Raw genomic sequence first — 262,087 nt, forward strand, 5'->3', positions numbered from 1 at the left:
CCTGCCTACCCGCATTGGCCCGTGACTTGGACAAGAAATGGAGCTCTGCTGTGATATGCAGCGGGGAATTCGTGATTGGTTGCTGGTTACAGCTATTAGTCTAACCTGACTGACTCACACATATTGCACGTTTCAAAAGAAGCCATTTGGGGCCTGGGAGTGGGCCCCATCTTGTTAATGGGAGTGGAGGTGAACACTCTTCAGGGAGAAATACTGGTTCCTGACCCCTTGCACTTCCATAGGGAGGGAATTTTCCAGGGAGGAAAAGTACACAGAAACTCAATTTTTCTCTCAAAGGAAGACTTGTGTGATTGGTGAGTCAAGGAAGGGACTGACCTCAGTCCTTGTGAAGCCAACCAGGCCCCCTGGAAACCACCTTCTGGGCTCTCCCCACGGTAAGCTTGCAGCAGGAGACACCCCTGTCCTTGTTTTGCTATGCTGGTGACCAGGGCAGTCTTTCAACTTCTGGGGTTCCTTTTTAGGACATCTTTGTAACTGCACCCCTATGACATATCTTCCAATCCATCTTTTCTCAAGAATGAAGCTGTCATTTTTACCTCTCATAACGGTGATGATCTCTCCCTTGGCTCCGAACCAAGGAAGAGGGGAGAGTGATTTACTGGTCCTCTAAAATCCAACAAAGACTAGGAAAGTAGCTGTTCTCTGTAGCAATGGCCCAAAACTGAGGCCAACTCCAAAATATCACTGTAAAAATTTTTTATTTATCAGCTGCGCGTAGGGCGGCCTTTTCCCACGTTCACGTGACCCGGCGGTTGGACTGAGGGTCTCCTTGCAGGGCAGCTGCTCCAGAGCAGAGCAGGAACTGCAGCGGCCGGAGTCATGGCAGAACAAGCATTTAGAAAGTGTCTTCCCCTCTTTGACCGAGTTTCAGTTGAAAGGAGCGCAGCCGAAACTGTAACCGAAGGAGACATTATGCTTCCAGAAAAATCGCAGCCAACAGTGGTGGCTGTGGGAACAGGCTCCAGAGGAAAGGGTGGAGAGATTCAACCAGTCAGTGAGTGTGAAAGTTGGAGATAAAGTTCTTCTCCCAGAATATGGAGGCACCAAAGTATTTCTAGATGGCAAGGATCGTTTCTTATTTAGAGATGGTGACATTCTCGGAAAGTACGTAGACTGACATAAATCATTATTGAAATGGCATGAAGGGAAGCTGCCCATTCTGGCGAAGTTGTGAAATCTTTCATCATGTAAATAATTTTCATGTCTCTCTTTTACAATAAACTAATGGTATCCAAAAAAAAAATTTTTTTTATTAAGTTTATTTATTTTGAGAGAGAGAGGGTGGGGGAGGGGCAGAGAGACAGGGAGTGAGCAAGCAGGCTCCACACTGTCAGTTGCAGAGCCTGACGTGGGGCTCGATCTCATGAACTGTGAGATCATGACCTGAGCCTAAATCAAGAGTCGGACACTTACCTGACTGAGCCATCCAGGCACCTCTTGAAAAATCATTTTGAATAGAAGTCAGGGAAATTTCAAAGGATTTGTCAAAAAAAAAAACAAAAAACAGGCAAAAGGGACTGAAATGAGGGGTAAGTTGGGAAAACACTAGCTGTGACCCCTCTTTTGATAAACAATTTAGATGAGCCTCACTTCTGTCTTTTACATACTAGGATTTGAGATCTCATTCGAGCAAAGAGTTCCATGCCTAAAGACCATTTGCAAATCTGATTTAAATAATCTTTTAGGTACCCTCCAGCCCGAAGGATCTCTGACTTATATAAGAAATCCCAAATTCCGTTTTTGTAATGTTTGCCAATGACAGTGGTCTGTGACAGACACAGACAGATAACAGGCTGGGATGCAGAGAGAAGTCTGAGGGTCGGCTTCTAGATGAAAGCTCTTTTGGAAGCAAAGAAGAGATGCACCCAGGTGATCTGAGCTGGTGGGACAGCGGTGCCCAACCTTTCTTTTGTCTTGGGCACAGTCTGATGGTCTCACCCGAAGGGGTGAAAACGGATTACGAATACCGCGTGGGCCAGAGACAGCGTGGACAGTGTTCCCGCTGCGAGAGGCAGGAAGGGCACATTGCGTTTAAGGACCTGAGAGAAGGTGGTTGGGAGGTGAATTCGCTTCCTACGGCTGCTGTAACGAGTCCCCACAAACTTGAGGGCGTAAAACAGAATTTTATTTTCTCGCAGTTCTGGAGGCCAGAAGTCCAAAATCAAGGTGTCAGCTGGACCACACTTCCTCCAAAGGCTGGATGACAGATTTCGTTCCTTGCCTCTTCCAGCTGGCGGTGGCATCAGGTGCTCTTTGGCCCCCCTGGTCTGGGGCCCCTGCTCCAGGCTCTTCCTCCACCTCCCCATCACCTTCTCCTCTGTGTGTCTGTGCCTTCCCCTCTTTTGCCAAATATCCCGTGTGGCCCTTATAGGACACTTGTCATTGGATTCAGAGCCCACCCGGGTAATCCAGGACGATCTCCTCATCTCAAGATCCTTGATTACATCTGCAGAGACTCCTTCTGCAAATAAGGTCATATTCATAGGTTCTGGGAACTAGTGTATGGACGTATCTTTGGGGGGGGGGAGGGGTACCATTCAACCCTCTGTAGGGGGCGTATCACAATTTTGAGGAGTATGTAATGAACATTTGAAATAACGTTCAAAATAACTTGAAATAGTGAACATAATGAAGCCACTTTTTAATTTTTTTTGAGTTCATTTATTTGAGTCATGTCTACACCCCAGCGTGGGGCTCAAACTCACAACACCGAGATCAAGAGTGGCATGCCCTTCTGACTGAGCCAGCCAGGCACCCCAAAACCATCTTAATTTTTCAGCTACAGAATTGCCCTGCTTCCCTGACCCAGAGTGTGTCCAGCAAATAACTTCAGTAAGCCTCTCTAAGGTGGGTAGGCGTGATTAACTGCAAAGCTTTTATTTTGCAGAGTATGGAGTTTGGGAGCCAGAGCTGAATTGACCAAGACAGACGGGACTGGAAGAGCTATGTGGAGAAAGGATGGAGAGAAGGCAGGAAGCCAGGTGACCACGCTAAGAATTTAGATTATGAAATGGATCCATTCCTTCAACAAATATTTATCTCAACAAGGCTGTGTGTGCCAGCCTTTGCACTAGGTGCTGGGGATATGGCAGTGAACACACACACAGTCTCTCCTCAAGAAGTGTGGGCAGTCACTTATCCCTGTGAGGTTCAATGCCAACACTTCCACCTTCTTTTCCCCAAATCTTCAGCAAAATCCACAATGCTTGCTAAATGCTCTGGAGATGAACTTGCGGGAGGAGATGGGAGGATATAGAGTCTCGTTCCTGGGTTGGAATGAGGCAAAGCCAGAGGTCCCTCCAAAAGGCCACATGTGGTTTCCATGCGCTAGTGGGCCAACTGGGGCTTTTTAGGCACATCCAGCATCTACTTCCCCCTTCTCATGAAGCAAGAGCACTTTGATTTGCTTTTAAATAACTACTTCTCCCCCTTTGCAGTCTTAATGGGACTGTGAGTCAAGTGTTTTTCCCTCAATTCCTAGTCACAAGAGGGTCACAAGGGCCAAGCTAGGCCAGTAAGACTTGGGAGATGAACCCTAAAAGGAGAAACGCAAGCATAGAATAAAAAGTGGAGCTGATTTAGCCCAGCAGCTGCAGTCAAGATTAGTTCCTGTTCCCCGAATCCCTGGTACCCCTTCCATATCTGGTGTCTCCGTGGCCCCTTGGAATCTGTGACCTACTCTATATCCTTCCAATAAATTCTCTTTTGCTAAAGTCAACCAGAGTCCTTTTTGGGTACCTGTAATCAGAGAAGCCTAACTGATCGCAGTGATCGAGAAAAGTCCCAAGCCCTCCTACCCACTAAGAGGTCTGGGCACCTGCAGGGGATGAGGGCATGCTGTGGTGACAGATGCATCTCACATCCTCAGAGCTGGGTTTGTGACTTTTCTCTCAGGACAGTTTCGACCAAAATTTAAAGTCTCCCTTAAGCTAACAGTGATTGCCCTTAATTACCAAGGACACTCAGCGTATCAGTGCCAGCCCTTAGAAAAAGGCCAACACGATGCCAGAGAAGAGAGAGGGATCAAATTCATCTAGGTCAGATAAAGGCTTCCGATGCAAACTTGAGCTTAATAAACATTCCTGAGTGATCCTTAAACCTTGCACCTGAATTCAGTTCTGCACTTACTGTGGGTCTTTCTGGCCCTGGTGACAAGGCAGGGCCTTCTCCTCCTTTGTGCCCATGCATTCATACAGGCCACAGGGGAATTCCTCAGGGGAGAGAAAGCTAAATTTATACCTTCAATTAATCTTCCAGTGTTCTTGCCTGCCTTCAGTCTATACGGAGTCTCCTTTTGCCCCAACCACTAGGATCACACCTATTAGCAGATAATTAGCCATTATAGATAGAAGCCGCTTAGCTGCTTTTTAAAAGTACTTCAGTTTTGAATCCAGTCTTCCCAGGATCTCAAACCTCTTCTAATATCCTCTTTCAGGGAACCAGGATTCCACTCTATGAACAAGAAGTCCTTTAAGACTCCCAAGAGACCAGGCCATCGGCTCTCTCCCTAAACACACCAAATTCCTACCCAATCCATTACCCATTCCAGTAGAGAGCACACACCCTGAAGACAGAGAGCTGGTCCTAAGTGCATCTGCCCAAGCACTACTCAATAGACACCTAGTTTTTAAATTTTTTTTTTCAATGTTTATTTATTTTTGGAACAGAGAGAGACAGAGCATGAACAGGGGAGGGGCAGAGAGAGAGGGAGACACAGAATCGGAAACAGGCTCCAGGCTCTGAGCCATCAGCCCAGAGCCTGACGCGGGGCTCGAACTCACGGGCCGCGAGATCGTGACCTGGCTGAAGTCGGACGCTTAACCGACTGCGCCACCCAGGCGCCCGGACACCTAGTTTTTATAATATACATGTAGACTTTATACATTTACATAGATATTTGTAATTATATATATATATATACACACACACACACATATGTGTATATATGTATGTGTATGTATGGGTGTGTGTATATATATATATATATATATATATATATAATTTTTCCCCTTTCCAAGCCACAAGGCAATCCCCCCAGGGATGATAGAAAGCTAATTTATACCTTCAACTGAAGTTTCCAAACGTTCTGGCCTGCCTTTAGCCTGGCAAGAAAACAATCTTTTTTTGCCACTTAATGCCAGATTCTGACCTTTGGCTTCCTCAACTGCAACGCAGCAGCCGAGATCTTAACTCAGAGCTGGGTTCATGCCTTGTTTTTGGTGCCTTGTAGCTGCTTGGTCTTAAGTGACTTAACCACGCTGAGTCTTAAGTTTCCTTACCTGAGAAGTGGGAATAATGCTATTTCACAAGGTTGTTCCCAAGCCCAACCGCAATACAGAATGATCGGGAACTTTAAAAACATACAGAATGGAAGCAATGCAAGAAATCTGCATCCTTAAAAATCCCAAGTGATTCTCCGGTACAGCCACATTGGAAACCATAGATGGGAGGCTCACATTAAATGATCCAGAAAGTAAATGTGATCCAGTCACATTCAGCAGCCGGTTGTGTTTCTGGAAATAGGGTTCTACCCTAACGGAGTTGTGAGGATAAGGGGAGCACATGGAGCCTTTGGAGATACTAACGGTATGAAGTCCAAACAGAGGATTAGATGTTTCCCAAGGTTAAGCTTTATTTAGTTAGTGCTGGAAATGTTAAAGGGGAAGGGAGTTGTAATGAATGAAGGGTTGGCAACCACATCACCTGTTCAGTCAGTGTTCCTCAAAGCAGCTCAGAACACGGGGATACTGGCGATATACTGTCCCCCCGAAATAAGCAGGATCAGGGTGCCTGGGTGGCTCAGTCGGTTAAGCATCTGACTTCAGCTCAGGTCATGATCTCGGGGTCTGTGAGTTCGAGCCCTGCATCGGGCTCTGTGCTGACAGCTCAGAGCCTGGAGCCTGCTTCAGAGTCTGTGGCTCCCTCTCTCTCTCTCTGCCCCACCCTGCTTGTGCGGTCTCTCAAAAATGAATGTTTAAAAAAAATTTTTTTTTCTTTTAAAAAGCAGGATCATTCCTTTCTAGCTTTCTGCTATTTCTCCAATGCCAGAAGAGGGGGGCAGCGCTCCTTCCTGTCACCCCACCTGGTGATGAATGATGAGAGCCTACCTAAAAGGCCTGGCTGGTTCAAGCTCAAGAAAAAAAAAGGCTCTGTAACATCATGGCCTCTGCCTTCCAGGCTCTAGGTTCTTATCTGGTTAATTCTGTAGGGTTCCAGGAGTCAGACCTGCAGGCTACAGAAATGCCGTAAGGCACACCACAACTGGATGGGGCGCCCAACTCCGTGTTCGGAAGCACACTGCTTCATTCCAACCAAAACCCAGAAACTGTGCTTCCGGGAATGAATCCTACAGCTAGTCCCAACACATGAGCTGGTCCCCTAAAACATGCTGCATTGCTGTGATTGCAAAAAACCCTGGACACTCCTACAGGCCCGAGAAATGCCTGGTCACGTAAATTAGGTAGTGTCTAAAAGAGGCAGCAGGGTAGGTATACGGAAACTTCAGACAGACGACCGTCAAGTTGTACATTTTAATTTACAATTTTTACCAATAAAAAGAATTAGTTACAAAAGGGGAAGTTCTCTATACAAAATAAGGATTTTTTTTTTTCCCCACTCATAAAGAGAATCCACTGTATGTCCTGCCTGGCCAAATCAAATCTCAACTAGCTTGCTTAGCTGAATTATTCCAAAAAGATAGGTAATCCAGACAAGATTCATAAAATCATCAGCTCTTTACACGTGTTTAAGAAGAATTTAATGAACATTCTGCCTTGAACGAAGGTATTCTAAAGAATACTTGTAACCTTTACCGAAATGACTGCTCTCAGGCAGCTGAATTGCTAAGAGAGCATATACAAGGGCCTCGAGCTCACTCGTCATGAGAATCTTCTTACGCTTACAATGAGTTTCCACTCCTGTACAATGAGGGCACATGTGACATAACAGGAATAATGGCTTTTAAAGTTTACAAGTAAATTTTATTGTGGCCACAGGTCAACAGCACAAACACACGACTGTTAAGGTTCAGAGTCTCTCCGCCTCCTTTATCGTGTAAATTAAATAAGGAGAGGTACACACAAATTTTATTAAAATCAAGCTGCTTTCAGGTCCCCACTTCCTAGTGTCACACACGTCACTGTTTTAAGGGTGGGGCAAAGCACGGTCACACTGATAGAGCACAGTGTTTCCTGAGAAGAAACCAATCAAAATGTTCAAAGCCAAACCACTCAACACTGCTCCTAGGCCTAGCTGTCTGCTTTGAGAATAAAAACAGAAAATAAGAAACTGTGAAACACCATAGCCTTCAAAAAACTTTATTGGGGGATAAGCCTAGCTCTGATGGAAAAAGCCCCTACGGGGGGAAAAAAAAAGTTGTGGGTATTTAAGCTGGTCTGATGTACATTCATGACTTCTACATTCATGGCTCAAAATAAAGACCCTCAAACACAAGTGATTCTAAAGCCATTACAACCCAAAATTATGTGATTCACTTAGATGTGCTTATATTAGCTCTTATAATATGACCTATGTACAGAGGAACTGTGTCCTCACCATTAACTGAAGCATGTGGCCATTCAAGGTGGCGGGAGAGGCAAAAAAAAAAAAAAAAAGACAATTTAAATAGGGTATAAGGTTCTCACTCCACACTATTCAATAAACATATATCCAGAATGAGAATGAAATGGAACCGATGCCCAGGTGCCTCTCAAAGAGAGCGACTCCCCGGGGCACGTGTGATTTGGAATTTCCTAGCACAACACACCCCACTACTCCGGGGACACGCAAAGCCAGCATGCCCTACATGAGATGCAAAGGGACTATCCCTCGCACAGTTTGCACCTAGGCCCCGTGCAAGACGCAGCTCCACTGAAGTTGTGATCCCCTCGCTTAAGGAAGAAAACGCCTAGCAACAACCTATGCCTCATTAACACCAATCTGTGTCCTCACGGCCTAGTGGTGCTGTTTTTTCTTTCTTTTAATAAAAAACATCTGTAGCAGTGGCAAATGGTCACAACTGACATCGGGTCCCAGCAATTCCAAAAGAGAAAGCTCTCCAACCGCTGGTCCAGTCTTTTCCCCTATTGTTATAGTTCTGCCACCAAGGGGAGAAAATGGTGGACAAGTTCTTTGAGCCCAAGCCTTGGCAAAAGTCAATAAATAAGAGAGCTTGTCAAAGGCAGAACCATCTCAGGGGCAACCTCCCCCAGCTGCAAACGTGGGGGCTGGAAAAAGAAGGAGGGAGGCAGGTGTGCAAGAAAGAGGTAAGAGTCCCTTTGCCAAGGGTTTAGTGACCCAACCCCAGATTCCCAGTTTGGTGCCAGCAGACCAGGACCTGCCAAAACCCGTTATTGAGACAGAAAAGGAAGAGAAGACACCAAAAAAGAGAGTCAGTTCTGAAATTTGCACAGTCGATATTTGTTCTTCGTAGCAGTAAGGACTTGAATGAGAATCACGAAACTTGAGGAACACTTATATTTTTCTTCAGGTCTTAAAAAATTGTGTCTTGTACTCAAAGACTACATTCAGTGTGGGTCAGGTCCAACAGCGTTTGCTAGAACTCGGTGGTTAAGCACGCCCAGCACTGGGAGGAGACTTCATCTGAGCAGAGTGGCTGGTGGGCAGGCCAGAGGCCGCTCCTTCACTGGTCTCCAAGCCGAAAGCCCTGTCCCCAGTTGTGTCTCCCACCTCCGCCATTCTGATCAGCAGCCCGCCTCATGCTGGCGGGGGGCACACCGAATCCTGACACCCCTCCTCGCCTGCTGGGCAGCCAGCGGTACCTGGAGCGGGGGTAGGGGGAAACAAAGGAGAGAAGACGAGATGATCACTTCCGCACGGTGATCTGACCATTCAGCACGTCTCCCTTTCCTGCATCCCCATGGCATCTGTCATACTGAATTATATTAGTCTGGCCAATGGAAGACAATGTCTTACTTAACTCTGCCTTTTCAGCACTTAGCTCGATGCCCGGACCACAGACTGTGCTCACTTTTCGGATTTCTTAAATTTACTACGTCTCCAGCCAAATTCACACTCTAAAAAAATTCGTTTTCTGATTACAAAAGCAATTCATACGGAACAGTATAGAAACAAAAATATTACTCCCACAAGCCCAACGACCAGAAAGAACCACCTATACATAGCATTTTGATGGATCTAAATATGGATCAACCTGGATCAAAGGAGGTAACAGAAATTCACTTGCAAAGGACCAATCTGCAGCCTGCACGTTGAGGCCCACACGGCACCTCCGCCCACACCTGGGCCCCACGGCCGTCAAGGGGGACTGGAGATGCCCACTTTGTCTCGGAATCTGGGGTGTTTTTCAATTTTTGCATTTATACATTTTTGAGAGACAGAGAGAGATAGAGTGAGAGAGAGAGAGCACACGCACAAGCGGGGGAGGGGCAGAGAGAGAGGGAGACACAGAATCCGAAGCAGGCTCCAGGCTCTGAACTGTCAGCACAGAGCCCGACGCGGGGCTCGAACTCACAAACCACAAGATCATGACCCAAGCCGAAGTCAGACGTTTAACCGCTTAACCGACTGAGCCACCCAGGCGCCCCTGGGGTGTTTTTTAAATGTTCATTCCTAATCTGTCTTCTGACAGCCTTCTTTCCATCTCAAAGATGGTAGGAAAGCTGAAGTCCAAAAAGTTTACCTGACTTCCCACCTTACAGATTAATGACCTAAGAGTCCCAGAGCAGCTAAGAAAACTTAAACCCAGGTCTGTGTTCTCCATAGTCTTTCCCTTCCTTGTCTATTAGTAAACTGAGAACGTGTTTTGTTGTTTTGTTGTTGTTGTTGTTTAATGTTTATTTATTGAGAGAGAGTTAAAGGTCAAGTGGGATAGGGGTAGACACAGAATCCCAAGGAGGCTCTGCGTTGTCAGCACAGAGCCCAATGCAGGGCTCGAGCTCACAAACCACGAGATCACGACCTGAGCAGAAATCAAGAGTCAGATGCTTAACCGCCTGAGTCACCCAGGCGCCCCAAGAATGTGTTTAAACCTATTCCACTTAGATCCTAGTGTTTAAAATTTTGTGAGAAGGCAGAGGCCATCATCTGACAGCCCTGTTCAAAACCCTCACGGCACCAAGAGCAGACCGTGAGTGGTAACATGTCCACAGCAAAAAGCTTGCACAGCACGTCCGTATCATAGAACGTTTTGCTTCCACCAGGTGCTGCATAAATTCACCTCGTCTTTACCACAACCCTGTGAGCCAGGCACTACTATTACCCCATCTTGTAAATGAGAAAACCAAGGCAAGACTAAATAAAACCCTTCTAAAAAGCGAGTGTCCAGATTCCAACCCAGGCAGCCTGGTTCCAGAGTGTGTGCCTGTACCACTTACTGGACTACAGGCTTCGTGCTACAGACGGGACACACGGGGTGCGATTCAGGTGACCGCAGTTAGGGACTGGAGTCCTCATTTGTTCACATCATCCCTGACGCCTTTGTATTCCTGCCGAAACCACACAACGAACCCCTTTCACACAGAAAAATAACTACGTGCAGAAGACGATCTACTTTTCGAAATGCAATGCAGAACAGTGATAGATCTTAGAATTCTAGAACTCCCCATCTTCCCTTTTAAACAAATACGGCTTTGTTTTCAAGTCAAAACGTCTGTCCAACTCCTGACTTCTCCACATCCACGATGTTCTGGTACAATAATATTCCTCCAAAGTGTATAATGAAACAGAACACTTAAAAAGGGTGCCTTGCTTTGCTTCTCACTGTAAGACAATATGGGAGCCATCGCCACTGCTTAGACGGATAGTGAAATTAAATGCAAGTAATTAGTACAAAAAGACACCCAATTATACATAATCAACAAAAATTTATGGTAATTTCAAAGCAGTTAGTGCTTTTGCAAGGAGCTGCATTTTGTCATCTGATCTGTATGCAAAATTTAACAGAAGGGCTTTTCCACCAACAGAGAGCGCTCAAACGGAAGGCAGGCTTTGGCATGCCACTGATTTTTGCCACTAGAATCTCACATGCTTTGTTGCCTACAACTGAGAACTATCTCCAAGCCGTGAAGTCAGAACACGGCCCCTGAAAGTAAGAGAACTGTTGGCCGCCCACCAAATGAGCAAGTTGTGTTTTAATCAATTCATCCGCCATCTGACTTGATAAACCTAGACCAAAAATCCAAACCCGATGCTATCGTGTCCTTTGATAATCAGAAAGCAGATTGGTCATTTGTTTTTTTAGCCTGAAGGCAACTCAAGGCTCAGAAGACAAACAAGTTTCCTTTCATGCTCTTTAAAAAAAACACACACAACAAAAGTGTACTTCTCTGTTTGTATATAATACGTCACAAAAGAAGGCTTTTAAAACCCTACCCCTAAATTACAAAGGGGGTGCAGGGTGAAGGGGCCTCAAGTTTTACTGCTCACTGACCCCTTGGAAGAATGATGAATCACAAAACATTAAAACGAGCAAGATGAGAAAGGGTTTTCCTTCTTTAAAGCTTTTAAATACAAGCTATTATTGCATATCCCAGACTGGAGATTAGGTGTGATTGTCGGGCAGGCTGTGACACCCAGATGGTGATTTCACTGGTCCCTTCTTCAACAGCCTTTTGCCTCACTGACAGAATGGTCCCACTCCTGACATGCTTAAGTGTGTCAGCATCTTCTGGCTTGTGAAATCCCACCCTAGCCCCAACTTTAGGAACAAGGCTAAGAGCTTATATTTACCGAACACCCACTACTGTGCGGCCAATAGCCTGCCTTACCGCCCGCAGCCCGATGAGACCCGGCTTCCCCCCAGCGTACAGGCTTGCAAGTTGAAGCTCGGAGGTTTTATTAAGCAACTTCCCCAATTATCAAAACTGATGAAAGAGGGGAACGGGATTCCAACCCAAGTCTGTCTCAAAACCGAAGCTGTGCCCTCAGCCTCCTCACCTGAGTAAACCGTAGGAGCGGCAGAGAAAGAACCAGCACACATTCCCATGGTGCCTACACTCTACAAACCTCAAGTTTCTCACTTTCACTTTGAAAAGTTCCAGAAATTTTCCATTCTATAATATCTGATAGAAAAAATGTTTGGGGCGCCTGGCTGGCTCACTTGAAGAGCATGCAACTCTTGATCTCAGGGTTCAACATGCCCTATGTTAGGTGTGGTGATTACAAGGGAGGGAGGGAGGGAGGAAGGAAGGGAGGAGGAGAGGAAGGGAGGAAGAGAGGAAGGAAGGAAGGAAGCAAGAAAGGAAAGAAGGAAGGAGGAAGGAAGGAAGGAAGGAAGGAAGGAAGGAAGGAAGGAAGGAGAATGGAAGGAAGAGAAGGAAGGAAGGAAGGAGGAAGGAGGAAGGAAAGGAAAGGAAAGGAAAGGGAAGAAAGGAAGGAAGGAAAGGGAAGGAAGGAAGGAAGGAGAATGGAAGGAAGGAAGGAAAGAAGGAAGGAAGGAAGTTAGTTAGTCAGTTTGAAACTGCCAACCAGTGAGGTAGCTTTATCCCCCTACCTCTTCTCTGGCCAAATCTTGTGTAAAATTGATGCTCTCAAAGCATATACTGTTGTCCTGTTACTGTGCCCAGCCCCCTGGCGCACTGTGGGCCGCGCTGGAGCTGCACATGGGGCCCCACCTGTTCAGCAGAGCTAGAATGTTCCCTGTGATGCCTGACTGGAGTCAGCAGCAGCCCCTAGCTAGAAGGGCTCCAAGGAGAAGACAAGGCTGTGGCTTTGATCCCTGACTTCCTGTGACTGTGGGACCAGGACAAGTCTGCCGGTTCACATTTCTCCATCAGCCGCAGAGGTAAATCCGACCCCTCGTGGAGTTTGATTAGGATGCCTAAGACACGGGTGGTGAAATAAATGACTGTGACATGAGAGAGAAAAATACTTACAGAAACTGAGGTGTAGACAGGAAATTCCTTCCTCCCAAGTCCATCGGGTATCTGAACATTAGGAAGAAATAAAGATGTCCGACAAGATTTCCAATTAGCTCATTGATCACCCTGCAAACAAAGAGGCAAATTAGTTTCAAGACATTCAAGCAGTGAAGTGAGATGTGGCCGGTTTTAACTAACAGCAAGGGAAAACAGCCTTCCTGGCGGCCCATTTCTGGTCCCGAGCAGCCCGTGGTGGCTCTACAGGGAGCCCTTTCATGGTCTGCGTGGCAAATGCATTCTGAGGGGAAGGGGAACCAGTCCTGCTGGGGTCTGTGCTCTCCAAGGGCAGCTGCCCTCCAACATCTCTTTCAAGCCCCATCTCATCCTCAAAATCTTGTTTATGCTACTTCCTTGCCTCCAGAGTTGCAAGCTGCAAAGCTTCTGAATGCTTCAGCCATAAGTACTATATTTGCAAACCATGGGCAAATGGGAAGGCCAGCGAGAGAGAAGCGTGGGGAAGGTGGGGGGACGGTGCAGGCCTGTTCACACATTCCTGGAGCCACCGCACTTGCCCCTCGCCTCCTGTGTCCTTGAATGTAAGACATCACAAAGATCACTTTGCGTGGCTGACCTTGTAATCCTAAAACACACACTGCCTTCGGTTTTTCCTGGCTTACGTACAGGCCCTCGAAGGTTCTATAGATCCACTCCTACTATCAAATACCCTGCGTTGTCCTCTGCGGCCACATGATTCCTGTCAGGGACAAATCAACATCTGCAGCCACTCCTGGGCTCTGCCCTTGGCAGCTTCAGCACGCTCAGAACTTGCTAGGCTCTAAACAGCGTCGGTCTGCTTAATTCACTCATTTCTGTCAATACGCTGCAGACATCAGGACCACACAGAGCGGGTATGTCAGACACATTAAGAAGAAGGACCCTCAAAATCTGTTAAAAATGGAAAATACTTTGTAGTATAAGTGGGAGTTCACAGAAGAGTTGCATCTTGAGATCTTCCTTTTAAAATTCTGACTGGATACATTGAAGGTTTTCCTCTCAGCTCGAATTCCAGGCTGGAAATTTGACCCTATTTGGCTATAATTTCTGTACTATCAAACCGCTTGCAAAACTACTTCCCATCTGAGAATCTGCATTTTGATGACTGGTGAGCAGTTTTCAAGGCATTCTGGAAATGCCTCAAGAATAAAAAACATAGTAATTTCACGCATAGTTCTTAGAGGAGTCAGCCTAGACACAAAGTAGTTTCTGGTTTGCTCAATCTGGACAGTGAATCCAGAAATATTTTTCAAAAGCACATACATGGAAGTATACTGTGCCTAACGATGAGCTAACAAAATAACAATCGTTCAGTGCTAAATGTGCTTAAAGTCCCGCGATGTAATCAATTCCATCAAAATGAAATTACAGTGGACCCTTGAACAACACAGATTTGAACTGCGTGGGTCCACTTGTATGTGGGTTTTTTCATGTATACAGTACAGTTCTGTAAATGTATGTTCTCTTCTTACGATTTTCTGAATAACATTTTCTTTTCCCTAACTTACTTTATTGTAAGAATACAGTATATGATACGTATAATACGTTACAACCTAAGACATGCATTAATCAACCGCTTATGCTAGCAGCAAGGCTTTGGTCAACAGGAGACTAGGAACAGTCAACTTTTGGGGGAGTTAAAAAATATACACAGATTTCCAACTATGCAGGAGGTTGACACTCCTAATCCCCGTTGTTCAAGGTCAACTGTATTTCATAAGTCTGAGGTTCCAATGCATCGACGCTGAACTTCTTTAAAGTTTCATAAAGACTAGAGAAGACAAAGAATAATGGAAGTCTTTTAAGGATTTGTTTCCAATTAAATAAATCGAGTATTTACTTACGAGCCTCCGATGATATAGTTGAATCCAAGGATCACCCAAGGTAAATAACAGGCCTAGGAAAACGTAAACACAAACATGAATAACCACCCCTAAGAAGGACGCAGGTGCCAGGGGGCTGGAACGGGTAAGCATATACTGGTAAGAGCTTTATATAAATCCTGTGGAAAGTCACCCCCAAAATTTCTCAGACCAATCCATCAGTACTGTACTTAACTTCCAATCGAAAATTCGTATATTAGTAACTGGAGGGACAGAGTACTGTGCCCATGGATCAGATACAATACATGCCCTGCTGAATGAATACTAACAAACAGCTTCACAAAGGAGCTGGGTGTCCTATGGACACTCATGAAAACATGACCCATAATAGAACCACATTAAGACTCCAACTAGCAAACTGTTGCCAATGAACTAAAAATATCCCACCTTTTTAGGTTCTTCTCTTACATACTTCACAAAATTACTTGGGATTTTTATCTCATTATACACAGATACCCTGAACTAATACTCTCCCAAATGAGAAAGCTCCCCAGTTGAATTCAACATCCGAGCCTCTGTCCAGATTCAACACATCATACCAAGAGCTAAGGGAGCTACAAGGAACTTCACAAAGTAGTAAAGAAAGGGTTCTACATAAATAACTTGAAGGCAGAATGTGGTAAATATTCTGGAACATAAAGCACTGGAGAGCCCCAAGGCAAGACTAATTCCAGGCAGGAAACCCAGGAGTATGTTCAGTCCCAACTCAAATGAAGAACAGGTAGGATTTACAAGAGGAAGAAAATCAAAGATGTTACAGGTGGAAAAGTGTGGGAGAAGGAACTAACGGGAAGTGTCTGGGGGGAAAAACAAATCTGTTTTAGCTGAAGCGTAAAATAAATTAACAGGGAATGATAACAGACTTTAAAAGGAAATGCTCCCCATGAGTATCTTTCCTTCCCTCTATCATACACACAGACACAAGACTGTTCAGGGACACATGCCTAAGGGGCCAAGAAGGAACAGTCAGCAAAGGAAGGATTCCAGGTGGGCTAAAGAAACGCAGGGCACTGACCAGGGGACTGAGCAGGGGAGGGGGGCTTGCCTATGGTATGTTGCTCTGCAGTGACCTCTTCTGGACGAGTCAGAAAGTGCACCTCTTGGATGAAGAGGGATTTCTGTGGAGACGAACGAAAAGGAAACTTTTCCAACTAGGTCAAAGTACCTTAAATCGTGTTCCAAACCAAAATGATACAATCATGTCTCTGTTCAGCTGGGCCCAGACATAAAGTACGGACATGATCAGAGGAATCATCAGCAACTGCAAAAGAAGTCAACGTGTAAACACAAGGCTCCAGAGGCACTTCAGAGGCTTACCGTGAATCTACCAGGTTGGGTTTTTTTGTTTTTGTTTTTGTTTTTGTTTTAACCTCTCCCCTCCAAACAAATTCTCACATGGCTATTCAAAAACCAAAAATAAATTCAATCATCGGAATTACAAATTGATCCTTTTAGTTAGTCAATTATACAAAGCATGCTACAAAATCCTGGAATAAAATCCAACAGAATTATTTGAGATGGATTCAGAAATATCAGAATCAAGCTCGGGTACTTGAGAAAAGGAGGCAGTAGGGACGCCTGGGTGGCTCAGTCGGTTAAGCGTCGGACTTCAGCTCAGGTCATGATCTTGCAGTTGGTGAGTTTGAGCCCCCACGTCAGGCTCTGTGCTGACATTTCGGAACCTGAAGCCTCTTCAGATTCTGCGTGTGTGTGTGTGTGTGTGTGTGTGTGTGTGTGTGTGTGTCTGCCTGCCCCTCCCCCGCTTGTGCACCGTCCCTCTCCTCTCTCAAAAATAAACATTAAAAAAAAAAAGAAGGCAGTAAAGCTTTACTTACTGTATATTCTCAACTTAAAAAGTACATATCCATATAATGCATAGAAAATACTGGAAAACCATCATTCTCAATGCACAAACATAATGAAGAACCCAGAAATGAGCAAGGAAAGTAATGGTTTAGATAATTCATGTAAGACCTTCAAAGAAGTTCTAATTCTATAACTGCAAAATGCAATTTAAGTTTCTCTCAAAGGCCATGAATAAGTAAATCTGAAACATGTAAAAGGGCAGTTTCAAGGGACACTTACCTGCATGTCCATTGCTAAGCCAGTAATCTTGGTTTATAAAGTTAAAGATCAGATACAAACAAAGCAATCGCACCTAGTATAAGTTCATTTCATTCCTGTGTTCTGAAAGAAAACACTTTTCTTATAGTTCAAACTGTTTAAAACATTCCAGAATCCCAAGTTATCGAATACTCTCCATTATGAATATTCTATTAGACTATAGGATGTCACGGAAATGTGAGAATTTAACTGCTTTGGCCCACGACTCAGTTGGCCCTCTTGCATCCTCTTTGCCTTGCCCTGCATTTTAGCACCTCTTCTCCAGCGGGAAGATGACGATACCTGTGCCCTGAAACAAATAATGATTCTACTCACATTCAGGGCTCCACAGCATGGCTGAGGTCCAAAACAATTTTTTTTTCTTCCCTTAAAGGAGGGGAAAGGGCATCCAAAGTGCCACATGTCCTGGCTCCCGGCCAAGCTTCAATGGCAGCTAAGCCCCAAAGCAATTCTGAGCTCACCAGCTCCGCACAGACTGAGCCATCGTACCCTTTCTGCTGCTCTCACCATCTGTAAAGGTCCGCAGCTGGAAGGCTGCTGGCAGCGGGGGCTGAAATGCAGCAGAGACATGCTGTGGCCCTTCCCAGAGCCGGCTCCCCCTGGATGGACTGAATGACTATGTAGGCCCCGAAGACGAGGACGGCAATGAAATCAGAAAAGGCTGCTGGCTGTAAATTAACTTTCTCATAAGGAGCACAGATTCCAAAAGCTGTCTCATGGCACGGAATCTCTCTGCTGCAGTCAACGAGCTGTCACACATGAGAACACAGAGAACTGGGAACAAGAGGGACAGCAATACAGTTGAAGCAAATGTGGAAAACCCCACCAAGGCAATGGCAAGAGAATGCACCACTCAAGGGCCATATGATTGACTACGGCTCTCAAAGCGAACTTTAATTATTCTTAATTATGAACTGTAGTAAACAAAGATGCAAATGCTATCATTTGAACTGCTGTACACAATACCGTCTACTTTCCCAAACCTGAAAATAAAATGGTTTCTTTCTGGCCCAAAGTCACAGACTAAAGGATACCACGATGCAAATCCAGTTAAAAAGGAGCATGAATAAATAGTCTGCAGGCCTCCCATCAAAAGCTCCTAGAAACAAAAATAAGCCAAATGTCACGGTCCAGAATTTCAGAACAAAGTGATTTCTATGTAGAGAAATGCTTCAAAAAATTCTAGAGAAAGCCAAAATGAGAATATTTTTAAACTTCTCCTCCCCAAAAAAAAAAAAAAAAAAAAAAAAAAGGAAAATTTTTAAAATACCTAAAGCCATGTCTTCCAATAAAGCCCTGAACTACAGTCAACTGAGTGAGGCTAATCTGTGTTCTCCTAACCGAATTCCAGTAAGTACCATCCTCCAACTACCACAAGCTGTAAGACCCGCAGGGAGGGCAGTTGGTTCCACGGCCAGTGAGCTCCCATCCCCTGAAGGCTTCACAACTAGTCGGCCTCTCCTTCCTGGCTCTCCTCGTGGCCCGATGACACATCTGTGATCACTTGTCTCCCTCCTCCCTCTGCGAGACCATAAGCTCTGATACTGGAGGGACCCCATCTGTCTGGCCTGCCACTGTGTCTCCAGCAAGACTATGCTGGGAGAATCTTACTGTTGTTGTTATTATTAGATGCACACACACACACACACACACACACACACACACACACACACTCACACACTCTCACTTAGTCTGACACTGGGCTTTCTTGAGAAGATTCAGTCTCCTTCTTCTGGCTTACATTCTAGCAAGGGAAAACAATGCTGGCGGAGGGGAAGAGTGAGGGCATGGCCAAACCTTCCCATAGACTCTGACTCTTCACCTTCAGACCACATCCGGGAGGTAGAAGGGAAAGACCTATACCCCCTTTTTACCGATGAGGAAATAAAGTTACGTGACCTGGATCACATGGCTTGTTAGAAGCAGGGTGAAATGTAATTACTAGTCCAGTGCCCTTGTCACCACACCAAACGCCAGGCTCCGTCTTATTCCTGGACCGAACAATCAACACTGGCCCTGCTCTCCCTTCTAAGGGTGAGCCCTCATGCCTTCAGGTGGGAGACCAGAAGAGAGGCAGAGACCACACACAAATGACTGTAAGGTCATTCTAGCTCAAACAGCTACCTTCCCTCCCCTCCACACCCCCTCATAATCGCATGATATGTAGTCAGTTAAAAAAAAAAAAAAAATCCTCTGTCTCTCTCTCTCTCTGTTTCAAAAATAAATAAAAACAGGGGCGCCTGGGGGCGCCTGGGTGGCGCAGTCGGTTAAGCGTCCGACTTCAGCCAGGTCACGATCTCGCGGTCCGTGAGTTCAAGCCCCACGTCGGGCTCTGGGCTGATGGCTCAGAGCCTGGAGCCTGTTTCCGATTCTGTGTCTCCCTCTCTCTCTGCCCCTCCCCCGTTCATGCTCTGTCTCTCTCTGTCCCAAAAATAAATAAACGTTGAAAAAAAAAAAATTTTTTTTAAAAAAATAAAAAAAAAACAGGGGCGCCTGGGTGGCGCAGTCGGTTAAGCGTCCGACTTCAGCCAGGTCACGATCTCGCAGTCCGTGAGTTCGAGCCCCGCGTCGGGCTCTGGGCTGATGGCTCAGAGCCTGGAGCCTGCTTCCGATTCTATGTCTCCCTCTCTCTCTGCCCCTCCCCCGTTCATGCTCTGTATGTCTCTGTCCCAAAAATAAATAAACGTTAAAAAAAAATTTAAAAAAAATAAATAAATAAATAAATAAATAAATAAAAACATTAAAAAAAAAATTTTTTTAAAGGACGGGGGGTGCTCCTGGGTGGCTCAGTCGGTTAAGCATCCGACTTCAGTTCAGGTCATGATCTCACAGTCCGTGAGTCCGAGCCCTGCGTCAGGCTCTGTGCTGACAGCTCAGGGCCTGGAGCCTGCCTTAGATTCTGTGTCTCCCTCTCTCTCTGCCCCTCCCCTGCTCGTGCTCTGTCTCTCTCTGTCTCAAAAATAAATAAAAACATTAAAAAAAAGTTTGTTTGTTTTTTTTTAATCCTAACAAGTCTCCAAAAGACAGGGAAAAAATTCTATCTAAAAGAAAAAAAGTTTCCAGCAAAAGTCTCTCCTTCTTTCCCTAATTTCTCCCCTGGTGTCTCAAAGGCACACTTTAGCCACAGTGTTAAGGAAGCTCAATGATGGGGATCCCTATGGTGAATCAAAGCTAATTTCCAAATTTTAGTAAAATTTGCTTTTCTTTTCTTTTTTTTTTTTTTTTAATTTTTTTTTTTCAACGTTTATTTATTTTTGGGACAGAGAGAGACAGAGCATGAACGGGGGAGGGGCAGAGAGAGAGGGAGACACAGAATCGGAAACAGGCTCCAGGCTCCGAGCCATCAGCCCAGAGCCTGACGCGGGGCTCGAACTCCCGGACCGCGAGATCGTGACCTGGCTGAAGTCGGACGCTCAACCGACTGCGCCACCCAGGCGCCCCTCTTTTTTTTTTAAGTAGGCTCCACGTCCAGTGTGGAGCTTGAACCCGTGATCCCAAGATCAAGAGTCGCATGCTCTACCAACTGAGCTAGCCAGGTGCTCCTGTTGACTTTGTGATTCGGAAGCATTCTTCGGATTGAATACTTAAGCTATTGTAATCACATAAATTACAATACTATATTATTTGGCAAGTGTGCAACTGGGAATTTATAAAGTAAGTGGTCTCAAACTGCAGTCTTCCAGTTCAAATCAGAAACCTTATAAATAAGCCAACACTGCTGTATATTTCATTGACTCAGGTAGGAAAACATGCAGGTGGCAAACACATTGTCAGGCTGTTACCGTGAGGCTGTATGGTGGAGGGAAGACTGGAATCAATGAACCAGGGCTCCAGTCCCAGACATGTTATCTCAAATAGCTTTGTGACCTTTGGGGCATGTCACCACCTCTCCAGACCATTGTTTTCTCATTGTGCAATCTTATTTTAAATGGGCAGGTCTCAAAAGTTCCTCTCAACATGAGGGTTCAGAACCGCATTATTCATAACAGTGAAAAACGAATACAAGTGAAATGTCCATCAACTGATGAGTGGAAAAACACGGGGCTCGTGGGTGGCTCCATGGGTTAAGCATCCTACTCTTGGTTTCGGCTCAGGTCATGATCTCAGTTTTGTGAGTTCAAGCCCCACGTCAGACTCTGCACTGACAGCACAGTGATTCTCTCTCTGCTTCTCCCTGACTCACACTATCTCTCAAAACAAATAAACTGAAAAAAAAAAAAATGGAAAAATAACCATATAAGGGAATCTCATTTGGCAATAAAAAGGAATGAGGTACTAACACATGCTACATGGAAGAATCTTGAAAACACTAAGTGAAAGAAGCCAGTTACAAAAGATCACCTATTGTATGGTGCTGCCTATAAGAAATGTAGAGAATGGGCAAATCTAAAAAGGCAGAAAGTAGATCAGTGGTTGCCTAAAAGCTTAAGGGGACGACCAGGTTGAATGGAAATGGGGAATGGCCGTTAATGGGCACAGGATTTCTTCTTGTGGAGACGACGTATTCTCAAGTTAATTATAGTGATGATTGCACAAATCTATGAATACCCACTAAATTGTCCACTTTAAATGGGTGGAACTGTATAGTATTTGAATTATATATCAATAAAACTTGAAATAGTACCTCTCAGCTCTAGAATTTCAAAATGCTCAGTAAGGAATGGGGGAAGCTTAAAAGAATTAAAGCAAATAAAAGAGATCAATGGGCTAATAATCCTACAGATTGATCTTCAGTGTTATTCAGGTATTACAAATTAGTTACATTACCTGACTAGATAGGAGGGGTGGGTAAGTGGGTTCCAGGGCCTCAAGTAACGGAGAGAAAACAACTTACAAATAAAATATGGTCATGGCATTATTGCAATTTAGGCTTCATAACAGCATTAGGATTATTTTTAAGTCCTTGAATTTCAGAGATAAATATTAGAAAATTTACAGATGAAATGATATCATGTCTGGTATCATTTGCTTCAAATAATCAGGGGTGGGAGGACAGACATGAATAGAGATCAAATAAGATCAGCTAGGAGATAACAGTTCAAGGCGAGGAGTAGTTACAAAGGGGTTCTTGCAGGCAGGTGGACACATACTACAACACGGGTAAGACTTGAGAACATTCTAAGTGAAAGATGCCTGTCACAGAAGGACTCATAAAGTGTCCCAAATAGGCAAATCCGTATGCAGAGAAAGTAGCTCAGTGCTGGCCAGGAGCTTAGAGAAAGGGGGGGATGGGAGATAGAGAGTAACTGCTTTGGGTTTCGGGGGCAATGAAGATGTACTGAATTAGACAGTGGTTGGTAGCGGCTGAGTAACGAGACCAGAGCCCACAGAACTGTACACTTTAAAATGGCTAAAACAGGGGCGCCTGGGGGGCTCAGTGGGTTAAGCATCTGGCTTCGGCTCAGGTCATGATCTCACCGTTCGTGAGTTCGAGCCCCCCGTCAGGCTCTGCGCCAACAGCTCAGAGCCTGGAGCCTGCTTCCGATTCTGTGTCTCCCTCTCTCTCTGTCCCTCCCCCACTCGTGCTCTCTCTCTTAGACAATGAACAAATGCTTAAAAAAATTTTTTTTGTAACGGTTAAAACAGTCACTTTTACGTTCTGTGAATTTCATCTCAACAAAAAGGAAAACAAAGGTTCATTAACCTTTCTCACTACTTTTGTGTACATTTGAGTTTTTTCTGTAACAAAATTTTGAAAAACTAGTCATGGATCATCCACACTTAGAATTTCCTACTGATATAAAATAATACTACTCCAATAGCTCAATCCTCAATGAAATTACACCAGGGGGTAGAATGCTACAGCATTACTAGCAAGTTCAACTGGGACAGGGGAGAATAAAAATCACATATGCTGGGGGCTTTAAGTCCAAGCCCCCTGCTGTGGTCGCGAGACTGTGGGTCAGTTTCACCTCCGCCAAGCCACTTTCCTTCCCTGAATCTCCTCTTTTTCCTCCGTAAAACTAAGGGGATGGGCTAGGTCCCTTCCGGTGGTAAGAGGCGATGACCTGACACTTAATGTAGTGATTTGTTTTGAAAAAGCACCTTGTGCAAATGCCAGTTTAAGGAAAACACATTTGACACCAATGCCCATCCTTCTACTTCCCTACAGTTATGAGACTGATTCTCAATTCTCAAACTGACTTAGATTTAAGGGTGGTTCAGAATTCTCTACCCTGAGCTAACAGCCAGCAGGTTTATAAGGTCTCTGGAGTTGGCCAACCTTTTCAAAATCATTTAGGCTTAATAAAACTTTGTTCACATTTTGACCCAGCAGCATCAATTTACTGCTCTCAGGATAAGCAACTCAGAACAGCACACGAGGTATTGTACAAAGGAAATAACAATACCGAGAAACTTTTAAGAAAAGATTTTTGTAAAAAAACCAAACAAACAAAAAAACTTACCCACAACACCATATGGGCAGTCCTATCTAATAAACTACCATATTATTAAATCCCAGTTATATATTTCAAAAGTGAGTAATTCAATCACAGAGAATAACTTAAGGCTTTCATAGCATGAAGAAGTGTTTTTCAACCCCAGTCTGGGAGATATATACACTTCAGCCCAGTTGACATTTAAGGACAAGGACTGGGGCACCTGGGTCACTCAGTCAGTTAAATGTCCGACTTTTGATCTCAGAGTTGTGAGTTCAAGCCCCACAGTGGGCTCCAAAAGGAGTGTGAAGTCAACTTAAAAAATAAATCAAATAAAGGACAAATGAGTGCCATGTGACAGAAATGGGTGAGAAGTCAAATTTAAGTGAGAGGCACACAAGTCAGCCACTAAGGACAAGGTAGGGACAAGATGTATTAAGCTCTGGTCTTTCATTTTTTTTCACCTATAAAATGGTGACACTGTTACTTATGCTTCATGATGATGTCGTGAGGATTAAAAATCAAATAAACTAAGTGCCTAGTACAGTCCTGGCACAGTTACTACTGAGCATTTACTATCATTATGCCATTTCCTTACAAGCTAACTGCCCTCAGAATTCTTCCAAAAAGTAACTGGTAAATTAGAACTGGCGAATTAGAAACAAATCTTAAGACAACTATGGACAACATACCTGTTTCAAGACGTGTAGAATACTGATATAAGAAATATAAATTGACCAAATAAAGAAATCCAGTTCCTGGACCCACAGGGAAATAAAAGGTGGCAGTGATTGGCCTCCAAATCTGTCCGGATCAAAACAGACACAGTGGTTAGTTTCTCCAAGCCTGGTTAATTTTTTTTTTTTTTTAACTCAACAAAATTCACCCTTGCAAAACATTCTCCTCTGTGATGAAAGCAACCAAAGGGATACCACCAATATAATTCAAGAACACTGAAGGAAAGTTCCCATCAGCTACCATCATACCAATCTGCAAAGCGATGGAATAAAATCATGTAATATAAGCAATAAATATTCCTAAGCAAGTTGAAAAAAATCAATACTAAGAAAATATATGGTTAGTCTTTACTGGGAGAAGGGCCATAGTTAAGCCTGTCAAAAATGAATTATAAAGACAGGCTCCAACAGCACAGTAATATCTCCTTTTGGGAGAAAGAATATACCAGGGTGACAAACCTTACCAAAAAATGTCATTTTCAAAAGGTAGAAGTAAAATAGAAATGTTTTTATTCAAATCACTGTGCTATTTAGGCAATATGGATATATGACTTTACAACTGTCCCATCCCCTCAACACACACACACACACACACACACACACACACACACTTACCAAAAAGTCTACAATGAGAAGGAAGCCTTCCTCCTGACCTTCATCTCCTGATTCCCTTTCCATCAACAACAATCAGTTTCTTGTATTTCTTTCAATAACATTATGTGTTACTACTGTTCATTCTTTTTCATCCTACCTTGTATTGCATGGTTCTATGCCTTGTTTAAGTCCCTTGACAAAATATTTTTATTGGCTGTAAAGTATTCCTTTTATGTGAAGGTCCAAAATTTGTTTAAACCGTTACAAGGCCACGGTTGAATATTCTCGAATATCCTCTTTATACACTTACATATAGGATCAAATCCTGTGAGTTAATCTGCTAAATTAACAGACTTCGGCATTTAATTTTGGTAGACATTGCCAAATGCTTACAAAAATGTTTAACCAACTCCTATACTTACTCCTAAAATGTACATTAATGCCCGTCTTCTCTCCACGCCGTCACCATTTAGTGTGTATTTACGAACTGTTTTTAAAACTTTAGCACTTCCTTTCTTCATTTTCCTGCCAGATTTGCATGTCTTTATATATTATGGAAATTCCCCTTTCTCATTGTTGCAAATATTTTCTGGCCATTCATCTATGCTTTTACGGTATTCTTGCCATATTTTGACATGTAAAAGTGTAATTTAAGGTAGGCAAATGTATCTGTCGGGTGTACTTGGATGCTCAGGTAGCTCACAAGCTACGTCTCCACTTAAGAGTATCAAAATGTTCACAGTCCTACCGTGGCACATTCATGTTCGTGGCACATTCATGTTCGTCTCAGGAGTAAGGAAGATAACCTACTTCTTTTTCTAGGTGCTCACTCAGCTTTCCCAATCCCATTTACAGAGTAACCCATACTTTCTCCATTCATTTGAAACACTACTTTCTTTCTTGTTTTCTTTTTAAATATTTTTTAATGTTTATTTTTGAGAGAGAGACAGAGTGCGAGCCAGGCAGGGGTAGAGAGAGAGGGAGACACAGAATCCGAAGCAGGCTCCAGGCTCGGAGCTGTCAGCACAGAGCCTGACATGGGGCTCGAAATCGTGAACCACGAGATCATGACCTTAAGCTGAAGTCAGACACTTAACCAATCGAGCCACCCAGGTGTTCCGAAAAGCTATTTTCATTATCTATTTATTTCCTTTTATATTAAAATCTATTATTATATTAAAATGCTATCCTGTTTGGGACTGAATTCCCCTATCAATATCAAGCTATTTTAATGTCTAGTTTTATAATATGTAACAATATCTGGTAAAGTGATATGATTGAATAATCCCCCTCCTGTTTTTCTTCCACATTTGTCATGATTTTCTTGGCTGGTCTCAACATTTTATTTTCTCAAAAGAACTAGAATCAGCATCTTTATTATATCAATGTGATAACCATTCCCAGCCAGGAAGAAGTCTTTCACAGCTTTTAGAAGTTTTCTATTGAGCTATGCTTTCTAGCTCTAATACCAAACCACCAAAGCCGAATTACCTTACTGTTTGTAGTATTAGCTGGATTACTTTATTGTTTGTAATAGATTTGAAAACTGAGCCTCTTGGGCTTTCAAAGTATACAACTCTATCTGTAAATAAAATTTTGTATCTCATTCCATTGTGGTCTAATTCACTGGCTAGTACCCCCCGAACAACCTTAAATAATAATAGTGGTTGAAGCAGACGACCTTCCCAGTCCTTCGGAAATGCCAGCATAATGCTGGCTTTTGCCTGGAGAGCTGTGTGTCTTGCTTGGCAAGCATGTAAGACCCCCCCCCCCCCACCCCAGCATCCAGATGTTCTCGGTAGTGGGTCATGTGAAGAAGCAAAGACTGAGCACGAGGGAGGGGTGGTCTGGTCTTGGGAAAACGACTAAAGTCCGAGAGAACTACAAGAGCACTGAACAGGTACTGCTGACAGTGTGGGTGTGGCTGGAATGGGGGACACTGGCCGTGGCGCCTGGCCGGACACAGAGCTGCCACGTTACATCCTCCGAGTACAGGAATGTAGCCCTCAAGGCTCCGTTCCCTGCGGAAGAAAATGCGCTTTATAAAAACACCCAGAAGAGTGACTTTGCAAGAACCCTCTATTAAACCAGTAAAACAAAGTAAGTTAAAACTCATGTGGATTTATTTACAACTTTAACATAGACGCATCATTTAACGGAAAAGATTTGAGGACTGTGAGTGAGTTCTCACCAGAAGTGATTTGAGAACACCAAGATGTTAAGTGTTTGGCTTACAAGCTATCACTTCCGGGCCTCAATTTCCATCTGTAAAAGGGGAATGATAGACTAATACTTGCCCTATTCTGATGGGTGGTTTAAAAAAAAAAAAAAAAAAAGTGTGCTATTCTGCTCATTTACATGCACTGACTCAGGGGGCGGATTTTACAGATGAAGAACAGAAATGAGGAAAGGTTAAATAATAGCTAGCAGGTGGGGGAGGTAGAATTTTATCCCAGACAGCTTGACTCCAGAGTTTATGACACAAAACCCCTGTTTTTACAATGTCTCTCACAAGTGGCATCATTACTATGAGCTATAATTACAACTAGTAAAAATTTTAAGTCCTCCTATACTTGTATAATCCTGATTCTCCCTGCTTACGAAAGGCACTGGGGGCAAAGACCAGAAGCAAGCTAGCCCTGGCCTTGGCTCTTAAGTAGCCGCAGGGCCTTGGAAAAGTCTAGACCTCTGAGTGTATATCTTCATCTACCCGGTGACGTCTGTCCTATGACTCTGCCCTCCTTAGCTCACAGATTTTATAAAACGTTGGAATTAAGAAAACGGATTACAAAGGTGCTTTGAAAAAAAAAAATTGTACGTGTAGGTGTATGATGATTACAATCTCTTAGAAGACACACACTGACATAGTTTTTACAAATTCCCATTTTAAGCTACCTCCATATCCCTGCAAATTACTCAGGACCCGATTTTGGAAAAGAAACCCTGGTTTTTTCCGACTACATTTTCCCCTAACACTGACGCCACCCCGCTATTTTTAGCCCCTGTGTGCACCTGTGCTTTGGAAATCAGTGCCTGTCAAAATATCTCACTTCTTTTCCCCGTTCATTAAGCTTACCCTTGAGTTATACTTGGCTTTCATTGATCTAAGAGACTTGATATTATTTTTGTATTACTTTAAAATGATAATTTGAAAACACCAGGAGAGAACTTATCTCTTCAGAAAAACACAATGTAATGTATTTCTGGAATCCCCAATGAAGGGGCCCAGCTAAATTCCCTCCTTTCCTCTGACATGCAAATAGTTAGAATAAGAAAATGGATTTTCAGGGCTGGGAATGCAGACATGCTTTCCGCCCTGGGGAGCCTGCCCCCACCCCACAATGGGGAGCCAGGTGCAGCACCGAGGGCACAGGACCGGCAGGCAGAGGGGAGGGGAGGGGAGCAGCTCATTTTATCCCCACAGCCTCCCAAGGTAGGAACCATCATCACCCCCAGCTTTTTCTTGAGGAAAGCTGGGCCCTCATGAGAGTTTAGGTGATCTGCACAGAGTCCCTCACTTAGAAGGAGGCCCACATCTGCACTGGCATCTAAGGCCTCTGAAAAGGGGTAAGACATCGTTCTTTACTTACTAGTCCCACAGCTTCTGTTGAGACAGTGGGTGGCAGCCAGCCTTGAACTAAAATTCTCCCAAACAATCTGCTGCTGAAATAATGAAAAACGCCACCCAGAGTCTAAAGTGGGGGGAGTTCTAAAGTACCAAAAGCAGACTTTTTTTTTCTGAAACGGTACAAATTGATTGCTTTGGAGGTAAGAAACTCTACACAGGTCACCAAACAAGAAAGAAGAGGAGCATCCATGTGCCAAATGCTGATGTTAGCAAAGTGTGGCTTTTTCTTTTCTTTTTTTTTTTTTTTGACATCCTAGGTAGGCAAGAAAAACGAATGAAAAATGAAAGGCACCGAGGCTCAACTGTGGACTGTAAAAGAGCTATTGGAAGCCATCTATCCTACCCCTGGGTATGTACTCAACAGAAACGCATACCTGTGTTCACCAAGACATGTACCAGAATGTTCACAGCACTATTCATTACAGCCAAAACCAGACACTACCCAAAAGACCCATCATCAGTAGAATGGGGAAAAGAGATGGTGATCTAGTCACACGATGGACCAATATGAGGAGGAACAATCTATACCCATGAGCAACAGTACTAGTGACTCAAATGCACTGTTAAAAAGAGACCAGACACAATAGAATACATACCGTAAGATTTCATTCATAGAAAGTAAACTAATTGGCAAACGCAATCTATGATACTAAAAGGTAAGATAGTAGTTACCCTTGGAGGGGGCAGTTACCAGAAGGGAGCTACAGGAAGGTTTACTGGTATGTTCTGCTTCTTGATCTGGGTGCTGGTTATACACAGGTATTCAGTTTTTAAAAATTCAGCAACTTGTAAATGTATAAAGTGGACTGAAGTGGACAGGACTGTTAAGGAAAGACATTAAAGCTACACATACCAAAACACTAGCCACTAAAGTTCTAATCCAAACCTTGAGGCTACTTCCATGCTCAGCCTAGAGACCAAGTTCATCTCCCTTCTGGTTATGCAATGTATAGGTTTCTCTTCCCCAGTGTGCTTTTTTTTTTAAGTTAATTTATTTTGAGAGAAAGAGAGAGAGTGAACAAACAAGAGTGGGGGAGGGGCAAAGAGAGGGAGAGAGAGAATCCCAAGCTCCCTGCTGCCAGCACAGAGCCCAGGGCAGGGCACAATCTCACAAACCGTGAGATCATGACCTGAGCCAAAATCAAGAGTCGACACTTAACCAACTGAGCCACCCAGGTGCCCCTTCCCCAATACACTCTTAATTCAATCTGCTAGGGTTGCTATCATCGGGTTAAAGGTAAATAACATAAAGCAAAAGCTTGGCAAATATAAGCACAAGGCCCAAATCACAGATTTGGCGGATGCCATTTCTTCTGATTCCTGAAAACAAATGAGGGAAATTGAGAGTTCATCTCTTCCCACTTGAAGTCAGGATGCTTTTAAGGGGGCAAAATACAGGATAATCATCCAGCAGTCACATTTCAATTTCAGTTACAAAGTAAAATTAGAATCTTGGGGCCCCTGGATGGCTCAGTCGGTTAAGTGTCCAACTTCAGCTCAGGTCATGATCTCACGGGTTGTGAGTTTGAGCCCCGCATCAGGCTCTGTGCTGACAGCTCAGAGTCTGGAGCCTGCTTTGGACTCTAGGTCTCCCTCCCTCTCTACCCCTACCCCTCCCACTCACACTCTGTCTCTGTCTCTCTCTCTCTCAAAAATAAATAAACATTAAAAGAATTTTTTTACTAAAAAATAAAAAAAAAATTAGACTCTTACGGCCCAGAGAGAAAAGGCAGTAATGGAAGGAATTACTATTCACTAGAAAATAAAAACGGACACTATTTTTGAACAGCTTATTACGAGAATATATACTGGGAACTTTACATTTTGCTATGAATTTTACATGACAGAGGCATGGAGTAGATAACATACTTCTTCAATTTGAAGACACTCATTTTTGTGTTTCTAAAATTAGTATGTGGCTTACAATCCAATACATTCATTTAATGGAATTTCTACTCTCCCTCCCCTCCAAAAAGTTGTATTAAATTGATGGTGCATCTTATAATCTATGGACTTAGATCAGAGTTCATACGGTATTAAATGACCCCCCCTTTTAGGTAACGAAACTGAGGCTCAGAAAGAGTACTAAGTAACTTGCCTGAGGGCATATAATGAGTACGGGGCTGAGCCAGGTCTTGGGGAACCATGACTCAATTCCTTGAAATCCCCTGGTCTTTCTATTTTAAGAGAAAGTAGATAACTGACTTGGAAGAAATCACCCTCAAAAATGTTTGCTGAACACTTAACTGTGTGTTTTGGTAGATACGATGTGAAGGAGTTGAAAGAGGCAGCTCAAAACTATCTGACTCACCAAAGTAGAAACCGGAACTGGAGATGATTACAAACTGGAGTGATACTGGTCTCGGGATGCCCGTGGGAGCTGAACGAGGTGGCGTGGAAGTACAACAGAGATGCAAGGAGGTACGGTGCCTCTGTCCAGAGAAATAGACAGCCCTGGGAGACACGAGCTCAGAAAGCACGAGGGCTGCAGGACTAGGTCATCAAGGACCAGCAGGAAGACATTTATTTCATCATTATGAAGTAGCTATCTGATCAACGCGTGCTGAACGTGAGGGACTAGGAACTTTAGATAACGGCACAGTGAGTCTTAACATCCCATCCAAACGAAGAAAAATAACACTTTAAACTCTGCAGTTCCAAACCAACAAGCTAGTCAGATGAAGCCTAAAGATAAGGAGGAAAAGTGACTTTCATCTCTTCCAACATGAATCCGCAATTCTAAATCAATCATCCCCAATTTTTTTTAAGCTGTTCAAGGCTCAGCTTCGAAGGAAAAGATGAGCCTCCAGCAGAAAGCACACCGCATGCTGTTTGTCACACACCGACCTCTCAGATGCAGGTTTTCTTTCAGCTGCTTCATTTGCAAATGAGTTCCTCTAGGTGGGTCTGAAAGCTAAATTTGTCCAGAATGGGCCCGAGCCAGAGCAGCAGAGAGAAGGTCTAGATACTGGCCTTTTCCCATCTGGACAACCAGCGCACTGTCCTGCCCCCCACTGCTTCTCCCAGCTCTCAGGACGACAAAACAATGTAAGGAAGATGGGAAAAGCACGGGAGGGGGGACACGAATGATGACTCTTCTAATCAAGGCACATCTGTCAACATTCACCTGCAGTCTATTAGAAAGGCTTTCTTATTTTACCAGTCTGACAACACAAGTGAGCAAGATTTTGCAAGGAGGGTCAAAGAGCCAGTTTCGACCAGATCCTTCTCACAAAATGATTTACAACCACCGCTCCTCCTGCACACATATTACCCAGCATGCCGCCCACCAGGCACAAAGTGCACAACAGCCACTAGGTCACAAATAATAACCAGAGCTGGCAGCAGGCCCACATCATTTTCTAATCTCCAACTGCCTGCTTAACTTCTGCACTCAGATGCCTAAGAAACATCTCTAGACGTAACATGGCCAACACAGAAGCTCTTCATCCACACCCTCCCCTGGCCCCCCAAACCTACGCCATCCTAAACATTTCCCACTTGGTAAAGGACTCCACCATCCACTGTGGAAACAGCGGCATCTTTGAGTCCTGCTTCCTTCAGCTACTCCCCTGCCACATTCATTCAGCAGCAACCTTGTCCACGCTACTCCAAAATCTACCTACTTCTACCTCTGCAGTCACCCTGACCCAAAACATCATCTCTCTTGCCTTCTAACTGGATTTCTCTCTCTCCCCCATCCCGGGTGCTAAGTCCGTCCCACAGAGCGGTCAAGCAATCTTGCCAGTTCTCTGTTCAAAATGCTCCAAAGCCTTCCTGGTGTCTTCAAAATAAAGCTCAGAGGCACCTGGATGGCTTAGTCAGTTGAGCGTCTGACTCTGGCTCAGGTCATGATCTCACAGTTTGTGAGTTCAAGCCCCACAGGGGGCTAGCTGCTGTCAGCCTGTCAGCACAGGGCCCGCTTCGGATCTTGCTCTCCTCTCTCTGCCCCTCACCCATTCACATGCTCTCTCTCTCCCAAAAAATAGATAAAACATTAAAAAAAATTCTTTAGTAAATAAATAAAGTTCAAAGCACAAAGTCCTGTACAACCCAAGCCCAGCCCACCTTTCCATCCGTGCTTTATCGTACTCACCCCTGGTTATCTCTGTCTGCATCTGCCAATCCTCATCCCTACAGCTGACTTGTAACCAGCTATCCGGTCTTCCTTCCGTTTCTGGGGCCTGCCTCCCAGCCTTCCTCTTGCTAACCCTTGTTCTTAGAAGGCTGTCCCCAGAGCCGGATCTTCCCAAAGCTGGCGCCTCGGCATTCGGATTTCAGTTCAGGCATCTTCTCCGAAGCCTTCCTGGAACACTCTATCCAATGTTATATGCCTTAAGTCACCCTCGATCATATGCCTCTCTCTTATTTTCTTCATGGGAGCTGGGACTTTCTGTCCTATTCACTATTGCAGCTTCAGTGCCCAGCACTGGCAAGTGCCAACTATTTCCATGCATTCAACCAACATGAAAGCACCTGCTATGTGCCAGGCCCTATTCTAGGTAACAAAGACGGTGTTAAACAAGTCAGGGATCTGGTTCTCGTGGCGCCTTCTTTTCTGAAGGGAAGCTGACTAACCAATGCCAACAGGTGATATGTAGCAAGTAAAATTAAGCATAAAGGAGATGGAGTGAAGGAGGGGTATTAATTTATGTAGGGCAATCCATAACACCTTGCCAATAAGGTGGCACCGGGAAGAGACTTGAAGAAGGTAAGGAGGTAAATCAAGGTTATCGTCCTCAAACAGAGAAACAACACATGCTAGCAACCTGAGGAGAGGGCGTCAGCTGCTGAAGGAAGAGCAAGGATTCCACTGCGGAGCCTAAGGTGCAAGGTGGACAGGAGCAGCAGTTAAGGCCAGAGCGGCAGTAGGGGGCTTTGCAGGCCACTGGAAGGACTTGCATTTTATACATCTGATTTGAAAAGACATGGAAGGTTCGGGATAGAGGACAGACAGGCTTGATTTATATTTCAAAAGGATCACTCCAGCTGTCTACAGAAAAGACGGAAAGGACCTGAGCTGGAATGATAATGGCTTGCAATGGAGAATGAAAAGGGACCTGTTACTCTGGACGTATGTCTAAAGTAGAGCAAACTAGTAGCTGGCAGATTATGGGATGTGGGAGAAAGACAAGTCGACGATGACTCCATAACTGGTAGCTTGAGCTCCTGCAATAATGAACTTGCTCTTTACTTCTAGGGCAAAGGAAAAGGGTAACCAGTTGGGGACATGTTAAATTTGAGATGCCTATTAGTCATCCGAGTGGTAATTTCAAACAGACAGTTGGATATCAGGAGACAGATCTGGACTGAAAATATGTATATTTGTATTTGAGAGTCCTCAGTTTATAGAAAGTATTTAAACCCATGAAGCTAAATGAGATCTCCTATAGCTGGGGACCGGTAGAGAAAAGGGCCTATAACTGATCCCTGGGGCACATCACAACATTTAAAGGTCAGGATGATGAGGAACAAGCAGCAGAGACTAAGAAACAGTAAATTGGGGGGAGACAAGGCAGGTTATCCACATGCCAATTAATGTGCTCAAATTAATGCCAAATCTTAGTACCTGACCTGCCACTGAGTAAAGATCTAAATCACAGAATCCAGTGAATAAAGATAATCTCCGGGAAACTAATATTCCCTTGCCAGAAATACCCTGGAAAGTTTCCTTCATGCTTAAATAGCAAGGCCTTCTATTTGGGGAACAATTTCCTCTTTACTCGTCCCTTCATACATTCTACTACTACATGTCACATACTAGGTTGGGGCTAGGTGGAACGCAGATAAACCCACTCTTTGCATCTGACCACAAACCACTCCCGCAAAGAAAAAAAAAAGCCTCTATTAACATAAGAAGTACTCGGCTGAATGTTGAGTAAATTGACATCCTCATGGCACCCACGTGAGTGGCAGAGGAAGGTCAGAGGGCACCTGCTCCGGGTAGAACCAGGGTGCTAATCACCGGCGTCCAAAAGATTAACAACGATCACAGAATTACCTTCCCACTGGCTCCTTCTCTGAATGCAGAGGGCAGGGAGCATAATCTTAATAGAAGAGCAAAATCAGTCCCTTCCCAATGGGCCAAAGCCACTTCTCCAACCATCCGTGCCCTAGCTCCAGACCCCTTTTTTGCCTCCACCCCGCCCCCGAACCACAGGACCTCGCCCTAAACCGCTGGAGCCGTCGCACTACAAATCCCACCAGGCACCGCGCGCCCACGACATGCCGGTCTACGCTCCGCCACCGCCGGGCCTCCTGGGACCTGTAGTCTCCACGCCCCTCCGCGCTGGTCAGTACCTGGAAGCGATAGAGGAAGGCTTCAGGCCAGAGGAAGAAGTAGGCCGGGCTGATGAGACCGAGTTTGCCGACCAAGGGCACCGCGACAGTGGCGGCGAACCAGTAGCGAGTGATGGCCGGGATGCTTCTGAACCAGTCCCCGATGTCCGACATCTTCACCTTTTAGGTGGCCAGGATGCGCACAGCCGCCGACTCCCAGTCCCTGGCCCCTCACGACACGGCCCGTTCAGCGAGTGGAAGGTGTCGAGGCGGAAGCCGCCCAAGCCGCCGATAAGAAGGCGGAGATCGGCGGACGTGGCGCCACCGAATTCGGACGAGCGAGGGAGCGTTCGGCGGCGAAACTTCCCCTTCCGGCGGCCGCGGAAGACGTTGACCAGAAGTCCCGCCGCTTAAAGGGCAAGCACCGATTTTACCACAGGGCCGCGGCTCCGCGGTACGGGGGAAGGACGGTATGGGGCGGGGCCAAGCGGGGCGAAGGCACAACTGGTGGGAAACAGTGGTTGCCAGGGGCAACGGCAAATACTCCAGCCAATGGCGAGGCTTAACGCCTACTACCTAGTTCAAGCCGGAGTTGTAATCCAGGTGGGTGCTCTTGGATGGTGTTTAAAAAGGAAGGAGGAAAATAAAGTACATAGCCCCTCATCTGTTCTTTCATTTGACAAATGTTTGTTGAGGGCTAAGTGCCAGGGTTCTAGGTAGGGTTCTAGACACCGAGGATCCTGCGACTATCAGAGCTGTTGTGGTACCTTCTCTCCTAGAGCTTACATTCTGATGGGGTTAGACAACTACTAATAAGTGCAAAAGATAATTTCAGAGAGTGGGGAAAAAAAAGGAATATAAAATAGGATGATGCAGTAGAGTGACGGGGTGGGAGCGGGGAAACGTAGGGAAAGATGACTACTTTAGATGAGAATGGTCAAGGAGACCTTGGATGAAGTGTCCTTTGAGCTGAACCACCCCCACCCCCCAGGCAAGAACTGGGGAGTTTTCCTTGCAGAGAAAACAGCCACTCCTGTTAGCTTGGAATGTTAGAGGAACTGAAAGCAAAGTTATATTCTTAACTATGAATATAATTCCTCAAGCAGGATTTAATTACAAGTAGATGAGAATCCATCTTATTCTTAATCTGTAAAAAGGGAGACAAAACTGTTCCTGTTATTTTCAGATGTTAGTCCTGCAGTTTAAGGCTGATTAAGCCAAAAGTGGGGGGGGGGGGAGATTGATTAAGCCATCCAGTAAAGACCACTAGAAACAAGCCTGTAGCCCAGAGTTAGTTTTATTTACTTTCTGCAGCAAGGGATACTGGACTCCAGAGGAACCTGGACCATCTCATCAAGCAAAAAAAGAATAGGGTCATTATTGGATTGCGAGGAAAGGTGAAGTAAAATTTTGGTGAAATTTAAATGAAGCAGTGTTTTGATAGGCTCAAAGCAAAGCAATGCTGTGTGTAAAAGTGTTAACATCAAGCCTAGGCCTGAGGGGCACCTGGGTGGCTCAGTCCGTTGAGCCTCCGACTTCCACTCAGGTCATGATCTCGCAGTTTGTAAGTTCGAGCCCCACATTGGGCTCACTGGTGTCAGCCTGTCTGTGCAGAGCCCACTTCAGATCCTCCGTCCCCCTCTCGCTGCCCCTCCCCTGCTAGCGGTCTCTCAAAAAATAAATATTTAAAAAAAAATAGGCTTAGGTTAAATTCCAGTTAAAAAAAAAAAAAAGCCTAGGCCTGAGCTTAGAAGCAAGTTCAGGGTCCTCTTCCCTTTGAAATCTCAAATTTAGGTTAGACGTGGAATGTTGGGTCTGAAAACTCCTTATTTAAAGTTTTGCAACTAGATTGAAAATTGTGTGTCAGGATGACCCATATAGCTCAGATCCTTCAGGCAAGAATGGGATTTTCCATCCACACCAAAAAAATTTCAAACTGTGAAGTGTGTACAACAATGTACTATTTTAAAGAAGATTTTTCAGCACAACATCCCTGATGTTCATTAACAGAAACCGTATTTACAGAATAAAAAGGCACTAAGTATTCCACAGACTGATAAAAGTATACAACATTTGGAGACCTAATCGATATCAGGCATAATGAATATATAAAGAAACCCCTCATTCATACAAAGCTGGTGGGAATATAAATTAGTACAACCTTATAAAATAATATTGATATAAAAGCTACAGGGGCCCCTGGGTGGCTGAGTCAGTTAAGCGACCAACTCTTGATTTCGGCTCAGGTCATGATCTCATGGTTTGTGAGTTTGACCCCTGAGTTGGGCTCTGTGCTGACAGCACGGAGCCTGCTTGGGATTCTCTCTCTCTCTCCCTTTCTCCCCCATCCACTTCTTCCTCTCTCTCTCTCACTCAAAATAAATAAATGAAGATTTAAAAATAAATATAATAGGGGCGCCTGGGTGGCTCAGTCAGTTGAGCTTCTGACTTCAGCTCAGGTCATGATCTCACACTTCACGAGTTAAATCCCTGCATCCGGCTCTGTGCTGACAGCTCAGAGCCTGGAGCCTGCTTTGGATTCTGTGTCTCCCTGTCTCTCTGCCCCTAACCCACTCGCATTCTGTCTCTGTCTCTCTCAAAAATAAATAAACATTTAAAAAATTTAATTAATTAATTAGTTAATTAATTAAAAGCTAGAGCATTGTATAAATAACATAATATTTGGAGATATTGCCTGAGCTCCATTCTCTGCATCTCCCTATCTTATTGTACCCACTACACATTATATCCAAGATACAATAAGAGGAAATGTGTTATCTAGTTTAGGTGGAAAGCTAAGGAAGGTTTCTCTGATGAAACTAAGTACAGGTGCTGCCCCCCCCCAAAATCTACCAAGAACAAAACAACACATAATGTTTGTCAATATTTATTTCTAGGTTGTGCTCTAAAATTCAGAGTGCACAAGCTTGAGAGAACTGAATGCTAGGCAAATAACACAGAAGGGCCAACACAAGTAATAGAAGTCCACAGAAGGATTGCCATCGGCTGAACAAAAGATTCCCTAGGAATCATGTCTACATGGGACTGTCAGGAACAGACAGTACCTTCATGAGCAGAGCTGGGAAGAGAGACCAGAGGAGAAAATTCCAAATGGGGAAGTATTTGGAAGGGCCTTGGGTCTGCTGTATACTTGGGACATCAATTTTCTCTGGTTCCAAGGTACAGTGCTCTACTTTATCACTGACCAGAAACTTTCTGGATGCTGGGGTCTTGCTCTAGTTTAGTGCAAACGAAAGCATTATGGTATCAACTTTGTCTACAGATTTCGTTCTAATTGATCAAATGTAATTTCTAAATTTGGATGAAAAAGTACGTGTGTATTATCTTTTAAAAAATCCCAATGCAAAACTGTAGCCAGGTTGATTTGTTATAACCCAATAAAGAGAGATAGATACTGCCAGCCATAAATGATAAAAATTTCCTTTCAATGAGCATTGGCTAACAGTCCTGGGGCTGACAAAGAAAAGATGTGAGAAGGAATGAAGTTCTTAGAAAAATTGGGAATTAACGTCATTTTATTTTAAACTAGGTGGATTGGTTTCCCTGAGTTTGACTTATGAAGCGGTAATCCTAGGAGAAGTCAAAAATCTAAATGAAATCAAACTAACTGTCAAAAGTACAGAAGGAAACTGCTCCACGTATCCATTTGACTCACGGATTTGTTAACAGTCTCGATGTCTTACCAACCAAAATGTTGCCTTTTTAGATTAATTTATTTTTGAAACAGAAAATATTTATCATCGAAGAAAAGTTTTCTATTTCTTTAAAAAAAATAAATTAAATAAAATAAAATTCAGGGGCGCCTGGGTGGCGCAGTCGGTTAAGCGTCCGACTTCAGCCAGGTCACGATCTCGCGGTCTGTGAGTTCGAGCCCCGCGTCAGGCTCTGGGCTGATGGCTCGGAGCCTGGAGCCTGTTTCCGATTCTGTGTCTCCCTCTCTCTCTGCCCTTCCCCCATTCATGCTCTGTCTCTCTCTGTCCCAAAAATAAATAAACGTTGAAAAAATAAAAATTAAAAAAAAATAATAAAATTCAGAGTGCATGCTCTGGAATTCAACTTCAGGCTTTAGAAATACTAAAGTTTAAGTTGTGGTTACACCACTTATTAGCACGATCATGTTGTAAAAATGACAACCTCATGGTGCTTCAGTTTCTTCACCTATAAAACGTGAGAGGAAAAAGTAACAGCAAAACTGCTTTCAGAGGATTGTGAAGATTTAAATCAGATAAATTCAGGTTTAGCACTTAAAGCAGCATCAGCATTATTACTCTTCTACTTTTGCTTCTCTTTTTGAAATGTTTTACAATGAAAGCATATCGCTTTTAGAAATAGAAATCTGGATTTTCAACAAACCCTATCCCTCCCACCATGTGATTCTGATCCAAGTTATCTGCCAACCATTCCTTGAGAACCATCAGACTAGATGGGCATTCAGGATTTTTCTGTTTATCTTTATAAAATCACTATATATTGTGATAAATTATTCTGGGCATAAAACACAAAGGTGGCTTATTCTTAGCCATCTTCAATAGAGGACTTCCCCCAATGCTCCCAAATAGCTTGCTCTAGAATTTAATAGCTTGGCTTGTAAGGAAGTCCCTGTGTTACTGCCATCAACACTCATCATCATTTAAAACATGCAGGTAATGATTGGGCTAAGTTCTAGGAAAAATTGTGGAGGTGTAGGGGAAATAGGTGATCTCATGAATTATTGACAAGAATATATATCGGTACAACCTCTCCAGCAAGCAATTTGGTAATATTCAAATGCATTTCTAGGAATTTAAGCTTTAGATAGACTCCAACTTTTTAAAAATGCACAAGGAGAGTCATTGCCACATTTTTTTAAATAGCAAGAGATTGGAAATAGCTGAATAAGTATCAATATGAAACTGATTAAACGATGGCTTATCCATATGGTCAAATACTATCAACCTTCATTAGAAAAAAATAACTTTGTACACTATAAAATAGAATGCTAATAACATATAGCATCAAGGACACAAGAGTTACAGTACAAAGTTCACACTATGCCATTATACAGTTGTACAGAAAGCACACACACAAACACACACACAGTATTTGCTTGAAATAGTGGTTGTCTCTGGAAATGGAAACTCAGAGGATGGGAGACAGGAGTGGGAAGGAGACATGTTATTGCATGTTCTTTTATCCTTTTAAGTTTTGTCCCAACTATGTGTACTACATATTCTAAAATTAATTTTCAAAATATGTAGAAAGGCGGTTTGTTCAGAAAGGAACAGGTTCAATGCCAAAAACTTTAGAAAGATAGTTAGAAAAGACCTTAACTCTGTCTTTCCTGCCATATTGATGTATATCTCCTATTGTTTCTGTTAAAAAAGGATGTTAAGGAAACGGTGGGGGGGCGGGGCGCTTGGGAGAGACTGCCATTGAGAGCACAATATTGCCTATAGCGCTGAAAATTGGCACTGCGCCTCAGAGTAATGCTGACAGACGTTGGGGGGGGGGGGCTGTCGACTCAAATATCATCTGTCACAACAGTCATGCAGGAACACCATCCTAATGGGTTGCCTGCCACATAAGTGGCATCTTCAAAAATTCAAAGCACATTGCAAAGATGTAATTAATTCTTACATTAACTAGTAGGCAGTTTCATTAGCCCCATCATGCAGGTGAAGCTATGGCAAGAATAATAATTTCTCTTTTGTCATGCCTGGCAGAACCTGTCCTATATTTTTAGTCCTAAGTCTGGGAAATTTTAAAGATTTTGGCACACTGGGCTGGGAAACAAGGCAGTTACTAAACACTGGATAGATTATTCCCCATTTGTTATTTTGATGCACACGTGCATGCGTGCATGTGTGCGCGTGTGTGTGTGTGTGTGTGTGTGTGTACTAAAAAGTCAGCCTTAGGGGCGCCTGGGTGGCTCATTCGGTTAAGTGCCCACCTTCAGCTCAGATCATGATCTCACAGTTTGTGGGTTCAAACACCTTGTTGGGCTTTCTGCTGTCAGCACAGAGCCTGCTTTGGATCCTCTGTCCTCTCTTTCTGCCTCTCCCCTGCTTATTCATTCTCTCTCTCTCTCTCTCTCAAAATAAAAAAATTGAAAATAAATAAATAAAAATAAAGTCAGCCTTTTATATACCATAAGGAACGAATCTGGATTCCAGGCTTGCCTCTGTCTTTTGCTGATTGTGTGACCTTTGCTGATTGTATGTGACCATGGGCAGGTCACTAAAAACAATGACAATATTACCTGACACTACAGCAAAGTTGTTTGTTGTCCGTTTGAATTGACAGCCTGCTGTTAACCAAGCTCTGGGCTTGAAGTTTCCATGCATGCCCTTAATGGGCACACTAACCCCCATAGATAGGTACAGAATTATTATTATTATTATCATTATCATTATTATGGACACTGAGAAACAGATTATCATCTAACTCATCCAAGGTCCCATAACTGTAAGTGGTGATTCCAATCCAGGCTGTCTGACCTGAGTCCATCTTTTAACTGCTCTGCTCTACCTCTGTGACAAATGTAAAAGTTCCTTATAAACTCCAAAGCATCTCACAGATACTAGTTTTACTCTAGTAACTAACACAAAGGACCAGCACATGGGAGGCAATTAATGTTGTATAGATGAGTAAAGCAGGCTGGCTGAACCAAAGTTTATGCAAGAAGTATTTGGAATAAAATAATCCTTTTAATATCAGACTTCTCTTAAGTAACAATTCCACATGCCAAAATCATCACAGAACAGTAATCCAAGCAATGATTACAGCTATTAATAACTTATATTCATCAGTCATAGTTTATATTCATAATCAGAACAATAGTAAATGATACTCATTCAAGATATGCCTTGGGGAAGGCCTGCAAGGATCTGACATACCTTCCTTCTAAATCAAAGAAAAAACTCCTCAAGCTAATGTCCGTGTTAGAATGTGAATAATATTTAAATACAGGATTCTTATCAGTTGGCTTTGGATCCAAGTCATCACCCATGGTGTAGACATTCCACTAGAATTAAGACTCAAGCAAAACTCCCAAAAGCCTTTAATTGGAGACACATCCAGAGAAAGGCATATTAACCAGAATCCTGAGCTATTGCAAAGACCTGAGGCCTGTTTCCATCACTATCAGGAAACAGCTTATTACCAGTTTGTTATAAAGGACACAACTCAAGAAAAGCCAAATGGAAGAAATGCACAGGGCAAGGAAGGGAGAAAGTATTCAGAGCCCCCATGCCTTCTCTGAGTGCACCACCCCCCCAGCACCTTGATGTGTTCACCAACCTGGACGCTCTCGGAATCCTTTGGTCTTGGGTTTTTATGGATGTTCCATTACCTAGGCCGGATTGATTAAATCATTAGCCATTGGTGATGAACTAAATTCCCAGCCCCTTCCTCCTCCCTGGAAGGTCAGAGGGGTGTGGCTGAAAGTTCCATCCAACCACAGGTAGGTTCTGCAACCAGGCCCCCATCCTCCTAGAGTCACCACAATAGCATAAACTCAGGTCTGATAGAAAATGATTATGGATAACAAAAGGTGCTCCTTGCATCCTAGCACTCAGGAAATGAAGTTCTGTGCCAGGAACAGGGACAAAAAACAAATAGATGTTTCCCATTGTACCACAGTATCATGCAGCTGTTAACCAAAATGTAACTAAGACTGTGAGTTTTGCAACTAAAAATTTTAAGGGTAGGTTGTTTTACTAGGAAAGAATAGAGTAAGTAGAACAGGATGTAGGGGAGGGAGGATGCTTATTGAAAAAAAGAGAGAGAGAGGCGCCTGGGTGGCTCAGTCAGTTAAGCATGGGACTCTTGATATCAGCTCATGTCATGACCTCACAGTTTCTGAGTTCAAGCCCCACGTTGCACTCTGTGTGGACCATTGGAGCTATCTTGGGATTCTTTCTCCCTCTTTCTTCCCCTCCCCCACTCTCTCTCAAAATAAATAAATAAGCTTTAAAAAAATAAAAGAAGGGGGGAGATATAAAAATTTACTATCTTCTAGTTTGTTTTTTTTTCCCATATCATACTGTTCTTTTCATTTACTTTTTTTTAATTTTTTTAACGTTTTTATTTTATTTTTGAGACAGAGAGAGACAGAGCATGAACAGGGGAGGGGCAGAGAAAGAGGGAGACACAGAATCTGAAACAGGCTCCAGGCTCTGAGAAGTCAGCACAGAGCCCGACGCGGGGCTTGAACTCATAGACCGCGAGATCGTGACCTGAGCCGAAGTCAGACGCTTAACTGACCGAGCCACCCAGGCACCCCTTCATTTACCTTTTCACAAAAAGAGTCTTTCCTGGGTTGCCAGGCTGGCTCGATCAGTAGAGCATATGACTCTTGATCTCAGGGTCATGAGTTTGAGCCTCACGTTGAGTATAGAGATTACTTAAAAATAAAATACAATTTAAAAAGAAAAAAGAGGCTTTCCCTGTTTCTACAAAGTTTTCATAATTATCATTCTGTTGACTAAATAATATTCTACTAGCAATATAGCATAATCCTTTGACCATTTTCCTATTTCGGATGCCTGTTTTGCAATACCTAATACAGCTTGAACATCTTCATGTGTATACATTTTTGTATATGGATAGCTAGCTTCTTTTTACTAATAATACGTGTTGAATATTAATAAATTGAAACTTTGTGGGCATGGTCTTAATAAGTCTTCACAAGAACACTTCAACCCTATGAGGTACTTTTATTTTTATTTATAATTGAAGAAACAGCCTCAGAAAAGTTAAGTCACTTGCCACTTGCTAGTAAGTGCAAAGGTAAGGCTCAAACCCAGGTCTGTCTAGAGCCAAAGGTGGTACTCTCTAATTCAGTCATCCAACAAAGTACCATAGTCTGGGTGGTTTATAAACAACAGAAATTTATTTCTCGCAGGTCTGGAGACTAGAAGTGCAAGATCAGGGCACCGGCACGGTCAGGCTCTGGTGAGGGTCCCCTTCCATCTTGCATTTCTATCCTCACACGGTAGAAGGGAGAAGAGTGGTCTTTCAGGTCTCTCTTATAAGGGCATTAACTCCATTCATTAGGGCAGAGCCTCCCCAAGGCCCCACCTCCTGATACCATCACATTAGGCGTTAGGATTTTGACATTCTGGGGAGAATTTGGGGAGACACAATCAGACCGCAGCAACTTGTGAGGTACCAGGTACTCTTCCTGGTGCTGTGGATGCAGCAGTGAACCAAACTGACGAATATCCGTGGCCTCTTAGAGCTTACATTCTAGAGGAGGCAGGAAGACTATCGAAAGGGGCAGAAGTTAGATGCACAGTAGATGAACCCTTGACACGTGCCTGGAGCCAAAATAAAGCAAAGGAGATTTGGGTTGGTCAGGGAAGGCCTCACTGTGATCTCAAGGGACGCTTGAGTAAAGATCTTAAGGAGGTGAAAGAGCAAGCAATGCGGACAGCTGGGGAAAACCATTCAGGCAGCAGGGCTGGCAAAGGCCCTGAGTGGAAGCGTGCCTGGCAGGGAGGCCTCACAGCACCAAGCCCAACGTGGCTGAGTGGAGAAAGTCGGGGGCGGGGGGTGGTCAGAGAGAGCAAGGAAGGAGGGGTACTTAGAATCAGGCAGGACATTGTAGGTTATGGAAAGGACGTTGCATTCTATTCTGGTCTTTTTTTTTTTTTTAAGTATTTTATTTTTAAGTAATCTCTGCACCCAACTTAGGGCTTGGACTCACAACCCTGAGATCAAGAGTCACATGCTCCACTGACTGAGCCAGCCAGGCACCCCTCTTCTGCTCTTAACCACTCCACCACATTGCCTCTCAATAATTCTACTGGACAGGGGCGCCTGGGTGGCTCGGTCGGTCGGTCAAGCATCCAACTTCAGCTCAGGTCATGATCTCACAGTTCATGAGTTTGAGCCCCACATCGGGCTCACTGCTGTTAGTGCAGAGTCCGCTTCAGATCTTCTGTCCCCCGAGTCTCTGCCCCTTCCCCACTTGAGCGCACTCTCTCTCTCAAAAATAAATAAATCTTTAAAAAAATAATAATAATTCTACTGAACAGATTTCCAGGAGGGGGATTCTGACATGAAAGGATGTGAGCATCTTTATTACTATCACTCCCAGAGACTGCCTAGTCAGATTTAGGCTACAGGGGTCCTCGCTTACTTGGGCACTTCCAAGGCTCTTGCCTAACTTTCTTAAAAATGAGGGGAGGGGTGACTGGGTGGCTCAGTTCGTTAAGCGTGCAACTCGGTTTCAGCTCAGGTCATGATCTCACAGTTTGTGAGTTCTAGCCCCGCGTTGGACTCTTTGCTGACAGCTCAGAGCCTGGAGCCTGCTTCAGATTCGGTGTCTCCCTCTCTCTCTGCCCCTCCCCAGTCTTGCGCTGTTTTTGCTTTTGTTTTATGTTTATTTATTCTTGAGAGAGAGAGAGCGAGAGAGAGAGCGCGCGCGCGCACGCGCGCGCGCGCCAGAGTCGGGGAGGGGCAGAGAGAGAGAGAAAGGGAGACATAGAAACCGAAGCAGGCTCCAGGCTCTGAGCTGTCAGCAAAGAGTCCAACGCGGGGCTCGAATTCGCAAACTGTGAGATCATGACCTGAGCTGAAGTCGGACGCTTAACCAACTGAGGCACCCAGGCACCCCTAAAAAAAATTAAAATTTTTAAATTTTTAAAAAATTTAAAATTTTAAAATTAAAAAAATTTTTAAAGAAACAGTAAGTATATACACCTTAAATTTCCACAATGATATATGTCAAATGTATTTAAATTAAAAAACAAAGTCAAACAAAAAAACAAGTACAATCATGTCTCAATTAATACAGTAGCTACATTCCAGGAAAATTTAGAGTATATTAAATCCCTGTAAATATTCTTCATGTTTATACGTAAAACAGAATTAGGTACTAGTTCAGCTATTACAAATGGGATTTTTACTTACAGGAATGTATTGGAAATGTTCAAAAGGATGCAGGACCATTTTATACATTGTAGGATGTCTGCCTAACATCCCTGACCCCCTTTCCTAATTCCTGTTGTGCTCTTAGTTATTGTGATAACCCAAAACAATCATGTTATGAGTTGAATTGTGTTCCCCAAATAGATATATTAAAATCCTAACCCCTGGTCCCGGTGAATGTGATGTTATTTGAAAATAGTATTTGCAGATGTAATCAAGCTTAAATGAGGTCATAGTTGATTAGGGTGAGCTAGTCCATTGGATTAACAGTGACTTGATATACTTATAAAAGGAGAAAATGTAGACACAGACACAGGGGGAGAAGGCCATGCAAAGACAAGGGCAGAGATCAGAGTGATGCATCTCTAAGCCAAGGATTGCCGACCGGTACCAGGAACTAGGAGAGAAGCATGACAGACTCTCCCTCAAAGCCTCCAGACTTTGATTTCAGACTTCTGACCCCTGGAACCATGAGAGAATGAATTTCACTATTTTAAGCCACCCAGTTTGCAATACTTTGTTACCGCGTCTCTGGGAAACCAATATAAATGTCTTACATAGCACAATGAAGACACTGTTGAAAACCTGTCTTTGTGCCTCCTTCCTGCACAGTGCCCAGATCTCTGCTCAGATAATACCTGCCAGCAGTGCCTTCCCCGAACACCTTAATCCAGGTATCAGCCCGCCCATCCTGCTCATTCCTTTACCCCGCTTAAATTTTTCTTCATTTTTCATTACCTGACATGATATACTTTATTTATTTTCTTAGTCATTGTCTGTCTTCCCAACTAGAATGCAAGTTCCAGGAAAGGGCAATTTTGTCTTGTTCACTGCCATTCCCCAGCACCTGGAACAACCCTTTCCCACACAGGAGCTCCACTGACATTTATTGAACTAGCAAATGAGGATCTCCTTTGCAGAGAGAGGACAAATGCAATCTTAATATAATGAGGAATAGAACAGAATAGCTTACCTGGAGAAAGCAAAGAGACATAGCAAAGCACCTGAGAGCTGGAAGACTTGGAGGAAAAGTAATTCAAATGTTTTAGTGAAAGTTGGATATACAACCTCTTTTGATCACGGGATGTTATTGCTGATGCCGCAGATGTAATGTGCAAACATGCATATGCTTGACTGGCAAGGCATTGGAGCCAAAAAAGCTACAGCTGTCACGCTTGTCTGAAGCCAGTCCAAATAGGCTGAACATGCATTTAGAGAGCTCTGAAAGCATTTTATATCTGGTACGTGCTGTCAAAGGCAGTAGGAAAAAAAATGTGTTGGCAAGGGACAGTACATACTAACCAGCCGAGTTCGTGCGTGCATTAGGTTACATGCAGGTGTCACAGCTTCGGCACTGTAGACACTTCGGCTCAAACAGTTATTTGTTGGTGAGGGGCTTCCCTGCATGTGGGAGGATGATTATCAGCATCTTTGGTACCATGTGACAGTAGCACCCACCTTCTCAGCTATGACAACCAAAAACGTCTGCAGACATGGCCAAATGTCCTCTGGGGGCAGTCACCCTTGGTTGAGAACCACTGAGTTACATGTGATGCTTGTCCACTCCCCCTCCTTCCTTGGCAACTCCTCCTTATGCCCCCAACACACACACACACACACACACACACACACACACACACACACACAGAGTGAAACAACCCTCCCACCTCCCTCTCCTCAAAGGATGATTTATTCCTATATGTTCTCCCACCGAATGTGCCTCTGGGACTTCCTGAGGTCATCTGTGGTCAACCATGACATTAGAAGCCTCTAACAAAACACATCTCTTAAGGTCATGAGAGTGTCTAGTTCCGTTCTATATTGAGGCTAGACTTGACCATGTGACTTGCGTTAGCCAATGGGACATTGGCTGGCATGGTGATGCATGCAACAGCTTGTGAAACACTTCCACACTCAGGCTTGACCTACTGAAACATTCCTTTCTAAGAGCCCAGGGCCGTGTAAAGAAGCTCAAGCTAGACTACTGAATGATGAGAGGCCGCGTGGACGGAGGCACAGGTAGGTGAGAAGCCATCTTGGATGTTTCAGCCCCAGGTGAGCCTTCAGCTGCACGCAACCACGAGTGACCACGGCTGTATCGTGGTGAGTCAGGCTATATCGTGGTATATCAGCTGGGCCCAGTCAACTCACAGAATGGTGAAATTTAGGAAATCATGTTTGCTTGAAGCCAATGAATTTTGAGGTAATTTTTACACAGCAACATACAACTGAAACATCAAATGTCTAAGTCGTTGAAATGAGAAGGAAGCGGTGCAGTGCTAGAGCAGGCTCGTATTAGCTCACAAAAGCCAACTGTTAAATTTTCAGGATTTTTCTGAGACGATTATTAAATACAGGCTTTATCAAAAATTGAATTATATAAACTTAGATGGAAATAAATTATATTTTAAAGGAAACACTCAAAACATATCATTTCTTGAAAAACATATCATTTGGGGCGCCTGGGTGGCTCAGTCAGTTGAGCGTCCGACTTCGGCTCAGGTCATGATCTCGCAGTCTGTGAGTTCGAGCCCCGCGGCGGGCTCTGTGCTGACAGCTCAGAGCCTGGAGCCTGCTTCGGATTCTGTGTCTCCCTCTCTCTCTGCCCCTCCCCTGCTCATGCTCTGTCTCTCTCTCTGTCAAAAATAAAACATTTTTAAAAATGAAAAATAAAACATATCATTTGTTAATTCCTATACCATATTTTACTATTATTGATGCTCTTGAAGTTTTCTATGTCCATCGTATCTGCATGGTGAACATACTACGTAATAGTGTACTATTGCTCACCTCTTTCCAATGGCATCACATTGGTAGCTTGAAATTGGCCTTGAATAGTAGGAGTACTTTTACCACAGAAATTACCAAATGCTACAAACCAGGGCTTTATTTTGTCCAGAGAGCCAGTTGTTAAATTTATCAGCACATCACTGGTACTCTCCTTAGAGGGGCTTAAATAATAGAAATAATACAATATTTAGGGTGTGTGTGTGTGTGTGTGTGTGTGTGGTGTGTTAATGGGGAATAAACAGGATTATCATGCAAATAATGAATTCCCTTCATAGCTTAGCAGGATATGCTATGAGAATACAGATGAAGGCAGCACCAGAGACGTTCTGGGCGTACAAGTTTTTACTGGACTATTGTTTTTTTGTATATCTACAGCGTTAAGTGATGGTCATGGAGCCTTCCAAGTAATTGCTGTGTGCTGTGCTGCCAGTGAGAAAAGCATAATGTGGTTGCCTATTTCTTTCTTTTTTTTTTTTTTCAACGTTTATTTATCCTTGGGACAGAGAGAGACAGAGCACGAACGGGGGAGGGGCAGAGAGAGAGGGAGACACAGAATCGGAAACAGGCTCCAGGCTCCGAGCCATCAGCCCAGAGCCCGATGCGGGGCTCGAACTCACGGACCGCGAGATCGTGACCTGGCCGAAGTCGGACGCTCAACCGACTGCGCCACCCAGGCGCCCCTGGTTGCCTATTTCTTGTCTGTGGGTAAAAATCAGCAAAGTCTGGCATTCTGGATGGTTTAATAAAGAAAGATACAAGAAATAATAATAGTAGTAATAACAGCTAGCATTCACTGAGGACTTCTGTGTGCCAAAGTTGTTCTAAACTCTAAACAATTTTGGGGTTGCTCCTATTTTTATCCCAATTTTACAGATGGAGAAATCAAGGCACGGAGAAGTTCAATATTATGCCCAGGGTTAGAGTACTAGTAAGCAGTGGACTCAGGCAACATACTTATGGGGAGAACAGGGTGGAATATGTGAAATTAGGACTCCGTGTTCACAGTGCTCATGAGTTAGAGTCAAATTTATTTACTCCTATGGGAGATATTCCCAGCATTCTCTGACTCCACAGCCCTCTGCCCAGCAAGGCCTTTGTAATCGGCCTGTTTGGGCAGAGTAACACCCTTCTAAGGTCTACAGGTGAAAGTGGTAATCCCATTGTGCATACCCTATCTTATCTTTCTCTTTGCTCATGTAGAAAATTGCTTGCACAGGGATGCTTGGCTGGCTCAGCTGGTAGAACATGTGATTCTTGATCTTGGGGTTGTGAGTTTGAGCCCCACATAGGGTGTAGAGATTACTTAAAAATAAAATCTTTGGGAAAAAAAATTTTTAAAGAAAGAAAGTTGCTTGCAGTATTTTCCAAAGCCATCAATATAATAAAACCCAAACTACTTGGGTAAAGGGGAGAAGGGAGGGATGGATGAGCAGAGCACAGAGGATTTTTAGGGCAAAGAAAGTACTCTGGATATTATAATGTCCAAAGCCACAGAATGTACAACACCAAGAGTAAACCATAGTGTAAACCAGGGGCTCTGGGAAATTATGATGTGTCCATGTAGGTTCATCAGTTGTAACAAAGGTATCACTCTGGTGGGGATGCTGATAATGGGGAGGCTGTGCACAGGTGGGGGCAGGAGGTATGTGGGGAAATCTCTATACCTTTCCTTTAATTTTTCTGTGATCTTAAAACTGCTCTAAAAAAATTCTTTAATTTTTAAAAAAATTTTTTTTGAGAGAGAGAGAGAGACACACACACACACACACACACACACACACACACACACACAGACTGCGAGTGGGGGAGGGGCAGAGAGCGAGAGAGACAGAATCCGAAGCAGGCTCCAGGCTCCATGCTGTCAGCACGGAGCCCGATGTGGGGCTCAAACGACGAGATCATGACCTGAGCTGAAGTCAGACGCTTAACCTACTGAGCCACCCACGCTCCCCTAAAAAAAAAATTCCTTAAAAAAATATATTTAGGGGAGATGGTTTTTACTATTGAGTAAGGCCACATAAAAACCAGAAGAGACCGAAGTGCCTGGTCTCTTAGGTGTGGATTCCTTACCAGTCATCCTCACTCGGCTCTGTGGCCTCTTTCCACATGCTACCCAGAGTGGGCACTGGACAAAAGAAGCCACGCTGCCCTCGAATACTTAAATGGACAATAAATGCTTTGCTCAGTCTGCCTTCCTCCCTTACAGCAATTAGAGGTATTTTACTCACGGTTTATGGTGTCCTGTCACACTTGATTGATAGCCTGTCCTCTGAGCCCATAAATGTTTTTAGGAGCCTGTGAATCAAAGCTAGTTATTCAGTCCTGTGGGAGATATTCCCAGCATTCCCTGACTCCACAGTCCTCTGCCCAGGGAGGCCTTTGGAACAGGCCACCACTGACAGAGCATAATTTGAAAGGTTTAAGCTTCCAATAGAACCTTTCCAAGCGACCTGAAACTAGCGCCTACAAGAGTACAATAGTACACTTAGGTGTTAATTTCTCCAGCATAAAGTTTGCAATAGTACGCTGAGGTATTAATTTCTCTAGCATCAAGTTTGCAAATAATTTTTTAAACCCAACTGTCAACAACAGAGGGATTATAAACTCATGCCACACCACACGTCCATAAGATGGGATATCATGCAGTTGTCGCTAAGACAGAGGTAGCTATAGGCTGTCCTTCTTAGGACAGTTGTGGACATGATGGGGGCCGAGATTTCCACACGCTCCTCCTCTCCTGGCCACGTGGAAAGGCTGCAAAGACTGGAAACTTGCAGCCACTGCCCATTCCGTCATGTTGTGGTCTCCTCCTTCCTTTGGCTTGCAGGAGGTCTTTTAAAAAAACCACAGTCTATGGCAGCAGTTTCTCATCGTACGTGGGAATGATCTTGCTGCCTGTCAAAATCAACACCACACCCCCCCACACACTTTGATACTATACAATTCCAGCTGTAGTTGTCAAATCCTTTTGATTACACATGAAACACTGCCCTTGGTTGCTTTCATGTATGTTTTATGAGGACACCTAGACATGAATATTTATTTAAGCAACTTGGAGCATGTCTCTTTGATTTTCTTCTGTTCTGAGTCATGTTAAAAGGGTGGGGCAGGTGCACCATGTCGTAGCTAACCTGTTATGGCTTTTGCCTTACTGCCCGCCCCCACCCCCCATCCCTACCACGCCAAACAGCTGAGCCGTCTGGGAAATGGAAAACATTGCCTGGGTTTGCATCAGTTAGCAGTATGACACGCATCCCTGTGTTACCGATGAAACAGAACTTTTTCTTTGCAGTGTCAGCTTACCCACACAATATGTCAATGTACCCTTGTCATTTAACTATTGCCTGCTTGGATTCCTTTTATGGTGGCTGCCCTGGTCAACCCTTCATCACTTTTGTCTCACCCTCCTTCTGCCTCAAGCTTCAAATTCTTTTTTTTTTATGTTTATTTATTTTTGAGAGAGAGAGAGAAAGAGACAGAGTGTGAGTGGGGGAGGGACAGAGAGAAAGGGAATCACAGAATCTGAAGCAGGCTCCAGGCTCTGAGCTGTCAGCACAGAGCCCAATGTGGGGTTTGAATCCATGAACTGCGAGATCATGACCTGAGCCAAAGTAAGATGCTTAACAGACTAAGCCACCCAGGTGCCCCTCAAGCTTTAAACTCTTAAATGATCTTTCTACTACAGAGGGATATGTCTAGAAACCACCAGTTTCCCTAGAACCTTTTAGAATAAGATCCAACCTCCTTAGCATGGCAATATGGGACTTTTATATTCTTAGTTTTACATGTGTCTCAGTCTTCTGCCTCTCACCCCCACAATAATAATAATAATAATAATAATGATAATGATAATAGTTATTGCTATTATTTTTGAGAGCTTTGTAGGTGCTAAGCATGTTACATGCATAATAACTCCTTGTGCATCTGTGCTTTGATTGCACTCAGCATTTCTAGTTTCTAGAAGGTTCCATGTTGTTTCACAAATGCCCCTGCCTTTCTGCAGATGCTGTTTCCTTCCCTAACTTCTCTGCCTTATAACCCCTATTTATCCTTCCAGACTCAGCTCAAGTATCACCACCTCCTGAAGCCTTCCCTGACTTGTTTTCCTTCCAATTACCTCTACTTTAGAAAATAGAAGGCAATGTTTTTGCTCAAATAACCACAGTATAGGAAGGACAGGAGTCCAGATTAGCTTCTGGGACAGTTAGAACAAGGGACATAAATGCTGCCAGAATGTTCTTTTACTATTTCTGGTTTTCTTGCCCCTCCCCCCCCCTTTTTTTTGCGTTTTAGCTACCCTCTCTCAGACTGGCTCTCACCACAAAGTTGGAGGTACTGTCTCTGGCAGCTCCCAGTCTACCAGAGAGGGAGGAAACTTGCTGGCCTTGGTCTCAACTTTAAAAACCCCCCAAAAGGGCTCTGGTTGGCTCAGCTGAGTCAGGCCCCACCCCTGAGCCAATCATCTGACCAGTGAGGGGTGGGCTAGAAGCATTTCTCAGAAGTGTGTGTCATACTGCATTTGAGGAGCTTGGAGGTGGTGGGGGACAGGGATAGGGACAGCGCTGGATAGACATGGATATCCATGTCTACAGTCTTACCGTACCCTTCCCCAACCTCACTCAGTGCTTTATTGTTTTTTAAGTGCTGTCAACATCTTTGTTTACCAACACTCCTTTTAATGTGCAAATAAACCCTTTTTCCAAGGAGATAAAACAGAATCTTGTTATAATAGTTCCCAGAGTTTTGTTTTTTTTTTTAATGTTTTTGTTTTATTTTTGAGACAGAGAGAGACAGAGCATGAACGGGGGAGGGACAGAGAGAGAGAGGGAGACACAGAATCGGAAGCAGGCTCCAGGCTCTGAGCCATCAGCCCAGAGCCCGACGCGGGGCTCGAACTGAACTCACGGACAGCGAGATCGTGACCTGAGCTGAAGTCGGACGCTTAACCGACTGAACCACCCAGGCGCCCCAGTTCCCAGAGTTTTTTAACCCAAGCTAGCAATAAATTATTTTCTGGTGCATGCAATAGGTCTTTTGGAAGAATTCAGAACCACACCAATGGTTCTGAACCATTAACTAACTCTATTAGTTAACTTTATGCTGCAGTTAACAGCCTGGCCGATCCCAGATGAGTGAGCAGTAAATGTTTATTGTTGCATGCCACCGAGTTTTGGTGGTTGCTTTCTCACAGCATCTCACAGTTTTGGTGGTTGCAGCTACAGATAACTAACTTAATAGGATTGCACTTCTGGCCCCTTGTGTTTGGATGGAGCCACAGTTCTGGTAGTGAGTTGAGAGTAAAGGTTATAGTGACATTTCTGGGCTAGAGCATTCAATTGGTGGTATGAGACCCTCTAGAACTCTCTTTCCACCCTCTGGACAGCAACCTAAACTTTTGTAATGGTGGCTACTCCATCGGCCTAGCTCCCTTAGAGACAATATGAGCTAAACACACCACTGAGTTGTTTTAAGCCACTGACTTTTGGAGTGGCTAGCTACTGTGGCATAACTTAATCTAACCTAACTGAGTGAGGTGAGAAAGGGTATTTGAAGAACTTTGCTAAAGGTTATCTATTGCTTTCTACTTGGTGCTCTTTGAGAAATTGCAATAAATATTTGAATTGTATTTTCAGTTGTTCTTGGTTATCATCCTGATAACCTGATTTGCTTGCTCACTCCTTGAATGGCTTAGGTTTGGGCATATTAGAGAACTGGTTGCCAAGAAATTGGGAAAGAGAATAGCTGCCCCTCACCTTCTAAATATCTTGGGATTTTTCCCAAACAGAAAAGGTTTTCAGATGTTGAGCATTCCAAATGTCCACTAAATTCCCTCTAGCAAGGCAGATGAAGTGAGGGCGCCTGGGTGGCTTGGTTGAGTGTCCAACTCTTGATCTCAGCTCAGGTCATGATCCCACAGTTTCTTGGGTTTGAGCCCCACATCAGACTCTGTGCTTATCATGCTCAGAGCCTCCTTGGAATCTTCCCCTTGTCTCTGCCCCTCCCCTGCTCACGCTGTCTCTGTCTCTCTCCAAATAAATATCTAAACTTAAAAAAAAAAAAGTAGACACAATGGAAGTTCTTCTCTTTCTAGATTATATATTATCACAGCAAAAAAGAAGGCTCCCTTCAACAATGGAAGTGGGATAGGCAAGAGGACAAGAGGAAGGACTTTGTAAAGCAAAACCCCAAAATCCCTTGGACATGCACAACTTTCCATTCCTTTGAGAATGTAGTTGAAATACATACAAAGAAGAAAACAGGAGGAAACCTTTGTGACCTTCAGTTAGGTAAAGATTTCTTAGATATCACACCAAAAACTCCAAAACACTGTTGGGTTGATCTTGAACACTAACATCATCTACTCATTGAAAGACATTGTTAAGAGAATGAAAAAACAAGCCACAAACTGGGAGAAAATATATGCAGAGTGCATGTATGATAAACGGCTTGTATCCACAATATGTAAAGAACTCTCAAAACTCAATAAAAAAAAAAGACCAGTTAAACAATGGATAAAATATTTGAACATATACTTCACCAAAGATATATGCAGAAGGCAAATAATCACAAGAAAAGATGCTGGACATATCATTTGTCATTCCAGAAAGGGAAATTGAAATCACCAGGAGGGTACCACAATACTCCTAGTATGGCTGTAATCACAAAGACTCATCATAGATGTGGAACACCTGGAACTATCCTACATTGTTGGTGGGGATGTAAAATGGCACAACTACTCTGAAAACATTTGATGCTTTCTTAAAAAGTTAAGCCTACACCTACCATATGGCCCAGTCATTCCACTTCTAAGAATTTACCCAACAGAACTGAGAACATATGTTTACACAAAGACTTGTACAGGAATGTTCATAACAGCTGTCTTTGTAATAGCCCCAAACTGGAAACATTCCAAATGTTCATCAAAGGTGACTGGATACATTAATTGTGGTATATCAATACCATAGAATATCAATGATAAAAACATACGAACTGTTGATATACCCAACAACATAGTTGATTCTCAAAATAATTATGCTAATTGAAAGAAGCCAGGCCAAAAGAAAAAAAAAAGGAGTACATAGTTTAGGACCTATTTACATCAATTTCTAGAAAATATTAACTAAGATACAGAAAGCAGATTAGTGGTTGCCTGTAGGCAAGGTGGGTGGGGATAAAAAAAAATTGAATTCCAAACAGGCAAGGGGAAACTTTGGAGGGGGGTGATGGCTATGTTCATTATCTTGATTATGATGATGGTTTCATAGGAGTCTATTTATGTCAAATCATAAAATTATACAACTTAAATATGTACAGTTTATTAAATGTCAATTACACCTCAATTTAGCTGAAAAATATATGTATAGAATGCATCAGTCATTGACTGAGTAATGATTCAGGAAGGAACTACCAAATGGTCTACCAACTTGGGTTATAAACATTGGGAAATTACAGTAAGTAGAAGGTTGGCAGCTATGGGTGCATGTTTCTTCAGTTGCCAGCCTGACCTTCAGATTTGGCTCAACTAAATCCAAAGACAAGTGCAAAGTGGGAGTCCAGAAGATCTGTAATATAGAAACCTCTTTGTCACACACCTGAAATTGAGTAGGATGGTCGCATGGGCTGTGACAGCCGATATGAGCTTGACTGCAGACAGGTTAAACCAAAGTAGTTCAGGAAATCATTCAGCACATTTGTCTCTGCTACTGATAAAAATGTTGCTTGGTTACCTGCATGGGATAGAAAAAAACCTTTATTTCAAATTAAGCACCCATAAGTTTAGCACCCTAAGTTTCCTGAATAATAATGCAAACATTCATACACATAACTTATTATCATCTCAAATCCAATAAATAAAAATGAGGAATGTGATTGTCTCTTCTGCAAAAGGTTATTAAAAGTTGTATGGTCTTAGGGCATGTGGGTGGCTCAGTCGCTTAAGCATCCCACTTCAGCTCAGGTCATGATCTCATGGTTTGTGAGTTCAAGCCCTGGGTCAGGCTCTGTGCTGACAGCTCAGAGCCTGGAGCCTGCTTTGGATTCTGTGTCTCTGTCTCTGTCTGCCCCTCCCCAACTCATGCTGTGTGTGTGTGTGTGTGTGTGTGTGTATCAAAAATAAATAAACATTAACAAAAAAAATTTTTTTCAGTTGTGTGGTCTCTCAGAGCCACCCCTTGGTAACAACACAAAAAGTTTTAAAATCTGCATTGGAAAATTTTTGTGAGAGTTTTGCTTTTCTGGTAAAGTTTGAGCTTTTCAAATATGATGGTCATATAATTTTGTAAAAATTAATTTTTCTGTTGTAGAAGAACATGGGGACCAAGAATGAAAAGACTAAAAATCTAATCCTGGCTCTCCTATGAACTCAATTTCCTTGTCTGCAAAACAGAGATACAAGAAGCACCTACCTGTAGTAGGTTTGAACAGTGGGCCCCCAAAATACATATCCATGACCTAATCCCCAGAAAATGTGAATGTTACCTTATTTGGGAAAACAGTCTCTGTAGGTAAAATTAAGGATCTTGGAATGAGGAAATCATCCTGGATTATCTGGGTGGGCCCTAAATCCAATGACAGGTGTTCTTATAAGAGAAAAGCAAGAGAGATTGGAGACTGAGGGGAAAAAGATAAGGCAATGTGAAAATGGAGGCAGAGAATCGAGGGATGAAATGGAACGATGTGGTCCCAAGTCAAGGAAACCAGTAGCTGGAAAAGGCAGGGAATGGAATCTTCCCTGGATCCGCTGGATTGAGCGCTCTGCCTACACCTTGATTTCTGACTGTGGCCTCCAGAACCATAAGAGTACCTTTTTTTTAAATTTTTTAACCAATTTGTGGTAATTTATTACTGCAGCCTCAGAAGACCAATACATTAACTCACAGAGCACAAAAAAATGGGAATAGTACTACCAGCATTGTAGGTTTGCTATGAGGATTAAATGAGCACTAAGAAGAATGCTTGATACCTCACAGGCAGATAGAAGTGCTGAGTTTTTTTTTTTTTTTAATGTTTATTTATTTTTGAGACAGAGAGAGACAGAGCATTAATGAGGGAGGGTCAGAGAGAGAGGGAGACACAGAATCTGAAGCAGGCTCCAGTCTCTGAGCTGTCAGCACAGAGCCCGACGCGGGGCTCGAACTCACGGACTGTGAGATCATGACCTGAGCGGAAGTCGGTCTCTTAACCGACTGAGCCACCCAGGCGCCCCAGAAATGCTGAGTTTTTACAAAAAAGAACTCTGGCGTCAATGCAGCTGATTGTTGATGACATCGCTTTTCTGGTCCGTGACTGGTAGGCTAGATTCCATGATACTGGTGCACCTTGTTAGATTACGGAATTGAAAAACTAATCACGACGATGGTGAAAAGGCCAAGAACGTACACTATAGAGGTTCTTTTCAAAGGAACACTCTATAAGAAAAACACTTCAAGTCTCAATGTATTTGGATCCTTCTCTTTAGTTGTCTCTACACCCCTTAATCCCTAAACGCAGTGTAGAAAGGAATGTACAGACCACAGGAGAAAACCATTTTTATTGCTCCCATCGGGAGCGTAAAACCCCACGGCGCCCTCGGAGTGCAGAGTTCTCAAGCAGATCGCTGATACCCCGGTTCCACACGCAGAAAACTACAATTCCCAGAAGGCTTTGGGCCCCGGGGCTGGTGGGGTGAACCTCTAAAAGGGGTGGAATCTAAGAGAAGGTCGTTGGCCGGTTCCATCGTCCAGAGCGGCAGGGGTCGCTTGGGCGGAGTTGGGAGGAAACGCGCCTCCATATTGGCTGGGAATAAAAAGGGCGGCGTTGAGCGCTCGGTTGGTCGGGTGGCGGGGATCCGGGACGCCAGGGCCCGAGCTCAAATTTCCCGGGCCGGGAGCGCGAGGCCTGCTGGGAAGGCGCCGGGTCGGTGGTGTATCGGGCGGGCGGCGGCGGCCGCGGGGGGCTTCGCCATGCAGAGCACAGACCTGGGCAACAAGGAGAGCGGCAAGTTGTGGCACCGCAAGCCCTCCCCGGCCGCTCGGGACGGGTAAAGGCGATGGGCTGCGGAGGGGCCTGGAGGCCGCGAGGGGCGGGTCCGCGTCCTTGGAGAGGCGTTGGAGGAGCTGTTGGGGATGGTCTTCGGAAGGGGTGTATGGCGCCGGGTAGAAGGGCGGGTTCTGCCTCTGACCCTGCCCCAGATCCCTGGCCTGGGTGATCTGTTGAAAGGCTGGTAGCTTGAGTCTCGCTGTGCCCCGGAAGCCGAGGTCTCGTCAGAGATCTCTTCCCGGTCCTGGGGGCGGGGGTCTGGACAGGATTAGCGTGGGGCAGGAGGCAGGTGGCTGGTGATGTGGGCGAGCCTTTGTGCCAGGACTCTGCCTAATTACCATAATAGCCCTGTAGTATTCCCGGCGCCCAGTAGATGCTCAGTAAATATTTGTTAACTATTGCAGTTGGAAAAGAACTCACGAGGAATGATGCAGGGGAAGGGGAACAGTGCACTTCGACCCCTTCCAAGTGCCCCAAGTTACCTATCTTGTATCATTGTATGTATTCAGACAGGCATGCATCCATCAGCTATTTGTTGAGCACCAACTCTCTCCCAAGCTTGGAAGCTCTGGGGGACGGCATGGGAACAAAACAAACTTCCGGTTTTCTGGAGCTTACACGTTAGTGCGTACGGCAGGGATGACAGGGGGTTACAAACTACCAGTGCAAGGTGGCCTCCTAGTACGGCCAGCCCTGCTGCTGGGTTATTGTTTGTTTTTTAATAGACTTTCATTTTCTTAGGACAGTTTTAGGTTCACAGCCAAATTGAGAGGAAGGGACAGATTTCCCATATACCCTCTGCACTCACACATGCATAGTCCTCCCCCATTATCCATATCCCCCATCAGAGACATATATAATATATGTTGCCGTGGATGAACCTAGGTTGACACATCATTATCACCCAAAGGCCACAGTTTATGCTAGGATTCACTCCTGGCGTTGTATTTCTGTGGGTTTGGGCAACTGTACAAGGACCTGTCTCTACCATTATAGAATCACAGAGAGTATTTTCACTGCCCTAAAAATCCTCTGCTCTGCCTGTTTTTCCCTCCCTCCTCAGCTTTTCTTTTCATTTTGGTCCCAGATACTTAAACTGTTTGAGTCTTAGCCACTCCGGTGTGACTTTAATGGAAACCTTTGCCCCAAGTGGTGCCATCTTGGTTCCAATGGTGGCACACAGATTGATCTTCTTGCTTTTAATTTCCCAGAATTTCATAGCCTTTACTGCATCACTTGGATTCATGTTTCTTGTTCTAGTAACTTTGCTGTCGACCCTTTGGTTGCTCCTCAACAAATCAACAGACTTTAAGTGCCAGCTATGTTTGCTCAAAGCCTGGTGCTGGACGTCCCACTGGCTGCTTGTTTGGTTTCCAATTGCTGTCAGCCTCCTAGCAATGCTATATCAACTCTGAATAAAAATTGGATAAAAATTTTTGTTTAGAGTAGGGATTCTTCAGCAGGGATTTTCATTTCCAAACTTGGAGTTTGTATAAATACTCCCCTTCTTCTGATATTTTCTAAATGGTCTGAAAGTTATTGCCAGCCCACAGTAATTCTATTTCTTGCTGTTAAAAAAATATCTGGATATACATGCAAGATTCAAAAACAGAAAAGAAACAAGTTTTATGCAAATGTTATTTGCTGCTTCCATGAAAATGTAGCTTTTTTTTTGTTCATTAAAGCTCATTGTTATCACGTGGAGTCAGATGGACTTTAGTTGAAGTAAATGTCCATTTACTAACTCTGTGACCTTGGGCAGGTTAATCACTAAGACTTTAAGTGAAGCTAATAATGCCTACCAGACAGGGTTGTCTTAGCATGTTATAAAGACCTTAAAATAGTATCTCAAGCATCTTGGTGTTTGGTAAATATTTGATTTTTTAATTATTTTTAAGGACTGAGAACCTGTCAGGCAACCTATGAGCAACTGAAAGGCAGTTGTTCCAAAATAAATGCTTGAGTTATATGAAAAACCAAAAGGGCAGAATGTTGCTATTAATTATGATTATGTCTAGGTGGTAGGGTTATAATCAGATTTATTTATTTATTAGTGTTTTTCTTTACCTTATTTTGAACAATGATCCTGGAATTTTGTGATCCCAACCCATAATAAAATGTTACAGAAAAAAGAGTGGAGGGAAAAGTCGTTGGCTCTGTCTGATTTTAATTGCTGGGGAACATTTTGATGTTATTACACATTTATTCTCCCCCTCTCCCCTTTGGGGATGTCAAAGGAAAACCAAATCTGGACAGTAGTTAAAGTGGTAAAAACAGATTTTATTCAGGAACCATTGCAATAGAAGAGAGGAGACCTCAGTATAGAAATGGTCTCAGCTCTGAATACAGCCTGGGCAAGTGAGAATGTACAGCCAAGGAGCAGGGTGGGAGTCAGTGGGTAGAAAATTACTAAGATGAAACATCTAGGATAATGGGTTTCTGCCTAAACCAGCCTCTAAGGAGATTCTTGATGAAGATAGGCCAGGGTGATCAGATTGATCAGTTATCAAGGATGATCAGGTTTTGAGGGTCAGGGGTTATTTTATTTTATTTTAAGAGAGAATGTAAGCAGGGAAGGGGCAGAGAGAGGGGGAGAGAGAATCCCAAGCATGCTCTGCACTGTCAGCACAGAGCCTGATGAGCTCAAATCCATGAACCACAAGATTGTGACCTGGGCTGAAATCCAGTCAGTCAGACGCCCAACTACTGAACCACCCAAGCACCCCAAAGGGTCAGGGGTTCTAATTTTTATTTTTTTTTTTACATTTTATTTATTTTTGACAGAGTACAAGTGGGAGAGGGGCAGAGAGAGAGAGGGAGACACAGAATGTAAAGCAGGCTCCAGGCTCTGAGCTGTCAGCACAGAGCCCAACACAGGGCTCGAACTCAACAAACCGTGAGATCATGACCTGAGCTGAAGTCGGCCGCTTAACCGACTGAGCCGCCCAGGTGCCCCTAAAAAAAAAATTTTTTTTTTCAACGTTTATTTTTGGGACAGAGAGAGACAGAGCATGAATGGGGGAGGGGCAGAGAGAGAGGGAGACACAGAATCGGAAACAGGCTCCAGGCTCTGAGCCATCAGCCCAGAGCCTGACGCGGGGCTCGAACTCACGGACTGCAAGATCGTGACCTGGCTGAAGTTGGACGCTTAACCGACTGCGCCACCCAGGCGCCCCTAAAAAAATTTTTTTAATTTAACATTTATTCATTTTTGAGAGGCAGAGAGACAGAGCACAAGCAGGGGAAGGGGAGAGGGAGAGGGAGACACAAAATCTGAAGCAGGCTCCAGGCTGTGAGCTGTCAGCACAGAGTTTGAACCCGTGAACCGTGAGATCATGACCTGAACCGCAGTCGAACGCTGAACTGACTGAGCCACCCAAGCGCCCCTGAAATTTTTTTACTTCTAAACCAAAAGCTCCATGAGGGCAGGGCCCATGTCCATCAACTACTTTTAGGTCCCGGCTTGTTCAATGTCTGACACATAGTGAGTTTCCAAGTACTTGATGAATATATGAACAGCAGCCATTTTGATAACAAATAACTTTCTGAACTGCTTTTAGAAATCACGGTCGGATTGCTTCTAGGAGAGCAGCGGGAGAAGAGGGAAGAGCGGGTAGGCAGGAAACTTCAAAGTCAGTGAAGTATATTCTAAAACCCGTATTTTTCATAGTAACAAGTAATGCTTGACATAGAATTAAATGTCTGTTTGTTTTTGACAGAATTATAGTGAACATCATTCACAGCTCTTCTGATTACCTTCCCAAAGTCTTGCGATTTTTGAACGTGGCTTTTGATAGCTCAGGTGATTGCTTAATTGCCGGGGACCATCAAGGAAATATCTATGTTTTTGACTTGTATGGAAACAGGTGAGCAGATACTTTTGATATATACTTTATTTAATAAGTTATTCACTGCCAGTTTTAGTACCTGCTATTAATTATTCATTCAGCAAGATTCATTAAGTTCTGACTGTATTTCAGGTAACTTGTAAAACACTGTCACAAGTGCTGACAGGAGAAAGTGGGAAGGCATGGGAAATATGTTTAGATTTTTTTTAGAGAATTAAAGTTCCGGTTGGAACAGTATCTCTAGTAGCATGTTTTCCCTTAAGTTTAAAAATTTACTGTTGCTAACTTATCAACATCTGGTACTTTATCGGGCAATTTAGAAAGAACTTTACTTTGTACGTTATTGTCACAGTTTACCCATGTAGCAGTTTTAAAGAATTGTTCCTCACTCTTCTGCCTCCTCTTCCTTTGCTGAACAATTTAGTACAGAAGCAGTTAGGTGGGATTGATCGAGGGAGTCATCCCTGCAAGGGGGGTAGGTGGGAGGGAGACCTGTCTGCCTGGCCAGAGTCAGAAGGTACCTGCATGGGGGTTGGGGCAATCACGGGCAAGGCAGAGGGCTTTGACGGAGTGAGTAAATAGGTTGAGGATAACGGGGCCAGGTTTCTAACAATCGGAAAGGGTAGTTACAAATATGGAAAAGTAGAAAACTAGAATGAACGCCGTGGCACTGGATTGATATTGAATGTATCTGTCCGTACTGCTGGTTTTGAATATATAGACATAGAAATAAATAGAAATGTATATGAGAGAGTGAAGGAATTTTCTTTTTTTGAGGGGAGGGATGTGTGTGAGGGAGGGGCATAGAGAGGAGAGAGAATCCCAAGCAGGCTCCATGCTGTCAGCACAGAACCCGACCTGGCACTTGAGCTCACAAACTGTGAGATTGTGACCAGAGATGAAAGCAAGAATTGGACGCTTAACTGACTGAGCCACCCAGGCACCCCTGAATTATTATTATTTCTTTAATATGTTTTTTGAGAGATGGGAGAGGGGCCTATAGAGTGAGCGAGAGAGAGAATTCATGCTGAGCATGGAGCCGGATGAGGGGCTTGATCCCAGGACCATGAGATCATGACCTGAGCCAAAATCAAGAGTCAGATGCTTAACTGACTGAGCCACTCAGCACCCCAAGAGTGAATGGATTATAGCTCTTTCCTAGCTTTGCCTGCTCATAGGACCTGGGAGCAACAACACCCTGGTGGCAATGAATGTACCCAGTGCCCATTTGTTTTCTAAATATCACATTCTGCTCAAAGTAATTGGATCCTTGCAGAAATGGCCAGTTTCAGGATGGAGGCAGGGAAAGTACAAGGCGAGCCTGGAACGTTATGTAGCCAGAAAGAAGGAATTATTTAAAGAAAAAGTATCAAAAGGATATAAATGTCAGCTTAAAAGAGCTCCTTCTTTCCATATTGGAGACACTTTGAGTATCAAAATAAAAAATGATAGTAATGGGTCATAACCCATTGAGTAAAATAGAAATCTATAAATTCATGCTGTAATCAATAAACCGTTTCATGAGAAGGGATATTCACATAGTCACAAAGCACCTCCCCACAAAATGCTTACTAATTATAGAGGAGAAAAAGATTAATTTTACACTGAAGAAGTCTAGCAAACACCACACTAGTATCAAATGATTAAAGTCAATGAGTGGAGGGACCAATCACTGATGGGGCTCGGGGAAAACAACAGTCTCACTTCTATGGTATTCCTGCCAAAGAAGTGTAACCTGCATCTAATCAGTGGAGTCAGACAAAGCTAAATTAAGGGAGTGGGTAACAAGATGGCCTACAATCTTCCCAAGGGTCAAGGTCATGAAAGTTGTAGAAAGACCAGAAGATTGTTCCAGTCTGGGAGAGACTAGAGACATGACAAGTAAAGGCGTGAATCTGGACTGATCCTTTTGCCGTTAAGGACATTACTGGGGACAACTGGCAAAATTGAATGGGGTCTGAGGATTGGGTGGTGGTAACATATAAATGTAATTTTCGTACAGTTGTATTGTGATTATATGGGAGAATTTCCTTCTTTGTAGGAAACATGATCATGGTAACTTACTCTCAAATCGTTCAGGAAAGGAAGAGGTCTTATATAATTAATTTATCTGTGATTTATTAGGTAGAAATCTGTTAATCATTGTTTCTGCTCTTTACCAAAAAAGTAACAGTCACAATTCTCTCACCCTTTACTCTTGCCTAACCTACCTACCCTGCCAATCCTCAATCTTAAATCAATACAACTGTCTCTTCTTTGCTCCCACTGTTAAAGAAAACAAAAATAACTGTTGATTGATGCCGTTACAGAATAATGGACTTCAACGTTAATGATGCTTTCATTTCATTTGCTCATCAATAGTTATTACTTCTCCCACTCTCCTCCAGCGTTCCAAACCTTTGCCTGCTTCCTTGTCTCCTTGTGTTTGACCCCACTCTGACTTAACTACGTGGCCTCCTACTCATTAGAAAACAGACACTTTTAAGCTTCCTTTCCTCCTCCCCAGAGCAGCCTCAGATATATAACCATCCGTATCTCTTTGTCAGTTTATTCATAAAAATAAGTGATCCTAACTTCTTCCAGTGCTAATCTTGATCTTCTATAGCCGCCCCTGAGACTTTGCACCATGAGTGTTCCTCTCTTTTATTTTGTTCACTGCCCCTTTTCTCTCCGTCTGTAAAGCAGAGAGGTTAAGTGGCAGAACTGAGGCTTGAAATTGGGCTTGTCTGATTCTAACACCCACTACGTGGGTTTCCCTCAGAAATCTTACTTGCCTAATCTACTGGTCTCTTTTCAATTTTCATCCTACTATGTACTTTTTTTTTTTAAGACTTTATTTTTAAGTAATTTCTACACCCAGCATGGGGCTCAAACTCATGACCCTGAAATCAAGAGTCACCAGCCAGGCGCCCCTCTCATCTTACTAAATACTCATTTTCCCCTCCTCCCTGGAATTTTTTCTTTTGCTTCAAGGTACAGCTCTTTCCTGATTTTTCTACTCATCTGATCATTTTTCCCCTGGTTTTGCTGACTCTTCTGCCAGTGCCTACCCCTTAATTGTGCTGCTCAGGCATCTGTCCTTGGGCTGCTCCCTTCCATGGTCCCCATATTCTCATTCATAATCTCATCAGCAGCAAGCCTAAGCTTTCAGCTGCTGTGCAAATACTGTTAACCCAGATCTGCTTCTACTACCTGCTGGATGTCTTCTATATTAGGCTGTCGCGTGCAGGAGCCACGAGCTTCATCGAGCCCTGGAGCCCTTGAAAGTTGGCTACTCCGGGGGCAGTTGGGTGGCTCGGTCAGTTAAGCGTCCGACTCTTGATTTAGGCTCAATTCACGATCTCACGGTTCGTGAGATCGAGCCCTGTGTCAGGCTCTGCGCGGACATCAGGGAGCCTGCTTGTAATTCTCTCTCCCCCTCTCTTTCTCTGCCCCTCACCCCTGCCTCTCTCTCAAAATAACTAAATAAACATTAAAAAGATAAAAGAAAATTGGCCAGTTCAAATTGAGATGTGGTGTTAGTATGAAAGAAATAACGTAAAATATCTCAATAATTTTTATTGATTAAATGTTGAAATGATAATTATATATTAATTAAATAAAATATGTTATGAAGATTAACTTTACCTTTTTCCACCTTTTTCACTGTGGCTCCTAGAACATTCTAAGTTACACCTAAATGGCCTGCATTACATTTCTTGGACAGCACAGCTCCAAATGTTTTGCAAAGGCCTTAAACTCGACATATTTAAAACCAGGCCTATTTCCTAGCCCCAGACTTGTCCCTCTTTTGCCCAATCTTGAAAACTTGATTTTTTTAGTAAATTAAACTCTAGCTATGTGCCAAGTACTCTGCTAAGCACTTAGCATATGTTATTTCATTCAATCACCATATTCTCTCACTTAATCATCACAACAAGCTTATGAGATCTCTTTTCTCACCCTCATTTTGCACGTGAGGAATTCCTGATTCCTCCCTCTTCACCTCATGTTTGCTGCATCACCAAGCCTCTCTCCCGCTTAACTCCTGACACTTGTCCTGTTTGTCCTTTCCATTTATACCCGTAACTCTGATTGAGATGCTCTGTAGTGGCTTCCTTCTTTTTTGTTTTATTTTATTCTATTGTAAAGTTTATTTCTTTATTTGGAGAGAGAGAGTATGCAAGAGGGGCAGAGAGAGGGAAAGACAATCCCGAGCAGGCTGCACACTGTCAGTTGGGGCTTGAACTCATGAACTGTGAGATCACGGTCTGAAACCAAGAGTCCAACGTTCAACCGACTGAACCACCCAGGCACCTCCTTAGTAACTTTCTTCATGGTCTCTTCTTGTCCCTCTATCCATTTGCCATTGCTGCCAGAATCCTCTTCCTAAAAGACATGTCTCGTCATAATTCTGCTATGCTTAAAACCTGGTAAGTAAAATCCAGATTCCTTTACATGCATACAGCACTCTTCATAATCTATTTTTGGCCTACCACAATGGGCATTCATTTTTCTGCATTTCATTTTCTTCATCTCTAAGGACTCCTCCAGCGTAAAATTTATGATTGTTGGAGGAATTTCTGATACTAATGCAGTAATCTCTTAATAGGTTTAATCTTGTTCAGCGAACGGCACAAGCTTGCACAGCTCTGGCCTTTAATCTCCGTAGGAAGTCTGAGTTCCTTGTGGCGTTAGCTGATTACTCTATTAAATGTTTCGATTCAGGTAAGAAATCCTCCTGTTTATCTTCTGAATATGAGTAGAACTTAGACTGATGCACTGCAAGGAATTTGCCAATCTGTATCATCTGAGGGGGTAGTCCCCACAAGACAGCACTCACTTCAGACATTAGCAACAAGTTTGGGGGTCCCGGGACCACCCTCACGTCAGATCAGCTGGCTACAAATTCAGGGTTCCCCACAGCTACCTTTGGGTTTGATATTCACTAGAATGACTCAACAGAACTCAGGAACACACTCCACTTATGATAATAGTTTAATGCAGCGGAAAGATATAAATTAGAACCAGCCAAAGGTAGGACACGCAGGGTAGAAAGTGGGAGGCTCCCAAAGGAGAAGCTGCGGTTATCCCTAGGGACATAGTCCCCTCCCAGCATCAATATGTGGCCCTCCACACTGAGTATTGCCAAACCAAACATATACCTAAGCTTTGATGTCCAGGACTTTTATTGAGGCTCCGTTACACAGATTTATGACCAATTGGGTTATTGCCCACCTGTTTGAACTCAAATTTCCAGCCTTCCTCCTCTCTCTGGAGGTTGGGCGGATATCACGTGGCTGAACGCCCTAACCTTCTAGTCACTCACATGATTGATCTTTCCCGCGTGGCCAGCCCAGTCTCTGAGGTTCTCTTCTTAGATAAGCCATCAGGTGTTGTCTGAGGGAGCTGCCGTGAATCACAGAGACACCCTATCACTGGGGAAATTTTAGGGGTTTATAGATTGTCTCCCAGGAACCTAGACAAAGGCCATACCTCTCTTTGAAGCCCCAATTCCTTACTATGTAGGTACAAGAATAATAACTTTCTTAATATAACCTATGTGTTTTATACTACATTGTGTATTTTTAGAACATTCTGTAAACTGAACCTCTTATTAAGAGAAAAGATACCTCAACTGTATTGTTTTTTTCTTGATAGAAGGACACCTGGGTGGCTCGGTTAAGTGTCCAACTTGGGCTCAGGTCATGATCTTGCGGTTCGGGAGTTCAAGTTCCGGATCGGGCTCTTTACTGTCAGCACAGAGCCCTCTTTGTATCCTTTGTACTCCCTTATCTCTGCCCCTCCCCAACTCATGCTCTCTCTCTCAAAAATAAATAAACATTAAAGAAGTAAATAAAGTAATTGATAGAATATTTTAAAAGATAGTAATAACAACAGTCATAACAGCGATAATTAACACTTACATAGTGTTTACTCTTTGCCAGGTACTGTTCTATGACTTTATACATGTTAATTTTAATCATCATAAAACCCACAGACATCGATATTGTTAACTCCATTTACAGATGAGGAAGCTGAGGCACAGAAGTAACTTAACCAAGGTCTCTCACGGCTTGTAAGCAGTGGAGCCAGAATTCCTAACCTGGAAGCCTAGCTCCAGGGTCCCTGCTCTTAATCACTACTACACTGTCACTGTGCACGTGCGAAGACAAACCAGTCGTCGTTCAGTGATGCCCAGACACAGTCTGTGTTTGTACAGGAGGGACTTCTCTTTCTAGTCTGTTTTCTCTGCATATGCCTCTTTTCCGTTCTAACAAATATATGATCCTATCTATACTGTCGTGTGGAGTCATTTCCTTTACTTCATTAAAAATATTCATACAGAAGTTTAAAATCAGTACAGAATATTCTACTCTATAGATGTTTGCAGCACCACAATTATTAAACCTGTTACCTGTCAGTGGCCTTTAAACTGTCTCCAATTTTTGGTGTTAAAAAAACACTACTGTCACACACAGAAGTTCTAAAAAACCAAATGTTTATACTCATCTGTGATTGCCTCCCTTGGATTCCACCCATTCTCTTCTTCTCTCTTAGTTCCATCTGTTTACAATCTGTTCTGTCTGTTGAACGCCCCACCCCTACCAATGAAGCCCCTTCTTTAAGATGTTTTCTCCACCTCCCCAGCTACCTCCCTCTTCACTGCTAAATCTTGCTTCTTCACGGCACCCATTGGTGGATTCTGATTTTTGCTTTCCCCACTCCACGCTGTTGAGACTTCTCTAAGGCCATTAGTAACCTCTGATTGTTTAAATGTTTTATTTATTTTGAGAGAGGGGGAGAGTGTGTGCGTGCACGAGTGGGAAAGGGGCAGAAAAAGAGGAAGAGAAAGAATCCCAAGCAGGCTCCACACTCAGCAAAGAGCCTGACATAGGGCTCGATCCCACGACCCTGGGATCATGACCTGAGCCAAAACCAAGAGTTGGACGCTTACCTGACTGAGCCACCCAGGTGCCCCAGTGACCTCTGTTTGTTTAAGCTCTCTTTATACTTTTCACCCTACCCCTCAGTAGCATTTAACACTTTGCTTTACATTAAGACCTTAGTTTTCATACTCTTCTCTCTCTTGGTTTTCCTCCCACCATTCTGACTGCTTCTCAGTAGTCTTTCCTGTGTTCTTTCAGTGGTCCCTAGACTCAGGGAGTGTTTACCCAATTAAAAAGAAAGTAGAGGAACAACAACCCACATGGGTTGTCAACTTTTAATTTTCCCGACATAGGAAAAAACGATAGAACTTCATTTCATAAAACAAGAGATCGTTTTTAACATAAAGAAACTTAGAAGGATAGAATGCTAGATTAAAAGGTAGTACTTTCAGTTTAGCTTTATGAAAAACTCATGTCATTGTCCTGATTTTTCTCATTTCACTGAAGACCAATGAAAACTTGATCATTAACTAATGCCAGACTTCAGACCGGTGTTTGGAAACTACTGCTCTCTCCCCAAGGGTTTCTCTGTTCCTCTGTTCCTCTGTTTTCAGTTTTGACCTACTTTGTGTCTTAATGCTTCCCAGATTTACATCTTGCTTTCTGATTATTCTCCTCAGTTTCATCTTCCTGAAAGAAAAAATTCTGTTCATAACAGTAAAACACGTTCACCACAGCAAACTTGGAAACACAGGAAAATGTAAAAGAGAACATAAAAATCACTTATAATTCTGTGACCCAGTGATAATTGTAATGAAGTTTTCGGTATTTTCTCTGCCGGGCTGTTTTCTGTGCTTCTCTCTCATGCACACACGCACCTCAGGATCCATTTTAAAAATCAAATTCATGATTTCTTCTTCCCACACTGCTAAATCTGTTTCTCCTTATGTGTTTCTTAAATCAGCTAATAGTATCGCCATCTAGTTATATAACTAAACTAGCACCGTTGAAGTCTTAACTCGTCTTTTATTTCAATACATCTAGTTGATCACAAAGCCGTTTGAATTTCTCCTTCATAACTCTTGACTTTATTCCTTTGTCCATTGCCACATTTGTATTTTAGACCTTCCTTATCGCCTCCTTGGATTATTATCGCAAAAGATAAATTAGTTGTCTAGTCTCTTCCTTCTTTCCACCGTATCCCTCATGTATCTTCAGAGTGCTCTCTCTGAAATACACAACAGATATGATACTCTTCTATGTAAAACTATTACAAGAGAAAGCCCAAACTCCCTACCACCACATCTAAAGCTGTTCTTAAACTCTTTTTCATTTGGCCTCATCTCCTCACATGTCCATGACATTCGCGTTACTAACCTGTTCCATTGTGCATTTTATCAACTGGCCAGCTTCCATTGTTGTAGGTGTTAACGATAAATACCTAGCTATCAGTTGAATCAGTCCTTGGATGATACATCGTGTTTTCCCTGTATGACTCTTATTTTTTACCACAGTTACCAAGGAACTAGTTAGCTGGATGAGAGGACACGAATCATCAGTATTTTCGATCTCTGTGCACGCATCAGGGAGATATGCCATCACTACTTCTTCTGATACGGCACAGCTGTGGGACTTGGACACCTTTCAGAGAAAAAGAAAGCTGAATATTCTACAGTCTGTGGGAATACAGAAGGTCAGTGAGTGCGGGGCACATCTTGGTCTGTTGTGCTTCTCTGACTCGTTTCTCGGTTAGCAGGATTTATAGATGATGTGAGAGTAACGATGTACTTTGTCCCACATAGCCGTGTTCTTATAACTCAGCAACAAGTGAAGCAGAGTGGCCCACGCGATGAAAGATGTTGCTTGTGGCTACAATTTCTAACTTACCGGGTTTTTGTTTTTGAAAAAGTTCAAACACGGAGCAGATTTGTAAGAATTTCACAGTGAATACATGTACGAACGCCATGTAGATTCTACTGTTAACGTGTTCCTATACTATCCTGTACTGTACTTTCGTTATTACGTTATTATGTTGTTGTAACACCGTATTAAGGTTCTATCCATCTTTCTGTCCCACTGTTCATTCTTTTCTTGCTTTTCATTTTAAAGTGAATTGCAGACATTAATGTATTTGCCTGTAAATACTTAAGACTGAATTTAATTGACTATGGCTCAGTATCTGTTGATGTGAAACTTACATATAATGAAATGCACAGATGTTTGTATTCATTTGTTAAGTTTTGTCAAATACATATACCTTTGTAACCTGTGCAATCCTATTATTACCATCATCCCAGAAAGTTCCCATATATCCCTTCCCGGGTAAGCACTATTCTAGTGTTTTTTTTACCGTAGATTAGTTTTGTCTGTTCTAAAATTTCAAATAAGGGGCGCCTGGATGACTCAGTTGAGCGTCCGACTCTTGATTTCTGCTCAGGTCATGACCCCCAGGGTTGTGGGATCAAGCCCTGCCATCAGTCTCCATGCTGAGCGTGGAGCCTGCTTGAGATTCTCTCTGTCTCCCTCTGTTCCTCTCCCCTGCTCATGCTCTCTCTCTCTCTCTAAAAAATAATAAAATAAAATTTCAAATAAATACAACCAGTCACTGTTGGTATGTATGAAGCTTTTCTTCTTCAGCATGATTTTGAGATTCACCCATGTTGTTGTATGTACTAGCAGTTCATTCCTGTTTATGTATTTATTTATTTATTTTTAGTGTATTTATTTATTTGGGGAGAGAGGGCAGAGCACATGCAGGACAGGTGCAGAGAGAGGGAGAGAGAGAATTTCCAAGCAGGCTCTAAGCTGTCAGCTCAGAGCCCAATGTGGGGCTCAATCCCACGAACCGTGAGATCATGACTTGAGCTGAAATCAAGAGTTGGACGCTCAACCGACTGAGCCACCCAGGTGCCCCATTCCTTTTTATTGTTGATCAGTATTCCTTTCTATGCATAAATCACTTTTTAAAAGAATATCCAATTCTTTGCTTTTATGGCTTAATTTTTTTCCTCCCATTTGATTAGCTAAATACTATTTTCAAGATTGTCTGAGTCTCCTATGTGATTGCTTTAGGTTATATTATATGTACAATATTGCTTTTACTTTCTTGGTCATTAACATGAACAGCTAGCAGGGCATGTCAACCAGAAATTTATTTTATAGTCTCCCTGGACATGTCAGAGTTCTTTAGATTGCCTTTAATAATTAAAAAAAGATAAAAGTTGTAGCCAGCTTATTCATCAGGGATTTAGGCCAAATATCTTAGTGGGTCTTTTCTTGTTTAATTGCTTTAGTGCTTAACTTGAATTTTAAATTCTAAAGAAGAGTGCCTTGGAATTGAACCCACAATGGAAACAGTTATGAAACAATGACACAAAACCCATCTGTTCTTTTTACCATGAAATTAAAACTAGTAGATGCTGGATAGTTGCCAATTCTAACCTTGCATTGTCATTTAGATATTTTAGTTTAACAGATAGGACTCCAAAAGTTAGTGATAGGAGAATAAGATTTAGAAAACATACGTATAATATGCAGTATGCATGTAAGTATTGTTCTAAAATAATAGTCTATATGTTACCTGCAAACGTTTTCTCAAAGGACCAGATAGTAAATATTTTTGATTCTGCAGACCAAGAGCAAAATTGAAGATATTATGTATATATTTACATGACTGTCTACAGTGAAATAATTTTCAAAAGGTAAAAAAGAAACATTCTTAGGTCCAAAACAAGAACCGAAGGAGGGCCTGATTGTTGCCACTCCTGGCTTATTCTGTTGAAAACAGGAAGTAGTTGTAAGCTAATCTTAAAGTAAAACTTTTAGGGGCACCCGGGTGGCTCAGCTGGTTAAGTGGGTGGCTCAGCTGGTTAAGCGACTACTCTTGGTTTCCGTTCAGGTCATGATCTCATGGTTCGTGAGTTCGAGCCCCACATCAGGCTCTGTGCTGACAGTGCAGAACCTGCTTGGGATTCATTCTCTCTCTCTCTCTCTCTCTCTCTCTCTCTCTCTCTCTCTTTCTCTCTTTCTGCCTCTCCCCTGCTCTTTCACTCACTCTCAAAATAAGTAAATAAATAAAGAAAAAAAAAAGTAAAACTTTCATTCTTACCAAGTGTTTACTAAGTCTATGTATTTATTCCAGTTTCTGATTCTGTATTTCAAATAGAACAACTTTTGGGGTGCCTGGGTGGCTCAGTCAGTTAAGCTTCCAACTCTTGATTTCGGCTCAGGTCATGATCTCACGGTCATGAGGCCAAGCCCCGCGTCAGGCTCTGTGCTGGGTGTGGAGCCTGCTTAAGATTGTCTTAGGAGTGCATGTGTGCTCTCCCTCTCTCAAAAGTAAATAAATAAGTAGAACTTTTGTGGCTTTTTTTTTTTGGTGATACATGGTGACAAATGATGCTGTGAGTTTCATTTTATGATGGCCCTTTTTTTTTCTTAATGTTTATTTGTCTTAGAGAGAGAGAGAGAGAGAGAGAGAGAGAGACAGAGGGAGAAGAGCATGTGAGCAGGGCAGAGAGAGGAGATAGAGAGTCCCAAGCAGGCTCCGAGCTGTCATGCAGAGCCCGACTCAAGGCTTGAACCTGCGAACTGTGAGATCATGACCCAAGCTGAAATCAGGAATTGGACACTCAACTGACTGAGCCACCCAGGCACCCCTATGATGGCTCTTTTTAATCTAAAATACCCTTCTGCCATTTTTGTCCTATGACATTATTATTATTTATTTGTTTAAAAAATTTTTTTCATGTTTATTTATTTTTGAAGGAGAGAGAAACAGCATGAGCAGGGGAGGAGGAGGGGCAGAGAGAGTGGGAGGCACAGAATTCAAAGCATGCTCCAGGCTCCAAGCTGTCAGCACAGAGCCCGACACAGGGCTCGAACTCCCCAACTGCGAAGTCATGACCTGAGCAGAAGTCGGATGCTTAACCGACTGAGCCACCCAGGTGCCCCGATTTATTTATTTATTTTAACATTTATTTATTTTTGAGAGACGGAGACAGAGTGCAAGTTGGGGAGGGGCAGAGAGAGAGGGAGACACAGAATCCCAAGCAGGTTTCAGGCTCTGAGCAGTCCACACAGAGCCTGATGCGGTGCTTGAACCCCTGGACCATGAGATCATGACCTGAGCCGAAGTCGGATGCTCAACCGACTGAGCCACCCAGACACCTCTCATTTATTTATTTTGAGAGCAACCAGGACAGCTGTCCTGGAAAATGCCCCAAATTCTGGATTTGTTCTCACTCTTCTTCATTATTTCATTTAACTTATTCTCTCATTTGTATTTCTTGTAAGCTAAAGGCTTGACTAGATTCATGTTCAACATTTTCAATGAGCCGAGCCACTAACCTTATGAGTAGGATGCAAACAGTAGCAGCATTCGCCTTAGTGTTGGCTTCAGGAGGGAGGGGGATGGTGCATACAGAGCACAGTACAAGTCAGCTGCAGCTGCTACTGTTTCTGCTACCCGTTATCTGGTTCTGTTACGGGATTATCTCAGCCCAGTCAGATGCCTGTTTAAAAAGCCGCAAGGTAACTGTGTTGTATTTCTTTCGAACTACATGAAATGGATGAACGATACCTCATCAGCAATTCAGAAACCCGAAAGTTTTTAAATAACTTACTTGGTGGCAAAATCCGATCTTGCCTAAATTCATTTGGCAGCAAAATCTGAACTGAATTGACATGAGGCTGAAATATTAATATGTTTGAGTATGGAGTATTGCCCCAGGTTCCACACGTAATGTTACAAAATACGCATCATATTACCTTTCTTAAAGTGGAAGTAATTCTGAATTCTGGAACATATCTGGCACCAAGGGTTTCAGATAAATAACCGTGGACCTTTGATTTCAAAATGTTTTTAAAGAACCTGTCATTCTGGGGCACCCAGGTGGCTCCATCAGCTGAGCGTCCAACTCTTGGTTTTGGTTTGGGTCATGATCTAACGGTTCGTGGGTTCGAACCTCTGCTGTCAGTACAGAGCCCACTTGGATTCTCTCTGCCTTTCTCTCTGTCTCTCTCTGCCCCTCCCCCACTAGCTCTCTTTGTCTCTCAAAATAAGTAAATAAACTTCAAAATAAATAAATAAGTAAATAGATAGATAGATAGATAGATAGAACCTGTCATTCCAACATCTTTCCACTGGGTTTTTGTACCTGGCACTAGCAGTAATCAATACCAATAACAATAGATAACCCATTGTTGAGTATTCACTGTGTACCTTACACTTCATTTAGTTATTTTTAAACTTAAATAATTCTAAAGTTAGATACCATTCTCATTTTACAAATGGGGAATCGGAAGTTCAGAAACACAAAGTAATGTGCCCTGGGTCACATAGCTTACCAAAGACGCGTGGTTTGACTGTAGGCCCGTCTTACCCCAAAGTCATTCCAGGATACCATACTGCCTCTCAGGTAAGCCAGTCATACCTCTTCCTATTAGTAGATTTTGATTATTTTGTTGATGTTTGAGGTAGAATATTTAAATTAAATATTTAGTTTGGGATTTTTTAATAAATCCTAGGATTTCTGATTACTGTGGTTCAGTATATGTCAGAGAAGGTTTTCTGATGCATGTAAGAAAACATTTACAAAGAATGTGTTGCCAAACTTAATTCACTTTTTTTTTTTTTTTAACGTTTTTATTTATTTTTGGGACAGAGAGAGACAGAGCATGAATGGGGGAGGGGCAGAGAGAGAGGGAGACACAGAATCGGAAACAGGCTCCAGGCTCTGAGCCATCAGCCCAGAGCCTGACGCGGGGCTCGAACTCACGGACCGCGAGATCGTGACCTGGCTGAAGTCGGACGCCTAACCGACTGCGCCACCCAGGCGCCCCCTTAATTCACTTTTTGTACACAGTTGGCGCTTGCTAAATTTTTCCTCAATTGTACGTTTGACTTAATTGTACATTTGCTCTTATTACCATCCTGAACTCTTAACTTTCAGAAGAGCTCACAGGCCTCTCAAAAGTGAGTTGGACGTGGGTTTGAGCCCCGCATCAGGCTCTGTGCTGACAGCTTGGAGCCCAGAGCCCGCTTTGGATTCTGTGTCTCCCTCTCTCTCTGTTCATCGCCCCCCCCGTCCCCGCCCTGCCACTCTCTCTCTCTCTCTCTCTCCCTCTCTCTCTCAAAAATAAATAAACATTAAAAAATTTTTTTAATTCAAAAGTGAGTTGGAAAGCCTGGATTTTCCTATTTTACAAGGAAAACTGCAGCCCCACCCTGATGCCCAACCCTCCAAAAAGTATGTTTTGCTAGTGCTTTTGAAGTTTTTTCTAAGCTTTTTATGATTGTCAAGACATGACACTATCTAAATAATGACATGATTCATTAGGAACAATTTTATAATCATTAAAATCTGGCAATTAAAATCACAAATCTAGTAATGAATAATCATGTAGGCAATAATCTATCACAGCTCTTCCCCTAAAATAGCAGTTGGTGCTCATTAACTTTAAAGCTTTTGCTTCTCCCAGAAGGAATAAACTTTATTACTTTTCTAGAAAAATATTGCTAATTATAATAAAAATCTTAAGTTACTTTTTTCCACATTGGTTTTGAAATAGCGTCTCAGCCTTCATTACAGATCACAGGGTATTCACTGCACATGCTTTCAGTAAGAACTTCCGGTTATAAATCTTCCTGAATCTGTTGGCGAATGATATACCAGTGATTGTCTTTGATAAAGTGGGCCAAGGACAAAAGTGAGGGTTGAATCAGGCAAGGGCAGCAATCAGATTAGCATTTTTTATTGTGTCTTATTAGCATTAACACTGAGTAGATTGTTTTTATTAACCAGTATGTCCCATAGTGTACTATGTAGGTATGTGTGTAAGGGCTGTGTTTTTTTATCATTATTTGCTTTTGAAAAAAGATACTATTATATGTATATCAGACAGAACAGTTCATGATAACAGCCTTCAACTATTGTTATAAAAATAACAGGTTTCCATTCCCTGAAATTTTTATAGTAATATCATTAACTATTAGAATCATTTCTTAACTGTGTATATATATAGCTTAGGTGAAAACATAAATTACATGGAAAGTTGCAGAAGTATTTCATACAGGTGCCTTATTGATTTGTTATTTTTGTAACACTGGAAACAGCCACAGTAGATGTGACGTTGACCCTGCTTTTCCCCTGGACCTTTTTGGCCTGCTCCCTCTCATTATTGTGATGACAGCCATATCCTGATTGTAAATACTCAAGAGACGCTCCAATCCAGCGTTAAAAACGTTGAGCGCTTCCTCCCCGAAGAATGTAGCATTTCAAGAGAAAATAGGCCTCCCTCTGACACTAGTAAATTCTGAAGGTGTGTGACAAATCAGGGGCCAGAAAAGAGACTACAGATTGTCCAAGGGGTTCTGCCTTCTCGGTGAATCCCTGTTCCTGTCCAACACAAGAACAAATCCTATGTTCAAATACAAAGTATTACAATAAGCTTGGATGTAGTGAAGTCTATTCTAGATGGGAATGAAAGAATAAAGAGCTAGAGATGTAGCTAAGGATTAAACCATGGGAAATATCTCAGGCTATTTGAGGAGACGTATTTTGAGAAGATGGGCAGGAATAGTTGGTTCTTAGGGTATTGGTTTCTTCCATTTTCTTTACTTCTTTCTTTTCCTTCCTTCCCTCCCTCCCTCCCTCCCTTTGTGTGCTTTACACAAATGACACAAAATTTTATTAGAGGCCATTGAAAGTCTTATGAGAAAATGGTGAATTTTAACTAAAATTTTATATTATCAAAATTAAGCAGTGTTGGGGCACCTGGGTGGCTCAGTCCGTTGGGTGTCTGATTTCAGCTTCGATCATGATCTCATCATTCATGAGTTCAAGCCCCGTGTTGGGCTCTGACAGCTCAGAGCCTGGATCCTGCTTTGGATTCTGTGTCTCCATCTCTCTCTTCCCTCTCCTGCTCATTCTCTGTCTCTCTGTCTCTCTCTCTCTCTCAAAAATAAATAAACAGTAAAGAAATTTTTTTAAAAAGTAAGCATCGTTTAGTGTTTATGTATAGAAACTAGCAAAAAATGGTATTTTCAAATTTGCTATTAAGTTCCATCTCAATTGTCCATTAAATAGTCATGAATAAAATACCATGTTTTTGTTTTCAACTTTTTACTTTTATAAATAATGCTCAACAAACATTTATGTACATTTATCTCAACGCACTTTGCTGATTTTTTTCCAAAGGATTAACTTTTAGAAGCCAACTGACTAGTTTAGGAGTGATGTGTATTTTCAAGGCTGTTGAAATGTGTTGTACAGTATCTGTAACCAATTTTTATTACCAGCAGCCATGTATAACAGTGCCTGTTTCCTATACTCTCACCAACATTTAGTATTTTTAACATTTATGAGTAGCCAGTATTTCATTGTGTTTATATTAGTATATAGTTTGTAAATAGAATACACATGTTAGCATATGTAGTTTGTGTGCATGTATATGTGTGTGTTATTTTTATAGTAAGTTTGATACTCATAAAATGCTATCATTGTTTTCATTTCAATCTTTTGTAAGGTTAAATGTTTTAAAATTTTTACTTAGTATTTTATGAATTGCCTAGTTATTTTAGTCCCCTATTTTTTATTTAAGAAACTTTTCCTTTTAGTTTATGATAGTATGTGAGATGTCAGTATTATCCCATCATATGTTGTAAATGTATTTTTTTCCCAGTTTAAGGAAAAGTAACTTTTTTTTTTTAAGGTTTTTTTTGTTTTTTTTTGTTTTTTTTTTTTTTTTAGGGGCACCTGGGTGGCTCAATCGGATGAGTGCCCAACTTCGGCCCAGGTCATGATCTCATAGCTCATGGGTTCGAACCCTGTGTTGGGCTCTGTGCTGACAGCTTAGAGCCAGGAGCTCACTTTGGATTCTATGTCTCTGTCTCTATCCACCCCTCCCCTGCTTACTTGCTCTCTCGCTCTCTCTCTCAAAAATAAATAAACACTAAAAAAAGAATCTTAAAAACAATTTTTTTTCATGTTTATTTATTTTTGAGAGAGAGGTAGGACAGAGGATCCAAAGTGGGCTCTGCACTGAGAGCACTACGTGGGGCTCGAACTCATGAATGGTGAGATCATGACCTGAGCCGAAGCCAGATGCTTAACCAAGCCTGAGCCACCCAGGCACCCCAAGAAAAAGTAACTTTTTAAAAGAAAAATTGACTACTTGTATTACTTTATTTTATCTTATTTTGAGAGAGAGAGAGAGCATGCGGGAGGGAGGGAGAGAGAGAGAGAGAGAGAGAGAGAGAGAGAGAAGCTTAAGCAGGCTCCACACTCAGTGTGGAGCCAGACACGGGGCTCGGTCCCACAACCCTGGGATTACGAACTGAACAGAATTCAAGAGTCGGATGCTCAACTGACTGAGCCACCCAGAAGCCCCAACAACTTGGATAGTTTTATTTTTTTTAATTAAAAAAAAAAATTTTTTTTTAACGTTGTATTTATTCTTTTTTTTTTTTTTTTTTTCCAACGTTTATTTATTTTTGGGACAGAGAGAGACAGAGCATGAACGGGGGAGGGGCAGAGAGAGAGGGAACACAGAATCGGAAACAGGCTCCAGGCTCTGAGCCATCAGCCCAGAGCCCGACGCGGGGCTCGAACTCCCGGACCGCGAGATCGTGACCTGGCTGAAGTCGGACGCTTAACCGACTGAGCCACCCAGGTGCCCCAACCTGGATAATTTTAAATTTAAAGAGGGCTATGGGCTATATGATCATTATGTGAACAATAATTGTTTTTCTCCTTTTTTAGGTTTTCTTTTTACCATTAAGTAATACCATCCTCAGCTGTTTTAAAGATAATTCCATCTTCGCCTGGGAATGTGATACTCTTTCTTGCAAATATCAACTGCCAGCTCCACCTGAAAGCTCTAGTGTATTATACAAAGTGTTTGCCGTGACCAGGTAATGTGCATTTTACCTTTTTATTAAGTTTTTTGGGGGGTTTTTTGTTTGTTTTTTTGTTTTTGTAATCTCTACACCCAACATGGAGCTCAAACTCATGACCCTGAGATAAAGACTCACACGCTCCTTTGACTTAGCTCCTCCTCCCCCACAACACTGAGAATTTTTAAGAAATCTAGCTTCCAGTAAAATTTTACAAATTTTCATCCTGTTTTCATTATCTTACGGTCATATGAGAAAAGTTTCCTTCAAACTGACATATGAGCTGTAAAACTTTTTACTGTATTGTGGCAAATTTCAAATCTACAGAAAAATATAAAAATACATGAAGCCCTAATTAGAGTATTCTTTTTATATTTTTTATTTACAAAAATTTTTTTTTTTTTTTTTTTTAAATCAAGAGGATTTTTTTTTTTAATTTTTTTTTTCAACGTTTTTTTTTTTATTTTATTTTTGGGACAGAGAGAGACAGAGCATGAACAGGGGAGGGGCAGAGAGAGAGGGAGACACAGAATTGGAAACAGGCTCCAGGCTCTGAGCCATCAGCCCAGAGCCCGACGCGGGGCTCGAACTCGCGGACCACGAGATCGTGACCTGGCTGAAGTCGGACGCTCAACCGACTGCGCCACCCAGGCGCCCCACAAAAATTTTTTTTTAATGTTTATTTATTTTTGAGAGAGAGAGAGACAGAGCACGAGTGGGGAAGGGACAGAGAGAGAGGGAAACACAGAATCGGAAGCAGGCTCCAGGCTCTGAGCTGTCAGCACAGAGTCCGACGTGGGGCTCGAACTCACAGACTGTGAGATCATGACCTGAGCCGAAGTCAGACGCTTAACCGACTGAGCCACCCAGGTGCCCCCCCTAACTAGAGTATTCTTATTAGTTGTAATAATCAACTAATAGCCACCTCTATTTTATCTGTAACTCCACCCATTACTGCCTCCTGCTACCTACCTCGTTGCCTTAAAGCAAAGCCCATGCATATCATTTTATCCGTAAGTATTCCAGTGTGTATCTCTAAAGGAAAGAGTCCTTTTCGAACATAACCGTAGTACTATTACCACTTTTCTCCCCCAAGTTTTTATTTAAATTTCAGTTAGTTAACCTATTACCACACTTTTAAAAATGAATAATTTCTTAATAGTCTCACGTATCTAATCTTTGTTCAAATCAGGAATCAAGGTTCACACAGTGTCTTGGTTAATATATCTCTTTTTAAATTTTTTCTTTGCAGCTTATTTAAGGAACTGGTCATTTGTCCTATAGCATTCTCTGTATTTCCAGATTTTCTTTTTGCATCCCTGTGGTGGTGTTTTAATGTGACCCTCTCTCATCTGTATTTCCTGTAAACTGCTTACACCTATATTTTTTGTAAATTGGAGGCTTGGTCTGATTCAGGCTTGATTTGGGGGCAAGAAGCATGATAGGTGGTTTGTGTACTTTCATCAGGAGGAACGTTTCTCTTGTGATATTAGTGGTCATCGATGGTCATGACCTAGATCCAGTATTGCATTTGAGGTTAGCAAAATGGTGCTATGCTCATTCTGTCATTCCTTCTTCCCTTATTAACCAGAATCTTTCTAAAGAAAAAACTTCCTCTCGTTAACTCTCTGGTTACTTTATAGGTTGTAATGAAATGCGGGATAAATGCTTAATTTCCCTTCTTTTAAAAAAAATTGTTATGAAAAATAATGAATTGTTCATTGGCCTCTTCCCAAGGTAGCCAGTGAAGGCTTTTGCCCTTAATCTTTGTGAATGAATGGATTTAAATAGTAACTGTGATTTAATCCATTAACATTATTCTTAGTGATGCTGCAGTTCTCTCATTGTTGACCACTGGGATCCTCTTCAAGTTGGCTTTGAACCCTTTTGATACAACTCCAGTTGTTTGTTTTGAAAGCTCTCATTGTTTCTAATCTAACAAAATGCTCCAGGCTTATCTTGTATATTTTCTGTCCCAAACCTGGTATCAGCCACTTTTCTAAAGAGCCTGGGTTTGTTTTTTGTTTTTTTCTTAAGTTTATTTATTTATTTTGAGAGAGAGCATGAGCAGGGGAGTGGGGGGGGGAGGGAGGGAGAGAGAATCCAAAGCAGGCTCTGGGCTGTGAGCCCCACATGGGGCTCGATCCCACAAACCATGAGATGATGACCTGTGCTGAAATCGAGTCCAACCCCTAACCCACAGAGCCACCCAGGTGCCCCAAACCTGGTTTCATTTGTGTGGGTAATGATATTTCAAGACCCAGTCTGGATGCTAGGGGACACTCCTTGTGACTGATTTGGTCAATGTCTCTAGGCCTTTTCAGTGGAAAGTGCTAGAAAATACATATTATTTCCTCATTTGCTCTTACCCACTTCTAAGTCATGAGTAAATCCCATCAATTCCACCAAATTATATCTTGAATTGGTCTGATCTTTTGTGCATTGCCACAGTATCACCTACCTCCAACTATCCTAGTCTCTTTCAGGTTCCTGTAATAGTCTCCTTATTTGGTCTCAGTGTTTTCAATTTTATTTCCTAAAGTCTGTCTCTACATAGCAGATAGAGTGGTCTTTTTAAACCATTAGTCAAATAAGTCAAATCATGTCATTTCCCTGTTGAACTCCCTTGAAAGGCTTTCCCTGATATTTAGAATAAAATCCAAACTTCCCATAATATTCCTGAGACCTCTGTTATCTGGCCTTCGTCTCCCTCTCCTTTGTCCTATTTCCTTTCCCTAACATGGTTAGGACCACACTTGAGTGAGGCTTCTTACTCTTCCTTAGGTACAAGCTTATTCCTTTCTCACACTGTGCACTGCAGTCTGAAATACCGACCAGCATGGAATTCTTCCTCCAAATCATCCCGTGACTGGCTCATTCACATTTTTTAAATGTTTTTTTAATGTTTATTTATTTTTGAGAGAGCATAAGCAGGAGAGGGCCAGAGAGCAGGACAGAGAATCTGAAGTGGGCTCTGTGCTCACAGCAGAGAGCCCAATGCAGGGCTCAAACTCATGAACCTTGATCTCATGATCTGAGTCGAAGTCAGACATTTAACCAGCTGAGCCACCCAGGTGCCCCTGGCTCATTCATTTTTTAGGGAGTAGACCTTTCTCCTTTCCCAGCTCTGTAACTCCCATCTCATTGTATAGTTCTTTATAGAACTTATCAGCTGAGATCGAGTTCATTTATTTGTTTGCCTTTCTTTTGACTGAAAATCCCCAAGATCAGGAATCTTCCCTGCCTTGTTCACCATTGTGTCCCTGGTGACCGAAATGATACCTGGCTTGTATTAGACACTACAAGTCCTTGGTGAATGAATGGGCAACAGCCTTGCAAGTTAATACAGCTTATTCTTTTTGTACCTTTCTAAAAGTAGCTTTCTTTGAGCAGGAAAAAAAGCTTGGGCTTCTTGAGTTTTCGTGTAGCGGTGTTGTACCAGTTCAGTATAGTCATGTGTGAAATGTAGGAAGTTGGAGGGTGTTAACTTTGAGATTATGCTATAAAAGATAAATGTTACTCAGAAATTCTCAATCAAGTCATCGAACAAACATGTTAAGCTGGTGTCTTAATACAATAGGTAAAAAAATATATGCTATAAACCTGAGCTTTCCTATGTGGTAGCTACTGGGTGCATGAACTACTTCATAAAAATTAAATATGGGGTACCTGGGTGGCTCAGTCAGTTAAACCTCTGACTCTTCATCTCGGCTTAGGTCATGATCTCACGGTTTGTGAGATCAAGCCCTGCAACTGGCCCTGCACTGACAGCCCAGAGCCTGCTTGGGAGTCTCTCTTTCCCTCTCTTTCTGCCCCTCCCCTGCTTGTGCTCTCTCAGTCTCCCTCTCAAAATAAATAAACTTTAAAAAATAAGTAAATAAAATTAAGAATTTATTTCTTCAGAAGCATTAGCTACATTTCAAGTTCTCATTCACATGTGGCCAGTAGTGACCATATTGAGCAGTGTAGATACAGAATATTTCTATCATGTTGGATCATACTGGACATTGCTACCATAAGCAATTCACATTAGGGGTGCCTGGGTGCCTCAGTCGGTTAGGCGTGTGATTTTGGCTCAGGTCATGATCTCACGGTTCGTGAGTTCGAGCCCAGGTTGGGCTCTGTGCTGACAGCTCAGAGCCTGGAGCCTACTTCGGATACTATGTCTCTCTCTCTCTCTCTGTGCCCCTCTCCTGCTTACACTGTCTGTCTCTCTCTCTCTCTCTCTCTCTCAAAAATAAATATTAAAAAAAATTTAAAAACTATTCACGTAGTCCTAATTTCTCACCTTTTGTTATACAGAGATGGTCGAATCCTGGCTGCTGGGGGTAAATCAAATCACCTTCACTTGTGGTGCTTGGAAGCTAAACAGCTATTTAGAATTATTCAGATGCCTACTAAAGTTCGAGCCATTCGCCATCTAGAATTTCTTCCTGATAGTTTTGATGCTGGTTCTAATCAGGTTAGTAATATAAATAAATGTAGGACATTATACTTTCTGAGAAAGAGCATATCAATTTCTGAACTATATTAATAGCTCTCCTAGTTAACTTGTACCCTGGTTGTTACAAAGACTTGAAATTGCTGATATTGCGAAGAGTCTAAAATTGAAAAAGTTTTAAAATATTAGGTTTTGTGTATTACTGACAATTTAACCTTTTTCTAAAATCTATATACTTTAAATTTATGTCATACTTTATGACTTACAGGGTGTTTTAACATATTATTTTCTATTTGCACACAGGCATGGAAGGTACTCTCTCCGTTACATAGACTGACATTAAAGCTTAAAAACATTAAGGGACTTGTCAACATTCCTATTAATTATAAAGATTAAAAAGGAGGAGCTAAGATTAAAATTTTTCTCCTTGTTGGGGTGCCTGGGTGGCTCAGTCGGTTGAGCGTCCGACTTCAGCTCAGGTCACGATCTCGCGGTCCGTGAGTTAGAGCCCCGCGTCAGGCTCTGGGCTGATGGCTCAGAGCCTGGAGCCCACTTCCGATTCTGTGTCTCCCTCTCTCTCTGCCCCTCCCCCGTTCATGCTCTGTCTTTCTCTGTCTCAAAAATAAACATAAACATTAAAAAAAAATTTTAAAAAAATAAAATTTTTCTCCTTGTTGTACTGTGTTCTACCTACCATAACTGGTTGCCTTAGTTTTATGAAACATGTTTTCTTTGTATCTTGCCTTAATTTGCAAAGTACTTCCCCCTCTACACAGCATTTAAACATTTTTTTTCTTTGCTTATGTATTTTATTTTATCTTTTTCATCTTTTTTTTTTAAGTAGGCTCCATGCCCAACATGGGGCTTGAACTCATGACCCTGAGATCAAGTATCACATGCTCTACTGCCTGAACCAGCCAGATGCCCCCACACCATTTTTCTTTTTAATGGTTGAGTAGTTAAACCTTAACGTTCTTATTTTAAATTGACTATTTTGAGTCTTGTACTTTAACAAGTTATATATAACTCATGACCCTGCGATTCAGAGTTGCATGCTCTACTGACTGAGCCAGGTGGCTGCCTCCAACTTAAGTTTTTGAATAGATAATGCATTCCCAAGGTGGAAAACATAAAAAAAAAGACAGTCAAGTGAAATCTCTTCTTTTCCATTTGTCCAGTTATTCTCCATAACTGCTACTGTTATAATAGTCCACTGTTTCTGCCACTTTTTTTTCCTAAAGTTTATTTATTTATTTTGAGAGAGAGCAAGCGAGCACAAGCAGGGAGAGAAAGAGACAGAAACCAAACGGGCTCTGCACTGTCCACACAGAGGACGCAGGGCTCAATCTCATGAACTGCCCTTCTGCCATATAAAAAATGCAGCTTTGCACATTGCTTTTCTTCACTTTTTTTGTTTTTTTTGTTTTTGTTTTCTTCACTGCCCTCGAAGATGGTTTATTCTATGTCAGTACAAAGCTTCTTTTTTTTTTTTTTTTTTTAACAGCTGCATAGTATTTTATAGGTTTTTAACCAGTCCTTTGTTATTGGGCACCTAACTTGTTTTTAGTCCTTCTTTATTACAAATAACGCTGCACCAGGGTAGCCTGGGGCTGGCTCAGTTGGAAGAGCATGCTACTGTTGGCCTCAAGGTCATGAGTTCAGGCCCCACATTGGGTATAAAGATTGCCTGAGTTAGTGAGTGAGTAAATAAATAGAATAACTGAATAACTTTTTGCATGTACCATTTCATACATCCTGTCTGTAGGATAAAATCCCAGAGCTGAAGCAGTGGTTCTCAGAATCAGGTACATCTGTAACTTTGAGAGATCTTGCCAAATTGCCCCCCAGAGAGGTTGCATCAGCTGTGGATGAGGGGGTTTCCCACAACCAACTGTCGTCTTCCATATAACAAGTGACATGAGCATTTCATGCAGTCACATGGTGGCACTGCTTACCAGCCAGCGGCACTGGGAAAAGAGCCTGTGCATAGATCAGGCAGTAGAGGAGTTTATTGTGTATTTGCTTATGCTTTTTTAGTACATGTTTTTAATTTTTCAAATTGTGTGACTTAAGACTAAATTTTTCCCCTTAAAAGACTAGTTTCCTTCTTACCCTTCTACTGTCTGTGCAGCCCACAGACTTTCTTTCTTCCCCCAAATGTTTGTTACCACTGCCCAGAGCTGGGTGCATGAGGGACAGATGCCAGTTCTCATCAAGCTGTGGGTGTGGTGAGCGAGAGCAAGCCCTCCCCTCCTTGCCTCTGACGACCAGTGTGGAGGTCCAGGTGAAGGGCTGGCTGATCATTTGCCATAGTCTCCCAGCACGGGCACCTTACTGGTTTTGGTCAGAGCCAGGCTTACCTGGACCTGAATAGGGCAAATCTACATGAGCCATAATTAGCAATTTTGAAATATATGATGGCCCTTTGTGAATATAATCTCTGTCTGTCCTCCCCTCAAAACAAAAACAACCAAACCCCGTATATAAATACATACATACGTGTACATGTAAGTGTGTATAGTTTGACTTTCAGAGAGTTGACTTTTTAAAAAATTGATGTATAATTGGCATAAAAGATTAGCTTCATGATGATTCGATTTTTTTTTTATAAGTATACTTTGTATACTCCTTTAATGTTTATTTATTTTTGAGACAGAGAGACAGAGCATGAATGGGGGAGGGTCAGAGAGAGGGAGACACAGAATCCGAAAGCAGGCTTCAGGCTCCGGGCTGTTAGCACAGAGCCCAACGTGAGGCTCGAACTCACAGACCACGAGATCATGACCTGAGCCGAAGTCGGCCGCTCAACCGACTGAGCCACCCAGGCGCCCCATGATGATTCGATATTTTGATTGCGAAATTGCGATATTCGATCATTTCGATTGTGAAATGATCTCTATAATAAGTCTAGTTAACATCTGAGACATTTGACTTTTTTAAGTGTTTTTTATTTATTATGAGAGAAAGACCGAGAGAGAGCGAGTGGGGTAGGGGCAAAGAGAGGGAGAGAGAGAATCCCAAGCAGGCTTCACGCCGTCAGAACAGAGCCTGATTCAGGGCTCGATCCCACAGCCACGAGATCATGACCTGAGCCAAAATCAAGAGTTGGATGCTTAACTGACTGAGCCACCCAGGTGCCCCAAGAGACATTTGACTTTTAAATGTGTTTTGGGGGGGCCTGCATGACTCAGTCATTTGAGCATCTGACTCTTGATTTCAGCTCAGGTCATGATCCCGGGTCAGGGGATGGAGCGCCATGTCTAGCTCTGCACTGAGCGTGCAGCCTACTTAAGATTCTCTTTCTCCCTCTGCTTCTCTACCCTGCTTGGGCATTCTCTCTTTCTCTCTTAGGAAGGAAGGCAGGGAGGCAGGGAGGAAGGGAGGGAGGTTAAAATAAGTATGTTTTTGGAACTCATATTATTTCTCTCTACTCTTAGGTTCTTGGAGTGCTAAGTCAAGATGGTATCATGAGATTTGTTAATATACAGACTTGCAAACTTCTCTTTGAAATTGGGAGCCTTGATGAAGGAATTAGCTCATCAGTAATTAGTCCACATGGACGGTACATTGCATCCATTATGGAAAATGGAAGTCTGAACATATATTCAGTTCAAGCTCTAACACAAGAAATAAATAAGGTATGTTTTCAAGTAAACAACATCAAGTTTTTTTAAGATTTAAATGTTGTATCATCAAAAATAAAATCTTTATGCTCCGGTTTTCTAAATTCAGATTATCCTGGATTGCTTATTCATACTTCTGGGTATGTATGTGTGTGTGTGTATACACACACACACACACACACACACACACACATATATACATACATATATGTATACATACATGAATAATGAGGATTGACTCTATACATTTACAAACAGAAAAAAAGACTGGGAAAATACACACTTCAGAATCATCTGAGAAAAGAGACTGATTCTCAACTGTTTGCTTATCTGTATCTTTTTTTTTTTTTTTTAATTTTTTAAATCCAGATTATCCTGGATTTATAATCCTCATTATTCATGGATTCTTTAAATGTGAACTTGCCACTGCTAAAAATATACTTGCAACTCAAATCCGTACTTGGTGCCTATTCACAGGGATTCGTTTGTGCACAGCAGTGCAAACCGTGGGCTGCCCGTCGTGCAGGCTCCCAGCTGAGGCCAGACAGGGCAGCGCGTGGCCTTCTTACTTCAGCTCCCGTGACAAGTGTCCTTTCCGTGGTCTAGTTAGTGCTGCATTCTTTAGTTTTGTGCTTTTTGTTGTTGATTTTGCTCTTTTAAATGGCCCCCAGACATAATGCTCAAGTGCTGTCTAACATTCCTAAGCATAAGAAGGTTGTGATAAACCTAATTCAGGTACAAGTTATAGTGCTGTTGGCATGAGTTCAATACTAGTGAATCAACAATATAGATGAAAGAAGTGTTTTTAAATGGGCACCTGGGTGGCTCAGTTGGTTGAGCATCTGACTCTGGCTCAGGTCATGATCTCGCAGTTCATGAGTTCAAGCCCCATGTCAGGCTCACTACTGTCAACTTGTCAGCGTGGAGCCCGCTTAGGATCCTCTGTCCCCCTCTCTGTGTCCCTCCCCTGCTTGCGCTCTCCTAAAAATAAATATTTTTTAAAAAGTGTTGCTAAACAGAAACACACACTAAACATAGTTATATGTTGATTGGTTGACATATTGTCATCTCTGGCTCACAGGGACCTAACTATTTCTCCTAGGAGCAATGATTCAGTATTCACTAACTTGGTATTTGCAGCTTCTTTATAGAACAGAACTACCATGAATAGTGAGGATCTACTCTGTGTGTGTGTGTGTGTGTGTGTGTGTGTGTGTGTGTACGTGTGTGTGCATGCACATGACATGCATACATTTTCTTCAACCATATGGAGTTATACTCTACTGTTCTTGTAAACTTTAAACATTTTAATAACATATTATTTGCTCTTAGAGTTTTCAGCTTAGCTGAATTTTACAAAAGCTAGGGAAATGTTACTAATGGAAGCAGGGAAAGATCTGAGAAAAATCAGAATAAGTCATTGACTTCCTCTCTGGTATTTGTTAAGCATTCAATTAAGATCATATTGACCAGAAAACTAACCTATAATAGAAGTAGGAAATCTTTTTTTTTTTTTTTCTTTTTGGACACATTACCAACACCACTAGTGTCTTTATGGCTATTCTAGGCTTACACAAATGCTCCGGTCTGTGGTCTCTATAAACCCCACCCACGTCCCATTCCTTCAAGTCCTGTTTATTGGGCACTGGAGAATTTCCAGTATTGTTCTAATAAGTACACTAATTCCTACTTAATGTGTTTGAACACTACTAAGGTATGGCAATTCATATCTCAGGCTGTAACCTTCAGGAGACTGTATTTCGTGGAAGCACATGGAGTTCAAAAGGAGAAAATGTGGCACTAGAATAACAATGTTAATAAAGATTTGGAAGAACGGGTTGAGGTTAGAGAGAAGATCGTTCAAGGATATTAAAGATGGGCAGTATTCCGAAGTGAGACGTTTTCAAATTGTTTTTCTTTCTTTGAGAGAGCACAAGCAAGGGAGAGATGCAGAGAGAGAGGGAGAAAGAATCCTAAGCAGGCTTCAAGCCCAGTGCAAAGCTCAACATGGGGTTCGATCTCACGACTGTGAGATCATGAGCCAAAATCAAGAGTCAGATGCTTAACTGACTGAGCCACCCAGGCACCCCAGAAGTCAGACAGGTTTTTTTTTTTTTTAAGTTTATTTATTTATTTTGAGAGAGAGAGCACCTAAGCAGGGAAGGGGCAGAGAGAGAGGGAGAGAGAAAGAATCCCAAGCAGGCTCTGTGCCGATAGCACAGAGCTTGACTATAGGGCTTGATCTCTCCAACTGTGAGATCATGACCTGAGTTGAGGTCAGGAGTTCAACGTTTAACCAGCTGAGCCACCCAGGTGCCCCCAGACTATTTTTAATTATATTTCATAGAGAAAGAATTGAAAAATTAAGTCATAGAATAAGTGGCCATTTTACTTTTTTTTTTTTTTAGCAGAGCTATTGTTACATTTTGTATTATCCTTGTATTCTTTATAGATGTGAATAAATAACAAGGTATCCTAGAAAAATACTATTTAAAAAGCCTTATAGATACAGTGACAACTTTAAAAGTTTCTTATAATAATTTTAGAACAAAAATGCTGTATCTATACATACATGTACATTATTTCATTACCTACTCAACACATTTTACAGTGTTATGTATTCATCATACTGCAGCTGACAATAGGGAAAAATTTTTTGGACACTTACAGTAGGCTGCAGGTTTCAAAAGCAGAAGTCCTAAACGTATGAAGATAAAATGAGAAAAATCTTTGAAACCTCAAAGCGGTCTTTTAGTCGTCTATGTTATAAAAAAGGGTCAAGATGTTTGCTTTATTCTGTTTTTTTCTTTCAGAGATGAGAGGGGAGGAGGTCAAAAAGTTTGATTTCCTCAGGGCACCTGGGTAGCTCAGTCAGTTTAGCGTCCAACTCTTGATTTCAGCTCAGGTCATGATTCCAGGGTCATGGGATTGAACCCTGCATTGGACTCCATGCTGAGAGTGGAACCTACTTAAGATTCTCTCTTTCTCCCCCTCTCCCCTGCTTGTGCGCGCTCTCTCTCTCTCTCAGGTAAGTAAGTAAATATTTTTAAAAGTTTGGTTTCCTCTTCAAAGAGTTTTCTTGAGGAGTGATGATTCATTTTCATTATACATGATCTTGGAAGAACACTGTTCTGGCCTTCATGACAGTTTAAACGCAAGCTAATGTGTATAAATTGTGTTTTTCTGAAATCTAATGTGTTCGTTTGAACATGTGGGATATTCCCTGTGTTCTTGTTCTCTGTTCTCATATGAAAGGAATTGGCACTTTGGCTTCCAGAAAAACATTTTTAAAATCACAAATCCGGGGCGCCTGGGTGGCTCTGTCGGTTGGGCGTCCGACTTCGGCTCAGGTCATGATCTCATGGTCGGTGAGTTCGAGCCCCGCGTCGGGCTCTGTGCTGACAGCTCAGAGCCTGGAGCCTGTTTCAGATTCTGTGTCTCCCTCTCTCTCTGCCCCTCCCCTATTCATGCTCTGTCTCCCTCTGTCTCAAAAATAAATAAACGTTAAAAAAAATTTAAAAAAAAAAAAAAAATCACAAATCCACCTTGTCTTTAGCAATAATGGCCTCAAGCATTTATTTTTTTTTAAGCTTATTTATTTATTTCGGGAGAGAGAGAGCGTGCACGCGCGCGCGCAAGCTGAGTGGGGGAGGGGCAGAGAGGCATAGAGAGAGAATCCCAAGCAGGCTCTGCACCATCAGCATAGAGCCCGATGTGGGGCTTGAACTCATGAACCCATGAGACCATGACCTGAGGCAAAACCAAGAGTCAGATGCTTCTCTGACAGAGCCGCCCAGGTGCCCTCACCTCAAACATTTAAATGATCTCAGGAAGCTGAGTTATCGTATCTCCTCATTTCCTTTGAACTCAGGGAAGATCTTTGGATTACAAACAGGTATTATTCATAGAGAAACTGTTTCAGTGAAACATTTTCCCTTAAGTAAATTGAAGTTATTGGGGTTTATTTTCCCATAAAAATGAGGGTTTAGAATTTAAGTTGTGCTGTCTGAACTGCCTCGCAAGCTGTGGATGCGGTAGGGGACTAACAGCCATCTCTCTGCAGATTAAAAAATGTAACCAAGGACAGAGAGGCAGGTGTCCCAGGCTTCCAGAGGGAAGTCATTTGACAGCTCCTTCAGAGAAAGTTCACTTGAGCCCGAAGAATATTAGGGTGCTTCTCTCAGCATTCTAGAGGGCCCTGTGTCTAACTGCGGCTTCTCTGCTACAAGTTATCACCAAACTACTAACTTTATCGTGCAAATAACTTTATCATGCAAACTAATAACTTTATCATGCACCAAACTACTAACTTTATCATGCAAAGAATGGACTGATATACTACGATTTAAGGCCAGTTTTCAAGGGATAATTAAATTCTATTTATTGTTGCTATTAATTGTGTATCTTTATTGTGTTCTTCTAAGGAATTTCGCAGAAATTGGATTTGACAACCAGGAAGCATTTCTTGAATATTTTATTTACACTTTTGCTTGAAGAATAAGGATGTATGTTAAGGCACATTATGAAACTGTTCAAAACATGTCTTGGAAATCCTATGTGAACAGGTCTGTTTTCCAAGGATAGCCACTGGATTTTATTTTTTCCCCCTTTTAGCCACCTCCTCCCTTAGTGAAAGTGATTGAAGATTTGCCTAAGAGTAAACTGAATTCTGGTGGCCTTAAGATGAAAGTCACATCAGGAAGAGTTCAGCGGCCAGCAAAATCAAGGGAAAACAAAATACAAGCCAGAATATTAAAACAAGACCTGACTGGTAATTTCGAAAATAAAGAGGTAAGAATATGTTATAATTATGTTTTTGTTTGTCATGACTCTGCTGGGGACAAGATTTATGATACTTAGGCCATCATCACTCTTCCCTCTCTTAGAAGTTTTTAAGAAAGATATGAAGAGAAGAACTGAATAACTGAAATTATAATGTGCTTTCTAAACTTTTAAGTATACAGTTAGTACATGTTTATGGTTTTTAAAAAAGTCAAACAATACAGGGGCGCCTGGGTGGCTCTGTCAGCTAAGCATCCGACTTCAGTTCCGGTCATGATCTTGTGGTTCACGAGTTGAAGCCCCGCGTCGGGCCCTGTGCTGACAGCTCGGAGCCTGGAGCCTGCTTTGGATTCTGTGTCTCCCTCTCTCTCTGCCCCTCCCCTGCTCGTGCTCTGTCTCTCTCTCTCTCTCTCTCTCAAAAGTAAATAAACATTTAAAAAACATTTTTTTTAAATAGACTATTACCAGCACCCCCAGACGACCCCCTTCTTCTCCCCTCCAGACCTTTGCCCCCCTTACCCCAAGGATCACTACTCTTCTGACTTGTAACACCATAGGTCAGTTCTGCCTTTTTTGTACTTACATAAGTCAGGTCATTCAGTTTGTACTCTTTTGCGTCTGGCTTCCTTCATTCAGCATTAAGTTCGATTTATGTTTCAGAAATCCATGTAGTTGTAAATCATTCACTTGTAGCTGTGCAAAATTCCATCATGTGAATAAACCATATTTTATCCATTCTGTAGTCAGTAAGCATTCGGGTAGTTTTCTAATTTTTTGTGCTATTAGAAATAGGGCTGCCACGGGGCGCCTGGGTGGCTCAGTCGGTTAAGCAGCCGACTTCGGCTCAGGTCATGATCTCGCGGTGCGTGAGTTCGAGCCCCGCGTCGGGCTCTGTGCTGACAGCTCGGAGCCTGGAGCCTGTTTCAGATTCTGTGTCTCCCTCTCTCTGACCCTCCCCTGTTCCTGCTCTGCCTCTCTCTGTCTCAAAAATAAATAAACATTAAAAAAAAAAAATTAAAAAAAAAAAGAAATAGGGCTGCCACTATTCTAGTACATTCTACTACATCACTGTCTGTGACATAGGACACATTTATGCCAGATATAAACCTAGCAATGGAATTACTGGCTTATTAGCAATGCGCGTATTCATCTGTAGTAAGTTGTCAGTTTTCCCAAGAAGTTGATTGAAACCATGCGTATTCCCACCAAGAGTTCTAGTATTTGAGAACTCCAGTGCTCCATGGTCTCACCAGCACTTGACATTTTTCACATTAATTTTAATAACCCCTTTTTTTCTCTGAGCATTTGAAAATTGTGAAACTCGTGTAAAAACTAAAACGTGTTGTCTACAGGGAAATTCATTAGAGAGCCAGTGCCTGGAGCTTTTAGTGGAGGCTGGCTATGTAGGCATTCTCTGTTTAGTACATGTCAAAATCCCAGAGTCTACATGGAAATTAGGTATTCAGCATACATCATAGCATACAAACAATTCAGGCACAGGGAGCCGCTCTTACTGGTTCTGGGGATAGTGGGAACTTTCTCGAAATCCAGGTTTCTAGGCACTAGACAAGGCCAAACCTTGTTAGTATGCCTTTCTAAGGGTAGCTTTCTCAGACCTGACATGTTAACAGTTTTCTGGGCATACCCAGGTCCTCATTAAGAGCGTGTTACTCATGGCTTTGAAGCTCCTGTGTGCTTATCCCCACCCGCATCTCTCTCTCTGTCCCAGAGATGTAACTATTGTCCTCGCTTTTGTGCTAATTATGTCCTTGATTATCTTTATAGTTTTATCATCTCTACCTGTAACCCTAAACAAAATATTGTTTAGGGTTTATTATTTTTTTTACTTAAAAAAATTTTTTTAATGTTGATTTATTTTTGAGAGAGAGAGAGAGACAGAGCATGAGCAGGGAAGGGGCAGAGAGAGGGAGACACAGAATCCGAAGCAGGCTCCAGGCTCCGAGCTGTCAGCACTGAGCCCGATGCAGAGCTCAAACCTGCGAACTGTGAGATCATGACCTAAGCCACAGTTGGACACTTAACCGACTGAACCACCCAGGTGCCCCAGGGTTTAGTTTTAAAATGCTAAGTAGCAGGCACAAATCTAGCTGTGTAAAGATTGGACAATGTCGTTCCTATTAGTTGATGCTCTAATGAGAGAATAAGCTGAATGTTAGCTCTGAGACGTGGTCTGACTACAGCTTTCCTGAGAATTTACAGGAGCCTTTTCTGGGAAAACTGGGGCCATGATCCCAGTTGACTTCTGGGAAATAAAAGAGACATCACAGTCAGGGCATCTGGCAGAGCTCTAGTATTAGTGAAATTTGGAAATCCCACAGAAATACATCAGGGAGCAGTCTGCTTCTGAGCAACCTTCAGCCAGCGCTAAGAGTAGGCGAAGGAGAGCCCTTGTGCACGGTGAGATGCATCTCTTCAACGATCAGTGTCAGGACCTGGAAGGGGAAGTGGGATCTTTACCCATAGATGGTCCAGATGAGAACAGATCAAACTCAGGCCAAACTCACCTGGGCATTTTATCTTTGTTTAAAAAGAGGTTGCAGTGGCAGCAGGTGTCCTGCAGATGACAAAAATGAATATATCTATTTCATAGATCACACTGCCCCAGTCTCGCCCGGTTGCCCTCAGTGTCTGGTGCATGGCTCTCAAATGGGGATCTTCATTCGCTATCATCTTGGGTTTTCCCTTCACCCCTCTCACACTGGCATTGAACTAAGTCAGAAAACCTGGCTTTGAGTCTTTAGCTGAGACTTATTCAGCAAGTTAGTCACCTGAACTCACAGGTTCGTGGCACTGAGCGCTGACCTTCCCATTTTCTCAAAGAAAAGAAAACAGCATCCCATCCGTTTCATTGAGTTGTTAGTATCAAATGAAGTAATCTGTGAAACTGGCTTTATAATCCAAAAATTTATGAAGTATTTTTCCATCAAGATAAAAATTGACTTAAAAGTAAGGCGGGGAGGGGCACCTGGATGGCTCAGTCAATTGAGTGTCTGACTCTTGATTTCAGCTCAGGTCATAATTTCATGGTTCGTGGGATCGAGCCCTGTGTCAGACTTTATGCTGACAGTGTGGAGCCTCCTTGGGATACTCTCTCTCTCTCTTTCTCTGCCCCTCCCCTGCTCACACTCTGTTTGAAAATAAATAAACTTGGGGCGCCTGGGTGGCGCAGTTGGTTAAGCGTCCGACTTCAGCCAGGTCACAATCTCACGGTCCGTGAGTTCGAGCCCCGCGTCGGGCTCTGGGCTGATGGCTCAGAGCCTGGAGCCTGTTTCCGATTCTGTGTCTCCCTCTCTTTCTGCCCCTCCCCTGTTCATGCTCTGTCTCTCTCTGTCCCAAAAATAAATAAACGTTGAAAAAAAAGAAAAGAAAAGAAATAAACTTTAAAAAAGACCTTCAGGTTTCCATTAAAAAAAAAAAATCAAGAAGATGGAAAAAAAGAGGGAGAGGGAAGAAATCGACTGACCATTTACAGAAAAGTTTGTCAAAATTGGACCTAGGGTAATATGTCAGGAACTTTATCTGCACACGGTATGCACACTGGAGAGAGAGAGAATAGAAAGTCTCAGATGTAAAAAAAAATTTTTTTTACTGTGTGTTGTGTTCTGAAGTTGGAAAGCCACTGTGGGCTGTGTTAACCTTTTCAGTTTTGTGATTACGTCATTTATCGACATTATTTTTTTTCTTTAAGAATGAGGTGTCAGATGGATTAAACAAAAAGCGTTTACAAATCTTACTAAAAGGCTATGGTGAATATCCAACGAAATACAGGTAAAATTTATATTCTTTTATGTTAAATCAGTTGCACCCCCCAAACTTCTCTTGGTTAAAATTCTATTTTTATTTCAGAATGTTCATTTGGCGCTCTCTGCTACAACTGCCTGAAAATCATACTGCATTTAGTAGCCTGGTGGATAAAGGTGTTCACGTGGCATTTCTCAACCTTCAGAAGAAATACCCCATCAAAAGTAGGAAACTACTCAGAGTATTACAGAGGTATGCCCAGTATATTGCAGCAATATGGAATCTTCCTCAAGATAATTTATTAATTACGAATGGGAAGATAGTAATTTTATAGTAGAGAAACTCAGCAGGTACCACCTTAGCCAAGTAGTCAAATTTAAAGTCACCAGCAGTAACACACATCAGTATGTTGCCCATAACTTTCTTGATATTCTTGCCAAACATTTATAACGTCCGTCCAAATCATGAGAAAACGTTGAGGGCCAATCTATAAAATAACTGGTATTCCTCAACAATGTCAGTGTCGAAAAAATAAGAGACTGGGGAGCTCCCGCACTGGAAGAACCTATGGTGACTTAGCGAATGAATGCAGTGTTATATCCTAGACTGGCGAGGTGAAAACCCAGCACACAGGAAAATGGGAACAATGATAAAATCTGAATGAGTCTGATTTAGTTACTAGCATAGTACCGATGTTAAATAAGTGTTGATAACTACTGTGTTTATGCAAGATATTAACGTGAGAAGAATTTGAGTGAGATATACAGGAACGCTCTACTGTTTCTGCAACTTTTAGTAAACCTGAAACTATTTCAAAACGAAAGGTTTAAAAACAAAAACAAAAACAGAAAAACCTTAAAAGTATCAGAAGTAAATATGGGAGAATTGCAGTCCTAGAGTAAGGCAGGCCTTTTTTGAGCATGACATATCTAGAAGAGCTTGATATGAACAGAAATCTCTACATGTAAAAAAATTCCCCAGAGACATATATGAAGCCGAGAAAGTACGTATATATACAAAACAACAGATAAATGAAAGGCTAATTTCTATACGATGTATTCGTGTAAATGAACATGGAAAGGACCAACCAATAAAAAACAAAAAGGATTGAATGTATAGTTCATAGCTGGGGATATGGTTCTTAAACATGTTTTATTTTATTTTATTTTATTTTTTCAACGTTTATTTATTTTTGGGACAGAGAGAGACAGAGCATGAACGGGGGAGGGGCAGAGAGAGAGGGAGACATACATGTAAAGATGCTATACCTCCCTTATAATAAATGCTAATCAAAATTACATTGGAGGGGTGCCTGGGTGGCTCAGTCGGTTAAACATCTAACTTTGGCTCAGGTCATGATCTCGTGGTTTGTGAGTTCAAGCCTAACAGCTCAGAGCCTGGAGCCTGCTTCAGATTCCTCCTCCTCTCTGTGCCCCTCCCATGCTCATGCTCTGTCTCTCTCTGTCTCTCAATAATAAAGAAACGTTACAAAAAAAATTTTTTTAACAAAAGTAAAATTACATTGGAAAAAATGTGTAATGTGTATATATATATGTATGTATATATATATGTATGTGTATATATATATATATATATATATACACACAACCATATTGAAATACCATTTTGCATCTAGACTAAAGGTATAAAAAGTAGGTTGATAATAAAACATGTTGGCTAGAGTGAGAGAATGGGCATCCCCTTAACTCTGCTAATGAGAATGTGAACAGACACTATTTTTGCAGAGAATAATTTGGCACTGGCTATTGAAATTAATGCACAATGTCCTTTGACTCAGCAATTCCATTTCTAGGAATTTATCCAAATCTATATTCCCACATTAAGAATGATGTAAATACAACAGTAAGCATGGCATTGGTTATAAAGGATTAGAAACAAATGCCCAGTAAGGCCACGTTAAAGAAATTAGGGTATATTTATACAGAACTGTCTTGTGTATCAAAGCTCCACATATACTGATAATGAACTATTTCCAAGACACTATTTAAGCAAAAAATGCAAGGTGCAAAACAACGTTTACGTTTGTGATTTTTAAAATCACAATATTTTTTTGTAAAGTAAAGTAAAATCACTATACTTTTTGTAAAGTAAAATCACTATACTTTTAACAGTGGTTCTAGGGAGGTAAACTAGATGATAAAAGTAGGAGGGAGAACTTTCACCAAATATCCCTTCTGTATCCAATTTTTTTTTAATTTTTTTTTAACGTTTATTTTATTTTTGAGACAGAAGGAGACAGAGCATGAACGAGGGAGGGTCAGAGAGAGGGAGACACAGAATCCGAAACAGGCTCTAGGCTCTGAGCAGTCAGCCCAGAGCCCGATGCGGGGCTCGAACTCATGGACCGCGAGATCATGACCTGAGCCGAAGTCGGCCGCTTAACCGACCGAGCCACCCAGGCGCCCCTGTATCCAATTTTTTATCATGTTAATATATTACATAGATGAATTCTAGTAGCAAACTGTTTCCTGGCCTGTATTTCCTTGTCTGATCCACAGAACGCTCTCCGCATTAGCTCACTGGTCTGCCATCTTTAGCGACACACCGTATCTTCCACTCTTGGCATTTCCATTTGTAAAATTATTCCAGAACAACCAACTCATCTGTTTTGAAGTTGTTGCTACTCTCATAAGTAAGTAAATAAGTATGTAATAATGAAACTAAGAGTGGATTCCTGTGTATTTTTCTGATGTCTTTGCAACATTCAACAATTCTAGTGGGAAGCAAACAGACTTAGAGCACAAAATGGACAGTTTGGACATTTATACATAAACCTTTTTTTTTTTTTTTAATTTACAAGAGAATTTGGAGAGTTACATTTTATTTTTTATTGGCAGGGAGGAGCAGGGGGACAGAAGGAAAGAGAGAGAATCCCAAGCAGGCTCCACAGTCAGTGTGGAGCCTGACGTGGGCCTCAATCTTATGACCCTGGGTTCGTGACCTGAGCCAAAATCAAGAGTCAGATGCTCAATTGTTTGAGCCACTGAGGGGACTCAGGATAGTTGCATTTTAGAAGATAATGTTATAGGCCAGATTTTGGTGGTCAGAAGGAAGCAGGTGCTTCACTTACTGAAAGTCAGTTATTATTCATAGGATTTTAGTGAGAACGTAAAGCATTTAGCACACAGTGCCTAATGTGGCAATTCTGGCTGCTATCCTCATTCTCATTATTCATAGTGCGCATTTATTGAGAACTTTCTCTTTAACAGGTAGCATTCTTTTTTTTTTTTTTATGAAATTTATTGACAAATTGGTTTCCATACAACACCCAGTGCTCATCCCAAAAGGTGCCCTCCTCAATACCCATCACCCACCCTCTCCTCCCTCCCACCCCCCATCAACCCTCAGTTTGTTCTCAGTTTTTAACAGTCTCTTATGCTTTGGCTCTCTCCCACTCTCACCTCTTTTTTTTTTTTTTCCTTCCCCTCCCCCACGGGTTCCTGTTAAGTTTCTCAGGATCCACATAAGAGTGAAACCATATGGTATCTGTCTTTCTCTGTATGGCTTATTTCACTTAGCATCACACTCTCCAGTTCCATCCACGTTGCTACAAAAGGCCATATTTCATTTTTTCTCATTGACACGTAATATTCCATTGTGTATATAAACCACAATTTCTTTATCCATTCATCAGTGGATGGACATTTAGGCTCTTTCCATAATTTGGCTATTGTTGAGAGTGCTGCTATGAACATTGGGGTACAAGTGGCCCTATGCATCAGTACTCCTGTATCCCTTGGATAAATTCCTAGCAGTGCTATTGCTGGGTCATAGGGTAGGTCTATTTTTAATTTTCTGAGGAACCTCCACACTGCTTTCCAGAGCGGCTGCACCAATTTGCATTCCCACCAACAGTGCAAGAGGGTTCCCGTTTCTCCACATCCTCTCCAGCATCTATAGTCTCCTGATTTGTTCATTTTGGCCACTCTGACTGTCGTGAGGTGATACCTGAGTGTGGTTTTGATTTGTATTTCCCTGATAAGGAGCGACGCTGAACATCTTTTCATGTGCCTGTTGGCCATCCGGATGTCTTCTTTAGAGAAGTGTCTATTCATGTTTTCTGCCCATTTCTTCACTGGGTTATTTGTTTTTCGGGTGTGGAGTTTGGTGAGCTCTTTATAGATTTTGGATACTAGCCCTTTGTCCGATATGTCATTTGCGAATATCTTTTCCCATTCCGTTGGTTGCCTTTTAGTTTTGTTGGTTGTTTCCTTTGCTGTGCAGAAGCTTTTTATCTTCATAAGGTCCCAGTAATTCACTTTTGCTTTTAATTCCCTTGCCTTTGGGGATGTGTCGAGTAAGAGATTGCTACGGCTGAGGTCAGAGAGGTCTTTTCCTGCTTTCTCCTCTAAGGTTTTGATGGTTTCCTGTCTCACATTTAGGTCCTTTATCCATTTTGAGTTTATTTTTGTGAATGGTGTGAGACAGTGGTCTAGTTTCAACCTTCTGCATGTTGCTGTCCAGTTCTCCCAGCACCATTTGTTAAAGAGGCTGTCTTTTTTCCATTGGATGTTCTTTCCTGCTTTGTCAAAGATGAGTTGGCCATACGTTTGTGGGTCTAGTTCTGGGGTTTCTATTCTATTCCATTGGTCTATGTGTCTGTTTTTGTGCCAACAGGTAGCATTCTTATTATTTTGCCTTTATTAACTTCTTTAAATCTTGCAACAGTCCTATGAGGTAGGTGTTATTATATCCTTCTTATAGTTGAGGAAACTGAGGCACAGATAGCTTAAGTTCCCCAGGGTAGGTTAGTAGCAGAACAGGGATGTGAACCCAGGCAGTCAGACTCTAGCCTGTTCTCCCAACCATTGTGTTACCAGCTCGTCTACACTGAAAACTGAATCCTTTCTTCATCTTAATATAATTGGGTCAGCTAAACAGTTGATAAACCAGATCCAATTTACATTGGTTTAACAAAAATCACCAGTTTTCATTCATAATTTAAAAATTATTTAAAAAGGTTTTCTTGTACAAAGGAGATAAGCACTTAACTATAACAGTAAAATTCTGAAGAGTAGAAATAAAAAGATTCAAGCATATATATTGTGAATATTTTAGTATACTTTATGTTTTTTTGTTCATTTAATTACATTGCATTTGATTTGATAACTTTTTCCTGATCATTGGAGAAAATACAGGAAAATATACAAAAGAAAATTCACCAGTGTTCCTCCTCCCCATGTATAATCTTTGATAATACATTGATGAATTTCTTTTTAATGTTTTATTTATTTTTGAGAGAGCATGAGCAGGAGAGGGAGGGCAGAGAGAGAGAGGGAGACACAGAATCCAAAGTAGGCTCCAGGCTCTGAGCTGTCAGCACAGACCCCGACGCAGGGCTCGAACTCACAGACCACAAGATCATGACCTGGGCCAAAGCCGGACGCTTAACTGACTGAGCCACCCAGGCAGGCACCCCCATACACTGATGAATTTTTAAAAATTTTTAATTTATTTTTGAGATAGAGTACAAGCAGGGAAGAGGCAGAGAGAAAGAGAGAGAGAGAGAGAGAGAGAGAGAGAGAGAATCCCAAGCAGGCTCTACCCTGTCAGCACAGCCAAACGCAGGGCTCAATCTCACAAACCATGAGATCATGACCTGAGCTGAAATCAAGAGCTGGAGCTCAAATGACGAGCCATCCAGGCGCCCCTTGATGAATTTCTTGTAAGAGCATTTCCCCCAAATCATTAAATATTCTTGAAAAACATAGTTTATTCCCTGCATAATGTAATATTTCATTATACAGGTATATCATAGTTTAGTGCCAACTGCTAGACTTTTAGTTTTTCTGATAATTTTTCCATACTTAAAAGCAGGTTTTTAATTTTTATATTTTTATAATTATACTATTTTATTTAATATGTATATTTCTTTTTATAAACTTTATAAATATTTTAGTGACTGTAATATTCTTTTTTTTCCCCACATGATTATAATATTCTCTAATGTGAGTGTACTAGTCTGATCTGTTGTTGAACATTTAGGTTATTTTTAATTTTTACCTAGTTAAAGAAGCAGTGTTATAATGATCTTCACATATAAATATTTACAGTATTTTCTCTTGGTCAGATTCCTACAATTGGTATTATTAGGTCATAAAACATGAGTATTCCAACTGATTCCTGAGAAGGGTTTTACTAGTTTACTCTGGCAATAACACTTAGAGTTTTAAAAGGAAAAGAAGCAACTCAACAACAAAAAGACAATCCAATTTTTATATGGGCAAAGGACTTGATTAAACATTTCTCCTTAGAAGATACACAAATGGCTAACGAGTACATGAAAGGATCCTCTGGATCATTAGTCATAAAACCACACGCCAGGATACCACTTTATACCTACTAGGATGGCTATAATTAAAAAACAGGAAAAAGCACAAGTGTTGGCGAGAATGGAGAAAAATTGGAACCTTCATACACTGCTGGAAATGTAAAATGTACGTTCACTGTGGAAAATTGGCAGTTCTTCAGAAAGTTAAACATAAAATTACCATATAACCCAACAATTGCACTCTTAGGGATATACCCAAACGAACTGGAAACAGAGCCCCGAGCAGATACTTGTATGTGAATGTTCATGGCAGCATTATTCCAAACAGCCAAAAGATAGAAACAGCCTGAGTGTCACCATCACCATCCTCATTATGTTAACATCATTGTTGTTAACAGGTGAATGGATAAACTATATCTATCTATCTATCTATCTATCTACAGTCAATGGAATATTATTCCATCATCTAAAGGAATGAAATTCTGATACATGGTACAACATGGATGAACCTTGAAAGCATTATGCTTAGTGAAATAAGCTAGGCATAAAAGGACAAATTTATATGAAACATCTCAAATAGGAAACTTTATAGACGTAGAAAGTAGATTAGAGCTTACCAGGGGCTGTGGGAGGTGGAAATAGGAAGTTAGTGCTGAATGGGTACAGTTTCTTTTTGGAAAAGGATTTTGCAAATAGTGATGGTTACACAGCACTGTGAATATAATTGATGGCACTGAATCGTGCACTTAAATATGGTTAAAGTGGCACATTATGTTTTACCATAAGAAAGGCTTATTATATCTAGGTAAGCGTGCAAAACTAATTTATATTTCCAGTAAAATCTTGTTACATCCCTGGAGTATGATTGTGTGCTAGGGAAATTGATTTTCTCTTCTAAACCTGAAATCTAAATCTAGAAGATCCATCATGATCAGCATGAGTAGCTGTGAGTTTTCATCAAGGGTCTCAAACTAACTTTATTGCAAGTAAACATTTACTGAGCTCCAACTAAATGTTAGCGCTGCTTGCAATATGCCCTTGTTCTGGCTTTTTAGGTTCACAGTCTACTTGGGACCTAGGGGAAAGTTTGATGGAACACGGTCACTTTGATGTAGAATTTGGAATGTTTATGAGCCTTCTGTAGGCATTCTTTATGGTCTTTTATGACCAAGAGGAAGTTGTTGTGGTTTGGTCAGGGATCTCCACACAGGTATTTCTCTTTATCCTGCTCCCCGTTCTGTCACCGGGTCCTCTACGCACACTCTGTTGTGGTGACACCGAGCAGAATGAAAGAAGAGAAGGCAAACAGTTTCTGTGTAAAGCGGGGTTTCCCTCATGCCTAAATGAGAACACTGTTCTGTTGATGAAGATTTAGATACAGGAATCAGGGCTGTGTGTGTGTGTGTGTGTGTGTGTGTGTGTGTGTTAAAATTCCTAGCACTAGCAGTGTCTGAGACATGGTAGGTACTTAGTACATGTTGCTGAACTGCATTTTTTTCTTTTTTTTTTTAATTTATTTATGAGGGAGAGAGCGAGCTCATGAGCAGGGGAGGAGGAGAGAGGGAGAAAGAACCCCAAGCAGGCTCTACACTAACAGCACGGGGTTTGAGCCCACAAATCGTGGGATCGTGACCTGAGCCAAAATCCAGAGTTGGACGCTTAACCTACTGAGCCACCCAGGCGCCCCTGAACTGGATTTTTCTTTTAAAGTTAACTTAAAAGCAGCAGTTAAAGAAGTTGAAATAATGTCTTTTAAAGTTTAGTCTTTGCAAGAGTTTATTAATGCCTTAATTATTAACTCAAATTTACTTTCTAATAAATAATTGACTTCTGGCATTAGTGAGCCCTTTATAAACCCTATGTATCCAAAATTCTGCTGATCGAAGCCTTCTTTTGCTAATATGAGAAAGAAGGAGATCTTATCATCATAGGATGAAATCACAACTCAATGTTTAAAGTAAGAAAATCTGAATTTAATAATTAAGGAGCACTGTGGTGGTTAGATACAGTTCATTGAGTGAAACGTACTGATCTTACCAGGGTTTTTAAGGAGAATGTTTTGGGGGTTGCAGTGGTTACTCAGTGAGTTAAAGTCAGCTTTATGTTAGTTTTTTTTTTTTGTTTTTTTTTTTTTTTTGAGAGACGGAGAGACAGAGCATGAACAGGGGAGGGTCAGAGAGAGGGAGACACAGAATCAGAAGTAGGCTCCAGGCTCTGAGCTGTCAGCACAGAGCCCGACGCAGGGCTTGAACTCACGGACCATGAGATCATAACCTGAGCCGAAGTCGGCCACTCAACCGACTGAGCCACCCAGGTGCCCCTAAAGTCAGCTTTAGAAGCATCTTTAGCAGAATGCTTTCCACTGGCTGACTTTCAGAGGATACCGCTGTCACTGTTTGGTTTTCAAAGATAGGTCAACTGAATAGGTTGTCATTGATGACATAGATTTAAAAACAATGCTGGGGGCTGTGGTGCGCCTGGGTGGCTCAGTCAGTTAAGCCTCCGACTTCAGCTCAGGTCATGATCTCACAGTTTGTGGGTTCGAGCCCTGTGTCAAGCACTGTGCTGACAGCTCAGAGACTGGAACCTACTTCAGTTTGTGTGTCTCCCTCTCTCTCTCTCTGCTGCTCCCTGACTCTCTCTCTCTCTCAAAAATAAATAAGAATTAAAAAAAAATTTTTTTAATTAAAATACAAAAATGAAAACAATTCTGGTGGTTACTTGTTACCATGGCTGTGGAACAGTCATTCTTGTCCTAGTAATGGAGACGTGTTTATTCTCATATAACATTTCAAGAATAGGGATTTGATACATGCCCATTTTTTAAATGTATTGCTACTGATGCATAAGAATGTAATTTTTAACATTTCCCGTGAACTTTTCTAATTTTGATTAGGTATGAACTTGAGTAGATTTCAGGAGATTGGCACTTAACATTCATCACATTTAATGAAGACTTAAAAAGGAACCTTTTTTCGAAGGGTCATTTTGTTAACCAGGAGAAGCAGGAAGCAGAGTGCCCTGTGGTGAGGATCAGGAATACTTTGGGAAGTTTTGTTTGTTTTAATGGACACTTTGTCATTGACAGCTCTCATTTGGAGAAATTGGCCAGTTCTACAGACCTAAAATACTAAGTTAACATGATGGAACTTTAAAATCGATTATTCTAGAATTTAAAGAGTTATCATGTTTTCTTTATTAATGGGCATATTAAGGACATAGAGTGGATACATTTAAGAATTACGAAGTCCTTTGATAATACAGAATGGTAAGGATAAATTTCCCATTTTTTTCTTCATAGTCAATTGGTGTCAACACTGGTTTGAATATTTTCCTAATCCTCCTATCAATATTCTCAGTATGATAGAAAATGTTCTGGCATTTCACGACAAAGAACTACTGCAGCATTTCATAGATCATGATATAACTTCCCAGGTAAGAAGTAAAAGGTTTTTAGAATAACATGACTTATTTTGGAAGCTCACATTGGTTCTGGTATAAATATAGCAGTATTTTCTTGAAAGTATATAATAAAAAACCGGTCACCTTTTATATTTTGGAATAAAGAATGGAATAAAAAGTATTCCATTCTTTTTCTCCATTAAACCGCTCTCCTAAAAATCTATAAAGAAGGGTCCATAGTGAGGTAGTTCTTTTTATAATTGTTTTTGATATAACGATTTTTTAATAGCTACATCAAATGTAAGAGAGTATTAGCAATGAATGACTTACGGCTTTTCTGTAGAAGACTGATCAATTTTCCTTATTGATTGTAGCTGTATGCATGGCCTCTTCTTGAAACCGTTTTTTCAGAAGTACTAACAAGAGAGGAGTGGCTAAAATTATTTGATAATGTCTTTTCCAACCATCCTTCATTCCTCCTGATGACTGTCGTGGCCTACAACACATGTTCCAGGGCTCCTCTGCTCAACTGCAGTCTCAGAGATGATTTTGAGGTAAATATCCTTGTTCTCAAGTAGCAGTTCTCAACTTTCATGTATTTCAGTTGAAAACTCCATTCGCTTATTGAGTACCTGTTGCACGTCCGGCGCCCGTGGAACGTGGTAAACAGTGGAGAGCAAGTTAGATCACATCCTTACCCTGACATCGTTGGCAGATAATTCAACAGACAGTTACAGCAGACTAACTGTCTTAAAATCATCCCTTTAGAAAACAAACTTGGTAACACTGGAATTTAGTGCTTGTTGCCTACGGAAAGGATGTTTAACAGTTGGGTCGTTGTTAATTCTGTGCGTGGTTTTATCAGCGATCCATCTGGTCCGTGACAATCTGCATGCTTATTACACACACATACAAAGTGGTAACTAGGAGAATTCTGAGACTTGGCCGGAAAGTTACTTGACAGCATTAGAGGAGGTTTTTTGTTTTTTTTTTAAATTTTTTTTTTCAGGGGCGCCTGGGTGGCGCAGTCGGTTAAGCGTCCGACTTCAGCCAGGTCACGATCTCGCGTCCGTGAGTTCGAGCCCCGCGTCAGGCTCTGGGCTGATGGCTCGGAGCCTGGAGCCTGTTTCCGATTCTGTGTCTCCCTCTCTCTGCCCCTCCCCCGTTCATGCTCTGTCTCTCTCTGTCCCAAAAAATAAAATAAACTTTGAAAAAAAAAAAATTTTAAAAAAAAATAATTAAAAAAAAAAAAAATTTTTTTTTCAACGTTTTATTTTATTTTTGGGACAGAGAGAGACAGAGCATGAACGGGGGAGGGGCAGAGAGAGAGGGAGACACAGAATCGGAAACAGGCTCCAGGCTCTGAGCCATCAGCCCAGAGCCCGACGCGGGGCTCGAACTCACAGACTGCGAGATCGTGACCTGGCTGAAGTCGGACGCTTAACCGACTGCGCCACCCAGGCGCCCCATTAGAGGAGGTTTTTAAAGGGGGAGGTTTTTTCGGTAGACGGGATGAATTGGGTTTGTTTGTTACTTATTTTATGGTTCCCGTCAAACTTTATTTTTACTTAATGTTCGCAGGATACATCCATATATGTATGTTAGAGTTCGGACCTGCCAGCAGAACAAGTTAATGTGGAAACAGTTCAGATATGTTTAATGAATCAAGCTAATTTATTTTCAGTTTTATTTATTTTGGATTTTGAAGGGAAAAGAATGCAAGCAGAAAAGTTTATTCCATTGTTGGGTGAAGCATTCTTCTTCTGATACAAAGGAAGCCTTTGGTTTGAGTTCAGATTTTCAAAGTATTATTTCAAATGTTTGGTTTTGAAATTTTATTTGACTTTGAAAATATGAAATTGGATCTTCATTTTAAAACTTAGGTTAAGAAAAGCTTCAGTGAATTTGCCAAAAAAGAAAGAAAGGCAGTAGGAAGGGAGGAAGGAAGAAATCCTCCTAAAGATAAATTCACATTTACTTTTTAAACTCTTGTTTTAATTCTATCTCATAATGGCTTTGTTAGGTAAATCTCAACTTAAACACAAAATTTTCTTACAGTATTTTTTTCATCATCGGAATAACTTGGATATAAGTGTTGTGATTAGAGAAGTTTATCATCTCATGGATACAACTCCTACCGATATTCATCCAAACGGCAAGCTTGATGCTTTTGTGGCGTTGACGAAAGGGCAATATCCAGTATTTAACCAGTATCCAAAGTTTATTGTGGACTATCAGACACAGGAGCGAGAACGAATAAGGAATGATGAGTTGGACTTCTTAAGGGAGAGGTAATCATAGAACAGTTGTTCTTTGTGTGATAGAAGCAAAATCTGTTAAAAATACAGACAAGAAATTTTTTGTAAGAAACACAGGTAAAATATTAAGTATTTGTGTAAAATCAGAGTTTGAAGGCTAGAAATATCTTTAAAGATATTTAATTCTTGCATATAGAAGTAAAATAATGACATTTTGATCTGGTATACATTTTGTGTTTTGTTTTTTTTTTTTTTTTTTTGAAATTTTTTTTTTTTAATTTTTTTTTTTTAATTTTTTTTTTTTCAACGTTTATTTATTTTTGGGACAGAGAGAGACAGAGCATGAACGGGGGAGGGGCAGAGAGAGAGAGGGAGACACAGAATCGGAAACAGGCTCCAGGCTCTGAGCCATCAGCCCAGAGCCTGACGCGGGGCTCGAACTCGCGGACCGCGAGATCGTGACCTGGCTGAAGTCGGACGCTTAACCGACTGCGCCACCCAGGCGCCCCTACATTTTGTGTTTTAGTTGTTCTTGGATTTTAAGTTACTCAGTTTTCTTTGCATTTTTTTGTGAGACTTGTGTAGGGCATCCTTTTCAATGCTTTTTTTTTTTTAAGTTTATTTATTTTGAGAGAGAGAGAGCATGTATGCATGCAAGAGAGAGTAGGGGAAGGGCAGGGAGAGAGGAAGAGAGAATCCCAAGCAGGCTGTGCTCTGTCAGCGTGGAGCCTGATGTGAGGCTCGAACTCATAAACTGTGAGATCATGACCTGAGCCGAAATCAAGAGTCAGACAATCAGCCAGTCGAGCCACCCAGGCGCCCCCTTTTCCATGTTTTCTACTACTTTAATGAGATAAAATTTTATTTGTAAAAGTGAAAGGCAGTAATTCAAGGTCTCAAAGGGAAATAGTAATTTACCCTTTCATAACCACACATGCATATTGGGGTCTTGTTTGCATCTTGATATAATAATAATATTATCTATTTAAGGCAGATGGTTGAAGATATGCAAGCTGAAGTAGACCAGCAAAGAGTTGAAGATGAAGCTTGGTACCAAAAACAAGAACTACTTCGTAAAGCTGAGGAGACAAGGAGAGAAATGCTCTTACAGGAGGAGGAGAAGATGGTACAGCAGAGACAGAGGTGTGTTGATCATTTCGAAAAACTCTGGACATGTGAGTCAGTTGGATGATTTTTACTTCCTTTTTTCTATATACAACATTACCCGGCCATGGCATGCCCAGTAAGCAAATATTTAAGTTAGTAAAAAGATATCTGCATATACCACATTGCAAAAAATTGGCATATAGTGAAATGTAATTCTAAAACTACATTGAATATAACTTTGCACTGATTATTCAGAAGTAATACAAGATCTAATGTTCCTTGGAGGACATTATTAGAAACATCATTGTACTGTAGGCAGAAATGCTTTGTAATACAGCGCTGGATAAATCACCTTTAGGGGAGTATAATTTTGAAAATTATGTTTTAAACATATCTGTGTGACTTGAAAATTGGAACATAAAAGGATTATCTCATTATGCATTTCATGCGTTGGAGGCCAGAGGAAGATGTATTAAATGCTTATTCAAAAGTATATTCATAAAACAAAATGTTTAAATTAAGATTATGGGATGAGCATTAAGACTATGCCAAATTGTGGGGAAACTCACTTCTGTAACTGTTTACTTATTTTTACTTTTGATTGGGACTTCATGAAACCGATTTTACGTGTGGGTTAAAAAGAATGACTGAACTGAGCAGTAACCTGCTCCTAAAATTCCGAAAGAATAAGCATACATAATCTTTGGTAACACTGGAGCGTTTTTTGGCATCCTTCCTTCAGATAAAGGATATCGATTATATTGAGATGATCTGAGTAGACCTGTTAGGAACTTTTAAATATGAAAAGAATAGCCAGTTGTGTTTGGACCGCTTGTCATTTTCACAAACGCAGACATGGGCGTCGTTTGTTCTGTGTGTGTGTGTGTGTGTGTGTGTGTGTGTGTGTGTGTGTGTTACTCCTGTAGCTGTGTGTGGTACAACAGCAGCTGCGCTGGGATGCGGGCCAGAATGGGGGGCAGGCCTTTCGTTGTTGCAAAACGTAGCATTTTTCCATTTAAATCCACATTGGGAAATGTTTTCATGCTTTCCTCTTGACGTATTTTGTGTTTAAGACTAGCTTCTGTGAAAAGAGAGCTGAGAGCGAAGGAAATGCACTTACAAGATGCTACGAGAAGGCGCTTTCTGAAGCTTCAGCAAGATCAGCGTGAAATGGAACTAAGAAGACTGAACGATGAAATCGAGAGAAAGGTTCATGATTCTTCCCTTAGTTCCCACACATGATCTCCATTCACTCTCACTCAAATGTCGTGACCACCTTCAAGTTAAAGGTTATTGCCAGGATCCACAATGAATGCTAAATAGACCCTTTGATTTTATTTACTTTTTCCCTCAGCTTTTCCTGATCTCTTTCATTAATAGTTTTAAGTTTTCAGAAATGTCAAGAAAATTAGTCAATTTGACTGGTGTCCTTGATGACTATTTCTCTAAAAATAGAAGAATCAGTTAACCACTAACTGAAGTAGGGGAAGTACTCTTTTTTAATATAAAAATGTACACATGGCCAGTGTAAGAAAATTTCCATTATTAAATTCATGGAGTCAAAAATAGGCCTTTCCTACTTTCTCTCATTTTGTCCCCAGACATAAAATGAGAAAATGGATATATATCTTTTTCTTTTCAAGATTTAAAAAAAAATTGTTTTTTGTTTTATTTTTTTATATTTGAGAGAGAGAGGCAGAAACAGAGAGCGAGAAGGAGAGGGGCAGAGGAGGACAGAGACAAAATCTGAAGCAGGCTCCAGGCTCTGAGCTGTCAACACAGAATCTGATATGGGGCTCAAACTCCCGAGCAGTGAGATCATGACCTGAGCCGAAGTCAGACACCCAACCAACTGAGCCATCCAGGCGCCCCAAAATTTTATTTTTAAGTAATCGCTATACCCAACACGGAGCTCAGACTCACAAACCCTGAGACCAAGAGTCTCATACTCCACTGACTGAGCCAGCCAGGCACCCCTTATCTTTTCCCTTTTTAATGGTTGCATAGTATTCCATTGTGTGACCGTCATAATTTATTTAACTAATCCTTTGCTATTGGACATTGATATTGTTTGCAGTGCTTTGCTCTCCAAGATGGTGCTAGTTTGTATGTTCTCAGTACAAACCTTGAGTTGCAGACACAGTTTTGTTGAGTAAATTCCAAGGCATACCAAATTATCCTCCAAAAATGAACCCACCTATGTTATTTTAAGTGTATATGTAAGAGTGCCTATACCCTAGTCAATTTGGAGTGCATCAGTCTTAACATTTGCCAATCTGCTGGGTGGAAATTATATATTCTAATTTGCCTCTTTTTTCTTGCTAGTGAGGTTAAATATCTCTCCAGTTACTTGTCTTCCATTTGTGGAAGAAATATAAATTGTATATCCATTATCATTTGTCCGCTTTTCTATCAAGTTTTCTCTTATCGATTTACATGGGCTGTTTGTGCCATTTGGGGCAGCACTATCCAGTAGAAATACAATGTGAGCCACATAGGCAATTTTGTTTTCTAATAGCCACATTAAAAAAGTAAGAAGAAACAGATGAAATTAATTTTAACAACACTTTATTTAACTCCAGATATTTGTAAATTATTTTAATATGTAATTAGTATAAAGACATGGTTAATGAGCTGTTCTACTTTATCTTTGAAGGGTGCCTGGGTGGCTCAGTTGGTTAAGTGTCCAGCTTCAGTTCAGGTCATGACCACACAGTTCGTGGGTTCAAGCCCATGTTGGGTGGCTCTGTGCTGACAGCTCAGAGCCTGAAGGCTGCTTCCGATTCTGTGTCTCCTTCTCTCTCTGCCCCTCCCCTGCTCACTCTCTGTCTCTCTCTCTCAAAATAAACACTAAAAAAATTTTTTTAACTAAATCTTTGAAATCCAGTAGTCAGCTTATAGGACACCTCAATTTGGACTGGTCACATTTCAGCGCTCAACAGACATATGTAACTAATGGCTGCATACAGCTTAGAGTTAGGACAGTAACTCTTTTGTTCATTGCAAATGTTTTCCTCACGTCAGTGTTGCTTGTCTCTTAAGAGTGGCTATCATGTCTTTTTTTAATCATGCAAAATACTTTAATTTTTGAATAACTTTTTATTAATTTTTATGATTTCTAGGTTTCATGTCCTATTTATTTACTTATTTTTATTTTTTTAAGTAGGCTCCATGCCCAGTGTGGGGCTTGAACTCATGACTCTGGGATCAAGAGTTGGATGCTCTACTGACTAAGCCAGACAGGCACCCCCTGTGTCCTATTTAGAAATTCTAAGATTACATTACCATTTATGCATATTTTTTCAAATTTTACGTTTTTTGTTTTTTGGGTTTTTTTAAATGTTTATTCATTTTGAGAAAGAGAGGCAGAGCGTGAGCCAGGTGGGGGGTGGGGCAGAGAGAGAGGGAGACAGAGAATCTGAAGCAGGCTTCAGGCTCCGACCTGTCAGCACAGAGCCCAACACGGGCCTCGAACCCATGAACTGCGAGATCATGACCTGAGCTGAAGTCAGACGCTTAACCGACTGAGCCACCCAGGCACCCCTCTGTGGTGGGTTTGTTTGTTGGTTTTGATCTTTGATGTGTCACAAAGGTCAGCAAATTATAAAGCACCAACTAATCTGGCCTGCTACCTATTTTGTAAGGACCCTGAGTAAGAATGGTTTTAACTTTTTAAATGGTGAAAAGAACTCAAGTAAATAATAATTTCTTGACATGAAAATTATATGACATCTTAAAAACAATGAAATTGATACTTCAGTATCCCCAAATACGGTTTTCTTGGCACACAGTCACACCCACTCTTTGATTAGCAGAGTCACTTGCCAGCGGATGGTTACTAAATGTTCTATCCCCGCACGCGCTTTATCCCCTCCAACACCACACTGAATGGCAGCTTTATAACGTTTTTCTGACTAGCGGACCTAATTCCCACTATTAGTCTGCCTTTTCATAGTTTTCTTCCATATTCTCAAATGTGTATCATTTCAAATAGACTTTGAGAATTTTACCACTCTTTCTTTCTGAATCCTTACCTCCCCTGATCCTAACAGCATTTTTATTAGGATTGCGTTGAATGTATAGACTGATTTAGGGAGTTTTAAACCTAATTTTAGTAAAATACTAAATAGTTTCCAGTCTTTGAAAGTATTTTTTTTTCTTTTTTTTTTTTTAATGAAATTTATTGACAAATTGGTTTCCATACAACACCCAGTGCTCATCCCAAAAGGTGCCCTCCTCAATACCCATCACCCACCCTCCCCTCCCTCCCACCCTGAAAGTATTTTTTTTTATTTATTTTTGAGAGAGAGAGAGAGCATGAGCAGGGGTGGCAGAGAGAGAGAGAGAGAGAGAGAGAGAGAGAGAGAAAGAGAGAGAATCCCAAGCAGGCTCCATGCTGTCAGCACAGACTCCAACGCGGGGCTAAGTCCCATGAACCAGGAGATCATTACCTGAGCCAAAATCAAGAATCGGGCGCTTAACCAACTGAGCCACTCACATGCCTCTGAAAATACTTGGATTCATATATTAGAAATCTGTCATCTCTTTTTTTATAGCATCAGATAGTAGTTTTTGTTTTGTTTAAAGCCAATTAATTTTAAATTGGTTTTTGAAAGCTATCATTCCTTTTATCTCATCTAGCAAATGAGGTTGATAATACATTATTCTAGAAGTGTGTCTGTGTTCTCCAAAAGTAATACAGGCTTAGAACTCTGCCCTCTCTATTCCAAACTCTTTGAGATGGTGAAGGCAATTTTTTGTCAAAGAATCCTGGAAAGTTCTTTCAGGTTGCATGATCTGGCCTCTGCCCACCCTTCCAGCCTTCTGTCCCTCATCTCCTTATTCCGATAGCAAGCTCTGACCCTGCTAACCTGCCAGAGCTTTCCTACTCAGAGTTCAGGCACCAGCAGGAAGACTGGGTCCAGCACGACACGTACGAGTGACTGCACGTTCGTTAGCAGTAAGCAGAGTGGATGTGCGTTTGCTCTGGCACAGAGCTAGGTGTGTGTCTAAAAATTCATAAACAGAAGAGCTTTTCTAATTGAAAGTCCTAAGAGGCATTATTAACTGTGCCAAACCTCTCCTCCACCTATTGGCATTTTTACTACTCTTGTTTCATAAACTCAAGCATCCCTACCTTTGAGCCAGCTGTTTTCTCAGGAACCTCCTTAAGTTGAACTGCTTGCCAGTCAGTGGTTTATTTGCTTCCCAGGTGTATATCCTTCTTGTACACCCCACCATATTTTCATTTTTACCCTTTGTTTCTCCGATGAGAGGTATTTGATGGTGTGTCTTTTATCTTTCCAATGTCTAAAACTCAGGGATACAACTAGTGATGCGTCATTAAATGTTTACTGAATAAGTGAATGGGCTGAGATGACTGATGGGTAGTTTGTTTGGTTTTCTTTCTGAAACACGTATCATGCCTAAGAAATGGGGACTTTGGGAAGCCAAGTATTGTATTAAGAGAGCTCCTCAGTTTCTCTGTCTACCTCAAGAAGGCCTTATTCAAACCCTCTAGTGTAGAGGAGTGAAAAGCTTCCAAGTAATCAGAATTTGGGGAAAGGTAAACTTAAAATTAACTAAGTCCAAGGGGCACCTGGGTGGCTCAGTCAGTGAAGCATCAGACTTCAGCTCAGGTCATGATCTCATGGTTCGTGGGTTCGAGCTCCACGTCCGGCTCGGTGCTGACAGCTCAGAGCCTGGACAGCTGTTTTGGATTCTGTGTCTCTGTCTCTGCCCCTCTCCTGCTCACACTGTATCTCTCTCTCTCTCTCTCTCTCTCTCTCTCTCAAAAATAAACAAACATGAAAAAAAAATTTAACTAAGTCCAAGCAGGGCACATTTAAACTTGGAGTTCCAAAGTGAATTTACAAAAGTATAGACATTTAATCAAAAAGAACATTAAATAATATTATATTTAATAAGATTAAACATTCTATATTTTTAGCCACCGCAAATTTATATTGCTCAAGTTTTTCTAACACATAATATTGGCTGATATAATATGGTAAGAGCTCCCATCTGTTCTCCCAGTCTGGGTAGATGAGCATATGGTAATTGTACTTTGCTTTTTAGAAAATTAAGCTTAACTTTAACTCAGACATTATTCCTAGACTCTACAGTGAGTGTTAATATACTGTCAATTACTCTGGTATCAAAAGCCCAGTACTTCTTATTGTAAATACGTTTAGTGGGTTGTTTGGATTTCAAGATTACCAGATCTGCTAAACAGAAATTATCTTGTAAATTCCTTTTGGTGTTCAGTTTGTTGTTTGGCCATAGGTACATATGAGAGATCAAGAAATTGCTACTACAGCGAAAGACCTAGAAATGAGACATCTGGAACTGGAATCACAGAAAAGACTTTATGAGAAGGTATAAATCATCTGTTTTCACCGTAAGAGCAGCAGGGTTTATACTCTTTCTAGATTGTATTTATTCATAATTTTTTAATGTTTGTTTATTGTTTTTTTTTTAAGCAGAATATAATGTCACCCAGGATTGTTAAGATAGCCAGAATGTCTGTAGCCAGAATGTCTGAATGTACAGTTTGTTGTAATTCTTTAATTCACCTTTCTCTTAGCAACTTAGTCTAGGGTCTGAAGCACCAGATGTAAGCCCCAGATTTTGCCTCAGGATTTTCTATCGATGTACTGAGTTTCCCTCTATCTGTATAATAGTGACTACAGAATTATCCTGGTGCTTCACAAGGGTTTTACGAGGTAAATCAGACAAGAGCTGTACGGTACTTTAAATTTGAATCTTCTGGAATCAAATTGTCAAGATCTACTTAGAGTATATATTTAGTTTCCACGACACTGGAAAAAGGAATTTTGTTAATATAAATATTTATCATTTGGGAAAAGCATTTTGTTATTCATTTATTTAATGTTGAAACCATAAGTTTTCACTTCCCTCAGCCTCTTAAAGTGAGACTTTGAGTTTGAAATTAGTGATAACTGCAAATATGTAACAGGTAAATTGTTAGTCACATTAAATAAGATTTAAAACATATGGCATCCATTCATATCTGCAACACTTTTAATTACCACGCTGAACTACTTCTAGAACTGAGCCTGGGATTCACACTTTGGCTGAGTCTCCTATGATTTTGAATTCATTTGGACCAAACCTAAATTTACTTTTTACTGTCTTTCCTTTGGGGGAAGTGGGTGATGACACCACGGGGGCATGATTTCTGAATTAACAGAAAATTTGCAAGTAAAATACTAAGAATTTCCAAGTCTGTTTCTCTCATTCTCAAATATTAACATTTTGCTAAATTGGTATTGTCCTTCTCTTTCTATCTGTATACTAATACACACGTAGATACATTTTTTTTTCTAAACTTTTTAAGAGAAAGTTGCAAACATGATGCCCTTTCACCCTTAAATACTTGAGCGTATTATTTCCTAAAACCAAGGAATCCTGAATACCTGACCACAGAACACTTATCAAAATCGGGAAATGAACATATCATTATCTGTTGTATAAGCCTTATTCAGATTTTATCAATCATCCTAAAAATGTCCTTTAGAGCAGGGGCACCTGGGTTGCTCAGTCAGTTGAGTGTCCCGACTTCAGCTCAGGTCATGACCTCGTGGTTCATGAATTCGAGCCCCACGTCGGGTTCTGTGCAGACAGCTCAGAGCCCGGAGGCCGCTTCAGATTCTGTGTCTCCCTCTGTCTCTGCCCCTCCCCCACTCATGCTCTGTCACTCTCAAAAATAACCATTAAGAAAAAATGTCCTTTAGAGCAAAAGAAAATCTAAGATAATCCATTTTTTCAGTTGTCCTGTCTCATTAGTCTCCTACGGCACCATTCCTGAGTTCTTCTTTACTTCTTTATATTTTATAGCAATGATGTTTTTGAAGCATTTGACCAGATATTTTATAGAATGTCCCTCAATTATTGTTTGTTGCTTCCTCATACAAGGTTCAACTTACACACTTTTGGCAGGAATGCCTCAGAAATGATGCTGAGTTTCTTTCCCCACATCAATGTATCCATACCATTTCTGCCCTCTTTTGAAGGAAGTATTTATTAAGCAAACTTTTAATAGAGTTAGAAAATACTGAACCTACTCATCAAAACTCTATCTTGAATTTTATCTGGTCCGTTAGATTCAGACATTCAGATTAGCTGTGTGTATTTCTAAACCAATTCTATCCTAGAAAACAGACAATATTGTGTTGCCCTCTGCTGGAAATGCATGCTCAATATTCCATATATATCTACTTTGAATAAAAAATTTTTTAACAGAAGAATAAAAGCACAAACAAATGAATACTGACCTCTGATCCAGATTCCGTCCCCTTCATCTCTTAGGACCTTGTTACATCAAATCCATTTTCTGCCTCTGCCGTGGTCTCTTTCTCATGCATATGTACCTTCTCGGCATAGGCCCACCCTTGTCGACATTGCTGTGATGATGAAATGAGTTATATCTAGATGTCAGCGATAGGAGTCTCCAAGACTACCTCAGGTTCAGTGATTTGCCAGAGGGACTCACAGAACTTGGAAAAGTTGTTACACTCGTAATCACGGTTTATTACAGTGGAAGGATACAGATGAAACTCAGCAAAGGTAGGAGACACCTGGCTGGCTCAGTTGATGGAGCATGCAACTCTTGATCTCAGGGTCATCATGAGTGAGCCCCACATTGGGTGTCGAGATTACTTTAAAAAAAAAAAAAAACCGGGGCGCCTGGGTGGCGCAGTCGGTTAAGCGTCCGACTTCAGCCAGGTCACGATCTCGCAGTCTGTGAGTTCGAGCCCCGCGTCGGGCTCTGGGCTGATGGCTCAGAGCCTGGAGCCTGTTTCTGATTCTGTCTCCCTCTCTCTCTGCCCCTCCCCCGTTCATGCTCTGTCTCTCTCTGTCCCAAAAATAAAAAAAATTAAAAAAATAAAAAAAAAAAAAAACCTCAGCAAAAGTAAAAGGCACACAGTGTAGAGTCCGGGAGAGAACAGGCACACGCTTCCAGTCATCCTCTGCCAGTGGAGTCATACAGACAGCGCTTAATTTTGCCAGCAAAGATGTATGACAACCCGTGTAGAGTACTGCCAACAGGCAAGCTCACTCGAGTCTTGATATCCAGGGTTTTACTGGGAGTCAGTCACATAGGCATGGAGCGTCATGTGGCTGAACCTGGATACTTAGTCTGCAGAGCTCAGGCTGATCTAGTGTGGCCCAAGGCTCCTGCCATGCACCATTATTAGCATAAACTGTCTGGGGGAGCCCAAGGCCCCAGGTATACAGACACACTCTTAAGGCACCATATTCCAGGGGTTTAGAGCTGGTCAAGGGTTAATCTTTGCTTCGGAGTGTGTAGAATTTGAATAGCTCAGGCTTCTGAGTCACGCTTTACTGCTCAGTGTCTGATATTGGCACATGCCGGGTAGGTATTAGTTTCCCCTCATTCCCCCGGCCTAAGATGCTCATTTTACAAAATGAATTGACAGCTTCCTTCCCCCACCTGCTTCTTTAAACCACCGCCCTGTCGTCTTTCGTCTTTGCTGTTGGTAGATTCCCGTTGTTTTCCTCCTAATCCCTAGTCTCTACACATACATTGTTTTGCTTCTTTATGGAGTATCTAAGATTCCATATTCTGCTTTTCATTTTTACTTACTAAAATCCTTTTTCTAAATGACTGCATATCTTCATATTGTCATTTGTCATAGTGATGAACCATAACTTTGAGTAAGTTTTAAATAACTTTAAATAAGCTAAATAAAAAAATAACTTTTTTTTCTGTTGGATGTTTAAGTGGTTTACAATTTTGGCAATAAACTTCTTCATACATATATCTTCTCTGCATATAATTGGAAAACATTTTTATTTTTATTATTTTTTTAATTTTTTTTAACGTTTATTTTTGAGACAGAGAGATACAAAAGATGAATAGGGGGGGTTCAGAGCGAGAGGGAGACACAGAATCCGAAGCAGGCTCCAGGGTCTGAGCTATCAGCACAGAGCCTGACGCAGGGCTCGAACTCACAGACTGTGAGATCATGACCTGAGCCGAAGTCAAGTGCTTAACCAACTGAGCCACCCAGGTGTCCCACATTTTTATTTTTAATTATGAAGGTAATTGTGTTGCCAGTGGATAATTAGAAAAGCAGGAATAAATTCCTGAATTAGGAAATAACTGCTAATATCATCAGTAAGGATAAGTGAGATTATTTGGTACATACAGTTGCTATTACGCGTCTTTTTAACTTAAATCTTCATGAATTCTGTTTGCCGTCCTTCCCAACACTACTTGTTAGCACTCCCTCCCCAGCCCCCTGACCCTGGCAGGCACTTGTTTACTTTCTGTCTCTATAGATTTGCCTGTTGTGACATTTCATACAAGTGAAACCATACAATGTATAGTCTTTTGTGACTGGCTTCTTTCACACAAAAGTTTTCAAGGTTTGTTCACGTTGTGGTATGAGTTAGTACTCCATTCCTTTTATGGCTGAATAATATTCCGGTGTATGATAAATGTTTATCCATTTGTCAGTTGGTGGATATTTGGGTTGTTTCTACTTTGGGTTGTGATGAGTAGTGCTGCTTTGAAAATTCATGTACAGCTTTTTGTTCGAACATGTATTTTCAGTTCCCTTAGATCTATACCCAGGAGTGTAGAGTTCTCCCTTCTCTACATTCTTGTGAACAGTTGTTACCATCCGTCCTTTTGATTCTAGCCTCACCAGTGGGTATGAAGTGGTGTCTTGCAGTTTGGATTTTCATTTTTCCAAGGACTGGTGATTCTGGGCATCTTTTCATGTGTATATTGGCCATTTTTATATCTTCTCTGGAGAACGTGTGGCTAATGTCTATTCAAAGTACGCACAGCCATGCTTTTGGTTTAATATCTCCTGTCATTTTTTATTGAAAACTAGATATTTTAGGGGTGCCTGGGTGGCTTGGTCTGTTGAGCGCCCAACTTCAGCTCAGGTCATGATCTCACAGCTTGTGGGTTCAAGCCCCGCATTGGGCTCTGTGCTGACAGCTCAGAGCCTGGAGCCTGCTTCTGATTCTGTGCCTCCCTCTCTCTCTGCCCCTCCCCTGCTCGTGCTCTGTCTCTCTCTCAAAAATAAACAAACATTAAAAAAAGAAAGAAAATTAGATATTTTAAATCATGTGATATGACAGTTCTGAAAATCAGATTCTCCTCCCTCCTCAGCATTTCTTGTTTCTTAGTGACTTCACTGAGCTGATTTGGTAAAGTTGAATTTACAGAGAACTAAATTAAAGTCTTCACTTGGTTTTAGCGACTGGACAGAGATTTCCTTAAGTGGCCTTGTACCAGTAAAGCCTCTAGGTCTTTGCCCAGAGGCTCTGTGTGCATCGTGTTGGGGCCTGCCTTCAACGCTTCGCTTCGCAGCTTACAACTCCAGAGTTCCCTTCCTGACTATGCAGAACCCCCATTCACCAGACTTAAGAGCCCTGCGCTTCCTCAGATCTGAGCATTCACATAGCCCTGCGCATGTGTACAGCCTTCCACGTGCACATGGACTTTTAGGTCTCCGGGAATCTATCAGCTTTTCAAAGTGCCCTGCAGACGTCTAATTCTTCAGTGTTTTCTGTGAATACTTTTTGGTTAGCTTGTGGTTTGCACTGCGATAGGCTCTCTCCAGCAGCCAAGATATTCACCAGGGTCCTCATGTAGTTCAGCAAATGTCCCCAGGGAAGAGGCGGTTCAAGGTAGTGAGTTCTGAGTCATGGCAAATAAAGACAGCTTTGGGAGTACGTTCTTCCAGAACCACCGTATCGGTCAGTGGGGACCGTTACTGGACAGTGGGAGTTTGCAGGAGTCCCACCTCCATTCTGCCCCCTCCTTTGGCTGCCAGGTTGCTGGTCTTAAAGGCTAATGCAGAGCTTAAGGGTAGGGTGGGACTAGGGATGAGGCAAGTTAAAAATGCCCTAATGCTTTCTGTTCTTACCAAGATGGAGCCATTTTTGTGAGTAAATGATCCTCAAATTGCTTCAAGCCTTTGGTTAATTTCCAGAGTTCCGAAAGAGTTGGTTTTGCAAGTGTTCGCAGTGCTTTTTTGGATGAGAGTATTTTCAGAGGTCCCTACTTTTATTTTCACTGATGTCACTGCTGTTTGCTTTCTACTTTGAAAATTAGATGACCACAATTCTTATTTGTGTGCTAGTATTCGGGGGGGGGGGGGAGTCATTTTGTGTTCTAGCATTATTATATAGATTTGTGTTTTCTCTCTTTATTTTTAAAAAAAATTTTTTTAACAGAATCTTATTAGAAATCAGGAAGCTGTTGCAAAAGAAATGAGAGAAGATGCAGATACCTATAGGCGAAAAGTGGATCTTGAAGAACACATGTTCCATAAACTGATAGAAGCAGGTCAAACTCAGAACCAAAAAACTCAGAAGGTAAAAATATGGTAAACTTAGTGCACATAGAGAGGGGGAAGTTTCCATCTGTCATCCGTTTCTGTGTTTATTTTTCCCTGCCCTGCCTCCCCCATCTGTCATCCTCTCAAAGGAGAAGATTCAAAATTGAACTCTGCAACGGAGTTAATTCATTTCTTTGCTTCAGTTATCACAGCTCTTAGAATCTCACATTATTTTATTTATAGGCTACTTACTTCACTGCCAGACATATACAAGTATCTTTTATATTTTGAGAATTTTAAGATCTAGAAGATACAAGGGAAATAATAACTTCATAAATACTAACCTACTGTGTTATGTCTCAGAAATTATCCCTGAGCAGATTAGTTGCAAAACATCAGGTCTTTGCCTGGTATATAAGCCAGGGTTTCCAAAGTATATTCTGTAGAATATTCATAACTATTATTCAGTAAAACAGGTGGCAACTAAGTATCGGAAGTGCTGTTTAAAGTTGGGATTTTTCGGGGCACCTGGGTGGCTCGGTCAGTTTAGCATCTGACTCTTGATTTTCTCAGGTCATGATCTCACGGTTCGTGGGAGTAAGTCCCACATTGGGCTCCATCCGTGTTGACAGTGCTGAGCCTGCTTGGGATTCTCTCTCTCCCTCTTTGTTTCTCCCTTGCTCTTTCTCTCTCTCTTTCTCTTTCTCTCTCTCTCTCTCTCTCTCTCTCTCTCTCTCTCTCTGTCTCGCTCTCTGAATAAATAAACTTTAAAAAAAGAAGTTAGGATTTTTCATGCCAAATTTGAGGATATGGTACTTTGTGAGGCTTTAAGAAAATTTTCCAAACTTATTTTGTACAATTTCTGTGGAGTACCCTTTCAGAAATGCTGGCTCAAGTGAATTGAAATAGAATTTGAGAACTTCAAGAAAGAACTTTCTGTATCATCCAGTCAACAAAATGCTGAGTAGGTCTGTGGCCAGGCTTGGCCCTGGTCCAAAAGCCAGCAACGATATAAGACTTCCCTGTCTTCTGTTCAACAACCATCCCTTAGCGGATCCCATCAGCATAGCCCACCATTGATTTTTCCATATAGGCTTTTGTTCAGTCTGTAAGAATGGGCTCTTCTGACTCCTTTTCACGGGTTGAAATATGGAAATTGTTTAATCCTACCCATTCCTGAGCCTAGAAATTCTCAGTCTTGGCTATGTATTAGAATCTCCTTTGTAAAAGTTCCAACATCTCGCCACCCCAGAAGCTGATGTAATTGGTTTGTGCTGGGTCCTGGACACCAGTGTGTTTTAAATACCATTAGGTTGGGGCGCCTGGGTTGGGTGGCTCAGTCGGTTAAGTGACCGACTTCAGCGGAGGTCATGATCTCACGGTTCGTGGGTTCGAGCCCCACATCGGGCTCTGTACTGAACGCTTGCTCGGAGCCTGGAGCCTGCTTCAGATTCTGTGTCTCCTTCTTTCTCTGCCCCTCCCCTGCTTGTACTCTGTCTCACTCTGTCTCTCAAAAATAAATAAATGTAAAAAAAAATAAAAAGTGAAAGTAAACACCGTTAGGTTACAAACAGCTACCCTAGAAACTTGGTTACATTGAACAGATATACCATATTTTATATATAGTCTGACCTTGTTTCTGAAATTTACAAATATTTCTTAGTTAATTGAAGAAAATTTGGCAGAAGCTGAACAAGCATGTCTAAATGCCGACTGGCGAATTCAAGCTTTACATAAACAAAGATGTGATGATCTACAGCGGAACGCATGTTACCAGGAAGTGGCCAAACTCCTTCGGGAAAACAGAAGGAAAGAAACAGAAGTATTGAATGCAATGGTGGGGGAGGGAGCTAAAAAGGTAAGAATGGGGTTACAGATTTTTTTTGTTATTCATCGTATAAATTTTGAAATATAATCAAACAACAGAAGCATCAAACCAGATAATTCCTCTTGGAAAAGCGAATCTAATTTTAGTAGGTATATACAGAGAAGGAATCTAATACGATACCTAAAAATGACTAGGCATCTTTCTCAATGACATTAGTGCCTCTCAAGTTCTCAGCTTCCTGGATTGGGTTTGTTCTGACTGATTGGATAATATTACTATTTAATTTTACCTAATTTTTGATTCTTACAATGTAGACAGCTTTAAACGGTTAGGAATTATATGTAGCTACTACTAACAAAACCTGAAATAATAGTGACAATGAGCAAGATGTAAGTGTTTTTCTTTTTCATGTGAAAGAAGTCCGGGGGTAGGAAACCCAGGGCTGGTTTCCTGGCTCCAAGGTCATTAGGGAAAGTGCCTCCTTCAGTCTTTCTGCGCTACTTCTTGGTGCATGGCTTTCGTTCTTGAGGACAGCTTACCACCCAAGATGACTGCTGCTTTCCAGCCATCACATATACATTCCAGACAGCAGGAAGAAGGTAGGGCAGAAGTAGAAAAGGGCCCACTCCCGGCTGAGACAACCCTGTAACTCCTTTCTAGAAGTCCCACATCACATTCTGGCCACATTTGTCTGCAGAAGATGTTGGGAAACGTAGCATTTTTTAGCAGGGAGCATTATCATCCGAGATAAAAGTAGAATTCTATTCCTCAAGAGTCAGAGAATGGATTTCAAGGAGGCAACGAAGAGCATGTCACACAGACGAATCCTTTGGTGGATCCCACCAGCAGCTCTGGCACCCGTGCTCTGTCGATATTATCGCAGACAGAGCAGACTTCCCCGAGGACACTGCGGAGCTAGGGAGAGGTCAGGAACCAGAGGGCTGGCTGTAGTTCACTCCTCTTCATGCTGCTCTGTCGTGATGTCTATTCTGAAAGCTTTTCATAATGTGTTTCCTTCAAGTGACTGTTCCTATTCATTTTCTTCCTACCCCATATAACGTGGCCCTGTGTGAGAACACTTTCGGTCAAGGACAGGGAGGGGTGGGAATGATGCCCACTGAGGCTGTTCTCAGGAACGTTATGGTGGGAGCCCACGTCTTCGAGGATTGCTGACCTTAGCGCTGGACTGCACACTGTTCGGTGCTGCTGTAGTTTGGGTGAAACAGAGTGTTTGAGGGTAGACTCGGGATCACTGTAAGGGCTTTCCTCCTTTGTATCTGGTGTGCTGGCTTCTAAAGCTAGCCTGATTACTGAGAGGCCTTGGGAAATCACTAAAACTCGGCCTCCTTATCAGTAATGGGAAAGGCCTGGATTTCTTGGCCCCTAATGATTCCTTAAAATTGTGTCATTTCACACATATTTAATGCGTTAGCATTTCTATAACAAAAATTATACTATATGTTAACTAACTGGGTTTAAATTTAAAAAACTATATGTTTGCATATAAAAGCTACAGCATAGAACATTGATGAACTTTAGGAGTTGTAGAATATCTTAAACGTGTTATTTTTAGTTACCCTTGAGCTAATTTTAAGATAATTGTTTTCTCACTGTAGGAAGAAGAAAGTAGGGGTTAATAGAAATTCCTTGACTTCCACGGCAGAGCTGGGCAAAGAATTCATTCTCTGAACTTTGCAGATCTTACTATTAAGCGATAGCGTGCAAATTAAATAAGAAAATTATCATTAATTCTAAAAACTACATCCTGCAAGGTTTGACATGTGAAATGTGTTGAAATGACTTGTTATTGCAAAGACAGTGGGCACCTGTGTGTGTGCTTGTGGCACTTGGAGGTACTGAGTGGTACATCACACGTGCCTGCACCTTGAAGTTTCCTCAGCAGCCTTGGGCCAAGACTGGCACCCAAATTACCCTAAAACCAAACAGATCCCACGCACCATGGGAATCCCGAAGGAAGTGGAGTAGAGGAGACGGAAGGGAGTTATTCCACTGTAGGAACTGACATTACCCCAATTTTTAGGTGATTTTTGTTTTCTTTCATTTATTTGCGTATAGTGGGAAGAAGCTCAACAAAAAGACTTTCGTCTGAAGTCAGAAAAGAAAGCTTCGGCTCTCTCAGATGCATCTCGGAAGTGGTTTCTGGAGAAAGAGCTAGATGGTGCTTTAGAACATGCTGAACATCCGTATAATACAGGTGCGTGTCCATGAGTGCCTTTCTCTTCATGACAGTACACATTCATCCATCACAGGTAGGCTGTTTGCTGTCGTGAGCAAATCCCTGAGCTGTATTTTGGCACTTTATTCAAATGATTGCTCAACTAAAAGGTGATCACTAGTCATCATTTTGGGGGTTGCTGGGGCTTATTAAAACAAACAAAACAGGCAAACAAACAAAAAAACCCAGCTCCAGTCAAGAAAAATCTCTCAACTGTCCTGTAGAATTCTGTTTTATTCCATGGTTTCATGGTCCTTGGTATCCCCTTCATCTATCAGGATATGATTTGTTCCCAAAGTGCTATTTCTAGTTTATTTTGGTAGAAATTGTGCTTTGCCAATAGCCGGTCCTCAGAACAACAGTGTAGTAAAGTAGCACAAGGAAACGTGTTATAACCAAACGTTAGGTTTGGGTTTACAGGCTTGCAGTGGCATCAACTGAAAACCTAAATTACTGTACTTAGAATTCTAAAGTAGGGGCGCCTGGGTGGCTCAGTCGGTTGTCAGTTGAGCGTTCGACTTCGGCTCAGGTCATGATCTCACATCTCACAGCTCCTGAGTTCAAACCTCACATCGGGCTCTGTGCTGACAGCTCAGAGCCTGGGGCCTGCTTCAGATTCTGTTTCCCTCTCTCTGCCCCACCCCACTTGTGCGCTCGCTCTCTTTCTCTCTCTCTCTCTCTCAATAATAAACATTAAAATATATATATATTTTTGGTGCCCCCAAATAAGCCCTGTACCCATTTGCCTTCACTGCCCATTTCCCCTCACTCCCCGCCCAGCCCCTAGCTCCCACTAATAAACTTCCTGTTCCACCATAGATTTGTCCGTTTAGGAAGCTTCATATAAATGGAGTCCAGTGATCTATGGTCTTTTGTGTCTGACTTCTTTCACTTCGCATAATGTTTTAAGGTTCAGCCATGTTGCAGCACGCATTAGGATTTCATTCCTTTTTATGGCCTGTATTGCGTTGTGTAGGTATTCCACACTTCATTTATCCATTTAGATTGTGTCCACTTCTTGGCTTTTATGAATAATGTCGCTATGTGCGTAACTTTTTAAATTCACAAATTTGAAAAGTAGAAATGTAGGTCAGGTGCATCATCGTCTAATTATGCCTACTTTTAAAACTCCTCATTAGCCCTCGTACTTTTTTTTTCGTGTGTATTTATTTTGAGAGAGAATGCGAATGAGCATGGGGCGGAGGGGGGCAGGGGGAGAGAGAGAATGTAAAGTAGGCTCGTGCTGTCAGCACAGCCCAATGCGGGACTCCATCCCACAACCATGAGATCATGACCTGAGCCAAAATCAAGAGTTGGATGCTCAACTGACCGAGCCACCCAGGCACCCCAGCTGTCATACTTTAGATTTAGGTCCCAGATATCACCCCAGCCGATGAAGAAGCAGGGAGAGAAGAGTGTCACTCGTTGCACAAAGTAAATATTTACAGGGCTAGGTGGCTCAGTTGGTTAAGCGTCTGACTTCATCTCAGGTCATGATCTCACAGTCTGTGAGTTCGAGCCCCGCGTCGGGCTCCGTGCTGTCAGTTCAGAGGCTGGAGCCTTCTTCGGATTCTGTCTCCCCCTCTCTCTGCCCCTCCCCCACTCATGCTCTGTCTCTCAAAATATGAATAAATGTTAAAAAAAAATTAAAAAAAAAAAAAAGTAAATATTTACAACCGGCCTACAGAAGACAGTAACCAGTGGGGCCGCGACCTGTCACTAACCCTCTCACACTCACCCCTCCTCTAGGAAGAGACAATTCATGTGGCTTTTAGAGAAGCTATGGATTTAGAAGTACAAAAAAGGAAGAAACTCTAAAGAGCTTCTTCCCCTTCCCTCATCAGAAATCAGTAGTCTTGCGTATTGGCCCCGCTGCCTCCGTGGGCTCTTCCCACCATGCTACCTAACTTTTTTTGAACTTTCCTAAATTTCACCAACGAGAGACCATTTGGTTAAGAATCGTCCATTTTTCAAAAGGCAAATGTGTAAGGATTTGTCACTTTCTTAATCAGGGTGTATAAATGAAATCAGTCATTTGATCTTAACACTGGAAGATAATCAGCTGTAATTAGGAAAATGGCATTTTGATTGGAGGCGCTCAGCATTGGTTTGTCACTCAGGGCCTAGAATAGAGGAGTATGCGGTAGGAACCAGATAAGAGTGTGCCAGTGACGGGTCATTTATTTCAAATTTTTGCTTAGTGTCAAATCTCTATTAGCAGTGGGGGAGGAAATTCTTATTATTTTCTAGAAAACAGAACCTTCTGGACAATGTGAATGGCCCTTGCTACCCCTAAAATCCCAGGTCCATAAACTTACATTGTAGCTGAATAGTCACGTCCTGTAAAACAGTATTAGTCCAGAGTTTTATTTTTTTATTTTTATTTTTTTTTAGTCCAGAGTTTTAAACGGGCAAAAGATACGAATTTACAGTTCTCCAAAGAAGATACACATGACCACAATACACATGAAAAGCTGTTTAACTTCATTACTCATCAGGGAAATACAAACCAAAACCACATGAGGAAAACATTTTTTAAATACAAAAACACAGTGAGATACTATTTCACACCCACTAGCATGACCGTAATTAGACAATAATAACACGTGCTGACGAGGGTCAGAGAACAATTGGAACATGCTAGAGGAGATGTAACGTGGTGTACTTTGGGAGACAGTCTGGCAGCTTCTCGGAGGGCTAAGTGTAGGGTAGCTGTGTGATCCGGCAGTTCCATTCGTAGGCATGTGCCCGGGAGATTCGGAAACACGTCCACACAAAAACCTGTACGTGAATGTGCATAGCATCGTTATTCATAATAGCCAAAAAGTATAAACAACCTGGATATCCATCAGACCAGGAATCGGCCAACAGAATATAGTATATCCATACGATGGAAACTTCCATAGCAATAAAAATGTGGGTGAACCTTAAAAACCTTATGCTAAGTTTAAGGAGCCAGACACGAAAGTACACATAGCCTATGATTTTATTCATGTGAAATGTTTAGAACAGGCAGATCCATAGAGGCAGAAAGTCGATTGGTGGTTTCAGGGGGATCGGGAGGGTGACCGCAAATGGCTGCGAGGAGTTGGGATGATGAAAATGTTCTAGATTAGTGGTGATGGTTGTACAACTAATGGTTGTACAACTCTGGGAATATACTAAGAACGCTGAATCGTACACTTCACCAGGATCAATTTTCTGGTATGTGGATTATATGTCAGTGAACCGTTATTTTAAAAAAAGACGTTAGTAAGTACTGTTCCCAGGTGGTAACAGGTGGGGCCGTTTGACCAGGTTTTAAATTACTGGGCCTTTAAAAAGAGGACAGGCCTGGTGCCACAGGAACACACTCAGAGGGAGGGTTTCACCACGTGGCGCAAGACCCCGGCCCGGGCAACAGGCGCACCGGGTCCTAGTCCCAGCTTTATGGTCCGTGAAACTTGGCCGGAGTCACTAAGCTGTAGACCTCGGGGCAGTTTATTTAGCCACTTGTGTTTCTTCATTTGGATTTGTTCAGAAATGTTGACTGGTCTTCACTTTGCTCATTTGTAAAATGAGAACGTAGAGCCCGGGTGATCTTCCATTTTGTTACGGCTTTCTAGCATGGCGGTACACCATTGTCTATGGCAAAACCATGTACGGACCGTAGGCCCCTCTGAGAATCTTCCCAGGAACATGCGCACACACACACAGAGTTTCTTCCCTTATAATTTTTGTGGATTCACCAACCAAAGCCTCCATGAACTCCACTCATACATGATAGAACATGTTGGATGCAATGAATCCATGGGAGAAAGTTGCCCGTGGTGGTGACAGAAGTTAGACCGGCTGGAGCAGAGTAGTTATCGAGACCACTGAAGAAGACAGGGACCATCAGTGCCAGGCTCAGGAATCGGGCCACATCCTGTTTGCCAACCTGGATACACAGCAGAATGACCTGGAAACACTAGTGTAGGGCTTACCTCCTGGGGAAGGAACTTGGTGCGCAGGGTTACGAACAGGAAGGAATTGTAGTACGTACCTTTTATTCCTTTTGGATTTTGTGATACTCACAATACAAATTCAGTACATAAATACTGATTTAAACTAATATGAATCACCTTTGGGGCTTTAAAATATATTACATTAAGTGAAGAAAAAGAATAAATCGTGGTACAAAAGTACATGAAAGGAACTTTTTGGCTTTTTACTTTATGCGTTCTAATTTGTTACAATCAGCTTTTTTTTTCTTTTTTTTTTTTTGGTAAATTACAGATTAAAAAAATACATACTCAGGACCTCACCTACAGTGATTGAATTAGGGAGAATTGGGATAGAAGCTAGAAAGCTGGATTTTTGTTGTACAATTTCATAGGTGAGTCTGCTCAGCAGTGTGTGAAACATGGCTGTAGGCAGAGGGGACCATTCGGCACTGGAACAGGTACCTCGTGTTTACACCGTGCCCCTTTGTGAAGGGGACGTAAACAGCCACGGGCACGATGGGTTTTAGGGGACGGATGCGAGACAAGGCACAGTGGGGTCTCAGACGTGGAAGGATCTGGAGAACCAGGGCCTGCCGTGTGAATCCTCTCTGCGACACTACAGTAGCGAATAGTGCGTATCTAGCTTATGCCAGAATATTACGGAGCTGGCGAGCTCACTACCTGATTCTATTTCTGCCAGTATTTTATTTAAAAGCTATGTCTTCCTTCTGTAAAGTTGAATAGGGTTTTGTGTGTGTGTGTGTGTGTGTTTTAGTAAATTCTCTCATTAGAAACCGTTCTTTGGAGCAAATGCAGATTACATCTATTACCTCTGCCACATGACAGCCCTTCAGATATTTTGAAGACGAGGCTTACATTCCATTTCCCCACACCAGTTCAAATTAGTCATTTGATAATTAGCCCCAAATAGTCTTAATGACTCATTGAACCATTAGCTAAAGCCCTTGAGACCAGGTAAAAGGCAGGCATCTTAATGAGTCAGTGTAACTCCAGTGGGCCTGACTCCTGGAGGCTTGGACCCTAGTAATGGGAGTAGAAAGGAAGGAACAGTCATGACTCTTGTGAGGATGAAAAATCAAAAAAAGACCTTGGTGTTTTACTGGATGAAAGGCTGTAGGAGTTGGAGAACAGAGAAGACACAGCTGAGGGGCAAGTATAACTTTTGAGATGAGAGTGATTCAAACCAGGGGAGGCCCCAGGTCGGTTCTGGAACACTGCTGTGCCAGCTGCTCCGGAAGGTCTCAGGGGCGCCTGCCTCTCGCAGCTTCTCGTTTGCTCTCTGCTGCTGAGATTAGGCCCCGCGTGCAGGAAGCCACCAGAGGTGGGCTCCCAGTAGTCCTCAGGGAGGGCTTGCTCATCACAGTTCATGATCTTTTCCAAGAAATGTTTGGGATCTCTGTCCTAACGTCGCTACTTTTGCATTGTTTGTTGGCTTTTTGTTTTAGCTAAAGGTGGGGTTTTTTTTAATGTATTTATTTTGAGAGAGTGGGGGAGGGGCAGAGGGAGAATCCCAAGCAGGCCCTGTGCAAGCAGAGCCCAACAGGGGCTCAAGCCCACAACCCGCGAGATCATGACCGGAGCTGAAATCAAGCGTTGGACGCTTAACAGACTGAGCCACCCAGGTGCCCCTTGGGGACATATTTTAAAAACACCTCTAGCTAGCGGCGCCTAGCTGCCCTGCCAGTGGGATTCTCTCTCTCTCTCTCTTCCTCTGTCTCTGCCCCTCTCCTGCTTATGTGCTCTCTCCCTCTCTCAAAAATAAATCAAATAAAAATAAATAAATAAAATACGTCACCAGAACTTCAGCCTTCGCTGCACTTACCCTGCCTCCAGAATGTTGACGGCGGCTCCTCTCGATAGAAACATTAGGGGCTTTCATCCTTGGCAGTTGTAATTTCCTAGGGACCGTTTGCAATTAAGAAAGGCTTCCTACTCGCTCCCACATGTCTTCTCTATCTCCTCACTGCTGTGACAGTGCCCAGATGCCAAAGTGGACAGGCTGCCTCAGGCTATGTGCCTAGAACCTCACAATTAAAGGACAGTTCTGAAGTGGATTCCTCAACACACAGTAAGTTGATAAGCAATAAATATTTCTTCGATCATTTATCATTCATTCACTTATTTATTTAAAGTTTTATTATTTGAGAGAGAGAAAGAGATCACCTGAGCTGGGGAGGGGCAGAGAGAAAGGGAGAGAGAATCCCAAGCAGGCTCCTTGCTGTCAGCACAGAGCCCAACTCGGGGCTCGATCTCGAGAACCGTGACATCGTGACCTGAGCTGAGATCAAGAGTTGGACGCCCAGCCTACTGGGCCACCCAGGTGCCCCTCTTCTGCCATTTAAAATTTAGCATTAACTTAAGCAAGATTGTGGCTTGAATTATATTTACAGCATATTGACGCCATTTTCCCAGGGCATGGATAATGGCAATCCTGAAATGGAGGGAGCAAAATTCTCAAATTTCTAATGGGGAGTTAAAAAGAGATCAGACTGAAACCAAGTCAGGAGCGTTTGCCAGATATCGATGCGATTTCATTAGCACCGGAATGAATTTCATTGTCCAGAAACGGTTGCGGGCTGCTACAGAAGTCTGTTACTCACTACATTAATGACATTCGTAACTGTTTTTTACATCCTTCTGGAAAGAAAATCTGAGCATTGGTTTTCAAAGCTATTACATATTTGAAATTTTCTGACTCTCTTCTTCTGGGCTGGGCTCCATCCAGCAGCCCCTGAAAATGTGTGTTTGCTCTCGGCACCATGATGGACCGCTGAGGCCACTGGTGTTGGAACTGCTGGAGACCATCGGCTTCATGCTGATGAGCTGAACTCTTTTGTTGAGAGCAAGTGAGAAGAAGAGCAGGGGAAGGGCAGAGAGAGAGGGAGAGAGAGCATCCCAAGCAGGCTCTGCACCGTCAGCACAGATCCCGATATGGGGCTCAAACTCCTGAACTGTGAGATCATGACCTGAGCGGGAAGTCAAGAGTCACCCAGGCGCCCTGATTAGCCAACCTTTGATCCCTCCACTTGATCCACTGAAGTTTTATTTTTGGAAGGGACAGGGTGGGTCAGAAATATGGTCATTAACTCATAAAGGAGCTGACAGTTTTCCCAATAAAGTATTTGATTTCTTTTTAAAATGGGGGAAGGAACAAGAAACCCTGTTAGACTTTGATTTCCACCGACTTTTTCAATAAAACTGTCATATAGAAGAAGCAGAATTTAACAAGATCTTCTGAGTTCTTTTAGAAGAACAGATTTTTAGGGGCACCTGAGTGGTTCAGTCGGTTGGGCGTCCGACTTCAGGTCATGATCTCTCAGTCTGTGAGTTCGAGCCCTGTGTTGGGCTCTGTGCTGACAGTTCAGAGCCTGGAGCCTGCTTCAGATTCTGTGTCTCCCTCTCTCTCTGCCCTTCCCTCACTCACGCTCTGTGTCTCTCTCTCTGTGTCTCTCAAAAATAAACATTAAAAAAAAAAAGAACAGATTTTTATACAGTGGCCTCTAAAGACAAACAAGCTTTATAAGAAATATACCTAATAAATAACAAGTCATGAGACTCTAGTACTGTATATTTTTGTTAACTCATACTTTACCTGTATCTGTAAATTCTGTGTCAGAATATGAATTAAACCAAAAGCCATGCATCAGTCAAATGAAAGTACACAAGATTCTCAACTGTTCTCTATGCTGACATGTCAGAACTTAAATTTTTAGTTAGATAATTCTAAATTAGAAAATCAAGTTCAAGACATTTGGTAAGTTTAGGTTATTTAGCAGCAAAATAAGACCATAAACGTTGTATTCCTTTGCAGGAAAATATAGTTTTCTGGAATTGGAGCTGACTGCATATGTAACTACATTTAAGAGAAGTGGATTTTTTTTTTTAAGTTTATTTATTTTGAGAGCGAGAGCATGCATGTGGGGGAGGGTCAGAGAGCGGGAGAGAGAGAATCCCAAGCAGGCCCCACACTGTCAGCGCAGAGCCCACGTGGAACTCAAACCCATGAACCATGGGATCATGACCTGAGCCGAAGTCAGACACTTAACCCACCGTGCCACCCAGGTACCCTGAGAGAAGTGTTTTTTTAAGGTGCTTTTTTTTTCTTCAGATTCCAATGTTTACTAGCCCCCCCCGCCGCCCCCGGCCACCCCAACTCAGTATGAAATGGCTGTTACACTTGGTTAGACACACTGTAATATTTTAATTTGACTCTCCCTGTGTTGGCCACTATTAAAACCATTTATTTGTATTTAGTCATTGGGAAAGTAGTCTTGGTATACATTTCTAAATATTAATTTTGGCAACTCAGAATGCTTTGTTTCAATACCATTAAGCATCATAGTGAGGAAACTTACTGTTGCAAAGAACTCACTCATCCTCTCTTGGACAAGATTTGTTCCTAATTTAAAAGATTGACGGGGTGCCTGGGTGGCTCAGTCGGTTAAGCATCCAACTTCGGCTCAGGTTTAAGCCCTGCGTCGGGCTCTGTGCTGACGGCCCAGAGCCTGGAACCTGCTTGGGATTCTGTGTCTCCCTCTCGCTGTCCCTCCCCCGCTCTCTGTCTCAAAAATAAAATTATTTATATTATTAAATAATTAAAATATATTAAATAATTAAAAATACTAAAAAATATATTGTTAATAAAGATTGTCTATCTCCCCCAAATAAAAAACAAATGGTAAATAACCAAAAGTAGATGAGTTCTCTTTCTCTGATAACATTCATTCAATTCAACAAATAAATACTTGGCTTGTAAATGGAACAGTATAGGGAACAACACATTAAGTTTTTTGTTAAAGAAATTTGGTTTTTCAAATATCATTTCATTACTGATTTTTTGCAACATGTTTACCTTTAAAATCCATGCTGTATCGTTGCTAATATCAGAACATTAAACTATTGTTACCTTAAAATTTTGTTTTCAAGTTTCTTTAAATCAAAGAAGAGTACAATGGGACACCATGGAACAGGATCTTATGGAGAGAGTGAGAAATCTTCGCCAGAGGCTCACGGCCCAGGCTCGTAACAGATGCCGAACACCTCATCTTTTGGCCACGTAGGAGGCTGGTCACCTTGAGGTGGAGAGAGAGATACCTACTTGGCAATCAGTGGCACTGATTTTTACATTATTTATTTTATATCCCTACAGAAATCAACTTCTTATATAGAAAAATGTATGTATAAAAATTATGTGGACTATTTCATTCTGATGCTTTTGGGCTTGTAAATGTCTTCTTGTACTTTTCATAATAAAATTTGTGAAGCTATTAAAGCTCGTATTAGGATCTTTCAGGTCACAAGGGCCAGCATAAACCTCTAACTTTAGTTGATGAGAGTTTATTTTAAAGATAAACAGAAAAGTAAAGAACAGGAAACCATCTCAACAACTGTCCGACCAGAACTGAGGGGGAAGGCAGCAGGAAATTTAGGGCACCGACAGTGTGCACCACAGCGTGCTGTCCCCCGGCGGCGGGGGTCTCCTGTTTGCTGGCGAGCCCACCCTGGGGTCTCCGTCTCTCCTTCTCCGGACAGCACTGGCCGCTCTCTCACTTGGGCCCTGAGCTCCATAACAGGGCTCCTCACAACTTCATCATCTAGGGCAGATTACTTCTGGAACCTTCCCTGAACCATTTCTTTTTCTTTTTTTTAAAGTTTATTTATTCTGAGAGAGTGCATGTGCGTGTGCAAGTTGGGAGGGGCAGAGGGAGAGGGAACGAGAATCCCAAGGCTCAATCCCACAACCTTGGGATCATAACTTGAGCCAAAATCAAATGCTTAACCGACTGAGCCAGCCAGGTGCCCCCGTGAACCCCTTTATAAAAGGAAGGTAAAGGGGCACCTGCCCTGCTCAGTTGGTACAGCATGTGACTCTTAATCTTGGGGTTGTGAATTCAAGCCCCATGTTGGGTGTAGAGATTACTTAAAATCTTTTTTTTTTTTTTAATTTTTTTTTCAATGTTTTTATTTATTTTTGGGACAGAGAGAGACAGACCATGAACGGGGGAGGGGCAGAGAGAGAGGGAGACACAGAATCGGAAACAGGCTCCAGGCTCTGAGCCATCAGCCCAGAGCCTGACGCGGGGCTCGAACTCACGGACGGTGAGATCGTGACCTGGCTGAAGTCGGACGCTTAACCGACTGCGCCACCCAGGCGCCCCTAGAGATTACTTAAAATCTTAAAAAAATAAAACGAAAGATAGAAATAGCTCAGGGACTTGAGGTGAGGATTAAGATAATGTAAAGTTCTGGTATTGTGCTTGACATATAGTAAGCATGTAATATGTAATAGTAATTCTTGTTTCTGTGGTCATAAAGCATAATCTTATAGTAAACCAAATACTTCAGTAAGCAAAATGCTCTCTTGGCTAATAGGCAAAGTCCTGAGGCAAGGCATTGGTTTCCCAAGAGCACTTTCTTCAGTCTACTTTTTTGTTCATTTGCAGGTCATCACAAACCTGCCTTCAAGGGCCAGGCTGGTGTGTGTTTGGCAATAGGGAAGTCACAGAATATAAAATGTATAATGATGGGAACTTGGGTGAACTAGAAATTGCTTGGTCACTTAAAAGCATTCAAATTCTAAAATATTCCCAATCCTGGGGCGCCTGCGTGGCTCAGTCATTAAGCGTCCGACTTTGGCTCAGGTCATGATCTCACAGTTGTGAGTTTGAGCCCCTCATCAGGCCCTGTTCTGATAAGCCCAGAGCCTGAAGCCTGCTGCAGATTCTGTGTCCCCCTCTCTCTCTACCCCTCCCCTGTTTGTGCTGTCTCTCTCTCTCTCTCTCTCAAAAATAAACATTAAGAAATAAATTTTTAAATATTCCCGATCCTGCCAGCCAGAATCAGCTGTATAAGGCCCATTTTTACCTCTACTTCAGGTCCCCTTCTGTGAAAACTTAAACCTACTCAGACTGGTTTTGCAACTACCCACATCTCTTTTATAGTATTACAGTATTTCATTTAAAAAAAGCTTCCCTTTATCCAGTGAAGGGGAGTTATTCATACTAACACCCAAATGAAGTTCTTACCACATTCTTAATTTTCTCTGAATCTACAGTTCTCCCAGTAATACTCTTGCTAATGTCACTGCCTTAGCAGATTTCAGATATTTGCTTGACTCTCTGGTCACATGTGCTTGGTTGGCATTTCAAAGGCTATCACACTTCATAAAATACATAAACACATTTCTAATTATCTCTTTCTGCTTCTTGGCATAACTTCAACTTACCCCCAGATTCTTTATAATGTAAATTCTCTGGGAATTGAATAAAGGTTGAGCTTAGCAAAAATTCTTCCCACTCCTGGTATCTTCTCTCTGGTACTCCCTTGAATCCTTGAATTTGTGAAAGCAGAGCAGTTTCCAAAGGCCTTTTCATATTTATTACATTCATAAGGTTTCTCTCTGGTGTAAATGGTTCAGTGTTGGATAAATTCGGGGCTTCAGCTAAATTCTCCACATTGGCTGCACTTAAGCACTTCTCTGCAGTATGAATTCAGTGGTGTCAAATAAATTAACCCGTTTAACGTTTATTACATTCATATGGTTCTTGTCTAGTACGAGCTCTCTGATGTTGAGCAAGACTTGAGCATTTGCTAAAGGCCCTTGCACAGTCACCACCGCCCCCGACCGTCACAGCGGCAAGAGCCGCTACAAGGACTGCGAGCAGGTTGACTTATTAGTAGGAGTGCATCCGGCACAGCTTCTGGAGTTACTATCTGGACCCAGTTAGGAGACACACCGCATAGTGATCTTAACAGGAAAACTTTAAGATACAATGAGTTATTAAACTATAAGCGAGTAGCTAACTTAAAGATGTATAGATGTAAAGGGTACCCAGGACTGATCAGGGGAGAGTAAATGAAGGACTAACTCGGAAAGGAGGCTCCTCTTACTCCCTGGAGTGTTGTCTGGGGCGGGGGGGGTGCATGTTGAGAGGGCCACGGGAAACCACCCTCCGGGACACAGCAAACCGAGGCTGGAAGGCAAGTGCCGAGAGCGTGTCAGGGGCTGCTTTCTGGCTCCAGACCTGGAACAGGCCCTCTCCGTGTTGGGAGGATTGTGGCAAAGTGGTCATCGGGCCGAGGCCCTGGAGTCACTGGGAGATTGGGCATTCAGGGCACACGGCTGCGGCGGAGTACCCCGGCCATTCCCACACACTCTCACTGGTTATGAGAAGCGGGGCAAGAATAAGCAGCACAGCACCTGGGAACTAAGAGGAGGCCCATTCCTCCTGCCGCTTCCTCCAGCACCCCCTGCCGACAGCTTGCTGTCCTGCACACCGTAGAAGGGCTGGAATCCAGGGGGTTATTGCAGGGCAGGTAAGGAAGGGTGACGCTGGAGCTGAGAGGCGATAAACTGGTAACTGGCATTCCCATGCAATTAAAAGTGGTTCTCACACTTGACTTCATTGGTTGACAGCGATGTGGACTCAATGTTTGCCTTTTTTAAATCAAATTAAGATGCCAGGGTTTGCCTGGCATGATGTGGACGGCAAATCCAAAAGCCCAGGAAGGTAGGAATGTAGGAGTGGACTTATTACATACGAACTTCCGGCTCACGGCCCAACCACATGCTCAGCCCCAAAGACGCTCCCTTCGTTGAGGCACCGAGTGAAGGGAGTATCTGTGAACTTGAAAAGCTCTGTGGTGGCATTCTGTGGGTGATGCAGGAGGGTGAGAGATGCCGTTGTTGATATGCTCCCTGATTTCAGTGCAGGTGACGGGATTCCGTAGTAGCAGAGGCTAAGTGGCGGCATTCAGCTACCAGAGACAACCATTTAGAGCAGCGGGCAGCACAGAAGCTGCAGTAGTAGCGTATTTGGGCTCTTGGTAATGGATTCCCTTGTCCCTAAGAAGGAAATAGTTGCGGGGTGCCTGGGTGGCTCAGTCGGAAAGCCCCCGACTTCAGCTCTGGTCATGATCTCTCAGTTCGTGAGTTCGAGCCTGCATCGGGCTCTGTGCTGACATCTCAGAGCCTGGAGCCTGCTTTGGATTCTGTGTCTCCCTCTCTGTTTGCCCCTTCCCCTTCATTCTCTCTCTCTCTCTTTCTCTCTCTCTCTCTCTCTCTCAAAAATAAATAAACAGCCGGGCACCTAGGTGGCTCAGTAAGTTAAACGCCTGACTTCGGCTCAGGTCATGATCTCCAGGTTCATGAGTTGGAGGCCCGCATCGGGCTCTGTGCTGACAGCTCAGAGGCTCTGTGCTGACGGGCCTGGAGCCTGCTTTGAATTCTGTGTCTCCCTCTCTCTCTGCTCCTCCCCCACTCACATTCCGTCCCTCCCCCCCCCCCACACTCTGTCTCTTTCTCAAACACTAAAAACAAAAATTAAAAAAAAGAATGAAATAGTTGCCAAAGAAGAATGAAATAGTTGCCAGCCTACGAAAATGTTGCTTGCTTGATATATGTAACAGGGAAACTTCAGACCTGGTGCCTGAAAACCTGACTTGAGCCGTCACAGTGGAGACCCATGCCTGTCACCCTTTCCAGACCTACACTCATTTCCAGATCCAAAGCCATCTGACTGAAGGGGGGTGGGGCAGGTCCCCTTGAGGAAGGGTCCTGCAGGAGTGAGGGCCACATATTATGCTATAAATAATCCCCCAAGCTTTTCCAAAGGGGCCTGTTGCCATTTACTTGAAGGATTGGTAGTAGGGAAAAGAAAGCACCCAGCCCTTTCAGGAGTCCCTAGACATTGGCTCTAAATTGACACCAATTCCTGTGTCCACCAAAGTTAGAGCTAACGGTGGCAGGTGATAGGGTCTTGGGACAAGTCTGAATCCCAGCGGAGGCAGTAGGGCCATGAAGCCAACTGCGGTTCTTTTCTGAGTACCTGAATGCATACTCGGAATAAACACATTCTACAAATGGCAGAATCTCCGCAGTGGCACTACGACTCGCTGACCAAGGGTCCTTACGGTGAAAAGAGCTGAGTGAAAGCCTCTGGAAGGTGCTTCCTCTCAGGATAGTAAACCAAAAGTATTACCGCATCCCTGATGGGGGAAATTGCAGAGGTTAGTGCCGCCGTCAAAAACTTGAACGGTGAAGGGGAGATACCAGCTATCACATCTCCATCTAAGTGGCTATTTGACCTGTGCGGCACGACAGAGTTATCAGAAACTTAACTGGTGACGGCTGCAATTGTAGCACGTGTTTCGGACGAAGTCGCAACACGGCCCCCGTCCCGCTACGCCGCCGCAGCGGCCACCGGCACCAACTCCCTAAGACCCCTCTCCCGCCCCTCTCGGGCGCTGCCCCCTCCCAGCTCCGCAGCCCACCCTGCACGGCGGTGCTCGGTGCCCCGCGCAGCCTGGCCGGCTCGCAGACCCACCCTTCCCTGCTGTCGAGCGAAAAGGACCAGCCCCCTCCCGGGACCACCTGCTCCGGCGCCTCCCCGAGCGAGCCTTGCGCCCGCGGCGCCCGCAGCGCGCTGCTGGACCCCGAGCACCGGTGCCGCCGAACCCCAGACCGTGCGCCCCGCCGGCGACTGCGGGTGCTCCGGGGCCAGGACAGGAGGACGGGGGAGAGTGGCACGGCTGGGGGCGGAGGGGTGCGATTCTTTCTCGAGGGCTTACGAGGTCTCGGCCCACCCGGCGCGGACCAGTCTACTAGGGTGCCCCCGGGTCATCGTGCCTCCGCCTTCCCGTCCTCGGTCCCGGACCCGAACAGAGAAGGGAGGCTTTGCACTAAACGCAGCGTCCCTGCGCCGGTACTTCGGGGAGGCAAGACCGAGCCTAACGACACACTGGAGACCTCTTTGCGGAAAAGCGCGGACGCCGGGGGTCTTTCTGTCCTCAGACAAGCAAATAAAACCCTTCGTGCTGGCAGGAGTGGAGACGGGAAGAGAACAAAAGTATTGTGCCCCGTGTGAGGATCGAACTCACGACCTTCAGATTATGAGACTGACGCGCTACCTACTGCGCTAACGAGGCACCTACGGGCTGTTCGCGGCCGTAGGGTAATGAGGCTAGTGCGGGGACGGGGCGCGCATGCCCAGAAAGCGGTGGCTTTATTTCTGTCTGCAATGGGTTGTGAGACCCCACAGCCGACGCTGGCGCCAGACCCGCGTCCTTGGCAACCAACGACCCGCGTCCTTGGCAACCAACTACCCGCGCTGAGTTTTCCTCCGCCTGCTCCGCTGTTTGTCAATCAACAAACACTCTGGCTTGCTTGACCCCACTGCGCTGAGTAGTGAGGACACGGAGGAGTGGGATTCTTCCTGCTGCTGTACTACTTTATTTTTGTACAGTGTTTGCACACTTGTGATCAAGTGAAACTCTTACTGGGCACCTACTGTTTTCGCGGCCCTGTGCTGAGTGCTGCGTTCATAGGGACTCCCAGCCTCAAACTTGGGAGTGGAAGCGCAGATGCATAACGATTTGAAAACACACACTTACAGGCAAGCACACATGCACACCCTTCCGGCCCCACCGCAGATCCCCGATCCAGCCTGCCCAGCCCCTCCCGGCGCCCCAGGATTGCACCGCGGCCCGGAGCTCGCCGGCTGCGCCACTCTTAGAAGCGACAGCAGCTCAGGAAACGACACCTCGCCACAGCCTCAGCTTTTTGGAAGTCCCCTCTCTTCCTTTGCCCTCCCCTCCCCCTAGCCCTTTGCATACTATATTCATTGTTAAAGGAAACTATGTCCCTATCATACATGGAAAGCGACTTTTTTTTTAATACACTTTAAAATAAATACATAACTATTAAACTAGTAAATACTTTTCCATGTACCATCTGGCACACTTACCATTACGGCACACTTAAAATCTGTATATTTCGCTGTAAGTGAATTTTACCTTAAGAAACGTAAATTAAGAATGAACTCCAGCCGACGACCGGCGTGCAGAAGGGCTTTGGGGGCATGCACTGACGGTTGGAAGTTTGAAGTGCTTCAAAAACTCAGGCAGTTTGCTGGCGGGCCAACTTCAAGGACAGCGAGGTAGAGATTGGAAGTCTGCTGGAGCAGAGGAATGTTAATGTAAATCTTGGCGGTGGGCATACTGACACTCACTCTACAAGTCTTTCAAGGTTTTCTATTTTTCTGAAACTTGTCCTTATAAAATGTTGCGGGAGGAGTTTTTTTTTTTAAATCACCCAGAATTTGGGAGAAACGGTGGGATGTTAGGGGCGCGAATGGCAAGGTGGGTGTGAGGAGGTGGAGACCAGGCACCAGAACTCCTGAGAGCTGGGGGAAAGAGAGTCGGGGGTGGGGTGGGTGGCAGATCTCTATATTTTGGAGAGAGACCCCTGGAGTGCGGGAGGTCAGCGAGACCCACACGGGGAAAGACTGCCAGCGAGCTCCAGGGCAGATGAGGCCGGGGGACAGGGGTGGGCTCTTAAGGGCATCGAGTCTCTTTAGGGGGAGTCGCTGGTCGTGCAGGCAGTCTGGACCCAGGACTCGTGGATGGGTTCCACCCAATCCTAGGGGAGTTCCCCACACTCACTGTGGCGGGTGAAGCCCCACGACTACCCAATCCTCGGGGCAGCTCTACCACCCACGCTCCCTGGGAGTGGGGGGATCCAACACAGGGGCGGTGCTCGAGGTGAGGTCGCTGCACAACCCCTCTCCACCCCCCCCCCCAACCCGCGGGTGCAGGAGCTCGAGGCCGGGGGCAGAGTGACTGGAGAGGGAAACCCCCAACACACACCCTCATACGAACCCTTGTGAGGTCCCTGTCTACCACTGTTACAAACTGAGTCGCTCCTGGGTCCCGCAGGCCAACAGATAAACTCACCCACTGTTTGCCAGGGTTATGCCCTCGGTTTGTCCTCAAGTCGTGTTAGGACTGCAAGACATCGCAGAGCCCAAGTCCATGAACAGGGAACTGGCCACAGGAATGAGGGTCTTTCCAGGCTGAAAACAAGAACACAGAATGCTCTATGCCTGATATGAAACAGGTGAAGAAAGCAAGGGCAGAACTGGGTGTGGGGTGTGCTGTCGTTACAGTATGAAGTGGGGGTAAGAATATTCATATTTGCTAGTATTTGCACCCTACATCTCTGAACGGATACACAGAAAACTAAGATCAATGATTTTTATGTATTGGGAGTGGGTGGAAATGATGGTTAGAGGCAAGGATAGGATAAAGACTTTTTTTTTTTTAAAGTAAACTATTACTTTTTAACAGTTTTAGATTTATGGAGAAATTAGATAGCAGAGTTCCCATAAAGCCCACCGCCAGTTTCCCCTATTACCAACATCTTACGTTAGTGTGGTACTTTGGTTACAGTTAATGAACCAGCATTGATATATTATTGCCTGAAGTCCATCTTGCCTCGGATTTCCTTAGTTTTCCCCAAATGTCCTTTTTCTGTTCCAGGATCCCATGCAGGCTCCCACATCACATTTAATGGTCATGTCTCCTGAGGCTCCTCCTGGCTGTGGCAGTTTCTCAGTCTTGCCTTGTTTTTGGTGGCCTTGACAGTTTTGAGAACTGGTCAGATACTTTATAGATGGTTCCTCAGTTAGGGGACTTGTCTGATGTTCTTCTGGGGTGAAGGCTTTTCACTGTATACCTTTGAAGAGTTGAAAATGAAATACTTGAAGTGTGTTAATCTATTGCCTATTTAAAATTATAAATCAACAAACCTAAAAGAGACCCAAACTGCAGGAACTAGGAAGGAGGAGGAGGAGAAGGAAGGAGGAGGAGGGAGGGGAAACGGGGAGAAGGAGAAGGGAAAGAGGAAAGGAAGGCGGGGGGGGGGGGGGGGGGGGGGGGGGGGGGGGGAGCGACAAGGTGAAGACAAGGGAAAGGAGGGGAGAAAAGAAGGAGGGGAAGCCTGGGGTGGGGGGCGTGTTTGCACGGGGCACCCAGTCTTGGCCGAGCCCGATGGCCGCGAGGGGGAGCTTTGCCCAACCCTCTCCGCCCTCACCCAGCGGGGCTTCGGTTTGCCTCGCGCCGGAAGGCGGGATAAGGGAGGCGGGGCGGTCCGTTTGGTTCTAGAACTTCTTCGGGCCCTTGGCCGGGGCACAGGGGCGGGGAAAGGGGAGCGGACGCGGGGATGGTCTGGGGGTGCGGCCACTCGATCTTGCTGGGGACACTGCGCCACGACTGCGTGCGGGGAACCAGGCTAGGCCCCTACATAGGGGACCCCACATCATCACCCAAACGTACTTACGGAGAGTAGATCGCAGGAGTTGGGCGGGGCGGGGGGAGGAGGTACAAATATTCCACTAAAAAGAGTGTCTCCATCTTTCAAATACGTGTGTCACCAGTTCTCAAAGACTTTTTCCGAGCGAGTCCCTGTACTGAGACACACACGTGCTTCCTCCCTGCCTCCACGAGGCCCACGCTCTTGCAGAACCTGGGCAGGCGCCGGGTCCCCACTTGGCACCTCTTGGATGCCACCGGCTGTGTTCTGATTGAGTCCGGAGGAAGGGGTGGTCAGTGTCACCTGCCCACCAGGGTCGCAGACTCAGGGTCGCAGACTACCAGGCCTGGCTGGTAGTGGGTGACTGATGGCGGAGGCCTGGCAGGACCTCAGGTTGTGCCAGCGCCGGAGGTGGGGGTGGGGGGGGGGGGGGAATCCCCAAACAAGCCCTTTCCACCTCCTGGCCCTTAGACGGGCTGTTCTCCAGGCTCGCAGGCTTTTCCCACCGTCAAGCACCTTGTGACAGGGACCTCTTCCTTGCCTTTCTTCAGCCAAGCAAAAAGTCACTCCCTCTGCAAAAATCTGATCCCACTTTCCTTGCTCATCTGCTTCTTCCCCCACTCCCTGCGCCGCTCCCTTGGGTGGATTCTGGCGCTTCTTCCTCCCAGCGAACACTTTTCCTGAGGCGGCGCATTTACTCCGGGAACAACCTGAAGGGGTCAGCACCACCCCTGTTCTGCAGCTACAGGTGCACAAACTCAAATTCAAGGCGATTAGACAACCGGCTTAAGTTGGAACCGCTGGTAGCAGGTAGCAGGGCCCGGGCGGGGGCAGGGCGTCAGACAACGCTGGGCCTCTCTCCCCCAACCCCCAGCAGCAACTGGCGAACGTGTTGCTTCACGTGCGCCCCCTGAAATAAATTGGAAACATTCAGGCACCTCCTTGAAGAATGTTGATGTCTAAACTTTTTCATTATAATTGCAGTCACAAAAGATGTAATTTCCAGTGTATGCAAATTTTCTAAAAATAATACTGTTTTTTAAACATATATCCAGTGAAATCAAAATATCCTACGAATTCCATACAAATAATAAGCTATTTTGTTTTCTTTTTAAGAGGTGGGGGTTTTTTTGTTTGTTTGTTTTTAATTTTAGAGAAAGAAAGAGTGAGGGGAGGAGCAGAAGGAGAGAAAGAGAGAGAAAATCTCCGTGGTCCACACGGAGCACAAGCCCGAGGTGGGTGTCCATCCCACGACCCTGGGATCGTGACCTGAGCTGAAAACTAAGAGTTGGACGCTCAACCCGCTAACCACCCGGGTGCACTCTGCCCCCCCCGTAGTCTATTTTAAATTTATATGGACAAGCTCCCTTTTAGCGCTGGTTAAGTTTGCATTTATTTCACCTCCCTGCCCCGAACTTCTATTTCCATTTTATTCCCTGCTCCTAGAGTTTTGACCCCATATAATACATATTCTGATTAATAACTGTAGTCGATCGCCTTAACACGTCTCTCAGCAACAAAAATAGGTACATAAACTGCAGTCTTCTTGTTTCTTCATGACCATAAGGCTCTAAGGGCCAAAAATTTCTTCTAAATTGACATATTGCTATTTTTATTAGTACGGGTGAATCAAAAAAATATCTAGATCTGAAGAATAATTATTAAATGAAAAAAATGTAAAACTTAACCCAAAACAAATATCCAAGAGATGGATGCAACATTCTAATCCTCTGTAGTTCATAGAGTGTATGACTATTACTTTTTGCCAGAATAAGATGGGTTTCAACATTAATTTTATTCCTGTTTTTCATATCACAAACAAAAAAACCCCACCTCTTTTTAAAAAATTAATAAAACAGCTTATTGTTTGTATGGAATCCATACAAACTGTTCACATAAAGAAGGAAAAAAGGTGGAAAGGGTTTCATTTCAGCACTAAAACTCAATTCCTCAAGCATGTTTCAAGTTATAGCCTAACAAATACTTCAAAAATCATTTTCATCCATTTAGCAGCTTGGTTGGTCCTCTTTCAGTTTTGAATTGAAAGCCACAATAATTAGTCATTAGAATCTTTAGCTCTCTCAACTTTTCTTTTTTAATGTTTTTTATTTACTGTTGAGAGAGAGGGAGACAGAGCATGACTGGGGGAGGGGCAGACAGAGAAACACAGAATCTGAAGCAGGCTCCGGGCTCTGAGCTGTCAGCACAGAGCCTGATAAGGGGCTCCAACCCATGAACCATGAGATCGTGAGCGGAGCTTAACCAACTGAGCCACCCAGGTGCCCCTAGTTTTCTCAACTTCTAAGTGATGTTGAATCGAACAGTCCCCTTACTGGAGGGGCCAGAGGCTTCCACACCCATATGTTACAACCCTGAAAGTGGAGTAAGAGCAGATGGGAAACAAGCTATGGAGAAGGAGCAGTGGCCTAACCCACCCCTGCCCCCCACCATCCAGCTGATCAATTTTAGGACCTCTTCATATACCCGTGGGTGTACTGACAGGCAACAGAGACTGTTGTGAATCCATTTTACAGAGTGGAAAGTGTGTGTGCTTGAGTGTGTGTGTTTGGAGAGAAGGCCTCAGGGCCAGCTGAACAGGGTAACTTCATGGAAACATATTCAAATTATTGCTCTCCCAGGGCCTGGATGGACCCAGGCAGAGAGGCCACCCGGGAAACCCACGACACAATCCAGGCCCAGGGCGACAAAAGCCCTACCAGGCGATGGCTGTGGAGACTGAGATTAGGGAGCCAGTGGAGACACGTACTCTAGGAACAGCCAGGACTTGGGGTCTGGCTAACTGCCAAGGATAGAGAGAGAAGCCAAGAGGCACTCGAAATTAGGATGAACAATGTCCAGAAAAGTCCTGGTGCCATCAACAGGCAGGAAAACAAGAAAGAGGGGCCTGTTTAGGGGAACCCAATAGATGCTGATTTTGCATATTTTATATTACACAAATAAGACATGTTCATTATAGACTACATACCTACACACCTACTCTCTCAATCTAAAATTGCCTTATTAGTGCTACTTAACAAATTCTTCAAAACTCAATGGCTTAAACGGCAAGCATGTATTTTTCTTTTTTAAAAATAGCTTTATTGAAATGTAATTCACACACCATCCAATTCACTACCCATTGTGCTAAATTCAACGATTTTGCTTGCTTGCTTGCTTCCAGAGAAAGAGTGTGCACGAGCGGAAGAGGGGCAGAGAGGGGGGTGGGGAGACACAGAATCTGAAGCAGGCTCCAGGCTCTGGGCTGTCAGTGCAGAGCTGGATGTGGGGTTCAAACCCACGAACCACGAGATCGTGACCTGAGCTGAAGTCGGATGCTTAACTGATTGAGCCACAGAGGCGCCCCTACATTATTTTTTTTAATTCTGGCAGAAGATAGATACACCAAATTTACTATTTTAACCATTTTAAGTGAGCAATTCAATGGCACCAGGTACATTTACAATGTCAGGCAACCGTTAGAACTATCAATTTCCAAAACCTTCGTGTCACCCCAAGCAGAAACCGTACCCATTAAACAATAACTCCCTCTTTCCCCCACCCCCTTGTTCCCGGTAGCCTCTCATCTAGTCTGAATGGATTTGCCTATTCGAGATAGTTCATGTACATGGAATCATACAATATTTGTCCCTCTGTGTCTGGCTTATTTCACTCAGCATAACATTTTCAAAGTAAGGATGTATTTTTCTTGCTCGCAGGTATGTGGGTTGCTGGGCCTGCTCTAGGCTGAGGTTGAATTCCGCTCTGCTCATTGTTGTCCCCACCTTCTCCTGACACCAGCCTTTCCCTGGGGGTATATTCTTCTCACTGAAGGTCATGGCGGCCCAAGAGGCCAAGCTATGCCAAGCAAGCACATTTAAGGCCTCTGCTCTGGGTGCATCCATCAAAATTCCACTGGGCAAACCAAGTCATCTGGCCAAGCTCAACATCCATGGGATAGGGAAATATACTCAGCTCCCAGCCAGAGAGGTGCAAAACCAGGGCAAGGGAGGGAGTGAAGAGGTGAGAACAATCATCCATTCTGTCACATACATACATACATACATACATACAGAAGTAAATAAAATCCCCCTTGTCCCATCCTGGCCCCTAATCTGTTCCCTTCCAGAGGGAACCGTTGATACCAGTATCCTATTGTTCTGTGACTGATTTTGTCCACTAATAGTAAGCTTGGAATTCTTTTTCTGCCAATACATATAGATCCTCCTGTTCTTTGTAACCACAGCAGAGAAGAGAGGATCAGGCCGTGCACCCACAAAGGGGAGACCGTATGAGGACACAGGGAGAAGATGGCCATCTACCAGCAGAGGAGAGAGGCCTCAGAGACATACTCTGCCAATACCTTGCTCTCAGACTGGCAGCCTCCAGCACTGTGAGAGGATGCATTTCCGTTGTTTCAGCCACCCAGTCTGTGGCGCTTTGTTGTGACAGCCCCAGCTGCCCTGGGTCTTCTGATTCTGGAACATCTCATTCTTCCCAGTCAGTAACCAATGCTGCCGCGAACCATTCTTGTGCCTGGGTTTGACACACTTGTGGAGGGACCGCCAAAACATTTGTTCTGTCCTGGCTTCTGGTGGATTTGCTGTTTCGCTCCCAAGGGAGCACATACAGAATTTTCCACGTACCTGAAGGTGAAGACCAGAAGCTCCAGGATTCGTCTGTGCGGGGGGGGGCATTCCCAGCTGTGAAGAGCTGGGACTTCTCTTTCCACCCTGACCTCTCCCTGCACTTCCATCCCACCCACGGGGCCGCTGATTCCATCTGCCTGGCAGGGTCACCACCACGCTGCGGGCCGCATCTGACCTGCCCGCAGCCCACAGCCTGTCTTTCCTCAAGCAGCTCCCTGCTGTCACTGATCTAGTTGGGCAGAAGTCCGGGTGAGCAGGTCGTGGGGCCCAAGCTCACTGCGATTCTCATCTCCTTTCCAGCTCTCTCTGCTTTATATATACATATAATATATCATATATATACATGTAAAATTATATTTTATAATTATATAACATATAATTATATATACTATATTTTATGTACACATATTAACAAAAATGAAATATAGAGGGCTGAGCGAGGGGAAGGGCTATCGGGGAAGGGAAGGGGTTGGGGAGAAAGGCCCCATTTATGGTGTAAGTTCGCCTGCGGCACTTTGGGAAGCACCAGGGACTTCCCAGGCCTGGTCCCTTCCCAGCCAGGACTTGGTAACTGGCTGCAGGCCCACGTGTCCCATCTCATTATTCTGGCTGTGACAGGCCAGGAGCGAGGGCACAGCCAGCTGGGCAGGTCGAGGAGAGACTGCAAGAGGCAGAACATCGGGCCAGAGGGGGCTTTTCCTCAGACTTCCTCTGTGGGAAGTCATTCTGTGCCCTCAGAGGCCTGAGCTTTGGAGTTCATCTCTCCCCCCCACCCCCAACACCCTCTGTACAACCTCTACACAATGGGAAGGGGGGGTGCCCATTCCCTCCCACCTCTCCCAGCTCATTCCTAGCGCCCTGCTGGTCACGGCCTACGTGTCATGACCTGAGAGAGGCCTCCTGGCTGGGGCTGGGTCAGGCCTCTCTGTTCTGCAGAGAACATAGCTCTCTCTCTTAGCTCCCCTGACCTTAACACTTCAAATGAGCAGATGTCGTGACTGCTCATTTGCTGTCTTTCCCGTGGAAAGGTAGGCACCACCACAACAGGGGTCTGCTGTAGGCTCTGTAGAACCCATGGTGGACCTACCAACGTTTGCTTAGGAGAGGAAGCTTCTCATATTCTACTGTAATTGCTTGTCTTTCCTGGAGAGCAGGGACTGCTGTTGGTTCATTTCTATATCCCCAACTTTTAGTCTGATCAAAAACCTATTTGTTAGTTCCAAACACATGCAGGATCTGATTTAATAACCAGGTAGGCCTTTCCATGACCTGGCCAGGAATGGACTCGAAGATCCATTGCCCACTTCACATACGGGGCGGAGAGGACAGCGAGGTCCCTTAGCCAGAGGAGAGGAAAGGGTTACAGCACTCACTTCTCAGGGCCTCCCCACTCCTCAGGTGAGACAGGTGGTGATGGGTGTGGTCCCAGCAGCCCTGGGGCCCCAAGGAGGTGGGCCTGCCCCTTCCAGGTTCAGACCTGGAACAAGACAATGGTTTTGCCTATGGTTCCAACAGACACAATGGCAATGACAGAGGTCACACCGTGTGTCCTGGCACAGCCCTGAGACACACAGGCATGAAGCCACCTTCGTCACAGGGCCAATGGGTGTGATGGCTCCTACCTGCAGTAGGTATCCAGGGACTGGCCTGCTTAAATATTAATGCTTTCAAAGCATATCACTAAAATCTACTCCCGCACCTGTATTTCAAACATGGAGTTTGCGCCTGAAATTGCACAACCACATAATGGAAATGTTGCATCATCTGGCTCTTAATTTAAGGCTTAGAGGCTTGAAGTGATTTAGGTGACAGTCTGATAGCCAAAGGGAGAAAGTCTGATTACAAAGTGGATTTGACTGGGAGGTCCAGGCCTCCTCCTGCACTTCATGCATACATACATCAGAGCAGACCCTCAATCAGTGTTTGTGGAATGAATGAATGAATGAGTGAATGAATGAATGAATGAATTTGGTATTCTGAGTCTGTGGGTTTTTTTATTCAGAAAAATCTGTCCCCACTTAACACATACAGACACACACATGCTCATCACAGAGCAGGTCTTTGCTCATTGAAGGAAAGCAAGGAATTGGCCACGGTGAGCTCATTCATCTGTACAACCTTAAGTCACTAGACTCAGAGGGGTGCAAGTTGGTATCTTCCAATTCATTACTTTTCTCTGCAGAAGAGGCAGTCAGCAAATGTTGGCAGGGAGGGAACACATGTAGAAAGAATACCCCCTGACTTGATCCACAGGAGTGGCTGGTGCTGGGCTAAGTGCTGCTGGAAGGTGACCAAATATTTCACCGGACAGATACTAACCAAGCGCTGCCCTGAGACAGCCACTGGGATCCAAGTGGTGAATGAGACAGAACTGGTTCCTCCCTCATGAAGACACATTAAGTGGTAAAGCAATACATACACAAGGCCATTCCATTTTATGGTAAGTGCTCTGAAGGAGGTTGGGCAGAGTGAAGCTGAGACCCCAGGAGAGAGTTCTTCACTGCTGACGACAGAATCTACTCTAGCTGGTTAAGCAGGAGGGTATTTGTTGCAGAGTTAGCTCATTCCAGAATTTCCAGGAGGGCTGGGGAACCGTGCTTGGACGCTACAGAGGCAAGGGCAACCCCAGGAAGATGCCCGGCCACACCACGGATGTTCCAGTGGAAATTCGGTACCGGCGCTCTCCACCCCTGACACCGGACTGGAGCCGGCACTCATTCCTGCCGCAGCTGCGGCTGCAGAAGAGCCGAACCCCCAGCATGGTCCTGGTGGCTCCGATTTGCTCACTAGCGCCTTCCGAGTCCCGTGAGGATGGCCCTGTCCCGTGAGGGTGCTCCTGTCCCGGGAGGATGGCTCCTGTCCCCACAGAGCTTGGGTCCCATGCAGAGCTCTGGCTTTTGGGAGGCCTGGGGAAAAAGGGAGATGGACACACCGGAGGGAGTTTGCAGTGGATCCTGAGAGGTCTAATCTACACTGTTGTCACACACACAACAAATGTTAAAAAGTATGTCAGTGACGGGGCTATGGAAAATAGGGTGTTTGTTTGTTTGTTTGTTTCATTTTAATGCATTTTACTTATTTTTGCCTGTTTTTTCACCAATTTTTAATTTTTTTCATTAAATTTTTTATTCTAGAGAGAGAGAGCACCACGAGAATGGGTGAGGGGGCAGAGGGAGAGAGAGAGAGAGAGAGAGAGAGAGAATCTTAAACAGGCTCCAAGCTCAGCGCTGAGCCCGACTCGGGGCTTCATCCCACGACCCTAGGATCATGACCTGAGCTGAAATCAAGAATCAAACGTGCAACCGACCGAGCCACCCAGGCGCCACGGTTTTTTTCACAAACTTTTATAATGAACATGTAATATTCACAAAACAAAGGGCAAAGCCACCAGAATTATTCTCCAAAGCAAAGAGACAGGGTGGAGTCCCAGAGAGTTTCCCCGCCCAGCTTGGAGGGAGGGTCCCTCTGACAACCCACACCAGGCCGATGGGCACCTTGGGCAGGTTCTGACCATTTGCTGACCTGCACCAGGCACTATGTGAAATTCCTGATAATCATTTCGAAGTCGTTGAGATGCTGCTGGGCTGACCTACTCATACATTCCTTCCTTTACCATCTGATATCCCCAACCTTCCTACCTCAGCCACTCCCAGCCGTGTGTAGAGGGGAGTAAGGGGAGTAACGGGGGAGCCACTCCTGCTTCCACACAGAGCCAGAGTGGTGCCGGAGCTTATCCACTGCAGTGGGTTTCTCTGAAAACCAGCTAGAACTTTCTGAGTGCCCATAGGAGTCCTGGCCAGGCCAGGGGCTGTGCTGTAACGAAAGAGCAGAAGTTGTGTTCTTTTTTTTTTTTTTTTTAATGTTTATTTTTGAGAGAGAGAGAGAGAGAGAGAGTACATGAGCGGGGGAGGGGCAGAGAGAGAGAGGGAGACACAGAATCTGAAGCAGGCTCCAGACTCTGAGCTGCTGATACAGAGCCTGATGAGGGGTTTGAACCCACAAACTATGAAATCATGACATGAACCGAAGTCGGATACTTTTTTTTTTTTTTTTTTTTTTTTTTTTTTTTTTTTTAGAGTTTTTTTTTTTTATTTATTTTTGAGACAGAGAGAGACAGAGCATGAATGGGGGAGGGGCAGAGAGAGAGGGAGACACAGAATCGGAAACGGGCTCCAGGCTCTGAGCTGTCAGCACAGAGCCCGACGCGGGGCTCAAACTCACGGATGGTGAGATCGTGACCTGAGCCGAAGTCGGCCGCTTAACCGACTGAGCCACCCAGGCGCCCCCGAAGTCGGATACTTAACGAACTGAGCCACCCAGGCACCCCCAGAAGTCGTGTTCTTTATTGTAGAAAAAGGAACAATTTCACTAGAGAAACAAAGCATAATACCCCAAATAATGTAATTAGCTAGAATCTCAGGGATTGATTTTTTTTTAATATTATAAAATTATTTTAGTGGTATCACAAATATTTAATTTGCTCACACAGGTCCCAGGCTCAGAAGGACCCTGCACTTGGTTTAATACTCTACCGTCACCATCTTGAAATTCTTAATAATTTTATCATTGAGCTGCGGTTTTTTTTATTAATTTATTTTTTTAAGTGATTTATTTTGAGAGAGAGCACACAAACAGGGGAGAGCAGAGAGAAGGGGGGAGAGAGAGAATCCCAAGCAGGCTCCACGCTGCCAGTGGTGAGCCCGATGAGGGGTTCAAATCCATGAACCACGAGATCGTGACCTGAGACAAAACCGAGAGTCAGACGCTTAACTGACCTAGCCACCCAGGTGCCCCTGAGCTGGGGGTTTGTAAGTCAAGTCCAATGGCGGAGTGAGCAGAACAGACGTGTGTACTGTGCTTGCCTGCAGTTCCTTGCTGACCCACTGGCACAGAGCATTCACAGTGCCCCGTGAGCACTGAACTCCGGTGGGTCCATGACGCGTGGGAAGTCAGTGAGACTCCCAGTGAAGACCGGGTACATGCCTTACATCTGTGACTGAGAGAGGCAAGACGAGACCGGAGAGGTCACGCTTTCTGTTCGAACCAGAATTTGCATCGAATGCAGCAAAAGGCAATCATGTCCCAAAAAACAACCAAGGGATTTTACATATGCTTACGGAAGGGAAGAGAAAGAAATACTTCCTTCTTTCTGTCCTTCCATATTCACAGGTAAGCCAGAGGTAGAGACTGTTATATACGTGAATATGCACGTAGCAAGAAGTGAAATAAAAACAGGTGAGCTCATTTTTTGCAGCATTTCCACTCTCTGGGAAGAAGAAAATACATATGCATGCACAAACAAAATACGCATTGTATAATTTCAGTGATTCTACATACACGGTAAATGCTGTCATAGTTGCGTTTAAAATGGCATTGCACCAGGGATCGGGGGTGGGATGGGCTAAATGGGTAAGGGGCTTAAGGAATCTACTCCTGAAATCATTGTTGCACCATATGCTAACTAACTTGGATGTAAATTAAACAATAAATAAATAAATACATACATACATACATACATAAAGGCATTGCACCATATGAAGATGAAAGGTAAAATTCATGCTAATAATTTTGAATTTTAGTATTTCTTTACTTAAAACATGAAATAGCAAGTTAAAAAAAACACCATGAGAAGTCGAGAGAGAAAGACTCTGTGGTAGAAAGGAAAAATCTTTCTATTTTAATGCCATTAATGGCAGTTTTTTCCTTTTGTTTGGCTCCGCGAGACCCCATGTTTTCATTTTGCACGGGGCCCCGAAAAGTTATATGGCCAGCCTTACTGTCAGCAGCAATGGATATGATAGTTTTTTGAAGTCTATACCCTGGCATAAATGCAAAGTTCCTGAAAGTCTCATACATTGCTGGTGGGACGCAAAATGGTACAGGACTTTAGGAAAGAATTTGGCAATTTCTTATAAAGAAATTTATAAGTAATTTATAATTTCTAAGACCCAGCAACCTCACCCCTAGGTATTTAAGTGAGTGAAAACTTAAGTTCATTCAAAAGCTTATAGATAGGAGTGCCTGGGTGGCTCACTTGGTTAAGCATCCAACTTCAGCTCAGGTCATGATCTAGTGGTTCATGGGTTCAAGCCCCATGTTGGGCTCTATGCTGACAGCTCAGAGCCTGGAGCCTGCTTCAGATTCTGTGTCTCCTTCTCTCTCTGCCTCTCCCCACCTCACACTCTATCACTCAAAAATAAATAAACATTTTTTTAAAAGCTTATAGATGTATATTTATAGTGGCTTTATTCATAAACACTTGTAACTAGTAACAACCCCATGTCCTTCACCTGAGAAACAGATACACTGGTACATCTATATTATAAGACACTACTCAGCAATAAAAAGTAGCCAACCACTGGGGTGCCTGGGTGGCTCAGTTGGTTGAGCAACTGACTTCGACTTGGGTCATGATCTCACAATTTGTGGGTTCGAGCCCTGTGTCGGGCTCTGTGCTAACAGCTCAGAGCCTGGAGCCTACTTCGGATTCTGTGTTTCCCCCTCTCTCTACCCCTCCCCTGCTCATGCTGTCTCTCAATAATAAATAAACGTTAAAAAAATTTTTTTTAAAGTAGCTAACCACTGAGACACATGCCACAATATGGATCAATCCCAAATGCATTATGCTAAGTGAAAACAAGCCACACCCAAAAGGCTCACCCTGTATGATTCCATTCATAGGATATTCTGGAATAGGCAAAGCTTTTGGGAGAGATCATTGATCAGTGGTTGCCAGGGGTTGGGTGTGGGGAGCAGTTGACTACAGAAGAGTGTGGGTGATAGAAATGTTCTAGATCTTGGCTGTGGTGTGGTTATATGATTGTGTGCATTTCTCAAAATTCATAGAGGTGAACACTAACAAGGGCAAATTTTACTGCCTCTAAGTTATACCTTAATTTAAAAACAAAAGCATCTGCAAATTTACTAGCTCCAAAACTGGGAGCTCCCACAGTTTTTATGCACGTTTATAATGGTTTTAATGCACATCAGAAATCTCGAGCCACAAACTGAGAACTCAAACTCCAATAGGACCCTGAAGGAGGCGAAGGGACTGTGCAGCTGAGGGTCCCTGGGAGTTAAGCTGTGCTTTTGCTGGGTGCCCAGGATGGAATCCCTGAGGACAGCCCCGGAGAGGCCGCTCCCACGAAAAGTGAATGTAGAAGGGCATGTGGATGGGGTTTGGGGTGCCCGGCTGGATACTCTGCCCGTTTCTGCTCCTGCCCCAGGCCCTTGCCTGCCAGCGGAAGGCACAGCTGCCAGGGCTCCCAGCCTGTCTTCGAGGGGCTGATTAGATGCAGAATGGATTGATTGGTGTTGACAGGGAGCTATTTACCCGTCTAATTAATTATGCCAACTACTTTTCAACTTAATTGCACTTCTTGGGTCACTGGGTAATGAGACCGTACAGTTTTCATGCTGCTGCAGGCCTTGATGGAGAGGTGTTGGAGACAAGGCGGCAGCTGCTCCTTAAGGTCAAACAGGCATCCTGTTCCTCCCGGGTCCGGGGCCCAAGGCTCAGGCTCTCAGCCCCGGGCCTCTCCGAGACAAGTTCTGGAATCCTCTTTGTGACATCCTGAGTGACCGGCCTCTGTCCCAGGAGCACTTAGCCACTCATTTGCCTAATAGGCATTTATTAAATGCCTACTACGTGCCAGCCCCCAAGGGGCATAGGCACCGGGGTGCCAAGAAGCTAAGTCAGGCCTTGCTAGACCCCCATCCCCCACCCACAATTGCTCACAGCCTAAAGGAGGAGAGTCTTACCTAAACCAGTAATTACAGAATCTGGCTGCAGATTGGAGCAAGGGCTTTGGAGGCTCTGCTGTTGGGCCATTGGGCAATTTACTATGTATGTGACAGGACTCTCCACACCCCCTTCCCCAGGTCCCAGTCCTCTCCCCCATTCTCCCACCTGCTGGTCTCCTAGAATGCTTCATAGTCTGGGTTTATCTGATTGTTTCCTCCTTGCGGGATCACCTAAACACATTTTTTTAACGTTTATTTATTTTGAGAGAGAGAGCACAAGCAGGGGAGGGGCAGAGAGAGAGAGAGAGAGAGAGAATCCCAAGCAGGCTCCACACAGAGCCTGACATAGGGCTCAATCTCATAAACAGCGAGATCATGACCTGAGCCGACATTGAGTCGGAAGGTTAACTGACTGAGCCACCCAGGTGCCCCTCACATAAACACATTTTTAAAAACTCAGCCAAAATTCAGGTGATGTATTTTTGGCAAGAATATCATGAGAGCGATGCTGGGTTTTTCTCACTGCGTCCTATCAACTGGCTCCAGGTGTTGATTTGTCCCATTATTGATGAGGGTCACTTTGATCACGTGGTTAGGGTGTGGCTGATGGGGTCTGTTGCCACAAAGTTTCTTATTCCCTCTTTGTACTTACTAAGTATTTCATGGAGAATTTATTTGAAACTGTTTAAATACCTGTTCTTGGGGCACCTGGCTGACTTCGTTGGTGGAGCATGTGACTCTTGATCTCAGGGTTGTGAGTTTGAGCCCCACGTTGAGTGTAGAGATTACTTTAGAAAAATAAAATCTTAAGAAAAAAAAAAAAAACATTTGCTCTTCCTCAAACTTCAGTATCTATATTTTTGTTCGTATGGACTCATGGCTTTCTACTTTATTTCATGTATGACAATCCTTTTTACCATTATTTTGATACTCAAATTGTGCCAAGTTTAGCCAGTGGGAACTCCAAGCTGGTTTCTTCATATTTTTGACATGTCTGTGTTATTCTTTCATTTTTTTTTTTAACATTTATCTATTTTTGAGAGAGAGAGAGAGAGAGAGCAAGGAAGGGGCAAAGAGAGAGGGAGACACAGAATCCGAGGCAGGCTCCAGGCTCCAAGCTGTCAGTTAGGCATCCCATTTTAGCTCAGGTCATGATCTCATGGTTCATGAGTTTGAGCCCCACATTGGGCTTTGGATTCCCTCTCTCTCTCTATGCCATCCCCCCCACCCCCCGCCCCACCAAAAAAAAAAAAAAAAACACATTAAAAAAAAAAATAGTCCTTACCAGCCCTGGAGACCTACCACTGCTTTAGGCGTCCCTCAGCCATTGACTAATCTAACAAAGAGAATTGGTCCTGGGTGAGAAGAGAACCCCATCATGTCCACCCACTTCTTCCATTCTCTCCTGTATACATTCTGGAACTCATAAGATGATGGGGATTTTTCTGAGGATAGAGGGGAAAGGGGAGGGGAAGGGAAAGGGTGACGCTTGGCAGAGTGAAAAACACATGGGCTTTAGGGCAACAGTGCCCAGGGTATGCCACTCACTCGCTGTGTGATCTTGGACAAGTCACTCAACCTCTCTGAGCCTTAGTTTCCTCATCTGTGTAATGGAGTCCACTAATCTGTGTCTCCCTCAGCACAGATGGCCAGCATGCAGTGAGCACTCAATTATGGCCAAGTATAGGAGAGGAATGGAATGTTCACACAGGTCCCAAACATGCAGGACCTCAAACTTGAGACTCAGGAATGGGTACTTAACATGGCGGGCAATGGAGACTTGCAGACAACTGTTGAGCCCTGGCATGAACCAGAACAAATCCCAGGGATTAGTACTTCCCTCCCCAGGTTGGTCTAACCAGACTGGGCACTGGACTTAGGCAACGAGAGAAGGGACTGAGGAGGGCCAGAGAGGAGACAAGCTCAGAGGAGAATGTGGGAAAGAGGTTAAGTCAATCTGCACAAGCAAGAGTTGGCCAAACAGAGGAAGAAGGGCACAGAGGCACAAAGGCAATAGGGGGAGAGTTTGTTGGGTTTTTTGTCCTCAACGTTCCAGGGATTGAGGGGAGAGAGATAAAGTCTAATAAAGGGAAGGCTGCCTGAGGGCATAAATTGGATTTTCTTCAACAACCTTCAAAAATAGAGAGGAAATTTCTTTTTGTCTTCTTTGGACTGTGCTTTTATTATTATTTTTTAAATGTTTTATTTTTGAGAGAGTGCAAGTGGGGAAGGGGCAGAAAGAGAAGGGGCAGAGGATCCGAAGTGGGCTCTGTGCTGACAGCAGCGAGCCTGATGTGGGGTTCAAACTCACAAACCGTGAGATCATGACCTAAGCCGAAGTCGGATACTTAACCGACTGAGCCACCCAGGTCCCCCTGGACTGTGCTTTCAAAAATATTCTCCTGGGGCACCTGGGTGGCTCAGTTGGTTAAGTGTCCGACTTCGGCTTAGGTCATGATCTCTCAGGTTGTGGGTTCAAGCCCCACATCAGGCTCTGTGCTGACAGCTGGGAGACTGGAGCTTCAGATTCTGTGTTTCCCTCCCTCTCTCTCTCTCTCTCTCTGCCCCCCCCCCCCTCCCACTCATGCTCTGTCTCTGTCTCTCTCAAAAATAAATAAACATTAAAAAAATATACTATTCTCTTACTGGACTGAGCCACTTGGGCCACAGCTTTGGTGGGTTACAGATGTAACAGCAATTCTCCTCCAAAGAATAGATATGCCACAGGCTTCTGGCTCTCCCTATCTGCCAGCTGTGAGGACCACACAGTCCCAGTTTTTTAGTTCCCTGAGCAGACATCGTCAGGGTCCTACTCCCGACCGTCACCACTCACCACTCCCGTGAATCTCTGACCGTGCACCTGAGAGTCTGACCACGTGCCTCCTCTGACTTCAGGGCTGTGCCTGGTGAGCACACAGGGCAGGCCGGCCACAGGGGGCTTAATGTGGGCCCAGGAGCAGCCCTCCGCCAGTGACAAATGGAGGTTGGTAGACAAATTCTCACCCTTTGCGTAGGAAAACTCCAAGATGTAGTGGATACCATCTCCCAGGGGGCCCGGCAGGACTGACCCCAGATGTCCCTCGTTAACGTGCCCCGTGGCGGCTCCCTCGTACTTGTACTCCAATCCTGTCTCAGTCTGTTTCTGGCAGAACCCAAAGACGTACGTTGCATTCCATCGACATGGACTTGACCGTGACCTGACCTGGAAAGAAAATGTGGCTTCTCCCTTAGCTGTTCCTACACTTCAAACACACCTGCTGCACCTGCCGCTCCAGCTCACAGGCGGCCGGTCCCATCGGCCCAGACTCAGCCGCAGCCTCCTCTCCAGGCGGTACTCCAAGCGGGACGTGCAGCGGGTCAGTGCTGGCCCCCAGACTGGAGCTTCTCTGGGCGATCTGTTCAAACATGACTTTGACAGACAATAGGGGAGAGAGGGAGCAGAGAAAAGCTTTTTCAGAGGACCGGAGGCTGGGGACTCGGGTGTCACTGGGAGAGAGAAGTGCCTGGGGGACAGTTCTGGTGGCCCGCGTCCAGCCTCCCTCCCCACGCTGGCGCAATCTCAGGGGCAGCATCTGGCTGCACAGGGGAGTTCTCGTCTTGAACCAATGGCATTTGAACCGAGAGCACGGGAGGAGCCGAGGCCCGGGGGTGCAGGGAGAGCCTCCCCGCTCTGCACCAGCAGCCGGCCGGCCGGGGGATCTGGAGCGTTGTGCAATGGGCGGAGGCAGGCTGCTGGGAGGAGAGGCCGGCTCCCAGGGCTGAGTGTGCCAGGGCGTGACTGAGCCGGCCCTGCAGCCCGCGGGCAGGGCGGTGTCGCCCAGAGATAAGCCAAGGCCTGGCTGTGAAGTGTTACTCAGGACAACGTTAAATCGCTTCCTCCGAGCGGAGCGGGTGTGAGGGGTGGCAGGTGGATGCTGGGTGCTTCCCAGGAGTGCTGAGGGCTCCTCATCCCCACTCCGTGGCTCACGAGCCCTGCCATCAGGAGGAGCTCAGGCGCCGGCCTCCCCACCGCGGCCCAGGGACAGGGCAGCATGAGCCGGTCAAGGCATGTGGGCAAGATCCGGAAACGCCTGGAAGATGTCAAGAGCCAGTGGGTCCGGCCGGCCAGGGCTGACTTCAGCGACAATGAGAGTGCCCGGCTGGCCACAGACGCCCTCCTGGATGGGGGTCCCGAGGCCTACTGGCAGGCACTTGGCCAGGAAGGTGAGGTAGACTTCTTGTCCTCGGTGGAGGCCCAGTACATCCAGGCCCAGGCCAAGCAGCCTCCTTGTGCCCCGGAGCCACCCGGAGGGGCAGAGGCGGGTCCCAAGGGACTCGACTCCTGCTCCCTGCAGTCCGGTACCTACTTCCCGTGGCCTCCGAGGGCAGCGAGCCGACCCTGTTGCACAGCTGGACCTCAGCCCAGAAGCCCTACCTGAAGGAAAAGTCCAGCGCCACTGTGTATTTCCAGACGGACAAGCACAACAACATCAGAGACCTCATTCGCCGCTGCATCACCCGGACCAGCCAGGTATCGGTGGTGGGGCCTGCATCTCCGTGGCCGTGGGGTGGGTTCTGGAAGAAGGGAAGAGGGGTGCCTCCTGCTTTAAGGGATGGAGTTCAGAAGACTGGGGTTTAGGATGGAGTCAGGGATGTTGTTCTCTGTCTCACCCTGGATCACTGACTTTCTGATCCCACCTGTCACAGTCTGGGTCCAGGCCACCACCACCCATCACTGGAACTCCTGTGATAGATTCCCACCTGCCCCTCCTCTTCTATCTGGACTCCCCCCAACCACCCACCCAGTCGCCGTGTGGCAGTAGAGCACTTTTTCTATGCTTCAAATCTAACTTGGTCCCTTCCCTGCTTAGAGCCCTCCGTGGCTCCCAATTGCCCAGAGTGAGAAGAGCAAGCTCCTTATAGCTCACAACCCTCTCCAGCTCCTCTCCCAGCTCTTGCCACTCAAAACTGAGGGACACGCAGCCCCACCTTCTCCAGCCCAAGGTGCTCTGTCTTCAGGGCGTTGCATGTGCTGTTCCCTCTGCCTGGGACCCTCTCACCTTCCCTGCTTTTCACCCAGCTGATGCCTACTCCTTCCTCAGGACTCAGCACCCAAGTCCTTTTCTCAGGAAGGCTCTCCTGAACTCCCCCGGCTGGGCCAGGTGCCCCCCTTCTGTGCTCCCAAATGAAGGGGCCCGTCCACTGCAGCATACAGTTGTCCCCTGTCCCCTAAGACTCTGCTTAGACCTGCCTGCCCACAAAGGACTGTGCAGCACCTGAATCCAGCTGGTGGTCAGATAGGGGACCGAATAGGCAGAGAGAAGGCTTCTCTCTCCCCCAGAGTATTTACATTTTAATGCGTGACTTTAGAAGAAGAAAAAATATTTCAAGACCAGAGGTTGGCTGATAGAATTTCAGGCACGGTGACTGGCATTTGGTCAGTTCTCCCTATGCCCCAGAATCACAGGCCACACTGGCTACCTGCTGCAGCTGGGGAATGGACAGTAACTCATTCTACGGTGTGTAAAATAACTATTCCGAATAGAGCTTCAGATGCCCACTCCTCCCTCCTGAAGCTGCAGAGGGGCAAGAATAGGCTCAAAAAAGAACAAGCTGATATTTAAGCTCATTTTCTGCTAGGATCCCGTCTCATGACTGAATCCCCTCTGGAGTTCAGTACTGTGTGAGATCTGAAGGCTGGTGGGGGGGCGGGGAGGGGGGGAATGGGAAAAAGCCCACATAAGGTGGAGAGGCTGTGGGTGGATGGGGGAGGGAGGGAGTGGAGTTCTGAAAAGTTAAGTAAGGTTACAGTGGGTGGAGCATCAGCTTTTCAAGTCGCAATGCTGCTTCAGAGCAGTATTTCATGTTTCAGTGACATGTCAGCATTAGAAATTGACAGATCGGCCGAGGCAGGCAGCCAGGAGGTCTGACACGGCCTGGGGCTGGCTGTGTGACCTAGGGCAAGTCCCTTGACCTCCCCAGGCTTCAGATTCCAGGCTGGACTAAGGTCTCTTCTAGCTCCCAGGGCCTGTTCCTAAGTGCGCTAGCTCTGGTCTCTCTGCGTGTGAAGTTCAGTGCCCTCCTGATGCGTGGGGACCAGTGGTATTAGGGAGATTGTCAACCACAGCTCCAGGGAGTGAGGCTCCCTGGAAAGAAGCCAGGTTAGGGCTTGTGAAGCAATCCCCTGGCTGAGTCCCTCTTCTTCCCCCCCTCCTCCCCACCCAGCAAAGCTTCCCTCCCCTGTGGCCCTGTGGCTCCTGATGTCCTTTGTTTCACCAATATAGCATGTTATGCATTTAAGACAACACCTAACAATCTGAAGATGTCACCTGAAAGTAAGACTTTCCACCTCCACTTAGCTCGTGGGAAGGGCTGGCTCTGTGGTGCTAAGTGGCAGCCACCTCTTTGGGTGAGTTCCCTTTGCCACAGTCCCCACCACACCCTCTTGTCCCAGGCCACGCTCATGGCCTTCATGAGCTTCACCCATTTTGTTGCCCATCAACACACACACACACACACACACACACACACACACACAGGCTCGGGGCTGTCCTGGGCCCACAGAGAGCCCAGGGGGCCTGGAACCCAGTCACAGGCTGTGCGCCTTGCCTCGCCGCTCAGAACTGGAGGTGGTCGGGTTTGCATTCTCCTCCTGTGGTTTCAGCCTTCTGAAAGAACAGACAGAGCCCACTCCGTGTTTTCCAGACCAGTTTGCACCAACTAGCGCGAACCATCCCCCTTTCCCTCCATGCTCACACTCCTTTATCCCATGAAGCCTAATTCACGGCCAGGCCCTGCAACCAGTTGGCAGAGCAGAACAAGAGGCCTTCCTGCCTCTGCCTGCCCGCTAGAGGAGAAGACATTGGTGTGAGCAGCCCTCTGTGCCCGGGAGAGGCCGGGAGGGTGACTAAGGCAAGCTTCACGGAAGAGGTGGCCTCTGAGTTGAGTCTCAGAGGCTGAGTAAGGAGTCGTCAGGCAGAGAGGGAAGGGGAAAGGATTCCGGGCAAAGGTCGGGAGTGGGGAGGGGTTGGGTGTCCCAGGGGTGGGAAGACACGCAGGCACAGAAATGACCGGCATAGATCGAGAAGTTTTTACTCACAGTTCCCTAGGAGCCGGATGCCACGCAGGACCACACAGGAAGCACCCGGGTCCGTCGGGAGGCAGACAGAGCCAGGGGAATGCATGGGCACAGGCCCTTACTGTGCTTCTGCAGGAAAGGGCCGGCAGGCAGTGTAGCTGGGGCCATCTCAGTGGGCTCTGGGCTGCAGATGGTCCCTCGCTGTCCAGGACCCAGCCCTGGGGTCACGTAAGGCAGGGGGACTGTTGGCTTGGTGTGTGTTAGATAAAGGAGGGGGTTGGGGTTGCTTGGTCTGGGTTTCAAAGGCTCCTAGGCAAGGTGTTTTTGCTAGTCTTCAGGAATCAATTAACCCTGGATGGCAAAGCATCATAAAATATGGGAAAAGCACGATTTAAAAAAAAATGTTTATTTATTTTTGAGAGTGAGTGAGAACACGAACAGGGAAAGGGCAAAGAGAGAGGAGGACAGAGGATCTGATGCAAGCTCTGGGCTGACAGCAGAGAGCCCTGTGTGGGGCTTGAACTCATGAACCCTGACATCAAGACCTTAGCCAAAGTTGGACAGTTAACCGGCTGAGCCACCCATGAGATCACAAGAGCTGAAGTCAGACACTTAACAGACTGAGCCACCCTTGAGATCATGACCTAAGCCAAGGTCGGACACTTAACCAACTGAGCCACCCAGGCGCCCTGGAAAAACCGTGATTAATAATACATCCTCCAAGTGTGGTCAGGATCCCTGAGGGTTCCAAGATCCTTTCAGTGGGCCTGGGAGGCCATGCCCTCTCTAATCACTTATCTGTGTGAGGCCAGATTATCTTCATATGCTTCCACCCACACAACACAGCACAACAGATTGCTGCAGAAGCAGATACGAGAAGCCAGCTGTCTTCCATTAAGTCAGATACCACAGAGACTTGCAAAACTGTAAAGGAATGCCACTCCGCTCGCTGCGTGTGGCTGTTGTTGTTTTTGGAAAACAAAGGAGCATCAGCAGATAGAAGAGAAAGAGGAAAGAATAGAAACAGAAGCATTGAGTGGGGGGTGGGGTGGTAAGTATTCCCAACAACTGTCCCCAACATGCCTGGGCCCCGCCAGGACCCAAATCCCATTTCCCAGTCTACACCCTGCCCTTCCGGAAGCATCAGGATTTTCAGCCCAGGAGGAGCTCACATCTGTCTGGCAGGTTGTGAGAGATTCTCAGCCAGGATTTGAGGTCCCCGCAGGATGACCTTTGTGTATGGGTATTGCCCCAGCAGCCCAGCAGCCCCCTGGTGGGGTTCCTTGGTCTCACTGCGGCTCAGATACCCAGAGCTGGCCTGCCACACGGCACTTCCTCCCTTACAAGATGTCATCAAAGTGCTTCCTTCTTCTCAGCCAACCACACCCCAACGTGCTGGTCCAGCTGATTGGCCTACTTTATTTCTTTTTTATGTCCGTAGAGGTGTAGGCACTAATTTTAATCCTCTCCCATAATCTGGACTAAAACGTTTTTGCATGTTATTCTAACAGTATTCGTACTTGCTCAGAATGCATATAAAAATCATAGTCATATTTAAACTATAAACTAGAATAAAAATCTATGCTTTTTGCACATGGTTTCATTTCTATTATCTGGGCTTAGGGTTGGATGCACTTTGAATGATAGCTGATGCTCTATTTTTGAGCAGTGTTTTATCAGTAAAGAAACTGAGGCCCAGAGAGGGTATGTGGCTTGTCCAAAGCAGTCACCGCATCTCCAGTAGGACGGGAGCTGTCAGGGGCGTCTGGCTGGTTCAGTCCGTTAAGCATCTGACTCTTCGATTTTGGCTCAGGTCATGATCTCAAGGTCATGAGGTAGGGCAGCACAGAGCCTGCTTCGGATTCACTCTCTTCTCTCTCTGCCCCTCTCCCCACTCTCTCTCTCTCTCAAAATAAATAAACATACATACATACATAAACGAAGCTGTCACTTGGGCCCTACTTCCTCTGAAGTCTCTAAGGGAGGGTCCTGCCTTCCTCTCCCAGCTTCTGGTGGCTGCAGGCATTCCTCAGCTTGTGGCCACTTCACTCCAGCGTCCGCCTCCATTTTCACCTGGACTCCTCCTCTTCTCCCTGTCTCTCTCCTGCGTGTCTTTTATAAGGACACGTGTCATTGGATTTAGGGCCTACCAGATATCCTGGATGATCTAATCTTGAGAGTCTTAATTGCACCTGCAAAGACTTCTTCCAAGTGAGGTCACGTCCATAGGTTCTGGTGGTTAGGATGTGGACATATCTTTCTGCAGGTCTTCATTCATCCTGCTATGCCATGTAAGGTAGCACATCCACGCAGGGGACTGAAGAGGGTATTGGCCTTGAATCAATCCAGCTGGGAAACAATCCCAACAGGAGGCAAACAGGATAAACCTAGATGTTGTGAGCCTGTATTTCCAAGCATCCCTTAAATCACTACGTGGGGTTATTTGCAAAGCTGCTCCCTTCTCTGTTCAATCTGTCACCAACCTCATCTCTGGGAAACAAGGACTCACTGGAACACAACGGGAGGATTTACTGATCTCCTGGGGAGAGAGAACTGTCCCTTTTGTCAATATGTCCCTCAAGGAGGAGGCATTTATCTTTTGGCAGAGAGGGTCTCAGTTGTCCTTGGTACCATAAGTTTAAATGTGTACAGACAATCCTATGATAACGGGGCCATCCATGGCTCTAAAGGAGAGTGGCCTCCCTATTAGAGCATCTTTTCTGATTTCTAACCTGGGCAGTTCCTTCCCCTGTCCAGAGACCCACATCATCAGAGCAGGAAGTCAGCTCCAAGTGGGTACCAGACATCTCCTTCACCTGTTTCAGTGACCTTCTTCTTGTCCTTGCTACTTCCCAGATGTTGATGGCCAACAAATCTCTATATCTCTATATATACTATAGAGAGACACAGAGTATACTCTCTATATATCTAGAGTATACTATATATACACTATATATAGCATATATACTATATAGCATATTATTATACATTAATATATAATAATATACTATATACATTATTAGAAAAATGGTGGAACGTTATTACAGGGAATGCTGAAAACTGCCCTAGTGCCCAGTCCAAACTTGACTGCTAGTTTTGGCTTTGTGCTGGCTGATGTGTCTACGTACTACTGTCCCTCACTGGCAATCCTACTGGACATACTGTCATTTTGTTCTCTGTTTTCCTTTTTTAACTGAATTCACTATTTGCCAATACACGTGTTGAGCATGGATTACACAGCAAGTTTTACCTCCGCATTTCACCGTCTTACAGTTTTCATGTAACCATTATAATTATCATTTTTAATGGCTGCCTAATGACCCACTTGTCAATATGCCATGATTTGGGTATTGGGACAGACTTTTGATAGGGTGACAGACATCTGCTTCTGCTCCAGTCCCACTGTGGGGGACTCTCCCATCATTCAGCAATTCTCTGACACCAGCTGGGTGTCTTGCAACCCAACACACACCAGTCCCGAGCCAAGATTGTCATCTGTGCTTCTGACCATTCCGACCAATCAGCTCAGACTGGACACTCCAACAACCCCCTCCTTGGACTTGATCAGCAGGCTAGAGTGGCTCAAAACTTTTCATTTTCTAGACTACCAGTTTATTATAATGGATAGAACTCAGATACAGTCAGATGGAAGATACAGGGCAAGGTATGGGGAAGGGCACAGAACTTCCATGCCTTCTCTCAGCACTCTGCTCTGCCCAAATCACCAACCCAGAAGCTCTCTCAACCCGTCCTTTTGGGGTGTTTAGTGGGCTTCATTACACAGGCATAATTGATTGCATCATCGGCATTGGGGGTTGATTCAACCTCCAGCCCCTCTCTCTTTCCCTGGGGGGAGGGTGGTGGGAGGGACAGAAAATTCCAACCCTCTAATCACTGAGTTGGTTCCCCTGGCAACCAGTTCCCATCCAAAAGCCACCTCATTAACATAACAAAGGATCTCTCTCCTTCAGCTCTCACCACTTAGGAAATTCCAAGTGTTTCTGGTGCCAGAAACAGGGTCAGAGACCATACATTTCTTTTTATAAATCACATTCCTGTGGAAAACAACCCCAAGCAAGTTTAAGAAGAGGAACGTGTACTGACATCTACGGTGGGAAAGTGAAGGGTAGGACTGGCTTCATTTTCGGGCAGACTGTTCCCACGTGATGGCGAGCTGGCCGCTAGCAGCGGTAGCTCAGAATCTAGCTCAGAATCGGTTAGCTGAGCCACCCCGGTAGCAAGAACGCCTGCTTTCCCCCAGAAGTCCTGAAGTCCTGAACCGGCTCTTCTTAGAATAACTTAGATCATGTGAGCGGCCCCGGGCCAATCACTGTGGCCAGCAGGGGATGCAGTGCTCTCACTGGTCTGGCCTTGGTGATGTGCCCTCCCTGTGCCCAATCCAGCGCAAGGCAATGGCCCCACCCAAATCACATTGCTTGTGGAGCAGAGGGGATTCCTTAAAGCGAAGGTTCGGTCCTGCCGGCTGGAGGAGGAATGGTTGCTTGGCCCGGCAGGCACACACTCGTGTCCCCCGCTTTGCTGGATGTCTCGAGCTCCCTCCTCCCCAGGATTCCGTTATGACAGAGGAGGCAGAAAACTGCTGGCTGAGCAGGACTCCCTTCTCCATCCCACTGGGGCAGCTCAGCCTAGTCTAGTCTATAATAGGGTCTCCACGGGGATTTTGTTTGAGGCGAGAATTGTGTGGCTTACGCCATTTGAAGGCCAGTGGCCTTGGAGCGCCTTCCAGCTCCACATGACTGAGCAACCATGTCGTTAAATCTATCTCTCTGCCCAAAACCTGCCTGGCCGCCTCCTCTTGTTCTTCTCGTCCCCTCCTTGCGTTCGGTCTCTACCTTTCTCTCCTTCCTCCTGTGCCTGCTGCACCAAGTGGACCAAGTGGCCACAGGGTGTGTGGTTGGACTGGAGAGATGGAATTAGCACAGAGGCCTCCACAACGGCTCTTTCCCTTGAATGCTGCCCTGGCAGAGCACCCCCCACCCCCCCGTCCCTGTTTCTTTTTCCTGCAGCCCCACAGAAGTGAGAAGGGCTCTCTTAGTCCCACTGGGATTTAGGAAGTTTGGCTGCAACCATTTAGCACGGGGCCCCTGACTCTTTTTGTTTCCACCTTTCTGCCCTGGCCCAGGTCTTGGCCATCCTGATGGATGTGTTCACGGATGTGGAGATCTTCTGTGACATTCTAGAGGCTGCAAACAAGCGCGGGGTGTTTGTCTGTGTGCTGCTGGACCAGGGAGGCGTAAAGCTCTTCCAAGAGATGTGTGACAAAGTCCAGGTCTCTGACAGCCACCTCAAGGTAGGGGCTCCCAATGAGAATCCAAAAGGTATTTTGTATTGGGGTAGTATAGCTGGGGGTGCCTGGGTGGCTTGGTCGGTTAAGTGCCTGACTTTGGCTCAGGTCATGATCTCACAGCTGGTGAGTTCGACCACCCGCAAGGGGCTCTGTGCTGACAGCTCAGAGCCTGGAGTCAGCTTCGGATTCTGCCTCCGGCTCTCTCTGCCCCTCCCCCACCTCAAGTATAAATAAACATTAAAATTTTTTTAAAAAAGGATAGTATAGCTTATGCCACGCTAACAGATCCCCCCATCTCAATGGCTTAACGTAATAAAGGTTTATTTCTTGCTCAAAGTCCAGTGTAGGACAGACCGCCCTCCCCATCTTGTAGCTACGCCATAAGGAACACATGGCCTCCAAGATGGCAGCGACAGGGAGAGAGAGAACAGGAGGACCCCCGCAGCACTTGACCGCGAACGGACTCCATCACTCCCACATATAGCCCTTTGGCCTCACACAGATACACGGGGGCTGGGAACTGCAAGGAGCCCATGGATATCCCGTGGGCAGCAATCTCTGCAGATGCTTTTTCTCCCCTTGGCTGAGACCCAGTGGCCACACGTCATAGGCCAGGGCGACAACATCCAGGCCTGCTTGGTGCATGTCTAGGACTCCCCAGCCCCACCAGAAAGCTGATCCTCTTGGACTGAACCCAACTCCCCACTTCCTTCTTCTGGCAGTCAGAAAAGAAACCCAGAGGTGAGAGTTCATTTAGTCATGTCACATTTAGGGCTTCATCTATTTCTACCTGGGCCAAGTGGCCATTCTTCTGTTCATATCTGGTTAATCGCATGGACTGCGTCACACACCCAGTGATCCATCCAAAAACAAGGACTGCAGCCCAAATTCCAAATACCAGAGACTGAAATCTTCAGCCTTGCCTAGGGGAACACCTCGATCTTTGAACCTTTATTGTGTTGTTTTGTACAGGGCATTCTCTGTACGAATTTGTTGTGGTTAAAAAACAATTAGCAAAACAGCTTACATTTGTATTTATTTTCTATTCCATATCTCTACCCCATGTTTTTCCTCCTCAAAATCCATTCCTTTCAAAAATAAATCTGTTGGAGAAGTGACAAAAAACCAAAAAACATAGAGAAGGACATTGCGGCCCATATTAAGGCCAAATGTAAATTCAAGGTCAAATGTAAAACCACCCAGTTTTTATAAGCAGACCCAGCTGAACAGCACATGGGTAGCTCCTTTGGCGACTCTCCTCTAGCTCAGGCAAGGCCAGTCTCCGGGAGAGAGACCCTGCTCTCCTCACTTCCCCTCCTCACTACCTGGGATGCTGCTGAGTTCAGCCACCTCCTGGACCAGCAGGCCTCAGGGTCCTCTGATTACTGCGTCTGCTTGACGTTACCTGGATCACACCTCCTCGACATGAGGTCATCAAAACAGGCCTAGAGAGTCAGCACAGGCCTTGCCTCCATGGCCCACATCAGCTACACATAACAGTCCTCTGACCACCAAGGGATAGTGGGATGTGGTCCTCCTGTCAACATGTCATAGAGCTTACGGAGAGGCTGGGACTCACTGTTGGAGGCATTAGGCATCCCCTTCCCAGAGCCCGCACAGCCACTAAAGACATTCATGGGACCCCACCAGTATCCCACCTTCCTTGGAGACCCCTGTGATTTGCCTGTCTTTTCATTACTCCAGCCTCCCAAGGGTTCTGGCTGATGGCCGGGGGAGCAGGTGTTCTGGGGGAGAAAGGGACAAACAGAGCCACCCCTTCTGGCTGCACTTCCCTCTGACTAGCTTGGGGTCAGGGACTCATGTCACTTACAAGGCAAGGCTGGGCTTGCCAGGCCTCTGGAGTCCATGGGAGCCTAGACTAAGGGCTGTATGGGCATTAAGCCCTCATCTTTCTTCTATTTTCTGCTTTGTTTAAATTCTACCATCTCCCCTTTCCTTTTTTTTTTTTTTTTTTTTTGTCTTTCCCATTATTCACATAATATCAGGACAATGAAAAGAATTTAGAAGATTCAGCCAAGGGAAAAATAAAAATGGCCTATGATCCTACCAATTAAAGATAACCCCTCCTGTTGATGTCTTAGTGAGCATCCTTCCAGATGTTTTCCTAGAGAAACACGTATGTATACATAGTGAGTGACAGCTTGATTCTCCTTGTGACAGAACATTTCCATCCGGAGTGTGGAAGGAGAGGTATACTGTGCCAAATCAGGCCGGAAGTTCGCCGGCCAAATCCAGGAGAAGTTTATCATCTCGGACTGGAGATACGTGCTGTCTGGATCGTACAGGTGAGTGCCGGGTTTCACCTATCGAAGGCTTGGAGGAGGCCCAGGCCGAGCATGGTACACGGCAGCCCCTGCCGTTCGGGCCCACATACCCCTACCAGTCCTGTGCCCGGCAGGGCTGGGACTTTATCACATACATGAGGCGGGAGGCAGTACCAGTCTGGGCAGAAGAGGGAAATCTGGACCCTTCCTGGTGGAGCTTCAGGCTCCAGAGGCACTTCCAATTTCCCTTCGGATTGCCATAGGACGTAGAAGTTTCTTTTTCCCTCCTTAGCTCTCTCAGGCACGATTGTAAAACTATGCACTTTGCTTTGAGCTGTGTGTATGTGTGTGTGTCCTAGTTTATTTTCAGAAGTGTGTCCAAATTCCATGGGATCTAAGGCTGGTGCTAGGGACAGGAAGTGGCAGCAGCCTAGACTGGAAGTCAGACGACAGAGGTTCAATTCCCAGCTTTGTAGCTTCCTGGCTGGGTGACCTTGGGCAAGGCACCACACCTCTCTGTTCCTTCATTCATTGGACAGCTACGTAAAGCCCTCCTGGGTACATTCCAGGCACGCTCCGGGCTGGGGTACCCTTCTGGAGCTCCCAGTAACACCAAGGAGATAAACAACAGCCAGATCAGAGGCACCTGACTGGCTCAGTCAGTAGAGCATGTGCCACTTGATCTTGGGGTTGTAAGTTCAAGTCCCATGTTAGGCATAGAAATTACTTAAAAAAAAAAAAGCAGCACATAGAGAGTGATGGGAGCCTGGGAAGAGGTGGCTAGGGTGGGTTCCCCTTTGCTCTCCTCTGGGCCTCTCTCTCTCCACCTTTTCTGGGTCTTGTTTTCCTCAGCCGTGCAGCACCGGAGCTGAATGCAGTGTGGTCCGTCTGCAGGGGGACGTGGTTGTTTCATAGCTTCTATACCCGGAAGGGCTCTGATGAGAGGCAGTCCTCAGGGACCACCTCCAGCGTCCGGGGGTCACTGAGCCCCAAGGGCATTTCTATCCACAGCTTCTCTCCGTGGCATTGTACAAAAGGAAGGCCACCTGCTTCTGATCCTTGGGCCCTGCATCCAGCACTCGGTTGTTCCCTAAGAGGCTGAGGTGGGGCTGAGCTACCCTCCCCAAGTGGCCAAAACCAGCTTCGCAGCTTTTGTCCATCAAGGCATAAAGCTCTGGCTGGGACCCAGTTTGGCCTCACACCCCACATCAGGACTTGAGGCTTCTGACCTTGGCCTCTGACCTTGACCAAGCTGCCACTAGACCTGTTTTGCCACCTGGATGGGAAGGGTCAGATCTCTATCAGGGCAGCTGCCCCAGACCCAAGGAGCCAAGCCTGGAAGCAGGGGCCCACCATAGCTGAGGAGTTTCCTCTCTCTCTCTCTCTCTCCCTCCCTCTTTTTTTTTTTTTTACAGGGAAATTCACATAACATAAAATTAGTCACTTTAAATGTGTAATTCAGTGGCATTTAGTACATTCACTGTGTGTGCAACCATTACCATTGTCTAGTTCCAAAATATTGTTATCACCTCCAGAAAAAACCCATACCCACTATATGGGGAGGAAAAACTTCCTTTTCCTATTACCCTTCTAGGTTTTTTGCCTGGGGCCTGTAAATTAAACAAGATAAGGTAATAAGAGAAAAGCATATGGATTGTTTATAAGTTTTATGTGGCATATGTAGCCTCCATAAAGAAATGATCCTAAGACATGGTTGAGCCTGAGCATTTTTTATATGAGGTTTGATGAAGAGTAGAAAGTCCTGGAAAGTCGTGGAAATTGTGGTAGAACAAAAGGGTATAAGCTCCAGGTAGTTACTGGGGAAATGTAGCAAAAGGCCTCTTCATTTGATTCTTCCGCTGACTTCAGGGACAGAGAAAGAAATTCTGAAAGAGAAAATGAAGAGGGGGAAAAGTCTCTCCTCTTATTCTGAATAGGGAGAGTTAAGCCTGTTTTCGTTTGTATTTGCTCTTACAGGGCTCAGCACGCAGGGGCGGCCCTTGCCCTTGGTAGGGGCAGAAGGAAGCAGAGCCAACCTTGTTGAGCTTTGTGCCAGACCCTTGGCCAGGTGTGGTCAGACATTTCGTAAGGATTGACAAGCCTTTGAAGGAGGCATTATTCCTCCAGTTGACAGATGGGGGAGCTGAGGCACAGAGAGGGTGGGTGATTGGCCCAGGGTCACCAGTTTCCTTGGCTAGGATCTCTGGCTCTCCTAGAGAGAGCTCGTCCTCTCTGCTACTGGGCTTGTCCTCCGGATACGGGAGGTGTCAGGAGGAGGGTGGCAGTGGGCTTGAAGACATGCAAGGCCGTTCCTGAGAACTGAAGAATCTGGAGAGAGTGCAGGGCGGCAACTATAACTTGTTTTGCACTCAGCTCTCAAGGGGGACCTGTTTGCCAGGCTTTCCGAAAATCCTTTTCCTTGGGACTCTCAGAGTTGTCTCCAGTTAAAACACAGTTAAAGCAGTCTCTATTTCATTCTTTCAATCCAGCTATCCCTGGACTTCAGATATTTTGGCCCTGGTTGCACCCAGTTCAAACTGAAGAGCTCTGTCCGCATCTTCAGCCGAGGGATGGGGGTGAGGTTGGGGGGGCTCGTATGTATTTCAACATTTAAGCTCTTGTAGAAAGTCTTACCCCAGCACAGGCACTGTGCCAGGTCTGGGGACACAGAGCTCTTCTCTGTCATCAAAAAATATGGATAAATGGCTGTAGAGCGGTGTGATATGTGCTGTAAGATCAGCATGAGCTAAGAAGGTGCTCGGGGGGTCAACCAGGAGGAAGCTCCCACTTCCTAATGGCAGGTCCAGGGGTGGGGCCTTGGTGGGCACAGCATGAGAACCTAACTGGCCCTGATTCCATTCCTGCCCCGAGCCGCCCTTCCACCTCTGGGCTTTCTCCACCAGGAACAGAAAGGTTTTTAAATTCAAACCAGATCAAATCACTTGCATCCTGAAAATCCTTCCAGACTTGTCACTGCTCCTAGAAATGAAAAAAAAGGGGCGCCTGGGTGGCGCAGTCGGTTAAGCGTCCGACTTCAGCCAGGTCACGATCTCGCGGTCCGGGAGTTCGTGCCCCGCGTCGGGCTCTGGGCTGATGGCTCAGAGCCTGGAGCCTGTTTCCGATTCTGTGTCTCCCTCTCTCTCTGCCCCTCCCCCGTTCATGCTCTGTCTCTCTCTGTCCCAAAAATGAATAAACGTTGAAAAAAAATTAAAAAAAAAAAAAAAAAAGAAATGAAAAAAAAAAAAATTCATTCTTACCATGGCCTCTGTCTCAGCAGGATTTTCCTTCCCCTCCACTGTGCTGTGGCCACACTGTTTTTCTCCAGGTCTTTCATGCTCTTTCACACCTCAGGGCCTTTGCACTTGCTGATTATTTACTCTGCTGGAGAGGTCATTCTTGCTGTCTTTATCCTGCTAATTCCTTATCTTATAGCTTCCAGATCATCCCCTAGAGAGCTTCTCTGTGGACTTGTTTAGCCAAGATGGAAACATGATGTCAGAACCTGGATTGGGTCTGTTTTCTTCTCAATTGCATTCCTGGCGTGAAGTACAGTTAATCAGGTGCCTGAGTTTCATATATGACCATAAATATCTGTTGAACGAATGAATGAATGAATGTCCACATTAGGTCCTGGTCATCCAGTGTAGCTAGAGGAACAAAGTTTTTCAAACTGTGTGCATCATCAATCCATTAGCAGGATAGGAAGTCAATTTAGTGGAGGATGCCTGGAAATTTTTTTAATAATGAAATAGGATAGAATAAACATAATGAGAGCAGACCAAGGTAAGGGATGTTCTGGAAACTGTTGCAGGGGCATGTATGTGTTTGTATGCGTGAGTAGGTCATGATGTAAAATGTATTTCTCCAAGATTAGCTGAGATAAGTCTGAAGAACAGGCAGGGAGGACTTGCCCTGCCAGAGATCAAGACTTGTCATGGAGCTTGAGTGATGAAGACAATGTGACTCTGGAGGAGCAGACTGACAAGTGGAACAGAGCAGAAAGCCCAGAGAGAGACCTGCACATGATGGGGCATGTCAGGGCATGGGGAAAGGAAAAAAAATCTCCATACAGAAAATATATATACAAAACACATATACAAAAAAAAAAAAAATCACCCTCCAATAGATTAAAAGGCCTTAAATGTCAAAAACAAACTTTAAAACTCTTAGTAGAAAAGAATACATGAATGTCATTTAGCCCTTAGGATAAGGATTACGTGTCTTTTTTTTTTTTTATTTAAAAAAAGTTTTAATGTTTACTCATTTTTGAGACAGAGAGAGACAAAGCACGAACGGGGGAGGGATAGAGAGAGGGAAACAGAATCTGAAGCAGGCTCCAGGCTCTGAGCTGTCAGCACAGAGCCCAATGCAGGGCTCATACCCACGAACTGCGAGATTATGACCTGAGCCGAAGTCAGACGCTTACCCAACTGAGCCACCAAGGTGCCCCCAAAGATTAAGTATTTTAACACAGACACCCCCCTTTTGTGTTAAGCAGAACACAAAAGAGCCTTGCCTATAAAAGATTGCTAAATCGGACTATATTACAATCAAGAACTTTGGTTCATTGAAAGATATCTGGAGGAAAGTGAAAAGTCAGATTACAAAGTGAGAGCAGGTTTTCATGATGCCCTGAGAAGATTTGTGTCGAGAACCACAAAGAACTCCTAGGAATCACAAGAGCAGAGCAGGGCAAGGAAAAGTGGGCAAGAGGCGTGAGCGGGCGTTTCGGCCAGGAGCAAACATGTGTGAAAACGTGATGAGGTGTTCCGCATCATCAGTGACCAGGAAAGTGCAAATCAAGGCTAGAATGAGTTGCTATTTTATTCCTTTTCAACAAGCAAAAAAGATAAGACCGACAATACCAAATGCTGGATGTACAGGATCTTTCCTACATTGCCGATGGGACTGTAAATCTATACAGTGACTTTCAACAGAGTTAGGAGTTTTCTCCTAAAGCTGACGATTCACCTGGTTTATAATCCAGCAATTCCACTCCTAGGTGTATTTCCAAGAGAATGAGCCCATGGTACAGTAAAAGACATATGTAAGAATGTTCATTAGAGCACTGGTCACAACAGAAATATAGCAGAAGCAATCCAAATGCCTGTCAATGGGAGAATGGAGAAATAAACCATCATCTAGCCACTAGTGGAATATTATACAGCAATCAAAAATGAATGGAGTACTGAAACAGATAACATGGCTAAATCTTAGCAATATGATATTAAGTGAAAAAAATCCCCAAATATTACATATACTTTAAAAACAACTAAGACATTTTCTTTCCAGAACACATAAAACTTTTTTTGTTTTTTGTAATAGAGAAAAGAAAGTATAGGAGCTATGCCACAGGATTCAGGATGATGATTCCTTCTTTTGGGGGGCCCTGGAAAATGGGTTGCTGGGAGGGACCCTTATGATTAGATGCTGGTTGTTGTCAAGATGCTAGCTTTTTATTTTAGGTGGTGGGTTCATTGGTGCTTATTACATTATTTAAAACAACCAAGTAAATAGCTACATAAATTAAAAGGGGCCAAGAATAGACCAGTCATGAGAGTTGCTCTTGAGCCAAAGATTGCGAAAGTCATTTCCATGTACGAAGTGCCAAAAAGCAATAGAAATGAAGTGTATTTCTTACCATGGGTGGTGATAGGAAAAGAGTAAAAACTAGAGCACAGGACGAATGGCCATGTGGGGTGTGCGGGAGGGGGACCCCAGCACAGTGCGCAGGCACGCAGGGGCTACAGCGACCCACAAGGGACCTGAGTGTGGGGTGCAGGGGCCGTGGGGGTCCGAAGAGTTGCTAAGGCACCTTTGCACGTGTTTAGTTGCGTAAAGCATGCAGTAGCTTGGCCTAATCTAGTCTGATTTCAAACTACACAGGGCGATTGATTTCTTAGCATAGCCAAGGGTCCCCTATCCCCATATTTCCCGCCTTCCCTGTCACCTGGCTGGCCCTAGCCCAGCATCAGCTGCTCACCTCTCTGGGGTGTGTGGGAGGCTCCTCCCGGGTGGGAGGCGGGGTTTAAACAAAGCCTCCTTGTTCCTCCCAGGATTGCTGCAGCCCGCTTGGGCCCTGCCCTGCCTCACCGGGAAGGGACTCTGCAGGCTGGGCTAGGCTGGTGGGGGGGTGGCTGAGACCATTGGTGGGGGTCAATCCTGTCCGCCCCCCCCCAGCAACCATGTCTCCCTGTGACCATCCTGCCACCTTTGCTCCCCACACCTGGGTTCCCATTATTAGGGACCCAGAAATCTCTAACCTGACCCTTTGGGTGGGTCTTCTGTGCTGTCACCAGGCACAGAAGGGGGTGTGGATGTGGGGCAGGGAGAGATAATGTGGGGGCTTTTCCATCAGAGATAAAAAGGAATTTGGTTCAATCACGGGATCGTGAAAAGTAATCCATAAATGCCTTCAGAATTTTATTTTCATTTAATACCAGTACACAGAGGGAGGGCCACGGTCCCTGCTGGAGGGTGTCCTCCCTGGGGGTCCGGGCGAAGCGTGCCCAAGTTGTGTCATTCTGGTGCTTGTGGGCCCGCCTTGTGTTCTCCCTTCCACCTCCCACCTCCTGAACAGCATGTGATCCTCCCTCCCCTCCCACCCCTTTGGGTCCAGGTGCTTGAGCGGGGCCCACACCCTTAAGGCTTTCAAGAGAACACAGCCCCTGCCTTATAAGGAGCGGCCGCTTTCTTGCGGTGCCTTCCCCAGATGCCTATTCGTTCAGAAGAGGCAGGCGTTCCCACATTTCACAAGTGGCCTCAGCAGCTAGGGGACCGACTCATTGGCACAGAGCTGGGGACACTGAGACTCAGCTGTCAGCCCTTTTGTGCTTCCGCAGGGATGGCCAGCATCTGAGCACCGGGATTCAACCTGGTGTCTTTACCGTTCACCTGCATACGTTTGCTGGTTTCTGAGCTTCGGTCTTGCCATCAGTGAGGGGGCTCCTACGGCCACCCTGCACGGGTGCTGCCAGGATGAAATGGGGTCCTTCCCACAGCCCGGGGGTCAGCCCACCTTCCCACTCCCACCCCTCACGCTCCTCTTCCCCTGCAGCTTCACCTGGCTCTGCGGCCACGTCCACCGGAACATCCTCTCCAAGTTCACGGGCCCGGCGGTGGAGCTGTTTGACGAGGAGTTCCGCCACCTCTACGCCTCCTCCAAGCCCGTGATGGGCCCAAAGTCTCCCAGGCTGACGGCCCCCCTCCAGCCCAGAGCCGGCCACAGCCCCCCGCCCGGCCGCCTCAGTGGCAGTAGCTGCTCCGCCAGCGACCACACGTCCTCCAACCCCTTCAGCAGCCCCTCGACAGGCAGCAACCCCCAGAACCGGACTCTGTCGGCGTCGTCGGGGCCAGGCAGTCCCCTGGCTCCAAACCCACCTCCGCCCCCCAGGCCTCAGCCCCACCACGGCCCCTGGAGGGCCCCGAGCCCACAGACCCACTTCTGCCCGAGGCCCCACGACAGCACGCCGGCTCCCTACAGCAACCTCAACGCCTACAGGCCCACTCGGCTGCAGCTCGAGCAGCTGGGCTTGGTGCCCAGGGCGGCCCACATCTGGAGGCCGTTTCTACAGGCCTCCCCTCATTTCTGAAGGGTCGCTTCCTCCAGCAGCACACCCTCCCCCCCACACGCCACCACCCAGGCCCGGGGCCGGGCATTCCTGGGCTGTCTGGCCACCTCAATACTAGCAGCTTTGAACGTGCATCCCTTTGAGCTGAAAGTGCTTAGACAACACTGTCCTCTGTGTTTGAATGTTTCCAGGCCTGAGACCATTCACTGGCCGACACCCACCAGATCCTGGGCTTCCCTCTCTAGTTTGGCCTGTGGAGCACATTCCAGAAAGTTCCGGGCTGGGGGGTGGGGTGGGGAGCTAGAGAACAAAATCATGAAAATAGAATCCTTTTCCTCCAGAGAGCAGCCAGTCCTTTAATAATAATGTTTCCTGAATCTCTGAGACGTAAGAAGGGGCGGATGCAGCCCCAGTTTGACATATGGGTAAACTGAGGCACTAAAGGTACGCTGAGGGTGGGACCAAGGTACTCCTGTTTCCCAGTGCTCGGGAATGGCCCACTCTACAGAGATTCCACAGGTATGGGAACATTCTGAATGTTTCTGGGAAAGTATCCCTGGGCCCGATGAATTAGACCCCAGAACGTGCGGCTGTAAGTAGTGTGGGGCCAGATGAAACTGTAGCCACCAGGGATGGGGTGAGCCAAGGTGACGAGGGGATGAAGTTCTGCAGCTCAGCTTCTGGCATCAGGGAGCCTTGGGCTGGCCTAGAGTCCCCCCCGTCCGGGCCAGTCCCTGGGGCTTGAGTTGTCAGTGTCCAGCACGGCCTTGAGCAACCATGGAGGGCTCAGCATTGATCCTGCAGCCCCCTCACAGTCAGACCCAGGAGCCTCTGTCTGGCTCATTGACATCCTGAAAAAGGGTGCCGGGCCCTCACAAGCCCCATCGTTCATTCATTCTCAGAGTCACAGCACGTCCTTTGTTCCTGAGGTGGTACCAGATCTCGAGGGCACAGCCTAGCTGGGGTACAAAGAATACATACAGCAAGCTGAGGGAGCACTGGGAGGGCCAGGCAGCCCACTTTGGGGACCTCAGGGGACACGTGGGAGGGAGGTGACAGGTAACGAGACCCAATGAACAAGGGTGTTATAGCTGGGGGGAGGGATGGAACCCAGGCTATTCTAGCCTGACAGAAGCAGCCACAGAGACGCGCAGGCAACTTCCTGCTTCCGTGCCCTCCTGCCACCAACTCATCTCAGCAAATGTCTTGCTGTTGCCTGTTTCTGGCTCAGAAGCTTTGCTTTTGTCGTGGAGGGCTGGGAGGACAGAGCCCTTCCTCCCGCTGGCTCCTGAGCCCCGACAGCTCATGGCGCCCCAAGTTACGCTCTACAGAGAGAACCCGCCTTCAGCCCATCCCTGCTTGTCCAGTACTCCTGGCAAAGGCACCTTTGCGCCTGTTTTCTTTTGAATAGCATTCCTGTCCTCATTTTACTTTTCTCCTCCCTAGTTCCCTGCAAGTCCAACCCAAAACCCCTTTGGTTCCTTAAGTTTCTTTAAACCCCAGTCCCGATGTGCTGTCTTCCTGCTGACCGCGGTGACGAGGCTAGAACCATCAGGGGCTGCAGAAGGTTCTAAAGTGAGTTCCACAGTCGGCTGAGGAAGTTTCAGGAAGGTAAAGACTTCTGGGGGCCAACAGCCCCAAAGGACCGCTCCTGCCTCTGTCTGTGCCTGGCTTGGCCTGAGTGGACAGGAGCAAGCCCTCTTGCCCCCCGTCACTCTCCACCGGCCTGTCATCTTAGGGGTTCACAAGTACTGTTTCTCCTCCTCTGGACACCTTTGCCACGTGTGACCCCTGTCTGCTGGGAAATTAGCCGTGGCTGGTGCGATACGAGAAATGTTGAGGATCACTTCCCGGCAGAAGTTTTAAGAGCCTGGGTGCAGCTGGCGATGCGCGAGCACGCCTCAGATGCAGCCCCCCCCCCCCCCCCCCCCCCGCCAGCCCAGATTCCTGAGACCGTGGTGAGCAGGACCTCCCACTTCTACCCGACCCGCAGTGGATAAGCAGCGTGAGCCAGAAATAAACCTTTGTGTGTAAGCCACTGAGATTGGGGGTTATTTCTTCCTGCACCATGATCCAGCCTAGCCTGACACAAGGTTGGGACCCACTCACGTGAGGCCGGGCCTTTCCTTTATGGGACTGGATTTCCAAGGGCCCCCAGCCCTGAGCTCTCATTCCAAGACACTATTTCCACCAGAGACTGGGAGGGTTTTATACCCATGGCAAGGGGGTGGCCGAAGATCAAAATAAACCCTTATTGGAGTTTCCAATGCTCCCGAACTCACTTTGCCCCATCTTTAATTCTGCTCTGGACTAGAATCACACCTGCACCTGCCTTGCAGGCCTGCTTGCTGTGGGCCGTCCCAAACATGGCGTCTCTACTGCAGCGTGAAACTCAACCCCAGCAATGGAGCACCCCCCATGGGTGTGCCGGGCACCATTCTGGTGCCAGGCAGAGACTCAGACTCACATCTGTCCTGGAGAACTCCCAAGTCAGCTGAGAGGTGACACCTACATGAACCACCACCATGAAGAACATGAGAGAATGAGAGAAATAGTTCAATAGTGTTCATCCAGGGGGCATGGCAGAGATGGGGGGGGTCTACTTATGGCCACATGCACACCCCATACCAGGGATTAGGGATCACATTATCCACCTGTACCATTATCAGCCAGGACCGGAAGTGTTGGTTCCCCAAGCCTCCCCTAGGAATTATCTGTACTATTCATTTGGTCCTCACCAGATATTGATCCCCCTATCTGCACTGTAAGAGCCCAGAGGCCAAGGGTATCTTTGCAGGCCCAAGGGACCCTAACCTGAGTGCCTTGGCTGGTCCCAGTGCACTATGAGTGCCGACCGGCTGGTCAAAGAGCTCTCTCTGCTCCTGCAGGGGACACGAACACTCAGACACTGCAGGACGACTTGTACTCTTCCCGTTCCTGCTCTCACCTTGACCTGGGCTCCCTGCCTCCTCCCTGCTTGCCCTGCTGGCCCATCACAGAGATGCCAGAGCCGCATCTCCAAATGCTTCATTTTCTGGACTTGGTCCAAGAAGTGTTGGGACACAGAGAAACTGTCATTCACTTTCTTAGCTTCTTCCTGAAGAGCGTATGTGTGTCAGAAAAACTGTTACCAGGGTATATAAATATCGCAGACACACATGTACGAGCATACACACAAACTCCTTTTTCTCGTTGTTCCCTGTGTTTTGACCGAGCCAGACATGTGGCTTCCGGAGGTGCTCCATCCTTCTTCCCTCGGCAGGGTGTGGCGAGTGAGGTTGTCCCCACGGTGCTGTGTCATGCTGACTGGACAGCCTGAAGAGAACGAAAAGGCTGACCCTCCCCTGAGTCAGACAGTATTCCTCCCGCCTCGCTGCCTTTGAACTGGGCCATAGGTTTTTCCTGCCATCAGACTCCCAACTGAAACAGCGGTTTTCCCTGGGTCTTCAGCCTGTTGGCCTTTGGGCTGGAACCACACCATGGGCTCTCCGGGTCTCTAGCTTGCCAGCTCACCCTGCAGATCTTGTCAGCTTCTATAATCACCTAAGCCAACCCATGTAATAAATCTCTCTCTGTTAGACAGATAGTTAGAGCTGTAGATAGAGATACAGGTGTAGATATGCACATCCTACTGGTCCTGTTGCTCTAGAGAATCCTGACCAATACAGATTTTGGTGCCAGGAGGTTAAAGGCCTTATCTCCAGGGGCGCCTGAGTGGCTCAGTGGGTTAGACGTCTGACTTCGGCTCAGGTCATGATCTCACAGTTCATGGCTTCGAGCCCCGTGTCAGACCCTGTGCTGACAGCCCAGAGCCTGGAGCCTGCTTCCGATTCTGTGTCTCCCTCTCTCTCTCTCTCTGCCCTTCTCCTGCTCACTCTGTCTCTCTCTCTCTCTCTTTCAAAAATAAATAAACATTAAAAAAAAAAAAAAAAACTTTCTTAAAGGCCTTATCCCCAAATACAGTCCCATTCTGGGTTAGGGTTTCAACAGGCAACTTCTCAGTGGGTGGACATAGTCCAGCCCTGACAGACAGGCCTCCCCTGTGGGCCCACGTGGCCGAAGGGGCCCGGTCTGTACATCTGGGCTGCTCCTTCGACCCCCACTGCTCACTCTCCCTCTGTCCCCACGACATTCGTCGCCTGCTTTGCTGTGGAACACCCAACAGCTGAGTCAGTTCAGCCAGTGTCTGGAAATGGCTGTTCTCCCTTCAAACTGTGTTTCTTGGCCAGCAGGGTCAGAGGCTTGCTTCTGGCGGCCGCTCTTTGAGAACGGCGCTTCCTGACTTTTCTTCCAGATATACACACGTGTCTGCTCCTCGCAGAGGCCTCGGCAGGCAGCGCAGCCTGCTGTTGAGGGGCAAGCCCAGCACTGCTGTTCTGGGAACCCTCCCCTCAGGCACAGCGTGAAGAAACGTCCAGTTCACGTCTCCTTGAGGAATTACTCTATCCCAGGCCCTGCGAGGCCAGCCTTGGCTTCCACACCAAAAGGGCCTGGACTCGTGTATCTAATCACACATTCGCCTCCCGCCCCAACCCGTGTGCCAAGAGCTGGGTGGTCAATACAGATGGAAGCAGATGTGCTCCCAGTTTACATCACAGCATCAAGAGCCTCCCTGCCTCCGGGGTTTGCACCTTGCTAATGGGCGGTTTGTTGGGTCTGAGAGTGACAGGGGGCAGGGAAGGCCCTTGTGAGGGGAGACAGGAGTGGAGACTGGAACACGAGAAGCAGTCAGCCATGCAAGAGGCAGGAAGAGTGTGCAGGACAGCAGGCAAAGGCTGGCTGGAGTCTGCCTTATTCTAAGTGTAACGGGAAGCCCTGAGGAGTAACAGACTACGATAATGTAAATTCCGTAAGGTGCTCGGACGCCTTGGGTATCTTGAGCCCACCTCCACCCTCCATGTTAGTGCGAATATCTGGGGCTTTCCTAGACCCAGAAAACACATGCTGCCTGAAGCTCAAAGCCTTTTTTTTTTTTTAACGTTTATTTATTTTTGAGAGAGAGCAAGAGTGGGGAAGAGGCAGAGAGAGAGGGGGGAGGACAGAGGATCCCAAGCAGGCTCTGCAAGTGCTGAGTCTATCGCGGGGTTTGAACTTACAAAACATGAGACCATGATCTGAGTTGAAATCAAGAGTTGGAGGCTTAAAAAAACCGACTGAGCCACCCAGGCGTCCCTACAGTCAACCTTCTTACCCCAGCATTGACAACCCTCCATAATTTGATGCTGGGTTACCTGCCCTGTCTGATCACCCACATCCCTTCATGCCCACTAACCTGGACAACCAGTCTTCATGTCCTCCACGTGGTGGCTCCTTTCATCCCGCTGCTGAGAAACCCAACATGCCTCCGTTTCATTCTCCACAGAGCCTGCTACAAACTCTCCCTTTCCCAAGGTCCAACTCAGATGTTACTGCCTTCATGAAACTTCTTTCACTTATTTTTTAAATTAATTTTTAAAAACATTTTTAAAGTTTATTTATTTATTTTGAGAGAGAGAGAAAGAGAATCCCAAGCAGGCTTTGCACTGTCAGCACAGAACCCGATGCGGGGCTCGAACTCACAACAGTGAGATCATGACTTAATCTGAAACCAAGAGTTGGACGCTTAACCGACTGAGCCATCCAGGCGCCCCCTTCATGAAACTTATTTGAGAGCCCAGCCTTCCTCTGCACTTCTGCCATGTCCAGACCTCCCTCCTACCCCTTATTTACTACTGATGTGGATGTCCTATCACCTCTGCTGGAGAATGGAAGATCCTGAAATCAGGTGCTGCGCCTTTGAGATCTACAATAATCTCTATCAAGCTTTCACAAAACAAATTCCTGTGTAAAAGAAAGTCTTCTGAGAAACAAAATCTTACAGTACAACCATGACTGAAAGGGCCCAAGTAATAAAAAAAAAAAAAAAAAAAAAGTAAAAAAAAAAAAAGTTAAAAAAAAAGTAAAAAAAAAAAAAGAAAGGGCCCAAGTGGCTTCTGTTAGGATTCTTTGGTTACAATAACAGAAGCTGAAACTAGCTTAAGCAGCCAACTTAGGACCACAAACATCCTTGCTTAAAACAACACAAATTTATTACCTTATGGTTCTCTAGTTAGAACTCCAACACAGGTCTCACTGGGCTAAAGTCAAGGTGTCAGCAGGGTGTGTTCCTTCCTGGACACCCTAGGAGAGAATATTTTCTTATCTTTTCTAGTTTCCATATGCCACCCACATTCCTTGGCTCATGGCTCTGTTCTCCATCTTCAAAGCCAGTAGTATAGCATCTTTCTGACCCTCACCCACTTCTGCCTCCAGATGATAGCTAATTTTATGTGTCAACTTGACTGGACTAGGGGATGCCCAGATGGCTGGTAGAACATTATTCTGGGTGTGTCTTGAGAGTTTCTGGTAGAGATTAGCATTTGAACTGACAAACTGGGTAAAGAAGATCACCCTCCCCAATGCAGATGGGCATCATCTATCCTCATGAAAGCCCGAATGGAACAAAAAGGCAGAGGAAGGGCAAATTTGCTCTCTCTGCTTGAGCTAGGACATTCATCTTGTGCCCTTGGAGATTGGCACTCCTGATTCTCTGGCTTTGGACTCAGATCAGGACATACACCATTGGCCCCCTGATTTTCAGGCCATTAGACTTCTCAGCCTCCATAACCATATGAACCAACCCCCATAATAAATCTCTATGTGTGTATATATACATATACATACATACACAAATATACATATACATACGTACACAATACCCACATACATCTACATATCTGCATATTATCTATCTATCTATCTATCTATCTATCTATCTACCTATCTCCTGTTAGTTCTGCTTCTCTGGAGAGCCCTAATATACTCCGTCTTCCATTTGGAAACATTCCAGTGATTACACTGGGTCCACCTGGATAATCCAGGATATTCTCCCTATTTTAAAGTCAGCTGATTAGCAACCTTAATTCCCCTTTGCCACGTAACCTAACGTATTCACAGTTTCCGGGATTTAAGGCGTGTATATCTTTGGGGAGCCATTATTCTGCCTACCACACTCCCGGTGTTTCATGGAGACCTCGGCCAAGAATGTGGCTAGGGCTAGAGAACAGGAAGGGTTTGCAATGAGGAAATAGTTGGGCATCTCCTTCATTTTTCTCCTTCTCTCTGTAGACTTGCTCTCTGCTCCTCAGTCCACTTGGAAGAACAAAACCAGCCCCAGGTTTTGCCCTTACTGGTTTCAGATACAGAAGAATCTTTCATTTCTAAATCTCTTGAGAGTCTGATTGGTCCAGCTTCAATCAGGTAAACCCTCCTTCCTCTCTCCAGTTAGTTAGGGTCATTGAGTATAAATATGGCTGCCACCGGTGTGGGTGAGAGGGCACTTCCCAGAGACAGGGGGCGGGTGGTTGTTAGCTCAAGGGCTGAGCAGACACAACACTGAAGCTTTAGGTGATGAAGCCACTCTGCCAAGGAGGGAGAAAAGGACAAGTGTGAGCCCCAAATAGACAAACGCCTGCCCTCTGTTTTTCCTGACCTCTTTACCAATGCCTCCCGGTGGACACACTCAGATTAGATTGGAGCCAGGCCTGGTCTGCCCCTCATCAGGACTTGTTTCACAAGCTTTGGTGGTTTTGTACAATCCTCCTTGGTTTGTGCTTGTTTGCATATTGTTTTTGTGATTAAGACCTTGGAAATCAGTGTATAAACTACTTTTACAGATGAAATTGCAGAAGTATTAGAAAACTGCAGTTTAAAACAATCTGTTTTTGTAAATAGCGGCCTTGCGTTTGTTTCGTAGACATTTCTACCCAAGATTTTCTAACATGAGGCACATCTTTGTTGAAATGCAGTACTGTGCTGGCAGGCAGGGGGCCTGTGGCGCTGACAGTGGATCTCAGTGGGAATGGGCCACACGGGCTTCTGGCTCACCAGGCCTTTGGTGGCCTCTGCAAGGCCTGGGCCTCCAGCGAGGCAGCAATGGGCAGAAGTCACGGTGTCCGGTAAGCTGGGCTCTGCCATAAATGGGCAAACCAGAGACACAGTGCTAGAGCTTATGACCCAGCAAAGTTTCAGACAACAAAAATTCAATTATAATCCTATTAAACACTCTGCGGGGGAAAGCACAGGTACCATGACATTTAAAGGAACCTGAGCAAGTCTGGGATCGGGACCATCTGGCCAGAGAATGACCCGAGCTGAGATCTGTAGGAAGGGGAAGCCTATGGCAGGGTTACGAGATTGCAGGGAAGAATGTTCCAAGTGGAGATAACTGGATGGACATAGGGCTTGGGTGCAAAGATGCTTGAAGAGTCCAAGGACATGAGAAAAACCAGTGAGCCAGGGCAAAGTGGGCCAGGCCAGACCACACAGAGCCTCACACACGGGCTTTGTGAAGGAGCTGGGAAATCACTGGATGACTGAAAACAATCTTTATAAGATCCTTTGGCTCTGTATGAAGACTGCAGAGGTGTTAAGAGTGTAAAGGATAAAGGACTCTCACCAGCTCGAATACCAGGTATAAACCCCCCCTTGGGAGAAAATGTTGAAGACAGGCCTTTTGAGAATCACAGGAGACAAGAATCACCGTTGGGTCTCACCCCACCCACCTGGAGTGCAGTCACTTCTGTGGTTCACATTTGCTCACCTTCCGAGTGATTCATTCACTGACAAGAGGGTGGAGTGTCTAAATAGGCAGGCCTGAGATTTTTCTTTAGCACAATTGTTGCTCAGTTAACCCTACCCTTCACCATCTGTCCTGGAAATCATCAAGATGACTTGGGCGTGACGAAACTCTGAGGTGGCCGGTATTCCTGAGTGCCCTTTCCTGCCCTGTATTACAGCCAAGCATCATAGTGCGGGAAGCTGGCTTCTCACACACATCACCATGTTGCTGCCGGCAACGTGAGGTGAGGCAGGAGTGAGAATGTGGGGGGATTCACGAAGACCACTCACGCAGTTCAGAACAGCACAGACGGTGGATCTGGGAGGACAGCCAGAGGGCTGAAAGCTAACAGCATGGACAAAGTTAGAAGGACACTAGGATGGAAACAGGAAGTCAAGCCAGGCAGGGAAGAGGGCAATAAAAAAAAGAAGTTTATTTGAGGGAGGGGGAGGGGCACAGAGGGAGAGAGAATCCCAAGTAGGTTTCATGTTGTCAGCACAGATCCCATGAGCCATGAGATCAGGACCTGAGCCGAAATCAAGAGTCAGACGCTTAACTGACTGAACCACTCAGGCGCCCTGAAAAGGGCATCTCTAGGAGGCCCAGACTAACAGGAGGAAGGCGTTTAGCTCCATTGAGAGAAACAGGCAGGGTGCTCTGATGGCCTCAGCACTGTGCTGGATCTTTGGGGTGCAAACAAAGTAAGATGCTCGCCAGTTAATTCAGAAATTCAACCAATATTTAATGAAATGCCGGGTATTCTGCCCTGAGGATATCAATGTAAAAAAGACAGTCCTGAAGTCTATCGTGACAACAGAGCAGGAAGAATCAGTATGGGAGTGAAACAGTAAAGGAGCAGGAAAGAGGGAAACCTACAGCCACCTGGAGGTCAAGACTCCTGGGAAGCTGTAAGGAGGTGGAGACCTGAAAGGTGAACAGAATTAGCCCCATGATGGGGGGTGGGGAGGGGTACCATCCCTTCATGCCAGCGTGAAGGCCTAAAGGCGAAAGCTAAGGCACAGCTGGGGAGCAAGGAAGGAGGGAGCCTGGGAGCCAAAGACTATGATGAAGGGTTTGCCAAACCACAGTTCAGCTTGGGCTCTATCAGGAGGGCCGGTCAAAGCTAGACCGCCAACTCCCTGAAAGCCAGGGTCTCCACGGCAACCTTACCATGACTGTCAGATAACACATAACACAGTGATGGTTCATGACTCCATGAATAGATGGAGGCCAATGGGGAGCTGTTGAGAGGTTTCCATACTTTTTAATGGTTCCTAAAAATCGAAATGTCTACTAATCATACCAATCTTTGGTTTCACATTAGAGAAAAATGACAACTTGCAGTTGCTAGTCAGGCTATTGTACCTACTAAAAGAGCAGCCAAAATAGAAACACAATGAGATGTTTGTCTGTTTTGGAAAGGGGCCTGGAAAGGGGAGAAGCAGCAGGTGGAAGGGAAATCCTGATGACTCCACCTCTTGACCCAGGGCTGGGATTCTTTTCCCTCTGCCGAGAATAAAAAGTTGTGCGGGACAACATTTGATGATGTTTTGGTTTCCTATTAAATTCCACTCCTCATAAGGGAGCTCTTGTATCTCAGATGATTCGAGTAAGATGTATCGAAGATGTTAGAGACTGTGACTGTAATCCGTGTGGCTGGAAGGACAGGACCATCACCCTGCGAGACGGTGCTCTGTGGGCCTCGTGATTCTGCGCCATCTCATGAGCGAGGCACCAAATGCCCTTCATTCCAGACCATCTTTTCAGTGATGTCTGCATAGCAAACAGCCTTACAAAAGAGACCGTATCGTCCTCTGGAGCGGCAGGCAAGCATGCTGACTACTGCCTGTTAGAGAAGACCTGTGTTTCCTCAGCTCAGGGCTCTTCCCCTGTAATACAGCCCACCCCATGTGTACTCTTTTGTTTAGGCCCACACGCAAAATCGCAGACCTTGACACTCCCTTCTTAGAAACGGTTTACTGCTACATCTCAACATTCTTGTTCTTTCCTGAATTTACCTAAACAACGTGGCCACTTTTACTGCTGATTATAACACAGTTCCTGTTTTTAAAAGACTGTAATACCTAAAAGGCTCTTTTATACACTTCCAACAGATATCTTCTAAAGGGGTAGTAGGTCTAAGATAAGTGAATGGCAAAAATCTACAAAGAAAACAAACAAAAAATCAAGAAACTGAACACAGAAGAAATAATCTGAAGAGAAGCCGTTTTTATAAAACAAATAATTATTTCAAATCCATTATATTCAATGAATGGCAGTGCATTCTATCTGAAATAAACAAGAACAATTAAAACAGTACAGGATTTTTTTTTTTTTTTAAAGGGACCACTAAACCAAGATTTGTATCTCTGTTTGGAACTGATTTTCAAAGGGACAGAAGTGGTCTTTGATCTTTCTGAACCATTTGTCTTCAAATTCTTTCGAAGATGCAATCACCAAGGCAGTCAGGGCTGTAGGGCCAACACACTTCACCTCTGTGTGAACCTCATCTTTTATTTTTTCTGGGACGATATCTTCTCCCATAACCTGTAGCAGGAGGGAAAAAAAAAACACAAAAACCTGTCCCAATAAAAGGGGCAGCGTGCGCAGAATGGAAGACTATGCTATTCATCAAGAGTAAAGGATTTCATACCAAAAAAAGCAGAATACTTTAGCAGCCAGGGGACAATTCCAACAATTCCAACATATTGAAAAGCTGTTTGTTTAGAAGTAGCAATCCAAGGACCACATGTGTAAAATACCCTGTATTTCTCCTCTTGTCTTCCCGAGTGAACAAATCACTGAACTACTGATGTGGCAGCTATCAGCCTAGAGAGAGCGCCTGGTCAACCTTCTTAAATCAAAGAGCATCTTCTGTTGGCAAGACTGCACCTGCAAGTCCTTCTCCCTCACTGTAAAACAACCAGAAAACAGAGCTGGGGCAGAGTACAGCTGCTGGGGGTGGGGTGAGGGCACAGACTCTTCCTCTTAGAAGTTGTCCAAAAAAGTCAAAGACTGTGAACAGTCGAGTAGCAAGCAGCTGGGCCTACCCTTTCCTGACCCAGAAAGACTCAACCCTCTGGAATTGCTGCACATGCCCTCTGAAGGCACAATACTGCTCCCTACTGGTCAGAGTCAGGCCCAGATCTGGTGTTCGCTTCTCCGGTAAGACAAGCAAAAGTTGTGGAAAGCCGGCACCTGAACCCACTAAGTGATCAGCCCATCTTCAGTAAGGACAGTGAACTAAAATTAAGTCCCAATACATTTCATACCACTGGCATGACAGGCTGGGGAGCCACCTGGCAGGGATGCTACAGAAGGAATTTAAGTCACTTGGGATTTGGACTAGATGATGACTAAGTTTCCTGTAAACCCTGAGATCCAGTGTGTTGATGAATACGCAAATTATAATGGATTAGAAGCACATTCAAAGAATTGTTTCCTCTGGCTTTAAATCTTCAAGGGCTACTTATTATTTGAGGCAAGAGCTAATGAGATGAACAGCTTAACCAGGCAACTGTCCACATTTATTAAAGCATGATATTTTCATTCATTCTAAGACAATTTTTGTTTTTGTATTTTAACGTTTCTGACATCAAGAGGTATCTTATAACACAGGTGTGTCATAGTATAAGCGGCATCTTGCTTTTCTTTTGGTGACCTGTCAACGATGTGGCTTACAACTGGTGACTTCTTGGACTCAACGAAACGTAGAACTTTAAAATCTGGGATATAACACCAAACATCTTTTTTTTTTTTAATTAAAAAAAAAGAGATTTGAATAATAGTAATACCCAAATGTGCAATATTCCAAAAAAAGGGATTAGCAGGTACATCATTCACAGGTTCAAAATATCTGCAAAAATATTTGACCAGGGGCGCCTGGGTGGCTCAGTCGGTTAAGCGTCCGACTTCAGCTCTGGTCACGATCTTGCGGTCCGTGAGTTCGAGCCCCTGGGCTGATGGCTCAGAGCCTGGAGCCTGCTTCCGATTCTGTGTCTCCCTCTCTCTCTGCCCCTCCCCCATTCATGCTCTGTCTCTGTCTCAAAAATAAATAAACGTTAAAAAAAAATTAAAAAAAAATATTTGACCATATAAAAAAATTTAAACTTCTATATACCAGAAAAACATCATACACTTCAGAAAATACTGCAAAAGGGGCACCTGGGTGGCTCAGTCAGTTAAGCATCTGACTCTTGATTTCAGCTCAGGTTGTGATCTCATGATTCATGGGACCAAGCTCTGCTTTGGGGTTTGTGCAGAGCCCGCTTGGGATTCTCTCTCCCTCTCTGTCCCTCCCCTACTCATACGCTCTCAAAATAAATAAATAAACACTAAAAAAGAAAAGAAAATACTGCAACATATAAAATGTTAGTAAGCCTAGGATAGAGAGCGAGCTCTTAAAAATTAGTAAGAAAAACAGAAACATAGAAGTAGAATAATGAAGAAAAAGCATGACTGGTATTTCACAAAATAGAAATGGCCAAACATATGAAACATATGAAAAACTGTTTATCTTAATAGTAATTAAACAAGAGGGGCACCTGGTGGCTCAGTTGGTTAAACATCGACTTTGGCTCAGGTCATGATCTCACGGATCATGGGTTCAAGCCACGCATAGGGCTCTGTGCTAACAGCTCAGAGCCTGGAGCCTGCTTCGGATTCTGTGTCTCCCTCTCCCTCTGCCCCTCCCCTGCTCATGCTCGGTCTCTCTCTCAAAAATAAATAAAACGTTAAAAACAAAAAAATAGTAATCAAACAAGTAATACTAAAACATGCCATTTTTACCAAATTGAAAATTTCAAAAAGTAATAAATACTACAGAATTGTCTTTAGAGGTATAAAGGATCAACTATTGACAATCTCACATGGTGCAATCTAGTATCTAGGATTGGAGAAGGGAAATCAGTATTCTCATACAGGATATATAAAGTGAACCAACCTTTCTGAATCACAATTTGGAAATGAGCTTCAAGTCTTTAAACTATACTTTAGCCTAGTGATTCTGTTTCTAGTAATCTATTCTAAAAGGGACAAATACATACAATGATTTATTTTGCAAAGACTTATTAAAATAGGTACTTGCTATTTGTTAAAAATGCTCAATATAGAGGACTTAAATAAATAAATGATAGCTCATCAAAAGCTAGTTAGACTACTATCCGGCCATCAAAAAGTACATACTCAAACAGTATTTACAGACACGGGGTCATCATTATGTCACAATGTTAGGTAAAAATAACAGAATATAAAGTGAAAAGTACAGTTTGGCAGTTCCTCAAAAAGTTAAACACAGAATCACCACATGACTTAGCAAATTCCACTCCTAGGTATATATCCAAAAGATTTTAAGTCAGGAATTCAAACAGATACTTGTATGCCAATGTTCATGGCAGTATTATTCACAAGAGCCAAAAGGTGGAAATGATGCAAATGCCCATCAACAGCTGAACGGATAAACAAAACGTGGCACATATGTGCACACAATGGAGTATGATTCAGCCACAAAAAGGAATGAAGTTCTGACACCTGCTACGAATGGATGAACCTTGAAAACATTATGTTAAGTGAAATAAGCCAGATATAAAAGGGCAAATATTATATGATTCCACTATTTGAAACATCTAGAACAGGCAAATCATAGACACAGAAAGTAGATTAGAGGTCACCAGCTGTCGAAGGGAGGGGGAATGGGAATTATTGCTTAATGGTTACAGAATTTCTCTTTGGAATGACGAAAAAGTTTTGGAAATAGTGGTGATGGCTGCACAACACTGTGCATGTTAAGTACTGAATCGTATACTAAACAATGATTAAGATGGTAAATTTTAGGTCACGTATATTTTTTTTATCTTAAAAAAGCAAAGAAGGGGAGCTACTACAGAACGAAAGAGACATAAGAGACAGAAGACCAAATACAGTCTGTGGACCTTATATGGATCCTAATTCAAATAAAACAACTCTAAAAAGGAGAAAAAAGTATGCAACGAAAGGACATTTAAGGACACAGGATCCTACTCATGTCACAAAGTAAAATTAAAAGAGCACAGAGTGAAATGTACATTATAATCCCAACGAGAGCCCAGACACTTGTCTTTTTTAAAAAGCTCCACAGAGGTGCGCCTGGGTGGCGCAGTCGGTTAAGCGTCCGACTTCAGCCAGGTCACGATCTCGCCGTCCGTGAGTTCGAGCCCCGCGTCAGGCTCTGGGCTGATGGCTCAGAGCCTGGAGCCTGTTTCCGATTCTGTGTCTCCCTCTCTCTCTGCCCCTCCCCCGTTCATGCTCTGTCTCTCTCTGTCCCAAAAATAAATAAATGTTGGAAAAAAAAAAATTTTTTTTTAAATAAATAAATAAAAAGCTCCACAGATACTTCTCATGCGTTGTGCAGATGGAGAACGACCATTCCACTCAGTCCACAGATGCATCAAGCACCGCAAAGAATATGAAGATGTTTAAGACATCTTGTAAAGATGCCTTATATTTTTCCTTATAAGGAAATCTAAAACCTAGTTGAAAAGATAAGATATATTCTTGTTTGTTTTTTTTGAGGGGGGAGGGGGGCAAAGAGCTATCTATTCTAGGATTCACTCTACCTGAGCTCAGAGGGAGCCGTTGCCACAGACAGGGACATTCAGGGAAAGCTTCCTAGAGGATGCGGGACTTTGGTGGGGTCTTTGAGGATGGGAATATAGTAAATTGGTGGAGATGAGAAAACCCATGACAAGTTTGTCAGATGTGCAGATCAGTCTAAAGGATGTACGAGATCTGCGTAAGGAATTACTAGATCCTCAGTTTGGGGCTACTCTCTGGAAGGCGCCTAAATTAGACCTGACCTCTGAGGTGATGGTGGAGACAACTTTAGTTTTTGGGCATCTGGTGACACGTTCGAAGCAATGCTGTGAGATAAACCTGGTGGCAGCAACGTTTAAGACAGATCTGAGGGGAGAAAGCAAGGAAGCGAGGAGGGATGAACCAGGAGGTCACTGTGAGCCAAGCATGAGGTGACCAGGATGAGGGTGCTGGCGGTGCCAGAGAAATGAAAGGTGACCTGAAGGAAGGGTGGGCTGAGTGCCCCCTAGAGATGAGACTGGAGAAGACGAGGCCCACAGCTGGTGAGGTCCCAGGTCTGGGTAAAAGAAGAATGACAGACAGGACTGATGAAAAGAATGAAGTCTAGAACGCAGACATGGTTCTCTCCAACTCCTCTCTGCTTGGTACTGACAGAAGACTGACTGGGAAGTGTTTTGATGAGCAGCTCCACTTTAGACACTTTGTACTTGAAATGACAGGAGGATATCAGCAATTTCAGATTAATACTCAGTAGGTAACTAGTCTGAGTGTTTAAGATGGGACCAGGGACACAGAGTGGAGGGTAATCAACCAGGAGGTGACAGCTAAAACCGTGAGTGGGGTTAGGACTTCTGTGGGAGACAGGCAGAGAGGAGAGAGAACCTAAGTGGAACCTCAGAGAATGTTGTTACTTAAGACACAAAGGAAACCAGAAGTCCCAAGAGGCAGAGGAATATCAAGAATTCAGGAGAAAACCAGACTGGTGTGGCCTCTGGAAGTAAAGAGAAGAGGGAACAAAAAGTGAGTGGTCAGTAGGTATAAATACCCCAGAAAGATGAAGGAAAACAAAGAGCAAGGAAAGGCTACAGTAAACTTAGGAGGGACAGGCTGTCCGCACACATCTGTGGGCTCAAGGAAAAGGGCCCATGGAAGGGGAAAGGTTGAAAAAGGCTCAGAGAGAACAGATAGAGGGGCGTGGTCCCACCAGAGGGAAAACAGGGTCCAAGTGGGGGCTTAGCTTGGAGAAGGAGGGAGCCTGGCAATCTAGATATGCAGTAAGTGTTTCTGGAAAGAAAGACATTAGGATGGATATGGATAGAAGGTCTTTCATGGGATTCGTCCCTGAACTGTCAATTTCAATTTCATACTAAAGGGAACTAGTGTGAATAACTTGAATACAAACACAGATAATCTCCAAATTCTATCTTAAGAAATTTCAACATCATATTTTTAAAAAAGCTAATGAAGGTTAAAAAATAAAAACAACCCTGACATTTGAATTTCTCAACCATCGAGGTAGTAGGAAGGTGGAGCAGAAAGAAAATGGACCTGTAGCCGGATGGGTTTCAGTCTAGCTCTGCCGCTTAAAATCTGGCCTTAGGCAGGTCCCAACCTGTCCCAACAGGTGTCACTCCCAGCTCCACCTGTCCCATAGGCCGTTAAGAGTGTCAGGAGAACAACCGGAGGTAAAAATGCGCAGAAATGCTGCAAGAATGTCAATATTCATTCATTTAAACAGCACTCAAAAAACAATTTGGGGGCATTTATGGTGTTCAGGCAGGCATGTACTAACAAGCACCAACAAGAAAATGAAACTGAGCCCTTGCTTCTAGCATGCTGCAGGAGAAAGATGACGGAGAGGCCGCTTTCGGGGATTAAGTGATCAAACGGCATGTAAAGCAGGGAGAAAGGGTCCTTTTAGGAGATGAGATTTGGCTGTTTTTTTTTAAAAACGGTACCAGAGCCAGGAAAAATACCTCTGATGCCTCGGTTCACATAAAGCCCTAGGGGTTTATGCGAACACTCACCTCAGCTATCAACAGCAAAGTGTCTTCTTTGAAGCCGAACTCTTTCATTTTATCTGCAATTTCCTGCTGAGTCCTTAAATTCCTCTCCAAAGCAAACGAGGTTTGCTGAGACTGGGTGAGCTGAAGCAAAAGCCTGAAAAACAAAAGTCCCAACGTGTGGGCACAGGTAAGGGAAAGCAGTGAGGGAATGTTCCCAGAGAGCACAGGCATGCTGCCGGATGGGAGTCCTACCAGGCTTGGAATGCACTCGCCTTCATTTGAATCCCTAAAGCTTCTTACTTGAGCAAACTGCCTTGGAGAGTCATCTTTTCTAAAATTCACAGACTAAAGCTTCTCAAAGAAATCTTTAGAAAGCGAAACCTCAAAGGGCTTCCTGTAGGAGTCAAGTGATTGAAAGCACAAACAATTTGGAGTGAAAAGGACAAGCTTCCCAATCAAAGGCTCCTTCCCACAAAGTGCTGGGATGTGTTCCTTTGAAGTCAGTGTTCTGTGACCCTTCAATCTCCCAGAACCCACAGCAACTTGACCTCAAGGACTAATTAGATTCTCCAGTGTACTTCAATTACCCAAAGCAGGGTCAAATCTCTGATGAGCCTCTGGTGACCACTTTGCAACTGTCTCACTGCTAACTTTCCCATCATGATCATAACCTGGTCTTCTCTTTCCTCCTCCCTCCTGTCCTCCCACGTGGCCCCTTCTCTTCATTGTTTTTTATTATTTATTTATTTAAATTTTTTTAGACAACATATCCCCTCTTCTTTAAAAAATTGCTTTTGGGGCGCCTGGGTGGCGCAGTCGGTTAAGCGTCCGACTTCAGCCAGGTCACGATCTCGCGGTCCGTGAGTTCGAGCCCCGCGTCGGGCTCTGGGCTGACGGCTCAGAGCCTGGAGCCTGTTTCCGATTCTGTGTCTCCCTCTCTCTCTGCCCCTCCCCCGTTCATGCTCTGTCTCTCTCTGTCCCAAAAATAAATAAACGTTGAAAAAAAAAAATTAAAAAAAAAAATAAATAAATAATTGCTTTTATGTTTATTTACTTATTTTGAGAGAAAGAGAGCACAAGCAGGGGAGGAGCAGAGAGAGACATAGAGAGAGAGAAAGAGACAGAATCCCAAGCAGGTTCTACACTGTCAGCACAGAGCCTAAAGCAGAGCCTGATCTCACGAACTGAGAGATCATGACCCGAGCCAAAATCAAGAGCCAGGCTCCACCGAGCCACCCAGGCGCCCCACTTCATTGTTTTTTTAAATATCGAATGTGTAGATTTTTCCAGTTCCCCTCAAGCCTGACTGGTCCCTACTGCTATTCCCAGAAGCATTCAGCTCTGCTGTTTGTTCATTTCATGTCTTAAAGAATGGACCGCTCACTACTCTAAGCATTAGGAGAAACTGGTGAGCACAACAGACAGACAGGTGCCCGTTCCATGGAATGGAAGACGAGAGATCACAAATAAATAAGACGATTTTAGGCAGTGAAGGAAGGCTTTTCTGAGTTACCACTCAAGCTAAGACCCAAATAATGAGCCAGCCACAAGAATATCTGGGGGAAGGAGCCCTGACACATGCATTAGCTTGACATGTTTGAAAACCTTGGAGATCACTGTGGCTAGACCAGAGAGAAGAAAACTAGTGAATGAGGAGAAGAAAGGCAAGGCCAATTCCATAACATTTCGCAGCCCGTGGAAAGCACCACAGCATTTACGTAGGTGCAGCAGGAGGTCACTGGAGAGTGTGGTGAAGAGCATGCCTTGACCAACATTCCCCTGACTCACTCAAACCTGCTTATGGTACCAACTGGCCTCTGGAAGCATGGACATTTGTGACTCCTTTGATCTCTTATGTCCTTGCTTTCTCCCTCTTGCTCCTGAAAGTACTCGAAAATACAACTTACGTTCGCTCCTTCGTGTCATGTTTGTTTAGTCCTCTGCCATCTGCCTTGTCACCCATCACTACTGAAGCTGCCTTCTCAAAGGCCACAAATGACCTCCTCAGTGTCAAATCTCCTCAGAGGCGTTCAGACCTGACTCCTCACCATCATCCGGTTGCTAATCTCCTTCATCTCTAGCTCCCTTCTTCTGAGCTCAACTCCTCCTGGTGAAAAGCTCCAGTTGGGTGTCCTACTGGCACCTGAATCTCAGCACATTAAACCAAAATGTTAATTCCACCCTCAGTCTGCTCTGCTCTTCCTCCTGTGTGTTGTGTCTCAGCAGAAGGTGCCACCACCTACCCATCTACCCAAGGTAGAGTCTTGACTCGTCTTGGACTCCTCCGCTCCCCTCTTCCCTCCCTGTCTTTCCCACAGCCTCAGCTGGTCCCCAAGTCCTGTCTATTCCTTCCTGCAGTGATGCTCATTTCCTCTTCTTACCACTGCACTGTCCCAGGTCAGGTCCTCACTGCCACCCACTGATGACGCCACAGCTCCTTCATGGCATCCCAGGATCCCAACTCCTTCTTCTAATACATCCTCCAGCCACCAGATTCGCTCTTGAAATCACAGCTCTTGTCACACCACTTGGGACATTTAAAACTTTCAAATACTACTCAGGCCTTCGGCTTAAGAACCAAATTCTTTAAGATGACATTTAACATCTTATGCCAGTAGAAGTACAACCTTTACCAAATGCTCACCACACAGTGTGCACTATACCAAGTCCTTCAGACACTCACTCTCACAACCCCACAAAGAAGGCATTTCCCCATTTCTCCACGAAGGTGAAGATGAAGAAACCGGAGGTCCGAGAGTTTAATTTGTGCAAGGTCAGACAGCTAACAAGTAGAGGAGTCCAGATTCGTTCACTCAGTAACAATTTATTAGGTCCTTACAATGAGCTCTGCCCCCCAAACCCCCCCTCCTCCTCCTCCTCCTCCTCCTCCTCCTCCTCCTCCTCCTCCTCCTCCCCCTCCTCACTATGCCATCCCGGGCTCGCGGTCTCCAGCCTGCCTCTCTGGCTCCACCATCAATGCTCTGTCACCGCAGCAGACCGCGTGACCACACTGTGCCACACAGAGCTTCCACCCCATGGACCCCCCTTTCTTTCTCTTTACCCAGCATGCCTCTTCTCAGCTGGGGAATATTGCACGGAGTCGGCAAGATACCCTGGAAAGAACACAAGCTCTGGGGTCAGAGGCCTGGGTCAAGGTCATGGCAGCACTTCATAGCTGTGCCACTCTGGGCAGAATTCTACATTAGTCTCCTAGTCTCCAGGGTGGGAATCCAACACCCGCCCTGGGCAGTGGTGCGCACGGACGTGAAACGGCGTATGCGAACCACGTGGTACCCATTTCTCTGTACAGCTGACCGAGGTGCCCAGAAACATTCAGCAGAGGCGTCACTGCCCCTGCAAAGGCTTCCTTCTTCCTGCTACACCGAACCCCTCCTGTCGCCGGCCCGCGAGGTTCTGCTCACACTACTGACACCCCGTCAGCGCCTGTGCCACCTGTCACTGACGATACAGTGTTTCCCTCAGCACAGCACACAGCGAGTGGTGGAAAGAAAGGGCCTCTTTCTTTAACAATTGTTATGAGCCCAGACTCAGGCAGGTGCCTGGCACACCACTGCCATTCAATGCACTTCTGAATTAAAAGTAACATAGTCAAGACTATAAATCTGCTGAATAAAGTTTAAAATCTGCCAAACAGATACCACTTCTCAGTAAGCCTCACTGTGAATCAGTATTTCTTGAATTCTCCAGAGTTAAAAATAACAACAACAACCACACCACTCTGTTTTTTGGCACCGTTTGAGACTTCAGCAAATCTGTTTCTCTCATAAATTACAGAATTGGTAAAGTGTATGCTCCCTTTTCCCTTAAACTCTTATTACTATGGATTTAAAGTGTTCAGAGTACCTAAACCATGGGAATTCTCTGTAGAATGAGTTAAATATTGTTTATTCATATTATTAATAATGATTCAAACACTAGAGCAGATTTTTTTGTCTGCAGATTTCTGTGGAACCTACCGGTGAAAAATTCCTGGTTTAAAAGACCTCTTCCCCTTTGTCAATGTTTTATACATTTAATTTTCTTTTCTTAATTTTACTCTTTTATAGCTTTAACATTTTATCTTGAGTAATGATACAAATCATATTCTTGAGCAAATATAGGTTTGTATCTAAATCTTACATACTAAAAGGACAAGTTCAAAAGATTCACCTAGACTATAGGAGAAAAATCTCAAAAATCTACCAAATGTCCCGCCTAGAACTTTCTGAAGCTTAAAATTAAAAAATAATACCTTTACTCTAGGCTTAGTACCATGTGGTGTTTAATCTATTCTTCCTTTACCTGGTTCGTATAAAGGAGGCACACGCTTTCATCTGAGTCTCTAGCAACACTGCTTCTCTCTTTTCTGCCACACAGTCCTGAATATTTTTCAGAGCTTTCTCATTCTTCTGGTTATTACTGCTGCTTGCTTCCCCAGAAAACACAGGGCTCTCAGGCAACGTTTCAGGAAAACACAAAAGACAGTCTTTTCCTGAGTGTGTAAAGGAGGATTTGATGGTTTTGTCACTGGAGGTAAAACTGTCCTGTTTTTGAGATGACGCACACAATGTTGACAGAGCTGGCCCCAGACTCAGGTAAGCCTCCGCCAATTTGCCCCAGTTCCAAGGATCAAAAGGATGCAAAGAAATCAGTTTCTGTAGGCAGAGGATTGTTTTCTCCAAGTTCTGCAGACTTGAACAAATAGCAAATTGGAGGTAGAGCACAGTGGTTAAATGGTCTGTATTAGTTGCTTTATTTTCCTAGAAAGAAAAAAAAAGTTAAAAACTTTATTATTTTTTTAACATTCTATTTTTAAGTAATCTCTACACCCCATGTGAGGCCCAAACCACAAGCTCCACTGACTGAGCCAGCCAGGTGCCCCCAAAGTTAAAAACTTGAAACAGCAGAATCTCTTCCCTGTGAAAATGGAGATGCCTAAAAACCCAAGTTGCATATGTTGTAAATCAGAATTATCTTTCAGCAGCTACAGAAGGAGAGAGAACGAAGTTTGAAGTTGTAAACGTAGAGAAACATATACTACCTACCAATAACCATGAGAAATTCCCAAACATTCTTGTCATAACCATAACATAATTCCCGGGACAATGTCCTGACAAAATTCAGCATCAAAAACATAAATGTCAGTTGATCTCCAAGTTTTATTGTAATCTTTATTGTCTTCAGCCAGGTAGCTGAAAGACCCAAGCCAACTTTTTTGTTCCCTGGGCTAATGGTTCCATTTTAATATTCCAGGCTTTCTAAAACTCCAAATGGTAATTTCCTTGAGGATTCGAATGGATTCCATTTCCAAATCTGACTTGGCTTAGACATCTTAAACAGGATAGCCCTGAAGCTCTCAGTGCTTCATGATGCGTCATAATTGAATCCAAATGCCGTCCCTGGTAACTATTACGAAGGTCAATTATTTTTGGCCAGAAGGGGTTGCTTGGTTTCCTTCTGATCAGAAAATCCTTTTCAAGTCTCTTTAACCAGAGTTACCACCTCTTGCCTAACTTGCCATATGGCAAAAGCCCTGTGGGTTAGGGAAAACAGGCTTCTTTTTCTAAGTTAAAGTCTATAAGGAGCAGATGGCAGACTAAAATTACCTTTCAGTTAACTTTAAGTCTAAAGAAAACCTGGTCCTACTAGCCTCCGGATCAAGCTCCTGCAAAGAATTACACTGAGCAGGAAATACAAGTAAAACTACCCTGTATGCAGACTGAAGAAACAGGCCAGAGAGGGAAAGCTTCGGGAGGATTCCAAATATTTACACATTATGTGAGAATATAGAAAATAAAGCTCCATGCAACCTATTTAGTGATACTGCACCTTCTCGATGACAGAATACATCTGGTTTTATTACCATTGTTTAGTATTCTGTCCTTCCTAAACATGAGGTTCCATTTTTTTTTTTTTTACTTTTTAAAACTCATCTATTTCAACCTTAGTCTTGACCACACATAAAATTCTTTCCTAAAGTTTTCCTTCAGAAACTTCTACAATTTTCTTTGCCTTTTTTACTGTAAGCTTTATTTTAATTCCAGTTGGTTAACATACAGTGTTGTTATTAGTTTCAGGAGTACATCACCCTGTGCTCATCACAAGTGCATTCCTTAATCCCCTTCATCTATCTCACCCATTGCCCACCCCTCCCCTCTGATAACTATCAGATTGTTCTCTATAATTAAGAGTCTGGTTTTTGTTTTGACTCTTTTTTTCTCCCCCAAAAGGTTTTAGTGTTCAATGCTGAATTCCTAACAGAGAACATACCACCTCGGAACTAACAGATGTTTTAACTAAGTAATACGTCTTCATGTCTTCTATGTATAAGGAGAGCAAGAGACTTTGAGAGAAGCCACCTTTCTTCTACAAGGAGTCTAAGTGCTTTATGCTGTTTAATAACATTTCATATTAAGAATGTATGTTGGGGGGCGCCTGGGTGGCGCAGTCGGTTAAACGTCCGACTTCAGCCAGGTCGCGATCTCGCGGTCCGTGAGTTCGAGCCCCGCGTCGGGCTCTGGGCTGATGGCTCAGAGCCTGGAGCCTGTTTCCGATTCTGTGTCTCCCTCTCTCTCTGCCCCTCCCCCGTTCATGCTCTGTCTCTCTCTGTCCCAAAAATAAAATAAAAAACGTTGAAAAAAAATTAAAAAAAAAAAAAGAATGTATGTTGGGGTAGAGGCTGTTACATACAAACCATGATTTTGATAGGAGAGTTTTTATAGCACAGGTAGTAAATAACTCTCTGGAAATTAAATTCCATTTAAATGACTGTATGGGGGTACCTGGGTGGCTCAGTCGGTTAAGTGTCCAACTTTTCATCTCAACTCAGGTCCTTTTTTTTTTTTTTTTTTTAATTTTTTTTTTTTTTTAATGTTTATTTATTTTTGAGAGAGAACACGAGAGAGCGAGAGCAGGGGAGGGGCAAAGAGAGAGGGAGACACAGAATCCGAAGCAGACTCCAGGCTCTGAGCTGTCAGAACAGAGCCCGATGTGGGGCTTGAACTCACAAACTATGAAATTGTGACCTGATCTGAAGTCAGATGCTTAACTGACTAAGCCACTCAGGTGCCCTGTCAGCTCAGGTCTTGATTTCAGGGTCCTGAGCCCCACACTGGGCTCCATACAAGCTGGATATAAAGTCTATTTTTTTTTTTTTTTTTTTTTTTTGAGAGAGAGAGAGATACACACAGTAAGAGAGAGGATCCCAAGCAAGCTCCACACTCAGCATGGAGACCGACTCAGGGCTCGATCTCACAAACCACGAGATCATGATCTCAGCCGAAATCAAGAGTTGGATGTTTAACTGACTGGGCCGCCCAGGCCCACCTGGGCATGAAACCTGCTTTAAATTAATTAATTAATTAATTAATTAAATAAAAATAAATGACTTTGTGTGATTTTTCCAGAATAATGCAACTCCTTCTGAAATGCAATAATGATGAAGACAGTTAATATTTATTGAGTCCTAACATGTACCAGGTACTATTCTAAGTGCTTTACTCATTTAATCCTCATGATGATCCTTTAAATTTTTTTTTTTTTTAACATTTATTTATTTTTGAGAGACAGAGAGAGGCAGAGTATGAACAGGAGAGAGGCAGAGAGAGAAGGAGACACAGAATCCGAAGCGGGCTCCAGGCTCCAAGCTGTCAGCACAGAGCCCAACGCGGGGCCCGAACTCACAAACCGCGAGATCGTGACCTGAGCCAAAGTCGGATGCTCAACCGAATGAGCCACCCAGGCGCCCCACATGATGATCCTTTAAAATAGATTCCATTATTATCCCCATTATATAGATGAGGCAACTGAGTCCCAACAGAAAAGTTAGAGAACCTACCTGAAGTCACCCAGCTAGTAAGCAGCAGAGCTACAAGTCACACTAGAAGTCACAGAATAAAGGGCCCTTTCCCTCTCTCTTTCTATTTATCTAAAGTAGACTTCATGCCCAGCATGGAGCCCAATGCAAGGCTTGAGCTCACGACCCTGAGATCAAGACCTGAGCTGGATCAAGAGTTGGATGTTTAACTGACTAAGCCACCCAGGTGCCTCAAGGGTACTTTCCAAGAGCAGACATGTGTTTACTTGGTGAACAGTATATGCACAAGGTATTTATATGCTCCATCTGTCACCTTAGCATTGAACCTAGAGCCAGGCACAGGGTGGGACTGAAATACATGTTTGTAGAGTGCAGAAATTTATTTATTTATTTTTAATGTTTAGTCATTTTTGAAAAAGAGATAGCATGAGCAGGGGAGGGGCAGAGAGAATGGGAGACACAGAATTGGAAGCAGGCTCCAAGCTCTGCACTGTCAGCACAGAGCCTGACATGATACTCTAACTCCAAGTTGTGAGGTCATGACCTGAGCCGAAGTTGGACACTTAACTGACTAAGCCACCCAGGTGCCCAAGAGTGCATAAATTTTTTTTTTTTTAATATATGAAATTTATTGTCAAATTGGTTTCCATACAACACCCAGTGCTCATCCCAAAAGGTGCCCTCCTCAATACCCATCACCCACCCTCCCCTCTCTCCCACCCCCCATCAACCCTCAGTTTGTTCTCAGTTTTTAACAGTCTCTTAGAGTGCATAAATTTTAAAAAGAATCATTTACCATCAGAAAGCAATGTCCTTACCACAGCTTATCACATGAGTACATCAGCTATTCTAAAATGTTTAAATTATTTAAATAAGAAATAAGAATATATAAATAAAATCCATTACAAATTCTGTCCAAAAATCATTAAGAAGAGAAGTGAATTAGAAGTTGTGAGCACGAAGGGCGCCTGGGTGGCTCAGTTGCTTAAGCATCCAACTTCGGCTCAGGTCATGATCTCATGGTTTGTGAGTTCGAGCCCTGTGTTGGGCTCTGTGTTGACAGCTCAGAGCCTGGAGCCTGACTTCAGACTCTGTGTCTCCCTTTCTCTCTGCCCCTCCCCAGCTTGCGCTCTGACATTCTCTCTCTCTTTCTCTCTCTCTCTCAAAAATAAATAAACATTAAAAAAAAAAAAGTTGTGAGCATAAAATGTTCATATCCTGATGGGCACTCCAAAACTAGCTGTCTACTTTGTTCAATGCTGTATTCTGGCCTGTCCCCCTACAGAACAGGAAAGGACAACAGCCACCAAGACACAAACAGAAATAGACCAGAGTTAATAGCAAAAGAGAAGGGTCTATACATAGGGAAGAAATTTAAAAAATAAAATACAAGGTACCAGGAAATGAGAAACTATATAAATCGGTAGGGTCCACTGAGATCCTGTGAAGAGACCCAAAGGAAGGGTAAGGCCCCTGGCCTGCACTGCTGGTTCCTTCCCCAACAGGAAGCCCAGAAGCCTGATGAATAGTTCCCAAAGTCCTGGCAGGGGAGCTGAAGGTCTTCTGCCTGGTCCTTCCCCCTGCCTGGTAGCATCCCAAGCTCCGGAGACCTTGCATCTGCTGACTGGCAACAGATCTTTCTCTGAGCCACAGAAACAGACTAACTAAGCTGGAGGGAACCACAAAAATAACCCAGACGCTAAAGCCACCGCCACTGCCTTCACTGGGTTAGGCGGGGACAACGAGCACAACAGAGATGTGCAGATGTCAGGAAGAGAGAGGTGACAGGAGAGTACGGAACAGGAATGAAGGACGGGTGACCGATGTCTAGAAAAAGTACTAAAAGGGCCAAAGTTGTTGTTAATTTGTAGACCCGGGAGACTGAGAATGAACACTGTTAAATTCCACCAAGTTCACTGTGCCGTCTACTTCCTCAACGAGGTAATTTTACCTTCCAGCTTCAGAATTAACCCACACTTAGGAGAAGAGCAAGACACAGCTGTTTTCCACATTCTACACACAATTTTCAAGGTTTCCTCTCACCGCAGGAGGCTGAAGTACTAGGCAATGAACCCCATCGGCAAGCAAATTTAGGGATTTCTCTTAGTTAATGACATGGAAGAGACGAGCTCAATTGCGTGCATACTTTAGGCTGACCTCTGTTTGGCTTGATCCACAGGGTTCAAGATCAGTGCCCTAGTGCCTCATTAATTCCCTCTGAGGAGGTAAACTGGCCATCTATAAACTAAGATTGGTCAACTTAGACCAATCCCATATAAAATTTACACACCCACACAAAACAGAAGTAAACCAAAAATGCCATCACCTGAAAACAAAAACAAGCAGAATCTAGAACTGCAAATAACTGCTTTTCTTTATCCCTTAAAAAGGGATTCTAAAAGGCTGGAAAAAATAAAAATAAAAAAGGATGTTAAGCTTGGCTCAGTTTATATTTAGGGTTTTTTGGGGGGTTTTTTGGTAACTCTTTTTTCCTGTTTACAAAAGTAATCCATGTTCATTGTAAAAATTTTGAGAAATCTAAAAAAAAACTGAAGAAAAAGTCACTGATGATCCCTCTACTCTGAATATTTACTCCTAACAAGAGTAAAACCTTTACAAATGAGATTTTCAGGCAATGAAGAATTTTGAGCCTAACACAGGAAAGAAAAAATATTACAAGAAAGTGATTGTCTAGAGCTCTGAACTGTTCATCATAATAAAGTTCTTACACCATTGCCAATTTTCATCTACTTATCCAAACCCACAGATTTTGCTGCAAGCAAGAAGTTGTTTTTTGTTTTGTTTTTTAGAAAATAAACTATTCAACAATCCGCGGACAACAAATGGAAAATAAGCAATGAAACCACTTACCAAGTTTGCAGCGATCTCCAGGGCTTCTGTGTGCCTTCCCAGGTGAACCAGACACCGTGCCTGGCCCTCCTGGACATCCCTTTTCATGGCAAAATTTGTAGATGGCAGTTTTTCAGAGACACTCGAGTACTCTTGCAGTGCTTTCTGCATATTATTTGTTAAATAAAGGAAATGAAAAGAAGGGATGAAAAAAAGAGGTGAAACTATAGTAGAAAAAAGGATTTAGTTATAGGGATGATTTTTTTCTTGGCAGAAGGTAATATTATAATGGACTCTACAATGAACTAAGGAGGGCTTGAGCATTTGTCAGTACTATTTTCTAAGAAGTAGAAAAGAGATGGCTGGAGAATATAACCCCTACTACCATGGAAAATATCACCGTATGGTAGGAAAGCACTCTGGGGCCAAACAGACCAGGGTTTGAATCCTGGTTCTGCCACTAACTGGCTATATAGCTTTGCTTTTCTCATCAGCAAAATAACAAAGGGACTCTTGTGAAGAAGAAATGAGATTGTATATGTAAAGCAAGCTGGGACCTAACTGTTAGTTCTTTCTTTTTCTTACACATTTTGGGTGCTTTGCTCCTCTGACCCCATGAGGCATCTGTGCTAGAGGGTCACAAAATGAGGAGACACACAGCCTGGGGAAACAGACTGCAAGAACCCCAAGAAGATCCCTATATTGTAGTTACAGGAAACAAAACAAATGGCAGAGAGCCATGTAGAAAAGGACAGAAATTTGGGATTCTGAGATTACAGACCCTTACCACAAAAGACTAAATTCATCCTCACAAACAACACACTCATAACTGATATGCTATAACTGATAGAACAAGAACCTATTTCAGGCAGTGCAACCTTAGATATGTTCAATTCTACCTGATACTCTTGCCGTCTGTAGGCGAGGTCCCCTTTGAATTTCTTCAGAGTTAGAGCTTCAACTTCATCACTGCTCCCCGTTTCTTCATAAAACCACTAGAAATTGTGAAAATAGCACATTACAGAGAATTAAGTGATACTTTTCCACCTCATACTCAAGTAGAAGTAATTTCCCATATACTATTGATTAGACCCCCAAAAAAGATCCTTTTTTAGGATGAGACTCACAGGAAAACCTATGACGAGAACGACGATTTTAGTGATGGCTCAGTTTTTATTAAACTTATCATAAGTAACAAACGTAGTCATCACATGGAACCTCTCAACTGAAAAAGAAGCACAGGCCTATTTGGTTCTATCTATAGCATTTCAAAGTGGGGTTGTGGTGCCTGGGAAGCTACATTTTAATTAGGACAGTTCAAATGTTGTTGTTGTTGTTGTTGTTGTTGTTTTAAGTTTATTTACTTATTTTGAGAGAAAGAAATAGAGAGAGAGAAAGAGAGAGAATCCCAAGCTGGCTCCACACTGTCAGCACAGAGCCCTACGCCAGGCTTGAACTCACAAACCATGAGATCATGGCCTGAGTCAAAATCAAGAGTCAGACGCTTAAGTTGACTGAGCCATCCAGGTGTCCCTTGAATGCTTCTTTAGGCTGACATGTTTCTCTGTAGAGACATTTTTAGAGTGGTCAGAACAGGTATTGACAACTCTTTATGGAAAGGACATAGGGAAGAAGAATTATCTTTATAGTGCTTATTATGAAAATGTTGTAAAAGCAGAAGGTAGAATCTAACCAAAAGAGACAGAAATTAAGGCTGAAAGTAGGTTTCCATGCAATCAAAAGCCAAAGACCTGTAGAAAGGAAGTCTGAGTAAATGTCCATCTGGCATATTTTATTCCCTTTTCTACTGATTTAAACCTTATGGACAAGAAGGAAAGTGAACTGGGAATTTTTGGTTAGTGAATCAAGAACATGAAGATGAGAAAACAGGTGTAACAAAAAGCAGTCTGTATGCCAGTTTTTCCAGCTCCAAAGCAGTAACTCAACCTCCCTTCTCCTCACAGAAAAACACACCGAGTCTGAATGTAGTCTATCCCCAGGTAAGTGCTATTAAAACACCAACTGCATTTGTGACGGTTCTACCATCATGTCCAAATTGCTTGGTTCCATTTCTAAAAGAGTTGCCCGGGGTATCCCTGCCCTCCTATTATCTCAGTAAAATCGTTTCTCTCCTTAGCCTCACCCATCACAGCGAAGAAAGCTGGCAACTGCTGTTTTTCTGTTGTCCCCGGAGGACCGCGTAAGTCAACAACAGTCCGTGTACTGAACCCACAATTCCTCTGCGCTCTGCTGCTCTCCAGTCACAGCGCCAATCCCAACTGCCTCACTGCAAACCTTCATCCAATTTTCATGATCCCACTGGGAAACGATCACGCAAAAACTGGCTTTCAAATGATTGTCTTTATGCTCCCCCGTAACCTGCTGGCCTGCAACAATTCACAACAGGGATGGCTTCAAACACCCCCTTTTCTGGTGAGAGGAAGGAGGGGAGATCTGTGAACAAGGGTGGCCCTAAGAGGTGATGCGCTGGATGCGGCCCACCTCCGTCCCACACCGAACCTGAGCAGGGACAACAAATCCTCTAACCCAAATTCCTGGTGTTACACCCAAAGAAACCAACAAGACTTGAGGAAGGCCTTTCTGGCTTCACCAGCAGTATCACGTACCAAACAAGTCCTAAAGACCAGCGATTTTTGGTTTTGACTTTTCTTTTTTTTTTTTCTTTTTTTTAACTTTTTTTTTTTTTACGTTTATTTATTTTTGAGACAGAGAGAGACAGAGCATGAACGGGGGAGGGGCAGAGAGAGAGAGGGAGACACAGAATCGGAAACAGGCTCCAGGCTCCGAGCCATCAGCCCAGAGCCTGACGCGGGGCTCGAACTCACGGACCGCGAGATCGTGACCTGGCTGAAGTCGGACGCTTAACCGACTGCGCCACCCAGGCGCCCCTGGTTTTGACTTTTCTAAGCATACAGCACATCACACCTGACAGTCTCTCGCCCCCTTCACTCCACAACAGCCCTGGGAGCCAGCAAATGCCATTTTCCCCAATGACAAAGGAACCGACACCTTGAAAGGCAAGTGGTAAAGCCCAGGCTGGAATTCAGGATCCTATCTCATAACTATCCGTATGTAGCTTTTGATGGGGCACCACTATGACTTCCCAAGCCCGTTCCTGTTTTTAGTCTACACTGCGATCAACTACTACAGGTAACGCTGAAAGAATGTGAAATAAAGTGAAATAAAACAAACATATTTCCGTAATCACTGAGCGCCTGAGATCTCTACAACGGTTTCAAAGAAAAATGAAGACAATACATATATAAAGGAACCTAGCACAGTGCCGGGAACAGGTTAAGTTTTTGATAAATAGTACAGTAGTTCTTATACGTGAGGTGAGATTTACACCCATTGAGTAACACAAAGTAATATTCTACGAAGTCAAAACATTCACGGAGTTGCTATTATGAACAAAAACTGCCAGGCACTGTAGAGGACACAAAGTCAAGCACCCACTCTGCTGAGATCATTTAGCACTCCAAGAGCTTGACGCTCCTGACAAGGGATGTAACACAAACTGAATGGAGGAGGAAAGTAGTCAAAGGCAAACGTATTTCCTTGGAAGGAGGAAATCAGAAAAGACTTCCTGGAAGAGGCAGCATTCAAGGTGCACTCTAAGAAATGGCTATAATTGAGCGATTTGACCCTGCGAGCGAGGCTGACGCGGGCTGGAGGAATTCACTGACCATGGGCAGGCCAGTGGGCGGGACGTCGCCGTTTGCAGAGCGGCCAAGAGTTCAGTTTTGGAAAGTGGGCGGGAACGGGATTCTGAGGGTCCCGGCTGCAGAATCAGTGTGGGCACACGGAGTTCCTGAAGATTTCAGGGCAGGGGGCGACGTGAGGTCAGCGAGCCTTTGGAGAGACCCGCTAAACGCCCGGTACGAGTTAATCGCTGCCAGCGCGGGGCCGCCGGACCGAGCCCACCGGTGGGGCTCGGGAAACGCACCGGTCTCGTGAGGACAGGGGCAGCGCAGCGGGAGGGGCGGCCCGGCGAGGCGGAGGGCGTTACTGCTGCCAGGAGCTCCCCGCCTGGCACCCGCGGAGGCCGAGGCCGGCGGCCCGGACAGAGGCCAGCAGGCCCCGCCTTCTCACCTGCGGCTCGCAGCGCTTGGCGCGATAGGACGCCGGCAGTCCAGGCCGCCGCTCCCGCCTCTCTTCGAACACCGAGTCCTCGAACTCGCCCCCCAGCAACCAGCACCCAGTCTCCATCCCGCGCCAGCCGCCGGGTTTCGGGAGTAGGAGGAGTCTAGAGCGGCGCCCACGTGCGGGCCAATGCGGAAGGGGCGGAGCCGCCAGAGGCCAGAGAGCGGCATGCTGGGGCTTGTAGTCTCTGGAGGAGGAGGGGCCCAAAGCGGGAATTGGCCCGCTGCTGGCATGGAGCCCCGGTGGAACTAGGATTTTTATCTGACTCCCAAACTGACCGAAGTCGGGAACGGAGTGTTTGATTTATCCGTTTCAGGAGATGGACAGAGATCCTCATCTGCACGCATCAAAAAACAGGCTCCAGGGTAGCTTTTTAAAACTCAAAGGTAGTATTTTTTTCACCACTCAAGATATTTGTGGCACTGTGTTAAGCACAGTTTTTGCACTTTACATCCTCTCTTAACAACTTATGAAAGGCGCAATGATTCCCACTTTGCAAATGAAGCTGTTGGGGCTTAGAGAGAAGTTGCTTAGGATCAATTTTTACGTGGCTAAGAGCTGGGAAAGACAGAAACGAACCTCTAGTCCCCATGTTTCCAGAAAAGGGACACCACCAATAACAAAGACCAGAGTAATTCACGCATTTATAGAATGGAGGACAGAAGTTTACTCTGGAGGCTCGATCAAGGACCATTATTTTTTTCTGGAGAAAAAACACCAAATCCCAGAAGTATAAAACTAACATTTACTAGAGTTCTTATACTTTCAAGATACTCCTTGAGACTAGAAAATCAAAATTACTGACAAAATACTGGCCAATATGCTACAGCTCAATATTACTGTGACATATTACACAGCAGGTTTTCCCTGGTTTTCCTATTTCTCCCCACTCACCTGTTCCTCTTCCACCATTTGTCTTACAAGGTTCTATCTTCAACCCAATTTTCTATTCCACAAACTTAACCTGGGGGAACCTAATCCACTCCCCAAGGTTTCAAAATCCACCTCTCTGCTGATCAGTCCTCAAATCTAGAGTCAGTCCATATATCCAACAACCTTGAGTGGAAGGCTTTATCAGGACAGGCTGCAGACATTAGCTACTGATGTATTCATCCATAGAAGGGCTGTTAAAAAAAAAAAAAGAAGAAGAAGAAAATGTTTTCTTATCAGAGATGTTATAGTACTAATTAGGAAAAATTTAGAAATTATAGAAAAATAGCAGAAAAAAAGATACCCATAATATCATCATCCAGAGGTGATGGAGAGTCTAAAAAAGGTAAGCATATTTGTCCTAATGTTAATATGTCCTGTTCTAGCAGAATAAGCAATACAGCATAGTGTTGAAACAGCCTCATACACCAGATTTCTCTGCGCTCATGATCCTGGTTCAGTTATTCACTAGCAGTGTGACCCAATTTGTCACATGGGCATTGATTAAAATAATGCATGTAAAGTGCCTGTCAGATAGCAAATGAGTAATACACATTCATTCAAAATTCCTGTTTCAGGAGCAAAGTAAGAACAAAGCAAAGGCAGGCAGAGATCATTTTTTTCAGCCTTTTCTTTTTAAAGGCTATTTAGTTTTGGCACATCCAATCCTCTTGGGTTCTGTGCCCCCACTTCACACCCCCCACATCCCCACCCCGCCCCTGCCTCCTCCTGGCCCAACAACTACCTGAACTAAATCTTCTGCTGCAATGGTAAAGAAGCCACAGAATTGCTGCTTATGAGTAAGAGAGAGTTCTTTGCCCTTTGAACTCAAGATTTCTGAGCTCAGGGGATTCCAGCATTTTCACCACTAAGAACCCTTTCAGTTATTTTTCCTCAAAGTTGCGGAGGATTTGTGCACACAATAAAACTGCGTTAATTAGTAATTGCTTTGTTTTCCTTTAAAAATTTGAATCCAAGTTCCTATATAACAGCCAATACAAGCCTCTGCCCAGCCCGAGCCTACTGGCATTGCCTCATTGTGAGTTAGGATTTTAGTTGAAAGCAAAGAAGTAGCAGTGAGGGACTGCAGAAGGCCTGGTGAAAGGTTAAACATGATTAACATCGGGCCTTTGTTAACAATGAAAACAGCACAAAGGCCCCTATCACTATTGAGGACTCAGTATCTGGACCCCAATTTTAAACCACTGCCTCACTGATAGAGAGGATTTAGGATACTGTCTTTTTTATTTATCTTTTAGAAGAGAGAGCACAGGGGAATGCGCAGAGGGAGAGAGAGAGAATCGTAAGCAGGGGGCTTTATGATTCCCAGTCCAAAGTGGGCTTGATCCCAGAACTCTGGGATCATGACCTGAGCCTAAATCAAGAGTTGGACACTCAACGGACTGAGCCACCCAGGCACCCCATAAAGATTTTTTTAATTTAATTTTTTAAAGTGACCTCTACACTCGACGTGGGGCTTGAACTCTGAGATCAAGAGTCACATGTTCTACTGACAGAGCCAGCCAGGTGCCCCTGGATAATGTCATTTTTTTTTTAAATTTTTTTTTTAATGTTTGTTTATTTTTGAGACAGAGAGAGACAGAGCATGAACAGGGGAGGGGCAGAGAGAGAGGGAGACACAGAATCCGAAACAGGCTGCAGGCTCTGAGCTATCAGCACAGAGTCCGACGCGGGGCTCGAACTCACGGACCGTGAGATCATGACCTGAGCCGAAGTCGGACGCTCAACCGACCGAGCCACCCAGGCGCCCCTGATAATGTCATTTTTAAAAAGAGGAGAGGGGCACATGACTAGCTCAGTGGGTAGAGCACGTGACTCTTGATCTCAGAGTTGTGCGTTCAAGCCCCACATTGGGTGTGGAGCCTACTTGAAAAAAATAAAAATAAATAAAAAGAGGAGAGTAAACCAGGAAGAGAGAAGGGCACTTTGTAACTATTGAATACAATTTACATACTTAGGAAATGCCAGATGTTAGGCACTGTTAGGGAGTAAAAGGGAATTTTGCAAGAGTTTAAGATTGTGTGGGTTGTGATAAAAATCTGTGTTTATAGATCTTTATTTATAAAAATCTGATTTTTGGGGCGCCTGGGTGGCGCAGTCGGTTGAGCGTCCGACTTCAGCCAGGTCACGATCTCGCGGTCCGTGAGTTCGAGCCCCGCGTCAGGCTCTGGGCTGATGGCTCAGAGCCTGGAGCCTGTTTCCGATTCTGTGTCTCCCTCTCTCTCTGCCCCTCCCCCGTTCATGCTCTGTCTCTCTCTGTCCCCAAAATAAATAAACGTTGAAAAAAAAAAATTTAAAAAAAAATCTGATTTTTGACTGAGGGCATGATTGAGTTCCCCACTGCAAGGTAGAGATCACTTACTCCAGGCAGCCGTCCTTCCTCTTTCCTGTAATTCCTCCATGCTTTTATCCGTTGTGGTATTTATGACGCTGTGGACCGTTGGAGGTTAGAGATGGTGTCTTTTTCACTCTTGGAAACTCGGCCCTCAGACAGGGTTTGGCCCAGGGCTGCTCAATCAATGCTTGTTGAATGGACGGGAAATAGCAGAAGGAGCAGACAGAAGCATTTCTCAGCTTGCTTTTTTTTTCTTTTTAAAATTTGTTTAATTGTTTAAAGAGAGCAAGTTGGGGAAGAGAAAGGGAGACAGAGGATCCGAAGTGGGTTCCGTGCCGGTAGCACAGATGATGCGAGGCTCGAACTCAGGAACCTCGGGATCATGACCTGAGCTGAAGTCGGACACTTAACTGACTGAGCCACCCAGGCACCCACTTCTCAGTTCTAAGTCACACAGTCAGGTCCTTTCTGAGGGGGAGGGAAGGAGCCAACATTTATGAGCATCTATTATGCACTAGGTTGTGCTATGAACACTCTATTAACTTCCTTGTAATTAACTCTCAAAATATCTCCCTCAGAATTAGACATTACTATTTCCATTTTTTGTAGACAAGGAAATAGGACCTGACAGGTAACTTGCCCAGAGTCCCAGATAGTGAGTAAAAGAAACCAGATTAAAAATCAACTTTATCTGACATCAAAGTCTGTGTTCTCAACTATCTCCCGAAACCAAAATAGCAGGGTTTCATAAAGACCTGGAGAACTGAATCTGTCACTGGCTGGCTCTGCCTGCCTCATGTTCTGGAGGCTTGGGGACTCTTCATTTCTTTCTGTGTGTCTCTGCAGAATGGCTTTCTCTGCCCTGCTTGTGCACATTCCAACATGACCTCTGAAACCTGGGCAATTCAAGCCCCCAGAAGAAAATGACTAGCATCACTGTGTGTCCAATTCCAGGTCACCTGCCAAGAGACCCTACTGGCCAAAGAGTGAGGAGCCCTCGCTGTTTCAAAGAGCTGAAGGCTGAAGATTCTGGTGCTCTGCTGGTGGCTCAGGGGTGGCTGTGGGACCGGGAGATGGCAGGGAGCCAACTAGACATATATGTGTAGTCCGTGGGATTTGGAGTCACTGTGCCGGGCAGGGTCTTTGCTTTGGTCTTGTCTGGAAACCCTGGTCTAGGGTCTAGCCTCTTGCGTACATCATCCTGCAGACCCAGGGGTGCTTCCAGAGTACAAGACTTTTCTCACCGTACTTAGAAATTACACACCTCCACATCCCTCTCAGTCTTGAGCCCTGCTCAATTTCTATTTCTGCCTCTCAAAGATACTCCCGTCCAGAACACCAAAATATTATCTTTGACCACAGGCTTCAACCAAAGATGAGGAGACCGGTTGTTTTCAAATTGTTTTTGGAATTACCCAGAAATCCAGATGTTCTGTGAAGCCAGAGAAAGTTTTATCCAGCACTCCAAGATGCATGTCTGAGGTTACCACTTTCCTTCCTGGCCCAATGGAGATGTTGGAGGTGCTTTGAAAAAGCCTGACACCTTACTAACTACACATCCTTACTCAAGCATTCAAAACCATCTACAGTTTGTTACCAAACCAACTCATACTCTTTTATGTATGTATTTATTTTTTAGTGTTTTTGTTTCTACAACTTCATTGAGGTATATTGGACAATTAGCTGCACACATTTAAAATGAATTTTGACCTAAGTATATATTCTGTGAAACTTTCCCTCTACTTGAGGTGATGAACACATCCATCACCTCTAAAGGTTTTATCCCTCCCCTATCTCATTGCTTCAGTTGAATCCTGCTCTGCAACCAGGCTGGTCCTCTCCAGAATGGGCCTCCCCACCTCTCCCCCCAAGTCTTTCCTTCATGCTGCAACCTTCCCTGCCCCTCCCAGGTCTCAGCTCACCATTTCCTTCGTCAGGAAAGCCCCTCCCAGGGCCCTCCCACTATAACCAAGTGGGATTTATCCTAGGAATACAAGAGTGGTTCAACATAAGAAAATTAATCAATGTAATACATCATGTTAACAGAATGAAGGGGAAAAAAGCCAAACAATCATCCCAACTGACGCCAGAAAAGACCTTTGACAAAATCCAACACCCTCTTACGATAAAACCTGTCAGAACACTAAGACTACAACTTCCTCAACATGATAAAAGACATTCATGAAAAACCCCCAGATAATATTTGATGGCAAGACTGAAAGCTTTATGATCAGGAACAAGACAAGGATGCCCTCTTTCACCAGGCTATTCAACACAGTATTAGAAGTTCTAGCCAGAGTAATTAGATGAGAAAAAGAACACTAGGCATCCAAATTGAAAGAGAGTAAAACTATAACTCTTTAAGGAGGACATGATCCCATAGATAGAAAATCCTAAAGATTCCACAAGAAAACTACTAGAGCTAATGAATGAATTCAGCAAAATTTCAGTTTACAAGATCAACAAACAAAAATTAGTTGTTTCTGTGGGGCACCTAGGTGGCTCAGTCTGACTCTTGGTTTCGGCCCAGGCCATGATCTCATGGTTTGTGAGTTTGAGCCCTGTGTCAGGCTCTGTGCTGCTGGTGCAGAGCCTGCTTGGGATTGTCTCTCTCCCTCTCTCTCTGCCCTTCCCCTGCTTGTGCTCTCTCTTCCCCACTCTCTCTCAAAATAAATAAATAAAACTTAAAAAAAAATAGTTGTTTCTATATACCAGCAATAAACAATCTGAAGAACAAATTAAGGAAGCAATTCCAGGGGCCCCTGGGTGGCTCAGTTAAGCATCTGACTACGGTTCAGGTCATGATCTCATTCATGGTTTGGGGGTTTGAGCCCCGTGTTGGACTCGTGCTGACAGCTCAGAGTCTGGAGCCTGCTTCAGATTCTGTGTTTCCCTCCCTCTCTGCCCTCCCCTGCTTGTGCTCTTTCTGTCTTTCTCCAAAGTAAATAAACATTTAAAATTTTTCTTAAAAAGCAATTCCAATAACAATGGCATCTAAAAGAATATCTTGTACACTGAAAAGTATAAAACTTGCTGAAAGAAATTAAATAAGACATAAATAAATGGAAAGGAATCTCATGTTCATAGATAGGAATATATAATATTGTTAAGATGTCAACACTACCCAAAACAATCTAAAGATTCAGCATAATTGCTTCCATAGTTCATAATTCAAACTTCCAATAACTTTTTCAGAAATGGAAAAGCCAATCCTCAAATTCATTTGGAATTGCAAGGCGCCCCAAAGAGACAAAACAATCTTGAAAAAGAAGAAAGTTAAGGACTCATACTCCTGATTTCAAAACTTACTGGAAATCTAAAAGAATCAAAATAGTGTGGCATGGGCAAAAGGATAGATATACAGACCAAGGGAATATAAGTGAGAGTCCAGAAATAAACCTTCACATATACAGCCAACTGATCTTTTTTTAAGTTTATTTTCAGAGAGAGAGAGAGAGAGAGAGAAAATGAGTGGAGGAGGGGCAGAGAGAGGGAGTGAAGCCCAAGCAGGCTCCGTGCTGTCAGTGCAGAGCCTAACACAGGGCTCAATCCCATGAATTGGGAGATCATGACCTGAGCTGAAATCAAGAGTCAGGTACTTAACCAACTGAGCCACCCAGGAGCCCCTAGCCAACTGATTTTTGACAAGGGTGCTAAGTCCATTCAATGAGGGAAAGATAGTTGTTTGAACAGATGGTGCTGGGATAACTGGATTACCACATGCAAAAGAATGAAGTTCAAGCTCTATCTCATCATACACAAAAATTTACTCAAAATGGATTAATGACCAGGGTGATTGGGTGGCTCGGTCAGTTACTAGCCAATTTTGGTTCAGGTTATGATCTCATAGTTCATGAGTTCGAGCCCCACATTAGGCTCTCTGCTGTCAGCACAGAGCCCCTTTCGGATCCTCTGTCCCCTTCTCCCAGTGCCCCCCCCTCAAAAATAATCATTTTAAAAAATGGATTAATGACCTAAATATAAAAGCTGTAACCATAAAACCCTTAGAAGAAAATGTAGGAGTAAATCTTCATGACCTTGGATTTGGCAATGGAATTTTTCTTATTAGGTAATCTTTATGCCCGATGTGGGGCTTAAGCAACATCAAAAGCATGAGCAACAACAATAATAATAATAAACTGAACTTCACCAAAACTGAAAATGTTCTGTGCATCAAAGGACACTATCAAGAAAGTGAAAATACAATCTACAGAAGGGAGAAAATATAGGCAATTCTCATTTCTCCTACAATAGTTATGTTCTATAAAGTCACCATGAACACTGAATTAGTGAATACTGAACAAATGCTCCTAGGGGTAAGAACCTGGGAGCTTCTGATCATAACCTTTTCATAAACTGGTCAATACATAACCTTGTTTCATGTGCTTTTGTTTAAAGACACCTTATTTAATATACATTGTTAATTCATTAACATTGAACTCTCAGCCAACAGCACTATAACTCATGCCTGAATAAAACTTGTCGAACGTGTATTTTCTCCATAAGGCACCTCACAGACTTCTTGCATTTACAAACACTAGACAGCACATCAGGACTACACTTAGGGGTTATTTTAAACAGTGAAACCACCACCAAAAGACACAAAAATACTTCAAAAGTGGCACTAACAGACTACAAAAAAGATGATTCTTTAGATTCTGAGAGCTGAAATAAGAGGCAAGAGGCAAAGCATTGTTTTTGTTTGTTTTGTTTTTTGTTTTGTTTTGTATTTAACCCCACCTGGGAACATGCAGATTGGAACTCAAATGTTTCAACACCATTCATATGTGTGTGGATGAGCACAAAAGTGCCATGAATATTGATTTGGGGGTTATAAATAAATTTTAGTAAGTAGTCAAGTTTCTACATACAGAATCTGGATAATGAGAATCGATGGTATTTGCAAATCATATCTCTGGTAAGGGTGTAACACCTAGAATATACAAAGAACTCCTAAAACTCAACAGGAGGCAACCCAATTACAAACCTGGAGAAAGATTTCAATACACATTTCTCCAAAGAAAATATAAAAATGGTCAATAACCAGATAAAAGATGCTGAACATCATTAGTCATTAGAGAAAGGCAAATCAAAACCACAAGATACCACTTCGTACCTACTAATACAGTAATAATAATTAAAAAAACTGAAAATAAAAGGTGTTGGTGAGGATACGGAGAATCAGGAACTGTTCCTTGTACATTGCTGGTGGAATGTAAAATGGTTACAGGCACTGTGGAAAACAGTTTGTCACTGTGGAAAAGTTTGATGGTTCCTCAAAAAATTAAACATAGAATTACTTTTTGATTCAGTAATTCCACCCCTAGATATACATCTGAAAGAACTGAAAAGAGACTCAGATACTTATATGCCACTGTTTAGTACAGCATTTTTCTAGCCAAAGGTAGAAGAGACAACCCAAGTGTCTACCCATCAACAGAATAAACAAAATGTAATTGACAGTTGTCGAATCACTATATTGTATATCTTAAACTAATGTAACATCGTGTGGCAACTATACTCAAATAAAACAAAAAACAAAACCAGAGGGCTAGAGGTATTGTTAGAAGAAAAAAAAAATTGTGGTACACTGCCCCTACCCTCCTGCAACACACACTGAAATATATTATTCAGCCATAAAAAGGAACAAAGTTCTGGTATATACTGCAACATGAATGAACTTTGAAAACATTTTGATACATAAGTCAGATATAAAAAGACAAGTATTGTATGATTTCACTTATTTGAAATATCAAGAACAGGCAACTTCATAGAAGCAGAAAGTAGGTTCAAAGGTTACCAGGGGCTGGGGGAGGGGGGATGCGGAGTTATTGCTTAATAGTTACTGAGTTTCTGTTTGGGATAATTAAAAAGTTTTAGAAATAGTTGTGATGATTGCCCAACATTGTGAACGTAATTAATGCCATTGAATCATATACCTAAAAACAGATATAGTGGCAAATTTTGTTATGTATAGTATACCACAAGTTTTAAAAAACTCAGTTAATAAAATGGAAAAAAAATCACTGAAAACTACAAATCACTGCTAACTTTTATTCTGTATTCAAGGACATAATTAACCACGAGAAGAGGGTTTTGCTCTGTCAAATAAATATATTTAAAAGCTAGCAAACATCAGAGCAGAATGAAGTGCCAAGTTTATAAGAGAAGATGGTGGCGGGGGGGGGGGGGGAGGGGGGGAGGGGGATCACTACTAGTTATTTACAGTTATACAAAGTTAATATATTGCAAGGGAAGCATAATATATATCCAAAGGCTTCATTTCCATACTGGACATTTCAAATCTGAAAATATTAAAATTGTCAAACAAAACTCAGACATGTTAGCAATGGTTTAAAAAAGGGAGCAATTTAATCATTATAATACAGAGTGCTTTAAGAAGTTTTTAAATGTGTAAAAGAAAGAACAGTTTAGTGCATTAAATTGTTACAGTCTTTACATTGCTTCTTCTTAAAAAAGTTAACAGTAGTATGAAAAAGCCACCCACGAAGCCAGCTGTCTGAGTGAAGAAATCAGCTACATTGCAGCATTTTGGAATTACTAATAAAGCTATAGTTAAAAAATAAAAAGTTTATAAAAATGAAAGCAGCATGCATATTCAAGGCTTTTTCATAACATCTCATTAGCTGACAAACATTTAGGTAAAAACAAGAGCTTAATATTATTCATTAAATTAGACAAAAGAAACTGGCCAAGCCCACTACATCCGGTCATTCAGAAAAACGTTTTAAAATGCAGAGCTAATTAAACTGAACATTTTTCTATGAAGAAAGCACAGTTTGAAAAATGATCCTATAGTCACAAAAAAAGGGTCCTTCTCAACATGAATGAACAGCACCTGTCTTTACAAAGTTTATAAGTTAGTATGAACTTTCAGTCTCCTGATATGGCAAGAGTTAACAGTTAACACTCCCATAATTCATAAGTGAAAAGCTAACCTTTAACTCATTATGATCAGTTCAGAATTTTTTCTCTATTCACTGAAATTGCTACCTACAGTAGAATTTCACTGAAAGATAATTCTTGAAAATTCTGATCTGATACCTGTACAAACATTTCTGATTTCTATATGATTGTAAGAAAACACTAAGTATATATTTACTACATGGTACTTCTTCACATTTTTGGTAAAATATTTATTTCAGAGTTTCACCCTATTCAAATTCTTATGCCATTTTCTTTTCCTTCTTCAATACTGATTATCTTCAGTTTACTACAAAGCAAATTCAGCTTCTAATGAAAAAAACGAACAGAGTATTACAGAGTAAGAGTGGTATCTACGAATGTGTTCAATTAAAGATCCAATCATTAAGGGCCAAAGATACCACAAAATCTTAATCGTTCCAACGCGTGTCAATCGGCTGTTTTACATTAAAATGGTATAAGCCCACGTACAAATTTTAATCTTAGTGCAAGGCCTGATAAGACATAGAAATAAATCAGGTTCTTTTTTTCCCCCTGTTTCTAATAATTTTTACTCTGTAAAATGTTTGGTCACTCAAAGCTATAAGCTTAATCACGTATCAAAGAATATAGGCAGTAAGGCCCATCTCACTAGACATACAGTATTAACCTGGACAAAAGATGAGGACAAGCTCTAGTGGTCATTAAACCCCCTCAGAAAGTCTAAGAATCAGAACGTCTCCATCATATCAGAATAAAAATGTACTATATTAAAATTTGAATTTTTACAAGTTTTTTTTTAATTAGTGTTCTATTTACATTGCAGAACTTCCGCCAAATGCAGTAGTTTAACTTTGGCACAACATTAAGTTCCATTTCTTTTGGGCACGGGATCCTATCTTTTGAGAATGTGTATGCCCCAAAACGTTTTCAGTGTCATCAAAGTTTGGGCCCATTCACAGTAAATCAGACATCTTGCGTTGAAGAATTGATTCTCATCCAACATTTTAGGCAGCTATAAAAGAAAAACATAATAAAAAACTAAAATTTTAAAGAAAACAATATTTTAATGTTTACCACTTTAGAAACAAAAATTATACAAATTAGCCATGAAAATACATCCTCTGTATTTGCTTATTAATACAGATATCACTTGCTATATACATCTTATATAAAGCACTAGATTTTGTGAACAATTCCTATGTATATATTCTGCATATAGACATTTTCACCTATATGTAATGATTTATTAAAAAATTATTAGTAGGAAGTATATATTTCATTTTCAGTATTTGTTTTTTTAAAATTAATTAACATATATTTTGAGAGAGAAAGAGAGTGTGCACACGCAGGGGAGGGGCAGAGAGAGACAGAGAGAGAGAGACAGAGAGACAGAGAGAGAGAGAGAGAGAACCCCAAGCAGGCTCCATGGTCAGCACAGAGCCTGACATGGGGCTCAAACTCACGACCGTGCGATCATGACCTGAGTGGAAATCCAGAGTCAGACGCTTAAGTGACTGAGCCACCCAGGCGCTCCTCATTGTCAGTATTTGCAGTAAAAAAACTGAAATCTAAAGGCTCTTGTATTTTTTTTCTATTTATATACAAGGCTGGCTTGTGCAAAACATATTAAATGTATCTCACTTTCTGCAATAACTATTTTGGAAGTTTTGGTTACTTATTTTTGGTAAACTGAACCATACTTAAATGGACAAATAGCTATTTAGAGGAAACTCATGGTGAATCCTTTTATAAGAGGAAAAAGTATTTTGCTAAGCCAACAATAACTTGTTAGTTAATGTGTTTCATGATTTTCGACTTAATATTTTAAAAGGCATGCCTGAATATGTACCACGAAAGTACATGTATATTATATATAATATTTTGAAAACGGTGGCTTTGTATGAATTTTCTGACCACAGTATCCATTAGAGTATCAATAGAACACGAGAATTATCTACACGAACTTAAAGTCAAACCAAACTGTACAAAAAAGTTCCTATTATTTTTGGAAGATCGGCGCTCTCTACAGAATCACTGCTGAGGTTACTACAGCCGCAATGACAATTCACTGCAGCAAACGCATTTCTTGCTTTCATCTTGGCCAAGTGAGAATTCTTGTGTTTAGCAACAATAAAAAATGCCTGTTAAAAATATTTTATGCATTTGGGTCAGAAGAAAGCCTGTCCTGAAAATTTCTGACATTAGGAAGCAGAGGGCTGCACACAGAGTAAACCTGCAAAAACTGTTCAACTGCTGGTGACTTACATTATGCTCTACAACCTGGAGCGAGGCTTTATTCTAAGACAGGTGTGTTTAAAAAATAATATAAAATAGGTGCATTTTTAGTTTCATCTGCTTTTCTGCCTGAAAAAAAAAAAGTGTTAACAGAAAGAAAACTTGGAAGAGGGCTGCTAAGCAGTAAAAAAGGTGCCTGGTACATATTAAGCTCTCTATAAATAATTGCTTAGCAAATAAATAAAGCCAGGGAGGAAGACATGGAAGAATTAGGGAAATAGCTGGCAGAATAACAGGGCATAAAAGCAGAGGATGGGGTAGGGATGCAAAAAGCTAAGGAAGTAAGTAAATATGCTCATATGATAATGAGGGTCTATGCCTTATTGCCTTCTTTACTGTGTGAGAACAGTGCAGTGACTTCTGATAATAAGATGGTTTGGGACTACTAATAGACATACACAAACATTTTGTGACAAGTGCACTGTTCTCAAAAAAAGTGTAAATTTGATCCTGGAATACTCCAATACAGAGAGTAGGAAAGAACAGAACTATGCTATTGAATTCCAGAAGTATTAAGAATTGAAATCCTAACTCTGAATCCGGTATCTGATTTGCAACTACAGTGGAATTTTAATTAACTCAATCTATGAATTAAAATTTAAGGAACATGCCAAACCTTCAGACTTAAAGCATATTTACTTGTGCTTTTATAACAAGAGATACATTTTTAACCAAATACAGTGTTTCTGCTGGTAGCAGGTTTGTTTTATATCAAAGAGTGAAAAGATACTTTAGGCAACTGAGTTAATTTAATATCAAATCTGTTATTTACCTTTTGATCTCTGAGACAGAAATAATTTATATCACAGTTTTCAAAAACAGATGCCATCTAAGCAAATGTGAATTTACATAGAGCCTAAAACAGACCTTTGGCTTTCAAGAGAAAAATTACTGAATAATTTTAACACATAAAGCATGTTAAACTATAGTTAAAAACCTAATAGTTTGGGGGCAATACAATGAATAAAAAAAGATACCCATTTTCACCTAGTTTCCTAAAACTGAGCAATCCTCACCCCTGTGGTAAGTCTTTCCTTCGGTATACTTTTCCCCTTCTTTTTAGTTTTCGTTTTTGAATTCTTTCCTTAAATAGGCAAAAAATGAAGCTTTAGTGAAGGAGGGTTGCAAGCAATACATTTTAGTTATCTTTAGTATTTGTGAATCCACCCCCCCTCCTCCCCGCTGCCCCATCTCCGTTCTCTGAGAATGGGCAACTTTCCCTTAAGACAAAGTAAAAAAACATTTCATGTAAAAAGTAAGTAATTAAAGCAGCATTAAACTCTACATAATAAACCTAACAATCATAATAATCAGACTACACATAATAATCATGTATCTCTTGGCTACAGTCATGGCCCCTGGTCATCTTCTTAGCTAAAAGAAAAACCATTTTAGAAAAAAAAAAAACTATCAAAAATGAACGTTGTCAGGTACGAGGCAACTATTCTAAAGGTATGTGGTTGACGAATGTACGCTCAGATTAAAAACTTACATGTCAGTCATCTGATTTAGAAAGCTTCCGCTTCACATGTCGTGGGGGTTCCCAAGTGTCACTATCATCGGTTTCTTCTTCGTCCTCTTCCTGATCATCGATGACTTCATCTTCCTCCTCATTTTCCTCAAATAATTCTATACCTAACTCTGATCTTCTCTGTCTTTCTGCAAACCACTCTCTGACCTGCTCGTAGCCCATATGTGATTTGTTAACAAGTTCGTCAAGGTCTTGCTCGTTAAGAAATTTGTGCTTCAGGTAATAATCCTTAAGTATTGCAGTTCCAGTTTTAAATTTTATGAGTGATGGCCCCCTGTCCCAGTTGTTCATCCTCTTGCTCCCTCTCGGCCGCCCGCGCGGTCTTCCTCTTCCCCTTCCTTTGGGCCTCCCTCTCCCCCTTTTCCTTAGGGAAGACAGGCCATTGACACTACTCGAATTGGCGCTTTGATAGTAATAGTACCATTTTAAGTTTCCGTTTTTCCAAGCGTAACGGGTGTCCCCAAACCAACTAACTATGTCTGTTCTCGCAAGCCCGCTTTCTTCAGCCAGCTTGTCATACTCCTCTGGCGACGGCCACTGCGTTCGGACAAATGCACTTTTAAGCATGTGCAACTGCTCGGGTGTTTTTTTACACACCTTGCCTGTACTCCCGGGCTTAGGTGCACCAGATTCGTCTCTGGGAGAAGCTTCTCCAGCTTCTTCTTTGGAACTACCTGCATTACTTTCCTCTATTTCCATTTTCTCTTCCTTTAAAGCTTTTGATTTCTTCTTCTCTGTAAACCAAGCATCAATCTCCCTTCTGGTAAGTTTGGTTTGCGCTCTTAACCTATTTAATTCTTCATCTGTAAGTGCGGAGCTGTTGAGAAAACTTGCCTGAAGAGCACGAAGCTGCTCTGCCGTCTTCTCTTTAAACTTCTGGGGAGTAAAGTCGGGAAAAGGATTCCAGGACTGTTTGGGCTGTGACGTGACGACGGTTGGGGATTCCGCGGTTTCGTCGCTGGAGTCTATAACGATCGTGGTGGAGGAATCGTTGTTGAGATGTAAGCACTGGTTACTCTTTGAATTTCTCTGGTTGTACCTTGTGTCGCTAAACCATTTTTTAATCTCTCCTTTAGTCAGGCCTGTGATTTTCATAAGTCTGATAATTTCTGAATCGTGGGGAAACTGATTTTTAAGGTAGCTAACTTTCAGTTCTGCCAGTTGCTCTTTCGTCTTTTTTGCCCGAATGCCGAACGAATCAGGGTTGGCCACTGCGCTTTCATGTTTGACAAGCTGAGGAGGGGGAGCGGCTGCCGTCGCCGGCTTTGTCTCTGCAACGGGCTGCGCGGCAGGTGCCTGACTCTTTTGCACATTTGTTTGATTTGGAACCCCTGCCACTGTCAAGGCTATAGGTGCTGTCACCGGCAGGGTGTTTGTTCCAGCCACTTGTGTAAGGACCAGACCTGGCTGACCAACTATTTGGCATGTCTGCAAAATGGATGGTAAACCGTTACTCCCTGTGGAAATGTGTGTGGGAATAACAGTTATGGTCTGAGGTACAGTGTGTACTGTTCCGTTGAATTGTTTTCTTCTCGCCTCCTCTACTTCCTCAGGAGTCCAGCTGACACCATGTTTTAGGCGTTGGGCTGAAAACCATATCTTGATCTGTTCCTCTGTGTATTTTGCTTGAGCAGAGAGAACAGTAATTTCTGACATTGTCGGGTAAGGGAACTTGTTGTAGGTGTTAAGCAAAAGGGGGTTGTTATCCAATGCAGCATTGTAGGTAGGAATGCTATTAACAGGGATTAAGACTTTGGGAATCAGATTGGAATTCTGCTGAGCCGAGACCGCGGTTATCACCTGCGCTAACCCAGGAAGAACCGCTGCTGGCGTCACGACGGTGCTGGCAGCACCTGGATGTATTCTGTTCGCAACGGAAGTGCTTGTGTTAGATTCAGAAGCCGAAGAACTTGGATTTTCCACAGTTTCTTCACGATCTGGTTTGATTTCATTCTCTTTGTCTTCAGGAACATCCTCCACTGAGTTGTGGTGAACTGTGATCCGTTTGGTCTCTACTTTATTCTTCATCATTTTCATAATTGGAGTTTTACTGATAGATATTCCTGAAGAAACTTCTGTTGGTTCAGCTTGCTCTGAGTTCTCCTCTTTAACAAAACTCCCATCAAAGGTCAGATCATTTATTGTCTGTTCAAAGATTGTCTGGTTATTTCGTTTCACCATAGTCAACTTAAAATTCTCCTCTCCTGGGTGATATTTCAGATTATGCTCAGAAAGTGCATCATACCTTTTGGTAAGAAAATTGCATTCGACACAAACATAGGATGAGTTTAGCACTACGTTGGGATGTTCTGAATCCACATGAAAAGTAAACATATTTAGATCTGGGGTTTGAAAAGTACAATATTTACATTCATAGCCACCTTCAACTTTTTTATTTTGCTGATTGTCAGAATCCACAGATTCATGAACTTCTTCATCACTTGAGATGCTCTCTGCCCTGGTGTTGTCTACAGGTGTAAGTACAGGAGGACCGTCATCCAAATCTGATATCAACTCAAGGTCTGGATCTTGCTCACTGGCAAGGACCATGCAGGGTGTTGTGGATTTTCGCCTGCTTGCCATTCTGATGTTATGAGCAAAATCTCAGTGGTGATTAAAAAGCACTGAAGCTTAAAACTGTTCAGAATTCATTTGAAAACAATGGCTTTTGGTTCTTCAAGTCCATTTTTGTGTTCAACAAGTTTCATTAGCAGCTTTTTCATGGTGCAATCAAGTAAAGAGCTTATCGTTGGCAGATAAAATACTGTTGGACTGCTGAACTTTTTGAAGCACAACTCCAATCACCTACATTAAAATAAATTTAAAAATGTTTCAAATGCGTGATTATGATCTTTTAAACAAATTGCAGTTATATTTCACTTATACGAAGCTGTTGGACAGCTCAGTTATAAAGATCTAGAATAAGACTAGAACCAGGAAGAAAGTCCTCTAAGGAGGATTATCCCAAGCCAACTCACCGAAGGTCACGTACTATACTAATGGTCAGCCGCCAGGCTTGTTGCTTGGATTTTTCAGCCAGCTCTATAATAAAAGGGAAGTAGGAGAAGACTCCGCTTTGGTAAGCACACTGTTATCAATGCGAAATGATAAGCTGTTACTAAGGAGGAACTTTAAAACTATAAAAAGCAGTCACAGGTAACTCAGAGACTCTGGCATTAAGTGTATACGAAATTCAATCCATCAGTTACGCTTTCTTCCTCCCACTGGTTTGTTTTATCATTCCAGTAGCATGGCCAAGTATGACAAAAGCAGCAAAGATGGATACGAATGATCATAGCTTCAGAAACATTATTCTTAATCATTCTTCACAATGCTACCAGAATTTATAAAACGTATCTGATCATATCAGTCCCCTGACTTAAAATTTCCCCAATGCCAAAAGAATGAAGTCCAACCTCCTTAAGCCACATGTAGTTCTTACCACAACTTGGCCTCGATCTCGATTTTCTTCCATCTCTCTCCTGACTCCTATTTCCTTATGCTTTGGGCACAGTAGGTAGACACAACTGCCGTTCCAGGGACACACAGTGAAGGCTGTTCCTTAGGCCAGGACCCTTGTTTGTGAATGTGGTGTGATGATCTTGTCTTCTAGATCACCTTCTCCCTTTAACTTGGCCCGATCTCCTCCTCGGTTTATCGTTTGGTCTAGCACTTACTGTGTTGTGGCAGAGGAGTGTTACATTTCTGTCCTCCCAGCTCTCTGTACTCCTGCTCTCCTTACTAGAAGTTTGTGTCTCACTCTTCCAAGAACCTTTATATCTTCAATCTAATGCTCTCCCAGCTTAACTATCTTGGCTGACTTCTCATTTATTTCTGCATCCCCTTTGCATACAAGAAGCCTAGAGGTAGGGACTCACAAAATGTTTATTAACTTGAACTAGAACAAATAGGAAAATAGTCCTATGAAACTCAACATGCCCAGAGAACATCACCACAGAGAATAGCAGCTGAAATTTACAAGAATGACCATGACTCATCAAGAAAAAGTGAATTATGCTCATACACATACATTTTAATAATTTTGTACCCACATATTTAAAATTTTTTTTAATTTTTTTTTAATGTTTACTTATTTTTGACAGAGAGAGAGAGACAGAGCATGAGCAGGGGAGGGGCAGAGAGACAGGGAGACACAGAATCTGAAGCAGGCTCCAGGCACTGAGCTGTCAGCACAGAGCCCAACGCAGGGCTCGAACTCACAGACTGCGATATCATGACCTGAGCCGAAGTCGGACGTTCAACCGACTGAGCCACCCAGGCGCCCCTAAAATAAAAATTTTTAATGTTTATTAAACGTTAAATGTCTCTCTCTCATTTTTGAGAGAGAGAGACAGAGAGAGAAAGTGCACAGGAGAAGCAAAGAGAGAGGGAGACAGAGGAGTCAAAAGGGGCTCTGTGCTGACAGCACAGAGCCTGATGCAGGGCTCAAATTCAGGAACTGTGAGATCATGACCTGAGCTGAAGTAGGACACTTAACTGAGTGAGCCAGGTGCCCCTAAAATACAATTTTAATGCTACCTCAATGAAAGGTGGTGTGCTTAAGTCTAAACTAAATGAAAGTGGAAATGAGTTAAGCGGTCTCATTTACTCTCTACCTCAAGAACTATTTTCATTCACTAGTATAATCCTTTTACTAGCTGAACTGAGGAGAAAAAGTTTACTTCAAAGATTATAAAGCAAAACCTGGTCTGTCTGAGGAGATATACTGACTCAGTAAAAGAAGAAAACTTCTTAGGAAACAGAACTGTCCAAAGAGAGAATGCCCTGCCTTTGAAGGTGGCAAGATCCTCTGCACTGGGGTTATTCAAGTACATACTACATATCCATTTGATGGATCCAAGCAACAGACGGAAAGTTGGCCTAAATACCCCTCGTGCCCAGACTTCCAATATTATAAAATAAAAAGCAGGGAGCCTGGGTGGCTCAGTCACTTGAGCATCTGACTTTTGATTTCAGCTCAGGTCATGATATCACAGTCATGAGATCAAGCCCTGTGTGGGGCTCTGCACTGGATGTGGAGCCTGCTTAAGATTCTCTCTCTCTCTGTCCCTCTCCCCTGCTCTAAAGTAAAAAAATAAATTAAGTAAAGCATCAGCTTAGTAATAATAGTATCCTATTCTCAAAGAATCCCTATTCTCAAAGGTGTCTTTTTTTGTTGTTGTTAGTTTTTTTACTCTGGAAAATGTCTTTGATTTCTAAGGGAACATAAAGAAGTCACTGATATTTAAAACTATTTCTTAACAGGGGCGCCTGGGTGGCACAGTCGGTTAAGCGTCCGACTTCAGCCAGGTCACGATCTCGCGGTCCGTGGGTTCGAGCCCCGCGTCGGGCTCTGGGCTGATGGCTCAGAGCCTGGAGCCTGTTTCCGATTCTGTGTCTCCCTCTCTCTCTGCCCCTCCCCCGTTCATGCTCTGTCTCTCTCTGTCCCAAAAATAAATAAACGTTGGAAAAAAAAATTAAAAAAAAAAACCAACTATTTCTTAACTGAATGTTATAAACTAAACTAATGCCATCTCTCCTATGTAATTCAGTAGGATTTGAACTATTTTGTTCAAGTGCTAGAATAGCTGTTTGATTATTTTTTGTTATTAGGAAGAGGTATTTCCTCAAATAGCCTGCAGTAAGTGGAAGAGTAATAAATGAGCAAAACCCACATTTTTGGCAGTGAGGGAGAACTGCTAAAAGGCAGGGGAGTAAGCTATTTTGTAACTGTTATTCTCCCAGAATCTCAGATTATATTTAAATGGATATATACTAATAGTTACAAATCAAAGATGGAAAGGTGGAGTTTTTTTTTGTTTTTTGTTTTTTGTTTTCTGGAACTACCTTTCCTTAGTGATGGTTTTCAAACTTTTTGTTGTAAGCCGGGAAGCCCTTTCTTCAAACAAAATTCTAGGAGAAGCCCTGGGGCAAAACGGACAAATAAACAGCTGCCTGGCTGGAGAAGCAGAGGCTAAACTACTTCCTGACCCCATCCCATGGATCCCATAAGCCCTACTTACACCTCTGATGGGTTCTGAGATGTGTTTGAAAGCCTGTACCTTAAAAACTTAAACACTTTCAAGACAATGTATGGGTGTCACCAAAAAATCCTTCTCAGTTTACCACTGCTGAGCCGTGAAATTTGAAAACTAATGTGAATTTAATGTGTCCTTCAGGTTGTTTCCCTGTGGAAGGCAGGGCCTGGGCACTCAGGGCTAAAACAGAGTAGCCAGTACTAATAAGAGATACAGAAGGGAAACTTGAGGAGCTAAGATCCCCTTATTATTCTGGCTCTCTAGGTCTTAGGTTAAACTGCTTACTTTTCATTTTATCTAGCTTAAAAATAGGAATTAGCCAAATTATTATTTTTATTTATCTTCCTTATAGCTCACTCTTAAATTCATAAGAATTTAAGCAGATATAAACAAATTTTAAAAGCTTAAATATTTTTTGATAAAGTCATAAAATTACAAAATGTTCATACATTATTTTACAATCTAATGATGTATATGCACAGTTGTGCTTTGTCCTTTGAAAGCATTGGTCTTGGCAATGTAACCTTAAACAAGCTACTTAAAAGAGAAGCTTTTTGAAATAAAGTCTTCAGGCGGCACCTGGGTGGCTCAGTTGGTTAAGCGTCTGACTTCAGCTCAGGTCATGACCTTGTGGTTCATGAGTTTGAGCCCCATGTCGGGCCCTGTGCTGACAGCTCAGAGCCTGCAGCCTGCTTTGGATTCTGTGTTTCCCTCTCTCTCTGCCTCTCTTGCATTCGCGCTCTGTCTCTCTCTCTCAAAAATAAATAAACGTTAAAAAAATTTAAAATAGGGGCGCCTGGGTGGTTCAGTCCGTTGAGCGTCCAACTTCAGCTCAGGTCATGATCTTGCAGTTCGTAAGTTCGAGCCCCATGTTGGGCTCTGTGCTGACAGCTCAGAGCCTGGAGCCTGCTTCACATTCTGTGTCTCGCTCTCTCTTTGCCCCTCCCCTGCTCATGCTCTGTCTCTGTCTCAAAAATAAATAAAAAACATTAAAAAAAATTTTTAAATAAAGTCTTCAGTAATGCAAAAGACTCAAACCTGATCATCTTGGGCATTTAAGACTGCCTCAAGCTCAGGTTACTTATATACCCAACTACACAGACTTGAAAAATACTCTCTTTCCACTGTACTCCTGAAAACTGTTCGCTTACATTTTCCTAACAAAACCAGAGTCACTATATTGTTTAACATATTTCTAAAGGCACACTGAAAATTCCCAAAAGATCTTCAAGATTTGGTCCAATGGCTCAATTTTACTATAATGTATATAGCTCGAAAATAGACCAAAGCACAAAGGCATCCTCATGGTACTGATTATAAGGTCATAATTTTCAGGGAAGCAGGGTACTCAGTACAAATGCCCCACTTTTATGACAGAAGAAACCCAGGCCCAAAGGAATAAATTCACAGAGGCTTTGTGATGTAAGACAAAACCACGTTCTGGAGTCTCCTCTGTCACTCAATAGTTCAGTGACTGGAAAAGTTACTCAGTATCAACCTCAGTTTTCTCACCCATAAAACCAAGATTCTTCAATTCAACAAATTCACTCGACACCTATTTGCTGAACGTCAACCATGAGCCAGGCCCTGTGTTGGCACTACAGTAAAGTGACGATCAAGACAGACTGCCTCCGGTGTGTCAGATACGAGCAGTCGAGCAAGAAAAACAGGCAGTAAAAATTACTTAAAATAACTGTGATCAATGCAATGAGAAAGGAAGTATCAGAAGCTCTATGGGCACATTGCAGGAGGCTTCTAGAAATGCAGCAGAAAAGGCTACCCTGGAGAAAATAAGAATGATGCCATCTGCCTCAAAGGCTGATTGAATAAATGCTTCACACACTGTGATACACGGTAGGTGCCTAATTAATGCTATTTTCCAGTCTCTGAAAAATTCTTTTGGGAGATGAAGAAATACCATTTATTTAGTATTATTCCCTTTCTCTCTTTCAAGTAACATAATCAGCTGACAAGGCACACAAACTGAATGAAAAAGCAGAAAGGGTAAAAAGACAGAAGGAAAATATCTTTGGTGTGGTTCCAATTTATCTCCTTTTATCATTAAAGTGCAACAGGGCTGAGACAGGAAAACTGTCATACAGAAATTGCTATTAGCCGATAGTCCTCCTCTACTTGAAGGTCAGCTAACAACAGAACTCAAAATCAATTTGGGGAAACTTGCACTATTTACCTGTAAAGGAGAGTAGAGTTCAGTTGCACAACTGAGTAGCTAGCTAGGTGGCTTTGCAATTTAAGCACCAAATGAAGATTGCCAATAAAATAAAAAATTATGCTTTAAATGCATTCAGCACTGTAGATATAATTATACTTGAAAGCTATTTTCAATTAACTTTTCAGTAGAAAAATGGTAAAAAAAAAAAACAAAACAATAACAAAATACCAAACACGATCAATTAACTGTTACACTACCCTTAAAAATGGTAATCAAGAGCAATTAAGGAATATGAAAAAATATTTATCCATTTACTGTTACAATTTTTAAAGATCAGAACAAAATTTGCATATTAATTATAAAACAACTAAGGGAAAATAGGTATGTATATGGACAAAAACTAGATGAGAATATAAAGAAATGAAATTTTCACATGAGATTATGGGTGAAATTTTTATGTGTGCTATTCACAAATTTTAATGTTGTTATAATATTGCTCTATTAGAAAATGCAACAAACACTAATTTCAAGGCCTTAAAATTGCAAATAGGCTAGGATGTTTTGGTGGTCCCTTGTCTGCAGCTGGAAACAAAGTTCCCTTTCTATGGCAAAAACATGGGCTACATAAAGGTTTTTTTCAGGGAAGCAGAAATCCCTGAGTATGTATAACACCCAGACATTTTGGGGAGCTGCTTCTCCATGGCCTGAGAAATCATACTAGTTCTCAGAGCCCTCAAGAACACTCGGAGTCTGCAGCATATGGATCTAGGCCAAGCCAATTTCCATGGTTTTATCTGCATCCTGGTTCTTCTGCTGAGGGTAGGATACTTCTCACACAATTCATGATTCTTCACTCATCAAAATAATTATGACAATGTTTCTTTACAGGAAAGCACTTAATGAAAGCAAAATTCATTTTATCAGTGTATAAAAACTGAGGACAGTTCAGTTCTAACAGCAGTTCCTACACGGTCAAGAAGAATGTCCACGCAGTTTTCCACTATATCCCCAGGGCCTAACACATTGCCTATCAAGGCCTCAATAATATTTGCTGGGGGCGGAGGGGACCTTTAACATTCATTTATAGAGGAGTTATAAAGTTATAAAGAACATCTGACTTATTTTATAGATTACTTCCAATGGTAAAATCCTTACCAATAACATTACCTTAGTCACTAGAATATTAAAACAACTCAAATATAAAACATCCTATTTATTAAAATATAGCAGTGAATATTCAACAAACATTTACCAACATGTATAATTCTGTTGTAACAAATCAGTTTTACATATGAATAGTACATGTCTAAATTTTGGACTGCGTAAGAATGAAACAAGGGAGACATACTCATTCGCAGAATTAGTCCTGCAGTGAAACTCAGGAGAAAAGGGTTCTTGTAAAAATAGCAAATGCAAATCTGAACTTAGAATAATTATTTTTCCGTTCCAGGAGAAAACTGTACTTTAATGGTGCTCTACATTTTTAAAGAGATTAAAAAATAAGTTCTCAATGTAATCTACTATAAATAGTAGATTGTTTTAAATTCTATGCTTAGTGCTACAAAAAAAGCCTAAAAATTTTTATAGTTAAGCAGAACTATACTGAATTTCCATGCCTCTATTTTTTTGGCTGTCTTGTACTTCAAATTAAATGATTAATAGATAATAATTTATTTGGCTAGTTAGCCACAAGAGCATGTTATACTGGTATTTTATGTGAATAAAAACTATTTTTTATACCAATTCTAAGTCAAATATGAGTACTTATAATTTTTAGGGATTATGTTAGTTTTGAGTTGGTACTAACTAAAAACTGTTCTCAGGGTAGCTAAAATATAAACTGAGACTCCTTTGGGATATGTATTCATACCTATACTGAGAATTCTTAGAACTCTGTATTCTATTTAGTTTCACTTCTTACTCTCTGAGTCACAGTTCTGTTTAGCCAGCTGAAAATACTTATTTTTACATGTTTATATTCAAACTAAAAGTTACAAATCCACCCAAATCACAGAATGCCTGAAATAATAACAGGAATAAAGAATAATAAAGTATAACTAACTAGAATTTAAATAAAACTTTGAAAAGACAAAAAAAAAGAGTAATGGGATTAAAACAAATATTCACTTTGCTAAAAAAAAAAAGGATGCTTTTTTTCTTAAAACATTTATTCATTTTTCAGAGACTGAGAGAGACAAAGCATGAATGGGGGAGGGAGAAAGAAAGAGGGAGACAGAGAATCCGAACGAAGCAGGCTCCAGTCTCTGAGCTGTTAGCAGAGCCTGACACAGGGCTCGAACTCACGGACTGAGAGGTCATGACCTGAGCTGAAGTTGGATGCTTAACCAACTGAGCCACCCAGGTGCCCTGAGGATGCTTTTTTTAATTAAAAAAAGGAAAACAATTTTGGCCTCTATGCACTTGAGGCCTAAAGAGAAAATATAAAAGCATTTAGAAACAATGCTCAAGTTCCTAAAAACTATTAAATGAGAAATCTGACAACCCAAATTTGTACCCACAGCAAATGTTTTTGAGAATTACGGTAACCTAGAATCATTACCTAAGAGATAAATCTCAAGAAAATTGCCAATATGGTCTCAAGACAATCAAAATTCAAGTATTAAGGTGAATATAGACAGGAGTGAATGTGATCAAAATGGAAGCATCTAAGAAACTGGCCAAAGATCATCTAATTTCAAAAGATCCTTTTGCTAATGCTAAACTAAGGCTTAAGGGTTTAGAAACTCCATCTTCTCTGTTTTTTTTCCACCTGAGAAAGCCAACCTTAAAAATGCTAAAGATTAAAAGAAGATTTCAAGCTGGATAAATTTCTCTTTGCAAGCTCTGACCCCATATTTGAGGAGTGAAATGTCTTTTTGAAAGGTCTCTGCTGGGTCATGAACGTGGCTCAGTCAGTTGGGGGTCCGACTTCAGCTCACGTCAAGATCTCACAGTTTGTGGGTTTGAGTCCCACATTGGGCTCTATGTTGACAGCTCAGAGCCTGGAGCCTGCTTTGGATTCTGTGTCTCCCTCTCTCTGTACCCCTCCCCTGCTCATGAGTGTTCTCTCTCATTCTCAAAAATAAACAAACATTAAATGCAAAAAACGGTCTCCAAAATCCTGGTTTTCTACCTTCTGTGGCATTAGGTAGGTATATAACATATTGAGAGTGATATACAAGTAAGTACTATGGTGGAATCTCCTGTATTTATTATTAAAGTTTATAGTAGTACCCCAAAGTAATTTTTTGCTGCAAATAGTTTTTCCCTAATTTTCTCAAGGAGGTGTGTTAACAAGTCTTTCACAGGCAATGTAACATAAGAATGCTATTCTTGATTGCAAGTGAGATTATCACTGAGAGGATGAAAAACCATTCATCTATCTGTTACCTTTCCCATTTATAAAATAAAATGTTACTTGTTTTACTCAGGTTATAATCATTTAGTTATAAAAAATACTTTGAAAGACAACAGTAATTAGTATTGGTAATGCCAACTTCTAAGGACTCTATCAATTTTTAAAAAATGAAAGTTGAACCACCACATTAATAGTTATGGAATCTTTCCTAGTACTTTCTGAAATCATCTAAAATGACAATTGGAATAATGTGTAAATATTTCAGCACTATAGTATGTAATTTAATGCTTGTTATAAAAGCCAATTTATGTCAGGCAAATAAAATATAAAAGTGATTATGTACAAATATATTCAAATATTTAAAAACTGGCATGTTTCACCTAAAACCAAGTATTTAATCATCAATATCCTAATTTTTATATTATAATTAACTATTATTAATAGATTATATATCATAAGTATATTTTCAGGAACTGATCTTGTAAGTCTTGAAGCATTTTTCTGGATATAGGCAAAAAAAAAAGGTAAAATTTCTAAATCAATTTCCCTACACTAAAGGTCTCTGCCCTCGCAACCTTAATTTGACTTGTTTGCCACTGTTACCACAGCACCAGGTACAGTGTATTTCAGCAAATATTAGTCGAAAAATCAATTATTAATATACCACTTAGATTTATCATGAAGTGTGATACTGTTTTCTTTGAAATTAATGCAGCCGATATGCCTTTATTTTTAAAGCTTGGAAGTACATTTCTTAACAAAGTGTCAAGACTAACTAAGTCTGCTGCTTTTTTAAGAAAAGCTTTTAAAACGTTAGGCAAATACAGTATCATGGAATCTAAAGTGAGCATTATTCAGAATATGAGTTTTATCATACCCAAACAATGAAACACATACTTGCCATAGCTTCGTCAGCATTCTGTTCTTTGACAAGGACAGTGTCCCTTCAAATTAGGTGTTTAGCTCAGGCCATCATTACCAACAGGTCTGAAGTACCTATCTGCCATCTCCTACAAAAAAAAAAAAAATAATAATATCACTTTATCATCCTAGATATAATTCAGTCTTAGGACTTTAAAGGTTATGCCTTGGCTTTTTAAAAATAAATATAATTTTGAAAAAAATTAATTTCCTCACAGAAATTGTAAAAGAATCATTTAAATGCCAAACCCAATATTAGTAAGAAACACAAAATTTAAAACATTTTCAAAAATTCTATTTATATTATATAAAACAACCAAGTCATATACTTATTTTCACTATTATACTATTTTCAATAAAAAATTTTCAAAATGTGAATATATGCAGGCTATAATATAAAAACTGAGGTGAAGAAATTGGGAACTGTAAAATATTAGTACACAAGTTATGAAAGACAATTTAGTTAAACTAAGAGGTGGGAGGAAGTGTATGTTGACACGTTCACACAATAAACCCACTGATACTTGAATCCTATTTTACTATGTAATAACTGGAATGGGGTGGATTATTAAGCTGGCAACAAGCCAGTACAACTTAAATAAGTTAGTGGCACTCTACCCCAAAGCATGTGGTATGTAATAGACTGATCTGTGTTTCATTTTTGCAAGAAAGCTACTACCAAATGGCTTTCAATCAGTGCGTTGTGAAGCATCAGACTGTACAATCAAACAAACTGAAAATCATCTGCCGAAATTGAGATATGTGTCCAAAAATGTTGTGGTGTATTATTTGGAGCACTTAAACCAATAAGGAAAATTTACTAAAAGATATAATTGCTTCTTTTAATAAATAACAGTAAATAGTGCTTCTGAAGGGTTGAAGCATTTTTGTTGTTGTCTTGAAGCACCGGAACTCCATACACCACAGTGAATAAATATTAAGGAAGATTATTTTCTCCAAATAACTTATTCTTTGATTCCATATGTTATTATATACATGTTCATCAAGAGGCTCTCAAGAAATAATGGAAATACACCAACCCTTTAGTAAAATATTTCTAGGTTAAGTTAAAGCTTAGGCTGAATAGTTAGACTATTTTCATGAAAAGCAAAAGAGCATTTTCCTGGTAGGCCCACTGGGAACATCCTGTTATCTGCAGCCTGGGATTTTACAGTTTCATTTCCTGGTATCTCCTTGTTTGGAAACTCCTGAGCCATCCATATACAGGATGTGGACTAGAAGAGAAGATAGGAAACAGCTGCCAAAGAGGGGAAGTTATTTTCCAAAATGAATTATTAATAATATAGGAAATTGGTAACCTATTTGAACTCATTCTTAAATCACACAGTAAGTACAAGACGTTTTACTGAATAAGAGTCTCTTGAGAAGAGCTGCTGAGACACGTGAAGGCACAAGGCAACTAGAGGAGCAACAAATGAGCTCCGCCATACTTTGGATGAAAAGCATACTTGCCTGATGTTATTTCAGTTCCTGGTACTGGGATTATTTTAGAACACTTCACTCTAACTCAAAGTAACTTTAACAATTTTAAGATTAGAATGAACTTCAAAAACTAAAGAAGTCATCTTAGCCGTATACGTTATACAAGAAAACAGATCAGTTGTTTGGCAGAAGACGACTGCAAACAAAGATGAAGAGCTTGGGCTTTGGAACCAGACTGCATGGGTTCAAATCTCAGCTATGTCCCTTACTAGCTGGGTGGCCTTAGACAAGTGACTTAGCCTGCCTATGCCAATGCCCCTCATTTAAAATGGGTCTCTATGAACATGTATTTAAAATAACACATGTAGGGGTGCCTGGGTGGCTCAGTCAGTTAAGCGTCTGACTTTGGCTCAGGTCATGATCTTGCACTCTGTGAGTTTGAGCCCCACATTGGGCTCGGTGCTGACAGCTCACAGCTTGGAGCCTGCTTCAGATTCTGTGCGTCCCTCTCTCTCTCTGCCCCTTCCCTGCTTGCGCTCTGTCCCTCTCTTTCTCTCAAAAATAAATAAACCCTAAACAAATAAAATTAAAAATAAGATAACATATGTAAAGTGTTTGGAATATCTCTTGGCACTCAGTAAGTCCACAATTACATTTTTCTGACATTTATTTATTTTTTTTTTTTTGAAGAGAGAGGGAGCAAGTGAGTGAGGGGCAGAGAGAGAGAGACGAGCAGGGCTCACCTGAAGCACGGCTTGTGTTTTACCTGAAGCGGGGCTCGAGTTCCCCCTGAGCTTGCCTGAGGTCGCCCGATGTGGGACTCAAACTCACGAACCTGAGCCAAAGTCAGATGCTTAATGACAGAGCCACCCAGGCACTCACATTTTTCTGACTTTTATTTAAGGTGTTTATTTTAAGTTACACAACAGAGGAAGTCTTTGCACAAACCATGCTAAATGTTGAAACATTATAAAATAGTTTATTATTATTATTTTTATTTTAGAGAGAGAGACAGGGAGGGAGGGAGGAAGTGGGAGAGAGAGAAAGAGAAAAAGAATCCCAAGGAGGCTCCCTGCTCAGTGCAGAGCCCAACTTGGGGCTTGATCCCATGACCCTGGGATCCTGACCAGAGCTGAAATCGAGTTGGACGCTCAATTGACTGAGCCATCCAGGTGCCCCAAAACATTATGAAATATTTTCAAAGTTTAGGCAACAATCAATTTTATTTCCATTTCGTACCTTTGAGCATATTTAGCAATGCTACAAGTTGGCTTTAACAGATAGACATTAATCAATCATAATTTTATACCCCCCACTCCAACATACACATACTTTCTCTGACCTTAGCTTCAAGGACAATCATTAATATATGACTCATTTTAAAAGGTGTTTCACAGAACTAACAAAGCTCTGATATAAATCATCTAACTGTAGAATTTCTCATGAAGAGAAATTGTTCTGTCCTCACCATGCCCTCACTCTCCAGGACAGTCCACGCCCAGTAAAGTTTTTAACACAATTCTTTTTGACAATATTGGAAGGTAAAAGGGAATAGACTAAATATAGAAGAAAAACATCATTATGAGTGAAGTACTCAGAAATATCAAAATCTTTCCATCTCTTTTCATTTCTCACAAGAATCAAACAAAAAAGAGAAAGAAAGGCCTTTAGAAAGGGAGAAAAGGGAGTCAGAAATCCCCTAGGAAATATGAAATCACTAAAATTTAATGACAAAGTTCTTTTACTTAAAATGATAAATATGTTATGTCTATTACTTTAATGTTTTGATGTTTTAGATTTTGAAAATATTATTTTTTAAAAATCTAAAAACTGAAAACAAACATCCTTCATAAAAATTCTGACTGCCTTGAATGTCATTCTTAAACTGCTCATAAAACTTCTTTTTTAAAGTACATCATCATATTTGTTTAGATCAAAGGTATATATTTTTGTATCTCTTGAATGCATCATAGAATATTGATTATATAAGCTACAAAAATTCAGCATCCTTTAAGACCAAAACCTGGCAACTACCTAAAAATTTACATATTTACTTTAAAAATTATCTGTATGAAATACAGGTCTCCAAAATATAAACTCACATGTATATCCTGATTAATAATCTAAATCAGCAGCCTCAGTCAGGCAAATTTGGTCACTCACAACCACAAATATATCAGAGCAACAAGGATATGATAAAACAGATCAGTAATATTATGGAAACATCGGCTATTATTCAAAGGCTATCAGCACAGGGTTTTTTTTTCCCCCCTTCAATTAAATGTAATTTAAATTGCTTCTGAGATTACATAGGATGATTTAGAAGGATTTTAGGTTAGAAAAAACTTAGATGTAAAAGTGAATGTGCTACACTCGCTACCAGCTACTACCATAAACAATGCAATAGATATTTCCAAACATCTCCATGAATTAATGAATATGATATTAGATTAAAACCTAGCTTAGGCACTGAAGTTTTAACATGGCTAATATTCAAATAAGTAGTCTCTTGAGTCCAAATCCACAATGATGCAATGTACATGAAAAGGTTATTTCCTCAGCTGCATTTGTAATCACTTTAGTAATTTTAAGAGTACTTCCATTTAAATATAAAACCATGATTTACGTCAAACTAAGTCCCAAATAACCTATTTTTGTGCCCAATTAACATTATAAGGAAGAAAACAAATACATTATTACATCACCTTTCAGTCTTAGTGTAAAATATAATAAAAAAGGGAGAAACTGCAAAATGAGCCACCTCACCTATGCTATTAAGTTCATTAATAAAATAACATAAAACTTGGGGCGCCTGGGTGGCTCAGTCGGTTGGGTGTCCGACTTCGGCTCAGGTCATGATCTCGCGGTCCGTGAGTTCGAGCCCCGCGTGGGGCTCTGTGCTGACAGCTCAGAGCCTGGAGCCTGTTTCAGATTCTGTGTCTCCCTCTCTCTGACCCTCCCCTGCTCATGCTCTGTCTCTGTCTCAAAAATAAATAAATGTTAAAAAATAAAAATAAATAACATAAAACTTTATTCACATTTATTGGGAAAAAAAACCCTGTAAGTATCATCGAAGGTGAAATAATTGTGAAATCATCAATGGACAGTCCTCCAAATCCAGGGACATAACAAGCTCACTATAAAGGAGAGACATCTACTACTAATGAGTGCTCACCAGCACAAGCGCATTTATGTTTTCAGTCCTAGCATATTTTCAAACCATCTGGCATCAGTGCCACTCTGGTTCATCCAGCCTCATCTGTTCAGAACTGAATACAAAACTAGAGCTACATGCACTTTGGGGACACCAAAGAACAGCTCACATGTATAATAATACTCCAAATGCACAGCTCTCAACCTAGTTTATACTTGAAATGTGTTTGAGAAGCCATTTCCCTAACAGACGTTAAGACTCTTAAAAATACTAGAATGGTTCAAAAATCCTGTATGAATCATAGCTGTCATCAGTTATCCAAGTCTTACTTTCTTTTTTCTCATTTTATTCGCGATCATGAAATAGAGCATTTGAAGATGTACTTCTACAAAGATTCATTGATAAGTGAAATTCTACCAATTCTATATTGAAAGACCATAAGATTTTACATTTTATTTTGCATTTTGCACAAGATTAATCAGCTTTGCCCTAAAATGCTTAGAGCAAGGAGGGACAGATTAAGGGGGGAAAACATTCATGAAGGCCCTTTTACATCCTGTTATGCGTTACTGTCTTTGACAGCGCCCACATTTCTTTTGCTTGAAATCAAGAGTCAGAATTGCTACTTGAGAAAATTTTTTAAAAATCTATGGATATACTGAGGCCAACATCCCTGTGAGAAACAACGTTCATTCATCCTCACTGTTGGCATAAGAACAAATGACTTTTTGGGGGTAATTTTTCAGAAACAAAGGTAATTCACATAATACCATATAACACCAGTTGAAGCTTTCAGACAAAGACTAAGAAACAATGACCAATACCAACAAATCTAAAGGTGCACTTATGTAGGCACGTACACACACACACACACACACACACACACTCCAAACCCACAAACAGGCACTATTCCTGGAGGGAAGACTGCTTCTTCCTAACTGTGAACCCTGTATTTTCCAATCCTCTGATTTCCGCCCCCCCCCTTTCTGTTGTCCTCTTGGCCTCCAAGAGAACTGCTTTTCCCTTTCAAGTTACATGGAATCCCAACCTAATCACATTACAAACTATCACCCTTTCTTTACCACCCCCCTCCCCAGCCCCACCACCCCCACCCCCCCACCCCGCAAAAGATCAGCTCCTCCTCATGTGTTTCTTCAGCTCCGGGGTGTGATAGAAAAGCGCCGCAGAATTCCCACTCTGCCCCATCTCTGCCCTGTATCCCTCCTCTATCCACCCCTTTCCCCGCTTCCCACTTCCCCTCCCCTGACTCTTTCACTGAAGCCTTGCCAGAGCTTGTTCCTTCGCTAACCTAAACTAAGGATATCAAACGGAACCTTCTCCTCCTCTGGGCTTTTGCTCTTTTCTTACTGCTACCTACGGAGGGGAGAGGTGGAGGGAGATGCACGAAACAAAGAATTCCAAGTCCCTGTACCTAGAACTTTGGCGTAAATCCACAGGGAAAGGGCACCCGCCAGAGGTCTTCTCGGCCATTAGACCCCGCTCCCGTTCCCCTCACAGCTCCTTCCCAGCACTTCATTCCCCGCCAAGATTGGGAGATGGTTCCCGTTAGGCCCCAAGGCTCGGAGGAGTCCCTGGTCGGCCTCTCAGTCTCCCTTCTGAAAGGGACGGATAACATCTCCATTCTCTTTAATTAACTTCTCCCAGGCTTCCTCAAAACGGAATACAGTTCTTAAAGACTCCATTCTGAGTCTTGCCCCGAAGAGGGGGAACGGCCTGACCCCGAAATGGATGCCCAGTCTTCTCCGAAGTGGGGTACAACCTCGCCGGAAAGGTTTCCCGGGGCTCCAACCCCAATGCCAATGCGCTCAGCTCCAGCAAGACGATCTTTCCTTACTCTCCGAGAGACAGTCCCCACGAGGCCACGGGCCCCCAGCAGGGCAGGCCTTCCGACCTCCCCTAGGACCCTTAACATCGCTGGGGTCCTCCGTCCATGCGGCGGCCTCTCCTCTCCCCCCCCTCACCCCCCACCCCCACCCCAAGAAGCCCCGTCTTCACTCCCCTCAACAGTCCCAAGTTGTTCGGTGCTCTCATAAGGACCGGGGCTGGTATATTCCCCTACAGAGCCCACCCGCAGCTCCTTCCACGGCCGCAGACACCCCGAAATCGCGAAGGACCCTCGGGGGTCTGTCCCTCGGCGGCGATACCCCGGGGCCAGCAGGCCGAGTCCCTCCCCCTCGGACGCCCCGCGCCGGGTCCGCCCCGCCGCCCGCCGCCGGCGCGCTCAGCCCCCGGGGTCTCAGCCCTGGGGCCGCCCTCCTCCGGCCGGCCCGCGCGGCGCTCGCCTTCCCCGGCCGCCGCGCCGCTCGCGAGCTCTGCGCTGCCGGTTCCCACCCGCAGTCCCCGGGCGTCCCGGCCCACTCGTGGCGGAGTCGGCTCGTGCCGCTACCTGCAGGGGCCGCCGCGCCTCTCAGCGGCCCGCCGCCGCCATCTTGCATTTCAAACCGGCTGCACTTTTCAGGGAGTCAACTCTGACCTGTGAACCCTACACCCGGAACCGCTCGGCGGGCCGGCACACGGCCTAGGCAGCTCGGCGGGCCCAGCAGAGCGTGGAGGGTCGGGGGTGGGGGTGCGAGGCGAGGCGCGCGCCCCAGCGGCCGACCGGGGGCGGGGAGGGAGGGAAGGAGCCGGCCGAGGCGGGGCCCTCCCGCGCGCGCGCCGTCCGCGCGCCCCCACCCCGCTCCGCGCCAGGCTCTCTACTCACGGACCCGGCTGCTCCCCTGGGGTTCGACCCGGGTCTCTACCCTCTGGATTGGCGCACGGGGAGGTAGGGAACCGCCCCGCCCCTCTGTCAACAGAATCCCCGCCCCGGCCGGCTCGGAAGCCCCGCCCTCTGTCAGCAGAAGCCTCGCCTCCTCCAGGTCTCGAAGCGGCCCCGCCCCTTGCGGGCGGTAGCTCCACCCACCAACAGAAGGCTTGTCTTTACTCAGGTCAGTCCCCGCCTTCTGTCACTTGTGGCCCTGCCCTCCGGGCGCTCTGCCTTGCTAATGTCACCGCCGGATCCTAAGAAACGCCCCTTGTCATCTTAAGCCCCATCTCCTGGTGGCATTCCACCCAAGCCCCGCCCCCTTCATCGGAATCCCCGCCCACTGTCAAAAGAAGCCCCGCCTTGCTGAGACCAGTCTGGATTCCAGCCCGAAACCCCACTTTCTGTCAACCGCCGGCCCGCCTCTTCTCGCCTGCGGATGCCTACCCCAGCACAAACCGCAGCTCCACCCGCTGACACCGAAAGTTCAGTTCAGCCTCACTTCGAACTGCAGTTGAAGACGGAACCACCCCTTGCTTCCCAAAGTCCTCCTTTCCCCCCATGCCTGCCCCTTCCCCCCTCTCCCCCCACCCGCCGCCCCGCTCACGAGCCTCTCCGCTGAAGGGCTTTCTTTTAAAGATATGGTCTTCACCGGACAGCTTCAATGGGAGCTAGTCCCGAAGAAGATGCCAGCCAAGGACCCAGGCTTTGGGGAAAACCGGACGGCGTCACCGCCCCTCCTCACCTCCGCTTCCCTTCCCCCCACCCCCACATCCTTTTTAAAATTATGAAACGTGCAAACCAAAGCGGAGAGAAACGTCTCACCCTCCAAGCTGCTCTGCACAGATTCATGGGCCTGGACGCTCAACCCTCTGTGCTTTGACAGTAGTACTCCACTGAGCCACATTAATCCTAAAATGTGCAGTTGCTTAAAGTACAACCCTGATTGTTGAAATCGATATACAGCAGTTTCTTTTTATTTATATGTTTTGTCTTAGAATCCTAGAACTTGGGGAAACAGAAGCAAGTAAAGCTTAATGATCTTATAAACAGAGATACTCAACCCTACCATACTCAACATCCTGTATTTACAACAAAAATGTACCACCACTTTGCTCTCCTGGAGTTAAATTCGCAGATAATGTAAACTACACAAATAAGTTCAATAAACCAGTGTATGTTATAAAGGTGGAAAAAGAGAAAGTGGTTTATTCTAAAATACTATACTAATATCTATAAAAATAATATGTGTTACACTATGTAAATACTTTAGCCCCAGTGAGAACTACGGAACAAAAACTGCCCCCACAAAATCTCAAGACGCCCCCTAGGGGGCAGTACTGTGCCCACTGAGAGACTGCTTAGGACTTCTTTCTGAGGAAAGGAAATGGCTTGAGCTACAGAAATTCATTCTTTTGTTCATACATTAAACAGCTAGGTTTTTGAGCACCAGCATATGCCAGGCACTGTGGGAGATGAAAACTGAGTCCGGCAATATTTTTGTCTTCAAGAAGACTACAGTCTAGTAACCCGGCAAAAAACATGAGCATGAAAACAACCAAGGTGAGAAGTGAGAAGAGATCAAGGTGGGATTCAAAAAGAGATCCCTTTAAGGGTACGGGCTGATGAACAGAAATCTCCCCTTCGCTATCTCCCTCTCTTCTCTTTTCCTCTTTCTCCTTCTCCCTTCTCTCCCTCCTTCCCTTCCTTCCTTTTCTCCTCCTCCTCATCTTCTTTAGCATCAGTTTATAGAGTCACCTCCTTCTCACTAGAAGCTGTCTGCCTGGTTCGCTGCCCAGTGCCAGCAGCCCAGAGTCCTCTCAGTTTAGGGCCATGCCCACAGGGCAATTCTGTCCAGGAAAACAACTTCAATAGCACGGTGCTTAGAACAGTGTCCTTGGCTGAATTGCTGCCAATTATTTGGTATCCTTGAACAAAGCAAGACTGTTATCACCCTCAAACACACACACACACACACACACACACACACACACACACACACACAATTGGTTACAGACCTAAGCAATATGAATATATGTTTAACATAGCAGATTGTGCCAGCCCACATAAATCTGTTTAGAGATCATGCTCAGAGTAACTTGTTTTTATTAAAATAAACTCATTTGTAAAAATTGTAAATATGACTGATTTCAACAGCTGTGTGGCTCCAGAAGTAAGTTTTTAGCCATGGATTGGCACAGTTAGAAGAGTCTAGATTTTTTTTATGCATATGTTTTGCAGTTTGTCACACACAGTCTGCTATGGCAAAACTTCAGTACTGCTAGAGATGAAAAGTTGTCCAGCAGGTTTTAAAAAGCACAGCACTTTTGCTATTCAGAGTCTCTTCCATATTTGGAACAGTGAAAAAAATATTTGTAGGAAATGAAGAGCTTTGAATCAAAAGTTCTCAGCACTGGTGTCATCTGAAGAGGAATAGGCTTCCAACAGCACTTTTGGTAGTAGTTTCCTTCTGTTATTATTTTTCTCCTTTTTCTTCTTTTGGTGAGCAAGTCTTCTAAAAAACATATCATGAAAACAGATCAGCCTAAAAGACATCAAACGAAGACACTTTAAGCTTTTAATTACAGGTAGGTGAATTCAAGAATTTTGACCTAGTGAAATGCTCCCACAATTCTCTCCAATGGCTAGTTCAGAAGGTAAACAAAAATGTTCTTGCTAAAGCTAGCTCAGACTTAACAAACTTCCTTTCTTTTTTTAATGTTTATTTTTGAGAGAGAGCATGAGTGGGGGAGGGGCAAAGAGAGAGGAAGACACAGAATCCGAAGGAGGCTTCAGGCTCTGAGCTGTCAGCACAGAGTCTGGCAAGGGCTCGAGCCCATGAACTGGGAGATCATGACCTGAGCCGAAGTCAGACGCTTAACCGACTGAGCCACCCAGGCGCCCAAGACTTAACAAACTTTTAAAGTTAATTTAGGGTCAAGTCATTTCTTATTCCTCTCAATGCTTGCTTTGTAAAAACGGGAATGTTGTTGATAATAACAACAGTAAAAACAAGGTAGTATTCTAAATAATGCCCTCCCCATTCCACTCCTCCCCGGTTTCTGTATCTAGCATAAGACTGCATGTAGGACTATGGGACCACAGATGCAAAACAAGAAAAGCAGGAAAAACTGACTTTCCAGTATTTATTCAAGGAATAACATGCTGTTACACTTTAGTGGCTCTGTCAACGCTATCTCTGAAAAAAAAAAAAAATGGTGCCAGTGTTCTCTTTTTTTGACCTAAAGTCTTAGGACACAAGTAACTCTAGAGGAACACCCAACTAAAAACCTACAGTGGGAAGATGCAACCCTTCACTGGTTTTCAAAGACTTAGTGGAGGAGTCTAGGGCGGCGGTTCCTAAACTTTAATGGGAGTGAAGATTCCCCGGGAACTTTAAAATGTATCTTCTCAGGGGCACCTGGGTGGCTCAGTTGTTTGAGTGACTGACTCTTGATTTCAGCTGTAGTCATGATCCCAGAGTCATGGGATTGAGCCCCACATCAGGCTCTGTGCTGAGTGTAGAACCTGCTTAAGATTCTCTCTCCCTCTACCCTTCTCCCCAACTCACCCACTCTCTCTCTCTATAAGTAAGTAAATAAATAAATACATACATACATACATACATACATACGATACAATATAATACAATACAATACAATGTAGCTTCTCAGACTCTGCTCCTGGGAGAGTCTAATTCAGTAGGTCTGGGGTGAGGTCATGAATCTACCTTTGGCAGGCAGCTGGTGACCCTCACCTAGGTGACCTGTAGGCTTCACTTTGAGAAATAGTGATCTAGCAAAATGCTTATAATTGAGGAAAAACTTACTGCATTCTTGTAGAACTAAGGGTTATAAACTACCAAGTCATTATCTCTAAGAAGAGCTATTCTAGGGGCGCCTGGGTGGCTCAGTCGGTTGTGTGTCCCACTTCAGCTCAGGTCACGATCTCGCGGTCTGTGAGTTCGAGCCCCGCATCGGACTCTGGGCTGATGGCTCAGAGCCTGGAGCCTGCTTCCGATTCTGTGTCTCCCTCTCTCTCTGCCCCTCCCCTGTTCATGCTCTGTCTCTCTCTGTCTCAAAAATAAATAAACTTTAAAAAAAAAAAAAAGAAGAGATATTCTAAAGCTGTCAGCTGGTTGGACATCAGCACTGGAAGGGAAATTCTACTTCGGTCTTCAAGAACCTTTAAATCCATTACAGACGTCCATCTTCCAGGCAAACTCACGCGACTCAGTAAACCCTGGGCACTTTAGATAGACTATTTCACCTTCCTGGTGTCTCTGTGAAGTAGTTGGTATTGCTTGAAATTAACATAATGAGGATGCCAAGGTTTGGAGAGGTTAAGCTGCCAGTCGGTTGCCCAGTTACCTACAAGGTAAAGGGTTTTGAACCCACCTTGACCCTTCCTAAAGTCTAATGAAGATGCTCCATAAACCCTTTCTCAGAAAGAGGGTATTGCATTAGCCAGGCTACAGTGTGCACAGAATTTGAAAGCCTTCCCTCGTGTTGAAGTCAGACAGTCTTCTTTCTGTTCAAGTCCCAAATCCTCTGCATCAGCAACTGTTGTTTCATAACAGACCACACAAACTTAGCGGCTTGAAAACCCAAGCAGTTATTTAGCCCATAAGTCTGTGGGTCAGCTGGGTGGTTCTGCTGATCTGGGCCAGGTTTGGCTGATCTTGACTGGCCTCACTCATGCATCGTGGTCAGCAGGTGGGTCGTCTGGAGGCTGCCTGGTCCAGGATAGACTCATTCATGTAGCTGGAAGTTGGCTGATGGTCAGTGGATCATCTAGGTGCTGGCCATCTAGGATGGCCTCAGTCAATACCTCCAGTGGGTGTCTGGCTATTGATCATAGGGGTGACTGAGCCACATGTGTCTCATCTTCCAGGAGAAAATAGCCTGGATTCCTTCACATGCAAAAAGTTATAAGAAATTGAGAAGCAGTGTTTGAGACTTCTTAAGGCTAGCCTCAGAACTGACACACTGTCATTTCTGCCATAGTCTACTAGTCAAAGCATCACAGGGCCAGCCCAGATTCCACCTCTGGAGGGGAACAGATGCAAAGTCACACTGCAAAGCCTGAAGATACAGGAGGGGCCAACAGTTGTGGCCATTTTTATAATCGATTTACCACAATAACTATATGACTCAAGGCACGTTTCTCAACTTCTATTTCTACTCATCTGCAAAATGAAGATATTACAATTGTTGTGCCCTATCTCAAAGGGTTGATAGCTCACGCAAGAGGTCTGGCTTACATTAATTTTTCAGACAATATTGGCCACGAGAATGCTGATACTGTCCTCTGGGGGCTTTCTAGCCTGAAAGTCTTATGAGTCTGCATGGCAGAGAGAGTAGGCTGATTTTTTGATGACCTCGCAGGGCAGGACTTTGGACCTGATTTTTTCTGTTGATTTCATGCTGCCCCACTTAGTACTCTTCTGGTTGTGGTACAGAAACCCATTCAAGCTGGCTCAATTAAAGAAGCCAAAGCTCCCGTTTGTCCCCTGCATGTTCACTCCATCTTTTCCTCCCTCGACTCTCCTTTTAAGACTCCTCTAGAACATGCCTCAGCCAAGTAGCCTCAGCCCTGGAATCCGATATGACTGTTCAGCTTTGTTCATTAGAGCTCAATGGCCTGGTTCTCAGTGTCCCGATTCCAAAATCTAAAGAGAGAAACTGCTTGGTCCAGCACTTCTCTTCGCAAAAGGTCAGTTTAGTCTACTCTGCCGTGGCAGGAGGGGTGGGCAGTCTTGGGGAGAAGGGGCAGCTTTATGTGGGCAGCAGAGGCTGTGAGCAAGAGCAGCAGTTCCTTCAGGAGATGGCCGTGAGCCAGCAGACACAGTGATTCACATTTCCTGGACACAGGCAGCCTTCTCTAGTATTTTCAATTACCTTCCCATCAAACAGCTGAAGTACACAATTTCAAGGACTTGATAAAAATCCATCTCCTCTCTGAATAGCTCTTAATAAAGTGGAGGTAGGTGGCTCTTTCTCCCACTCACTCACCAAAAACCTACCACATGCTTTCGCTGTAAGCAGAGGGGTATTCCCTTTTTTAGGGCTGCTGTAACAAAGTACCACAGACTAGGTAGCTTAAACAACAGAAATTTATTTTTCTCACAGTTGCAGAGGCCATAAATCTGGAGGCCAAGGTGTCAGCAGGATTAGTTTCTTCTGAAGGTTTTAAGAGAGAGAGAGATGTTTCATGGTGGGTTTTTTTTTTTTTAATGTTTATTTTTGAGAGAAAGTGTGAATGGGGGAGGGGCAGAGAGAGAGAGAGGGGGACACATGGATGCAGGGCTTGAACTCAAGAACTGTGAGATTATGACCCAGGCCGAAATTGGATGCTTAACCAACTGAGCCACCCAGGTACCCCAGATCTGTTCCATGTTTCTCTCTTTGACTTGTAGATGGGGGTCTTTTTCCAGGGTGTTCTTACCATCTTCCCTTCGTACACGTCTGTGTTCAAATTCCTCTTTAAAATTAAAAAAAAATTTTTTTTAACGTTTATTTATTTTTGAAACAGAGAGAGGCAGAACATGAATGGGGGAGGGTCAGAGAGAGAGGGAGACACAGAATCTGAAACAGGCTCCAGGCTCTGAGCTGTCAGCACAGAGCCTGATGTGAGGCTCGAACTCATGGACCGCGAGGCCATGACCTGAGCCAAAGTTAGACGCTTAACCGACTGAGCCACCCAGGTGCCCCTAAAATTTTTTTTAATGCTTATTTATTTATTTTGAGATATTGGGAGGACAAGCAGGGGAGAGGCAGAGAGAGAGAGGGAGAGAGAGAATCCCAAGCAGGCTCCAAGCTGCCAGCACACAGCCTGACTCGGGGCTTGATCCCGTGGACCTGAGCTGAGGTCAAGAGTCAGATGCTTAACCAACTGAACCACCCAGGCACCTCCAAATTCCTCCCTTGTAAGAATACCAATCATATAGGATTAGGTGGGGTTGAGCCCTCATGTTACCTAATTACCTCTGCAAAGATCTATCTCCAAATATAGTCACATTCTGACTAGGTTAGAACTTCACCTTATAAATTCTGAGGGAGACACAATTGAGCCCATGACAGCATGAAAACAGTCATTAATATAAACAATGTCAATGGTAGCTGAGCCTGTTCCATTGCAACATCCCTGGTCTTATCTACAGTTCCGCTTATCGGAATGCCCTTCAGCCCCTGAGAGCATCCAGTAACTACTTATTGACTCTTTTCGTCTGTCATTTATAAATAAGCCTTCTTTAAAGCTCCAAGTCTGTGAAAAAGTGGTCATACTGTGTACTTTTGAAGTCACTTTTGAAAAAAAAACCTCTATCATCAAATAGCATTTTGTTTATACATTGCCTAAGAAAATGGTTCTCGACTCTGGTTAGACAATAGAATCATCTGGTGCTTTTAAAAAACAGTCTCCACCTCCCACCCCCGTACCCCTCACCAGTCCTATCTCCAAAGATTCTGATGATTTGGTTTAGGTTGGGATACAGGCACTAACTAAAAAAAAAAAAAAAAAAAAAAAGAAAGAAGATTCCCAAATGATTCTAGAATAAAGTCAGTGTTGAGAACCATTGGCTTCAGATAAAGCTTAGGGGAGGCAAACAACTCTTAGAAAGCACCTCTGCCTGTCCGGCCCTGAGCTAGGTGCTTTGCTATGTAATTTAATTTTCAAAATAATCCTAGGAGTATTAATGCTACATCCTCGATTGTATAGACAAGAAAACTAGGCTCAAGAAGATTGCCTTACTCAAGTCCCACAAGCTGTGGAGGCAAAGGGTTATTCAGGTTTAAATACTGGGTAGCAGGAGACTAGATAGGACTAGAGGCTGGTCAGGGCTTTTACACTGGAGAGACAATCAGCACAGAGAACAATTTTTGGCCATTTTTTTTTTCTAAGTTTATTTATTTTGAGAGAGAGAGAAAGCACAAGCAGGGGTGGGGCAGAGAGAGAGAGAGAGAGAGAGAGAGAGAGAGAGAGAATCTCAAGCAGGCTCCAAGCTGCCAGCACAGAGCCTGATGCAGGGCTTGATCCCACTAACCTCGAGATCATGACCTGAGCTCAAGTCAGACGCTTAACCGACTAAGCCACCCAGGCATCCCAACAATTTTTGGCCACTTTTTAAAAACAGGTCTGTTTTACCCTCACATTGATTCTTCCACCACAGGCTCAACAACCATCAAGGGAATATAGTACCTGTTTGTCAGAACAGACAAGGCTGTGCTGCTGTTAACAAACCCAAATAAACCTTGGCTTATTTAACACATCATGGTTTATTTCTCATTCATCAAGTTTTCTTATAGCTCTCGGTGACCTCTGGGTCACCTCCTGCCAAGCGGTGGCTCAGGGATCCAGGCTAACCCCTCTTTTTGGCTGTGCCTTTTGGAATACATGTCTTCTAGTTTGCCGACATAGGAGGAAAAGAGATTTCCACCACTTATGCAATAAGTGTTGCTGCCATGTTACCTTAACAAAAGGCATCTCTTTCTTTGGAGAACATGTTCAAGAAGATTGGAACCCGTGTTTGACTCCACAGGCCCTCCTTTTCCACTGCACAGTCCATTCTTCTGTGCCATGGATGGTAAAGAAAGTAAAAGCAAACCTAAATTCTTTACTGAGGTAGGGGGCACTTTAGGCGTGTTGACATGTGATTTTGTCGTATTATACCTTTCTTATGAGGCAGAGACCACACATCATTTTTCTCTCCTGTAATGCATTGTACACAGTAAGTCCTTAATAATAGTATGTATGTGCACATAAACATAAATTCAGCAAATATTAATTGGACAAGACAGACCTAGTCTCTGCCCTCATGACTACAATTAAGATACCCTAATAATAATATACTGGTTTTGCGTCTGGTCATTTGTAATGTACTTTAACTATACCATTATCTCATTTTATTTATGAATGTCATAAGTTGAACACATCCACCAATCAGTTTGGGCTTCTCATTAATTTCTCGGCTGGTTTGTAGGTCAGATATTTTATAATCTACCTCCTCCTTACACTTCTTTCCTTCCTGTTTCATAGCTGGATGAGAGGAATGCCTTTTATAGCCAGCAAGGTGATACACTGCCATGCTTACGTTATGCACATACCCAGAGGTTCAACACCTCTTTTCTGATCATGCAGAGATATGCAGACTTTTAGCAACTTTTTGAGAAATACTTGCCCAAAGACCGTTGAGGAACAATATAAAAATATAAGAAATACGCATTTTTTCAGTTTAGACACACAAGATTTTTTCTGATTTTTGCCTCCCTTTGGATTTTGCCTTCATGTTTCATAATCAAGAATTATGAAAACAACTTTTAAATTTTTATATTTGCACTACCAAAGGAATATAATAACTTTGCAAACACTTCAAAAAAAAAAACAGAGGTAAGAACCCATCTACAGTTCTCCCTAACTACTATTAGCATTTTGGTGTATTTCCAGATTAGCTATTTTTAGATGAGAGAAAATGTTATCTTTGTTTCTTCTTCTGCAAGGTTATTTCATGTAATAATATTAGAAAACTGTCATTTTGGATAGACATTTTCATTTAGCTAGTATTTTAGTGATTATATTTCATGCAACAGCTGTGAGGTGAAGGTTCGGAAGAAACCAGGGAATTCATTTGAGTGATGATGGTAAATTACATTTTCTCCCTAGTGGGGTGGGGAAGGAGACTTAGGAAAAATTTAAGTAAGAAACAGAAAAGAGACATATGCTATGGTCCTAAATATAAAACATGTAAATTGAATGAAAAAAGTAATTACAGAACATAAGATTGGGGTAACTTATTTTTCTTCCTAAATAATTAAAGCAAAAGCTTGTGTCTTTTTTTAAGACCCTGATTTTCCTAAACATTCACCACAGTAAATAGCTATAATTAAGATTCATCACACGTAATCAGTTTCCAAATTATTTCATGAATACATTATCTATTGCAACAGGCCCCCCTCCTTCCCCCCCAAGTCAATCTTTAAGCAAGCTGAAGTTTCACAATGGTCTTTTAAACCAATATTTGTAGCTCACAGCGTCCTCATGTCCAGGGTGCCCATGTTTGGCACTCTTCGATCCAGTAAATGTTTTAGTCCCATATATTTTGGATGTTTAAATCATTTTGATTTGGCATGTGGTCTGAAGGTAGTGGTATTCCAAGAGCCCTCTCACTGCATGTTAAGTGCTGTTCTCTGACTCCCAGCCAGAGCTTGGATGTTGGCAGGGTTGATTGCTCAAATGTAATGATTTCATTTCCAACCTTTGCATACTAAAATTACATAGCCCAAACATGAAGCTTCCAGATTTTTCCTCTTGAAAACAGAATAGAGACATAATTTAACATTACTACAAAACACTTATGACAATCTTTGAAATGGGAATAAATTTGAAAATTGTTAAGCTGTCACAATACTGAGGAAATGAATGCTGATTTGTAAGGTTCAATAACAGCTGAGAAACATAAAAAACTTATAGTCGTTGTTTAGGGAATTTTCATATTTTTCTTTCACTTTATATATAAAGGGAGTGTCATAGATTCAGTTCTCCTTAAAGGAGACCCTGAATAAAGAATGTGAGAGTAAATGGTTATGTGGAAGGCGATGCCAAGAAGTACGGGCAGGGGAGAGAAATGAGACAGGGAAGGAAGCTACAAGGATAGAGTGCAGTTTTAAGAAGTCTGGGGCTTGAATAGCCCTCAGTTTCAGGATCTAGGGCTCAACCCCAGTGGAGACTAGAGACAGTGTAGAAGACACCTCAGGAGCAAGGGAGCCGGGGTGTTATTATTCATCAATTTCTACCTATGTCTTGTTGGCAGCTAATCCCAGGGAAGTGTTTCCCAGAAACACTTTCAGCCTACATCCAGCATGGATCACGAAAACACCCTCGGGTGGGGTTACAGATGTTTGCAGGAGGTTGCCAATGGCACATGCCAGAATGTTGAATGCCAAGAGCATAGGCGTAGGGCACCACAGTGTCTGTTTAGGGGAGGTAGTTAAGAACATAGGTTTCAATCATACACACCTAATAGAATCCTGCTTTTGCCACTAATGTGTGAAATTGAATAAATTACCTATCTACCCATTAAACTTGTAAAATGAAAATAACATAGAATATACCTCCTAAGGTCATTCTAAGGATTAAATAAAATACTGCATGTACATTACATACAAGGTGAGAGTTAACCATATGTATTAACTGGCTCAAATGCACATTAGAAATTATGTCAGTAAATTGTGACTTTGTTAAGCTTTACGACAGCCTCTTGGGGTGGCTTCTGGGTTGGCACTTCCTTGTAATGGCGATTTTCTTTAACAATGTCTAAATTATGTGACCCTGGCTTCTGGCCATAGTTAGGGGGAACATTAAGGCCAATCCAATTCTTTGGTGGGGGGAACTCTGAAATCTAAAATGGAATCAATGAGGGGCACCTGGGTGGCTCAGTCGATTGAGCGTCCGTCTGGCTCAGGTCATGATCTCATGGATTGTGAGTTTGAGCCCCATATCAGGTTCACTGCCATCAGCGCAGAGCCCACATCAGATCCTCTGTCTCCCTGTCTCCGCCCCTCCCCCACTTGCGCTCTCTCTAAAAAATAAATTTAAAAAACACATTAAAGTGGAATCAATAAGCGTGGGTGTCTTTGTTGAATTATATTGATAGCAACTATTTTAAAAACTCCTGCAAGAGCTTGGAACAGCCCTGGTTCTCTCCACTGACTTGGTTAAGACCATCCATGAGGTAACTTACATCTTTTCAAAAATATATGCCTTTTTTTTAAAAGTGTAGTTATTTATTTTGAGGGACAGAGCAAGCAGGGTAGGGGCAGAGAAAGAGGCGAGAGGGACAATCCTAAACCTTCTCCACACTGTCAGTGCAGAGCCCGATGCAGGGCTTGAACTCACAAACTGAGATCATGACCTAAGCTGAAATCAAGAGTCAGATGCTTAACTGAGCCACCCAGGCACCGCAAAAATATATGCCTTTTTGCTAAAGTTAGCCAAAGAGAATTTCTGTTGCTTGCAATCAAAAGAATCTTAACCAGTAAAAACCATCTGTTTTTTAAATTTAAATTTTAGTTAACATATAGTGCAATATTGGTTTCAGGAGTAGAATTCAGTGATTCAACACTTACAACACTCAATGCTCATCACAAGTGCCCTCCTTAATACCCATCACCCATTTACTCCATCTCCCACCCACCTCCCTCCATCAGCCCTCAGTGTGTTCTCTATCATTAAGAGCGTTATTTGTTTCCCTCTTTTCTTCCCCCTCCCTTCCATACGTTCATCTGTTTTCTTAAATTCCACATAAGTTAAATCATATGGTATTTGTCTTTGATTGACTTATTTCACTTAGCATAATATATTCTAGCTCCATCCGTCATTGCAAGTGGCAAGATTTCATTCTTTTTTTTTTTTTCAACGTTTTTTTTAAATTTATTTTTGGGATAGAGAGAGACAGAGCATGAACGGGGGGGGGGGGGGGGGCAGAGAGAGAGGGAGACACAGAATCCGAAACAAGCTCCAGGCTCTGAGCCATCAGCCCAGAGCCTGACGCGGGGCTCGAACTCACGGACCGCGAGATCGTGACCTGGCTGAAGTCGGACGCTTAACCCACTGCGCCACCCAGGTGCCCCAAGATTTCATTCTTTTTGATGGCCGAGTAATATCCATTGTGTGTATGTGTGTATATGTATGTATGTATGTGTGTATATATATCTACCACATCTAATTTATCCATTTATCAGTCAGTGGACATTTGGGCTCTTTCCATAATTTGGCTATTTTTGACAGTGCTGCTATAAACATTGGGGTGCATGTAGCCTTTCAAATCTGTATTTTTGTATCCTTTGGGTAAATACCTAATAGGGCATTTGGTGGGTCATAGGGTAGTTCTATTTTTAGTTTTTTGAGGAACCTCCATATTGTTCTCCAGAGTGGCTGCACCACTTTGCATTCAACCAAGTGCAAGGGGGTTCCCTTTTCTTTGCATCCTCACCAACATGTATTGTTTTTTCATGTTATTAATTTTAGCCATTCTGACAGGTGTGAGATGGTATCTCCTGATTTTGATTTGTATTTTCCTGATGATGAGTGATGTTGAACATCTTTTCATGTGTCTGTTAGAAAAGTGTCTATTCATGTCTTTTGCCCATTTCTTTTTGTTTTTAATGATTTTTATTTTATTTTATTTTACTTTATTTTATTTTGAGAGAGTGCAAGCAGGGGAGAGGGGCAGAGGGAGAGAATCTTAAGCAGGCTCCATGCTCAGCACGGAGCTTGACATGGGGATTGATCCCACTACCCTGGGATCATGACTTAAACCAAAAATCAAGAGTCAGATACTGAACCAAATGGGTCACCCAGGCGCTCCTCTTCTCCATTTCTTAACTGGGCTTATTATTTTTGGGTGTTGAGTTTGATAAGTTCTTTATAGATTTTGGATACTAACCGTTTACTAGATATGCCATTTGCAAATATCTTCTCCCATTCCGTAGGCTGCCTTTTAGTTTTGTTGGTTGTTTCCTTTGTTGTGCAGAAGCTTTTTATCTGATGAAGTCCCAATACTTCATGTTTGCTTTTGTTTCCCTTCCCTCCGTGATGTGTCTAGCAAGAAGCTGTTCTAGCTGAGGTCAAAGATGTTGCTGCCTGTGTTCTCCTCTAGGATTTTGATGGTTTTCTGTCTCACATTCAGGTCTTTCATCCATTTTGAATTTACTTTTGTGTATGGTGTGAGAAAGTGGTCTAGTTTCATTCTTCTGCATGTCACCGTCCAGTTTTCTGAAAACCCATCTGTTAATTCAACACTTTAACTGGTAACTGCTCTCTCTCATCAATATTTATATATAAACATAATTTTAAAATACATATACAATTTAATTACATGTGAATTCTAGTGTATGCATAAACATAACATATTAAATATGTGAATATTATTTTAAATATGTAAATATTCTAGAGCTAGTGAAAAACAAAATGAAAAATCCCCACAATCTTCCTTTCAGTCTTTCCAGTCATTGTATCGATGAACTGTTATCATTAGTTGCAAAGCTAAGATAGAATCATTAGTTAGATGGGTTTCAATCTCATGAGAATGCCCAATATGTGAACAATTAACTGTTAGCAAACTGAAGTGAAAAATCTGTTCTTTTACAGCCTTGGAGCTGGATAAATCTAACAGATGCAACTTCTAAAAATATAATGAAGATGATTCTGTATCTTTTTGAAAATTAGATGCTATTAGCTACATCCTACTCTTTGTCTGAGGTATGGGCTTCCCTTCTCTATAACCCCCAAGGACCTCTATTTTCTGTCAGCTGTGTTATCTTCCTATCCTGCTCCTTAATGTCCTGCTTTCCTTATCCATTAACCAGTCATTAGGTCAGTTGATTCTTATTTAGTGGCAAATATGGACATTATGTAAGTTCTGGATCTATAATCATAAAACAAAATAGTTCTTGACTTAGAAAGTCAGGATGAATTTTCCTCAGAAAATGAGAAGGTTGGGGCACCTGGGTAGCTCAGTTGGTTAAATGTCTGACTTTGGCTCAGGTCATGATCTCATGGTTCGTGAGTTCAAGTCCCACATTGGGTAGCTCAAACTCCGCTTCAGGTAAAAACGTGAGCCCCACTTTGAGTAAAAACACGAGCCCCCACTTCAGGTGAGTCCTGCTTCTCTTTCTCTCTGCCACTCACGTTTTTTCTCTCTCAAAAAAAAAAAAAAAAAAAAAAAAAAAGAAAAAGAAAAAAGATAAACAAGAATTTCTCTCTCAAGAAGTCCAGATTGGAAAAAAAAAAAAAGCCCAGACGTAGTTAAGGACTTGAAAAGCAATCCCCTAAAGTTATTATGAGCAAGGTTCTTTCATCTTATACTTTTATGAAGTAGGGCATGGGTTCCATCTTTAAGGTCACCTCATGGTCCAAGATAGCTTTTGGAGTTCTAGCCATTTTATGTATATATTCTAGGCAGCAGGTAAAATGAAGCACAGGTCAGGAAGTGTTCTCGGGGTACCCCCTCCCTTCCTAGCAGCTCTCCTAGAAATTGTGCACACTTCCCTTTGTATCTCATGTGGTCACATGGCCACATTTTGCTTCAGCGTTAGCAAACATAATCTCCCAGGACAGATTGCTCTGGGTATTGTGATAAGCAATGAGAGAATGGATATTAGGAGGCAAAATGGCTATCATTTCCTCTAGGTCCTAATATAGAGTTATTTTTTATCCCCACAGTATCCCTCAGCAAGAAGTCGTTCCTCAGGTCCTAACAAAGTTAGGGGCAATCTCTCAATTGCAAAGAAGTAACGTATATGTGTGGGTGGGAGGGTAGCAGGGAGAAGACAAACAAATCTGAAATAACATCAACTAATCCTACAGTGCATAGCAATCGGGATCCCTGAAAAAATCAGTTTTAAGAAAGGCAAAAGGGGAGACAGGCCCCCAATCCTTATGAGTGGGCTGTGCATAGTGATCTTCCAGAGTACAGTACTAAAAGAGAAAGAAGTTACTTTACAATGGAGAAACCTGAGAAACACGATTTCTGCCAGGTGGTCAAGGCCAATCAACAGCCATAAATCACATTGATAGTATGTAACCTGATATAATCACTTTACTTTTGTGATCTTCCTCCCCCAAATCTGTAATCCCAGTCTAATCATGAGAAAAACAGGCTAATTCCAGCAGAGGGGCATCTTCCAAATATTTGACCAGGACACTCCTCAAAATTGTTAAGTCATCAAAAACATCCCCATCTATTACTGAATTGTCTTTTGGTTGGTGAGCTTTAATAATCCTTTGAGATGATAGCCTTTGTACAAGAGACATGAAGGTTTTCATTTTGATGAAGTCTGATTTATCTAGTTTTGTTGCTAGTGTTTTTTGCCACATTTAAGAAATCATTGCCAAATTCAAGGTCATAAAGATTTGTCCTCGTTTTCTTCTATGAGTTTTATGTTTTAGCTATTAAATTCAGGTCTCTGATCCATTTGTGTTCATTTTTGTACATGGTGTGATGTAAACGTCCACACTCTTTCTTTTGCATGTGGATATCCAGCTTTCCCAGCACACCATTTGTTGAAGGGACTATTCTTTCCCTATTGAATGGTCTTAGACATCATTTTCAAAATCAATTGACCATAGATTAATGGATTTATTTCTGGACTCTCAATTCTATCCCATTGATCTTATAGCTATCCTGTATGCTAGCATCACCTGTTTTGTATATAACTTTGTGTTAAGTTTTGGAATTAGGAAGTGTGAGTCTCCCAACTTTCTCTTCTTTTTTCAAGATTGTTTTGGCTATTCAGGGTCCCTACAATTATATTATGAATGTAGGACTGACTTTCCTATTTCTGCAAAAAACCATTGGGATTTTGATAGGTATTAAACTGAATCTGTAGATTCTTTTGGTGAATACTGCCATTTTGACATTAAGTCTTCCAATACTTGAATACAGGATATCTTTCCATTTATGTAGGTCTTATTCAATTTCTTTCATCAAAATTTTGTACTTGGTTAAATTTATTCCAAGGTGTTTTATTATCTCAGACGCTACTGTAAATGGAACTGCTTTCTTAATTTTCTTTTCGGATTGTTCATTGCTAGTATATTAAAATACAACTGATTTTTATGTTGACCTATTCTGCCACTTTGCGGAATTTATTAGTTCTAACAGATATTTTGTGAATTCTTTAGAATTTTGTACATACAAAATCATGCCATTTATGAATAGCTTTACTTCTTCCTCTCCCATTTGGATGCCTTTTATTTCTTTTTCTTGCCCTAATTACTACAGACTGATTGCACTTTTAAGCAAAAAAACCCCACAGAAAACAAAAAACAAAAACAAAACCAAAAAGATAAAACATCCTAGGCTTGCAATTTCAGCATGGTTTTGAAAGTCTGAATAGGAAACATAGACAAATTATTTCCCTGTCCATAGACAGTGTGTCATGAAAAGGACAGGAAGTATGTTCATCTTTGTAGCTAAAGTACAAAGATCATATCAACATTCCAGTGTGAACAGCATTTTAAACTATGCACAGTAATAGATTTTGTACTTGTTTACACTGGATTATCTTTAGGATATTTTGAAATAATGAAGAAATAGAAGCAAGTCTGAGAAGCAATTTTCACCTTTAAAATTTACTACAGAAGCTATACATAAAAAATGATGCATCTGGAGTTACAGAAGATGCATCTGGAGTAAGTTATAATAAGCTTTAATAAAAATGAGTATATGTGTATGTGTGTATACTTGAGTCCAGAAATATATGCTACTTCACATTTTTTCAGTGACTGGCATTGTGTTATGCATTATATAGACAGTATCTATTAATTAAGGTATCTAAATTACTGGGTTTTAAAAGGCTTAATACAGTATGCTGATGAATCAACAAAAGGCAACTCACCTCTGAAACTTTTATTTAAAAAAAATTTTTTTTAAATGGTCATTTATTCTTGGGAGAGAGAGAAAGACAGAGCATGAACGGGGGGTGGGGGGGGGGTAG

General features: G+C 43.4%; 5 protein-coding genes, 2 long non-coding RNA genes, 1 other non-coding gene and 1 pseudogene across 20 annotated transcripts; 4 read left to right on the top strand and 5 right to left on the bottom strand.

The window, feature by feature from the left end:
- Positions 1 to 357: 357 nt before the first annotated feature.
- Positions 358 to 1,264, top strand: LOC122495769 (annotated as a pseudogene).
- A 5,273-nt stretch (positions 1,265 to 6,537) lies between these two features.
- Positions 6,538 to 34,939, bottom strand: DERL1 (derlin 1). Of its 2 annotated transcripts, XM_043601683.1 has the most exons (8): positions 34,561 to 34,939; positions 23,994 to 24,105; positions 17,956 to 18,020; positions 16,883 to 16,909; positions 15,963 to 16,058; positions 14,759 to 14,811; positions 12,876 to 12,986; positions 6,538 to 8,801 (listed from the first exon to the last, which is right to left on the bottom strand). In XM_043601683.1, exons 1-8 carry the CDS (start codon positions 34,711 to 34,713, stop codon positions 8,663 to 8,665), a joined length of 756 nt encoding a protein of 251 aa, XP_043457618.1. In that variant the 5' UTR covers positions 34,714 to 34,939; the 3' UTR covers positions 6,538 to 8,662. The 2 variants fall into 2 exon arrangements, with proteins under 2 accessions (XP_043457618.1, XP_043457619.1); XM_043601684.1 differs by lacking the exons at positions 16,883 to 16,909; positions 17,956 to 18,020; positions 23,994 to 24,105 and having other exon boundaries at positions 34,561 to 34,930.
- A 23,068-nt stretch (positions 34,940 to 58,007) lies between these two features.
- On the top strand, positions 58,008 to 135,226 carry TBC1D31 (TBC1 domain family member 31). Of its 4 annotated transcripts, XM_043601685.1 has the most exons (22): positions 58,008 to 58,282; positions 62,001 to 62,147; positions 66,721 to 66,836; positions 70,513 to 70,691; positions 79,762 to 79,913; positions 84,198 to 84,357; positions 87,774 to 87,974; positions 92,574 to 92,750; positions 96,451 to 96,530; positions 96,609 to 96,755; positions 99,023 to 99,156; positions 106,097 to 106,230; positions 106,572 to 106,751; positions 108,256 to 108,488; positions 109,446 to 109,598; positions 110,636 to 110,771; positions 115,848 to 115,940; positions 121,806 to 121,946; positions 123,573 to 123,767; positions 125,814 to 125,952; positions 131,935 to 132,027; positions 134,886 to 135,226. In XM_043601685.1, exons 1-22 carry the CDS (start codon positions 58,206 to 58,208, stop codon positions 135,017 to 135,019), a joined length of 3,201 nt encoding a protein of 1,066 aa, XP_043457620.1. In that variant the 5' UTR covers positions 58,008 to 58,205; the 3' UTR covers positions 135,020 to 135,226. The 4 variants fall into 4 exon arrangements, with proteins under 4 accessions (XP_043457620.1, XP_043457621.1, XP_043457622.1 ...); XM_043601686.1 differs by lacking the exon at positions 131,935 to 132,027 and having other exon boundaries at positions 58,046 to 58,282; XM_043601687.1 differs by lacking the exon at positions 121,806 to 121,946 and having other exon boundaries at positions 58,047 to 58,282.
- Positions 128,437 to 144,857, bottom strand: LOC122495772. 4 transcript variants are annotated; one of them, XR_006300565.1, is made up of 6 exons: positions 144,076 to 144,857; positions 143,163 to 143,472; positions 142,692 to 142,810; positions 141,753 to 141,910; positions 134,866 to 135,031; positions 128,437 to 128,754 (listed from the first exon to the last, which is right to left on the bottom strand). It is a non-coding gene; the product is annotated as an uncharacterized LOC122495772 (long non-coding RNA). The 4 variants fall into 4 exon arrangements; XR_006300566.1 differs by having other exon boundaries at positions 144,072 to 144,857; XR_006300564.1 differs by lacking the exon at positions 144,076 to 144,857 and having other exon boundaries at positions 143,163 to 143,592.
- On the bottom strand, positions 140,813 to 140,885 carry TRNAM-CAU. Its single transcript has one exon. It is a non-coding gene; the product is annotated as a tRNA-Met (tRNA).
- A 15,390-nt stretch (positions 144,858 to 160,247) lies between the features above and the next one.
- On the top strand, positions 160,248 to 180,700 carry FAM83A (family with sequence similarity 83 member A). The gene is given in 5 exon segments (XM_043601689.1): positions 160,248 to 160,787; positions 160,790 to 160,947; positions 168,638 to 168,805; positions 170,984 to 171,108; positions 178,145 to 180,700. Coding segments are annotated over 5 exon segments (1,305 nt in total). The 5' UTR covers positions 160,248 to 160,468; the 3' UTR covers positions 178,680 to 180,700.
- Positions 180,701 to 189,505: 8,805 nt separating this feature from the next.
- CF2H8orf76 (chromosome F2 C8orf76 homolog) lies at positions 189,506 to 210,824 on the bottom strand. 2 transcript variants are annotated; one of them, XM_043601690.1, is made up of 6 exons: positions 210,652 to 210,824; positions 207,438 to 207,533; positions 206,560 to 206,703; positions 200,175 to 200,632; positions 195,894 to 196,026; positions 189,506 to 189,843 (listed from the first exon to the last, which is right to left on the bottom strand). In XM_043601690.1, exons 1-6 carry the CDS (start codon positions 210,766 to 210,768, stop codon positions 189,646 to 189,648), a joined length of 1,146 nt encoding a protein of 381 aa, XP_043457625.1. In that variant the 5' UTR covers positions 210,769 to 210,824; the 3' UTR covers positions 189,506 to 189,645. The 2 variants fall into 2 exon arrangements, with proteins under 2 accessions (XP_043457625.1, XP_043457626.1); XM_043601691.1 differs by lacking the exon at positions 210,652 to 210,824 and adding an exon at positions 210,246 to 210,602.
- Positions 210,825 to 220,336: 9,512 nt separating this feature from the next.
- On the bottom strand, positions 220,337 to 244,348 carry ZHX1 (zinc fingers and homeoboxes 1). 5 transcript variants are annotated; one of them, XR_006300570.1, is made up of 5 exons: positions 244,236 to 244,348; positions 237,212 to 237,320; positions 224,703 to 227,546; positions 224,227 to 224,294; positions 220,337 to 221,927 (listed from the first exon to the last, which is right to left on the bottom strand). XR_006300570.1 is itself a non-coding variant. In XM_043601694.1 (4 exons), exon 3 carries the CDS (start codon positions 227,322 to 227,324, stop codon positions 224,706 to 224,708), a length of 2,619 nt encoding a protein of 872 aa, XP_043457629.1. In that variant the 5' UTR covers positions 227,325 to 227,546; positions 237,212 to 237,320; positions 244,236 to 244,348; the 3' UTR covers positions 220,337 to 221,927; positions 224,703 to 224,705. The 5 variants fall into 5 exon arrangements, 2 of the variants coding, with proteins under 2 accessions (XP_043457629.1, XP_043457627.1); XR_006300569.1 differs by having other exon boundaries at positions 237,208 to 237,320; XR_006300568.1 differs by having other exon boundaries at positions 224,198 to 224,294; positions 237,208 to 237,320.
- Positions 244,349 to 244,661: 313 nt separating this feature from the next.
- On the top strand, positions 244,662 to 245,789 carry LOC122495777. The gene is made up of 2 exons (XR_006300571.1): positions 244,662 to 244,776; positions 244,877 to 245,789. It is a non-coding gene; the product is annotated as an uncharacterized LOC122495777 (long non-coding RNA).
- Positions 245,790 to 262,087: the final 16,298 nt, after the last annotated feature.

The sequence above is a fragment of the Prionailurus bengalensis genome, chromosome F2 (assembly GCF_016509475.1).
Source record: "Prionailurus bengalensis isolate Pbe53 chromosome F2, Fcat_Pben_1.1_paternal_pri, whole genome shotgun sequence".
Taxonomy (NCBI): domain Eukaryota; kingdom Metazoa; phylum Chordata; class Mammalia; order Carnivora; family Felidae; genus Prionailurus; species Prionailurus bengalensis.

Coding starts and splice junctions, on each gene's coding strand:
- DERL1 (XM_043601683.1), bottom strand. CDS start 34,713: ATGTCGGACATCGGGGACTGGTTCAGAAGCATCCCGGCCATCACTCGC. Junction 24,106..34,560: donor CCTTCCTCTATCGCTTCCAG/GTACTGACCAGC, acceptor TGATCCGGACAG/ATTTGGAGGCCAATCACTGC. Junction 16,059..16,882: donor GCTTAGCAATGGACATGCAG/GTAAGTGTCCCT, acceptor CTTCTTTTGCAG/TTGCTGATGATTCCTCTGAT.
- TBC1D31 (XM_043601685.1), top strand. CDS start 58,206: ATGCAGAGCACAGACCTGGGCAACAAGGAGAGCGGCAAGTTGTGGCAC. Junction 79,914..84,197: donor AAAGTGTTTGCCGTGACCAG/GTAATGTGCATT, acceptor TTTGTTATACAG/AGATGGTCGAATCCTGGCTG. Junction 109,599..110,635: donor ATGGTACAGCAGAGACAGAG/GTGTGTTGATCA, acceptor TTTGTGTTTAAG/ACTAGCTTCTGTGAAAAGAG.
- CF2H8orf76 (XM_043601690.1), bottom strand. CDS start 210,768: ATGGAGACTGGGTGCTGGTTGCTGGGGGGCGAGTTCGAGGACTCGGTG. Junction 206,704..207,437: donor ACAGACGGCAAGAGTATCAG/GTAGAATTGAAC, acceptor AATAATATGCAG/AAAGCACTGCAAGAGTACTC. Junction 200,633..206,559: donor TGGAGATCGCTGCAAACTTG/GTAAGTGGTTTC, acceptor TTTTCTTTCTAG/GAAAATAAAGCAACTAATAC.
- ZHX1 (XM_043601694.1), bottom strand. CDS start 227,324: ATGGCAAGCAGGCGAAAATCCACAACACCCTGCATGGTCCTTGCCAGT.